A 251,586-nucleotide genomic window follows, 5' to 3' on the forward strand; every position below is an offset into this window, starting at 1 on the left:
TTCACATACTTTGAACTTCTTGTCCTTTTTTTAGCAATATGCTCCAGGAAGAAACTATATCTCAGAGCGATTTCTTTTTGTCTCCATGGTGACACTTACCTACTTAGAAACCTCAAGTTATTGTTCCTAGGTTACAACAGGGAAAACTCTGCATTTTAAACATTCTGCCCACTCCATGTTTTAAATAGGGAAGAGATAAGAAAAATCCACATAGGAAAACAGCGGCACACACGCTGCTTCATAAGCCTGGGAATTGTTCAATTTGGGCATTTTCTTAGTGTGTATTTAGGGGCATCATTTCCTGCTCTCTGAAGCTTTGCCTTCGGGTTTTTGAGAAAGAAACCCCAGTTTGTTTTCTTTACTGGCAGAACATGAAGGGGGGGGGCAGAGTAGAGGAGGGGCAGTTATGGGCTTGCGCTTAATCCTCAGCCCGTCCAAGCAGGGACTTTTGTTATTTTCTGGCGTGACGCTGGATGACTTCAATGCATTTAAATTTCTTTCTGGGTATCAAGAACAGGGTTTTCCTAGGACAAAAATGTGTCTTCTGGTCTAGTTTTCTTTTACATTTCAACAGTCATCAGAAAAAAAGAATTCAACTGAGCTGTTGGCAAACCTCACAGGATAGAATAAATACATATCCTTAGTGTTACTAGTTGCAGGGAGGGAGATATCCCTTTCAGATGCCCTACCAACACACCAGAGAAGGGTCTGACTGTGTTCTTGACACCAGGAATCCATGCATAAAAATCCACCCATTTGCAGAAAAGATTTGATTAACTATGAAAACATGTGTTTGCAACACTGAGCCGTTCACTTAAAAATGGGCCTATCTGAGATTAACTGTCTTTCACACGTGGGTAAAAGCACAGGAGGGTACAGCAAGGCCTCACTTAATGTCAACAATAGGTTCTTGGAAACTGAGACTAAGTGAAGCAAAATGCGTAATGAAACCAGTGTTATCTTAGGCTTAATAGATAACACGAGGGGTAAGTTCCTACAGAATGTTTTTGATCATAAAAACATCACCAAATTTATAAAGACCCAACATGCTTCTAATATTCAAGTGACGTTTGTGTTCATTTATTCATTCATTCACTCATTTTCCAATCTACTTATTACAGGTCAGGATCATGGTGGCCAGAGCCTTGCCCAGCAGCCCAGGGCACAGGTGGGGCCCCACTCCGGACAGGCCACCCTTCCACCGCAGACACCGCACACCCCCGCCCACATGTGCTCATGTTGGAACCATTGAGGCATGTCAACGAGCCTCACATGCACATCTTTGGGAAGTGGGGCGAAATCAGGGTCCCTAGAGAAAACCCAGACAGCCATGGGGACACTAGCAAGCTCCGCACAGACAGTGGCCCCCAGGAGGAGCTGATTTTTTTTCTCATTAACATTATAATGAAATGAATCTAAACGAAATTGGAGACTTGCTCCTGTTTAAAACAAAAAGCTTAAGCATTCCCTAGAACCTCCTATCATAAAGTTGATTATAAATTTAAGTTCAACATTAAGTGAGGTCTGATTTAATTTGTCCATCTTTATGATGTTTTCCAGAGTGCAGATTTTTTTTTAAGATTTATCTATTTTAACATACAAGAGTGGGGTACAGGCCAGAGATGCGGGGGGTTAGAGGATTCACAGAGACAGAGCGGGGAACAGAACAGGCAGACTGACTGAAATATACTGCTGAGGGGAGCAGCGGGCGAGGCAGGAGAGGTCTGTGCGCCATGTGGGTTGCTCCCTGGCCAGCCGGGGATCGAACTCATGCTGCAGAGGCTGCGGATTGCTTCACAGTGCGGTGCTTAACCCCTTGCACCACCAGGGAGGCCCCAGAGTGTAGAATTTTATCCTTGCTGCTTCTGTATGGTACAAAATAAGTCTCTGAATTCTGGATAACTTGCAATTTCAGTTATAAGACAGAAAACTATAAACAAAACAGTCTAATATGTGATGGTAACTCAAATAAGTAATTTTCCATACTTGGGGACAAAAACTATAATATGACAAATGTTTTGCTTGTCAACACTCTATTTTGACATCTTAAACAGAGCTACTGAAGCATTTTCTGACCGCAAATAGTCAATAGGGTCCCGCCAATCTTTTGAAGCTTCTCTTCAGGAACAGATGCACAGTTGAAATGTGAACTACAGCAAATGAATTGCAGTTATGTTATTTGCATCAATAATAGTCCTTTAAGAAAATGAACAATAAAAACTGCAGCAAGAACGTTTTTATGGATAATTGCTCAATGTGGCTCAGGATCAAGATAATTAGGCAGTTCAACTAATAAAAAAGTCTTTAAGAGTAAAAGTAATTTTGGCTTAAGACCTAAAATCTGATAACTCTGCTCCCAAAGATGTGACAATGATAGAGGAAATGCCGAGCTGTATCTCTTAATCAGTATAGAATCTTAAGCTGATATAAAAATGGAAATGTTCTTTTCTCTATCAGATAAAATTTAAATGAAAATATCAAGACAATTTGGTCAGGGACTATTAAGACAAGACCGCACCCCTGGTTTACTTGTATATCTGTTTTATAAGGTTTTTTTTTGAAGATTTATTTATGTATACAAGAATCGGGGTATGGGCTAGAGGTGTGGGGGGTGAGAGGATTCACCAGAGACAGAGTGGGGAGCAGAACAGGCGGGTCTACTGAAATCCACTGCTGAGGGGAGCAGCTGGCGAGGCAGGGGAGGTCTGCGCCATGTGGGTTGCTCCCTTGCCGGGGATCGAACTCGTGGTACAGTGGCTGCGGATAGCTTCATAGGTTGTATCTTAACCCTTTGTACCACCAGGGAGGCCCCTTTAGGGTTTTGTTTTTGTTTTTTTTTTTAGAGACTAAAACTAGATTTAAATGGTCACTGTTTTTATTTGTAGGTAGAGTCCAGGGCTTCTCTCTCAACAGCAAATCAAGTCACAACACAGGCAAATCAACTGAGGGGCCACATTCCTGACACCCCACTGTGTGCACCCCATACCACAGGCAAGTGGAATGCCTGTGGAAGGATGCCCATCTTGAGTTGTTGCAGAAGTTTTAAAGAAAAAGTAAGTGGTATTTAAGATGTCCACTCTTGCTGGGAATATAGACTGGTCCATCCCTGTGGAAAACAATATGGAGATTTCTCAAAATATTAAAAACCGATCCACCATATGACCAGCAATCCCACCTCTAGGCATACACCTGAAGAATGCAAAACACTCCTTGGAAGAGATTAGAGAAATCTGAGGAACAGGTCGTGGGAACCTCCAACCTATGGCCAGTTGGTCAGAAGCAACGGTAGCAGCCTGGGCTTGTGGCCAGCCTCTGAGGTGGGAGGCGGTTGGAAGACTGAGTCCTTAGCCTGTAGGATCTGATATCTCTCCAGGAAGGTAACATCAGGATTGAGGTGAAGTCAGCTGCACCATGCTATAGTTTGAGGTGGCTCCTTGGGGAAGGGAAGGCTCAGCAGTCACACCCCCATTGGGCTTTAGCTCACAGGACATTAGGTATTTTAATAGGAGAGATTTTATACAGAGAATTGTTTGCTCCAGTGTGGCAGGTCTGAACTAACCCAAAGGAAACAGCAGAAGCCACAGATACAACTAGGTCTGGAGAAACCAGAGGGAAGATATTGGGACCATCACATACCTCTGTGGAGAAAGGACCCCTCCGGAGCAGGGGATCAGGCTTGGGAGAAATGCATGTTAACTAGCTCTCTCTGAGGAGGCCATGAATTTAGGGGTGCTGAAAGAGATTGGGCCAATGTAAGAACAGCAAAAAATCCTCAAAGAAATTTCGTCCTCCTCCTGACTTCGAATATTGCTCCAGTGCCTCCTAGTGGCAGAATCTAACAACAGCTGACAGGAGTCTGAGAAATGTAATTTGCAAAGTCCAAGTTCCAGCGCGAAATCGAGACACTATAAAAGGGAAGATTTGGGACTGACGGTCCATAGGTGCATATCCAGCTCAATAAGCTAGCTAAAAGGCACATTTTTCCAATTGTTTCCTTCTTTTTGGTCTTGTCTTTTCGTATTTTCATAAGAGAAAAAGTGGGCATGTTGCAGAGAGAAGGAAATACGGCTTTTTCTTAGTTTAGCATCCTTACTATATGCTAGTTGCCTGAGGTGCTTCTTAGCAAGAGTTACATCATTGAGTGAAATCTTTTTTTTTTTTTTTTTAAATTGCAGCTTGGTACCTCTTAATGCAATTTTTTTTTTTTAATAGAGGCATGCTTTATTTATTTGTTTGCTGGTTTGTTTGTTTTGTTTATACATGCACTGGGTACAGTCAGAAGCGCGGGAGGGTGAGAGAATTCACCAGAGCCAGAGCGGGGAGCAGAGCAGGCAGAAGGACCGAAGTACACTGCTGAGGGGAGCAGCGGGCGGCAGGGGGGGTCTGCGCGCCATGTGGGACCCTCCTCCGGTGGCCGGAGAGCAGCGGGGGATCGAACCGGCGCCACAGAGGCCGCGGGCAGCTTCGCAACCCAGCGCTCAACCGCTGCGCCACCGGGGAGGCCCCATTGAGTGAAATCTTTGAACCCAGCCATTCGTCAGCTGAGAGGCTGGGTACCTGCCAGCACCCTAGCCACAGCTGCCAGAATGTAAAGGGCCTGGAGCCTCCTTTTGTGGCGGGCTGGCCAGTAGGCCCTCACTGTCAGGCTCAGTCACTCCACTTCTCTGCATAAGTTCCCACTTTTATGACTTTCCCCCGTGTTTATATCACAGACCCAGTCTCTGTCAAACCTCTCCCCCATGCCTTCTGCCCTATACCATTTTTAGATAGTTACACAGATTCTTCCTTCTTTTTCTTTTTTTCAAAGATTTATTTATTTATGCATACAAGAACTGGGGTACAGGGAGTGAGAGGATTCACCAGAGACAGAGTGGGGAGCAGAACATGCGAATTGACTAAAATACACTGTTGAGGGGAGCAGTGGGCGAGACAGGAGAGGGCTGCTGCGTCATGTGGGTCACCTCCCTGGCCAGGGATCGAACTCATGCTGCAGTGGCTGGGGATAGCTTCATAGTGTGGCGACTTAACCCCTTGCGCAGATCTTGATGGCCCATTACAGCCCAGGCTTAGGTTACTAGTGTCTATGACACTAGTGATCAGTCTTGACACAGGTAAGGGGAAAAGCATTCTGTTCCCAGGAGTGGCAAGGAAGTGCATACTTCTCTTGATTGTGTTTATTACCAAGGAAATGGAAAGAAAACATATTAGAACAAGTAGAAAGTTCATATCCTGCTTCATTTTTCACATTCCACTGGTATTTTTTGCCTTGTCATTCTACTCTCTATTTTCACATCTAGGATTATCTAGGAATAAATATGTTATTATTAAAGCTATGGATATTTATCTTAGAAGAATAATATCAAGTGGAATTACATTGTGAAACTAAACTGTCTAAACATTTTCCTTTTTACTAATAGAGGAAAATGCAACCAACATTAATTGAATTGTTGAAAGCATAGCAGATTTGGGTACAAGAAAAATTTATTCACTTTATAAAACTACATCTTGTGGACCTGAAGCTAGTAATAAAATGTACTCATTTTTTGCTCTTCAGTTTAATACTTATACTTCATTCTATTTTTTTTAATGACAGCTCTTTTAGGTGCAATTCACATAGTATAAAACTCACCATTTTAAAGTACATAAATTTGTGGGTTTTAGGAATAGAGCTATGCAACAATTATCCTCATCTAATTATAGAACATTTCATCTCCCCTCAAAATCATCACTATTAACTATCACTCCTTATTCCATCCACCCCAAAGCCCCTAGCAACCATAAATATACTTTCTGTCACTTTGGATTTACCTGTTCAGAACATTTCATGTAAATGGAATCCGACCTGTGGACTTTAGTGACATGCTTTTAGGCTCTCTTCATTGCGAATAAATGCTTTCAAGGTTCATTCACTTGGCAGCGTGTAGCAGAACCTCTCTCATTTTTAATCCTGAATGATAACACATTAAGAGGATAATACCCTATCCCATATGGTAGCTACCTATTCACCAGTTGATAGACATTTGGATTGTTTCTACTTCTGTGACTACCATGAATAATGTTGTTGTGGACAAGTTGTTGCGTGGACATATGTTTTTTAAATTTTCTTAAATATGTAGCTTAGGGTAGAATGGCTGAATCATATGGCAACTCTGTTTAATGTTTTGAGAATCTGACATATTGTTTTCCTAAAGTGGCTTCATCATCTCACAATCTCTTCACAAAGTGAGGATTCCTCTTTCCCCACATCCTCACCAAATCTTGCTATTGTCTGTCCTTTTGACCTTAACCATCCTAGAGGATAGGAAGTGGTATCTCTGGCTTTGATTTACATGTCCAAGATGAAGAATGAACATCTTTTCTTGTACTAGTTGACCATTTGTTTATCTTTTTGGAGAAACTAGAGATTGTGTTGAATCTGTTGATCAACTTGTGGAATATTTTATCATTTAAAATCTTGACAGTATTAAGTCTTCTGATCCATAAACATATGATGTCTTTCCACATATTTACATCTTTAATTTCTCAACATTTTGTAGTTTTCAGTACACAAGTCTTGAACTTCTTTTGCTGATTTATTCCAAAGATTTCACTCTTTTTTGATGCCATTGTAAACAGAATTGTTTTCTTAATGTCATTTTTAGATTGTTCACTGCTAGTGTGTAAAAATATAATTGATTTTTGCACTGTTTTTATATCCTGCAACCTTGCTGCACTTGTTAATTCTTCTTGATTCTAATCGATTCCATTTTATTTTGTTGGTGTGTATGTATTCTGGCATGTATCTCCTACATGTATTTCCTTCATGTTTAGAAAAGCTGCAGCTGTATTGTCAACTTTTGTTTAAAGTCCTGCTCCTCTTATCGTACTGCTATATTGCATTACCTGTGAATTAGGTCACAGCAAAGATTTGCTGAAAAAAAAACCATCAAATATGAGTATACTCACACATGTAGATTAACAAACAGATCGATGAGATTAACAAAAGTATTGAGGCAGTTTCTCAAAATTATCATGTTTATGAAGAAGGATTTTTGTGTGCATCAGTTTGTGGGTGTCCATTGCCACATGGTGAAAAAGAGGCGCAGGGCGTAATGTCAGACTGGAGATGACAGGAAGAAATGATAGATAATTATGCAGAGGTGGAGATTAGACAATCTCCACTGCAGCAGTGGCATCAGAATCAGGGAACTCTAGACTTATTTGGTGGCTCAAGCTGAAAAAAAAAATCTATAAAAATTAAAACTTTGGGTTGTTCTGTATTTATTTACTTATTTATTTTAAAGATTTATTTATTTATTTATACAAGCACTGGGTACAGTCAGAAGCATGGGAGGGTGAAAGAATTCACCAGAGCCAGAGCGGGGAGCAGAGCAGGCAGAAGGACCGAAGGACACTGCTGAGGGGAGCAGCGGGCGGCAGGAGAGGTCTGCGCGCCATGTGGGACCCTCGTATGGCAGCCGGGGATCGAACCGGTGCTGCAGAGGCTGCGGGCAGCTTCACAGTCCAGCGCTCAACCGCTGCGCCACCGGGGAGGCCCTCTGTATTATTTTTTAGCTAAGACTTTAGATTTCTCTTACTGAGATGACCTTTGAGGCTAAGCTGCTGGCTGTTTTTATCCCTCCTTAGTATCATTGGTGCCAAAAGAATGAAACTGAGTGGCACAGCAGATGGGGACTATTTTTTGATCAAAGCCTGGAGAAGGGTGAACTCTTGCTCGAAAGACACCTATCCCCCAGCAAGGGGATGCAGAGTCCCTGACAGGGAAGAGCTACACGCCCTGGGGCAGGGGCCCAGTGGTCATGCACAAGTGACTTTTTCTTGCACTAGCACCTTTGCTCAAGTCTCTTTTTGCACATGACACCCCGTTATCATCTTGGCATGGCTGTTCTGTCCGGTCCTGAGGTTACTAGCATTCCGCAATGGCTCCTGTAAGTACCTTAGTGTACAGGGCATGATCACTGTAGCCTTCTCCTTGCCTGCTGACAAATCAACCAAAATCCAGACACAATATTTGAAGCAATGGTTTCAGGACACTGCACGTTAGACAACAAGGGATAATGATCACTGGGAGACGGGAAGGAGATGATGTGACTGCTGTGACCACCCTGGGTTAATGTCTTGGGAGAGGTTTCAACCCATGACACCGGGGAGGAGGACCCAGGCAGTCCAGGGAATCTGTGAGTTAAGGAGACGAGGCAGAGAGACTGGGGCGCCCAAGGCTGCTACAATTCACTGGACAACGACAAGAGGCTTGCACAGAGAAGGAACCCTGGTAGAACTGCAGCGTTCCGTCTTACTGAGCAAGTATGGGAGGAAACTACCAAAGCTCAAGGAAAAGACTATCTGGAAAGATCATCAAGAATAATGACTGGTGTAGACCCGGGCCAAGAATAGTGCAGCTTCCCATCAGCCAAACTGGAAAAGCTCATAATTCAGGAGGCATTGGGCAGGATACTCAGAAAGGTCTTTTTTTTTTTTTTTTTAATAGTCTGGGGTCTTTCATTGTTTACTTTTCACACCTATCATGCTATGAACGCATAGAGGATGGGATCCAGCAGCTTCTCTCCGTGGGTTCTCCCACATTGAGCTGCTCTGGGGTACTGGGGGGTGGGGGGACAGGCTGGCACTTGAGTGGAACCCCAGACCTTTCTCTTTGGCTTTCTTTGTTTCCTGATCATTCCTTTCACATGTTTCAGAAAGCGATCTTGGCTCTTGGAGTGCTAAATATGCTCAATAAGAACTTTAATTCTCTGGGCAAGAATCCTGCCCTTGTTTGTTTACAACAATGTCAAGTGCATGCTGGGTGACAGTATGGATTCTTCCAGCGTTGCCGTGGAAACATGTCTGGGGTGTTCCTCTTTGTACAGTGCTCATTTCCTTGACATGGATACCACCACCATTGGTGTAGATTCACATGTCCGTGGCTCAAGGAGCACCTCCATGTTTTCTAAAAGGCCCAAAGAATGCACGGCGGAGCCTCTCCTCCCTCCCTTTCTGTTGGTGGTTTTGGCCACTTACTGGAAGATGGAGGTTCCAACCAGAAGGCCTCAGGAAGGTGTGCCTGGTAGTGGAGATAAATTATTACTAGGCTAAATGCTACTCTGGTCCCACCCAACAAAAGCAAAACTTTGAAAAGTTGAATAAATATTTAACCAAAGAGATATAAATAATATAAAATAATGCTCAAGGATGCTCAGCATCATTTGTCATTGCAAATGAATAAGCATAATGAGATGCCGCTTGCATCCCTATTGGAATGGTGTGAACATGTTGTAACATATTCTGGAGACCCTCACCCCAGGACGCAAAAGAGCAAAGTCATCTTTACAGACTTAATGTCTTAATGTCTGACAGGCTCCATCCTGTGGCCAATGCAGGAATCTGCTTCCTGAGGGTAAAGCCAGTCTTCTCAACCCCACTGAGGACCAAGCAGCAGATAAAGATTTAACAGTGGGTACTCAGCCTTTGATCTCCCGCAAGGCGCTTTTCAGAAAGGAAATGACTGCGCTCCTCTTGCATCAGCATATCTTTCGGTCCAGACAGTTTAGAACTACAACCCCCACCAACCCATCAAGAATAATTGCATTCTTAAAAAAAAAAAAAAAAGACATATCTAAAACTAAAAAAAATTAATTAAATTAAAAAGAATAATTGCATTCTTAATGCCAAGGAGTCACTGTTTCTAAATATATAAACACAATCCAAACCTGGGTTTATTGGAACAGCAATCACAGAGTAAAATCTGTCAGACTGTTTCCCCGGTTCCTATCATCACTTTGATTATTGAATAAGCTCTTTGTGTAACTATCATTGAGGTTTTTTATTAATTTTTTTTTATTTTTTTACATCTTTGTTCATTTTTAAACCATATTTGCTTCCCCCCACCCCCTCAGGTGTGGTCCCCATAGAGTTTCCTTCCCCAATGCACCTGTGCACCATCACCTCAGTCCCCTGTGTGCCTCCCTCTCCCGCCTCCTCCCCTGCAGGATGTCCCTGATTTATAATTGTCCATTTTTGCTTTGTTGTGTTTTGTTCTGTTATTACTTTTTTACACTGATGTCTTATTGGGTTCCCCTATATTCCTGCTATAAGTGAAACCATCCGATATTTTTCTTTTTCCTTCTGGCTTATTTCACTGAGCATAATTCCTTCTAGCTCCATCCACGATGCTGTGAATGGCATGAGTTTATCTTTTCTGAGTAAGATTCCAGTGTGTACATGTACCACATCTTCTTGATCCAGTCATCTATTTTTGGGCATTTGGGTTGTTTTCAGGTTTTACCTATTGTAAATAGTGCTGCAATACTATCACTGAGATTTTAACAATGTCAGAGATTTTAGTCAGAGAGTTAGCCAGTCAACAATAGCTAAAACAATATTTGATCACACCCAGTGTTGATGAGGACGCTGGAGGAACCATAACTTCCATGTGCTGCTGATGGCAGTGAAAATGATAGAACCCACTTAGAAACGGTTTGGCTGTCTGATGCAGAGAGCAATTCTCACGTGTTTTTTTTCCCCCCACATCAAGAAGCAGCTAGCTCCCTACAATTCGATTCTGACATGATCTACCTGGAGGTTAAGGGTTTGTTGCTACGAGACTCTTCCCCACTAACCTTCTCCCTTGAGACACAATTACAAGACCAGTTGTCACCTGTGCTTCTAACTGACCAACTACAAACTGCAGGTTCCCATGAACCCCTCTCCGGGTTCTGTTAGTTTGCTAGAGGGGCTCATGGAACTTAGAGAAACATTTTCCTCACTAGATTATGCTCATTATAAAAGGATTTAACTCATGGGCCTCCCCTGGTGGTGCAGGCGGTTGAGCACAGTGCTCTGAGGCTATCGCAGCCTCTGCAGCACGGGTTCAATCCTGGCTGGCCAGAGAGCTACCCACATGGCATAGCAGACCTCTCCTGTCTCACCCGCTGCTCCCCTCAGCAGTGCATTTCAGTCAGTCTGTCTGTTCTGTTCCCCGCTCACCTTCCCACACATCTGGCCTGTACCCCATCTCTTGTATGCATGAATAAATAAATCTTTAAAAAAAAAGGGTTTAACTCAGGAGCAGGCAGAGAGCTGAGATACTTAGGGAAGACACAGGAAAAGGGCAGAGCTTCCAGGCTCCCGAGCATAACGCTCCTGAAATGCTCACCAGCACTGCAGGGGAGGGGGGTGGGGGCAGTGTCTCCCCGGTGGTGCAGCGGGTTGAGCTCCGCACTGCAGAAGCTGTCCACAGCTTCTGCAGCGCAGGTTCAATCCCCGGCCTGCCGGCGAGAATCCCAGATGGTGAGGCAGACCTCTCCTGTTGTGCCCACTGCTCCCCTCAGCAGTGTATTTCATTCAGTCTGACTGTTCTGTTCCCTGCTCTGTCTATGGTGAGAGTCCTCTCACCCCCTGCACGTCTGGCCTGTACCCCAGCTCTTGTGTGCATAAATAAATAAATCTTAAAAAAAAGAACCACAAATATTGTGAAGAGTTTGCACATGAGACACATCAGCTATTATTCTTATATATTTTATTCTTTCACCCCCCATTTCACTTTATACTAAATTATAAATAAGGTTCTTTTTCTGAATGACATTTCCTAAAATATAAGATGGGATCATGCCAATCTTTTCCTACTTTGCCTGAGCATCTAAACAATCTCATTTTCAAAAAGTTGATTTTTATCAAATTATTTTGACTACACTCTCATAAGCAGATGAATCTCTCTCTCTCTCTCTCTCTCTCGCTCTCTCTCACACACACACACACAAACACACACACACACTAATCTTTGCACAGTATCAATTTATTTGCAGTTCATCAAAATAATAAGTGGGTGATGACCATTGACAGGTTTAAATCAGCCAAACTGATCATCAGAGCGCGTGGGCTGGGAGCACAGGAATCCACACAATAAGCAATCTGTCTGTAACAAAAAACCTCAATGCATCTGTTAGCCCAACTTCTCAAATATCAACAGGCAGAGCTAATTATTACTGAACTAAAGTCCAAGCAGATGAGGATGCTAGTCTGGCCAGGACCGAGGTATTTTTTTGGCTCAAACCTCTAATGTTCAGGTGAACACAGGTGGAGGCCTATTATGTTCAAGCCCCGTGGGCTGCGTCTGGCATCAGAGGAGCAGAGTGCTAAGTAGCTAACGCCTGGATAGGGTGGCAGCGTCCAGCGAACTTAATCCTGTAGAGACACGTCCACAGTTTGCTTGGTGTCCAGCTTTCATTTTTATTATTTTTTGGTTTAAGAGTTTCCCTGCCTAGGATCAGTGTGTCTGGTTCAGATAAAGTTGGAGAGGCTCACCTGGGGGTGTTTCTTCGGGGCACTACCCTTGTCACTGTGTCCATGAATCCACGTGGGTGCTGTCTAATTTACGCCCCAAGGTGGGTCTGTGATTTGATATTGGTGGTTCTATTGTATATTTGATGTAAATTACTTCACTCACAGCATATTAAATGCATAATTATTTGTACAATAGGATGCTTTCATCATGTACTTCCCTAATTGTTTTTACCTACACTTCCCTAATTGTTTTTACCTACTCCACAGAGAACGGATGGCGATGATCAAACAAAAATAAGAGCACTCTACCAGGTAGATTTACCATTGTCATCTAATGAGAGTTTATCTTTTTTTTTTTGAGGTATTATTTTTATTTTTTTTTAAGATTTATTTATTTTTATACAACAGGTAGGGTATAGGCCAGAGGAGTGCAAGGGTGAGAGGATTCACCAGAGACAGAGCGGGGAGCAGAACGGGCAGAGCTACTGAAATACACCGCTGAGGGGTGCAGCGGGTGAGACAGGAGAGGTCTCCTGAGCCATGTGGGTTTCTCTCTGGCAGGCTGGGGATGGAACTCATGCTGCAGAGGCTGCGGATTGTTTCATAGCGCGGTGCTTAGCCCCTTGTGCCACCAGAGAGTCCCACACATTTTTAATTTTAGAAACACTTAGTTTTAGGTTGAAACACCCAGTATGGAGTTGGAGATAGGAGATTAAACTTTGGAGACGCTTTAAGGTTGAAGGTCAAGCCTTGGGAAACCCTTACATTTAGAAGGTCGGGGTTGTAGGGAGGGGGTGGGCAGAGAAAGGAGTCACTAAAGGAGAAATAACCAAAATATTGAGATGTTTCTTCTTATGCAGGTACAGAGAATTTCAAAAGGAGGATGTGTCAGAGTAGCAGTTAAAGGAGAGTGTGGATTGGTGAAGAAGAAAGTCATTGCTTAAAACAACAGAAGGAAACCTTGGAGGATGTCCTCTGACATTTGGGATTCCCGAATTTTCAGGGAAATACTTTCCTGAACAATCATGTTCTGCTCAACTCAGGAAGTAGTTCTTATATATTTTATATCTATCTAATATTGGGGAAAATATGCTAGAATACATAGACTAAATAGTTGGTTAATTAAGATTATTTTTCTCTCCCAAAACAGCCTTGGGGATTTTGAGGCATGAAGCATTCCCAGGCCTTGTTTGCTTTACACCCTTGCTCTGTTATCTCTTAAAGTGCCATGTGTGTATGACCAGAGCCAATTTAGTTTCAACCAGGAAAGGCAGTGGAGGGCAGGCTTCCTCTGGAAGGAGATGACCTGGAGGTTAACCTCATTCATTCTGCTCATATCCTATTGGCCTAAAATAATCACACGGTCACATTTAGTTCCTAGATAGGTTGAGAAATGTGTTCCAAAGCTGGGTGGCCCTCTTCCCCTAATTAAAATGGGAAGTGGAGGACAGTAATCTCTAGCATATAGGACCTGAAAGAAATAGGTCTTTCTGCATAAAACTGGTTTTTTTTTTTTTTTGGTAGTATTCAACTACTTAAATTTTTATAGAACACAAACCAAAATCCTACATGGCAATAAAAGCCAGACATTCTTGGGTTACTCTATTTTTGTAAAGGATTTTATAAATTAAAAAAAAATTCAGTTATTGGTTAGTTTACTAGAGATCTAGTGAAGTCAAAAGACTGTTTAATTAGTATGTTCATGAATTATTGAAATACATTGTCTGCCTCATAAAGAGACACAATGGAGTATTAGATCTGCCTCACTTATCTATTGCTGTGTAACACATTATTCCAACATTTGAAGCCTAACAACAAACATCTGTTATCTCACACCTTCTAAGGTCAAGAATCTCAGAGGCCCTCAAGCTTAGAGCTGAGCAGGTGGTTCTGGCGGAGCGTTTGGAGGTTGCAAACATGGTTTCAGCCAGGGCTGCAGTCATCTGAAAGCTTGACTGGGTTGGAGGATTTGCCTCAAAGCTGACTCACGTTGCTATTGACAGGAAGGTTGGTTTCTTCTCCAGTGAGCCTATGTAGGTGTGCTCACAACATGAAACAAGAGATCTCACCACAGTGAGTTACGACGAGAGAGTTTAAGAAAGCATCTGAAATGCTGACAGCATCTCATAACCTCATCTCAGAGGACATAATGTCCCTCCTATGTGTCACTCGGACCAACCTTGCTACAAGATGGGGGTGATCATAGGAAAGTGAGAATACCTGGGGGAAGGGACCATGGGGGCCATCTTGGAGACCACAATACCTAACCTTGGATTGGAAAAAAGTCTCCAGAAAAATCTATCAAGGGGTTAAGGGGCAAGGGGTTAAGACCCAGCACTATGAAGCTATCTGCAGCCACTGCAGCATGAATTTGATCCCGGGCGAGGGAGCTACCCACATGGCACAACAGACCTCTCCTGTCTCGCCTGCTGCTCCCCTCAGCAGTGTATTTCAGTCCGTCTGCCTGTTCTGCTCCCCACTCTGCCTCTAGTGAATCTTCTTACCACCCCCCGCCATACCACTGGCCTGTACCCCAGTTCTTGTATGCATAGATAAATCTTTAAAAAAAAATTTCCATCCAGTATTTTGTCAGGATAAACAAAGAAGACTTGAGATATTGACTGTGGACAAGAAAAATAAAGTTGATTGACACATTTGCGTAAGATGAATTTGGTTAATTTCATTAGGTTTTCAAGAACATTGACCTTTCAGATTGCATTTGATTCAAATGTCTGTTTAAAAAGTACTTCGCTTTTGCTAGTCAGAAATGGTGACCCAAGAGTGAACATTTTCAATTAGATGTGGCTTCTCGAAAAGTTTCAGAAGTTAAGATGAACAAGTACAGATCCATTGAAAGTACCTGAGTTTCTGTAGGTTTGATCCAGTTTAAAGTCATAGGATCTTCTGACATGGCCTGAGCAGGGAGCTATATTTGGGGATTTGGCACACAGAGGGTCTGTCTTGGATTAGATCTCAAAATACCTAAAATATTTCCTTAAACAGGCCCGGGTCAGCTACAACAGGTGTTATACTTCTAATTTTGGAACAAGAAGCAGCCTGTTTAGAGCAATGCTATTTTGCACTCATTCAACAGGAGTGAGGACAGTAAATAACTTTGCCAAGATATCATTGTAGAAAAGACCAGAAGTGTGTTATTTTCCTAATACTTGTGACAAGCTACATTTTTACAAGATAGCATGGGATTTTGATGAATTCTGATAAAGGCCTTTTTTTTTTTGCATTTAATATCCATTTTAAAAATGATTGAAATTGACCTCTTATTGTCAGCTTCTCCACCAGAACATCTATTTAAATGATCCCGTCCATTCTTATTTTGATTATACTATTATCAGTGATTAAATTTTTGCAATGGAAAATAAAGATATTGTAGAACTAATGATGTATTTGTTTTCCTTTTCTTTTTAAATTTTTTTTTTAAAAAGGGATTTATTTATTTATGCATTCAAGAACTGGGGTGTACGCCAGAGGTGGTGGTGGTGGTGAGAGGATTCACCAGAGTGGGGAGCAGAACAGGTGGATCTACAGAAATACACTGATGAGGGGAGCAGCAGGCGAGGCAGGAGAGATCTGCTGTGCCATGTGGGTTTAAAAGGAAACTACAATTTAAAAAAAAGGCAAGTCAAGTTGTAAGTAGTCCATATTTTTTCTTGGAGGGGTGAATGAGAAATAGACACAATGTAGAAGAAGTATTTAAAGAAAAGCAAAAGGTTTGCCCTTTAAATAAATTTTTCAGAAGTCACTCCCGAGTGTTTATTTCCCTACATGTAAAATTTACGTGGGTCCAGATCATTCTTCCCTTTAGGTCTCAGTAACGTTTGTATTCTCTAAAAACCGCACAATTGAATATAGAATCTAGAAACATGAATCAATCTAGAACACGCAGCTAATTTACTGCTTGCACCGAAAGCGCAAGGGAAAGCCAATTTCTACAATAGACTCTTCAGTCCTTTTACGCTGGACTCACCATCTACCTAGCCTGCCCGGGTCCCATTCCAGTTAGACGAGTCGTCTACACCCGCAATAACCCACTTTCCCCTTCTTCCCTCTCCCCACCCCTGGTCTCCAGGCCGCAGGACACTCGGTGGCCAGCCGTGTGTTCACCACCCAGGACACCAGGGGCGACCGCCTTCAAGCCGGGCATCAGTCCGCCGGCTCCGTCCCCGCTTCTCGGCCCCCCGCCGCCAGCCCGGGAGGGTGGGGAGCCGACGCGGCGCCTCAGGCCAGGCCAGCAGGTTACCTGGCAACCAAGGTGGCCTTTTTAAGGGGGAAAAAAACCCAACAAACCGAACACCAGAACCCCCTCCGCGCAGGGCCCTCTCTGCGGGCGCGCGGCCGCCGGGGGCGCGGCGCCGAGCGGGCCCAGCCCGGTCCACACCGGCGGGCCGGTCCGCGGCTCCAGAAGCTTCGCCAATTAGCTGTTTGCGGCTCAAGCCGTTAAAGCCTCCGCCCTGGAAACGCCAGCGGGGCGGCGGGGGGAGGGGGCGACAGGTGCGCCCTCAGTTAGGAAATACACAAAGGGCCGCCCCAGCGCCGCCGTGTCCCTGGCAACTCCGCGCTCGCCGGGCGCGCGCGCCTCCCGCGGGCAGGGCAGGGGCGGCGGGCGGCGCGCGTCGGCTGAGGGGGCGCCCCGGCCTGCTCCGGCCGCGGGCCCGGGGAGCGCGGAGCCGGCGGCGCCCGCGCCCGCGCAGTAGGGACTTGTAGTCCGCGGCCCGCGGCACCTCCCCCGGGTAGGCCGGGCCGCGCGCGCCGCCCGCCGCCGCCGGCCCACTTCCTGCCGCGGCGCGGACTACACCTCCCGCCGTCCTCTCCGCGCTCGGCCGCGAGGAAAGCCCAGTGCGGGCGGCCGGGGTGCTGCCCTCCGCCGGCTCCCGGCCTCTCCCCGCCCCTCGGCGCCCTCCGGCGAGGCGGGGAAGCGAGCGGCCGCGGCGGTCTCGGGCGGCTGGGCGCGACGCGGGGGGCGGGGGCCGCAGGCCGCGCTTCACCTCAGCCGGCCTCGGCCCGGGCGGGGACCCGGAAACTCGTGGGGCGGCGACTCGGGGCCCAGCTCCTGCGGGGGCGCGGCGGGGGCTGCCGCGCGCCGGCCTTTCGTTTCCGCCCCGCGGCCCCGGCGCGTGCCCCGGGCGGCGGCCGCGTGCGCGCAGCCATGCACTAGGCCGGGCCCCCTATGCACGCGGGGAGCGCGGGCCGCCGCTTCGGGCCGCCGCCGCCGCCGCCTGCCGCCCGCCCGGCCCACGCCGGGCCGCCGCCCGCCCCGGGCCGGGGCGCCGAGGAGCCGGCGGCGCCGCCATGTGGGGCTAGCCCGCGCCGCGCCGGCCGTGCAGCGGGACCGGCAACATGGAGGCGGCCGTCGGCGCCCCCGACGGCGGGGACCAGGGCGGCGCGGGGCCCCGCGAGGACGCGACGCCCATGGACGCCTATCTGCGGAAGCTGGGCTTGTATCGGAAGCTGGTGGCCAAGGACGGGTCGTGCCTGTTCCGGGCCGTGGCCGAGCAGGTGAGGGGCGGCGGCCGGGGCCGGCGGGCGGCGTCGACGCGGCCCGCGGGGCGGGCGCCGGGCGCGAAACTTCGGGTCCGGGCAGGGGCGTTCGCCGGGCGCGCCGCGGGGCCTGCGCGGGCCGGGCGGGCGCGGGCCGGGCCCGGCGAGGTGAGGCGCCGCGCCCGGGTCCGCGCTCCCGCCGCTCGGCGCCGGGGCCCGCTGTTGGCTCGCGGAGGCGGCGCCCGCGCGGCTCCAACATTCTTTCCGCCGCTTCCTGGACTTTGGCAGATCGGGGGTCACGCCCGCCCGGGCCGCCGCGCGCGAGGGCGAAGGGGCGGCCCGGGGGCGCCGGGCTCGGGAAACGGGCCGTTTCGGGGGCGCGTCGGGGCGTGGACGCCGCGCCGGGCTCCTCGGGGCCGGTTGTGGACCAGAAATAACTTCTCGTAAACGCCCGTTTCGGTGTTCGTGGTCGGGAGGCAGTAACGGGGCCCCCGCCTCTGGCCTCATTTTCCCCGGTTAGTGGCCAAAACCACTTTCTGACGCGCAGCTGCTTGGGAAGGGGTCGGGTTTTCTTTACCTGTGTGTGGTGTTTTGTTTTGTTTTTTTGGTTCGAGCTGATTTCGTGTTCTGTGAAGTCGGGTGTGCGGGCTCCAACACCATCCTGTCTTGAAAGGTAGCCGTGGAAATGGGTAAAAGTTCCATCTGCCTTTTGTACTTTGCTTCCCTTTAGTCCAAAATCCCTCGCCCCTGCGCGCCGGGCCGTGTCTGTGGGTGATTTTCTCGCCTTTTCCGAGTGCTCGTCCGCCTTCCACATCTGCGTTTGTGAGTAGATGTTTTACTTAGGTCTGTAGTTCAGTCCATTTCCATTCCCCCCCCCAGGTCCAAGGGCCAGCCGGTTATTTCCCGAAAGCCCTGGTTTTCACATCGGTGGCTTAACACCTTTTTGTGAAAACAAATTGGCCTAAGTGGGGCAGAGCTGTGTGTGATGTTGCCGGCTTTGTCATTCAAACTGCTGGTAAAGCTCCCCCGGTCCAGGTCTGTTTCAGGTCTTTAGATGGCTTGTTTTCAAAAGCTTAGGAGATTGCGGTGTTGCTTTGGGGATGTGTTCACACTCACTCACCTCAGTTTACTATTCGTGGGTAAACAGTTTGTCTTTTTTGTGAATTTTGTGGTTCTCCTCTCTTGCTTCCTCTGCCTCTCAGCTCCTCAGCACCTCCAGAAGGCAGAGCGGAGAGGTGGAGCTGGATTCCGCCCATTTGTCTGATATACTGTTAGCTTGAGCAAGTGTTGGGTATTTGGTAAGGAAGGAGGCAGAATAAAGGAGATCTGGAGCTGACTTGGAGTTGGATTATGCAGATCCTAATTTATAGGGAAGCGCAAAGGTGGCGTTGGATTTCGGCATTGCAGGTGGTAGATGATCCCACCTCTGGTGTGGTGGGATTCCTCTTTTCAGTGGAAAAAGTGCAAGAGCTAGTTACAGTAAGAACTCATTGTTTGACAGCAGAGAACTCATTTTGCTGGGTCTTAAGAAAATACTTCCTCCAATTTTGTGACTCCGATTTTTAGTGTACAGAACTTAGAAAACTTAATAGCTTGAAGCGCGGGGGTGGGGGGGTGGTACTTCTTCAGTAGATACGGACTGCATGTGTAGCCTTCATGGCCAAAGGCAAAGTGTGTTTGGGGAGGAAGACAAATAATTCCAACCCCAGGCTGCCCTTTAAAAGTGTGTACAGAGGTTTTCTTTTCTTTTTTTTTTTCGCCAGCAATTTCTCCAGCAGTATCAAAATAAATATCATTTCTAAGAAGGAGAGTACTTGGTGCCCCTCTTTGAGGGGTAGGGAGAGACTTAGGTAGTCTTTCCCTCCAGATTACCTGGTATAGACAGGCCCTTCCCTTTTACACTCTGGACTTGGGCCTGCAGGAGGCTTGACCTGAATCAGCTCCATGGCCATGGAACTAAAAATAGGGCGCTCTTAGAGGACTTGCTAAAGCAGTGTGTCAACCTTCCCCAGCATTTATCACTTTCTTATCCCAAGTAAAGATTGGAAAGCTGTCTATTTCTAGTTTGTTTTCATCGATACAATAATTTGCAAAGATAGGAGTTTGAATTCTTCCTGAGTGTTCCTGAATATGTATGGTGAGATATTTTTAAAAAGGTGTCCTTCACCTTTTCTTGCAGCGCTTGACTCTGAAAGGAATCACTACCCCACACTTTATGGAAGTTGCTGGGAGTTTTGCCTCTGAGTAATAGATTCAGGTTTTCTGTGCTAAAATCTTTGTTGAAAGGAGAAAAAGACGAGAGAAATACTTGTGATTGTTTTTGATGGAAAATAAGCTTCATTCATATCTGCCACCTGTTGCTAGGTAAATGGCTTAAGATTAGCTTCACTTTGCTAACGGCAGGAAAGCCCTATGGGATGACATTGTGGGTTACTCAAACTAAGAATACCTTGATCCTCCATAATAGTGTCTAATGTAGCTTCTGCGTGAGAAGTGCTGTGCTGCAAAATGCATTTGTTGAATTGGCAAAAAAACGTGTGATGGTTATTTCTATATATGGCCATTCTCTCCAGCGCTGGAGGTTGGAATGTATAAGGGTGCTTCCTAATAATAGTGTCCTGAGACAGCAGTGTTTCCTGGGTGCCATGTCTTCGTTTAAACTGAAATCAGCGAGTACACTGAACACTGCACATTGACCGCAGCCAGCTTGGCTTTGGCATGTTCAGATGCACTTGCTGGCCTGATGGCTGTGTCTGGTTCTGTGGGAATAAGTGAGCCCTGGCTGTTAGCCAGAGAACCTGTAAAATGGGCAGCTGGAGCCTCCCTTTTCCTGAGTTCACACTGAACAAAGGGAGACGCACTCAATTGGAGCTCTGACTTATATTTTCTCAGATTTTTTTATTGGGGTATATTTGATATATGACATAGTAATAGTAGTGTCAGGTGTTGAAGATAATGATTCAGTATTTGTATGTGTTCCAAAATGGTCCCCAATCTGGTTAACATCCACTGCCATAAATAGTGATGGCAACTGGTATGAGAACTTTCAAGATTTATTCTCTTAGGAGCTGTAGTTTTTAAAGTTGCATTAGTATAAACTCTCAAGGGCCTTGATCGTAGTTTGAGATGTGGTTATTTCAAATGTGTCAGGTATTCCACGCTTCCCCTTTTCAGGATACCAGGACCAAACTTCATTTGAGACACCTCATCTAGTAAATACTCTTAATCTCTTTTAAACAAGGTAGTTTGAGTTTTGGAGGCTAGCCAACGGGCATTTGATAATACTGTTACAGGGCAGGGAGAGGGGCAGCCCAAACCCCACAAACCTGCCTATTCTATATAGGGTTCTGCCATCCGCCACATCAACACAAAACATATGAGACTTTAATGGGAAGGAACTTTAATACAACTAGGAAACAAGACAGGAAAGGCAAAGAATCTAGTTTCTAAATCAAGCACCCAAAGTCACCCGTCCCCTCGTGTGTAAAACTCCATTCAAATGGGATTGGCCCAGAGCAAGGCCCCAAAGCCTGCCACAAGTCTAAAGCATCTTCCAGTGGGGACCCACAGAAAAGGGTCAGAAACAACCAGACAAGCAAAATCAAAATCAAGATAAAAGCTGCCATTGTCACCTCCCCTCGGGTCTCACCCACATCTGTGTCACCCTGTTACGACCAAAAGACAAGTGCAGTTTCTTCATGTGTCCCTCGGCTTCATGCGCCTCCTCCAGGTCACCCTCTGGCTCCATCCTGCTTCCTTCCTTCCTCAGTCTCCTTTGCAGCCTCTTCTCTTCCTGCTCAGCTCCGCCCTCCCTTGGGTGGGGCAGGGAACCTGGAACCTCCCCCTTTCCTGGGGACCACCCTGTTACAGTACTAGTTTTTTTTTTTTTTTTGCAAGCCAAAGCTTTAGAATCTTAGAGGCAAATGCCAGTAGGTTATCTTTTTGTTTAAATAGTTGTTTAACAGAAGGAGTTGAGAGGGACTGAACTGCTTTTGGTAGGGTAGTATCATTCAGGTGTTGCTTTTAGATTTTTTTTTAGAGATTTATTTTTACTTATTTATGCATACAAGATCTGGGGTGTAGGCGCCCCATGTGGGTTAGCTCCCTGGTCTGGGATCGAATTCATGCCACAGTGGCTGGCAATAGCCTGATCATGCCCAGAGTGCTTGATAGTCCCTGCGCCATCAGGGAGGCCCTGTTGCATTTAGAATTAGGGCAGAAGAGCAATTTCCAAGGCTGTTGGAGAAGGCCACATGGCCGCAGGTCTGAGTCTGCTGTGCTCCCCTCCTGGGTGCTTTTTCAAGGGTCCTGTAAACCTGATAGCTGGAGGTTTCAGCTGGAGGTTGAATGAAATGTAATGGTTTCAGCCTTACATTTTCTGAAACATACAGAAGGCAAGTAGTTCACAATTCACTGGGAAAAAGGAATCTTTTACAGGCTTATAGCCTCAAAGGTGACTCCATTTGTTCTCTTTACCAGCATGCATAGGATATGAAGCAAAGTTAACAGGGTTTGGGCCTCCCCAGTGGCGCAGCGGGCTGAGCGCAGTGCTGTGAAGCTGTCTGCAGCCTCTGTCGTGCTGGTTCGATTCCTAGCCAGCCAGGGAGATTCTCACATGGTGAGGCAGACCTCTCTTGTCTCGCCCGCTGCTCCCCTCAGCAGTGCCTTCGGTCCTCCCGTCTGCCTGTTCTGCTCCCTGCTCTGTCTCTGGTGAATCCTCTCACCCTTCCGGGAGTCTGGCCTGTACCCCAGCTCTTGCATAAATAAAATCTTCAAAAAAAAAAAAAAAAAAGTTAACGGGGTTCTATTAGCCAAGCTTTGTGAAGAGCAAGTTACAGCAGAAGACTGACTGGCCATGAGGGAAAAGTGTCCTCCATTTATAAAGATCACCTCAGATTTGTGATTTCAGTGACCTAAAGGGGAAATGTAAATTCTTTATTGAGCTTCAACGTTGGGTTGAGGAAATGCTGGTGTGTTTGTATGTGTCATGCCACTCCTGTGGTTAGAGGAAGAGGTGGGGATGCCGAACACTCTAGAAATGATAGAAAAGGAAGTGGAGGGAGACAGATGTCTATTAGCTGGAAGGTTATTTTGTGGGTGAAAGAAGGTAGTAGGTCGTAATTCAGATCTTCTTAACGACTGCCTCATAACATGTTGCTTTTTCTGTTGTAGGTGCTGCACTCTCAGTCCCGCCATGTCGAAGTTAGGATGGCCTGCATTCACTATCTTCGAGAGAACAGAGAGAAATTTGAAGCGGTAATTTATAATTTCAAACATGTAGTGCTGTCTTGACTTGCATTTACATTTTAGCCTTTAAAAGTGGCCTAATGGGAGTTTCACAGACTGGATCCTAATGCAGGTTATGGGGCGGGGGTTGCGGGGGGACTTTTATGAAAAACTGCTTTATTGAATTTAAATCTAATTATATTCAGTGGTGATATTTTTTAGGCCACTTTGGTGTGTGGTATTCCTTTATTCAGACATTGGGGAGACTTTTGTGATGGATGGGACTGAGCTGTGCAGGACGGGAAGACTGACTGGGGCGGGCTCCTTGTGTGTTGAGAATGAGCTTTGTCTGGCAAGGTCAGGGGATTGGGTGTTGTGGTTGGCAGAGTTTGCTGTGATGGGTAACTGCCTATGAGTTTTTAAACATTTCAGGCTTGGATGTAAAAAATATGCTGAGCATGGCTAATACTGAGCCTTTAATTTTATCAGAAGGAATTTATAGATTTTTAATGGTCAGGGGTATTGTGAACCATGTTTCAGAACACTGTAATTATGTAATACTGATTAATAGTTGCTAGAGTGTTGTAAAGCAGCTCAGTACAGTTTTCTCAGTAATAGCTAGTAGTCTGTGAAATAAGATGCTACAGTGACCTATTTTCCTTTTACGTTGTCAGCCTTGTATCATTCACTAGTATTGGTTTTATGACCTAGAATTATGTGATATGACCACTCTCAGTGGTTTTCCTTATAAATTGGTGAGAGAACATTGCAACTTTGCAAATATCTCAATTCTAATAGGTAGAGTTCTTAGTTTGGACGTGCTCTTGGTTTGCTGGTCCTACATTCAAGTGAACTGTTACTGTAATAATGTGACATTCTCCTGGGTGCTTGTTTCAGACTGGCAGTAATCTGTTCCAGGAAGGAGAGTTACCTGCTTCATCAGGAGTTTCAAAACCTTTTCTTATTTAAATAAAAAAGGTTATTGGGAAACTAGATAAGAGTTTGAGGGTGTGGTGGAGAAAGGGAAGGGGGTGGTCTTTAAATATTGAAGAAATTATAAGTGAATGAATCATTATTACTGGCCCGGGAGGGTAAATCACTGTTGACAGTAATGGAAATTGCTAACCTTGGTTGAGAGCTAACTATGCGCCAGACACTGTTTTAGATGCTTTACATACATTTATTTCTCCCTTATAATCTTAAGAGGTAAGATCAGGGCTCCAAAGTCCTGAGGGGGAAGGCTCACTTTCCTTATCGCAAGTACCTTCAAACAGTCTCCTGGCCAGAATTGAAAGGGCCGGCTGGAAACAGGGTTTGCCTTGCTTCTGAGAGTGCTTAGTCAGCGCCTAGACCTAAGCTCTGGATGAGCAGGACAATCCCTTATGGGATGCAGGCTGTGTCAGAATACTCCTTAGGTCTCTGCCAACTTCAGTTGGTTCTGTGGGCTGTCTTGAGTCTATAAATAATCACTTAATACAGAACAGTGGCCTCTGATTGGAGGGATATTTAGAATATGTGACTAATTTATTATGTGTATATTGAAGCTTAAGATACTTTTGGAAAATTTTATAATCTACAGTCTATAAAAGAACCTCAACCCTGCAAAATCAGTGGACATGTAAAAAAGGTTTATAGATGGGGCATGTACTTCTGAATGTTTTTAACTACCACTTCGCTAAATTAACTGGTACTAATTTAAATGAAATTGAGTGTGGTGCTTCAGATGAAAGCCTTTTAGAGCTTTCTGAACTACATTAGTGTAATCTGGATGAGAAGAAGATGAGCATATAGCTTGAATTAACTCAATTTTTTTCATGTTAAAGCTACAATGAAGCGGGCTGTTTTGGCAAAATCTTGATTCTTCCAAATATTGTCAGCATTAACTCTCATCTGTTTTTAGTATAACTGACTTGAGACAATGAATTCACATAAACTGATTTCCCTTAGCTAGGGTATCTGTCTTTAATTCTGTTACCAAATTGATCTTCAGGTGCTGCCTTTATCATGTGATTTTTTTTTTTGGTCATTGTGTCACCTGCCATGACCTTGAACTGCCTTCTCCTTCAGACTGAAAGTCCTGCCTGGGCTCCAGGCCCTCTCTAAACAGGTGCCGCTAGAGCTCTCGCTCCGCTCCGCTGTTCCACCAACTTGCCCAGCTGCTCCTGGCGGCCGGCGCCTCTCCCCCCCACACCCCTCCGCACGCCGCCTTGTCCCGCTGCCCACCCACGTCCTGACTGGGAAACCTTCCGTGACCATATTTCTTCTTGAGACTCTTTCGTATGTTTGCGGTCTTAATGATTTGTTTGTATTTTCATGATCATATTTTACATAAGCATTTCTTCCTATTACTGATATATCCAGGGTTTGTGTAAGGACTTAGTTCAGAGTGAATGTGATTTATAGTAAAGGGTTAACTTACTTGGATGTGTTCCTTACAGTCTTGTCTTCTTTTTTTGCAGTTTATAGAAGGGTCTTTTGAAGAGTACTTAAAACGTTTGGAAAATCCACAGGTATGTAGTTATCTTGTAATATATTTCTTTTAATATAGTCATACTGTTTTCACAGTTTGTTAAAATGTGAGCTTAATAGAACAGTGTATGGAGGGGCGTGTAGTGAGTGTGCCCTGTTGCCTTACAGATATGTCTCGTGTTAGGTGCACATTCTCGGGCTGGGACCTGTGTTCTGTGCTCCGGATGTTGCCTCACGAAGGACAGGGTTGTGTTCTCTTTATTTTCTTGATGGTCATGGCATGCGAATATAGCATCAAAGGCCTGAAGTAATAGTGGTGATGACTTTGAGGCTCGTTGTTGAGGGTGTTCTGCAGGCAGCTGAGAAGACCGGCTCTTTGGTGAGGCCCCATGTCCGCGATCACCTCGAGGAGAGGGAAGATCATGAGAGAGGACATTTCCCCACCAGCTCCGCAGCACAGGCTCTCAGTCATGTTGAAGTTGAAAGAGCTTTTTTTTTTTTTTTTTTGTTCTGTTTACAAAACGAATATTGTCAGAATTCCCTTTGTGGAATGTTAAGGTGTCCCATCTTCCCAGGAGAGTCAGCATTATGGTTAAGGTGACAGCGGCAGCAGCAGCAGCTGAGAAGAGGGGTGGTGTGCAAATGAAGTGGAAGGCAGGAAACTTGGGTTTGAGCAGCTAATGTTGTCTTCATTTGACTCCCTAACCAAATGAATGCTTGGTGTGGCCCGGGATTGCCAGGCACCCAAGGGTGCAGAGAACGCTGGGATTTGGATGCTGTTCTCAGGAGTTTCCTTTTAGTAGAGAAGAGCATGTACTGTAAGTGAGAAAATAACTCATGTCATAGAAGTATTGATCTGATGATAGAGGCATTCAAAGTTTTATTTCTAGCTGGGTAGGCAGAGCAAGGGTTGGAGAGTGAGTTGGGTTTTGAAGTCTGAGTAGATTCTGCATAAGAAATGCCTGGAGGGAGGGCATTCCAGGCAGTGAAAATGCGGCTGCTCCCCGGCCAGGCCACGGCCAGGCCACCGGAGGAGAGTCCCACATGGCGCGCAGAACTCTCCTGCCGCCCGCTGCTCCCCTCAGCAATGTACTTCGGTCCTTCTGCCTGCTCTGCTCCCCGCTCTGGCTCTGGTGAATTCTCTCACCCTCCCGCGCTTCTGACTGTACCCAGTGCTTGTATAAATAAATAAAAATAAATCTTTAAAAAAAAAAAAAATGAATGAGCTAGGCAGATACAGAAGGTAATTCAGTGTGAGTGGAGGACAGAGCTCGTGGAGCTGGAAACAGAAATCAGTAAGGACAGGCTGCGGCCTGGTCTTGGGCGTGTCTGTGCTCCAAGAGTGAGCTGCAGACTGCGTCAGAGTGGGAATGCAGATTTCCTGGCTCTCACTGCAGACCTGAATCTGTGTCTCTGGGCCTGGGATCCCGCAATATAGCATTGGGTAACATTACAAATCTTTTGAGGCAGGTCGTGAGTTTGTTTTCAACTGCTGTGAACTGAGACTCATACCTTGTATTTTTGTTACCGGTCTGGAAGAATGAAGGAATATTGTCTAAGGATGGCGTGGAGAGGACCTGTGTAATCTCTGTTAAGTGTGAAAAAGAAGAGTAGGGTTCTCCAATTTCAGAGTCAAATGCTCCTGGAGAGCCTTTTCTCTATAAATTCCTTCTGATCATGGTTTTGAGTGATGGAGGCCTTAAATACCATGGTCATGTTCATCTTCCTAAGTTTACATTGTTCCTTTAATTTCCAAGCCTCTTTGGAGGATTGTGTATTTACTGCTTTTGGAATTCCATAGTTATCTTTCAGTTTTAGTGCTTAATTGATGATCATTTTGTGTAAGAATGTTAAGTCCCCCCTGCTCTGTCTGTAACAGAAAGGAGGGGTGAACACCAGAGTGTTGGGAGTTGTTATCTTCTCTAGGTAGAGAGATTACTGGTGCCTTGGGCTTCCTTTATAGAAAATATAGGAATGTCAAAGACCATTAATTTTTTTTTTTAAATCAGAAAAGCCTCCATGAGTTTATTTTATAATAATTTTTGTGCAGTGGTTCAGGCTATAGAACTGGGAGATGGGATAGGGGACAAAGGGAGAAAAAAGGGCAGCACCACCTGAGTTGAGACGGGTTTGATCTGGCACCTTCTTGAGCAGAAGACGGTGTGAGCTGGCCTGTGCCTCCTCGTGGGGGTGCTGTCTGGCCAAGGTCCTGGGCTTATACTCCCAGCCTGATCATCAGACTTCCTTTTGAGATATATTCAGTACCTTCAGAATAGTTGTTTCTTCTTTATTATTAGCAACAAATATTTACTTTCATTTGTTTCTCTTTCTTCTTGGGTAACTTCATCCCTTCATTTAGTTTTCAGAGAAAGCCTTGTTGTCGTTTTACTTAAAATGCTTGTGAAACATTTACAGAAACAGAAATGTTTGTATGTTTTGCAAGAATGTATTTCTGTCAACTTTACTGAGATAAAATTGACTAAAGTTTATTGTATGTCATAACATATAAAGTGCATAATTTGATGAGACTTGACAAATATAAAAAGTTGTGTAACTACCGCCACAGCATCACAGAGGGCCTTTCCTTCACTCCAGAAAGTTTGTCACACCCTTTTGCATTTAATCCCCCTGACCCCCAACCACTGATTTACCTGTCATAGACTTAAACAACTGGAATGAAAGCGTGTGTTGTGAGCCCCTCGACACTTATCCAGGTCTGGGCCATAAGGTAAAACACATGTAATATGTGATCTTTTTTTTTTTTTTTTAAAGATTTACTTATATAAAAACTGGGGTACAGGCCAGAGGCGTGGGAGGGTGAAAGGATTGACCAGAGACAGAGTGGGGAACAGAACAGGCAGACGGACCGAAAGCACTGCTGAGGGGAGCAGCGGGTGAGACAGAAGAGGTCTGCTGCGTCATGTGGGTATCTCCCTGGCTGGCCAGGAATCGAACCTGCGCTGCAGAGGCTGTGGACAGCTTCACAGCGCCGTGCTCAACCTGCTGCACCACCACAGAAGCCCTGTAATACGATCTTTTTTGTTCATAGGTTTTGCCCGTTTTTATTAAGTTTTTGTTTTAATTGAATTATAAGAATTCTTTATAGTGAATAAAAATTCTGTATGAGATACATATTTTGTAAATATTTTCTGTAATTTGTATCTTGCCTTTTTTATTACTGTCTTTTGAAGGACAGTTTACTTTGGAATAGCTAAGAACATTTAAATTACACATTTATGATGCAGTATACTTCATTATCTATACTTCATTATTTAACACAAAATTTGTAAAAATATTTTACTCTCACCCATAATAAGGAAATACACCAAACACCATAAAAAGTGCTGAGCAGGGGGCTCCCTGCTGGTGCAAGGGGTTAAGCACCGCACTATGAAGGAATCCGAAGCCTCTGCAGCACAAGTTTGATCCCTGGCCGGCCAGGGAGCAACCCACATGGCACAGCAGACCTCTCCTGTCTCGCCCGCTGCTCCCCTCAGCAGTGAATTTCAGTTCATCTGCCTGTTCTGCTCCCCACTCTGTCTCTGGTGGGTCCTCTCAAACCCCTCCTCCACACCCCCACACCCCCCACCTCTCTGGCCTGTACCGCAGGTCTTGTATGCATTAGTAAAATCTTTTTAAAAAGAGTACTGAGTAGGTGAAAATACATATAGCCTTAAGGTGGAAGACCATGGCAGACATGTGTTTTTGTTTTTTAAATAATTTGCAACTGACCCTGGCTAAAGAAGATAACATTTTATGAAAACCTTTGTTTACTTAACCAGTCTACCACAGAATATATTTCAAAGAAAAATGGCATGTTATTCGAGGGGTAGTACTTCGTGACACTAGCAGGTGATTTTCACTTTTCTAAAGTGATACAACACCTTTTGCTTGAATTTCGTTGTCTCTGTGATCTGGCCAGCTGGTTTGGGAGAAGAATTTCCCTCCATGGGATGGTGTCACGTGCGGCTGTTCATGAGAAGCCACAATTGTTAGGCAGACGCCTATTTTAAGAAATCTATTTTGATATATAGCACTTCGTTCATTTTGAAAACCGGACCCAACTTTTAAGAACTATTAATATGGAAACTCCCAGGGGAACAAATAATCATTTTCTGAGATTGAGACATTTGTCCTGGGATCTGTCATCTCACATTTCTTTTAAGGGAAAAGTGACAACAATAATTTGTCCTTGTTATTTTTCGTGACTGTTGGCCTTAAGTCTTAACTAATTTCTCAAGTAGTGTGGGAATAGATGTGAAAGATTTACTGCAGAATGAAAGTAAAAATCCTTTAATTTCCCTCAGTGGAAATTCCCTGTCTCCACTGTCAGTTTGGGACGCAGCCTCTGTCTGGTTCCCTTCCTGGTGCACATGCATGTGAAGCATACCTTTTGTCTGTTTATACAGACAGGATTAATTTTACTTTTTTAAGATTTATTTTATTTATTTATGCATATGACAGCTGGGGTGTAGGCCAGAGGTGCAGGGGGGAGGAGTGATGAGAGGATTCACCAGAGACAGAGTGGGGAGCAGAACAGGCTGATGTACCGAAATCCACTGCTGAGGGGAGCAACAGGGAGACAGGAGGGTTTGCACCATGTGGGTAGCTCCCTGGCCGGGGATCGAACTCGTGCTGCAGTGGCTGCTGATAGCTTGATAGTGCTGAGACTTAACCCCTTGCGCCACCAGGACTTGACTTTCACCTTCATAGTGTGAGTGCTCCTGCGAAGTCAGTTCATGCGGGTCGTCCTCACTGTCTGCAGTGGTTGCATGGTGGTGGGTCCCGGGTGGGTTGACTGTGATCTAATTATTCCTTTGTTAGACTCTTAGGGCTGTCTTTAAAAATTTTTAATTAAACTTATAAATGGCTACAGTGAACCTCTTTGGCGATCTATACTTTCGTGTGCATATGAAACACTTTTTGAGGATGGAGTTACAGAAGTTAAATAGCGCTGGCCCAGAGAATACGTGAAGATGGAAAGTTTGGCACGTGCTGCTGGCCCTTTCCTTCTGAAGACTTGCGGGTGTTCCTGGAACTTGCACGCGTTCCTGCTCACCTTTCAGCACGGCTGCTGGCGCCCCGCGCTCTCCCTTCCTTTGTGGAGATGCGAATTCTTTGACCTTTTTCCTCCTTTCTGTTCCCCGGGTTGTGCTTGCTTGTGCACAGCATCTCGTGTCTGGGCACCTGCTGTGTGCCAGGCTCTGTTCTGGGTGCTAACTTGGAGGCCGCAGTCCTTCCCCTTCAGTGGGGTCTCGGCGTGGACTGGCATTTACTCCCTTAGGGTTTCTGCAGCGGAGACTTGGGCTGCGTTTTAGTATACGAGAGCCTGTTTGATGGAAATGTTTTTCTAGCTCATTAAGCATGATATGAAGGCATCTCTTCAGTGTTGTATAGAGGTATCTGTCCTGGAAGAGGAATTAGACATTTAATGTGCCCACTTGTTTCTTTTCAATACAGGAATGGGTTGGACAAGTGGAAATAAGTGCCCTTTCTCTCATGTACAGGTAAACACTGTAGTAACATAAGTGAATTTAAAATATGGGAATTTCTATATTAAAATGGTTAAAATAGCAAAGTAATTTTATACCTTAGCTGTAAAGCATTTTTCCTAAGGTTTTGATTTCTTTTAATTACATCAATTAAATTTTGACATTTTTATTAAGACTGAGAAATTTCAGTTTTCGATATTTTTGGAGAAATTTTTCCACGCTTATAAACTATATTCTGAAAACCGCATGGAGAAATTTCTCAGACTGGTGGCCTTGAATGACCACTGGAACAGAGGCCAAGGTACATAGTACCTGTTCTGCTGCTTTTGCCTGATAGAGGAGCAGGCAAATGCTTTTTTAATTTGGAAATTTCTTTATAAATTCCACCTAAACAATTTTTTGTGATTTTGAGGTCTCCTTTTAGAACTAATTAAGAGTAACTCCTTTCAAGTTACTCTTAAGCAAATTATTCCTATACAGTTTTTTAAAAAAGTTACTTTTATGTAGGTATTTTACAACTTTGTTATTTCATTGTTAAGTTTTGCTTAATGCTGTAACTCCATTGCCTACAACGTTGCCTGGCACATGAGGTTCTGGACTGTATGAGTGAATGACCAAATGAGTGATTAAATCTTAATTCATAAAACATATTCCATCAAGAGTAATTTCCAAAATGTTATTTTCAGGAAAGATTTTGTAATTTATCGGGAACCAAATGTTTCTCCTTCACAAGTAACTGAAAATAATTTTCCTGAAAAGGTAAGCATTTTTCTAAGTACTTCCAAAGGATTTACGAAAAAGAGCCAGCCATTCTTTTGCCAACCTTGAGCTATGATTTTTGAGTGACTTGGAATAGTTGTCTAATAGTTATAATACCAGGTTTTTTTTTAAGTTAGTCATAGAGTAATTATTTTGTATTCGTTTTGTGTACAAATTACTGTGTCAAACCTTACAACATTTCACTAGAGGGAAAATAAGACATACTATTGTATAGGAACTGGACTTCTACTGTTTTGTGTCAGTATAAACATAGTACAGTTGTTTCCGCTATTTCATCTAGAAATACTTTGGTAATTATATTTCCCATTATAAAGATAATTTACTAAGTAAGTACATTATCTAGTCGAAAAGCAGAAACTACAAAGTTGTGATGCCTAAAAAGGAGAAAAAACTCAGCTATTTCGTTATAAGAAAACTTTGTTATAATTTGCTGTCTGAAGTGTCTTGGCCAGCTTGCTTCTGGTGGTGTGAGGCTGGGGAGGTGAGGGAGACACACTCTTCATAGTAAGGGTGTGTGGGTTTCTAGGGTGCTTGGCTTTGGATCTGGCCTTTTTGCTGCAAAGTTTGGAATATACAAAGTTTGGAATTAGTTTCTTTTTGTGTGAATAATTGACTATTTGAAGAATACGTAAATCTGTATGTCAGAAAAAAATTTACTTTTGATTATTTTGCCTTACAGAGATAAGCGTTAATAAGGTTTTGGAATATTTTCTTACAGATTTTAGCTCTAGTTCTTTCAGTCATTGTAATATTGCTTCATATACTTTGTGTTATCTGTGATCTTGTATGTATTTCCCCTAAGTCCTTGAGAATTTTCTGACTTAGTGGGTTGGTAACATTACAACATGTGGATGTACCTTAATTGGCCACGTTGGAACCTTAAGTTTCTTTTAAAATACTTCTATTGGGAAAAATTATACTAGTAATTTAGAGCTATTGGAGAGCAAGTTGCTATGTAAATGTCATATGAGGGGATGAAAAGGATTTTTTTTTCCCTTTCAGGTATTACTGTGTTTTTCAAATGGAAATCATTATGATATTGTCTATCCCATAAAGTATAAAGAGAGCTCTGCTGTGTGTCAGTGTAAGTATCTGCCTGTGTCTGTCATAGGAGATTCTATTTCTAGGCTTTGCAGTCTTAATGTAAACAAGTAAGGGCAGATATATTTTATTCTGTTGCATATGAAAGAATTTCTAAGAACCTTAGATTACCAAGAATCTTGTCTCTATAATATTAATTTGTTACAGTTTAGAAAAAAAAGCAGATAGTAAGGTTGAGTTAGATTTTTAAAATACCAAGTATTTCTTTCCTCGATAATTAATTTCAGTAATAAGGGTTTGTGTTTGTTTAAAAAGCCATTGGTGTAACTTGCAAATGTGACTGTTCACTGAGCATATGCTGGTCTGGCTCCAGAGCCGACTTTCTTAACCTGGTGGCTGTGGGGCTGGTGTGAGCATTGGCGAGGGCTAGTAGTGTCCCTGGCTTTCCCGCAGTTGGCACTAGTCCCTTCTCCCCACCATCGTGACAACCGGAAATGTCTGCAGGACTTGCCAAATATTTCATGGAAGGATAAAATCTCCTAGGATTATAAAGCTAATGAGTATTACTGCTCTAGTAGTTCCTTCCCATCTTTATCTCCATCATCTATTTCGACCACATACCTGCCACTCCTACAAATTATCAGTGTATATAAAAGATTTTTCCCCTATTCTTAAACTGTGGCAACCAGCCAAGAAAATGCAAATTAAAACAAAAATTGTTCTGTTTTGAGATAATGAAAATCTGGCATCACATCTCCTAGGTTGTGTGCCCCCCCCCCCCACCTTTGCCAGTCAGAGTGTGAACATTTTAGCTTTGGGGGGCTCGCCCATGGAGCCTGTGTTGCCTGCGAGCTCTGTCTGTGGCCTGAACAGAATATGGGGTATGAGAGAGAGACCCTGTGAGGAGGTTGTCTCTTTGGGGACGCATTGATGGGTGGGTACCCACTGTGAATAAATTCTTAGTGGTCTTATCATTAAAAATAAAACCAAAGGAGAGTCCGAATTCCATGTGTAGTATGTTTTTGTAAGTTCTTTCTAGCCCCACAAGGAAAGCTAATATCTTTTCTGGCTATTTCAAGGTTTCTTAAAGTTTTCTGAAAGTTGGGCGCTTGTCTGACATCTCAGAGTCATGATCCCTCACCTGTGCATCCAGAGTAAGGGGCTTTGCTGTGCTGGGCTTGAACAGATGTGGGCATTGGCACAGTTTGGGGCCTTTGTTCTCTGCGCGTTTGTTTCCCAGTTGGGACACCTTTGTGTGTTGTTTGTTTTCAGAAAGGCATAGCTTAGGATTTCAGAATTAGCGCATAAGTTTTAGTTACTGTCTGTAGCTTTCTGACCAAATTATTGACCATAAGATGTTTGTAGGTAGGATTTTAGAAGCCTGGGAAATAGTCCCATTTCTGTGATCTCTTCCTGTTTTAAAAGTACCTGTAGTCAGTTTTGCCTAACCTCTCTTTTGTTAATTGCAGCTCTCCTTTATGAACTGCTATATGAAAAGGTATTTAAAACTGATGTTAGTAAAATCTTGATGGGACTAGACTCGTCTGAAGTAGCTGATGAAAACAGCAGTGAAATATCAGACTCGGAAGATGACAGTTGCAAGTAAGAACTTAAGTCCTAAAATGCGTTACTAATGCCATACAAAGGAATAGTTCTATAAATATTCTGCATGGAGTTGTCTCACATACTGAGGTAATATGATATTCCTAAAATATAGCAATCTCCAGTAGCAGTTTCTTTATCTCTGTCACTGATTTTACCTAGTTTCTTCTAGAAACTGGAATTCTTGAAAATCCATGTTTTTTGTTGATGAGGAATCTGTTCCTCTGCAATGTATAGATGCGTGTCGGTAGGATAGATTTCATGAGTCAGATTTAATTCATCAATTGTTCATCTGTTTGGTGATTGAAAAAAGTGGCCATTCTGATTGCCTTGACTATTATTTTCTTCCTTAGATAATGTCACCTGTTTTTCTTTTGAGATAATAAAAATTCCCGAGTGGGGGGCATAGTGTGTGGACAGCACCTTTTGAGTGTCTGAGGTGTGTTTTTCTTTAAACTGCTTAAGGTAGTTTGTAGGTACCATATCAGACATACATTCAGTCATTCAATAGTCATGTTCATCAATATTACGGAGTTTACTTTGTTTTTTTAAGAACCAACTCCATACTTTCCCACTGAATGAAGCCAGAAGTTTATTATTCCTCATGTGAAAGTATTCTACTTGGTGTTAGATACGGTGAAACTAGGGGAAAAAAATAAAGCCTTAGGATATTATCTAATTCTTTATTGACTGCTTAAAAAAACCTTCTTTAATCTATAGTTCCAGGCATCTGTTGAATTAAAATTTTCTGAGCCCGTTTGAAAATTTGCTTTGCTGCCATTTCTTTCTAAGGAATTTCTAGGGAACAAATGAGTCAGGTCAGATTCATTTGCTGTCATACAGTTAGTTACTCCTAGAATACACTGACTTGGCGTAGACAGAATTTTGCTTCCCTGGTACCTGTCTGTGAAGTGAGAGTGACGAGCTGGTTAGGACTTAGCACCTGTGTTGGTGCAGAGGGACTTGGGCACCCACCACGTGCACTTCAGTTGCTGCTGCTGTTGATGGTATCAGCAGCAGGTTGTACATCTGGAGTGGCAGTGGCAGGTGAAGTACAGAGTAGGGGTCGTGAGAGTTCCCCAGGGGAGATAGGCTGGCTATCATGTCAGTGCTGCTTTTTCTGCTATACTGTTGTATATGGCCCTTGTGATACGGAAATCTTTTAAACTGACTTTTCATTGCATAATTAAGATTTGTTTTCATTTGTGTTATGTCTTGGCTCAGAGAGGACAAGTCTTCAGTTAGGGGAAAATGTTGCATAGCTCCGGTAGGGTGGAAGGCATAGTGTGGTGAGGAGAAAGACTGTCATTCTTATTGGTCAATCCTGAATTGTTGGGAATTATAGGTGCTTTTTTATGTCAGGACTTTATATATTTGCTGCAATTCAAGGTATAAACTTGGAGATTGTCCTGAAGGCTGATGATCTATTTACTAATGAGGGATTGTGGGATGGAGAACACAAGGCCGCCTCTTACCTCATGTCCCTGTTAGCACTGAATTCCAGTCTCGTGGCCACCCCGGTCTTTGCACATGATGTCTCCTCAGCCTGGAATGACAAGTAGCCGTATGGCTTGCTGTCTCATCATCACTCATTTTTTTATTCAAAAAGACATCTTCTCAGCAGGCTCTTTTCTCATCCAACTTTTTATTATCTCCCCCGTTTTTCTTCCCACAACACTTACCAACAATAAACATGCTGATAACTTAGTTTGTATTTGCTCTCAGTGGATTATACATTTGGATGTACAATCTTTCTTGACAATTGAGCCAGTAAGAATACTGTCAAGTCTTAGACTAATCATGTATGTTTACACATACACACACACAGATTTACACATGTGCACTCACACTTGTGTCATTCAAGCTTGTGTGGAATGTGTCTTTGACTTTTTGGAATATAACTGACTTGAGTTTTTATGTGAGGTTAGAATAAGTTAACTGCATGCCAAACACATTTTTGTGTTCTTAATTATATTTATTCCTTTGTAGGAGTAAAATCACCACTACTAATGATGTGAATGGACTTAAAGCGTTGTCAAGTGATCAGGTAATAGTTTAAAAATGGGTTTTGCTAGCTCTTCAACATAAGAAGTTATGTGAATTTTGTGCCTCCCCGGTGGTGCTGTGGGTTGAGCGCAGCACTGTGAAGCTATCCGCAGCTTCTGCCGCACTGGTTTTGATTCCCGGCCAGCCAGGGAGAGTCCCACATGACGCGGCAGACCTCTCCTGTCTCGCCTGCTGCTCCCCTCAGCAGTGTGTTTTAGTTGCTCTGCCTGTTATGCTCCCCGCTCTGTTTCTGGTGAATCCTCTTACCCTCCTGCACCTCTGGCCTATACCCCAGTTCTTGTATAAAAATAAATGAATCTTAAAAAAAAAAAGTATGTGAATTTAAAATCTTAAGTTTTTTTTCTCTTTTTCTGGTACTTTTTTTCCCTTGATACATTTTCATGGAGTCAAGGTCATTTAGTGAATTTGTTGGTGACTTCCTAACTTTTGAAGTGTTACTCATTTTCTATTATATGTATCTCAAGTCAACATGTTAAGACACTTTTGTGCTGATCCTGCTTCCTGGCTTTGTTTGTTAGCAATCGAACAGCAACGGGAGCACTCACGGCCTGCCTTTGCCTAGAAAGGTTCTTAAGTCACTCAGTCCAGCAGTGTATAGAAATGTGGAGTATGAAATCTGGCTGAAGTCTAAACAAGGTGAGTCATAGATCTGCATTTCCCATCAGTGCTGTGTGGTACTTGAGAATGATGGAATCACCTTCTCGTTGTCCTCTTTATAGCCCAGCAGAAGCGAGATCATTCCATCGCGGCCGGCTTGCAGTACGAAGTTGCAGAGAAATGCCACGTAAGTCATTTGTGCAGAGGAAAAGAGGTTTTAATTGGAGCTCTTCATTCCAGTAAGAACCAGGAACACTCAGCTCAATTTCATTGTTGTTAATTTTAGATTTCAGAATATATTTTATCATGTGTACATTTTAGTGTTAAAAATATTTAGCTTTTTGACCCATTTGGAATACATATATCTAAAAACTAGGGCATCTCATCACATGATCTTTAAAAACAAGTCAGTCTTTGGAACTACCTGCTTCAAGGAAGTGGCAATAACATTTTAGATCCGATGTTTTCATGACAATTGGCAAATGATTTACTTAAATTGATTCAAACTTGACAAGCTGGGTAAGTTTTGTTTTTGAAAGCCACCCTGGAAGTTCTTGATATATATTATTTTTTCTCACTGAGGGAGAGTGAAGAATAAAGAAGCAGTTTTGTGTGTACTTTGAGTGAGCAACTGCTCTGGGCCCCAGTAGCTGCCTTAGTGCTAAAGAGGGAAGTTAGATTCCATTACTGTTTCTTAACTTGGAGTGATTTTCTACTCCCCATCCCATGCATGCCCTCATTAGCAGTGTCTGCAGAAATACTCTGTTGTCACAGCTGACCAGGTGCTTACTGCCCTTTTGTGGGTAGAGCCCAGGGATGCTGCGGGCCACCCTGTAGTGCACAGCTGCCCTCCATGCCCTGGGGGCCTCTCTGGTCTGAGGGTCAGTACCGTCACGGCTGCAGAAGCTAATGTCCCAGCTTCCTTTTTCTGTTCTCTGTTTATGAAAAAATATTTCCAAAACAAAACCACTCAGTATACAAAAATGTTGTAATTTAGAAGATAATTCATATAAAAAATGGGTTTTCATCAAAAAGTGTTACATTTTAAAAACTGCCTTAATATAGCCATTGATGGTCACTTTTCTTGACTTGTGGAGGAAACAATCATTTTATTTGTGATCAAATGGTTTGTGAAAAATGTGACTCACCAGGATGTTTTCTGGGCATCTGTGACTGACTTGATCTCTAGACCTTTGAATAGTTCTGATTCTGGGGTCTTTGAAAGGAGAGGAAGTAGGACATGATTCATTATTCCTCTCGGCATTGTCAGAATTGGGTTCTAGTTGCAGGACAGAATTGTCAGTGATTTGGAAGACTTGTAAGAGAGCAAGAGAAAACTAAATCCAGGGTTTGCCCTGCCTCTCCGGGAGGTCAGAGAGACAGATACTATATACCCTTTTGAACTTTGGCATACATTAACAATTTAAAAAGTCATTATTAATGCAAGGGAAGCAGGTGACTGATTTTTTTTATCCCCCCTGAAATTGCTCAGCAGGTCAGATTGGATCACAATGCAAAACTTTCTAATGCAGACTTTCAAGGGGCTCACTCTGAGAATGGACCAGTGTTGGCAGAAGAACTTGGAAAGAAGTATGTGCTGCTACTCCAGCTAAGGCATTAGCCACTGCTTGGCTGTCAGCTTATGCTATCGTGAGCATTTCTAGTGGGCCTGTTTGTTTGCACATTCATTTAAAAGGGTTGCTTGTGTGTAGATAATACTTGTTTAGATCCTTTGAATAAATAGAATTCAAATACAGTGTTTCATGTTTTATTTAAAAGTACGTACTTTTTTTTTTAAAATTTATTTATTTATGCATACAAGAGCTGGGGTACAGGCCAGAGATGCAGGGGTGAGAGAGTTCACCAGAGACAGTGGGAAGCAGAATAGGCAGATTGACTGGAATACACTGCTAAGGGGAGCAGTGGGCGAGTCAGGAGAGGTCCGCTGTGCCATGTGGGTTGCTCCCTGGCCGGCTGGGGGATCGAACTCGTGCTGCAGAGGCTTCAGCTTGCCTTATAGTGCGGTGCTTAACCCTCATAGTGCTGTGCTTAACCCCTTGCGCCATCAGGGAGGCCCTTAAAAGTACTTTCTGTCACTCTTCAACGTGTACTTTTCTTCCCAGAGATAGTTTGGGAAGTTGACACTAGTGAGGTGGGGCTTTGGAGAGCAGGGCCATAGTCACTCCCTTTGGCTAGTGCTGCCTTGCATGTAGTTGGTTCTCGTAGATGTTTGTCAATGGGGTAGTGAGATGTTAAGATTGTCGCTAAGTTTCAGTTGCCATTTCCTTTATTGGAGAAAAGGTAGTAAGTCGTCCCTAAACTCTGCTCTGGAGACTTTTCAGACCTGTGCAGTGTGAGGAGAGGAGTACAGCGAGCCCCAGGGCAGCCTTCTCCCCACTTCTGCAGTCTCTTCTAATCTTTTATCCTTAAATCACTTAAAAGACGAGGAATGGGATTGGAAAAGCTCACAGCGTATCTCACATTTGACAGCGAGTCTCCCATAGGTGCTGCTTCTGTGTGTCCCTAAAGGTGGGAGCGCCTCCCTCCCCTTACATCATCAGTATCATCTCATATATGACAACAGTAGTCATTTCCTTTATCTTTTGCTTAGATTGTATCAGTAGTTAAGGCCTTTAGTTTTCTGGGTTTTTTTAGATTAGAAAATATGCTTTTTGATTTATGTTCTCTTATTTGATTTAGAATTGCATCTGGATTGCTAAATTTTCTGCTTTTGTTTTAACTATAATAACTAAAACTGGAGATTTTCTTAACACAAGTTGAAAATAAAATACGTATGCACAATGTTTGAGTTGATAACTCTTGCTCTTATGAGTACTTTGATTATTCCAAATCTTTTTTTTTTCCTTTTGAAGACATTCACCGAAGAACCTCAAAACACCCCCAACTGAAAGCTGGAACACAGTTTCAGGGAAGAAGATGAAAAAACCTTCTTCTGGACAAAATTTCCATTCTGGTAGGAGCATATCATGTTATTCTTTCTTTGGGGGAGTGCTGATGGTACCTGGGGTCTGGGGGAGTGCTGATGTACCTGGGGTCATCGATAATAGGAAAATTATAAGGTCTTTTTGGCTTCTTGTCACAGACATGGATTACAGAGGGCCAAAGAATTCAAGCAAGCCAGTAAAAGCCCCATCAGCACTACCTCCTCGACTCCAGCATCCTTCGGGAGTGAGACAGCATGTGTTTCCCAGCCACCCGGCAGGGCCACAGGCTCAGAAACCCTCCAGTGAGCACAAAGGTCTTAGCAGGACACCCACCCAGATTGCAAGGTAACCTGCCTCAATAAATGTAGGGGAACTGGAGGTGAAGTTCGGCCATTTTTTCCATTGCGCTCTTAAGTAGATTTTTTTGTTCATGCACTTGGCTATAGCATAGTAGTGAAGGTATTGATAAAATACCTCATGAGGATTCAGTTCTTTACAAGTCTTTTTAAAGAAATCACAGTAATCTTAGAGGTTAAGACAGCCTTAATTTAGGTACTTTACAACAGGAATTTCCTCTTACAGTGCTGGAGGTTAAATGTCTGAATTCAGGGTGTCATCAGGGCCCTACTCTGAGGGCTCTCAGGGAGAAGCTTGTTCCTGCCTCTCTCCTCCCCATGTTGCCCTAAATCCCACACATCCCTTGGCTCGGCAGTACATCAGGCTGGTCTTTGCCTCCATCACCACATGGTGTTCTCCCTGTTGGTCTTATCTGGCTCTGCTAATAAGGATGCCAGCCGTATGGGGTGTAGGGCCCAACCTGCTCTGGAGTGACCTCCTCTTGATCTTTTCTGCAAAGACTGTAAGGAAAGTCACACACACTAAAGCACATCATTTTGGGAGACACCGGTCGGTTCATAACAAATTCTAAATACTCCAGATCCATTTAATTTCTTGTAGTTTACAAAATTATTAAGGATAGGAAATTAATTCCATATTCAGAATCAAAACATTCAAAAGGTTGATGTACTGCTAATTCTGCTTCCTGTCCCAGGGGTCTAGCTTCCTTCTGCAGAGGTGTCCACTGCTTACAGCATCTGCTGCCTCCTTGCAGGGATGCTTTATATATGCACAGATACTCATGGTCCACTTTCCCAGAAGGTCTAATGAGAGCAAATGATGAAAAATTAGTCAAATGACAAGTATTAATTACCTTGCCCTTCAAGGTTGGTCACTGCGAGCACAACCCCAAGACTTTGGGGTTTGGTCCTGTGTTCTCAGCATACCCAGTAACGTGCAGGGACATTGGGGACCGTGGTGGTTACCTGTCCAACCTATGTAAGTGTGTGTCACTAAATGATGGTTGTGACTAAAGTCTGTTGTTTTTGACCAAACTCTCATCTGGTGATATCCAGTGCAGACAAAGGAGTGGGGAGGAATCGATTCTTTTGACTATTAGCTTGGGTAACCCAAAAACTAGGACTTAACTTTAGGAAGGTAAGAAGCAGAAATGAGATTTTTTTTTTATTCTTTAATAATTTTTTAAGTAGACTAAAAATATTTTTTCCCCTTGAATACCAGGATCCTTTTTAGTGTCTACGGGATTAAAAAATAAAACATGGGGCACTAAGCTGCTCATTTAAACATACTTTTGCTCACCATAGACTGAATTTTTATCTGATGTGTTTTTGGTTGTCTGCAGCCTTCCAGGAGTTGGTAGTTGGTAGACTGTTCCGATGAGGATCCTTTTCTTTGTTAACTCCATGTAACTCATCTGTAAAAGCACCTGGTGGCAGGGGGCAGTGGCTGATACACACACATCAAGCTCAGGATAGTTTGTGACTTTGCGACTGTTGGTGTAGGAGCCCCATGGGAGTTGGAGTTTATGTCCGTAGGCTTGAGAGTGAATAATAGAGTATGTCGTTTTAAAGAGGATATTGAAATGAATTTAAGACTACTAAAGATTGAGTATTTCAAGTAAGATTTGCTTAAATCTAGTTAGTTTAGAATTTTATAGCCAACATTGGTTCAACTCTTAGCGTTTATCTTTATTTGGATATTTAACATACGTTTTGAATTCTTCTAGTTATAGAATAAAAGAGAACTGTAGTACTGGGCAGGAAAGCTTCATAACTTCTCAACTTTTCAGTTCTTCCTCTTTGATGTCTTTGGTTTTCCCTTTGGAGAAAATAAAATGTCACAAAGCTGAGCAGGGGTTGCAGCGTGCACCTTGCTGTGCAGTGCAGGTGCTGGAATGCTTGGGTGTCTTCCTGAGCACCTCTTCTCCCGCTGGGAGTAGATTGCAAGGGGGGCTGGTTCTCTCTGTGGGGTAGGTGAGGAAAAGATGGATTTTGGGGATGGTGGATGGGCTGCAGTGTTACTTAAGGGGGTGCTGACGATCCAGAGGTGCCTGGTACCTCTTTGGGTTCCCCCACCCCTGGATTATGAGGACTGTGCTAAGATTGTGGGGGTTCAGGGTTGCTTCCCTGCTGTTTTCTCCAGTACTATTGGGCTTGACATCTGTCCTTTTGAAGTTAGGGTGTAATTTTAAGTGGGGCACGGTGAGGAGAAATGGCTTTTCTCAATTTTAGAGGTTAAAAAGCCCAACCAGATGGCCTCAGTGTCCTCGTGTCCTGTCATGATGATTATATCCCCTCACGGTGTGACAGCGTGTATTTCCTATAGGTTGTGGGTCTGTTTTCCAGTGTTGTGGAAATGTTAGATAAGGGTGAAAGTTGTATTCATATTTCCTGTAATAATTATAAAACATATAAAAACATTAGACTTACAGGCTACTGCAGTGCTAATGAATTTCTTGTCTTTCTCCTTCACCATAATTTTACTAAGATGACAGAAATTTTATCTGTGCTGTTGGTGACCCTGCTGCCGGCCCTTGGTCCCCAGGTCGTGTCAGGAATGAGCAGGAGCGTGTTCCACTGTCTCCTTTGCTTGTTGCCCTTTTCTTCATTACTCGGACAGACAGTGATTTTGAGACCTAAACTAGTAACTTGCCCTTTCTTTTTTGAGAGTGAATTCTTAATGATATTAGAATATGGTATGAAGAATACAGTGCTTACATTTCTGTCCTGATAAAAAGAAAAAAAAAAACATTATTTCTGTATCACATGAAAGTAAGTTGTATCCTGCATCACTGCCGTCGCCCTCTCAGGACCCCCAAATTATAGGTTGTCCTCTTGACTTTAATGTAGCCTAATGTACAGGAACTTCTAAATCAGTAAAAAACAGGGCATTTTAGGTACTCAATGCATTTTGTCTTTTGTTTTTTCATGACAAGAATGTTTTATTTAACAGAAAATCTGATCGTGAGAGAGCTGAGGATTTTGATCACACGAGTCGAGAATCTAACTATTTTGGCCTCTCCCCAGAGGAGCGAAGAGAGAAGCAAGCTATAGAAGAATCTCGCTTGCTCTACGAGATTCAGAACAGAGACGAACAGGCTTTCCCAGCCCTTTCCGTATGTACAGGCTGATTTGACAAGTCACTATTGGGGCAGTTTCTGCTTATTTCAGTTTCTATATTGACTATAGTTGCTAATGGTGGATACACAATTTTTATACTGAAAGGTACTTAGCAATCATGTCTGCCCCCCTCCTTTTCACATTTCCTTGAGAAAGAAGAGATCTGAAGATAAGACTAACTGGTGTCAAGAGAGGTGATTAAATTAGTTAGCTCAGTGTGAGTTTGATTCAGTATTTTCTTTCGAATCAAAACATTTATTTTTTGCTTGTCAAAGTTATGTGCAGTAGAGGTTCAGAATTCATTTACCAAACTCTACTTGTGGAATAAGAAGACCCTTCAGAGCTCCTCGGTAATGTAGCAGAGCCTGGCACAGCCCACGGGCAGCATGGGTACCGCTGTGGGAGGTGCAGTGCCTGCCAGTGTGCCCTGTGTCCTTGCTCGACATGGTCAGCTCCAGGCTATACAGATTCTTCCCTGATGAGAGAAATGTTCTCTACCTTCAGATTTCCTCATTCCTTTGGGAGAACCAGAAGGGAAACCAGTTCTCAAGTAGAGTGAAGTAAATTTTCTGACAAGGCTCACGGGCTGCATGGGGGAGGGTAATGAGTTCATTCTGGGGGCATTGGGAACTCTATGACTACAGTCTTTAAAATATTGGTAAGTGGTCCCCAAATAACTGATCCATAATGGTGGTTGAGCACTTTTCCCAACAGTGGGAAAAAAACATAGTATAAGCGCCTGCCCACCATACCTGTATAAACCGGGCAGGCACCACACACTCAATCTCCTGGAATCCTTTGAAGGTCTGACATGCTCAGTTGAAAACAGCTGACCTGGTACCAGGTCATCATTGTCTGGTACTAGGGGTTGGGGCTCAGGAATTACTGGAAGAATATCTATTATTCCATATCCACATTTGAATTACATGTGGTCTGTATGCTAAGTGCATTTGTCTGTCATGCCATGTTGTTTTTCCTTAACATCTATGTGACAAACTACATAATCACTTAGGCTTATAACTTTTGGACCTTTTTTCAGTTAGTGAGTGAATAAAATACCACTACTTCATGTGGGAACAGATTGCATTTTTTTTTTTTTTTTTAATTAAAATGGGTCTTCATATTCATTATTTTTAGGCTGGGTAGTTTGAGCCCATCTTGGGTTTCATAGTGACTCAGACTTGCCTTCTATAAAACTTGAGCTGTGTGGAACACTTACATAGGATGTGGAAGTATCAGCTTTTTAAGCTGATTTGCTTCAGCCTCTTTGTTTCACAAGACCCTTAGGAGGAGAGTTTGAGTCATTCGCTGACAGTAGCACCTCTGGGATAACACCCTGTTGTGCACTGTTAACTGTTGATTTGGGATTTTTCCCCCACAAAAGATAAAGTTCTGCATGCCTGCCTGGAGGGTCTCTGCAAAGAATGTAAGTTACAACGTCAGGGTTTGCTCATGGGGACTCCTGAATGGGGTCATGACAAAGTCTAACTACTGCTTTAATCCATAGATTGATTGCTGAATACATTTTTAGTAAGCCTATTACTGTAGAATATCATTAAATAAGAACCTTTAGCCCCCCCCCCCCATTTCCCCCTTTTGGTTTAATTTGGGAAGTATAAAGAATATAAGGTTATGAAATTTTGAGATTTTCTTTTCAGTCAGATGTATGAAGAATACGGTTGATTATAAGACTTTTGTTCATGTATTTTGTGGGAGTATCTTAACACACTTTTTTTTTTCTTTTCATTTTAAGAGCTCCTCTGTCAGTCAGCCTGCCTCTCAGAGTAGCAACCCATCCATCCAGAGAAAATCATCACATGCAAGTGATAGGAAAGGAAGCAGGCGGAGAGTGGAGACTGAAGAAAGAAAAGATAAAGGTCTGTTACTTCACTGCAAAGCAGATGCTGGAGGCCTGTGTTTGATTTAAAGTCCTCCATTGGAAAGGAACCTTTCAAAAGTCTTGAAGCAGTTTAGTGACATATCTCGATGTTGCAAAGAAACACGGACGCACGCTAAAACACATTAAATGTTATTTTGAAAACTGCAGTCTTCACTGACTAAACGTGGCTCAGTAGCACTTTTGACCTTCTCTGTCTTCATTTATTCTTCTGTGTTCCACCCTGACTGGTGACTGATGCTGTTTTTTATCATGACTCGTTACAGACTCGCTCCATGGACATGTTCACTTGGATAGAAAACCCGAGCCAAGCACATTGGAGGTAAGAGTTTGAAGTACTTAGCATTTCCTTTCTCCTTAGCACGGGGCTAGCACGGCAGGAGGAACTGCAAGGAGCAGATGGACATGATTCCGTCATTTTTTAGTTATATGTTAGGAAGCAGAAAAGCAGAGAAAAAAATGGGGAAAAGAGATTGTGATTGTGGAGAATTTACTCACAGATTAGAACCGTGTCTTCAAGGTACGATTTGATACCTTCTCTGATTAGTGAAATAGCTTTTATTCTCCATACTCTGTAGTAGATAGAAAATTTTTTTTAAAGATTTATTTATTCATGCATACAAGAGCTGGGGTACAGGCCGGATGCGCGGGAGGGGGAGAGGATTCACCAGAGACAGAGCGGGGAACAGAAGAGGCAGACTGACCGAAATAAACTGCTGAGGGGAGCAGTGGGCACAACAGGAGAGGTCTGCTGCGCCATGTGGGACCCTCGCCAGCACAGAGGCTGCGCACAGCTTTACAGCGCTGCGCTCAACCTCCTGCACCACCAGGGGAGGCCCTAGATTGAAATGTTTTAAGGACAAGTCTGTCTTGAAACCATGTTTCCATTGTCCCCTGTAAAAAACTGCCCAAATCAAGATGTGCAAGCACAGGAGCCTACCTCTTGAGGACCAGATTGAGAAAGTAAAATAGAAATAGCAGAGAGAGGGCACAGTTGGGACCTGCTGGGGTGAACTATAAAGGCACCCACCATTGTCTTATAATGGGTGTCTTTGAAATACAAAATTACATCTTTTTTTGTTTTTTTTTTTTTTTTTTTTTTTTTTGTTGCTTATGAAGAATATTAGCGATGATAAATGTGCAAGAGATTCATCACCGTCAAAGTCAAAGAAATTAGAGTGCCCGCCACCTGCGGAACAAGTGAGTTTGATGTTGGATCTGACACTGCTCCCCCCTCAGGGTGTCTTAACTCTAGAAGGTCATTTACAAAAAGAAAACATCTGTATGGGAAATGGGAGAATATAGTCTAGAATGTTTTCAGTTTTGATGGAATGTAATTTTTATAATTGTTTTCTGGACATGAAAGCCATTCCGTAATGATTTTGAATAAGCTGGGATCAGATTTATGTGGTTTTTATTTATTATTTTTAAATATTTATGCATACAAGAACTGGGGTACAGGCAAGAGGTGTGGGTTATGAGAGGATTCACCAGAGACAGAGTGGGGAACAGAACAGGTAGATGTACTGAAATACACTGCTGAGGGGAGCAGCGGGCGAGTCGGGAGAGGTCTGCTGTGTCATGGGGGTAGCTCCCTGGCCTGGGATTGAACTCGTTCTACAGCACCTGCAGACAGCTTCATAGGTTGCATCTTAACCCCTTGCGCCATCAGGGAGGCCCCATAATGTGGTTTTTAAAAAGATTTATTTTGGGCCTCCCTGGTGGCACTAGGGGTTAAGATGCAACCTGTGAAGCTATCTTCAGCCACTGCAACATGAGTTCGATCGCGGACCAGGGAGCTACCCACATGACACAGCAGACCTCTCCTGATTTGCCCGCTGCTCCCCTCAGCAGTGTATTTCAGTCATTCCACCTGTTCTGATCCCCATTCTGTCTCTCGTGAATCCTCTGACCCCCCACCCCCGTACATCTGGCCTGTACCCCGGTTCTTGTATGCATAAATAAATCTTTTTTAAAGATTTTAAATCACCAGAGATATAGAGTGGGGAGCAGAACACACAGACTGACTGAAATACACGGCTGAGGGGAGCAGCGCGGGTAAGGCGCAGCAGGTGTGCCATGTGGGTCAGCTCCCTGATTGGGTATCAAAGTCCTATTGCAGTGGCTGCCTATAGCTTCATAGTGCTGAGACTTAAGCCCTTGCGCCACCAGGGAGGCCCAGATTGATGTGTTTCTTCTGTGTTTTTTCTAAGGCTGTGAAAGACCATTTGTATAGAAACTTGGTGGTATGAAAGGCAGACAACTCAAGGCATTAGGTGCTTAGAATTAGTGTTAAGTGCAATGAACCCTTGTTGTTTTCTGCCCCCTTGTCTTGAAGAAGCCAGCAGAACACGTGTCTTCATCGAATCCAGCCCCCCTTCTAGTTTCTCCAGAGGTACACCTAACCCCTGCGGTGCCTTCTTTACCAGCCACTGTGCCAGCCTGGCCAAGTGAACCTACAACTTTTGGACCAACAGGTTAGAGAACAATTTTAAAAATCCTCTGAACCAACGAACGGCCTTCCAAGTCAGAGACTTGAGATTCTTAGTGAGAATTTGACTCAGCAGGGCTGGGTGTGTGGAGCCTCCTGGTGTCTTGTGATCCCCTGCTCTGCTGCTCTGCTCCGGGCAGGGTCAGGCGGAGGCCCCGTGGGTGCCATTCCTGTGCAGTATATCCTCAGAACCTCAGGACACCGTGACTGGCTCTTGCTTATCTCTCTGGTTGCTTTGGTGCTCTGCACTGGCCCCCACCTTGGTGCCTCCTCTGGGCCCAGCCCTTGGCAGACCCCATGCAGTCCTTTGTCCACCCTGCGTCCCACGTACCTCAGAAGACGCCTCCCAGCTGTTTCCTGAGCGCCGCCTCGGGGGCACACCCTGGTTGATAGGAAGAGCACTTTAGGTTGCTTCAGTGCATGTTCTTTTGTTCCCTGTGTCAGTTGTACAACATTCTGTACTTTTTAGCTTAACGTAAACTTTCATTTGTAGAGGAGAAATATTTTCACCATTTTATGGCGTTTACTTCCTTTCTTCGGTAGGTGTCCCTGCTCAAATTCCTGTTTTGTCAGTGACACAGACCCTGACCAGTGGACCCGATTCTGCTGTTTCCCAAGCTCATCTGACGCCCTCTCCAGTCCCTGTGTCGATACAGGCAGTTAACCAGCCCATGATGCCTTTGCCTCAGACACTGAGCCTTTACCAAGACCCGCTCTATCCCGGGTTTCCTTATAATGAAAAGGGGGATCGAGCCATTGCACCACCGTATTCACTGTGTCCCACCGGGGAGGACCTGCCTAAAGGTGAGTGCCTTCTCCAGGCTCAGTGTCACTATCAAGTACAGCTCTCTGAAGAGAGGAGGCCGGTCCTGTTCCTGAGGCAGGTGGAGGCCATGGCGGGGGAGGGCAGAGCAAGGCTCCTCTTTCACAGACTTGGATGGAATGTCGGCTTTTGTATGTTTAAACTGCCCTTCCTCTTGTGTCATTTTTTTCAGAAATAGTTTAAAACCATTTTAAATTTAAAACTTGACAGTGTCACTAACCTGATAAGTAAACATTACTGAGTTTTCACTGGTCTGAACTCCTCATTCTTCACCTATGAAAGAAATTGGACAAAGAATGACTAATACAAAGTAGTGGTCAGCGTAGCGCCACACTCAAGTGTTTGCCTTATAAAGAATTCTCCTAAAAGTTTACCCCCCCCAAAGGAATTTTTACTTCTCAAAATTTCTTTAGAAAAACTGAAAGTGATGCAATTAGCTGTGTTCTTTACTGGATTTAAGTGGAGACTTGTTGGTCAGTGATTGACATTTAAGTCCGCAGGGAGCTGGACTCGTGTCTTCACTAGCCTCAGCTGTGGAGGAGTTGGGATTACATTGCTTTTATCCTTATCCCCCAACATTTTTATTTCATAATTTTTAAAACCTTACAGGGAAGTCAAAGAGGAAATATCAATACCCAAGTTTCCTTTTTGTAGATTTAATTTTAATCAGATAAAAATCTCAGTCATAAGCCACATAGGGGCTCAGATGTTAGCATAGACAACACATGCTGCACCTGTCCCAGAGTAACAGAACCTGGTGTGTTTATATTACTGTGTTAATATTTTACTCTAACAAACCAGTAGCAAAACTGTCTTTAGATATTATTTGAAGATAATGGGAAAAAGCTTTATGATTTTTCTATCATTTTAGTGAGTGATGATTATGTTATTTTCAGATAAGAACATTCTTCGATTCTTCTTCAATCTTGGTGTAAAGGTATTTACATTTTATCATTTTAAAGTTAATAATGTGTTAAATTACTGATATTTAAATACCTTAACTCTTGTCCTGCCAGTAACCTATCGTTTACTTGCTATGTCTCATTATCTGAACTGGCATTTCTAGTTCTCTGGGTTTTTTTGGTGGTTGTCGAGGCTCTGGTTTTTGTTTGCTCGTCCTTTCTGTTGGCAGTTTAACCCTGTGGGTGTATTCAGAATGTAACCCCCATCCCTGGGTGGCCTCCTGGAAGTGCCCTCCCTGAGGAATTAGGTGACAGACTCGGCTCAGTGTGTGGAGCCCAGCCTTCCCTGTGGAATGGGGCTCATTCTCCTTGTAGAGGCAAGTGTTTAGAGAATCTCACTGCATCCCCCTGGCTGACCAGAGATGGCCTCTCTTTAGTCCTGGTGTTTGGGGTGTTCTGGGAACTCTTAGAACTGGAGATCATCTGCTCCTGTACAGCTTTTTTTCTGGCGGAACGGGTTCATGCTGGTTAACTAGTTGTCATGGGGTCACACAGTGAGTGAGGTCATGAACTCAGGTTAAGCTAGGCAATTGAGATAGTAGAAGCTAGAGGCTCAAGAGCCTGATGATGCTGGTGTTGAGATCTGCGCCACCCAAAATTGTTTCCATGCAGTCATATCCGAAGGACGGGATTAATCATGGTAATCTCTGGGTGGGATCACTGTGCGGTCCCCATGTAGCTCTGTCCCCGGACCTTGGATTGGAGTCTGGATAGGAGAAAGGAATGGAGTCTTAAGGCAGTGACTTGTTAGTAATTCCCTTTCATCCTGTGTGTCGTGGTGTCTGGTGTTTGGCCTGCAGATTATATGGTCTCTGCAGGTAGGAGAGATTTGCAAGCGCCTCTAACGCCCCTTCCCCTTCCTGTTTTGGTCTCTTTTAGGCTTACAGTTGTCCTATGTGGGCCCCGCATTCTTACCTGTACCCTCTGCACCAGGCCTACCTGGCAGCCTGCAGGATGTACCCCAAGGTCCCGGTCCCTGTGTATCCTCACAATCCTTGGTTTCAGGAAGCCCCTTCCGGCCAGAGTGACAGTGACTGTGCCTGCACGGACGCGCACTTCCCCCTGCAGACCCAGGCCGGTGTCAACGGGCAGATGCCAGCCGCCGAGATGGGCCCGCCCGCCTTTTCGTCGCCGCTGGTTCTCCCCCCGTCTCAGGTGTCGGACGGCCACGGGCAGTTGCCCTACCAGGCTGACCTCGAGTCGGAAAACTCGGGGCAGCTTCTCCACTCTGAATACGAGGAGTCGCTCAGCGGCAAGAGCCTCTTCCCACCGCCGTCCTTCGGCCCCAACCCCTTCCTGGGCCCGGTCCCCATCGCGCCCCCCTTCTTCCCTCCGGTCTGGTATGGGTGCCCCTTCCAGGGCTTCGTGGAAAACCCGGTCCTGAGGCAGAACCTTGTGGTGCCCGCCGACGAGAAGGGAGACCTGGACCTGCCCCTGGAGACACTGCACCTGTCCGGGGAGTGCGGGCCCGCGGCGGCCGGCGAGTGCGCGGAGCAGCGGGGCGCCGAGGGCGCAATCCCGAGCCCCGGGCCCCCGCAGGCCCGAGGCCCGCGCCGAGCAGGCGTCCCAGACCCCGAAGGCCGACCCGGCTGGCGCCGCCCTCCCTGCCGGGGCGGAGGGCCAGGCCCACCCGCCCGCGCAGATCCTCAGCAGAGAGGCGGACGCGGAGCCCAGACGGACCATTCCCAGCCTGAAGGAGAAGCCGGGGAGCAGGAAGGACCCCAAAGCGGCCGCCGACGCGGGCCCCGGGCCCGGCAGCGCGGAGGGCAGGGCGCAGCGACCAAAGGAGGAGAGCTCGGAGGACGAGGGCGACGTGAGCAGCATCCTGCGCGGCGGCAAGGCCAAGCAGTTCTACAGCCAGGCCTACGGCGGCAGGAAGTTCAAGGGCGACTGGGGCGCGGGCCGCGGCTTCCCGCACGCGCGCGGCGAGGAGGCCTGGAAGGGGGCACCGGGCCGCGGCCGCGACGACACCCCGTTCCCGCGCGGCGCCCGCGCGCGCCCTTTCCGCGGGGACCGCCGGCGCTCGGGCATGGGCGACGCCCACCGCGGGCAGCACCCCTGAGCCGCCTGGAAGGGTGATGGTGACGGTGATGGTGACATCAAACCCTCCTCAAGGGTCTCCTCCCTCCCGGCGCCCCGCCCACCGCGGACGAGAGTCGGGGTCGGGGTGCCCCGGGCGTCGCGCCTCCCTCTGTTCAGATTCTGTTCATTATTTATAGGGTGATCGCCCCCATAAAAAGTAGAGAATAAGTTTGTTAAAGTATTTTTTATAAACAGCTTAATATAAAACATAGATTTAGTGTTTGTTTTTTCCTTATATAAGTTTAATTTCAGGTGTTGGAAATGTGTGCTTTCTAGTGTTTACTAAATTAACAAGAAAATATACCATTGGACACACGATAGATTCCAAAACATAACATTGCACCAAATAGAAATGTATATTTTATTATGCAATGCCTTAGTCATAAACTGGGCTCAAACAATTCTCAGCCTAAAACACTGTCTTTTGAAATGCTTCCAACCCAAAGGCCTTTCATCTCAGTATCTGTCAGACTTGAATGATGTCTTCTCTTTAATATGACACCTAAGGCAGCCTATCAACCTGTGTCTTAGAAATGTTGTATATAGTTCTTTTAATATTCATAGGATATATTTTTGAATTTCGGTGAATATTTGTTGAACTTGAGATCGCATACAAGAACAGATGTTTAAGAAATAATAGGACATCTAATGAAATGGCTGTTTCCACCCAGAATTCTCAGCACTGGTGTAAATATCATGGTGCCTACTTGAGAGAAATGTAGATGCTATGCATTTGGAGAATAATCTGCATCTGTTAAAACTGCAGACGTTTTTTAATGCCACTTTAACACTAATGCACTGACAGATTTAAATATTTTGTGAGAAGAAACGTTAAAACTTTTTAGCTTGACAGGTTTCTATGAGAGTGAGTTTCGTTTTTCTTCTTGCACCATGGGTTGTGTCTCACTTTACATTTGCATGTTCGGTGTGTCACGGCTGGAACTGTCGGACAAGAAAAGGTGGTTGTGACTTCGAGTTCTTCTCTAGAGGATGCTGCTAGAAAATGGTTTTGCTTTGCTTTTTTTAGCTCGTTTCCCTGCGGTAACAGGCGTGTCTCGGCTTCTCCCTCCTGACTTCGCAGTATTCAGCTAGAAGTTCCCTTTGCATGTTGTACTCTGTTCCCGTGGAGACGCGACTCTCCAAATTAACACAGTATTCATGCATTCTGTGTTATTCTGTAAAATGACTAGTTATTTGTACATACCATCGTGAAAATCTCCCCCTTTTTGTTACCTTTTGATCAGGAAGTTCGAGTGCTATGCAAAGAACGTAGTGGTCCTCTGCATGCCATGTGTGATGTACCTAGCCAAAATAGTTTGTTGTTTTTTTTTTTTTTTAAATAAAAGCAGATTACTTTAAAAGCAAACAATTCACTTGAATTTGACAGACTGAAGTAGATGAGCTTCCGGAGTTCTCAGATCCGCTGGAGGGCTCGGGGGCTCTGCTGGACTATAATGATGGTTACTTACTTACCTCTGTGCTGTTTTAATTACCTAACGTCTGTGTGACTGCTGATTTGAGTAGTGATTAGTGTTTAGATGTTTTGTAACATAGGATTTTAGAGAGCACTTTGGAAGATAACATTTTATTATGATGGTGCTAGGCTAAAATTTGTAAAGACTGGGATGGTTGTGTGGAAAAGAGAAAAATTCTTGACCTGTTGAAAGGAATTTCTGTTGTCACCTTCTAAGCTGGAACAGTGGGGAAGGTACTGCTCAAGCCATTTTTTCCTTAATTACCATCAGGAGGTAAGGAGCGAGAAGGTAAAGGGTCCTCCACTTTCAGCTCGTGCTTTTTTCAATGCAGAATTAGCTCGCCTGATAATGCTTACGAAAAATCACATTTAGATGTAATTTACCAGATGTAAAAGTTCCATAGAAGTTTGATCTCAGGAGTCCAAAAGAAATTGCTTTTTCCAGGGTCCTTCATTTTATTGACTGGGGTTTGATCTGTTTCTTCTGGAAATGTTTAAAAAGTTGGATAGGAAAAAACACTGTTCTTCATTTCTTCACTGTCTCTGTCTTACCTCAATGAAGTAGCGGAATACTCGTGTTCCTGAAGGAAATACTGATTTGCCTCCTGTTTCCCATCTCTTACCTCTGAGACACGGTGTAGAGAAACAGTGCTGAGAGAGAACTTGAGCAGATGGTACTTGACTCAGTGACCTCTGGGATGAAAGATCTGACTTTTGATAATTAGTTTAAAAATGATCAGACTTAGCATGAAGGTCAGTTTCTTTTTTTTCCTCCCTTTGTGTTTGTTTTAGATGTTTTAGTTTCAAGGGATTTTTTTTTTTTTTTGCCTTATGCTGTGGTCACAGTTAGGCCAGGCAAGCTTTTGTCCTCTTTCATTTGAACAGACTCATGAAGTTGAGATGAAATACAAAGTTTCTGAGAGGAAAACAAGCTTGAGAGAAGCGTATGCATTTTGAGTTGGGAATTAATGAAACTTCACTGTACTATGATCACACATTTGGAAGAACAAACGTTTAGAATGACCAAAGCTCACCTTTTCATTCAGTTGCTTTTGCTAAATGTGATTCCTGCACCTTTCCCTTAAGTGTTGTGTATGTTTCTGTCTTCGGGTTCGATTCCTCAGATCAGCCTTCCTTCAGCTCTTGCCCCAAGTGCTAGTTGGCTGCGGGGTGCTGGCATCTGTGTAGGCCTCCTCTTTCCAGGAACCCACACATTCGTTTTCACAGCCGACCTGTGCTCACACCCTGCCTTGACGACCTGGCAGGAGTCGGCATTCCCAAACCACGATGCCGATAAGCTGATTTGAGGCAAACTTTGTATCTTGCAGTGTGTTGTTTTCTTTGTGACTCAAGGTTGAATTTGAAATGCCTGTGAACTGCAAACTTGCTTATGATTGACTTGGTGCAATAAAGTTCCTTTCTAACCATTTCTGGTTTAGAAAACATTCAGCCATCCTAGAAACTAGCAATATTTATTTATGCCTCACTTATTTTATCTTTTTAGTTTCAGATGAGGTAAACTTACTAGTCTTTCACATGGGTACTAAGCAAGGTCCATTTTAGTGTAGCTAAAGAGAATGTATTTGGCTACACTATTTCTGTTTACTGTATTTTGTTCCCTATTTTATGTCTAAATAGCATTTAAAATGTTTTTGTTGAAAATCTTAATGGCTCAGTTCTATATGTTAGTTTCAAAGAACTAAGGCTTTGCTACTAGTGTCAGCCATTTAATCTCCCACTAATTGGATTTCCCACTAATTGGGAATTTTTTCCCCCTGAAATATAAGTTTTAGAGAATCCTAGAAGAGGGGTGGGTGCATGTCTTAATGCTGGGAAACAGCAACTTTGGGGTTGAATTTACTTGAATGGATTAAAAACTGCATTGTTACGAGCTAGAAAAAAATTTATGTATGAGAAAATGATAATAGCCTTACACTGAGTACAAATAATACTTAAAAGCATGTGAAGATGTGATCATTTGTGATGTTACTTGTAAAAAAAAGTATATTATACATATCTTTTGAAGTGTTGAAAGGAAAATAGTACTTTATATTCTTTATCATATCACTTTTTGTAAGTGTTGAATATAATCCTGTTTATTTTTCTATGTTCTGTTTTGTAGCCTTAAGAAGTGTTTCAAACATATCTGAATGTATAAAATAAGAGTAAATGCCCTACATGGTGTGATGCTGCATTATATATAAAACTGTGTGCATATATTAAATTTTGTCTCTTTTTTTAAAGATTTATTTATACATATAACTGGGGTACAGGCCAGAGGTGTGGGGGGGTAAGAGGATTCACCGGAGACAGTGGGGAGCAGAACAGGCAGATCTACTGAAATACACTGCTGAGGGGAACAGCGGGTGAGTCAGGAGAGGTCTGCTGCGCCATGTGGGTGGCTCCTGGCCGGGAATCGAATTCGTGCTGCAGAGGCTGCGGATAGCTTCATAGGTTGCGTCTCAACCCCTTGTGTCACCAGGGAGGCCCCTAAATTTTGTCTCTTGATTCTGCTTGTGACTTTTTGGTTCTAGGTTTAACCATGTAGATTGATTAATTTGATTAATCTTGAAGAATTTTTAAATTTAAAAAAAGATGGTTTCCATGTTTTTTGTCCCAATCACCCAGAAGATAATTCCAATATGTATAGCTAAAAACCAAGTGGTATTTATAATCCATGGTGTAGGTACTGTCCTTGGCCTGCTTTGTACATTTAATAGAACCTGAGCTAGGTCAAGCAGTTTGGCTGATGCAACCAGTAAGGACAGAGTCACTACCCCTTTGTTAAGGAAAGAACTTGCAGAAGGTACGCCTCTCTTCCCATTCTTCTTTCAACTTACTGGCCAGGAGTGGGTCACATGACCACATCCAGCTGCACAGAGAGAATAGGAAGACATGGAAGAGGATGGGCATGATGGTCTTTAGCCCAGTCATGACCCACCAGCAGGCTGGACACGCTGCCTGTCCTATAATTGGTAAGGGGTTGCTCGATGGCGTATGAGGAGGCAAAGGCCTGTTTGATATACCACAAAATCCTAATTTTCAAGGTAAGTCTCAGTGAGTGAACAAAGCTCACAAACTACCCATGTATCAAAGGCCCCAAGAGCCAGAGTTAGCAATACAGGAGTTAAGTGGATAGGACAGGCTCTGACAAGATCAAGATAGTGGACTAAGTGCAAAATTTTGATAATTCTAGCTGCTGCTTTAAATGGCTTTGCTCGTCTCTTCTATCCCTACTTTGAACATGGGAAAAAACCTCTAAATCATGAAGGCAGGGGAAGTCCATTCCAATCTGCCCATGTTTATCCTGCCCTGGTCCTCACCTTAACTTCATAACCTGAGGGCCAGTCTGCTTCACATGGGTTGTCCCGTTGATGCCTCTCGTTACAGGTGCTGCCTTTCCTGGGAGCTGCCTTCTCAGCCCTTTCTGCCCCTCCAACCCAGAACTGTTTCTCCTCTGAGGCATGGAGTGCTCACGCATTGGGTGTGGGGGTAAGGGCTCCACATACACGAAGTTACAGCCAACAGCAGTTATCCAGTTACACTTTCTCTGTGGCAAGTGAATTCCTTCCTCCAATACGGTAGGCAAGCTACATGCCAGACACCAAGCAATGCTCTGAATGACAGATAAGGGACTGGACTTTAAAGCTGGTCCAAATTTATGTTAACCTAATGAACAGTTTTATAAAGACTGCTCTATCCTAGTAAAACACAATCATCTCTATTGAAAACAAATGATTTTCAAGTAGTTGCCAAATAAGAGATAATGTGTATCTAAGCCTCCTTTTGTTCCTTGTCCTTTGAACAGTCTTCCCAGAAGCCAGAGAATCCTTTTGTGTATTTTTTTTTTAAAGATTTATTTATTTTATACAAGAACTGGGGTACAGGCCAGATGTGTAGGACGGTGAGAGGATTCACCAGAGACAGAGTGGGGAACAGAACAGGCAGACTGACGAAATACAGTGTCGAGGGGAGCAGCAGGCGAGACAGGAGAGGTCTGCCAAGCCATGTGGGTTTCTCCCTGGCCGGCAGGGAATCGAACATGCGCTGCAGAGGCTGCGGCCACTTCACAGTGCGCTGCTCACCTGCTGTGCCACTGGGGAGGCCCTCCTTTTGTGTATTTTAATATTTTCCTATAGAGTGGTATATTATAAACTACCTTGCACCATATTTTGCTTGGAGGTTTTTTCCTAGTCAGGATGTATGGAGCAGTTAGTCTTATTCTTTTTAATATTTAACAGCTTGCATTCATGGTGTATTTGAGTTGGTAACAATGACTTTATAGAAAACCTTCTTTTGTATGCAACTCAAGTCCTTTCTATTGCTACATAAACATTTCATTTACCTATATGTACAACAATCTTTTATCAGCAGTAAGTAGAACTGTGTTCTTAACATCAGTATTTTAACTCTAGGACAAAATACGGAATCAGTAAATAAAAATAGCTTTTGTCTTATTTTATTCAATATATTTGAAATAATAATTCACAAATTTAACCTATCTTAAAAATAGGCACTACTTATTTTAGTATAACCCCATTTATATACAAAACAAACCCTTTACATTTTCACTTAGGTTAAGTGCACAGAAAAAAGCATGAATGGGTATAATTAAACGCAAACACGGGGACGCTTTGGCAGGGTATGTGAACGAAAATTGTAGCTTTATTCCATCTGTTTCTGTATTATCTGAATTTTTAAAAACACATTTACGATTTACATCAATTATTTTTTTCAAGGCCTAATGGGGCCCAGTTAGACCTCTGTCCACTGTTTGCATATTAATCAAAGGTTTGCTTGAAGGTCTAAAAGTCTGTTCATTAATTTCTAATTTTCCTCCCTATTTTGTCTGCCCCATTAGTTTATTCTCCAACCCTCCTCCTCACTTGTACTTAGTTCCACTTTAGTGCATTAGTCAAAACTATAAGTGTTTTCACACTATACGTATCTCACTGTTTGAACTCATTTTAGAACTTGTTATACTATCCAAAAAAAAAAAAAAAAAAAAAAGTCAAATATATTGAAAAAATGTCCTCTACATCCAAACTTAGAAATGTATATATTTGGTACCACAGGATACATCATATTGCTATCTGAGGACTGTTTTTGCATTACTGGTGCTTTTAGGTAAGTGGCTCACAGTCTTTGGCGGCCATCAGAAATCTGGGAAAGTGTAAAAATACATAGATGCTTAGGCACCAACTCTGGTGCTGAGCCTGTACTTATAAGGGAAGCAAATATGCTTTAGAAATGCTTTTCTCTTAATTTTATAAGTGATTATATAAAATGTATGTTGAAAGAATGACGCTATACTTTGAGAATAATTACAGAACACAGAACCTTGTGGAATATGCTAAAACTGGAAAATTCAGAGTAAAGGTTAGAGTTTTTTTCTGGGGGTGTGGTGTTGAAATGATTTTTGATATTCAAAAGCACCAAAAACATTGTAAACAATGTTTAAGTTGGAAACAACCATCTCCAACACTTTCCTTTGAAAGTCTAAATACACAGAATATAGTGCAAAGACTGAAAACAAATAACAAATATAATCCTGAAGTTTATTTATCAAATTTCATCTATGGAGTCTTTGACTGGTTTTTAAAATAAGGGCAGTTTCTTTATCTTGGATACTTGGCAAATCATCGAAGTACAGAAACTTTCAAGATTTTTTAAAACGGGGCAACACTGGTCAGCAGTTGGTACATGAATATAATACATCTACTGAAAATCTTCCGTATCACATGAAAACTTGGAGGTAATCTGTAAAGCCTGAAATGTCTTCATTTTAGAATGTTATGCACAAAGGGCCTTATCAAGAACGGAAAAATGGCATTTTCTGTGTTCAAATTACCATAAACACCATAACTGGCTTTTGATGTTACATTAATTATTCTTCAAGCTCCAGCGCATGAGGCATAAAACCTGATTAAAGTTTTATACGACAAAAATCCCAATAAATGTTTCTCTTAATAAATGGCTTATAAGTATTCTCAGTTTAATCATCCAAGAAAAAGTAGTTTCCACTCTTCTTTTGTTCTACATCCTAAAAGATAAAATAGAGAAGGAAAAATCAGAACTCCTTCCCTGGATGTAGAGGGGAACTGCCACGCGTCACTGAGGAGAAAGTCCACAGTCTCCCTGCACTCAGTGTCTGGATATTACTGGATCCAAGTTAAGGGCAAAATTTCTACCAAAATACCTTGCCTGATCCACCTCAAGCAAAAGCCCCTTTACATAAAATGCTGTACTTAAGACACATGAAATTTTTCTACGTAAGATACCGTTTCCAGGAAGCTAATTAACTTCGTTTCATCATTTCAAATAAGCGTCTGGTCCAAAGGGTAACATGTTTAATTTCAGAACTGCCTATTACACAAAATGTATATAAAACTAACTTTCCCCAGTACTGTTTACAGATTGGTAAGGACCCATCTACCTACTTGTATAGCTGCTCCCTTATTAGGACTGAAGCAGAGGAACAGCTGGCGACTGAACCATGATTCTCTACACAAGAAAATGACCTCACAAAGTGGAATGCTTCAGAAGTTCTTGGGATAAAAAGGTGTGTGTACTTGGTCTTTTGAGTTCAGCATGTTTTTCAGAACTGAGAAAGCGCTTCAATTTAATTCTGAATGTGTCATTTTTTTTTTAATCTTGGCCAAAGAGTAACATAAATCATTTACAAAAAAAAATCTACAGGGAAGGCAAAAGGCATCCAGACATTGTGCTGGGAATGTATGAATGCTTGCTGTGCATAATGACCTGATCTCTACCTTCTAACCTCTGTTTAGAAGCAAAGCATAAATGCGAATGGAACAAAATCTAAGTGCTAGGGTAGAGCTATGTATAAAGTACTTTTAACACTTCTAAGTGGTAAGGATGATGGATAGTCATGAAATGTAAACAGTGTCTTCAGTTGGCACCACAGGAGATACTTAAAACATAGAAATGCTTTTAGAGTATCATTTTTTTCAAGCAACCTGAGAGAACTCCTTTCTTAAAAAATTCCTATTTCAAACTTTATCAAGTACAGGGCACACAATTATTTCATGTACACAAAGAAAAGACACTGCCTATTACGCTGCTTTTCTGTTACTTAGAAATTTGAGGTGAGTGAAATGCTTGTTTTTAGACAAGGTATTTTAATTATGTATTCCTCTTTTATATGCACAAGAAAAATGTATGAGAGAAACTGGTTAAAGTATTTGTAATGAGTTCCTTATTTAATGATAAATTAACACCTTTCTGAAAACATTTTAAATTACAACTAAATGCAAGTAGTAAGTAAAACAGCGGGCACAATTTAGAGACAATGTGAACAAATCTGCCCGAGTTGATGCAGCCACGGCAGCTGCGTCACAACTGCTGCCAGGTGTGTGCCACCAGACATTAAAATGGAAAAACACATAAATCCTAGAATGAAATCTGATCTACAGTGTCAACAAAACAGCCTTCAATTTGAAACATGCCTTTCGAGAAGCTGTCCATGATTTAAGGGAGTTTTGTTACATACCTTAATTGAATTGAGCTTGTTTATTCTTGGTCTGTAGTTATTTGGATCTCTTCTGAATGTAATTTCAAGCTGAGACAAAAATTTATTCATGCCAGCCAAAAGGGTCTGAGGACTAGAGGAAAAATAAAATCATTGTGATTAAGTTTTACCTCCCAGTGGCTGGGGATCGAACTGGCGCTGCAGAGGATGAGGGCAGCCTCGCAACCCAGCGCTCAACCTCTGCGCCACCAGGGGAGGCCCTGGATGAACTATTCTAATAGCAACTCTATTTCCCCATTCTGATACCAAGAAAACAGTATGTGGAGGTCATATGAAATTGCTGTGTGTATAGTCAAAAAGGGCTGAACATTGGTAACTTCAAATGGTCCAACCCAATTACAAGAAATTTCTTATCAATTGATTTAAATGTTAGGCATCTCTATAATGGAGGTGCTCTCAATCAGTTCTATTAGGAAAAATGAGAGAACAGGGAAGAAGTAAAATCATCTTAACTGTGCTATAAACAGGTATTTGGGGTCTAGTGTGAATTTTACCATTAGCAGTACATGTTGGGCAATTCATGAAGCCTACATGGGTTTATTTTATTTTATATATGACATCAATGGTTTTTTAATTTGCAGAACCAAAATTCTAGTAATTCTGCTTTGGAAATCCAAATGATGAAGCAGACAAAAGGTAAGTTGAAATAATTTGCTAGTTGTTAGAATTCAAAATTAGGTCTGAATATTTTAGGAAGTAGCCTTACCTGTTGGCAACTGTGTTTTTAGATGGAATACCGTCAAATACGATGACCCGGTCTGCTAGATAGGTGGCCATGATGAAGTCATGTTCCACAACAAAGGCTGTCTTTTTAGCATGGAGGATGAAGCTGAAAGACATAATTTCAAATTTTTTATGGTTTTTTAATCATTAAATATTTATATGTTATATAAAATAGAGCTGAATTTAAGTACACAGAAAGCTAATACTCCTAGGAGCAGGGCATTACCGTTTGACAACTCGAGCTGCCATCAATCTCTGCTCAGAATCCAAATATGCAGATGGTTCGTCAATTAAATAGACATCAGCAGGTTTTCCCAAACAGAGAGCTAAAGCTACTCGCTGCAGCTCACCACCAGACAATGTCTGCACCTGTTTGGAGAAGTTTAGAAAAGCATGTAGAAACATCCAAAGTTTAAAATAAGAAAATACATAAGGTAACTAGAGTACCTCTTGATCAATGATGTTTTCAATTTGCAGAGGCTTCATTACATCAGTCACAAACTGTGGATGAGTGTAAGCATCTCGGATCTTCTCATGCAGTAACTGTCGAACACTACCCTGTTTTTAATGGGAAAACGTACTTAAATAATAAAATTATAGTTTAGAAGTTGTTTAGGAATCTTAAGCTCTAGGGCAAAAGCGTAACAATTTGTCACCAGTAGATATTGAAAGTATTTTTATGCTTATCCATTCCATGTGGCATATTTTGAGATTTTTAAAGATTCAACCCTATCTGTATGGGTTGAAAACAGGAATAACTTGAAGGCCAGCACAGCAGCAGGCAATCAGTGAGACAGCACAGATGCACGGTAATGTGTCATGATGCCTTTCGCTTGCTATTTCAGGAGGGCCGAATTTGACAACTTAAAAATTAATCTTACAGAAAGTACAACCATTAATTTTTTTACTGTAAGCTAAGCCATCTCAAATAAGCATAACACAAAGTGTGTGTTGAGTTACTGGGTGTAGCTACTGTAGTTAAGTTCTCTACAAAATGTGCACAGATCAACAGAGATTAACTTCATGTTTTTAAAGTTCATCCATATTGCAACATGAATCAGTTTACCTTTTTTAATGGAAAAATAACATTAAATTTTACAGGTGTACCAGATTGTGTTTATCTCTTCATCAGTTAATGGCTGATTGGGTGATTTTCTACTTAGTGGCAATTATAAATAACAGCTGGGTGCAAATTTCTGTGTTTAGCTGTCTTTATTGCTCATATACCCATGAGTAGAAATGCTGGCTCTCGCATGTGCGTGAGTATGTGTTTAATTAACAATTAAGAGAAAATAACTTACAGTTGATTTGGGGCTGATTTTCTGTGGTTTGTAACTGACATTTAAGACTGGTACTTCTCCTGTAAAACAATGCAAATAAATGAGACAATGACAACTGCCCAGGTCTTTAAAGTTTACTATGTGAAACAGAGTATAAAGATTCAACATTGCAACAGTACCTCCTTCATCAGGTTTAAGTCTTCCAGCAAGCATTCTGATAAACGTCGTTTTACCAGTACCTGGCAACACAACATGACAAAATGACCTGAAACAAGCTTCACATTTAGAGTACATCACTATATACTACTGGGTTTTAACTGAGAAATTTGTTTTAGAGATATATGATGACATTGTAATTCTAAAGGTTATATGAGAAAATAACGTTCAAACTTTCAGAGTTCACCTCTGAAGTATCATTCTAAATGAATCAGGAATATAAACTGGCTAAAAGCTTAAAACGACAATTTTAATAAATGGTAGTAGATCTATAAAATGAGTGTTGGTTAGTTTTAAAAAGACTTAGTTAAAACATCAATGCATACAATTTGTTGAGCACAGAATGTCTTCTACATTATAAAGTCCATTTACATAATTTAGTTAATTGCAACCAGTTCAAAATTCCATGAACTGAAGACAAGACATTGCAACAAGTCTCATAAAAATGTTTCCTTCTGTAGTCAGTTTTGTGACTTGTAAACAAATGATTTAACTTTTTTTAAATCATGAAAACAGTATTAGACATTTATCATATCTATATTTATTATGGAAATCCAGTATTTAAAAATACTGGTTATACAACTATTAATAAAGGTAAAGTGGCCTGAATTTAAAACAAGAAAAGCCCCAAATGGAGGAATGAGTACAAGGAGAAAATTTTAAACTTGATTACTTCTGAATTACCAACTTATCCTTTCCTTTCTAGTCAGTTTTCAGGATGAATAAATGGGCTTCAATTTATATATAAAATCGTCAGATTAGAAAAAACATCTTTTCAAAAAAACCCAAAAAAGCCAAAAAACCCCCCAAAACAAAAAGAAAAAACATCTTTTCAATGAAGGTTACAAAATATGAACTTGATTGAATGACAGGTGAGATTAAATTATGCCATCACAAAACCTGCTGAGTCACACTGAGAAACACAAGGATTTAATCTGCCCCCAGACCATTAACTGAGTCAAAGTTCTCAGGCAGTAGTTAAAACTAAGTTAATTGTTTAAACAGAATAGACAATTCAAGTAACACAAAATAAAGAAAACTTACCATTTTCCCCCAACATCACCATGATTTCAGAATCTGTAAACTCTCCAGCTACAATTGCTAGCTCAAACTCTCCCATCTTTTTTTTCATTCCTGGATATTTATACATACACATCTTTTTAACTTCTTCTTCATTTGCTGTTTCAGCCACTTTAAAAACAAGTGATGCATCTCTGAATCTTAAGTTTTCTGTTGGAACATAGCCATCTAAAAAAATGTTTATGCCTGAAAGAAAGTCATTATCAACAGATTAGTAAGGATCAAAGATATTTTTTTCTATAAGAAATTATCATATGAAAGTCAAAAACCTTAGGCTCTCTTGGGAGTAATCCACACATAGATTTATGATACTATGCTTTGACAATATGGTGTTTTATGTATCTAATTTATTTTAAAATATTCGTGTAAAAATACCCATGTCTGTGTACACACACACATATATAAGGAGCACATTTTCCATTTTGTGACTTTCTAAGAATTTTCCCATCAGGTTTTATGCAAAAGTATATGAGGCCATTGCTACTGTGTTTTTAAATTTTAAATTGCAATTTCTCTCTAAAAATGACACGTAGGGTAAAAATGGAATACTTTTGTGTATTAACATAAAAGTCTGGGAAATAATTTTTTAAATAAACAAGTTAGGAGTATTTATTTTTATATGGAATATAACCATATACTGATATTACAATTTATTGCATTTTTTTTAAGGTTAATTTTGCAGCTTCTTAAGAAACTTATAATACCAAACTAACTGTAGCATTTATTACTGGCTTCCCTGTATAAATACGGTTATCTAAACAAAAAACTGCAAGCAAATTACTATATTCTTCACGAGAATCCCTCCCTATTAGAAGTGTTAAGATCTACCATGCAGACACACAGAAGTGAAACAGTGGATTATTGAGGTAATGAAAAAGACAGTAGCTCAAAGTTCAGAAGGTATTGAGGGAGAATCTAGGAACCTTACATTTCATCAGGGACTGAAACTCACATCAGGGCCTGTATCCTTACTAACGAACATACTGCTCAGTAGATACTTGCTGACAGAACAAATGAGCAGGTATATTTATTCTGTGATAATCAGCATTTTTTTGAGTTTAAGCTACTTAAAAATTATTAATGTGAGGCTAAAAAAATTTAAGACCAAAAATTAAAAACTAACTAGAAGGAATCTTAGTGGCCATTTAATACAAGTACCTAATTAGCAGGAGAGGAAATAAAGACTCAGATAAGTGACATTGCTCAAAAAATGTTAATAAGTCATTCCTACTGCATATTTATCTTGTCAATTTAATGAATTTACACTATAATTGCTTTTACAGTTCATGATTAGTTTTTACACATACTGTATTAATTTCTTTTAGTATACTAAAAGAAAACAAATATTAAGTTCAGTCATTTTAATTGTTTTTAAAAGATGATACACACTAAAAACCTCATCAGAAACCATTTTTTGAATGGCACAGCCTTTAGCCAAGGCAGTTATAGTTGGAATTTTGAAGCATGATTGATTGCCCCACACCAGTACTGTGACACCAACACAATTCTGGAACTACTACAGGGCACAGAGTAGGTCCACTCCATAAATATTTGCTGACTGAGGAGAGTCAAGCATTAATAATTGGTTCTGATATCATCTCTCAGAGTACTGGGAAACTGGACAGTCTCACCAATTTTCCTTAAAATATACATCTATTTCACATCAAGTATAAAAGTATAAGTGATAATTCCTAATCCACATCTCAAACTAAAATATTTTTGTGCATTTTTTATGAATTAAAAAAGTCACCACCGTTTTTTATGTGAAGTGCTAAGATGCCATATAAATTTCTATTTCCAAAAGAATTTCTTAGGTTTCTCAAAATTATTTTGGCAGGGCAAAAACTGCCTTGCCTGCTGCTTTTCTTAGCAGTATATTTCAATAAATCTGCATGTTTTGTTCTCCGAAAAAACAAACGCAAACAAAAAATCTCATTAAAAAAAATCTCATTTAAGAGAAAACTCAAAAGGAAAAAAAAGAAGGCTGCATCAACCTAGGGAGCTACCAGGCTACATAAATAGACTATCGCAGGGTTTTATCCCCTAATGAACTAAGTTCTTTTAGGTCTTTTAGATGTTCAGTTTACAGTATAGCTGGAGCGAAGAAATAGAAGACTAGGAGTAAGGAAGCAGTGTAAGGAAATAGGAAAGCGGTGTAAAGGAAAGGCATACCAGGTGGGCAGAGCACTTAGCAGCAGGTTTTTACCTTTTTTTTTTTTTTTAAGATTTATTTTATTTATACAAGAACCAAGGTACAGTCCAGATGCATGGGAGGGTGAGAGGATTCATCAGAGACAGAGTCGGGAACACAACAGGCAGACTGAAAAATACACTGCGGAGGGGAGCAGCAGGCGCGACAGGAGAGATCTGCAATACCATGTGGGACCCTCGCGGGCTGGCAGGGATCGAACCAGCGCTGTAGAGGCTGCGGATAGTGTCACAGTGCAGCGCTCAACCGCCTTTGCTCAACTTGTATAGGTGAGGAAGAGACATGAAAAGAGAGGCCAGAGTCTCTCCTTAATGAAAGTAAAGGGGATAAATGAAAACTAAACTATCAGACTTTTTTAGTCACTTACTTAGCAATATTATACTTACTAAGTTATTTTAATATACTAATTTCTTACTACACTATTAGTCTTAGTTCTATGCTTAGAACATAGCTTACAGATGAATTTGAAACATTTCATTTCATTGAAATAAAATGAACACTAAGTGAATTTAAGATGAATTTTAATTAGTTTTACTACGTGTTAAAGATAAATTTGAGGATGGAAAATACTATAGTTAGGTCAAAACTTAAAAGAGGCTTTTAAGATAGCAAAAGAAAAGCAACAAAAAGTGAAATTTGTAAAGCATTTCCAGCCCTGGAAAATCCAGACCCAACATAATATTATTAAAAATTTACTTTATTTGAGGTAACACTGGTTTATATCACTGTATATGATCATAAAATTCTTCAAAAAGAAGTATGTTTTGTCTAACAACTGATGTAGATAATCTTACAGATATTCTACTTAGCGGTTAAATTTTTTAAATTAGAATTTTGGATAATAGAGCAAAATAAAATTACATCAGTAATACATTTTCTAAGCATAATGATAGAGAACATAGCATTTTGAAAAGCATTTCAAGTTACCTTCTCTTACACTAAAAGGCATAGTAACAACACCATAAGCACTTGGTACGCCATATAAACAGCAGATGAAGTCAGAGAGATAGTCTAACACACTTAGATCATGTTCCACCACAATGATATATCTGAAAATCAATACAGATTTTAATTTTTAAATGTTACATAACATATTAACTGATAGCCTTAGATAACTTTATTTTTACTATTGTGTTAACTTTAGTAAAAAATATACTTAAAAATTAAGTGTAACAATCATATCAAGCAAAAGGCTGCTGTCACTACTTGATAGAGGTTACTAAGAACTAGCTTGTTCTTATGCTCAATAAGAACCTGAACAGCCAAAACTCTCTGGTTATCTTTACAATGTTTTAAACTTTGTGTGTGTTTAAATTCCACATCTACTTGAGGAGTTAATAAAAGCTAAGGACCTTCCCACAATTCCATACACAGACGCCAAATTTCTAGAGTAATTCCTAAGTTCCCTGGAAAAGGTGTACTAGCAAATAAGAGGCTAAGTTCAGGTGGTAGGTCTGAAGAACTGAGATGGAAAACATGCACATGTTTATGACAATGATTGTCCCAGTGTTTAATTTTCAGAAAGCTACCCAAACAAATAACTACAGCATATATCAAATCTTTACTTACCGATCTGGATTTATTAGTGATCGTATTGTAATAGCGGCCTTTAAACGCTGCTTGACATCTAGGTAACTGGAAGGCTCATCAAACATGAAACTATAAGGAAAAAAAGCAAACATAATTTTGAAGATAAATATGACTTAATTCTATTCTGCATGTTATTTTTAAATTGCTGGTTTAACCATAAAAATCATATTATGCTAATGAGTCCACTCCATAAAACTTCTGTATTCTATTGACAAGCAGAAGGAAGGAGTATGAAAAGCAGGACTGAACATCAAATCTGGGGAAAGTAGTAAAGTAGCAGTATTAAAGCAAAGTTTTTTGAAAGGAGGATACTGCATATAATTACAGAATACTTTGTGGAGAAGAGCTAGCCTGCACTGGCTACAGTGTAGAAATGTGGAAAAAGATGGGAGCAACAAATATATGAGGGAAGCCAAGGAAGTCAGGAAGGAAACTTGCTGTTCACACTTTGATTTTCTCTCATATATGGTATGCCACCTTCATTCAGGGTAACCTAAAGAACTCACGTTCTATTTGATATATTTTTCAAAGTCTGCTGGCCTGTCTTAGAGCTTAAGTCTTCAAAAATATGTACTAATGTAGTTTAAATAATAGATGAGTGATTCTATATTAAAAAACTCTGGAACCTGTAAATTGTAAAGTACTTTTCTGAATGAGATTTAACTCCCTCTAGTAATGACAGGGAGACCGGATAATAAATATGTAACTGCTTCAACATCTTATCCCCGAAGACAGAACTGTAGATACTATTTCTATTTTTCTCAAAACCACTGCTTTATTCGCAGCATTACAAATGAAAACTCTAGAGGATTAAGACATACAAAAGGTATAAAATAACCTACATATCAGCTTTCTGTATGCAAACGACAGCACAAGCAAATCTCTGCAATTCTCCTCCTGAAAGATCTTCAACATTTCGTTCTTTTAGATGGGTTAAATCTACAAAGAACATAGAGGGATTGTATTCAATGTTATTTTTTTTAACCTCTTCCAGGCAAAACATATATTGTATGTCATTCCGGGTTTGAATGACATTTCATTGAAAATTATGTAACTTTTATAAAGTCAATATGACAATTACTAGAGATTTTCCCACTTTCTTCAGTAATTCATTTAAAGATAGATCTCTTGGTGAGTTAAGTTTAGGGCCAGTTAACACACACACACACACAAAACCAACACTTACCAAGCTGCTGACATACAATTGCCTGTGTCTTTGTTTCATCCTTTCGGTCCAAAATAGACCCCACTGTCCCCTGTCATAATATATCAGGAATAATTACTTTCCTTCAACATTAAAAAACCACAAAGTAAAACAAGTTTACTTTCATACCTCAACCAATATAATACATAAATTCCTCCTAAAACGGAACTGACCTTTGCAGCCTTGGGAATCTGGTCAACATATTGAGGCTTGATAATGGCTTTTAGGTCATCTTCTAGAATCTTGGTAAAGTAATTTTGCAATTCAGATCCACGGAAGTAAGTCAAAATTTCTTGCCAATCAGGAGGATCCTAGAAATATACATATAATTATTACCTGGACTCAATTTAGTAACACAAATAAAGAAGGTAACTGTTATACGAAATAGAGCATATATCCAAATATCAATAGTATACTTCTGGCTTCTACTTAATCTTAAAATCAGGAATGGATTTAATTTCAAATCAAGGCATACCAACTCATAACAGTTCAAGGGAACTCAAAATCATCAGTAATATAGCACTACTAAATTTTAACTAAAATGGACAGAGTTCCCCCATATCAGTTTCTCAGCATTAACTCCATTAGTAATCTTGAAAATAAGAACATTGAAAAAAAAATTTATATACTTATCTTCAAAATCTCATAAAACCAACCCATGGTGTTGATTTGTATAAGGCAGTAATACATACATCGTACTTTCCAAGGTTGGGCTTTTGCTTTCCTGCTAAAATCTTCAAAGCAGTTGACTTTCCAATACCATTAGTTCCAACTAATCCCAAAACTTCACCTGGACGAGGAATAGGCAACCTGTCATAAGCATATAAAAATAATAAAACTACTCAGATTTAGATAGAAAATTACATAGTATCAAAATGATTTATTTTAAAGCACTGCACTCCACACACATCCACTAATAAACTATAAAAGCTATATACGCCAGATATTATTGGCTATTAGGAAAAAAAACAAACAGCCAAAATAAATGTAAACTGTTAATTGTTAGAAATGCATGTAGGACCAGTATTACTCCATATTTTGTTTATTCAATTTTCAGTCAAAGTTCATTCTAAAATAACAATTCTTCTAAACACATAAGGCTCAGTTTTAATGTATAACAAAATGCTCTGGTATGAATTTCATAGCAGGTGCAGCCTCACAATTTTCTTTTTCCCTTGGCCTGTCATTTACTTACAAGGAGAGAAGTGTCACATGAACCAGAAATAGTCTACTTCATTCTCCCTGCTGCAGTAGGCCCCTTAAAGCTGGCAGGTTGAGAAATACCTTTTTATTAGTGAAATCTAGACTTCCAGATTCAAAATATTAGTATTTAGCAGATTAAAAACATCCAAAAAAAAAAAAGGTGATTTAATAAAATGTGTCCAAGTTCAGAGTAACATTTTAAGTAATTTATAAGATTAATCGATAAATAACAATGAATAAAACAAAATACTAATTAAATAAAAAGGTAACTTCCATTAAAAACCATTTTGGAGATGGGGCATTATGGTCAACAGTGATTCTTAGCCCCAGCTGTATATTAGAGGCACCTGTAAGTCTTCAATTTACTGAGGTTCAAATGATAGTCAGAGATTATACTTTTAAAAATATACCCAGGTAATTCTATTGCTTTAGTGGAAGTTAATACCACTTTTTCCTATTTTTGCATTTTTCTGAAAATTCCCAATGTATTTTATTTTACTCTTGGCTGTAGTAAAAAGGAATGTTTACTTGAAAATATACCTGTGAAGTTTGAAGGCATTGGCACAATATCGATGTGTTGTTTCTTTTTCCAAGTTGCTTGGTAAATTGACAATTGATAAGGCGCCAAAGGGGCATTTCTGTTGTTTAAAGTAAAGAATTAATTTTGAGTTAATTTTTAGAAATATACAATATGACTAAGATGAGTAGATGAAAAATTTTTATAAGCAATATTCCAAGTATGAGCTTTACAAAGATGGGGGGGGGGTGTGTTGTTTTTTATTCTTATTTACTTAAAAAAATTTTTCTCAAAGGCAAGAGTCATAACTAATTTTGCATTCCCCTTAGTGATGGCATAGTTAAGACATTTAATGTGTTTAATAGTACTGAAAAGCCTTAAAGAACCTGTGGGTTTTTAAAAATTATTAGCTAAGAGAAGGGTGAGAGGCAAGATAAACCATGGCTATTAAGTACAGGTTGCACACCCAATTGTAACACAAGCTTTCCCTCTATATCTGTCTTGTCCTTGTACATAGGCTTCCTGTTCTACTTTGAAAAGTCTTCTAAGGCCACAGATAATACCTTTTTTCATCTATTTATGTCCCACCAAGCTAGTATATTTGCACAGAGCAAAGATTGTCTTCCTGCTATAATTTTAAGGTATCACATAGAAGCAAAAATGAAAAGAGCTGGAAAGTCACTTAAGAGTGGTAAAATGGCTAGAAAAATTGCTCAAAGTACCGATACTAAAGAAGTATATCTAAAGAATATATCTTAGAGATCTGTTTAGCAGAACTGTTCAGTGAGCTCAGAGGACCAATTCAAAAGTCTCTCTATATAAATACTTCAGTGAAGTCCCATTTTGTAAGTTATAAGAACAAGGAATTAAAAATCTAACCAAGCATTGTTAACTGACAGAGTAATTACCACCCTGTAATCAAAGGTATTATTTCTTTACATAAGTATTTTTCTGCCAATGTAGTTATTTCTACAGAACTCTGTATTATCCTTTTTCTGCTGCAAGTAATTCAAACTTTTCTAATCTACAAGGAAAACAATATCCAGCAGTTGATTTTGAAATCTCATTTTTAGTTCAGGAGTGCTGAAAGAAAATAGAGTACATAATATACTGTTCAAAACCAGATTTGTAGCACCAAGGAAATGGGTATGCATGATAAGAGATCAGTAAATATTTGTTGAGACTAATATTACTAAATTTTGTTTCCTGTTTATAATTTAAAAACAAGAGAAAATGTTTTCAGGTCCCAAGAAATCTTACTGAATAATTAACCACTCATTCAGAAACCAATGTAAAATACACATAAGTCTTACCTGGGTGATATCCATACTCCATTCTAACACATGCTATCCACAAGTAAAATATTAAGAACTTTATGCATTTACTTCATAAATTAAAGTTGGAAATCTATCATTCTTAAGTCAAAAGCCCTAATAAAACTATTCAATGCAATGAAAACTAATTTGAAGTATTTTGAAAAATTAACTATTGGGATAAAACCAACCATAAAAGAATGTAAATACAGAAGTACTCAAGGGATTAGGGTAAATTTAGAAAATAGCAAAGTGTGCATTTCTATAAAAAGGCATAAATTTGAAATTAAATATAGACTTCGGAAATACAGACTTGTATGTAATATGACCATTTTTTTTGTATTTATATTTCCAAAAGTTCTGATAAAGATATATGGAGAATGTTTTCATGAAAGGGGGAAAAAAGAAATGAATTTTGCTTGGAAATGGCTTCACAAAGTTGAATTTAGAACAGATAACTTGTAAATACAGTGGGTTTCATTCATTTAAAAAAACAGTAGTATCAGATTCTTGCTTAATAGATACTATTTCCTAAATTTATAATTTAGGAAAAATCTATTCATTTTTTTATAGACTGCCTTTTAAAAATAGTTATAATTTACTCAGATTCTTCCCATTTTATTTTCAGGATACAAATTTGATCTGATAAATAAAATAACACTTACCTTAATACAAATACCACAACCAATACAGAGAGTTTCAGAAATCCATGCTATTTTGCTCTGGGGTGTAACCTCTATGCATAATTTTCCTGCCAAAGGGAAAGACAGAATAATGTCATCCTTCCTGACATTCTAATTTTCTGAACATTGGTATTTAGGCAATTCTGGTCCCAAATTTCTATAAGAAGCAGATTAAAAAAAAAAAAGCTATAAAAAATTCAGTGCTACAAAGAGTTGACTGAAGACTTCTGAGATACATTTGAGACAATGTCTTCAATCAATGCTTTGTAGGGACATAGTCCTTAATTTATGCCAGTAAAAATATGGCAGGTCCCTTTTTTTTAAGTTGACTGATCTGAACATTTAATTCAAAAATATGCCATGGTGATGGTAATGAACACCAGAGAAAGGAATGAAATGTTCAGCCAGTTCAGTGAAGTCTGAAAAGGTATATAGTCACCCTATATAGAGACAACATTAAACCTGGCATTAGGAGTATATTAATAATGGAATTTCTGAGTAGCATGGAAGACCACCATAAAAGACATCTAAAGTTTCTTTTAACATTTGGTAAGTACAGACTTCATTAGTACAATTAAGGTAACAATCTAGTTAACACAGCCTTAAAGGCTACAACAATTCACCAAACCAGAATTGTTAAAATTTATTAAATCCTGAAAATATAAGAAAATCTCATGAAGTCATTTTATTGAGCTTTTCATGCTTGCTTTTTCAAAATGAAAATACCCTCAAATACAAACACTGGTAGTCCTTCATTCATGACATAAAAGTAATAAACAGATTTTGTAGGACATAAGAATCTCAGTAACTTACACTCTGGTTTGATTTTATATTTAGTGAACCTTAAGTCATTCTTTTTAATTTCCACAAAGCAAAAAAGAAATTCAGAATAAAATTTGATTTTATTTAGACATTCTTAAGAATGGGGGGAAAGTATACTAAAGTGCATAGAGAACTATCAAGCAAATTTATCTTGTTTTTTGGAAAACCTCTTATTTTAGCAATCCACAGAACAGCTTACCCATTCGAACCACAGGGCAACTCTTCTTGCACTCCTGTCGACATTTCTTAGGTTTACATTTATCATGGTTGACAATAGCAATTCTTGTTAATTTATCTGCCATATTTCTAAGAAAGTCAGAATATCCAGCTCGTCTATTAAAGAAAAATTAACAAAATTATTTTATAGTCTCTGCAATTAGTTAAGAGAAACAAGTCAAAGGTATTAAATTTATAAGGGCATATATTATTATATTCAAATATCTGGAAAACACAATAAAAAACTAGTAAAAGCAATAAAATAACTTAGTAAGGTTTGGGGAAAACTTTTACATACATACCACTAATCAGAAGATTTACATAAAGAAAAACAAATAGTCACCAAGAACACCATGTAGGAATCACAGAATATATACAAATGCAAGGGAACTTTCAAAACACCACTAAAAGATATAAAAGTCCCAAAAAGAAAGATGTGCTATTTCAGTTTTTATAATATAGAATGGTTAGCATCAGAGAATTCAACCTTCCTTCAATAAATACATTAAATCAGTCTCAAGGAGGGAAAAAAAACCCAACCAAAGCAAATTTAAAGCTAAAGCTCTTCTATAAAAAGAAAAGTAGTAACAGCCAGGAACCCTGAAAAAGAACAAGAGGGATGGAGGAAACTACACTGGACAGGTGGAAAAAATGGATAGACTGTCTCAATATTGACAGCAGTGTATGAACACAGACCAATAAAACGGAAACACCTGACATGAAAATGAATACATGAGAAAGGTGTTCATTCCCTCCCTCAGACTAAGCATTACTTCAAGACTTCTGCAGCTGACTATGAGACTATTATTGGAAATGGCAAGCAATTATTAAGGTTGTCACCATCCTGTTGATCAAGTAGAAAAAGTAAAAAACTGTATTTCTGCAGGAATCTGTAATAAGGACGAGATGGCTTTTATGCTGAAAGCATTGAAGTGGAAAGGAGACCAAGTAACTGCATGTATAGACGGTGCTTTTAAAGTTCCTACAAGACTGGATGTTTAACAGTGTCATCAAGAACTTAACTAAAGTCTAAGTGAATGTAAAAATCAAAACAGCTTGTCAGGTCATCAGAGTTCTTTACATGACTTAAACAAATGCTTAATTATCAGTCCTTATAACACAAATTAAGACTTTTTCCTAACAGAAATTGTGTCTAACTTGGTTCTGGGATATAGCACTAGTCTGGTTTTCCTCCCACTTTCCTCGTGACTTTAGTCTCCTGGGCATCTAAGTTGAGACTGCTCTAATATTGGGTCATACGTTCCATTTCTAAGATGTCCCTTCTGGTCTCATTTCTAGATATTATCTATCATATGCTGTTAACTCCCACATTTCTATTTCTAGTGAGGACACCTTTCCTAAACCTAAACTTGTACTCTATCTGTTTACCAACATTACTTTTTAAAAGTTTAACAGGCATCTCCCAAACTGAGCTCTTGAAATCCCCAAAACTTGCTTCCCTAGCACTTTTTTTCAAAAAAGATTTATTTATGCATATAAGAACTGGGGTATAGGCCAGAGGTGTGGAGGGTGACAGGATTCACCAGAGACAGAGCAGGGAGCAGAACAGGCAGATCTACTAAAACACATTCCTGAGGGGAGCAGCGGGTGAGACAGGAGAGGTCTGCTGCGCCATGTAGGTATCTCCCTGGCCAGCCAGGGCTCGAACTCATGCTGCGTTGCGCTCAACCCCTTGCGCCACCAGGGAGGCCCCTGTAGCAGTCTTGTCCCTTCTGCTACAACACAACTCCAGTCTTCCATTTTCTCATGCCAAAATTCTTAAAGTTATCTTTTACACGCAAGAAATTCTGTAGAATTTACCTTCAAAATACATCCAGAATCTGACCATTTCCCATGACTCTGGTTTAAGCCATGGTTATTTCTTCTCTACATTACTCTTAACAGCTTAACAGATTTTTTTGCTTCTACCCTTGATGCTTGCTACTGCAAGCCTTGATAGTTGTTTCTCAATGTAGGAGTCAGAATGATCCTTTTAAAATAAAACCCAAATCATGTCACTCCTCTATTTAGAATCCTGCAATGGCTTTCCTACTCACACTGTAAGTTAAAGTCCTTAAAATAACCTAGAATCAGAGTTCAGTTTCATTAATTTCTGATCACGTCCCCAACTACTCTAGCCTTTGTTCACTCTGCTCCAGCCACATAGGATTCTTGCTGTTCTTACCTCATGCCAGACATGTTCTTGTTTCAGGGTCTTTGCATTTTCTATTCTCTCTGCCTGAATGCTATTCTCCCTAGTGAGCCACATGGCTCCCTCCTCCTAGTCTTTAATGTTTATTTCTTAACGAGCCTTTCTGGCTAAACATGCAAGCATAAAACACACCCATCTGCCTTCCCTTGCTTTGTTTTTGACCTTAGCTCTTTCTACTATATGACACAGAATACATTTCATACAAAGGATATATATACACATTTACTGGGTCTCTATATAGATATTTACATATTCTCTCTCCACCTACACAATTTGTTCCCTCCCCAACTACAATGTACTCCATCACGAGAGCAGCTGTTTTATCTGTCTGTTCATTCCAGTGGTTGGACAAGTGCCTGTAGGGCACATAGTAGGAACACAAACATTTGTGTTGACTGAATGAGAAAATGAATTTTAAACATGAATAATTTTCTTATAGGTCATAACCTCAGAAATCTTGCAAGTTACCCTGTTTTATACTGACAATTATTCATAAAGTATATACTGGAAAAAGAAAAACAAAAACCCTAAAAGGAGACTAAATATTTATGTAGTGAACAGTTACTACCATAGGTTCACTTTATCTCATTTAAAACTTTTAAATACCAGTCCAGGTCTCGTAAAGATTAGAAAAAAAAAAAAAAAAAAAAAAGAAATGTACTTTGAATTGCTATCATCCTGGATGTGACAACTCCCTAAAAACCAAAGATCCCCTAAAAAAACAAATTACCTGGTAAATGAGTGCAATGAATTCCTCTCTAGAGGGTAAATCCTTAGTTACAAAATTGCTTACATTAAACTATTTATGCCAAACTATTAAAACATTTCAAATCATTTAAAAAACTAAGAAATTGTAAGAGATGATTTTTATAGAATAAAAACATACCAGAGATAGTTGTGTTGATTCATATAAAAATATTGATCAATTATAATTGTCTTTAAGAAAAACGATGATTATTCTTTGCAGAACTGTTTTATAGAACCATTTAAACACCATTCATTAACTTTCTAAACAAGGCTTCAAAATTTTTTTTTCCAAGAAGAAAGATACAGCACAGTAAAGCTAGGAGGGGAAAAGAAGTAACATTCCTGGGAACAAAGAGATTTGAAGATATTTCAGATCTGGAACAAACTGTGTTGAAAATAGGTTCAAATAATGACCCTCAGTGTCATTCTTCCAGATGGGAGGAAAAAAGGTAGCGAGGTGTATTAGCATTTGCTGTCAAAGACCAAAATTCTTATAATGCTGTGTGAAAGCACTGAAAAGTCTGTGTTAACAAAGGATGCTTGATATCACCTGAAATAGTCTAACTATGCTCATGGTAGGTAATATACTAGTCTTAAAACACATCTGCTGAGAGTGGTTCATAACTTGCACTTCAGAGTCTTAAACTGACCAGGCACTAAATACTGCCTTGTTTTTGTCTTCCAGCAATTACATTCAGTGTTTTTCCTAATTTTTTTTTTAAAGGGAGAACAGGTTTTTCATAATATAATTAAAAAAAAAAAAAAAACCTTGATTCAAATACAGATGAGCCCTTGCTTAACACTAACAAATCCTCACTGTCAGATAGCTGGTATAAAATGGATATGGGAAAGGCATCTGAGATCTGCAACACAAATGCCACTACCATAAGCGCCCAGTCAGCAGTCCCGTGAAAAGAGAGGGTCATAATAAACAAGTTTTGACAGTAATTTCTCACATCAAATTTACCACCAAAACGAAAGCGAAAAAAGTGGGCTTATGTAGTTTATGGGATGTGGCTGTCAGCCTGGACCCTTTCCAAGGCACCAACTACTGAATAGAAAAGAAAGGTTATTTCGAGCAAAGACAACTTTGATCTCAGGAGTCTAGGCGAAAACATTAAGCGGCCAAGGGGAAAAGTGCCGGGTGCGCCAAAAAAGCTGGGCGCTGACTGGGGATCACCTCCCTTACAGTCGAAACTCGCTGCTCCCCGGGAGAAGCACAGCGCCGTTCGGCCTCCTGCCTATAAAGCCCGGGAGTGGACGAGGAGTCCTCGACTTCATGGCGGCAAGATGCCATGACTCATCCCACGATCACCGCAAGCCAAGACTTCCCACGGTCAGTTCGCAGACGGGACCTTCGAGCCCCCTAACAGTGCCGGGGGAGAGACGGGGGTTCGGCAGCTGCAAGTTCTGCAGGTGCCTCCCTCGGGGCTCCGATCCAGGTCGGAGCGGGTCCGGCGCGAGGGGGGCGGTGGAGGTGGGGTCGCGGAGCAGGTGACAACTAGGACCCATTCCCGCCGCCCCTCGCGGGGGTGGGGTCACAGCGGCCGAGATCCAGGCCAGCGGGAGCCGCAGCGCGAGGCGTCCCCAAGCCCCGGGCGCCCCGGCCCCGGCGCCCCAGCTGCCCCGCCGGAACCAGCTGCCACGCGCCGCCGCCACCTGAGGCCTAGGCACAGATTCTCGGAGCGCCTCCCCGGGGTCTCGAGATCGTGGCCGGTCGCAGCTGCCCGCCTGGCCCCTCCAGGCTCGTCCCCTACCTGGAGAAACGATCCCCTTGCCGAGGGGAGCGCCGAGGCCAGGTCGGCTCTCGCCTCCACTTCTCAGTCCCACAGCGTGTTCCTACGGCCACCGGCAAAATGGCGGTGCCCAGTCGCCGCCTCGCGCCTGCCGTAGACGTAGTGCGTACGCGCGACCCGCGCGCCAGGCGGAGTCCCTGGGGAAGGCGGCGCGCGGCGCGAGGTTGACGTCACCGGGCTGCGACTCCCGGCCACCAAGTCGGGAAGCCTGCCGGTCGCCAGCCGCGAGGTGGGAGTGGCGCGGGGCGGCGGGGCGGCGGGGCGGCCCAGGATCGCGCGTGGCGGCGGCGGGGCCGCGAACCGTGAGTGCGCAGGCCTCTCCCCGACGGGGCGGGTGGGTCTAGCGACAGCAGGTGCGGTCCCTTCCCGAATCTCCATCTTCCTTTACGCTCACCGCGAGCATGGTGGGTCCAGAATGAGCTGTGGGTGTTGCCCGCTCTGGCGCTTCTGGCGGAGGACAAGGGCCGGGCCGGGCCGGCGATGTGATCAGACGCTGCTTTGCTCGCGTTCGCTCCCGGTTCTCAGCCCCTTCGGCCCCTTCGGCCCCTTCTGGCTTGTGTGACCAGAACCCATTCTCCTGGCTCCGGGTGTTTTCTGCTTGGTGGCGTCCAGTCCGGCAGTTGAATTGTGCCCCAAAGTAGAGATGAGTCTCTGTGTACTTTTTTTTGGTTTTTTTTTGACATTTGATGGCAGGACAATCAGCTTGTCATAGTGGCGATAGGCTTAATAGTCTCCTCCGTGCCCTTATTTAACTGGCAGGTGGCAATACTTTATTATGACCTAAGCTGTTCATTTATTCATTCAGTAAATTACTAATTTAATATCTTAGTCTATAACCTTTACGAATGTTACAGTGCAGTGGCTCCGTATATTTGATAAATATCAAATATCAAGTGTTTGTGTGGCGATTTGGGAACTGAGGTCTAATAGGAGGTGTCTGGGCCAAGTTTATGATAGCATGTATAACGATGTTTAGTAGCTGTAACTTGATGCAACTGAAGCAGTTTTAGGTATTGTTCACTACCAAAGGCTATTTTTTGTTAGACTTACCAAGATTAACCAAGCAAAGATGTGAAAGGTGAAGTAAACTTTTGTTTTAGAGTAAATGAATTATTTGCTTCTAAACCTTGAAGCCATAGATCTCATTAAGCTTGTAAGAGTACATATAAATGGCACTTTTGAAACTAGTGCAGAGAGTGTATCAACCTGACTTTTTTAGGGCAGAACTTCATTTGAATTCAGATAAATAAATAAAAAATTAAGAATTTTTACTCATAGGGCAATAGAACTGCCTTCTATTATAGAAGTATAGGTCAAGTCACCTCATTAACAGGAACGCAACAAATCCAAGTCCTGCCCAAAGTCTAAGCTTTATAAAAGAGAGGCTGAAGCTGAAATCCTGATCCTCTGCCCTTTTCACTACTATACTCTGCTGCTCTGCACATATTGTAAGGCATAATATATTTTAGAAACAAAAGCGGAATTCCCAATATTTTTTATAGTGATTGAAGTATGTTAACTGCAGTTAAGAAATAGGTTAATATAAAGGTTATTTGAATGATGCATTCTGTTATTTTTATTTTTACTTTTTGTAGAAAGATGCTCAGGTCCTGGTATAACATGCACTTTCTTTTTTTCTACATAGACTGTTTAAAAAATGACCACACCAAACAAGACACCTCCTGGTGCTGATCCTAAGCAGCTGGAAAGAACTGGAACAGTACGAGAAATTGGGTCACAAGCTGTTTGGTCACTCTCATCTTGTAAACCAGGTAAAACAACACAAAACAAAAAAATGAGAGCTGTTTATAGTAACTACTACAATTTTCCTGTATACTAGATTGACTAATATTCTTTTTATTTATTTTAATGATAAATTTAATGGGATTTTCATTCATTTTATATCTTCCCAATTGCTTTACTAATAATCACTTCAAAGTAACTTGGTCATGGGTTATAAGAGTTCTCTGTTCTCCCCTATTTCTGCTGTTACTTGGTTAGTGTTTGTTGCTGTTTCTCTAGATTGGATAAATGGGTGGTATTTTTTTGAGTGATTAATATCCCTAAATAACTTTATTTTACTCCTAGTTTTTTCTTTTGTCATGTTGTAGATATGAAGGGCTATGCCCTTCTGGCCCCCTTCCTCCCCAAGTCCCTAACCCCCCTAGTAACTTGTTCTTTCTGGCAGCATTTAAGCCTTTTTCACTTATTTTTAGAATTCAGGACTTTTGCTCAGATATGGCTGGATACATGTGTGTCTTTTTTATTTGTTTCATCTATAACTTAAGGGGAATTTTCCATCTGCAGTCTCCAACTTAGAGAAAATTTTTATTTTGAAGATCTTTATATAATGTTAGAGATTTAGAAATTATTTTCCTTTTAGCAACTTTTATTAAGGCTCCTATAGCTGTTTTCCCAACCAAGCCCATTCTGTTTCCCCTTAAAATTCTTTTTTTTTTTTGATGAATGATTTATTGAGGTATAATTCACTTACAATAAAACTCATCCATTTTAGGTGCACATTTCTATGAATTTTAACAAACACATACTGTTATGTAAGCAGTGTCATCTTAAATATAGGATATTTCCATCATCCAAAAAATCACTTCCTGCTCCTTTGTGAGCAATTTTCTGTTCCCCTCCTAAGCCCCCGACAATCTCTGATCTGTTCTGTGTTCCTTTTGTTTTTTTCCCCTCAGAATGCCAGGTGTAATCATGTATGTGCTTTTTAGATCTGGCTTCTTCCACTTAGCATAATGCAGTTGTGATTTTTCCATGCTGTTATATATATCAGTAGTTCCTTTATATTTTTTATTACTGTTCCATTGTGTAAGTAGATGTGCCACAGTTTATTTATCTGTTCATGAGTTAATGGACACTCAGGTTGTGGTAGCAGCTTCCAAAGTGGTTCCAATGATCCTTGTCTGCCAGTATTCACGTTCTTCTGTAGAAATTTCCTACATTATATCAAATTGGTCTCTAAGACCAATGGAAATTTGTACTAAGTATTCAAAATTGAATGTAAAGGTTTCATAACATCTCAATTTTTATTAGCCATATAGAGGGATTAAATACATTATTGGTAAAGAAGCATTTTAGAGGAGAAATTGGCAGTGTTTTATCAAATTAAAAATCAAATGACCCAGGATTCTAATCCTAGAAATATATTCTGCAGAAATACTAACATGTTCTTAAAGATAATAGATGTTTATTGCAGTATTGCTTGTAATAAGAAAACATTAGAAACAAATGTCCCACAAGGCTTTGGTTAAATGATTATATTTTCAGACAATGGGAGATTATGTAACCTTTAAAAACATGGAAACTGTTTAGGTTAACTGAGTATTTAATGACTTACTAGATGATCACTGCCTGCACACGATAAATGTGATGTCAGTGTTTGCTGCTTACTACTATTATTATTCATTTATTGATACAGAATAATTTTCCAGATATGCTAAGTGAAAAAAAAAAGCACAAAGGTAGAACCAGGTATTATGCTATCATTTGGGTAAAGAGAGAGGGTAAAGAGACAATTTGTACTTTGTCTATTAAAGGGCATGTGAGAAACTGGTAATATAATTGAGTATATTAGAGATAGGAACTAGATTGTGGGGAGGGGGGATAGAGACTTTCAACCATGTCCTTTTTTGTACCTTTTGAATTTAATCTGTAATGAATATAGCACTCAGTCAAAAAATTTAAACTATTATGAAAGGAGCAGAAATAAATGATTTTTAAAATTACCCTTCTCCTCAAAAAAGTTAAAGCTATTTTTCTCTTAAATTTTTGGAATCTATATTTCACCATTGAATTATTTCTGTAATTAGTATGAATCATTGTGGCTTTTAATTACTAAAAAGCAGCACAGGATAGTTTTACTTCAGTTATCTAGAATAGCAGGATGATATAGGATTTGGGGTAAATTTAATTTTTGATTAGTCTGAATGTTAATCAGAAAAAACATTTGGTTTCAAAATGTATGTAACTTGAAAATATTTCTAAGATGTTCTTTTTCTTGTCACAATAAATATGGCATATTGACCTTATTAAATCTATTTTCTGTTGGGAGGGTTTTGCAGGACATGGGGATATTCTTATCGGTGTCATAGAAAGTATAAGAAATTAGGTTTGAATGTATGGTGACTTTAAAGTATGTCTTAGAAAATGTTCTTTACAAAGTAAATCCAACAACCAAGAAAGCTTGGTCCTGTTATAAGCTTTTGTATATACTTCAAAGAGTTGAGGTCTGGTTAAGAGCATAGAAGAATTCTGGTTATTTAAATTTCACAGTTCTGGCTGTCCTGTTTATTAGACATTCTGCATAAATGTGTATGGTAATTTTATGTTTTAAATATATAGCTCTTTTTTTTTTCCTCATGAGACTTTATTGTCGCTTGTGGTGTTTTCAGGATTTGGAGTGGATCAATTACGAGATGACAATTTAGAAACTTATTGGCAATCAGATGGCTCCCAGCCTCATTTAGTGAATATCCAATTCAGGTAATACATTTAAAATTTTTTCAATTTTTTGAAAAAAAGTGGACAAAGAAATCTCTTTTTTAGCTCAAATTTAAAGAAATACAGAAATTATAGTGGAATGCACTGAACTCTGCTTTTCATGAGCCATTGGGATTCTTTTTTTTCCTGTTCAACTATATTGGAAGTGTTATGAATTTACTATATCTAACCCTTTACTAATTCTTTATGGTATCTTGCACAGTTCCTTTAGGCATTAAGTAGCCCTGGAGTGCTAATGGAGTGTTATTGTCCAATAACAGTGTTTATTCTAGTTTTCTATTGTCAGTCCTTTGTTCAATGATGAAAACCTGGTTCTCCTATCCTTCAGTAATATATTTGTTTCATTAAGCACCCTGTATGTAATCAGGCTTCCATTGTTTTCATTGGCTCCCTCCTCATCCAGATGCCCTTTCACGAGCCTCTGCACCTGCCCTGTGCTGTCATTTCACTTCTTTGCCTCTCCCAACTTGTACATCGGCTCTTCTCCTGGCCTCACCTGTGACACTTGCCATCAGTTACTCCCCCGTGTTCTCCTCAGCCGCCCTGGGCTCTGATGTGCATGTCAGGCCACCTTTCTTTCCTTTCTGGGCTCAGAACCTCATTCCATGGTGTGGATCCTCTCTTTACCCCTTTGGGCTCTGACACTCCATGATAGGCTACCTTACGGTGTGGGTGACTGCTACCCCACTCAGGCTCTCATGCCCCTCACCTGTTGCTCTCCTCTTCACCTGCTCTCCTGCTGCTCACGCTGCACAGTCTGACATCCTGCACTGGCTCCTGCCCGCCCCCGGGTAGCACTGAACAGACCCCCCATATTCTGTGGCTGTACAGGTGCCTGTCTTGCTCTGTCCCCACTAATGACATCAGGAATAAATTGTTTAGAAAGGGGAAGCTGGGGCCTCCCTGGTGGCACAAGGGGTTAAGATGCAGCCTATGAAGCTATCCGCAGCCACTGCAGCATGAGTTTGATCCCTGGCCGGCCAGGGAGCAGCCCACGTGGTACAGCAGACCTCTCCTGTCTCGCCCGCTGCTCCCCTCAGCAGTGTATTTCAGTCAGTTTGCCTGTTCTGTTCCTCACTCTGTCTCTGGTGAATCCTCTCACCCACCCCCCACCTCTGGCCTGTACCCCAGTTCTTGTATGCATAAATAAATAAATCTTTAAAAACAAAGAAAAGGGAAGCCCTGAGGTTCTTCCTAAAAGGGCTTTTTTTTTTTGTATTTCTTAAAATGGTTTCTAAAATCAAAATGTTTTTAGAGACTAGTTCCTGTATCAATGGATAATGTACTGTTATATCTGAAATAAGTGAAATAGAGTATTAAGCTATAATTCTGTATTTAATCTGCATCCAAAAAACTGTTAAGCTTGAAAGGAGGGCAAGCAAGAAGTGTGAAAGGTAGTAGTTTTAGCTGCTGGTAAGCTAATCCTAGTTAACGGTGGGATGTGACTGCTCTAAGAGCTAATTGGATTTTAGGGTATCTAAGAAATCCTCCTGCTGTGTCCTGTTCCATTTAGTTTTCCCCCTCTGACACGGATAAAGAAAATAGAGTGTGCTCAGAAGAAAGAATGTTGAGAGAATTGAACCTAAACCACATAATTAAAAAATGAGAACATGTGGTCTACTGAAGACTTTGGGGGATATGGTAGCTTCCTTTACATAATCTGAAGGATTTCTGCATAGTGGAGGATTACATTTCTTCGTGTGACCTCAAAAGAAAAAAAGTTCCTCCAAAAGAATGCAAGTTATAGAGACTAACTTGGAGTTATTTAGTATAACTTAGTATAAGGAAAATTGTCAAAAATTAGGACCAATCAAAGATAAATTATGAGTTACTGTCAGGAAAATGTTGCACCTGGGTATAAATGTCATATAGAGTGTCATTAGGTCACATGACCTGCTCAGTTTGCCTTTAGCCCTGTGGATGTAGGAGTCTGTATTATTAAAGTTCAAATTAAATTTAACACTCATTAAAATTCTTCACTTTGCTGTATGTTTATGGTACTTCTTTGTGAAATACTTTAAGTATTAGAATATCAGTATAATTTAAAATATGAAATATCTAAATTCTGATTCTTTGTCTCATAATTTTTGATTGGGTACCGCATATGGTAAATTTTACTTGGCTGCTGCTGGATATTTTTAAGAGGATTATATTTTGTTCCAGCAGTTAAGTCACTTAAGATTATCAGCTTGCTCTTTTTGAGGCTTGATTTTTAAAATCTTTTTATGTTGGATCTTGCGTAACCTTTACTCTAGGGAAGGATCAGTGGACTTTTTGTAGTAATATATACATAGTAAATATTTTAGTTTTGCAAACCATGTATTAGACTCATGCAGCCTTTCAACTTTGCCACTCTAATATAAAAACAGCTATGGACAGTATGTAGAAGATGTTGCTTTGTTTGAAGAAGCCTTCTGTAAGGGGCAGGAATGGGCACAGTGCAGGTTTTCCGATCCAGCAGACAGGGGAGACGAATAGCTAGACTCTCACTTAGGCGTCTTCATTAAACTTTTACAACATCCCATGTCCCGGAGCGTCTGGGAACTCCACTGTGTATTCATGAGAGTGATCTGGAAAAGGCAAATGGCACTTCAGTATTATTAGGAAAATAGTTTTGACCTGGCTTTTCCCCTGAAAAAGCCTTGAGGCCCCCATCAGGGCCCAGATCACTGTTAAAGATAATGTCTCACGGGGAACTGAGGCTTCCCCTGCCAGCGTCACACGTAGATGTCGGGATATTAAAGAACTGTCCACTTTGGTGATTGGGAACTCTGTTCCCAGCTTTGTGTCACCTGGGGATTGTTTGGCTTCTGCTTCCCAGGAATTGTTCTTTCCCTGCAACTGCTCTTTGCATGTCCTTGTGGACTTTCACCTTGTGTGCAGAGTGGCTTTCAGTCAGACTTGAGAGGCCTCCGTGCAGATTTCTGGAGTTTTCTCAGTGGCCCTACAGTGTAGCTCTGTAGGGTAAATTAAAATTATCAGGATTTTCCACCCTCCCTCCATTAGCATTAATGATGGACCTCTGCAATCACCTGGAGTAGGGGGTGGGCATGCATAGGTGGGCACACCTGGGCTGAGAGTGGGCTTATAAGGGCGGCGTCACAGGGACGCCAGTAGAGCAACAGAACGAGAGTAGCAGTGGTAGAAGCAGCAGAGAAGCAGAGACAGCGGGGACACCACAAGAGAACACCAGAGAGCCCAGAAAGGGTGGTGCGGAGTGGTGTGGAGCGGCGGTGGAGTGCGGCAGAGTACAATGGAGACCATCATAAGAACACCTCAGACAACAAAGAGGCTGCTTGAACCGATGACGAACCTACCCTGTCTGGGATGGTGGCAATACAAGCTCCTTCCTCAGCTCGGCAAGACTGAGATTCTGTTAAGCTTTTCTCTCCACAGCGTTGTCCAGAGGTGGCCTTTAGTCAGGAAGCCCGCCGCTAACAGGGCTTGCCTGCTTGTGTCCTTTCAGGACTCCCAGGCCTGTGCTGCCTTTAGTTCACTGTGTGCAGCCGCGTTTCGCCGGTTTGTCTGCTGTGCTGCTTGGTTGTGGCAGGAGCGTGAGGCCGTAACAGTGACTCCTTCGTGGGCAGACCTGACTCTTCATGTTTTGCTCTTGTATTTAACTATAACTACTGAAAGATTTGAAGGTCTCAGAGGTCCTGTTACAACATGGTCTTTGTTGCCTTGGTCTTCAGGGAGAACTTTCCTTTTAGCTTCCTGAACACTGACTAGAAATAAACACACATAAGAGGACATTTTCCACCATTGTACCAGGAGCGAAGAGCCGGGTTGTCATTCATAAATAGAAATCATTTGCATGCTTTCTGACCTCGGCGAGCACGTGGGCTCTTTGCTTCTTTTATTTCTTTGTTGGTAGTAATTATCCACCAGGTTAACAGAAAATGATAAACAGTATTTTTTAATGGCTTTGTTTTTAGGTTTTAAAATCTTGTACCCCAGGGGTTAGTAGTTACTCTTTTTTTTTTTTTTTAAACATTTATTTATTTATACAAGCACTGGGTACAGTCAGAAGCGCAGGAGGGTGAGAGAATTCACCAGAGCCAGAGCGGGGAGCAGAGCAGGCAGAAGGACCGAAGTACACTGCTGAGGGGAGCAGCGGGCGGCAGGAGAGGTCTGCGCGCCATGTGGGACCCTCCTCTGGTGGCCGGGGAGCAGCCGGGGAACGAACTGGCGCTGCAGAGGCCGCAGGCAGCTTCACAACCCAGCGCTCAACCGCTGCGCCACCGGGGAGGCCCAGTAGTTACTCTTTAATGTACAGACCTAAGTTAAGTTCTGGCTCTTGGCTCGACTGAATGTGTAGACGAGGCATCCTCAGGGCCTTTATGGGTATTGTAGGCATGATCTGTGTTGAACAGGAATGAGAACCTTCAGTGACAGAGCTTCTGTGAACAGTATTTTAAACATGGTGGGAGATGCTCTTTTTGCCACATGGCAGTCCAGGAGGGTTGCGCAGGCCTGAGGTGCCTGTGGTGCCAGACTCCTCCTCTTTCCATTCCACCATTCTTAACTCACAGATTCTACCCTCAAGCTTGCCTCATGATCCACGATGTCTACTGGAGTTCCACCCATGGTGTCCACTCCTTGCAGGCTGCAGGCAGCTGTAAGGAATGGGTGGGAAATGTAAACATTGATACTTTTAATAGGGGCGGGCTCTACCTGGCCTACTTTTATAACTGGTAAACCCGGTTTCATTCTAGGGTCCAGCAACATTCTAGGGGCTTTATAACATAGAGTTTTCAGGTGTACAACCTTTTGTACCCACAACTGTAAAGACCCACCAGCCACCACCGTACACTTGACCCCCTCATTCACCCCCTCCTATCCCCCCCCTCTCTTTTGGGAGTCGCTGTTTTGATCTTATAGTCTAAAAGTTTGTATTGGGTTTCTTTTTACATTTTAAAAGGACAGGTTTATTAGGAAAAGGGGAAAGAGAGGCACCTGCATAGTCACAGGCGGGCAGAAGAGCTTTGTTTTTGTTTTATTTGCTTCCTTTATTTTCCACATTAGTAAAAATCATGGGGTATTTGTCTTTCACCACTTGACTTACTGCATTTAGCAGAATCTACCCTCAAGGGCTATCCATGTTGTTGCAAATAGTAAGAGTTCATCATTTTTATAGATGGGTAGTAGTCCATTGTGTATACACCACATCTTTAGCTACTCATCCACTGATAGCCCTTAAGGTTGTTTCCACATCTTGACTATTGTAATTAATGCTGCAATGAACATGAGAGTGCAGGTAGCTTCTTGAGTTAGTGTTTCTGTCTTCTTTGGATAAATACCCAGAAGTGAACTACCTGGATCATATGTGTCTTCCTTTAAATTTTTTTTTCTTTATGTCGGAGTCATTTGGTTTAAATCTTATAGACTGTAACTTAATCACCTGGTTATACTTGGCTTTAAGGAAAGCCGGGAAATAGTCTTTTAGCTGAATATTATGAAGAAAGAACAGAAAAGGGGCTGCTAGGTAGGCGGCTGAGAGTAGCTGTTATTGATGTTGCAATTTCATGAGCTCCAGATCAGTTGAGAAGTTATTCAGGAGTCAGGAGGTGAGACCAAAATATCACCCTTACTCAGTTTAACAGTCATTGACATCAATTTATAGTCTTATGTAGGTGTTCATAGTATGAACACCTACATAATATAGTATGTCTCTCAGAGCTGATGTTTAACAAAAGGCCTTATATCTGCTGTCAATCTGTTTCCAGTATTGGACCCTAGAAGTAAATAGGGTTTATCAGTTAGAAAAGTGCTCAGGTAGAGCCTGCCCCTGTTCAATCTGGGGCATAAGAAACAAGGTGAACATTTGTTCTTGCCGAGTAGTAGGTGAGGGGTTAGGATAGATCGTGAGTGTTACTGATGTCAACAGAAATGGAAATGTTACCTGTCTCTCTTCCTGCAATTACCTACCCTAAGCATTTAGGTGATGCCTGGCATGTAGTAAGCCTTCAGTATAGGGTGATTATGGTTATAAATGATGATTTGAGCAAATTGAGTAGCTGGCACTGTCTTCATCATCTGTGCATTTGATCTTCCCACATTTGACAAGCAGCATGATGTTCTATGTAATACTGTATTTTACATTCACTATGAGATAAGATTGATAATTTTAAACAGCTTTCCAGATGCCTTTTAAAATATTTAAAAATTTCTGATAAAGTCACAGTTTCCTTTGCAAATCTAATGAAACTATGCTTATAGCAAAAATTACACATGTGATTTTCAGCGAAATAAGAACTTTCGGATAGGTTTCTGTGGTGCAGGTGAAATATAAAGAACTATGAACACCTACATAAGACTATAAATTGATGTCAATGACTGTTAAACTGAGTACCATTAACAGGAAAGAGATAGCGGTTAATGGCCTGTAAGGTAGACAGACACACATTTGAGTTTGGACTTGTCCACCTTTTAGCTTTTTGAAACTTTGCTGCCATCCTCAAGGTTAGTGGGTTTTAAAAATCAGTAAAATGGAGGTGATAATAGATAATAGTATGTCTCTCAGGGTTGAGGAGTAAATAAGATGATGCATAGAAAGCCTAACTTCTGGGCACAAATTCACTTGTTATTTGTCACCGTTGCTATTGTTTTTATAATCACGACTTGTTTCTATTATTTGCCCTTCTGACCTGACCCTGATTATTTTACAGGTCTCATTGTAACAGGGTGGTCCCCAGCCCCTCTCCCTGTCCTATAACATCATGACTAAATTATCCTAAATTTCATAATTCAGAAATAAAATTTTCTGAGCAGAAGTCTTGTTCCTTTTTGATCTGTTTTTGTTTAAAAAAAAGTCCTTAAGGGTAATCTTCGTAATCTTTACTCTTCCTGGTTTTTTTTTTTTTTTTAAATAATAAATTTTATTTTTATATTCCCCCATACAATTGCAAACGCCCCATTCTGACCCCAATCCTTCCCCTCCCGCCCCCCAACCCCCAAAAAGTGTCTCTGGTTCATAGTTTTTTGTTGATTTCGATTTTCACTTTCTTATATTCATTTTCCTGGTCCCTTATTTAAGTTTTCTAGATTCCTGCTATGAGTGAGACCATCCGGTATTTTTCTTTTTCTTTTTGGCTTATTTTGCTGAGCATGATCCCTTCCAGCGCCATCCATGTTGCTGCAAATTGCATGTGTTTATCTTTTTTGAATGCTGAGTAATATTCCATGGTATATATGTACCACATCTTCTTGATCCAGTCATCTATTTTTGGGCATTTGGGTTGTTTCCAAAGCTTAGCTATTGTAAACAGTGCTGCTATAAACATAGGGGTGCAGGTGCTCTTTGGAATGGATGTTTCTGTGTCCTTTGGGTAAATACCTAGGAGTGGAATTGCTGGATCCTATGGAAGCTCTATGTTTAGTAGGTCCAGAAATCTCCACACAGCTCTCCATAGTGGTTGGACCAGTTTGCACTCCCACCAACAGTGCAGAAGAGTTCCTTTTTCTCCACACCCTCGCCAACATTTGTTGTTGCTAGTTTTTTTAATATGTGCCATTCTCACTGGTGTGAGATGGTATCTCATGGTAGTTTGATTTGCATTTCCCTGATTACAAGTGATGTTGAACATTTTTTCATATGTCTGCTGGCCATTTGCATTTCCTCTTCAGAGAAGTTTCTTTTTAGCTCTTCTGCCCATTTTTTGACTGGATTATTTTCTTTGTTGTTGCTGAGTCTCATCAGCTCTTTGCAGATTTTTGTGATCAGTCCTTTATCATTAGTGTTGGGTGCAAAAATGTTCTCCCAGTTGGTGGGGTTTCTCTTTGTTTTTGTTATTGTCTCTTTTGCTGTGCAGAAGCTCTTTAATTTGATGTAGTCCCAGCTGTTTATCTTTGCCTTCACTATCACTGCTTTGGGTGATGTGTCTGTAAAGATGTCTTTGATGTGCAAATCCCGTAGTGTTTCTCCTATATTTCCTTCTATGTATTTTATGGTTTCAGGTCTTATGTCTAGTTCTTTAATCCATTTTGAGTTGATTTTTGTGTATGGTGTGAGGTAGTGGTCAAGCTTCATTCTTTTGCATGTAGCGACCCAGTTTTCCCAGCACCATTTATTGAACAAACTTTCTTTGCTCCAATGCATAGTCTTTGCTCCTTTGTCAAAGATTAGTTGACCATAAATCTGTGGGTTTATTTCTGGATTTTCTATTCGATTCCATTGGTCTGTATGTCTGTTCTTGTGCCAATACCATGCAGTTTTGATGATTATGGCTTTGTAGTATAGTTTGAAGTCTGGGAGTGTGATGCCTCCATTTCCTTCTTTTTTTTTTCAGTAGAGCTTTGGCTATTCGGGGTTTTTGGTGATTCCATATGAATTTCATCAATAATTGTTCTATTTCTTTGAAGAATGCCATTGAGATTTTGATTGGAATAGCATTGAATCTGTATATTGCTTTTGGTAGGATGGCCATTTTAATAATGTTTATTCTTCCAATCCATGAGCAGGGGATGTCTTTCCATTTCTTTGTGTCTTCTTCTATTTCTTTTAACAGTGTTTTATAGTTTTCTTTGTATAGGTCCTTTACCTCTTTTGTTAGATTTATTCCCAAATATTTGATTTTTTTTGTTTCGATAATAAAAGGGGTGGTTTTTTTGATTTCTTCTTCTTCAGATTTATTGTTTGTGTATAGGAAGGCTACTGACTTTTGCGTGTTGATTTTGTATCCTGCCACTTTACTGAATTGATTGATGAGTTGAATTAGTTTTTCTGTGGAGATTTTGGGGTTCTCTATGTATATTATATCATCTGCAAATAGTGATAGTTTGACTTCTTCTTTTCCTATTTGGATTCCTTGGATGTCTTTCTCTTGTCTTATTGCTCTGGCTAGGACTTCCAGTATTATATTGAAAAGCAGTGGTGAGAGTGGACATCCTTGTCTTGTTCCAGATCTTAATGGAATTGCTTTCAGCTTTTCACCATTGAGAATGATACTGGCTGTTGGCTTGTCATAGATGGCCTTTATGATGTTGAGGTATGTTCCTTGTATCCCAAGAATTTCAAGGGCTTTTATCATGAATGGGTGTTGCACTTTGTCGAAAGCTTTCTCAGCATCTATTGATATTATCATATGGTTTTTATATTTCTTTTTGTTGATGTGTTGGATAACGTTGATTGATTTTCGGATGTTAAACCATCCTTGTGCCCCTGGAATGAATCCAACTTGGTCGTGGTGAATTATCTTATGGATACATTGTTGGATTCTGATAGCTAAAATTTTATTGAGGATTTTTGCATCAGTGTTCATTAGGGAGATTGGCCTATAGTTTTCCTTTTTTGTGTTGTCCTTATTCGGTTTTGGTATTAGTGTAATATTGGCTTCATAGAACGTGTTTGGTATTGTCCCTTCCTTCTCAATTTTTTGGAAGAGTTTGTGAAGGATAGGCACTAATTCGTCTCTGAATGTTTGGTAGAATTCATTTGTAAATCCATCAGGTCCTGGGCTTTTGTTTTTGGGGAGGCTTTTGATTACCATTTCAATTTCGCTGCTTGTAATTGGTCTGTTTAGGTGTTCTATTTCTTCTTTATCTAGCTTTGGGTGATTGTAGAGTTGTAGGAATTTGTCCATCTCCTCTAGATTGTTGAACTTGTTTCCATATAACTGTTCATAGTAGTTACTGATTATTCTTTTGATTTCTGCTGTGTCCGTTGTGATTTCTCCTCTTTCATTTATGATCCTGTGTATTTGTGCTTTCTCCCTTTTTCCTTTGTGAGCCTGGCTAGGGGTTTGTCTATTTTATTTATTTTTTCAAAGAACCAGCTCTTGGTTTCATTGATCTTTTTTGATTGTTTTTTTAGTTTCAATTTCATTTATTTCTGCTTTGGTTTTTATTATTTCTTTTCTTCTACTGTTTTGGGGTTTTTTTTGTTGTTCTTTTTCTAGATCTTTGAGCTTCGAGATTAGGTTGTTTCTTTGAGTTCTTTCTTGTTTTTTGATGTGAGCTTCTATTGCTATATATTTTCCTCTTATTACTGCTTTTGCTGCATCCCATACATTTAGGATATTGGTGTCCTCCTTGTCATTCAATTCAAAGAATTTTTTAATTTCTTCTTTGATCTCCTCGTTAGTCCAGTGGTCTTCCAGTAGTGTGGTTTTTAATCTCCATGAGGTAGGATAGTTCCTTGCCTTCTTTTTATGATTTATTTCTAGTTTGATGCCTTCGTGGTCAGAAAAGATGGTTGGTATGATTTCAATCTTGGTGTATCTGTTGATGTTTGTCTTGTGCCCAGTATGTGATCGATCCTGGAGAATGATCCGTGTGCGCTTGAGAAAAATGTGTACTCCGTTTTTTTTGGGTTTAGTGTTCTATAGATGTCTGTTAAGCCCAAATGCTCTAGGTCCTTATTTAGAGCTTTAGTTTCTTTACTTATTTTTTGTCTTGTTGATCTATCCATTGTTGATAGTGGTGTGTTGAAGTCTCCCACTACGTATGTGTTTTCTCTGATGTCTGTTTTCAGAGAGGACAACAGTTGTCTGATATATTTTGGTGCTCTTTCGTTTGGTGAGTATATGTTAATGAGTGTTATTTCTTCTTGAAGTATTGTCCCCTTGATCATAATGTAGTGACCATTGGGGTCTCTTTTTATTTTTTTGAGTTTGAAGTCTGTTTTATCTGATATAAGTATAGCTGTTCCTGCTTTCTTTTTTGGCCCATTTGCTTGTAGGATTGTTTTCCATCCTTTGACTTTGAGCCTATTTTTATCTTTTGTAGCTAAATGTGTTTCCTGGAGACAGCAAAAGGTTGGGTTTTGTTTCTTAATCCAGGCTGCAACTCTGTGTCTTTTTATTGAAGAGTTTAGTCCATTTACATTTAGAGTTAATATTGATATGTTAGCATCTGTATTTGCCATTATGTTTGTCTTTCCTTTGATTTTATTTATATTTTAATAACTTTTTTTTTTTTCTGGTCTTCTTTCGTTGTTATTCGTCCCTCTGAGGTTCTGGCTTTAGGATTCCTTGTAGTATTTTTTGGAGTGGGGGTTTAGTCGCAATGAAATTCTGGAGTTTCTCTTTGTCTGGGAAGGTCCATATTCTTTCTTCATGGAGGAAAGAGAGCTTTGCGGGATAGAGTATTCTTGGTTGGCATCTGTTTTCTTGGAGTCTGTTGACTATGTCCCTCCACTCTCTCCTTGCCCGTAGTGTTTCTTCAGAGAAGTCTGATGTCAGCCTGATTGGTTTTCCTTTGAATGTTATCTGTGTCTTCCCTCTTGTCAGCTTCATTATTTTTTCCTTGTCCTGGATTCTTGGGAGCTTTACTATTATGTGTCTTGCTGTGTTTTTCCTTTCGTCGTGTAAGTTTGGTGTTCTTCTTGCTTCTTGTATATCAATTTTCAGCTCCTTCTTCGCATTTGGGAAGTTCTCTTCAATTATCTCCTGGAATATTTTCTCTGTTCCTACATCTTCTCCTCTCCTTCTGGAATTCCTATAACTCTTATATTTCCTTTCCTCATGGAGTCAGATAGTTCTCGAAGTCTTTCTTCATTCTTTTTCCTTCGTACTTCTCTTTCCTTTTCTGTTTTGGTTCTTTTTATTTCTGTGTCTTCAAGAGTACTTATTCGTTCTTCCATTTCATCTATTCTGCTTTCATTGCTTTTCCCAGAGTTCTTTAGTTCCTCCATTAATTCTTTGATCTCCTGCATTTCTTTTATTTCCCTCTTTAGGGACTCTATTTCCTTCTTCTGATCTATCACTTTTTTAATCATGGCAATTTTAAATTCTCTTTCTGGAAGGCTCAGAAGTTCTTCCAAGTTGCTGTCGTTGCAATCTGGGGAGTGGTTTTCTTTTTGTGGTGTGCTTCTTTCCTGAGGAGTTGTTAGGTTGCGTGTGGTTCTTCTACTCCCTACTGTCTGTTTTCTAATTTGTCGTATGCGTTGGGACACTGTGTTGCTCGGACTGACTGGCATCTTGGGTGAGCTTCTCCGCTCCCCTCTGGCTCTTCCAGGAGCCATCTCTGTCTTCTGGGGGAGCTTTCTGCTGGTTTTAGGCAGTTTTTACTGAAGAAATGTCCCTGTTCTAAAATGGCGAAGCGGGATGCAGTCCCTGTGCCTCCGGTTTCAGGCACACTCTTCTGTGCCCCCGGTCTGCCCCTGACGTGGGTGCCTGCTCCCTCTGTGGGCTCAGACTGCTGGTCGGAAGGGGCCTGGCGTGGGGTGGGCTAACTTCCCGGCTGGCCACTGGGTCCTCCAGAAGCCTTCTGCCCTTTTCAAGCAGTCTTAAGAAATTTCCTGTTCTATGGGGCGTTAGTGACTTTTTTTTCCTGGTCGCTAGGTGGCGCCAGAGATCTCTCCTAGTGTCCTTGGGGGGCTGTTTTTCGCCCCCCCCACCCCGTGGGACAGGGAACAGAGCGGGAATGGTAGGGTAAACCTCAACAGCTTTGGGGTGCTGTGTCTGCCTTGTGCCCCACCGTCGTGGAGAACCCACGCCCCGAATTTCGTGCCCCGGGTCTCAGTTCAAAGCCCTCAGGTCCAGGACGTGGGCTGTAGCCCAGTTCAGTGGCGCGGGAATGGCGCCTTTTGCACCGCTCCCGTGCCTGGGCGCCTGGTTCCTGCTCACTCAGGGAGGGACCTTCACCTCAGTGAGGACCTCCGCGTGTCTCCCCGCAAGCCTAGGTCGCAGGCGCGGGGACCTGGGCCGCTGCGATCCCGGTCCGCGTTTTCTTTTCAAGCGCGCCAAGCGCGCCGCTTTCCCTCGCCAGCTTACCGGCAGCCCGGGCTGTGTGCGCGTCTCCCAGGGTCTTTGTTCTTCTCTAATGGCGCCCGGAGCCGTTCGCTCACCGCCGCGGCGAATCCTGCAGGGTTCGCCTCAGCTCCCGTTCACGGGGTGTGGTGGCTGCAATAGTTCCTTTCCACTCCCAGTCCCGCTTGCTGCGTCGTTTGTTCTTGTGGGTCGTTTTGGTTTGTTGTTTCCTCCTCTCTGCTGGTCGGAGAGTGCCGCCTCTGTGGGCGGGGAGGGAGCAGGGTTCTGCGCTTCCCTGCCTTCTAGTCCTCTTTTATGGCCACTTTCTTCTTCGGGCAGTTTGCTGGCGTCACCCGTTTATCTTCCGTGTCCCAGTTCTCTCTGGGACCTGCTGCTTTTCCTCCCTATTCACTTTTTTTAATGGGAGATCTTACTCGCAGAGTCTCCTCGCCGCCATGTTGCTCCGCCCCCTCTTCCTGTTTTAAGAAAGACCTTTCACTGCTCATCTCGGAAAAGAGCTTTTGTTTGCACTTCAAAATTTCCCCTCCTCTTGCTTCTTCTAGTCTCCTCCTGACCCAGCAGAAAGATAGATGTCAGGTCGATACCTCTGGCCTCTTTTGAAAATCTGGCAATGGTATTTATCCTGTCAGCAGATTGTGGGCATTTAGCATTTTACATCTTGATCTGTCTTCATTACTGGAGGAAAAGTCCTTAACTATCCCCATTTCTTTCTGATGAATAGCTTGGGCTGGGAGGTTTGGTTCCCTCACTAAGAGCTATAGATCCCCTGCTGTTTTCATAGACTGACTTTTGACATAGACTGCTTATATTCAAGGAGCTGATTGTTACTAAGTTACTGCCATTTTATACCAGAACTTAACTTTTAAACCCTGCTTAAATAGACTTCTTAAGGATTTCCTTGGTTGATGTTTAAAATTCTGGGTTTTTTTTCTGATTACCAAAATAACACATGCTTATTGTGAAAATGATTTAGAAAACATAGAAATCACAAAGGAGAAAAAATAGAAATAAAGACCTCCCATAGTTTCACCCCATCCAAATAGTAACTTTTTGCAATTTTTGTATGATTCCACGTAATAAGCCTTTTTCTATTCACATATGTAGGTTTATATGCCTTAAAATTTTTTTGGTAGCAGGGAGGAGACCCAATGGAATAAGATAGAAGATTATGGAGGCATTAGTGATAGGTGTGGTGTGGTAATATAGCTGAAGTAGTGTAAATCTGTACCTCTAAATCATATACAGTGTTGTAAGTCAGCATTATCTCAATAAAAAATAATACAATTACATTTTTTCTCAAAAAATGCAGTTCTTTTGTATATACTGTTGTAATTTGTTTTTGTAGCAATGTGTCTGTGTGGTTATTTCATATGGTTGTATAGTATTTCATTGAATGGATATAATTTAATTTCCTTTTATGATTTTTTTATAACTTCAGTAATTTAATGTCAGTTCAATAAACACCTTTCAATATCTGTTTTTGTGTATGTGTTTTGCTGTTGCCTTTTAATTCACTCTTAGAAGTTTAATTGGTGGATTGAAGGTTGTGTACCTACTTATAAGCTATGGGAGGACTTTTTCTAGTCAAATCTAAATACATCAGTCATTTAAATATTTTTGAATATAATAGAATAATGTTTTAACTTCTATATTCTTGATTATTAGAGACTGAATATCTTTTCATGATTTCTGGCCACTTGTGGTTTTTTCTGAGATTAATTTCTGTTAAGTAATAGTCTTTGATATGTGTATTTTTCTAAGATACGTATATTTTATAAGCAGTAGAATTTTACTTCCTGAATTCAGTAATAGATTATGCTTTCTATTTAAAAATGCTTTTCTTGGGCCTCCCTGGTGGTGCGAGGGGTTGAGCACCGCACTATGAAGCGGTCCGCAGCCTCTGCAGCATGAGTTCAATCCCTGGCCAACCAGGGAGCTGCCCACATGGTGCAGCAGACCTCTCCTGTCTCGCCCGCTGCTCCCCTCAGCAGTGTATTTCAGTCAGTCTGCCTGTTCTGTTCCCCACTCTGTCTCTGGTGAATCCTCTCCCCGCCCATCCCCGCATCTCTGGCCTGTACCCTAGCTCTTGTATGCATGAATAAATAAATCTTTTAAAAAAAAATGCTTTTCTCTTTGATGGCCTCATTTTCTTAAAATTATTTTCAAGTCTTAAGGTAGGAAATTACTAAAGAAAACCAAACTTGTTAGAAGAATTTCTCTGTCTAAAATACAGATGAAGAGGTCTGAAATCCCTAATTCTTGTTTGTGCCCTGTTTTGGCTTAGCTATTCTTTCTTTGCTTATTACATCTGGTTCTTGAGCATGTTCTAGATAAGAGATGTCTATATAGGTAAGATCTGCATCTGTAATTTTACATGGTCCTCATTTTTATTATTAAAATTGAAGGAAATGGAAATTGTTGATTCAGATATTGGTTTTAACTAATGATGACTTCGAAAAATCATGAGATTTAGATGCCTTGAAATAAATTTTCTGTATGATAAAGGACATATCATTTTTACTTTATTGCTTTTAGAAGAAAAACAACAGTGAAGACATTATGTATTTATGCGGACTACAAATCTGATGAAAGTTATACTCCAAGCAAGATCTCAGTCAGAGTAGGAAATAATTTTCACAACCTTCAAGAAATTCGGGTATGTCTTTAAATTTTAAAAATATGTAATCCTGTAGCTCTTTTTAGGTGATACCCACATTTGCCATTAGATTAGACATATTAAAATGTTAATATATAAAAGGGAAATTGTTGCTATTTGAGAAAACATTTTTTAAAATTATTTCAAGTTTTCTTTTGATTCTGATCATCATCTTTATTTTTACCCTAACATAAGTTATGGAAGTCTTAAGACATAAAGAAAGGTTCAAAGAATTGCGTAGTGAGCCCCAATATTCTCACCCCATAGATTGTACAGTTGTCATTGATTTGTGATGTTGCTTTATTACAATCTTTCCATTCATCTATTTTTTTATGCATTTCAAAATAAGTTGCAGGTATCTATAAACTGCACCCCAAATAATTCAGCATGATATATGATAACTGGATATTTGCTTAAGTTTCATTTTTAAGGTAAAATTTATGTAACTTTTACACAAAGTATTAAGTATATTTTTTAATGCATTTTGACAAATACATAGCTTTGGGGCTATTTTTTATAGCCCCAACTGCTATTAAGATATGGAATATTTCCAATGCCTCAGCAAATTTCTTCCTATCTCTTCCCAGTCAATCTCCATCTCTGCTCTACACTCAGAAGTAGTCATTGTCCTCATTTCATTCACTCATTCATTCCTTAAATCAAGTTTGCCTGTTCTAGAATGTCATATAAATGGAATCATGCAGGGTTCTAGAATCATACACTATTCTGGAACTTTTCTCGAAGACTTCTTTCAGCCTACTTTGGAAGATTTATCCATGTTGTTCCTTTTTTTTTTTTTTTTTTTTTAATTCCTGAGTTGTATTCCATTATTGGAATATACCACAATTTATCCTTTCTATAACTTTGTGAAGCTATTAGGACAGTGCTTTTGTGACCTGAGTTTTATTATTCTTCAAATTCATAAATTACAGAGATATTTTCAGTGATTTTGAATTTGTGAAGTTCTGGCCCTTCACTTTTTTTCTTGTCAAAAATCATTGAACTCAACCATTCAAATATTTTAGGTTAAGTGAATCTGAAAGATCTTCGATACACTTGTGAATTTTTAAAGCCTTCCAGCTAGTTTTCAGACTGGACTCCTATTTGACTTGGTGTTTATATTAAGATCTTGTTCCTGCATTTACATTTTGTCCCTCAGCACACTTAATAGAAATCACATATATTTTCAGGTTTTCTCGGTAAGTACAGTATTGTTGTGAAAATTGTTTGTGGATTTATAAATAAGAATAGACAAGGATACTGTCCATGGGTATTTTTTATCTTTTCATCCTTTGAGGTAAGTTCGTCACTATTTGAAATGACTACCTGGTCTTCTTCTACACATTTATCTTCTTTTACTTTAAAGAATGATACTATAAATTTTCATGAGAATAGTTTGGTTTTGAAAAGTTGTCATAAATAAGGTATTCTTCTATTGGTCTAGAAACGTTTATGGTTGTGCTGGATAGTACATACTGGTGAATCCGCACTACCCATGCTTCAGTAACTTTGTTAATAGAGTAGCTATTAATTTTTTCATGAATTTCTTCACTTCAGTGATATTTTCATTCATAATCTTTTACATTTCTATTATCATGATCATATTGGGACTATTGTTAACCCTTTTAGTTATGTATCTGATATATTTGATTAGCACTAAGTGATTTAAATATTTACTGGAGATGTTTACTTACTATCTTTGGTTAAGCATTTTGTATTTAAAGATTGGATCACTCAGATTGATAAAACTTTTGGTAGCAATGTTGGGCTGTTTTGGCTTAAAACTAATGATGTGTTACATGATCCCTCAGCCAGGTTGAGATGTGAAACAAATAATATTGATGTATTTGAAATGTCCACTAGATGTCACTGTTGTCCTTTAGTTGCTAGTCTGATAGCCTAATAATAAATTCAAGACCTCCTGTAGTCTTAGTTGTTCTAGTTTTTCCTAGAGTATATTTAGTTAAAATTTTTGATCTGTTTTGGGATATGTATGCCTTCATATATGATTTCTGGATTTATGTATTGAATGTATGTTTTGTATCCTGTTGCAAATTGGAGAAACTTTAAATAATACTTGGCCCACTATGAAATACTTTTAATCTAGTCTTTGCTTCTATAATATCATTTAAGTGCTGAAACATTACCCAATAGAATAAGAGCTCTTTTAGGTAGTCTCTTAATTTTATTCTAAGTGTGTTTATATTTCTGTGTAGTGACCACATAACCTCATGAGACCAGTAATACTAAATATTACCAGGTGATAATGTAAGTTGTTTTCCTGCAAAACTTAATGAACATTCTGCTTTTCTGCCATAGTTCTCACTAAGGAACCATAATTTTTGGATTTTGCTTTAAAATATTAGTGCTACCCTTTGCAGCTCGTGATATAAAGGATACTTTATCTTTTAATTATACGTCTTTATATGTGATTTATTCTGTTTACTTTTTTTCTTTTATGAGTTAAGGAATAAGGATCTGATAGCACTTTGTTTTTTAAAGAGAGATAAACAGACTGTGATTTTATTTTCTTGTATTACTCTACAAGATCTAAATTGTTAGTTAAAAAAACTCTGTGCTCCTTTTAACTCAGATACTAAGACAAGTAATTAAAAAGTGTGAACTTTTATAAGGGTTTTAGAGCCATCATTTCATTAGTTATAGGACTGATTTAACTGAGTGGAAAATCCAACTAAATCTTTTTATATTTTTCCGTGGATGTTTGCCCACTGAGGGTGTATGTAGAATGTCCTGGGGTGTTTTAATAGGTTTTCCTTTTTTACTAGAAGTTTTGCATTCGTTTACTTGAAACACTTTAAAGATATACTTTTCATAATTTTATTATTGATTTGAGGTAGCAACTTTTAAAAAATTATAGGTCAGATTGAAAAAAGCTGATGGCTCCCATTTGTCCAGAAATTACTCTCCCTGTCCTGTTTTGTTTCATTCAGTTATAAAGTCTGATATTATACCTAGATATTTGTTTTACCTCTGTGGAAAACTCTGCAGACACCAAGGTTCCCCTCCCCCCCCCTTTTTTTAACTATTCTAGATTGTATATTTTAGCCTGTATACTTGGGGAGGGACTTAAAATAGAAATGTTATGTAGTCTTTCTGCTTAATGCAAGCTACAAGTGCTGAATTTGGCCACATGGAATATTTTTAATACCAAAGTTGAATTTATTATGCTTTCAAAATTATCCATCTTATATAAATTGGAAACCAACAGGCTAAGAACATTTTATAAGATGTTTATAATTTACTGTTTTTATATGGGGCCATTTCTTTACAGCAGTGAGAACTTACTGTTTCAGAGTCTATATCATCTTTCATAATATTTCATCTCAGTTTTGTTACTTTGTGCAGTAACTCTTGCTCTGGACATTATTCAAGAAGTTTTCAAATAAAGAGATAGTTGTTTTACAATTTTTGAAATCATTTGTATTTTTTATCATTATGTTTTGGTTTAATGTCCTTTTCCTTTATCCCGAGAAGGACTTAAAATGTGCAAAGGAAATTTTTTGCCATAGCAAGAAATCAAAGAATATTATTATAGCTTAAAGTGACCATTTAACATTTTAGAAAACCTCTCTAGTTAAGATCCAAGAAATTAAAGATCCAAGAATTAAATTTCTTTTCAGTTTGTTAGCTAGTTATTTCTATCTATTTAAAAATGATGGTGGAATTTTTTGTGCTTTTCAAAAGTATTTCTTTACTGTTTTATGAAGAAAAACTTGTTAAGGTTAAGCAGCTGTTTTCAGCAGAGGTGAAAGTTGTCCTTTGGTTCATTGTTTATATTTTGCCTCTAGGATTTGCCACAAAAGGAGAAAATATTGATGGCGAACAAAATCAAGCACCTAAGTGAATTTTAAATCTTGTTTTTGTCCTCAGATAATAGAGCGTTACCAAGTGATTTTTTTTAAGAGGAGCCTTGAAACAAGTCTTCACTGTTAAGAGAGCTGCAGTGATATTCCCCTTTCTTCCATGTGGGTGAGCCTGCTGACTCTCTACCTTGTGTCTTAAGTCAGTAACAGGGTATGGGAATCCATATATGGTGCTTTGACAGAGTGGCTAATAAGTCAGTTCTTCTGTTAAAATAACATTTGCTAGTATAATTTGAGTTCCATTAATGTGTGTGGTAGGCTAAGAAGATGCAGAAAAAGGCCCTGACCCTGTCCATTGATCTTAAAATCTGCTCATATTTACTTTCTTATGAGGGGCCTATTTTAAACAACTTAATATAAAGTGGGTCGATTTAGGCAGTATCTACAAACATAAATTAGTTTGATAACAGATTGTTTAATTTATTGGATTTTTGGAAAAAGTAGCTTTTATTGAATTTAGTCTAAAAGAAAATTTTTTTAAATTTTATAACTAACTTTAGGATATCTTTGAAATGAGTGTATTTTGGTATGATACACATAATTTTCAGGCCAGAAATGTTATCCTTTTTTATCCTTCTCTAATAGTGAATGAAGTTTAATCATTTTTTTTATTCATGCTTGCATACATTATTTATTTCCAAAATGGAGTTGAGGTAACTATGCATTTGAGGTGCATTTTCTCTTGAAATTAAAATATGTTAAACAGCACAGTATCGTGCATTTTTAAGAGGGAAACATTATTGTACCTATTTTTTGCTAGACCACGAATTTAAACTTTACATTTGTTAAGAGCTGAAGTCTGGCATTCCCATATGAGACAGATACATGCTTTGCTCAGGAAACATTTATTTAGGGCCTGCTAAGTGCCAGGCATTTTCTCGGTGCTGGTGATGCGGCATAGACACTCAACATTTCTGCCCTTTTAAGCCCTTCAAAGTCTGGTGGAAGGGACAGGCAAGGATATCAACCATTACACTGTGGTTGTCTGCTAGTACACAGGCGCTGTGGGAAGCAGCATAGAAACAGGAGCAGTGATTCTGAAAGGTTTTCTGAAAGAGCGTGGGGATATCTGAATCTTAGGGGTGAGTCAGCTTAGGGGTGAGTTTTGATTCAGTCAGGGGGTATATGTACAGGTTAAAAAAAAAAGCTCCAGGCTGGAGCTGTGAAAATGCTGGTATTCCATGTTTGGGTAGAAAAAGATCATCTACTGGAAAAGGCTGAGGGGAGAACAAAACCAAGGCAATGTGAGGCGTAAAGCTGTGGAGGGTCCCAAGTACCCTCCTCACTAGACAGGAACTGGCAGGTTTCTTCCTAGGCCTTTGTTTCCCATGTTCACAGGCATTTCTTTAATGCACTTCTAAACTAAGGTTGTTCTTGAAAGTAGTTTAATCACTCTTGGGAGTAATCATTTCTAAATTTATAAATTTGAGACTGATGAATTTGTTTTAATGACATGAATCCAATTTTTCCTATCATGGTGTTTGTGCTAGGTAAGAAGATTCTGAATTGGATTCTTGTTTTGTCTGTAGGCCTAGGGAGGCCCAGGCATACCTAGTAAACTTTGACATTGACGACATTTCGTTCAGGTACATGGTGCTGTCAGGTGCTTTTAAAGTGATCTGTTGAGGCATTATGGGTGAACTGCACTTGTTTCTTTTAGCAGAGTCACAGCCAAGGGCAAAGAACACAAAAGATCCAAAGTTAAAAAGCCCTTTATTTCACCTAATGGCTGATATAATACAATAGAAAGTCACTTTACTCACAAAATCGAAAGTGACATGGTTTGAGAGATAACAGGGTTTTGACCTTTTTGCATGAGGCAAGCCTGGGAGTGAGTGTGGGGGTCAGCAGAGCAGGGCATGCCGGCAGCTGTGAGGACAGAGCAGTGTCTAAATAGTAAAGTGGTCAAATCCATCCCTCGACGGTCACTCATGGACTTGCTGCTGACCTGTGCTGTGTGCTTCCCTTCAAAAAGGTTATCTAGGCAAAATAGGCACGTTATGGAAACAACCTAAGTGCCCAGGGTCAGAGGAGTGGATTAGAAAAATGTGGTAAATACACAGTGGAATACTACTCGGCTATAAATAAATGGTGAACTCTTGCCATTTGGGAAAACACGGAACTGGGCCGGGGGGGATAATGTTAAATGAAGTAAGTCCCAACGAGAAAGACAAATCCCAGATGGCTCTGCTTGTAGATGGAATATAGAGAAACAAAACAAAGGGTCAGATGACACCAAGCCATTAACAAATCCTAGAAAACTGTGAAATTGAGGCTGCGGGGGCAGCCGGGCGTTATGGGCTAGGCGCGGTGGTGCCTTGGTGGTGGGTGTGGCGGCGACGTGCATCTGAGGAGCTGTGACCCTGTGTCTTTGAGTCACACACATTGTTGTAAACTGGTGTTGCTTCAATTAAAAAAATGAATCTGGGCAGATCTGATTTTCTTAGTTTTATTTTAAATTTTGAATTGTGGTAAAAACTGCACTGCGTGAAATTTACCATATTAACCTTTTCAAGTATGCAATTCAGTGTTAAGTATATTCTCTTTGTTGTGCGACAGAGCTCCAGAACTTTTTCATCTTGCAAAACAGAACATCTGTGTCTATTAAATACCTCCTCCTCACTTCCTCTCCCCCCAGCCGCAGGCAGCTACCATTCGACTTTCTGCTTTTATGAATTTGCCTACTTTTAATACCTCAAACAAGTGATTTTATGTTGTATTTGTCTTTTGATGATTGGCTTATTTCACTTAGCACAATGTCCCCAAGGTTCGTTCAGGTTGTAGCATATGACAGGATTTCTTTCCCTTTTAAGACTAAATAATATTCAATGGCATGTATGTTTCTCACTATGCTCCCCATCCCTCAGAGGAGAGGCAGCTGGGGCCGCACAGTCCTCTGACGCACCTCTGGTCTTCATTTGTTGGCCTCTCCGATACCTGTTCTCCTGGGTTCCCATGGTTGCATAAGTTTTTGAGTAAGTTCCCTTTCTTTTTGTAGAAATTTCAGAGTGAATCTTTATTTCTAGCAGCTAAAATGGCCCTAATTAAAAGAACAGTAGCAGCAGTAAGAGCTGCAGCACATCTGAAAATTTTGCCATGATTTAAAATATTATCTTAATTGTTTCTTATTTTATATGTGAATTAGTAGTCTCTTAAGTCTCAGAATTAAAGAGTGAGAATTTAGGAGCAGAAACTCTGGGAATAAACCCATTGATATTTCTTGAGCCATTTTTCATAAGGGAATTAAGAAAAATTACCCTACAAAGATTTGTTAGTTTTGAGGGGGTCTTTCCTCTAATGTTTGTGTTTACAGTTGATGGTAGAAAATGGAAAGAGCAGCCTAGCTAACTTGGTACCATTTTTAGAACAAATTGTCTACTTTGTAATTAGTTTAAGAATGATGATTAGCTAATTTAATGATCTGTAGCTAACCTTGATCTCTGGTGTTTAAGTAGGACAGAAGCACTAGGCAGGGGAGACCCTCAAGGAATTTCTGATGAGAAAAGAAAATTTAGATTCAGACTAAATGTTGCTATAATTTTGAAACAGTAATAGGTTAGCTATCTAATTTCATTTTTGAGTCTAAATTCTTTCATCTTGTTCAAATTAATATGGTGTTTCTAAGTAGCTATGTAGATTTTCTGTTACTTGTTTTTGATAATGAAGCCTGTAAGTTCTTGTTCTGGGTCTTATATATTCCATAGGTTCCCGTTCTTTGCCACCAAAAACTCAAAATTATTGCATAGCAACACATATCTCAGATTGAAAATAAATAATATCAAGAGAATGAGAAATCAAGCCACAGACTGGGAGAAAACATTTGCAAAAGATACATCTAATAAAGGACTATTACCCAAATGTAAGAATGTAACATACTCCCTGATTAAAAATAGGCCAAAGATCTTAACAGACTTTATCAGGAGACATGCAGATGGCATATAAAAATATGAAAAGGTGTTTCACATCTTATGCCATCAGAAAAGTGCAAGCCAAAGCAAGATATCTCTACACATCTATTAGAATGGGTGGAATCTGGAATACTGAGAGTACCCGGTGCTGGTGGGGATATGGACAGCAGGAGCCCTCATTCACTGCTGGTGAGAATGCAAAATGGTGCCGCCATGTTAGATGACAGTTTAGCAGTTTCTATAAATCAAAGCACACTATCATCGTAAACAACTATGGCCATATGACCTGGCAAACTGCTGCTTGGTATTTATTGACTTGACTGAATTGAAAACTTATATCCACACAGAATCCTGTGCACAAATGTTTATAGCAGCTCTATTTAAAACTGCAGAAACTTGGGAGCTGAACATCCTTCAGCAGGTGAATCGATTAAGCTCTGGTACATCCAGACAGTAGAATATTATTCAGCACTAAAATGAAATGAACTGTGAAGTCATGAAAAGACATGGGGAAAACTTACATGCATCTTACTAAGTGAAAGAAACCAATCTGCAAAAGCTTCGTACTTTATGATTCCAATGACATAACATTCTAGAAAAGATAAAACTGGAGACAGTAGAAAGATCCGGGGTTGCCAGGAGTTGGGGTTTGTAAGAGGGGTGGTGAAACACTGGATTTTCAGGCCATTGAACATACTATATGATACTGTGATGATGGATACGCATCATTCTACAAACTCAATGTATAACACCAACACTGATATCAATTATGGATTTTTGGTGATTATGACATGTCATTCTAGGGTCATATGCTGTAACAAATGCAGCACTCTAATGAAGGAGAATGATGGGAGAGTTTTGCTTGTGTATTAGGGGAGCAGAGGTGTATGGGAAAGCCCTGCACCTTTCTCTCAGTGTTGCTGGGAGTCTAAAACCAATTAAAAAAAAATTTTAAAGTGTGTGTGTGTGTGTGTGTGTGTGTAAACTATATATTCTCTACCCCTCTCGCCGTCACTCAGGATAAGAAGTTTTCTTAAGGTTTTATTGGCATTGCGCTCATATGAAATTAATAATTATAGCATACTGGCACCTTGTTTTTCCTGCTTCTTTCCTGAGACTAGATACTTGCTGCAAGACAAATAAGATTTCATAATAAGGAGTATCCCAGTATTTTTCCTGTAGGAAAACATCTCTGATTTCATAATAGAATTCAATAAAATTATAACAAATTTTGACCTACTAACTACTAACATGCTGTTTTGGTATATTAGCATATATATTTTTTCTGTAATTAGGAAGCCACTTTGAAAATACAGAGGTTCTGTGTAAAATATTTAGACTAAACATTATTATTTCACTTGAATTTTAAAAATCCCAGTAAAAATGATCTTGTATTCTCTAAGTTACTGAGTTTCAAATTTGCAGAGTTATCTTAAGTATTTGGACTCAGTTAATACATGTGAAGTTGAGGAAAAGGTATTGTGTGATTATTTCATAATAGTGTGCTTACAGTAAATTGTTTTTCAGGCAGAACATACCAACCTTCAAGACCCTGTTTTTATTTTTCCCTCTCATTTTACTTAGTTGTAGTGAATATGGGCAGTCGATACATGTTCTTTGCATGTAATGTCTGGGTTTTTTTTTTTTTTTTTTTACAGTAACCATATACAATAACAACTGTGGAGATGCACTTATTTCTCTAATTGCCGTTTCTTTGAGACTGATGAATAGCCTGTTTAAAAAAATATACATCCATTTTTATTGTTCACTATGCATTATACTCATTTTAGATATAGTTTCTAAAATATCCAAACTTAATCTTAAAGCTTTATTTTCTGATTGATGTTTAATGAATTATAGCAAAGTCATAAAAAATAACTGCATTGCCAGTAGTCTTAAAAGCTTATTCTTGGCTCTTCAGACTGTTCTTCCAAAAGTTGAATTTCCTACTTGCAATTTGGGAACTGCTTGAAAGGCATGCATGTTCTTTAGCTATTATAAATATTATACTTTGGCAGCATTATTTTATAAAACTGTTTTTATAGGATTTCGCTTTAGTGTTAATCCGTAGACTACATCGAAACACATTAGGAAATTTGTTATTGTAATTCTGTTAGGAATATTGTTGAAGATGTAGTTTACCGTATCATAAAGCAGCCTTGTCTGCAGATGCAGAGTTAACAGTCCCTTCAGATCTGAATTCAGGAAAAGCAGCTTGGTTTTTATTACTGACACACACACACACACACACGCACGCACGCGCGCGCGCACACACACCCACACACACACACAACCACCCCCGTTCTTCTGCTCAAGAAGGGAGTTTGAAAGATGTGAAAAACCTGCTTGCTGTGAGGGGGCAGTGGGCAGGGGGAGAAGCAGCTCAGCTTTGTTTGTCACGAAAGAGGGTTTTAGTGGCTGCACTGCAGTTAATTTGCGGATGTGATTAAATGGACTTAATGAGAGCTCTTCGGAATCCAACCTGCACTGGTAGAAGAGTCTATATACGTTGTCAGAACTAATCATGATAGCTGCTTTGCTTTGACCACCATGAGCCTGGGAGCCAAATTTGTGGCCTAGTAGACAACAGCAGAAGGGGACGATCAGTGCACGGAAATACATGTTTTGTATTTATGCAGAAAGAATATAGGAATTTATACTTTATATATTTATATAAATATACATTATATATATTGTCATTCTTTGGTATATTATTAGCTGCTAGCAGCCTTTGATAGCGTCCACTAGCAGAGGGACATTTTCTGTCTTGATCACCCTCGTGCCTAAGTACCTGGCACATGAGTGTTCAGGTAATGTTTGTGCAGTTTTCCCCTGCAATCGCCCTTGCGTTTATTTATTTTAGAGATAGTGGGTGGGCGTCTGTTTTAGCTTTACTGAAGAGAAGGTCCAAGGCGAGTTCTTAAATGATTCTACTCTGGCAGTCTCACTTTCTGGCCTAAGCGTGTGGTCTTCTGAAAGGGAATATAACTTACCTTGGAGAACCTAGGGGGCTCATAACATGTCTCTTATCATGGCCCGAAGGTGATAAGCTCAGCTTAAGTGTGATAAAGAGGGCACTTGAGGGAGGGAGAACTGCCTGAGAAAGGGAAAGAAATCTCTGCTTGCCTTCATTCTTCCACCTTAGTATTTGGGTAGCTGCTTCACATTTAAGATTATGAAAGATAAAAATCAAGGTAACATTTTTCTCAGCTGGTTTGTAAAATCTAGGTCTTAAATTTAGCTTTGTCCATTTATTTATTTATTTATTTATTTATTTATTTATTTATTTATTTATTTATTTATTTTTTAGATAGAGGCATGTTTTATTTATTTGTTTGTTTGTTTTGTTTATACATGCACTGGGTACAGTCAGAAGCGCAGGAGGGTGAGAGAATTCACCAGAGCCAGAGCGGGAGCAGAGCAGGCAGAAGGACCGAAGTACACTGCTGAGGGGAGCAGCGGGTTGCAGGAGAGGTCTGCGCGCCATGTGGGACCCTCCTCCAGTGGCCGGGGAGCAGCCCGGGATCGAACAGGCGCCGCAGAGGTCGCCGGCAGCTTCGCAACCCAGCGCTCAACTGCTGCGCCACTGGGGAGGCCCTTAGCTTTGTCCATTTAAAAGTACCATTTCTCAGAGGAAAATGAGTAAAGGGCATTGAGATATCCCCGCTTGTGAACGTACTTCTCTTATATGAAGAGTTACCTTGTGGTAAGAGAATTGTCTAAAGCAAATACAGAACTCCAATTTGAACTTTTCTGTTGACTGAGATCAGGATTATCAGCAGTGTGGAATTATGACTCACGAACTCCATTTAACCTGCAGTGCAGTCATTTGACACTTGATACTGCTCCCCTAGGGTCGTGTTGTACTGGCCATTGAACGCAGAGTTCTCTAACCTTGGCTCACAGGGGCAGAAACCCAGTCTGTTTCATAAGCTACAATCTGGGTTTAAAATATTTTATTCAGAGTGGGACAGAAGGATGAGACTTAAGCCAGAGGAAAGAACATGTTTTAGATCGTCTATGCCACATGCTGCTTTAATCGTGGGTTTTGGCATCTGTCAGACTAGAGGTAGCATCTTGGTCCCATCATTCCTTTATTTTGTGAGATGGGGTGATTTCTCTGTCCTTTTTCAGCCTTTGTTTACTTACTTTCAAAATGAGGATCACAATACCTATCTTGTTTGGTGGTTGTACAGGTTAAGTGAAGTAAGCTGGATGAAAACACTGCAATACACCAGATGACATAGCTGCTTCTTAGCGTAAGATTTTTCCCCTGTACTTATTGCTCCTTTGGTGTGTGATGACTGCTGGCTTCATTCTTACTCATAAGGCTATATCAGTTTGGAAAGTGCTAGATAAATGTGTTTTTATTTTTAAGACATGTTCTAATAATAGAGTATTTAGGATGTCTTAGATTTAGTTCCTTACTGCCAGATCTAAGCATGAACTTTTTTTAATTTAATATTATTTGGCATTTCAGTGTCAGTTGTTGTCAGTTGAATTGGACAGAGCATATATCCCATGCAGCCTAACTTTTTGGTTTTTTTAAATGAGATTTCCATCTCATTGGTTAAATTTACAGATTTAATCCTTTGGAACTACAGCATCAATACCATTATTTTGTGATGTTGGTAAGGGGATAGTTCAGCAATTTTAATCTTTCTGTTATAATCCAGTTAATACATAAAATCTGCTAAGGTCACATGTGGGTTTATTAGGGCCAAAATATTAGATCTTTCTTTACTAAGGTCATAATTTACTATCTTGATACTTCCTTTGGTTCTGTATTCTGTTTTTGAAATCTTTTGTGCCAGTGGGATTTATTTTAAAAAATGGATGGCTCTGAGTGCTACTTCTTTTTTTTTTTTTTTAAAGATTTATTTTTATTTATTTATTTATACAAGCACTGGATACAGTCAGAAGCACGGGAGGGTGAGAGAATTCACCAGAGCCAGAGCGGGAAGCAGAGCAGGCAGAAGGACCGAAGCACACGGCTGAGGGGAGCAGCGGGCGGCAGGAGAGTCTGCACGCCATGTGGGACCCTCCTCCGATAGCTGGGGATCGAACCGGCACAGCAGAGGCTGTGGGCAGCTTCGCAACCTGGCGCTCAACCACTGCGCCACCGGGGAGGCCCTGAGTGCTACTTCTTAGCCCTCATGCTTTATCTGCAGGGTGTAGTCTTTTAAAGTAACACAATAATTATAGCAATAAATTTAAAGACTAAGGGCATATAAATGGGCATTTAGAAATGTTACCAGTGCACATCTTAAGTGCCATGACTTTTGCCCAATATTTTCAAATTTCTATACTAATTACACAAATATTTTTTAACATCTCCCTTAAGCAGTGAATGAAGCCCAGCGAGTCACTCCCGCCAATCCAAAGGCTCCCGTAGCAGTGTTATGGGTAGTAATGAGTTTTAGAAATGCCAGGCATTTGCTTTTAGGGCAGTTTGGCCTAACAATTGAACAAAATGCTTCTGTTTGAAATTTGTAAAGTAAAAACAGAGGTAATCACAGTACAGTTTTGCTAGAACATATGTTAAGTTGGCTCAGTAGATCAGATAGTTTCTTTTTTTTTTTTAATTACTGTATGAAAAAGTTACCCATCTTTTAAAAAAAATCCTTCTTTGCAGAGAAATTGATACCTTGACATTTGTGCTATTAAAATAATTTTTTACCTCTTTGTGACCCAGCAAAATAGATAATACTTTTGGTTTAGAATCGGGGAATATTGGGTGTGACAGCTTGGGTGAGTTTGTGTGTATGTGAGCGGGTAATGTATGGGTGCAAGCCTTGGTGTGGAAGATCATGTGTGCATTCATATGTGTGAGAGTGCATTTATGTTAGAAGTGATAGGAAAAAAAAAGTGGAGTTTAGTCTTACTGTTAATAAAACTTTAGTGTTGATATAATTATGAGGACATCAAAACACCCTATTTCTTTCATCCATTTCCTCACTAATATCTGGATATCATTATCTTATAGAATGGTTTTGAAATTTGGCAGTGTTCTGTAGTCCAGTTATTGTAAGATACTGGGAGATGACTGGAGATCATGTGACATCTTTTAGGCTGTTGAAAGACCACAATTTGGCAAACTAGGCAGATCTGGTTTCAAATCTCAAATTTGCCACTTATTAACTGTGTGAAACTTGGAACATACTTAGCCCCTCTGTAATCTCAGGTTCCTCATACATAGTAGAACAGAGATAACAATGCCAGTTCCATTGGATTCCTGAGACAAGTAAGAGAAAGTTTAAAATTTGCATGGTACTTATATTGTGTGTCACATAGTCAATACTCAAATGTAGAACCTCTTTTTTTAAAGATTTATTTATTTTTGAGTAGAAGAGCTGGGGTGTAGGCCAGAGGTGTGGGGAGGCAAGAAGATACCACCAGAGACAGAACGGGGAGCAGAACAGGCGGATCTACTGAAATACACCACAAAAGGGAGCAGCAGGCAAAACAGGAGAGGTCTGCTGCCCCATGTGGGTTAGCTCCCTGGCCAGGAATTGAACCCAGGCCTTGGTGGTGGTAGTGCTGGGCCCCAACCCTTAGACCACCATAGAGGCCCTAGAACTTCCTTTTATTTGTGTTTTTAAAAATTAAAAAGGGCCTCCCTGGTGGTGCAGCAGGTTGAGCACAGTGCTGTGAAGCTGTCCGCAGCCTCTGCAGCACGGGTTCAATTTCTGGCTGGCCAGAGAGATTCCCACATGGCAAGGCAGACCTCTCCTGTCGCGCCCGCTGCTCCCCTCAGCAGTGTATTTCGGTCATCTGCCTGTTCTGTTCCCTGCTCTGTCTCTGGTGAATCCTTTCACCTTCCTGTGCCTCTGTCCTGTACCCCAGCTCTTGTATAAAAATAAATAAATCTTAAAAAAAAATTTAAAAAATGACAAGTTTTTTTTATATTTAAAGTAAAATATAAATTTTCACTACTGGGAGAGTAGTAGTGCTTTCTGCATCTTGGGAGAAATCTTGGTGAGAGCACTGGGTATTTATTGCTTATTAAGGGTTCTTCTACCCTTTATTTCAGTGTATAAACCATATAAGCAAACATAAGCATAATAGCTGGTTATTGTTTTTAAAAAGCTTCATGTTTATGGTGAGTTTCCACAAACTGGAAATTGCTCTGTGTAATATGTATATCATAAATAAATCAGTTCATTTTGGGGAAAATGTAGAGTTTTGATCAAATAGTATACCACCTAGGGGAAAATGACATGACTATGGTATGTTAGTAAGATAAACTTAAAATCCCATTAGATACCAGTGTTGTCATGTTTCTGAGGTTAATTGGCCGCTTTTAGTTATAGGTTATGAATGGTCCCACTTGAATAATCCGCCAAGCTATCAGGCAGAAGAGCAATACTTCACAGGACTAATTGACCTTGTCAGTATAATAGAAACACTTACAAATAAAATTCTCTTTGCCAACAACGTTGCAAATGAAAGCCCCAGAAGAAACTGTTATGTCCTGTAACTGTCCTGGAATGTTATGATTCAGTTCGCAGGCTGTGGGTGGAGGTGGGTCATGGTGAGTGGGAGTTGGAGGGAAGGAAACATTGGGGCAGGAAGGAGCATTTTGGAGGGAAATGAATCAGGCAAAATGTCAGAGAGAAATCTGTTTTAGACATGATTTTAACGGTCCTGAATCTCTTAATAAAAGTAGTGTCTAAATGTTTTATATTTCCACCCTTCTGTATCTGAAGCCCTTTTGTGAGATCTGATAGTCATTATTGCATTGATACTGTTTGGGCACCAGTGCATCCTTGAATTTCAAATGCTTTTTCATGTGTGTGTGTTTTTGTTATAGGTTTAGGATTTGTGCCAGAGTGGGAGAAGGGTGCAATGTTGGGAAGAGACAGAGAACATTCTCTCCGTGGCAAATTTCAAAAATTTGTTTCTTTATTTTTTTTATTTGGTAATGATGAAAACCATGCATTTTATTATAAAGCTCCCAAAGCAATATATCCATCTAACTTACAGAAAGTAAATGTTAGTCTTTAAAGGAGAGAAAAAAAGAACTTCAGCTTAAGACTCACTTTAGGTAACATGGATCCCAGCCAGCTCTGAGACACTGTGTGGCAGACACCGGCCTTGGTTGTAATACTGCAGGAGGGTCAGGGTAACAGCCTGTGCATTTTCTTTTTAAAAAGGCATCTTTTACATTGTAAGGAAAAGACAGTTAGATTGTTAAATGGGCTTCAAAAATAGTAATAAAAAGAGATTTATAATGGAAAGAATTGATGGTATATTTCACCTAGCGTACGAAAGACAATGTGTAATAAGGGATTTTGTGGTTTTACAGCTCAGTGCATGTGTTTGAAAGCTGTTCTCTCAGCAACGTGGGTGGCAGGTTATGCTACCATATAATGTATTGTAGTTGGCTCTCCACACTTGTCAGGGTTAGTGTTCAACCATTCGGAAAATTTTCCCATTGTTCTATCATGTGAACCAAGACTAGTGTTGAATTCCCAATAACTTACAAAAAAAAAAAAAAGGTTTAATTAGAAAGTTTGAAATTTGATTACATCTTATTTATTTTGATGGAGTCTTTATATTTTAATATTCTATTTATTGCAGTTATTTTTTCAGTCAGAAGGAGATACCAAAATCAGAATTTCATCTTTTTCTTTTCTAAATAGCTTTTATAGAAATTTGTGTATTGGATCTTGCCCTTTTTTCTGTATTAACACTCTATTTCCATCTTAAGCATTTCACTTTAGATGGACCATGGCTCTTGGCAGCTAGTGCATTTTCAGCAAATAATACTGTTTCTAGTAAGAGTTGCAGAGAAAAAAAAAACTTAGTGTGAGGTCCTTGTAAACTGAACCTTTGGAACATTACTTTATTTCTCCCCCCCTTTTGTGCTTCTTTGCTATTTGTGTAATGGTTATAAATTACGTCGTTTGAAAAGAAGAATTAAAAACATTTTGTTTTGTTATTTTTGTATTTGTTTTTTTTTTCTTTACCTGTTATTTTAAAGATACATAGAGAAATAAGCAATTATAGTATTGAAATTCCATTGTGCCAGCACCTCCAGAGCATAATCCAAAAAACCCAGAAAGCCGCCTGCTGGGTTGTCTGTGGTGTGCTGTGTGAACATCAGTGTCTGCTGTTCACACGTCATTTTTTTACTGAAAGTTCCTCTTGAAATAAAGACTCTGTTTTCTGAGTGTAGCGAGACATTTGTTGGTGCTATATTTTAAATTTGTGCAGATTTCTGTTTATAGGCTAAGTTGTCATAGATGTATATTACACAATTGTCACGGGCACATCAAGAAATAGAGAAGAGGTTGTATGTTTAAGTGCCGTAAAATAGTGAAAACTTTTAAATGAAACTATAAAGTACTGAAGGTGAGAAATGAGCTTTTGTTGAAGATATGTACAAAGGATTGATTTCAGTGCTGACTTTTGCCCTTTAAATCCATTTTATTTTTACAGTGAAGTGTATCTTGGCCGAAGAATATAAAAATATCATAAATTTGTCCTGTATTTCACTTGAAATCCAGATACTTAGATATGGTGACGTCTTGATAATGTTATCTTGTGTTATTAGACTTTTCAAGTAATCTTAATTATGAAATATGTTAGAAAGTATGTTTATGGATCCTCAGATTAATTTTTTCATTTATAATCTTATTCACTTCATTCATTTTTACCCTCACTATGCTGCTGAGTATCAGTTAGACACACAGAACAAACTTGCAAAATGTAGTTCAGTGTTGGCAGCCTTAACTTTTTCATGCAGACTCATAAAACATCAAAAAGAAAGTATTCACCAAAAAATATTGGAACTTTAGATTTAAGTTCCGTGAAGTAAAAACTGATGCCTGTAGTCTCCCAGGTTTATCTGAATCAGTAGACATCATTTATTGTTTTCTTAGAAACTTTACAGAAGATTAAAAATGAGTAAATATAGACATCTTTGCTGAAACTGGTTTTTTCATCAAAGTATAATTTAAAAATATATATATGTACATGTAATTTCAAGTTTGTGCTCACTCTGAATTTTACTGTTTCTTAAGCCATTGCAATGCAGTTTTACATTTCATAACAATTGTATGAACCTTTTAATTAAAATTATTTCTTCTGATTATTAGGGTAAGATTACTGTCTATCTGGGACCAATAATTACATTTAATCAACAGATCCAGTAGAGGATGGTGCTTGCTGATCTCTCACATGTTCTCTTCAATTTGCTTCTTATTAGTTGTCTTAACCTTTCTTTCAGTCCAGTGGACGGAAGAGATTGTCATCCAAGCAAGATATATCTCACTTGTGCCTCCCGCAAAGGGAAGAAAAAGCACCAAGCCCTTATGTTAGCTTTCTAAGGGCCTAAGGCTCCCGAGTCTCCTGATTGCCACGAAGCCTAATTGCTCACAGGGCAACCTGGCGCACTGCCACTTCCCCACTGAGCTGTTTGTTGGTGCTTGTGAATGGAACAAAAATGTCTTTGCTTTTTCTGCTCAGTTGTCACTGATTGCAGTTTTAGGAAAAGTTAACGTTTTTCTCAAAATGATGGTAGTTCATGAAGTCAAACTTTTAATATCTAATCAGATATAGCAGTTTTAGTGCTTTTAAATTCATGTGACATGAAATTTACTACTTCTTACTCCAGGATATTCATTTTGTATAATGTCACCTTAACCATTCTAGACAGATGTTCTAGATTTAGCTAAACACGTTTGAAAATAAATTATGAAGGGGTTTTGGGGGGGTTTTTGGGGTACTTTTGTGAACAAAGTCTGTTATATATGTCTTCATATGTATATGAATTATGAGGCCACTGGAAATCTCAGATCTTGCAAGCAAAGGTATGTGTGGGGGGGAGGGGTCTGTTTTGGCTGTTTTAAAACCCTATTGTATATTAGGTTTTTACCTCTGCGTAGACCTGTAGCAAGAACTTCATTTGTTCCCATTGTCATGCTTTGCTCCTGTGCTCTGTAACTAATAGGAATCAATGGGTGCTGTGGGACTTTCACACAGTTGAGTTACTTTCTTCTTTTCTTCCCAGACCCTTCAGATTTCCCCATCTCTTTAAAGCCTATGTAAAATTATAGCTTTTTGATTTGTCAGTCGTCACTTGTATTTATCTCAGAGTATATTCTTTTTTTATTGCAGTCAGACATACTTTAAGAGTACTTTATTACTTTCATTAAGTAAGTTTTGGCAGGAAAATTACTATTTAATCCTGGGACCATCCTTCATAGCTCGGTGACCCCTGACAAATTACAGGTTTGCCCCACTATCCAAAAGGAGAATGTTCCTATTTGGTATGATTGGGTCCTGGGTCCTGGGAACATTATTATCATCAATTTATATGGAAGAATTTTTGAGCTTTCCCAGAAATGAAAAATAACCTATAAAATCATAGCAAATAGACATTCTACTTTCAAATAGTAGGGGACACCTGTATGTATCCTCTCTATGAACTTTAGATCCCTCAGCTGTGAATTAGGGATGTAGCGTTGGGATGATTAAAGCAAATGGATGTTAAGTGCATGGCTCATGGTGGTAGCTCAAGAAATGGTGGCTAAAGGAGCAAAGCCTTGAAAACTGGTCATGTTTTTATACTCCATAAAAAATACACTAATACGCTTTTCTACATAATCTCATGAAATGGGGAGTTTTAGCTACATGTAATTACTGCATTTATACTTACATCTTTAGTTAATTAAGATTCAGAGCATGGGCTTTGGAGTCATCTGCTGGGGGTTGAGTTTCTGTTGCATCAGTTAAATATGAACCTTGGGACATGAGCTTCTCTGTGCCTCAGAGTTCTTGAGCATCAAATGAAGATGAGGACAATGTACCTTATAGGACTGTGTGCAGTGTACCTTGGAACTATATTGCTAATGTGTACTTCAGGTTACCTTCAACTTTTCCTTGTTTTGAGTATTTATTTACTATTAAGATTTATGTTGTTATAATGACGGTTTCCCTTTTATTTTACTGTGCCTTATGAATTACTCCTGCTTATGAAAAATCGAAATTTGTGTGTATTTGCATAAAGTTTGCTCATATTTGTTATACATACAAATTCCACTTCGTTTTTGTTTTTGGGTAAATGAACTGTGCATCACTTTGTTTTAGAGTTCTTTTAACAGTGAATCATAATTTACTTGGAATGTCAAGGACTAGGAAATAGAGAAACCTCATTAGAGCACAGTGAATTTTGCGATTGTGTGCTGGAGTTTCTGCAGTTGCTGCTTTTGTGTGCTTAGTGCTCCTGCCACAAAGTCCCTAACACCCACACAGTTTCTATGTGTGTCTCTTACCTCGTATAAGAAATAGAACTTTATGAGCATCTAAAATCTCTTCATTGCCCTGTCAAAACCTTCTACCCTTTAGAAGTAGCCACTGCCCCATTAATTATAATTATTGATACTTTCCTTAGCTTTTTCTAGTGTTAACCTGTGTATGCATCCTTAAGCAATAGTTTAGTTTCTGTTTTTGAACTCTTAAGTGGTTTAGACTTTATTGTCAGATTTCTCTCTTTGCCAACTTGGTGAGTCTTAGTCTTTATCAGCTGCACTAACTTTGAATTTTTTAAGTTTAATCCTTTAAGTGCATATTTACTACATAAAACTATGTACATAGTCTAAAAGGCTGAAAGAATCACAATAGCATTTACAACACCAGCACTTCTCTTCCTATCCCACACACTGTTCCTTCTTTTGCAGCAATCTCTCAGTTACTTTGCTCCCCCACCCCCACTTTTCTTTTAGGATTGCTTTCCTTTTTTTTTTTTTTAAGCTTTTTATTTTATTTTATTTTTAAAAGATTTATTTATACAAAAACCGGGGTATGGGCCAGATGTGTGGGAGGATGAGAGGATTCTCCAGAGACAGAGTGGGGAACAGAACAGGCAGACTGACTGAAGTACACTGTTGAGGGGAGCAGTGGGCGAGACAGGAGAGGGCTGCTTGCCATGTGGGTTGCCCGAGGCCAGCGGGATCGAACCGGTACTGCAGAGGCTGCGGACAGGTTCACAGCGCTGCACTCAACCACCTGCGCCACCAGAGAGGCCCAAACTTTCTATTTTAAAATGGCGTCTATGCATGGACATCTGTGATAGATAGAGGTATATGTAATTTTACATATTATGTGTGCATGTATCTATACTTACAAACATGATCTAGTCGTATGTTACTATGAAACATCAGGATTTTTCCCTATAATCCCATTTCTTCTCTCACATGCTTCCTCTTCATCTTCTACTATAGTTTTTGTGGTGTTTGCAGAAATCATTGTGTACTTTTTCACTATAATGACCGTGTAAGTATTGTTTATGCCTGCATCAGGCATGTCTTGTCATATGTTTAAGTTACCTCTTTCGGCATAATTTTATTTTTCTTGAATCAATAGCTGCCTCATTTTTTCTTATTTTTTAAAGATGTTATGAATTATCAATAGATCCCTCTGTTCTCTGACAGGTCTGTGAAATATCTTTTAAAACAGTCACACATACTCTCTCAGGTCCACCTTTTTTCTTGGAAACATCCCTCTTGGGCCTGCGTCAGTGAAAATTCATCCAGAAACGATGTGTGTGTGTGTGGGTGTCTGTCTGTCTGGGGAGTAGTTGAGTGGTGGTAAGTAATAAGGGATTTATTACAGGAATGTTAGCGAACAGTGGGTAGGACTAGGTTAAAAGAATCTGTCAGGTTAAATGAATTCTTGTTTTCATGTCTCCTGCCAGAGCTAGAGTTTCCTAGGGCAGAAAGTCAAACATGGAGATGGCTGGGAGTGGGGAATGACAGGACAAGCTGAACCCACAAGCACGAACTAGATAAACTGGAATTTGTGTCCTCACTGCCTTCAACCTTGTGATGTGAGTGACCTGTGGAAGGAATGATGTCCTCTGTCACGGAGCAAACACACACCTAGCCCCCAAGTCAGAGGTGCTGCTGGAGGACCCAGGTGACGTAGGGCACTTGCAAGCCCAGCTGCTGCCCTGTGATGTGAGGTGAGCCTGCAGGTGGTGGTGCATGTGCGTTCTGCAAAGGCACCTATCTTGACTGGACTGAACGAGCAGAATGGCTCTCTTCACCTCTGCTCTCTAAATCTTGCATGAGAATATCTCTCATTCCACCTAAACAGAAACCTGCGAGGACGGGAATCCTGGAAAGAGGTCTAGGCCCACCAAGGTGACACATTACAGAGCTACTGCAGGTGGCCCAGAGAATGTGCCTCTCAGATCTCTTGCCATGAGGAGTTACTGGAGGCCCTGGCTGTTGCTCTCTGAACTCCATGGCCACGTTTGTGCCGAGGCCACGCTGCCCTCTGTCTGCCTCCAGCAGGGGAGTGAGCTCAGCAGGGATGCTCGAGCAGGCTTATTCCTGGGGAGTCTATTGCCTTGGCCTAGGAAGCTTCGAGATGGCCTTGCCGAACTTTCCTCGGAACCTCGCCCTAGTCTGACACATGTCCACCCAACCTCTCCTCCTTCCCGGTCTCCTTCCCCTGGGGTCAGACCTGCATTGCTGTCTGACAGCTCTTCCACACTCCCTGCACAGATGTTTCCTTTAATGAATTTTTTGTATGTCCGTCCTGGTGCCTGTTGGGAAGATCCAGACTAATAGCTGTTTTCTTAGGATGTCCCTTTAACATCATCCTGGGAATTCCCTTTCACCTTCTCTTTTGATAGATCCCTCGTCTCCTCGATCCCTGATCTTCATCTTTCTTGGATTACTTCCTTTCTTGGTGGAATGCATCTTCCACATGGGAGGTAAAATTATTGAAACCTGACATGACTGAAAACTTTATTTTAATATCACCCTCGAGGGATGATTTGGCTGGGTATGGAATTTTAGTTTGGAAAGAAGTTTCCATCAGAATTTTAAGCACTTTCTCCATTGCCTCACAATTTTCAGTGTAAATGTTGAGAAATGCAGTGTAACTGTTGATTACTGATGCTTACATACTAGGCCATGCTCTGTGTGTGTGTGTATGTATGTGTGTGCGCACATGCGTGCACACACACACACACATGCACACAAGCTTCCCTGATTGTGCGGTGCTCAGTAATTTCCATCCATGGGGGGAACCTTCCCTTTAGTTCCGAGGGTTTCGCTTATGCTTTTTCATATTTTTCCTTTCTGTGTTCTCTGTTCTCTCTTTCAAAATTCACATTCCTTAGCAGTGATTTTCCTCACTGCACCACTGATTTTCTCATTTTGTACCTCTTTTTGTTTCTTATTTTCCAAGCCAGTCATTTAACTTAAAATGTTTTGAAGCTTTGCTCTCAGACACACACGGCATATTGCCCCCGCCCCCTGCTTTTCAAAAGTTCATGTACCACTTTGCTTTTATGAAAAGACTATTTTCATATCTGTTTTTGCTAATTAAATCCGAAGAGGATTTTCATTTTTATAACAAAAGATGAAAAAATGGTAGTGTTCAGTGTTTTTTTTATAGCAACCATTTTAGAGGCAGCAGCACCCCAAGCTCCTTCCCTGGCAGTTGCTTCATTCAGGCTGTGAATTTATCATATTTCTGTTTGTACTATATGTTAGTGTCATTTTAGGTTTTATGTGTTATTTGGCATGGTTTGGTAGGTTAGTTTTTGGATCTGGGAATTCTCAAAAAATTTTTTTCCGTATAAATAAATGTAATTGTTTCTTTGCTTTACCCCAGTTTGGCTTATGAAAAGTTTTATGGGAAAGGTCTGCCGTTGGCTAGCTCTTGTCACCCTTACACTCAGAACTACGTGGCACTTCCAGTTTTAAAGATACCAGAGTGAATGCACTTGTTTCTGGTTGCCTTTTCCTTTCGGCGTCATGGATTTATACAGTCTTCGCATTTCTCAGTTGTTATTTTAGTTGAGTTTTGGAGTCCACTGTTTCCGAAACTGTTTTTCAAAACATTTGTAAATTAATCAAAGTGGTGTTGCTTAAGGATTAATGAGTGATTAGATATATTTGCTGAACAGAAAGTGTATTAATTTCCAACAAATCGATGATTTTCTCTCATTGCACTTGTCAGTTTCCAGTTCCCAGGACAATGTAAGGAATTACTTTGTTGAATGAATCAACACTTCTTACTACTGGATTAGAGCTGTAATGTTTTGACACATCATTGTTTGGAAAGTTTGAGGGCAAAACACTTTATATGTGTTTCTATACTTGTGTGTTTTCTAGTGGTAAGAGAGAGTCGAGAAAAGGCATAAACCTAACTGGAATCTGAAATTAGCATTTAGGGTTCAGGCTATGGGCATTGGAAAGTGGAAGCAAGGTAACTGAGTAGCGTTATTCGCATCATTAACTGTGAGTGTTCAGATTCTGATAACTTATAAAAACACAAGCAAAATCCTGGTAAGAGAGTGGGGTAGTTTCTGAACTTGAGGCTTATAAAGAAAAATTAGAGTTAAGGAACTCAAGGTCTCAGACCCAAAATTCATGTTTACAAATATAAAAATAACCACGGAACTAGAGTATATTGAAGGCATTTGCCCCATATTAAGTGGCATACAATTAGTATTTGTCATCTCATCGTCTTTGGGTTATTTCAGAGTTTCAGATATTTCTTGCACAGTGCAGATTGATTTTTTGTGCTATTGCAGATTATATGGCTAAAATATAGGTGAAGGACCATTCCAGTTAAGGCTGAAGAAGTAAGCAGAGATGAGACCATGCAGGGCCCAGAAACCATGTTAAAGAGCATGAATTAGTCTTTGTGTAATGACATACTCATGAAAAAATTTTCAAGTTTGCACCTTTATAAAATGACTCTGCTTCTAATCAGAGCTTAGACTGGAAGAAGGGAAAAAGTAACTATGGCAAGATGTTAATAGTAATCTAACAGCAGATATTGCTTCTTGCCTACATAAGGTTTCTCCATCTTTTTTTCCTTGCCAGCAGAGACCACTTTCCTCTGTAAAAAAAACAGAAAGTGCCTGATACTCCATTTTTGACTTCTCAGTTAATGTGCATTGCCCTGTGATCCAGACATAGCCAATACAATCTTAACTGGCTTCCAATACACTACAGCATTTAAAAAATACTATGCAATTAAGATCGAGTCTGTCAGAAACAATGGTTAAATTTATCTAAAACATTCTACTAGTAAGATGTTGAATTTAGAATTTTACTTTTACATTTTGTTCATTATTGACATTCATTTTTGTACATTTACTTGCAAAATGGACATTCCAACCAGAAGTGCTTTTCCAAATCTCTGAACTCCATGTATATTTATTATAATAATTTCCTGTTTCTGCTCTAAATAATACCACACACTTGGTGGCTTAAAACCACACACATTTTTGTCCTACAGTTCTGGACATCAGAAATCCAAAATAGACCTTATAGATTTAAATCACTGTGTCAGCAAGCTGCATTCTTTTCTGGAAATTCTGGAGGGGAGTTCTTGCATAGAGAGGCTGCCCTCTTTCCTTGCCTTGTGATCATGTAATTCAAACCTTTGATCCTGTCATCATATCTCCTCCTCTGTCTCTCCTGCCTTCCTCTTATCAGGACCTTTGACTTTACATTGGGCCCACTCTCATAATTTAGGATAATCTTCCCATTTCAGGATCTTTAATTTGATCACATCTGCAAAGTTCCTTTTGCCTTGCAAGTTCACATATTCATAGGTTCTAGGGGAAGACATGGACATCTTCCAGGGGCCCATTATTTTGCCTACCCCGTCTTTTATTTGGAATCATTTAGTGTCAGAGCTGGAAGGAACATTGAGTGATGGGGGGATAGGAGTGCAAATTCCCCCGTCCACCCAGTTGAAAATTCATGTATAGCACTGACTCCCCTAAAAGTTAATGATTCGTGTGCTGTTTATGAGAAACCTTACCAATAACAAACAGTTGATTAACACATATTTTGTGTTTTATATGTATTATATACTGTATTATAATAAAATAAGCTAGAAAAAAGAAAGTGTTACTAAGAAAAACAAAGGAAGAGAAAATACATTTACAATACTTTACCTTCTATACCATAAGTTATTTTGTCTGTTTACAAGAAAATCTGCTCTAAGTGAACCTGCGTAGTACAAGCCTGTGGTGGTCACAGTCACTTGTTTTTTTTCCTACTTGAAGAAACAATGAAGCCAGAGGTTGTTTCTCTGCCATTTAAGTTTTTTTTTTTTTTTAAATAAGGAACAAGCCTAGATTATGCTCTGTATGTTCAACTATACTTAGAACAATACCTTGAACATTTTAAGTACTTAATAACTATTTGTTGCCTGAATGAATAGAAGGTTATTTTATAGAAACCAGATATATCTGGTATCTGACTCACTCATTTTAAATTAGTGCTAATGGAAGTTTATAAAAAGTCTCTAAAAATAAAATATCACGAGGAGTTAGAGATTCATTTATTTTTATATTTGTAGTTAAAAGGAGGAAATCATATTGTCGTAAAAATAACTACCTTTTAAAAGATTTGGTTTTCTTTCTCTTAATCTATTTCTACTTCTCTATAAAAAAATGAAATAAGGAAGGAAAGAAGAAGAAACAGTGAGAAAGATTGAGATAAAAGGAAGAAGAAAAAAAGGAAGTAAAGAAGGAGGGAGAGAAGGAAAAAGATATAGTGATGTTCACTGAGTTGCTTTCTAGACATGCCTCATGGAGTTCAGATTTTGGTTTTTTTCCTCACCATTGCCTTTTGCCTATGTTGATAAGATGAACCAGTAGTTCTTTTGATAATTATCTTAATTATATAAGAAATTAATATATCTTTATAATAATTAAGATTATTCTCTTAATAAAGAATCAATATTCTTTTAAAATCTGTAACTTTGGGAAAATTTTTAGAAACCTAGGTCTCCCTTTTGACTTAAAATTTTCCTTTCATTGGTAAGAAAGGACAGTTTGGACTCTTGATTAAAATAAAATTAAAACGTAAAAATTTATCTGTCATTTCTTATGAAAAACATTAAAAATACAGATTTTAGGTTTAGATCATCATACATACTATTTGCCAAGGCAAAGAACTTTTAATAAGCATCAAAAGCATAATGACTGATTTTATTGTATTACTATTCTTATAATTTATGTAGAATCTGGTTTATTATTATATGAATTTGGATGTTTTAAATGTGGTCCTTGAAATAAAATAGACCAGAAATAGAATGCTAAATTCTTTTCCTATATGTATTATGATGATTTTCCACGGCTATTTAGACACATCTAATTCTAAGGTTGTATATTACACAAGTTTCTGTAAACACTAAGACTACATATATCTGTTTTGTGTACTAAGAGGGTACATGTAAAGTGTTTAACAGTTGTATAATGGACCATAATAAAGTACTCAGTAACTGGTAGTGGCTATTAATCCTATTTCTCAGTGAGCAAAATGTTATTTTAAAGCCACCTTCCGAGTACTTTTGCTATTATGGATTACATTCATTGAGTGAAACATAATCTGACTTTTCTTTTCTTGGCAGCAACTTGAATTGGTGGAACCAAGTGGCTGGATTCACGTTCCCTTAACCGATAATCATAAGAAGCCAACGCGCACGTTCATGATACAGATTGCTGTTCTGGCTAATCACCAGAATGGGAGAGACACCCACATGAGGCAGATTAAAATATACACACCTGTGGAAGAAAGCTCCATTGGTAAATTTCCTAGATGTACAACTATTGATTTCATGATGTACCGTTCAATAAGGTGACCTTAAAACTGATCAAAAGTCATTAAAGATCTTTATTTTATCTTGTCAGCATATCTTATATGATATATGATATCCTTATTGGAAAAACATCAGTTATTTTGCAATTTTGTATGCTTTTCAAAGTATTTTATTGTAACTTTGATAAATAAATTTTGGGTCTAGTTACTATCTTTATTTTCTTTATCACATAATAAAACTCAACTATGTTGCATTACTAAAATAGATTTGAAACCAACCATTAAATTTTTCATCATAAGAAAATCAATTGAACTGAAAACTTTAAGGTATACACCATATTTTATTAACCAGGTGGTGGTTTTTTTTTTTTTTTAAAGATTTATTTTTATATAAGAATCAGGGTACAGGCCAGATGTGTGGGAGTGTGAGAGGACTCACCAGAGACAGAGTGGGGAACAGAACAGGCAGACCAACTGAAATACACTGCTGGGGGAGCAGCAGGCGAAGACAAGAGAGGTCTGCTGTGCCATGTGGGGGTATCTTTGCAGCCGGCCAGGATTGAACCTGCACTGCAGAGGCTGCATACAGCTTCCCAGCACTGTGCTCAACTGCCTGCGGCCACCAGGGACGCCCTAGGTGGTGATTGCTAATAGTGATTGTACATTAGAGTAATAACTTATGACATGTTTGGGGGCAAAACTATGTTTTAATCAGTATTTTTAATAGGCCAAAATTACTCTTTTTTTTTTTCTATCCAGAGGAAGCTTACTGTTTTAATATCAGCTCTTTTATTAAAGAACAGCGCTCACATAATGTTAGCATTAGGTATCTGATGATAGTCATTGTCATTTGAGCAGTATAGATCGTCGTATCTTAGTTACTTCCATGAAATACTTTTAACCTTATATCCTGATACTGCGTCAGAGATTGCTAGTATAATCTGCTATTTATCTGAAATCTATTGCTGCTAAGGAAGAACTAGCTTCAATTTCATGTCTAACACTGAAGCTTTCCTTGAGGAATAATACATCTTGTGAAAATACTTAAAATATATGAAGTCATTACATCTTAAAGGTGCTTATATGTGTTTTCTTTCTATGATTTAAGATGAGTAGATTTGAGTGTACCTACCCCCGTCTCACTCCCCCATCTCTATTACCCTGGGGGAGGATGATTATTTGGCCACCAAACTGCCCCATATTGCCTCCTGTTTGGGAAAGATTCCTCTGATTCTTGCATTGCTGGGTAGACTGAAGTCTTAACTAGTAAAGATTTTAAAATTCATGTGTTTGCTTTATTGTGGCAGAGTACTAATTTACATGGATACTATAAAAAAGGTTTCAATTTTCACCCAGCAAAATCTGTTCTTTTTCCTGTGAGTCTCACATTTTCATATCATTGTCTCTGAAATATTGAACATGATAAGTGATCTATAGGGCCACCAAAAAGTCTGGATGGATTATTTGGGGAGGAGGTGGGAATATTCATTATCCTGTTTGTGGATATACACATAAGCCACAACTTACCAAATTAAACACATTAAATATGTGTAGTGTATTGCATGTCAGTTTTACCTCAACAAAGCTTATTTAAAAATAGCTTATTCTCATGATTGCTTCCGCAGCACATATACTAAAAAAAAAAAGCTTATTCTATCTGTTCCACATAGGAATTACCCCAAAATGCTGGATTTGCAGTAGTTACATTTCATACTGTATAGAACCCAAGAATAAAACATTAAGTTTGAAACCATTTTAACAGTAAGATGACAGTAATTCATTGATATGTTGGTAATCAAGTATACATTTTTGGGCAGTTACAAGATTTAACTTTTTGATTTCACATGTAATTAAGTTTAAGACACTTTCAATATCTATTTAATACTTGGGGAAATACTGTCACATGGAACTCTATAAAATTGCAATTTTAAAATACCGCCGTTCATTGAAACTCATAAATACACAATTTTAAAAAGACTAATAGATAATGGGTATTGAATTAGATGTAGTAAGGAAACCAAGATAAATCTGATGTGGATCTTTCTAATTGCTTACAGTTTACTTGAGGAAATAAAAGATCTTTAACAAATCAAGTAAGAAATTAGAATGTTAAGATCTCTAATTGATTTATGGGAGAATAAAGGAAGATGTGGATGAAGCTAACGAAGACATTGTTGAGGAGGTGGGATTTTGGAAATGACTATTTGTAACATCAGCTAGTTAATCACTTTTCAAGCCTATTCTGAATCCAGACTATCTTTGTTTTTATGAGAGTAACAATTTGAAACAGATGATTTGTGTGTTTGGAATCCAGTCATGTTTTGTACATAACTCTCATTTGAAAGTTTGCAGTGATTAAAACACAGACAAATCCTGAAAAGTCATTTTGGATACCATGCCTTCTGTTCTTTTATCCTTTATAACTGTTAATTTTACAGATTAATAAGCTAGTTTGACTTTTCATGAGAATAAAATTTTATGAATCAAATATTTGATGTTTCTAGTGCTTTAGAAAATTGCTGCTGCTCTAAAATTCTTAATAAAATGTTGGCTTATGTGTCATCTTTAATTGAATTCTAGGTTATTAGTTTATTTCATTAATTACCTTTTTAAAATGACAAAATTTGCAAAATGGGTTACGTTAAAGCATTTGGGAAAATAATGCTTTGAAGTTGTGGTTGTCTGTGGACATTTTTGCTTTGTAGAGCTTTTGAACCAAGATTATCTTCCTTTGCCCACATTGTTCTGGCTTTTCCCGCTAATACTCCAACTCCCTAGAGTGTGGTGTTTGGAAACTTTGCTGTTTAAGGCCATTTACCAGCCTTCTACAAAGAAGCTCTCCGTGTTACTTGGTCTGCCATTTAGTTGGGTCTGTTTCCTTGCACTGGTATCCAGAAAGCCCTGGAGAGAGAAAGAGGATGAAGAAAACCTCAGGGACGCTTTCATTAATTATCTATGATAATGACGTACTCTATTAAACAGGACAAATCTTAAGGCTAATGAATTAGAAAAATTCCCACTATAAATAAATCTAAGAAAATGTCTACAACCCATGGCAATTTTATATGAAAAGTTATAATTATTTTTTGGTACTGTAAGGCAATCTATTTTGTTTCAACTTTATGTGAAAATAAATACCCTGCTTTCATTAATTGGTGGTGGGTGACTCCACCACCATTCTTTGTTTTCTCTTGTCTTCTCTGGCAAATAGAACTGGCTTGCTATTTAGCAAACATAAGCAAAATTGTAATTGGCCCAATGTAGAAGTGTTGTACCTGTTCATCAAGACTTTTTCTGAGTGAATTTTTATTTCTGGAATTGATTTTTCACTCCTTGTATGATTGAAACTCTAGTTTAATTTATCATCTTTGTCTTTTTACTTACTAATTTCGTGGCTGTAACTCTCCATAGATGTATTTCATGGATCGCCATAGAGTGTTCTTCCACTATGCACTTGCTTTTCTGATATTGAGAACAGTTTCCATGTGGTCCGAAAAGTGACCCCTGTGTAGACTTTATGCTGAAACTAGCTCTCCCCTTTACCCTGGCATTTGTCTATAGCTGGAGATCCAGATTTTAATAGATCATTTCCTGTTATTACTACAACTATCAAAATTCTGATTAGTTACCAAGAAGCAAAGTATCCAAAAGACCAAAGCATAAAGTTCAGCCAGCTGTTTTGTTTTTCAGCTGTTATAAGAATCACATGTTAAATGGTTATAGAGACAAATTAAACAGGGTAGCCTCACTAAAGGAAGGATAACAGGCCTCCAGCTGTTAAGTTATAACACTCAGGTGTTTACTAGAAACAAAGGGAAAGTATTATTTATTTAAAGCTAGTGCCCATGTTTTATGGTAGCAGTCAGTCACTAGTAGATTCCTGGAGGCTAGTCTTCATTTTTCATTTTTGTCTAAGTCATTTAGGCTGTTTAGAAAGAAACTGTTTTTTCTTGGACTGGTAATTGGGTGCAATTTTGACTCTTCTTCATCTTTCATTTTCAGTAACCCCAAGTCCTACAGAGTCTTTCACCACATTAATTACCACCTTTAGTTTCACCACATTCACATCATTCTAGGCCAACTGCTAGAAGCTCAAGCTGGACCATCAATGATCTTTAGTTTATGCAAAGATAAAATTATTCAAAAACTATTCCCACATATGATGTTCAGTAAATACCCATACTGATTCCACATTACCGGAATAAATTTACCTTTATAAATAAACCCGAAGTCCTCTGGTGTTCCTTCAAAGCCATCCATGTTCCCTGCCTCTTTTATAACCTATTTCATTTTTTTCACCTTTTTCTAGCAACTATAACAATACTTGTTCTTTTTATACACACAACTCCCTCATTCCTACTTTTCTTTGATGTAACATCTAGTAGCTTTAGTCTTGTTACTGGGTTACCCTTGAATACCTTTACTCTTCTGATTTAAATCCTGTACATCTGTGTGTGTGCTTTCATTCTAAATCTCCACAGCCCTTATGTAATCCAGCACTGTATTAATTTATGAATGTTTTCCTATGTATATTGCTATCTCTTGAAGACAAGGCCTCGGATTTATTTGTCTTCTATATTTACATTATTTTAATTCATGTATGGTAACTTCTTATTGCTTTTCTTATATAAAATCTTGTGTTGGCATAAATACACATATTTCATTTTCTTAAAATCCCTATGTCAGGATTACATTAACTATGAATAATAGAAATCCTAACTATCTTGACTTAAATAGATTTTTATGTTTTTCATATTACAAAGTCTGGAGGTCTGTAATTGCTTCATTGATTCAACAGTTTAGTAACAGAGGCCTTTCTAAAGAATTTTTTTTGTTTCTTCTATGGAGATCAAAGGGTAGTTGGCCCTAGCTCTCGTGCTGGCATTTGAGAGAAAAGGGAGAAAAGTACTCCTGGCTACATCTGTCCTTTATCAGAAGGAAGAAGCTCCCTAGCAAACTCCAGCAGACTTATTAGGTCTCATTGGTCAGAACTGGGACTCATGGCCACTTCTACCTGAAAAGGGAGGCAAGTTTGGGAAAGAAAGCACGTTGTCATGCCTGACTTAGGCAAATCACTGTTTTCTAGGGCTAAATACATCGCCACCCTGAAAAACAAAACAGTATTCTGCAAGGAGGAAGGGAGAATGGACACTAGGTGGACAAAGAACAGTATCTGCCATGCACAGTCTGTCTAAGCCTCAGTGTCCTCATCAGGAAACTGGAAACAGTAGCAGTATATGTCAGAGGACTGAGAAAATGAATGAAAGCACTTAGCCCAGTGCCTGGCAAATAGTAAGTACCCAATAAAAAGTAGCTGGTATTGCTGTTGTTACAACTTTGTCTTTAGTTCATATGATTTGATCTGAGAAATCTTTGGGGGAGAAATGACTTCTTTTCCTCTTCCCTCAGGAATTGTGCTGGACTTAGAAAACTGCTAGTTCAGCAGCACCACGTTACTAAGTAACCTTCAAATGCCCTTTTCAGCATCTGTATTCTATCATCTGTTGTCTACTAGCAACTTACTATCATAACAATTAAATTGAACTTTACCATACAGAGCAGTAGAAATTTCTAAACTGCAAATTCTATTGCAGTGGATGGAGGGTGAAACAACCTTTTTAGCTATATTAATTATACTGCTTGTCCTTTTGAGTTCATAGTAGAATATTAAAATTATGTGTAGGAGAGTTTGTAGTTTTAGACTCGTATCCTTATATAATTCTTACATGCTATATTAAAACTTAGGAAAAGAGGCAATATGGGTAACCTAATACCTACCGCCATTACATCTTGGAGATGGAAAACTTTTTTAAAGCAATAGTTTCATGTAAGTCAATGCATTTAGTTAATATTTATCATATATAATTAAGATTGGACCATGAAGAAGACTAATAGACGCTTGTCTGGGATAAAGGTGGGTGGGTATCTGCTCTTGCAAAGGGCATTCCTTAGAGGATAATTCTTGTGGATGCTTGTGTCCACCCAATTTTGAACCATTGTTCGGGTTCTGTCCTTCCATTCCGGAGATTTAGATAATAAATGGTATTCTTGGAAAAATCCACTTGTAAGCAAGATCATCAGAAATTATACAGAGCTCCAAATAAGGCTCTCAAGTGGCCATTATAAAAATATTTGAGTTCTTGGAATATGGCATGTTTTGTGTTTAAACAAAATCATAATCAGTAGGAACACAACTTTATTCCTTTGGGTCCAATTTGTGCTTGTCTTATGTCTAATTACATTTGGATTCAAAATGAGAAAGCCTGTTTTAAAACTGAAGAAGTATTTGAAACAGTATTACTCTGTAATCCTTTTCAAAGGTAGGTCAGCTGAAGCATGATATACTAGTAATGTGAGGAAACAATATGGTGTAAGTGCAGTTCCTTGTTTTAAATAATTGTAACCATTTACATATACTTTTGTGTAGTAATGGATTTTATACGAGGAAATGTTTTAATGGAAAGCTTCTGTATGTGAAAAATTTATTATTTGCAGGGTAAAAAGAAGGAACTTGGTAGCACAGGAATTACATGAACACCTGAGTCCTGTCTATTGTAATCCTTGGCCAGCTTTGTCGTGTGTGTGTGTGTGTGTGTGTGTGTGTGTGTGTGTGTGTGTAACAATGTATATAAAGTAAAGTAAACCATCACCAGCTCAGTAATTAGGTCTAAGTGGAAAACCAAGTACATGCCAAAGACTAGAACACCTCAGTACCTTGGAAGCCCTATTAGTGTCCTGTCTCAATCACTGTTTCCTTCCTCTTCTTTGAGGGATTGGGGTCAAAATAAGGGGGTTGCAATTGTATGGGGAATATAAAAATAAAATTTATTATTAAAAAAAAAAATAAAATTAGCCTCTTTCCTGAGTTAAACAGTGAAACTTAGTTTTACTTATGTTTACTGTAATATCCTTTATGCATATATGCCTATACAAATGCACAATGTACTTTCTTTTATTCAGCATGAATTTTATAATATATATCCATGTTACTGCCTATAGCTATAGTTTGCCTTACAGGTATACTCTCTAATTCTGTTGCAGCAATGTACCATAATTTATCCATTTGACTATTGTTATTAGGGTTTTCAATTTGAGGCTATTACAACAATACTGTTGAGAATTTCTAGTTTCTGTCTTTTGACTTCTACTGCATGTGCATTTCTGTGAGATTTGGGTATCTGAGTCAAATACCTCGCTCGATGTACGTATGTTCAGTTTTTGTAGATAATGCCAAGTAATTTTCCAAAGTGGAGTCACATTTTGATAGCAGGGTCTGAGGATTGTTGTTGCTCCATGTACTCCTCAATCTTTAGCATTGTTGGTCTTTTAAATTTCAGCAATTTTGATGAGTGTATTGTTATTGTTTTATATTATTTTAATTTTCCATTCCTTAGTAACTAACACTTTTCAAATGTTTGTTGGCAATTTGGATAGCCACTTTTGTGAAGTATCCTAGTCTATTGCTTATTTAAAAAGATTTTCCTTTTTTTATATTTTATTTATTGTTTAACTTTTTATTGATTAATGAAAGTGCCCATTCTGAATATAAACCTTTTGTCAGCTGTCCCACTTTATGGTTTGCCTTCTCATTCTCTTAAAAATGGAATCTTTTGATGAACAGAAATTCACATTTTTCATGTAAACCAATTTAGCAGTCTTTTCCATGATGCTTAGTGTTTTTGTGTGCTAAGAAATCTTTTCCAGCCTTAACATCATAAGGACAGTCTCCTACATTGTATTTCTAAAAGCCTTATTTCCTCTGTTGTGTGTCCAGCTCTTTTAGATTGGAAACCCACCTTAGTTGATAGAAATTAAATTTCATTTTTTTTTCTTCTCTATCCAAATAGTCAGTTGACATAGTATCATTTGTCAAAGACCATCTTTCTCCATTTCTCTGCAGTGCAATCATTGTTTCAAATCAAGTGTCCATACGAATGTGTATGTTTTTGAGTCTCTATTCAGCTTGTCCAGTCTTGCCCACCACCACACTGTCTTCAGTACTATGGGTTTGTGATGGTTTGAAAGCAGGTAGATCAAGTTCTCTCAGCTTGTTCTTTTTCAACAATGTTTCAACTATTTTTGGCCTTTTTAATTACTATATACATTTTATATTCAGTTAGTAAGTTACACACACACACACACACAGACACACACATACACACACCCCTGGGATTGAATTTTTAATTGAATTGCTTTAGATCTACAGATCAACTTGAGAAGGAGCACTTTTACAATATTGAGTCTTCTAATTTACAGATTCCATTCATTTGTGTTTTTTAATATCTTTCAATAATATTTTATAGTTTTCTAGGGAGATATCATATATATTTTTTAATTTTTTGGAAGATATAAATGATACTTTAAAAAAATCTTGTGGTAAATTGAAATAAAATTGAGTGTTGTATTTCACCTTTCTATCTAGCAACTTTTCTAATTACCCCTTGGATTTTTTAAAATTTAAATGCCTTTAGAAAGTTTACAACTCTAAGAGTTAATTTCTGTTTTATTTCTTTTCCTTTCCTTATATCTTGTCCTTATTGGACTAGGTAGGCCCTACATTAATGTGCTAAAAAGAAGTCTAATATATTAAATTGAATATTGAGAGAAGTCATTCTCTTTCTGGCCCCAGTGGGAAAGCTTTTGAGATTTCTCTAATTTGCATGAAATTTGCTTAGGTTTTATTAAGAAGTCCTTCATAAAAGTAATGCTCGTTCCTTTTTCTAGTTTAATTTTTTAAAAATCATGAATGAAAACAATGTATAGAACATTTGTATTTCTTAACCATATGATTTGTTTCTTTATTATTATGTTGAATTTGCTGATTTTCTCTGTTTATGTCAATACTGGAATATGGCAGAAGGAAGAATTGGCTTGGGGAGGGACCCAGGGTCTTTCAAGCATATACTTAGACCAGATGTTGACTCCTTGCAGACTGCCTCTTGTCCTCACAACAGCATCAAAAATGGTTTCCATTTGCTGAATGCTTTCTTTGTGGCAGTTGTTACAATAAAGCATTTAATCGCTACAATCTTCCTGTAATTATCGTTGTCCCCGTTTTAGAATAAGAGAAGCAGGTTGATTAATTAGACAATTTTATAACTACTGCATGACTAAGTTATTTACCTCTAGGTAACTCTGAAGTAACTTTTCTATCTGTCCCTCTGTGTCTGTATATTCACACATGTGTGTATAGATATACATGTACACAGATATATATCTATATATGTGATCTCTCGATATATAGATACAGATGTTCCAGCTATAGATCTTCTGTGTCTTTTCATCTATTTTGGACACCATCTAGCAGTAATTGAGTATTACTTGAGCATCAGAAAGATTCATGTAGCTGCTAGGAAACAGGATTTAGTTGATTCCTATTTCCAAACTGTAGATAAGAGGAAAATAGAGGGTGTATATGATCAGTCAAAAGCAAGCTGGGTCATCAGGATTCAGGAGGTTAAATGCTTGTGAGAACACTGCCCAAGGCAGTGCTAGAGCACCTGCTGATGCTGATGGTATGTGCGGATAAGTTAGGTATGTGGCCTCTGGTCTTAAGTTTTCTGTCATACCAAATACTATTAAAAGGATAGTATTGTCCTGGGATTCTCACCTCTGACTTAATCAAATAAAACCTTCCCTCCCTTCATCACTACCATTATGAGTGGGGCCTGGGGAGTGGGGACACAAAGGTAAAGAGATATGAAACACGGCCAGCCTATGTTTTTCCTATTTCTTTACACATCAAGCCCATTGTTTTTCAGAGAAGACAAGAAGGAAGAGTGGCGGTTGGGCTGGAGGGAAGGAGAGAGGAAGAAGAAAGATTGATTCAATATGGAGAAAAGCATCCACTTATATTTCTTACTGTGACTTCTTAGCAAATAAAATGCTTATGAGTATTTTGTGACTTCACAACTTTGAGAAGAAATCAATGTAGTTTAATTTCAACTGAGCTTTGTAAAGAGCAAAGAATCTCTTTGCCCCACTCATTCCTAGACAAACTCACATATCTCCAAACTTGGTTTATGGTTTCTACAATACTGAGGCTTTTGTTTGATTTTTTTTTAAAAAAGATTTATTTATTTATTCATACAAGCACTGGGTATAGTCAGAAGCACGGGAGGGTGAGAGAATTCACCAGAGCCAGAGCGGGGAACAGAACAGGCAGACTGACGACTGACACACTGCTGAGGGGAGCAGCGGGCGTGGCAGGAGAGGTCTGCGTGCCATGTGGGACCCTCGCTGGCGGCCGGGGATCGAACCGGCGCTGCAGAGGCTGTGGGCAGCTTCGCAGCCCCAGCGCTCAACCTCTGCGTCACTGGGGAGGCCCTGATTTTTTTTTTTTTAAAGATTTATTTATTTTTATACAAGAGCTGGGGTACAGGCCAGAGGCGTGGGAGGGTAAGAGGATTCACCAGAGACAGAGTAGGGAGCATAACAGGCAGATGACAGAAATACACTGCTGAGGGGAGCAGCGGGTGTGACAGGAGAGGTGTGCGGCACCATGTGGGATTCTCGCCGGCCGGCCAGGATCGAATCCACACTGTCGAGGCTGCAGACAGCTTCACAGCACGGCGCTCAACCCGCTGCACCACCAGGGAGGCCCTGTGTTTGATTATTTTGACCTTGTTTCAATATTCTGGGCCTCAGGCACTTAGACATTTAGAGACCTTCCGTTGGATTAGCAACAAATCATAAATAGATTAGTGTGATCCCAATTAACAGAGTATTTCCTCTCCAGTGTACCATGCCATCTACATGTGGCCTAATCTAAGTCCTATGATAATAATATAACGATCACTAATAAGTGTATCGTTAATAAATTAATAATAGCACTGGTTCATGGGACCCAGAGGCATATATAGGGGTGCCAGCACATGTTCACATGTTTTCTTTTGCCTTCAGAATTTCACAGGTGTCCAAAAACATTGTAAAGATGCAAGAAGTGGCCAATCTAAGGACAGTGCCTGGGGTGGCCAATAAATAGCTCAGCTGACAGGAATATTTTGCTGCGTTGTAATTAAAAATTCAGTAGTTAAATTGAAGTTAGGTCTCGTGGCAAACTGAATCTTTTTTCTCCAAACTTTCTTAGAAAGATTCAAGTATTCCTGGTGCTCTTCCTTGAAGCCAAATTTTGAACTCCCTGTTGTTTGGCTCCTTGAGCAACTGCTGTCTTGCTACCCTCTTCCCTTATGTTTCTGAGAAGAATAGTAGAAAATTTTATCAGGCATCTTTTTTTTTTTTTGACAATCTCTTAGAAACTTTTAAATCTAATTTAAACATATCCTATTTTCTGTACACATAATAGGAAAGGAATTATTCTAATATTTTGTGAAGCATTTATTGTTCGCAAAGTATATACAAGCCCATTACCTCATTTAAATGCTTAAAGCAACCTAGTCAGGCATATGAGTCATGCACAGAAAAAGAGGAAACTGAAATCACAAGTAGTACATGACACAGGTCTTCTGACTCCTAATCCAGTGCTCCTTCCTTATTTTGACTTGTTTTGACCTATAAAAAGGTCCCACTTTGATATAAGGTCTTGAGTTTTCATAGCTGATGTTGCGTTTTTGAAGCATTATGGAATCATTAGTCAGGGGTCAATCAAAACCTGATAAAATTCTCCTGGCACCTTTGTTAACTGACTTTGCTTCCTCTTCCTGTGTATAATCTGGTTTCAGAAGAGCAGGGTCAAATATGAAGGGAGTAGGTAGAGCTCTTATCACTGGATAATGTTCAGATGCCAAGCACATACTACATCACAACTTCAAAGAACATTTTAACATCATGCAGCAGGAGATCTTAATTCAGAATTAAAAGATTTTGGCACCCCCTTCATTAGTGGAAACACCGTGGGCCCGCACATACTTCACACCATTTCTTTCTAGAACTTTGGTATTTGATATTTTCTGGTGTTGTCCCACAAGAGAGGTGTTAGCCCAAGTGTGCAACTACAATGCCCAAAGGTTGTGAGCTCTGACACCATTGTGTTTATTTTTATGAGAATTAGGTCAAGATTAACATCAGCAGAGGCACCAAATAACTTAGGGTCACAAGCAAAATGGGAAATAAAATGTGTTTTATGTTGAATCTTTACAGGTGGATTTTGCAAAGAACAGTTAATTAACCATGAACCCAACTGGGGATACATTTTTAATGATTTGCAGGTAGCCTAGAGAAAAGCTAAATAAAAAAATTCCAGCCCCAAATGCTCTTCTAAAATGGGTTAAGAACTATAGTAGTGAATTAAAATAACCTGTGGATTTTTCTAACCAAAATAAAAATACCAGTTATGAAATATTTCTTTTACTTCTTGCCAATTCTTTAATAGTCCATTAGGTATTTCTAGGAGGTGCAGTAGTTGAAATAAAAATTCGAGTTCAGAGACTCGAAAGGCCAATCTTGAATAAACCGACTTTGGCGAGATAGAACTGGGCGTGAAAGGAGGCTTTTTCCGTGGTAGATTTGCCATCAAACTGGGCATGTGTTTCATTTGGAGAAGCCTTTGAAAGTTCCAGGAATCATTGAAAAAAGAGACTTGAAGGAACTTAGAAATCATTAGTTTAATCCAACTGCAGTGGAAGAGCAGGCCACTTCATGGAGAAGTGCTCAGTTGCTTCTGGGCAACTTAGCCCAAGAATCTTCTGTCCGGATTAAGTCAAGTCACTCACTTAGTGCCAGAATCTGCTCTTTCCACCCACTCCTGTCCATTAGACACTTGCTACAAAACTGGATTTCTTTTACTTCTCCATTTCCGATCCAGAAATCATTGATGGATTGCGATGTTCTTTATGTCATTGTTCATAGGGAAAGCTAGAATGGATACTTGGCCTTTACATTGTATTCATTTAGTGTCACAGGCCAACATTCAACAACATTTTACTTGATTTTTTAAAAATATTTATTTATTTATGCATACATGAAGCGGGAGGATTCACCAGAGAAAGTGGGGAGCAGAACAGGCAGACTGAATGAAATACACTGCTGAGGGGAGCAGCGGGCAAGACAGGAGAGGCCTGCTGCGCCATGTGGGGAGCTCCCTGGCTGCCTGGGGATTGAACTCCTGCTGCAGTGGCTGGCGATAGCTTCACAGTGCTGTCTTTAACCCCTGCGCCACCAGGGAAGCCCCATTCCACATTTTAATCCTCTTTTTATTGTCTGCACTAGAAATGTTGGGAATTAAGTGATTAGTAATTACATGATTAGTAATGATGCATCCAATAGTGAAGTGGAATGTTTTTATTCTTACACATTTTCCACTAGGGAGTACATTGGAGTGTTTTTCAATTCCCAGTCCATTTCTGACACCTTTAAAACAACAACACCCTTTTACAATAAAAGCAGCTCACTTACAGCCTGTTTACAGCACACGTTGTTTGTGCCTACGTTGTGGTCTATAGAGAAGAGGCATCATATGTGATATTATTTCATTAAAAACAATTCCATCCTAAATGATAACTTTTATTTGTGAGTGTGTGTGTACTCTTTCCCCAAATAATAGTCATTCCTGGTTTCATTCTTTAAATACTACCCTAAAGCAGTAAAATAAAAATAGGTACCTTCATCCTTATTGAGATTTTATTTGGGGAAAAAAAAAGAAAAGAGAAATCAAATGTCCTTGAGGCAAAAATTGTAAACCCAAGGCTCTTCAAACTACTAGTTGCCCAAAGGAAAAAAAATGAGATAAAATTATGGAATGTCAGCTCCAAAAATCATTTAATCTCTTTATTTATCAAATAAACTGAGACTTTCTATGCCAGCCAGATCTCTTTTAGGTTCTGCAGAGGGTGGTGGTAAAGTCTGTGGGGATTTCCCTCACCTCAGAGTGATTCTGTAGAACCCTGCAAATGTATTTGGTTGGATTTGGCTTGGGAAGTGGTGAAAGAAGGGAAGCTAAGAAAAAACAACCCATGACAGGTTTATGGCCGGCTCGTTAAATTAAACCCTTTGCTTGACACTGTATTGCTTTCTTTGCTGGATGTAGATTGACAGGTATTGATGAAATGTCTTAGGTTCTAATTCAAAATGCCTGGTGACAAATTGTAACTTTGACAAGTTGAAGTTATCAACAAGTCACAGGAATCAATAGACTCCAACCTGTAGCAGCCATTATAGTATCTCTAGTCTCTAGCAAGCGCCTGTGCTTTAACAGGATGCACTTGATCTTTTCACCCCCAAGGAGCAGATTAAGTGCTTTAGTAAATACGCCATTAAGATACTGCATTGTACTGGGTCATTAATACTCACTTCAGATACATGGAGAATTGAGGGCCTTCAGCCACCCAGGAAGCATAGAAATGCCTGTTGCTGTACCTATTTTGCTGTTTCATTGTTAAATATGATTTAAAAATTGCTTTAAAATTTTTCAATTGGTTTGAATAAAACCACAATGGAGAAAATAGCAAGTTCCTTTCCAATCTACTTTAAACCCTACCCTCTGCCCCAGGTCTACTTTGTTGTGGTTTTGATAACATTAATTCCTTGATTTTGGGTCAGAATAGACTTTAGGTTTCAGAATATCTTTTTATGATCAGCTAAGTCTCTGTGAAATTTCATTTTTTTTTTTAAGATTTACTTATTTATTTATACAAGCACTGGGTACAGTCAGAAGCACAGGAGGGTGAGAGAATTCACCAGAGCCAGAGTGGGGAACAGAACAGACAGACTGACGAAATACACTGCTGAGGGGAGCAGCAGGCGGCAGGAGAGGTCTGCGCGCCATGTGGACTGCTCGCCCGTAGGCCCGGGATTGAACCAGCGCTGCAGAGGCTGTGGGCAGCTTTGCAACCCAGCTCTCAACCGCTGCGCCACGGGGGAGGCCCTGAAATTTCACTTTCTTATTGAAGAAGCTAAATTGGAAACATCTTTGGGATATTTACTGTGGATGTAGTATTCTTGTTTTGTTTGCTATTTTATCTCTTATCTTTCTGCACAAAATTCCCATGATAACTGAATAATGCGGTAATAGAGTTTAAACAACATATTGAGCCCAAGAGACCCTTGAAGTCAACCCTTCATTTTAGAGGGGAAGAAATTATAGGTCAAAGATGTGAAGAGACAGTCATTCTTGTTGCCTTTGCCATCTTAAAGGAATTTGGTATCTGGAGGTTAATTTTTTCTTGAAGATATAAACTTACTTATCCTCTTACATCAATCACCTTCTAGTGATCGATCTGTTATTTAGGTAGCAAGAGATAGCTTGGCCAAAGTCACAGACTGACGTAAGGTGGGAAAAAACCTCATGCTGAATTTCTATGTTCTAGTCCCAAGTTCTTTTTAGAAAACACTTATGAACAGGTGGAACTATATCAGACTAAAACCTTCTGCCAGCAAAGGAAACCATCGACAAAATGAAGCCAGCCTTCTGAGTGGAAACTTGCAAATCATATATCTGATAAGGATTTAATTCAAAATATATAAGGAATGCATACAACTTACTAGCAAAAAAAATGGGGAGAAGATCTAACTAAATAGACATTTTTTCAAAGAAGATATACCAATGACCAAAAGATACATGAAATGATGCTCAGTATCACTTATCATCAGGGAAGTGCAAATCCAAACAGACCACAATGAAATATGACCTCACAAAAAAAAAAGTTTTGGTAAGGATGTGGAGAAAAGAGAGCCCTTGTACAATGTTGGTGGGAATGTAGATTGGGGTTGTCACTGTGGAAAACAGTATGGAGTTCTCAAAAAACAACATAGAACTACCATATGATCAGAAAATTCCATTGCTGGATAGTTATCTAAAGAAAACAAAAACAGGAACTTAAAATGATATATGTACCCCATGTTTACTGAAGAATTATTCATAGTAGCCAAGATATAGAAACAACCTAAATGTCCATTTATGAATGGATAAAGAAGTTGTGGCATATGTATGCAATGGAATATTATTCAGCCATGAAAATAATGAAATATTGTCATTTGTAACAATGTGGATAGACCCTGAGGGCATTATGTTACGTGAAATGAGTCAAAGACTAATACAGTATCACCTGTCTAATATGTAGAATCTAAAATAAAAAACCAAAATAAAACCAAGTTCATAGGTACAAAATAGATGGATGCTTGCTAGAGGCTTGAAGTTCAGGGTGGTAAAAATTGGTGGTCAAGGGTATAAATTTCCAGTTATAAAAATAAGTAAGTCATGGGGATGTATGTACAGCATACAGACTTTAGTTAGTAATGCCATATTGCATATTTGAAAGTTGTTAAGAATGTATGGTAAAGGTTTTCATCACAAGGAAAATATATTTAACTGTATGTAGTGACAGTTGTTAACTTAGTGTCATTTCACAATGAATTATTGTGTTGTACATTTGAAATTAATATGTTTATTAATTATATCTCAGTAAAAATACTTGGCATGCGTTTCTTTTGATATGAAAAAGGAAATTAAAAACTTGCAATTTTTTTCCTTGATCTTTAATATTTCATCTTGTTAAGAAAGAATTCTCAGAAGTCTGTCACATCCTTCAGATTTTGCAAAAGAACTCTTCAAATGGCTTATTCTGGAATGATGCATTGACTTATTAAGCTTTTATAACTTGTCTTTGAGGGGGGAGCGAATCAGTTATGATTGATTTTAGTGAAAAACATTAGGTTGAATTGACAGAACCAATGATGCATAGAATGTAGGACAAGTGATGTGCACGGAGGCTTCTTTGAAAGGACCCTCAGTGGTCCTGATCTCTCATAGTGTGAGTTGTCTACTTCAGCTCGCAAGTCACAGATCATATCTTTGTACTCTGTAGAGATATGTATGAAATTGGACTCTAGCAATTCTTTTATTACCATGCAAAGCTTAAAAAACAAAAGAAAGGGGCGAAGAGGGATTAGGGTCAAAACAAGGGGGGTGGGAATTGTATGGGGACTATAACCAAGATGAAAATGCATACATTGTGCAAAAATGAAAAATGATGTAAAAAAATATATAAAATTAAAAAAAAAAGAAAGCAAAGACCACTACTCTTGGGCAAACCCAATTTTCCTAATTAGCTTGAATACCCCATACAAAAAGATTCTGCAGATTTTAGGTGTAACCTACCATTGTTATTCTCTTTATTAAGGGAAAAACAAACTATTAGGAATAATAAAGGCATTGTGGATGAATTTCACGATAAGCCTGGTTTGCTTTTATTTTTTCAATTAAAATATATCTGAAGTTGAAACCAAATCATATGACTTTTTATTGTGATTTTATTTTCAGATCAGTTTGCCAAGGGACCGTGTGTCCTAATACTGCTGCTGAAAGTTCATTTCTATTCAAATTAGTAAAATTTTAGGCATCTTAGACACCAGGAAAGCAGCAATAATAACCAACAGTCACGTTCCAACCTTGTGAAAATGTGGTGCTCATTTGCATTTTTTCTCACTGTTGTCTAAGTTCTTCCAGGACAGCGATCATGTCTTACTCTTCTGCATATATCCAGCTCCTAGAATCATGATGCACTCAATGAATTACTTTTCAATGAGCTATGAATTATGTTCTGTAACCCTGGTGTACATTCTGAGTTCCAACCCTGGTGTACATTCTGAGTTCCTTATGGACACAATAAGATTCTAATTCTAAATATATAAAACAGGGTAGTGTCCTAATTTGACACCACAGATTACTCACATATAACTTGATACAGCTGTTTACTGACCGGGGAGGGCGCTGCAAGGAATAGTAAATAGAGTGTGGGCCCTTCTCCATGCTGATGACATGGTTTTATTAACTCAAACCAGGATTTTCCTTTAGAAGCTGCTGAACCTGTTGCCTACTTACTGTCAGAACAGTTTAACTTCAACTGAGCTGTAGCGAAAACCTTTGTATTTAGCAGACATTCACCAGTATTTAAATGAACAATACTAAGTAACCCCATACAACAGGTCAACTCATTCAGCTATTGGAATGTATATTCTGCAGCTAACTTACCCGGGTGGGTCCATGGGGATACAATTCTACTTGAAAAAAAAAAAAAAGTTCAGACATTCACCAAAGGCTGAACGGCTTTTATGGGCAAAGCAGCCAATGATAGTTTTTACAGTGCTTGGCTGTCTTAGAAACCACTTCTCCCTGCTTAGGGAAGGGGATCCTAATCCCTCCTCCCAGCCTGCTTGCTGAAGATTACATGAGTCTTTGGATTCTGAATAAAGCTGCCAGCTGCCTTGACAGGAAAATAGATAAGAGAGACATTCCTGAGAAGAGGGAGTGGCCTGGGTAGGAGGGAGTGGAGGGAGCTCCTGGAGGGAGCTGAGGGCATGGAACGGACAGAATAGATACACCCACAGAACAAGTTCAGATAAGTGAACAATGGCTCCTCAGTGCCTGGCCTGAGATAGGATAACAAGGGGAGACCACCAGGGTGGTGCTGAGGAGGAAGGCCAAGGGGTGAGGTCACCACATGCCTGTGTGTGTCAGGGGAGGGTGACTCAGAGGGAAGCCAGCTCAGCTACCTAAGCTGTTCTGCCTTTGTAGCCAGAGTCTAACTGGCAGGGCTATGCCTTTGCTTCTACCAATTAGGCCACTGACATCAAAGAGCCCAGACCCCAGGACAGTGGTTCTAGAGCTGTGGGCACATGCAGGAGATGCTTCTCCTAAGGGGATGACTCCAATGTGAAGCCAGGCAACAGGTAACACAGCTTCCAAAGTTTTCAGCTCCCAATGACCTTCTGGCCTCAACTGAAGGCTTATCTATTTGAGCAGAGTCAATATTCCTTTTTGAGAACATAATTTGGTCTCGATTACCAGGAAACCCTCACTAGGTCCCATTTCCACAGAGGTAGAGAATGTCCAGCAGAGAACGTCAGGTTCTTAGGAACTGGAAAAACGTAAGGTATCAGTCACACTTGGATCCCTGATGGCAAAAACACGGCTTGTTTTCAATGAGCACTAGAATATTGGCCACTCAGCCTGGTTCATTTGTTCGAGTTATTCTGCAACTGTAAAGTGTAGCTAGCTGATTAACATGTGCATTGTGTCTGCTGGAGCAGTGATTTTAATTTATTTCCTCTCCCTCATGGAAAAACTAGTTTACCTCTATTTGGATTCATCTCAATGTTCCTATACTCCTTATAAATTTGTGCCATTTTGACTTTTCCTTTGAACAGGTTATTATAACATTGGGCTGCATCACTCATGAGATTAAAACATTTCTTTGGCACGTGTCCATTTTTGTAGCTGTGTGGGAATCACAGTTTTACCTTTTTCTGAAAATTATCTTTAACAATTCTCTCTTTTGTTAGACTCTTAATGCATTACTTCTCAACTAGAAAAACTAAAGCTTGCATATTTTACAAAATGCTCTTCAAGTGACCCAAGGAATCTCTGAGGCCAGTTTGTCAAGAAGGAAATTACTGTAGCTTCACTCAAGCTCCACCATCAACCTGACAGTTTTATTGTTTATCTTGACATTCTGGTGGTTTCTTTGGGTCTCTGTTCTTATCCAAATTCTTGTGCACCTTCTCTCTCTGGAGAGTAGCCGCAGGGCTTCTGAGATTCACTAAGGTGAGGCTTGCCAGATCCTGCCTCTTTCTGGAATATTGTAAACTGCTCAGGCTCTTTTTGAAGAAGGTGGACTATGTTAATTCACAAAACAATTACTCTCCCTCCTCTTATTTTCCTGCTGTCAAATAGCCAAGAGGTTCAAGGTTTCCCTGACAAAGTTCAACATCAGTAATTTCATCTAAAAGTGGCTCTCTCAGGGTAAAGGACTATTAAGAAAGAAAGCTTAGTTTACAAATCTTACTCATTTGGAATATTTTGGGTGTCATGCTCTGATTTAGTTATTAATGTGTATAGTTTAGCCATTGCTTATGTTGCTGAAAAACATGGGCCTATTTGCCTAATGACACAGAAGCCAATAACCGTTATGCCACCACCCTTGACCACCCAGGTAATGCATGGTCACCTGGCAGGAGACTGGGGTTAAGGCTCAACTCAGTCTCCCTAAGGATGGGGCATTGGGCAGTATTTGGGAGGGCTGAGGAACAAAGAAAAATATAAAAATGCAAATAGGTAGAGTCTGATTGGTTGCTTTCTGCTGACTCATGGTATAATATGAATTTGGGTTCAGAACTACGAACCACTGAGCAGCACCTGCATCTGAATGTTGTCTTGTGTAACCACGAGCCGGGCATCTCAGTTCTGTTTTCTGTGACTCTTTTTCAGTCCAAGCAATGAAATGTCACCTTGAGAATAGTGAGAACTCTTTAGGGCCTTCATTTACATACACAGCCTTATGAAAAATTAGGCATTTTGTCCCCATTTTTTTTTTAAAGTTTTATTTATTTATGTGTACATGAACTGGGGTACAGGCCAGAGGTTTGGTGGGGGGTGAGAAGATTTACCAGAAACAGAGTGGGGAACAGAACAGGCAGACTGAAATACACTGCTGAGGGGAGCAGCAGGCTAGTCAGGAGAGATCTGCTGCACCATATAGGTCACTTCCCTGGCTGGGGATCGAACTGACGCTACAGTGGCTGAGGATAGCTTCACAGTGCTGTGTCTTAACCCTTTGAGCTACCAGGGAGGACCCAGTTTTGTCCTCATTTAAAATGGACACATTTTAAAACCTGACATCCACAGGTTTCATTCACTGAGGTGAGGCCTATTGTGTTCTAATCACCATCAAGGTAGTCAGCTACAAAGATCAAGTCAACAAGATCTCTGTTCTAAAGGAGAAAACTTCACCTGTATAACTAATCATAAAGTAGCTTCACATCATTGCCATACTTCATAGTACGAATGCTATGGAGCAAGGAAAGTGGGTGGAATAAGTCAATATGATTGTTTGGTAAATAAATCAACCTAAATTTTAATTGAAGGAACTTAAGAGTTCATTTTACAGATGAAACCAAGTCCCAACTATGTTTTGCGATTACAAGTCATCCATAATGAAACCATTGATAAAGTATGCGATCGCACTATAGTTGAACACATTTCACCAGGTGCATTTTGCCTCTTAAACTGTAACTGTTATTTTGTGAATATAGTGATTTAACCAGCAAAATGTGTTTCTAGCCTACTTGTGAATGTAAAGAAGGCTTTTGCCAGGCTAATGTCTCAGGTCTGGGGGAGACGGTCTCGGTTTTATGGCTCTCCCATTGTCTGAGCTACAGAGCTGGGAGGTGGACCTGGTCTAATTCAGGGATGGTCTCGTAGCTGGGAAAGTCAGGAAGGTAGTGGCAGTGGTTCCCCTTGCAGAGTCTGTCTCCTGGACTGGCAAGAATTAAGTGGAGGGAGGGTTACAGTTTTTTGGCTGAGGTTCAGGGCTGGGCTCCTATCCCAGCGGGGAGTTGGGGTGAAAACCAGAAGCTGGGCAGAAGGCCAGTCAGATGAAAGGATAACAATTCCCAGGGGTCTCAATTCACCTCGAGGAACACTGGACCAGCTACTTCCAGATTCTGCTCATTTATGACATGGACACTCCCAGCATGTGGGCAGACCAGACCTCCCAGCTCAGGGCCGAGGTAGGGAGCGGATGGGTGAGTTTGGGGTACTCAGGGATTGACAAGGATGGACACAAACTATCATAGATTTGGGCTTTCTTATAAAACTATACCTGCTGACAGTAGAAAATACAAAGGAGAAAGAGAAATTTTGAATTAACCATGAATTCCAAGATGTCCAGTCTTTTCTGCTCTCCCTTCACACACACACACACACACACACACACACACACACAGAGGTTTAAATTATTACAGTATTACATATTGTTTATTAAACTGCTTTCTACTCAATATGCACATTTAAAAAATCATTAAACATGCATTTTTATTATAAATAACTTTTGGTACTACACATATAGAATGGCCAGTTGTCTAAGATTTTATTCCCCCCATTTATATAATTAATTTTAACTATAATCACAGATAGAATTTAAGAGTTGAAAGGGATTGGCCAATAGTCATCCTGTCACTTTTGTTGTACAAATGCAGAAACTGAGGTCCAATTTGATTCAATGATTTGCAGGTTAAACAGCACCCAGGCTAAAATCATTCCAGGGTACAGTAAGTCCTCAATGTGACCAATAGGGTTTTAGAAACTGTAATGTTAAGCCAAGAGACATATAATGAAAGTCCTCAGATAATATAATCTCATTCTACAACAGCCATCAACGTTATAATGACACAATGACGTTCTGCTGCATAGTGAATGGTATTTTACACGTGTATGGCTCGCCTGTCTCGGCAGTCTAGAAGTTCTCTGAGAACAGAGCTAGTATAATGTGGTGTCTTGTTACTTCTGGTGTGTTCAGATTATTATAGACCCCCCCGCCCAATATGTGAGTCCAAGAACCCTCTAAGAAAAAGAATTCATCAGGGAGTTTTAGGGGAATCAGACAAAGCTTTATTAGAGACTTATGCACAAGGAACCATTGTCAGAGAGGAGAATTTCAGCCTGGTTCCACGAGTGGAGCTAGAAGGAAGTATTTAAAGGGTAGCTCCAGGAGGCAGGGTGGAGGAGGGCAGCATCGGAGCTTGTTCTGGGCTGGGCTATGCCCAGGCGTACACAGACGGGCTATGTTCCAACTGCGCATACTCTCTGCCTCCCCCTTGCAGGACGCATGCTCTCTGCCTCCCCCTTGCAGGAAATTGTGAGTTAATTATTGGTCATGGTCTCACCCATTTTGCCTAGCATAGTGTCTTTGATCGGTCTGGTGGGCCAAGTGGTTTGGACAGGATGTTGGGATAGGGCCTGCCAGTCCATGCCTTAGTCCACCTGTTCAAACAGGTAATTGAGCAGCTCAGCCTAGCTCAGCCTGTGATCCAATTCCCTGTTCACACAGTACGTGGAACAACTCTTTTTCTCCCAGTTTGTAATCTCTTTTACCCCGCGTCTCTAGATGGGCAACAATGGCGTCACCCAGCTACTGGCTAGTAAGACAGGGACTCATGAATCGGACACATTGCATAGGTGATTTACATTCATTGTGAAGTCTGAGTAGCACTGAAGGAGGGGTCATTAACTATTGATGGTGGTTCTGGTGTTTGTGGCCTCTTTCCACCCCCCGCAAGTCCCTATGCTGATATCTAATCCCCAGTGTGATGGTATTTGGAGGGGGATCTTTAGGAGATGACTAACCCGCCTCCATCTGTGAACCAGGAAGTGTTTTCTCATCAGACCCAGAATTTGCTGGCACCTTGATCTAAGACTTTCCAGCCGCCAAATCCATGAGAAATACATCTCTATTATTTATAAACCACCCAGTTTATGGTATTTTGTTACAACAGCCTGCACCAAGTAAGATGGTAGTATTAATTGAATCTTTCATTTGCAAACTGACTCAGTCTCTTAAGGCAGAAGCCACAGGGATGGGGGCATTTGTTAGAAAGAGACTGGTATTTCTTAGAGAATTGAAAACCAAACCTTAGGGCTTAAGCCTTAGAAATAGGACCTGCTTGATTAACCTTTTGTATGAGGCTCTTTTATAAATGTTCGAAGCCCAATTGTAATATCTTTCCATTCCAAGTTTTAGTTGAGAGAGAGTGAGAGGTCAAGAGGGAAGACGGGCCCTTACTACCTTTGTGTGAGTCAGGTGGACCTTGATTAATGGCCAAGGTGCAGAGTTCCATAGCAACATGGCCACTGGCAGGCCCCCTCTCCCCCCTATACAAAGCCATTCCCAAGATGGAGGGTCATTTAGAGGCAGATATCATACAGATGTTACCTGCAGTAAATTTTAAACTAACGTGGTTACATTTTATGCTAATAATGGGGCATAAAAGTATGCAAAAAGCCTATTTCTAGTTTTTTCCTCCTCTGTAGTCCCTGTTCCTCTCATTTTCTTTGTTATAATTTCTCTATCAGAGAAATCATACATTGTAATGATTTCAGCAATTAACATTTCACTGGTGACACCCAAATGTACTTCCAGCTTGAATCTCTTTTCTGAGTTCCAGTCTCGTATCTCCAAATGTTCTGTCACTACTTAAAGTTCAACATGGCCAAAATTGGGTTCATCATATGTCCCTCCCAATTTCTTTATTTCTATCAAGATGCTACTGTTTTCCAGGATAGCTAGCATCTGCGACTCCTTCCTTGTTTTTCAAATGCCGAATTCTGAACTTTAAATGCGATTATCTTTAGTAGCTCCCTTCCATCCTTACTGCCAACCAAAGTTCATATCTTCCTCCCTGCTCATTTAGATCACCGTGGCCTGTGACCTTACCATGTCCTTTTGGTCTTTCCAGTATACCATTGCTATGTAGACTTTGCTTAGACTCCACTTGTATCATCCCGTTGCCTACCTTAGAAAATGATATTGTTTCAGGACATTTGGCATGTGTACCCGAGTTTGTTCCCACAAGCGAGTGGTACGTAACATTGGAAATTCAGATCCCTGTTGTCAGTTATGTATTTAAAAAATTGTTTGAAAAACCATTTTTTCTAAAAATATTCTCTGAGATAGATTAGAAATAAACAGCATAATGTTGATATAAAGAACACTATGTTAGCATATCCATTTACCTATTGAAAGAATGTCTGTTTTCTCTACTGACACCTGTACTTCTAAAACCTCATTTGTAGGTTTTCTACACCAAGCAGTGCTCCAAGTCCCCACCAAATACAGGACACCGGCTGGGTGCCCTGTAACTATTAGGATGTTATCTGTTGAAGTTATTGTAGAACCACAGGTTAAGGGCTCTGCCCAAAACACTTATCCCTACTTCAGATGCCGTGTGACCTGCAAGTCCACACCTAGGTCTATACCCAAAAAACTGAAAACAGATATTAAAAGAAGCACACGTACACTCGCGTTCATAGCAGCAGTAGGCGCCAGGGCCGCATGGGAACAACCCACGTGTTTGTCAGCAGACAGTGGATAGGCAAGTTGTGGACTGTATGTGCAGTGGAGTATTATTCAGCCACAGAAAGGAGGGAGCAACTGCGACCCCCCAATGCGGATGAACCTCCAAAATGTATGCTCATGTTTTGAGGAGCCAGGTCCCCAAGGGCACATATAGTAGGTTCCATGTACTTGCGGGGGCCAGCATATACAGGCCTGTGGAGACAGAAAGCAGTGGGATGGTTGCTAGGAAATAAGGAGAAGGGCAGATGAGGAGAAAGTGCTTAATGGGCAGCGCTCTGGCGTGAAGGAAATGTTTTAGAACAATATAGCGGTGGTGGTTGCCCCGGGCTGTGAATATATTAAACTTCTGAATTACTCACTTTAAAATGGTTGATTTTATTTTAATGTGAATTTGACCTCAATAAATTACTTTAAAAATTCAGTTATCAGTGGTCTATCATGTCTCGGGCAGTGGAAATAGTGTGTGTGAAGGCAAGAAGCTCTAAAAGAATTTAAAGAATTGAAATAAGACTGTTATGACTAAAACATAACAAACTCAATCGAATCAATAAAATGTAGGCTTGAGATATAGGCAGAGGCCAGCATGATATGTGAATTATAAGGAGTTTATTGAGGGGAAATAATAAGAAATCATAATTTCATTTATGGTTTAAGATCATTTTGATTGCTGTACAGGGAATGGACTTTGGGGGGGTGATGGATCATTCTGAGTGTCAGGTTGGGAGGCCCTTGTAGTGAGCTAAGCAAGAGACAATGGTGGCTAGGGCCAGGGTAGCGGCAATACCACTACCCTGACAAATAAATGGACATGAGATTTGAGAAATATTTAGATTTTTACTGTATGATTACAGGTAGGAGGAGGATAAAGTACAAGGTGCTCAGTTAAATTTCAATATTCGGAACGTACTTATACTAAAAAGGTATTTATTTTGTCTCCATAATTAGTCGAGGGTTCTGTGTATTTTAATTTTAATTGCTATGTCTGGCAGTTTTACCTAGGGGATGCAGGGAGAATCCCACATGACATCTAGGTTTCTGGCACTACCTGGGGCGAACACTGCAGGGGCGAGGGGGACCAATTTTTCCTGGGGGAGGGAAGCATCGCAAATTCAATCTCAGCTGTAGAATTATAACCCTGCAGTCTGCAGATTGAGACTGGTAGGAGCCCTCAGGGAGTGCGGACAGGATGTGCAGGGTGATGCAGATAGTGATCCTTAAGATACGCTGAGGGAAAAAGAAGCCCGTGTGGGAGATGGCGGACTCTCAGACTGGACGATGGAAACCAGGTTGAAGGTGTGAAGCCCAAGACGGAGAGAGTTTCATAGAGGAAGATTTCCTCTGGAAGGCGGGAGCTGCTGAGAAGTCAAGTCAATTTAGAACTGAAAGTGACCAGCCATTATGGCGATGAGGCGAGTTGGGGGCCTTCGAGAAGAACCGAGTGTCCTGTGCAAGGCGAGCCTTGTGCAGACCCACACTTACTGGGTTACGGAAGGACTAGGCGAGGCCGTGGGGGCAGCTGCCCATCTGGAGACTCTGGACGTGGTGGTGGAGCGTCTCCTCGGGCCGGGTGGTGGTGAAGACCATTAATTCTAAATGCTGCCTGTGGCCCGCCTCTATTAATTTTGTTCTGCAAAGCACCGAAGCAAAAAATGAAGAATCCATTTTGTGGATTCTAGAGCAACGGTGTGTTTTTTCTTTGCAAGGTAATTCTTTTTGCTCTGCAGAGGAGGTGCACAGCTTTGAGTATCTGAGTCAACCTTGCTGAGGCAGCGGCACGACGGCTTGATGCCAGACAAATACAAAGTGAAGTTTTTTCTTTTCTTCTCAAGCTTGTTTGCTTTGCAGCCGCAGTGATCTCTGAGGGTCCTTCTTTGGGACTTCTGGAGGGTTGATGAACTGTGCTTATCACTGTATAATAAGCAGGGTCTATGTGTGTGTGGGGCTATGAGCTAGAGATAGAAGAGTGTCTCTAAATAGTAAGTCCATTAACATTGATTTGGTACATAGTGAAGCATACCATGCAATAAGAAAATAAATATAACTTAAAGGCAAAGAAACACTAAACACCCAGTTAATTTATGGTGAAGCATACTTAGTTTATGATTTTGGTTAATACATACTTTAACTAGAACAGTGTTCAGCACTCATTTTTATTAAATACTGTAGGTGTTTGCTGGGGCATGAGGTAATAACCCAAATACAATTAAAATGACCATAAAATTAGGGTCTCCACATAGGCTCCCAAGGATGGGTCTGTTTGAGGCTTCTAGTCATCAGCATTGGGTGGTCTGCTATTGGTGCATGATATTTAAATAGAGCTTTCTCCCCCTTCGGTCTGTAAGGTGTTAAGGTGTTTTTATAGAACCCCATAAACCCTCGTTAAACACTTTTTTTTTTCATAAAGAAAACTTAAATCTTTATTTGACGTGTTTTCTGTGGCACTATTTTGGCATTTTAACAAGTCCTTTAAAGAATCACTCTAATAATTGCATGCACCTCTGGGGGTGGCGGGTGGAGGGGTATTTATTCAGGTTTTTGCACATCAAACTGCCTGACCCACTAAGCAACAAGCACAGCATTTTGGTACATTTTAATTTAATAAGGAAAAAAGATCAAAAGAATCTCCAGATGGATAGCATTAGGCTAATTTGGGCATTGCATAGGAACTGATTGAAAGGAAGGTTTGACTACTGACTCAAGGAACTATGATTCAAGTACAGGGTTATTGATTGCAGCAAGGTCTTCCCTGAACACTACAGAATAGCAGTACTTTCGCCCATGCTGACATTCTTTATTTCCTTTTACTTTGTCTGCTTTTTATTTTCCCCTTAGCACTTAGCACCTTTGACCAGACTTGTATCTCCCATTTTTGTCTGTTTGCTAGGAGGCTTTATGAGTCCATTTTTTGTTCACTGCTGTATATTCACCGTCTAGGGCAGTGCTTGGGATGTGATAGCACACAGTAATTATTCGTTGAATGAATGACTAAGTAAATTATACTTCATATGTACTTCAAGGTATAGCATGAATTTCAGTTCCTTTGGAGTCTAGATTTCACGTACATATAAGTTTCTTTCACTTAAAGATCTCATTTTTCACTCTTTTACTCCACATCTTGAATCACACAATCTTGGCATCATTAGGAATAATATTTGTATGTTATAGTAATAATGTGAGGTCATACCATGATTTTTTGATGATGTCATGAAGCAGTATTCCATATAAAAGCATTTGCACTATAGAATTTCTTCCAAGTAGAAACAGGTGGTTATGTTAGCAATTTTTTTTTTTTAGCTTTAAAAGAAAGAAAACACCTCAGTTCACAGCAGTGTTACCATTTGCAGACTTGGTATTCCTTAAAAGTATTTAATTGTGGAGGAGGAATCTGGGAAGATGGTGGATTAGGAAGCACTAGAAATCTGTCTCTTCACCTCCACAATAATTGCACTGACAGAATCTGTCTGATATAACTATTTTGGAACTCTGGCTTCTATTGAAGGCTGGCAGCTTACATGGAAGCAAACTGCAGTTACTTTTAGTTAATTTCAGCTGTTAGCATGGTAGCAGCTACCCCATCTCTCACTCCACAGCCCAGGGCAGGCAGCTGGGTACCGATCCTGGAGCAACTTGCATGCAGCTTGTGGGAGTCAAGGGAGGCAATAATGACCCTGTCCTCTAAATAGCAGGGACTTGTGTTTTGAAGCTGCTCCTGACCATGGAAGTAAAGATACAGAAGTGGCCAGTCATTATTGCACCCTCCGTCCTCTATTGTTTTTAATTGAAGTGGTTTCCACGGGATTTAAAGAACTGGGACTCTTACTTTTTTATAGGTTCCCTTTCATTTTTTTCTCTTACGCCTTTGGCAAGCAGACTTTAAAAATCAGGATACCAAAAACTAACATATATGCAGGGCAAATCACATGCCATGGGAGGTTGCAGCTCAAAGAAGACCTGAGAAGACCTTAGGTTTATATTTCAGGTTGATCCTCAGGAAGGAGATAGTCACAGCAATAAAAAACAAAACAAAATTAAAAACAGCAAACTCTTGAGGAAGGGGGAGAATTTGATTTTAAAAGATATCATGTGTTTAGATTCAAATATCCACTTTTCAACAAAAAAGTATCACAGGGCATGTAAAAAAACAGGGAAGTATCTCCCATTCACAAGAAAGAAATAGATCAACCAAAACTATCCTTGAGAAAGATTAGATGGCAGATCTACTAGACAAAGATTTTAAATCAACTGCCTATAAGATGCTTAAAGAACTAAAAGAAGGTGTGGAGAAGGTCAAGAAATCAATGTATGAACAAAAGGGAAATATTAATAAAGAGATAGAAACCTAAAATGAAGCCAAAAAAGATATTTTTTTACCCTACAAGAAAATAAACATTGTTGAAAGACATTAAAAAAAGACATAAATCAATGGAACTATAATTCACCTTCATGAGCTCTGGAAGACTTAATATTAAGATGTCTGCACCACCCAAAGTGATCTATGGATTTACAGCATTCCCTGTACAATGACAGTTTTGTAGAAATAAAAAATCCATCATGTAATACTAAGCCAAATCAGTCAGAGGGAGGAAGACAAACACTGGATGGTGTTAGTTATATGTAAGATACAGGAAAACAAAGGGTCAGATAAAGCCAAACTAAAAACACTATCCCTTGAAAACTGACTGTGGAATAGGGGCAACCAGAGAGGGAGGAGAATAGAGGGGGAGGGGCAGGAACAAAGAAAGGAGGGAACACAGGATGATGGTGGTGGACTGTGGGTTCTTTGTTCATGGTAACAATGCATGAAGGGGGACTCCTACACTTCTGTTATGGAAACTGATGTAAACCAATATTAATGCAATAAAAGGCATTCTTTAAAAATCCATCCTAAAAATTCATATAGAATCTCAAAAGGCCACAAATAGCCAAAATAACTTTAGAAAAAAGAATAAGTTAGAGGATGCACCAATGGATTTCAAAACTTACTACAAGCTAAAGTAATAGAGACAAATGGAGTAGAATAGAGGTCCCAGAAATAAAGTTTTCTGTATTTGGTCATATGATTTTCTACAAGAGTGCCAGAACTATTCAATGGGCAAGAAATAGTCTTTTTAACAAAAAGTGCTGAGAAAACTGGATAGACAAATGCAAATGGATGAAGTTGGCCCTAATACCATATACAAAAATTAAGTCAAAATGGATCAAAGTCTTAAATATAAAAGCTTAAAAGCACAAAACTTTTAGAAGAAAATAGAGTAGAGCTTCACCACATCAAATGTGGCAATGATTTCTTGGAATAGGACATCAAAGGCATAGGCAACAAAGAAAAAAATAGACAAATTGCACTTCATGGAAATTAGAAACTGCTGCGGATCAAAGGACACTATCAACAGAGTGAAAAGACAACTTACAGAGCAGAAGAAAGTGTTCGCAATGCATATATTCGGTAAGGTAGTATTAAACAGAACTAAAACATAAAAGCCAAACAACATGACTCAAAAATGAGCAAAAGACTTGAGTAGCCATTACTCTAAGAAGGACATATGAATAGCCAGGAAGCACATAAAATTCCTTAACATCACTAATTACTAGGGAAATGCAAATTAAAGCCACAGGTAGTAACCATCAAAAAGCAAAAGGACAAGGGTGAGGGGATGAGGAACAACAGCAAATGTAGGGAAGGATGTGGAGAAACTGGAACCCCTGTTGATGGGAACGTGAAAGGGTGTAACTCTTATAGAAAGAAGTATAGTGAATTTTGAAAATGAAAAATAGAATTACATGTGACCCAGCCATTCCACTTTTGGGTACATACCCCAAAGAATTGAAAACCTGGTCTTGAAGAGACAATTTTACATCTGTGTTCATACACAGTCTGTCACATTAGCTAAAATGTAAAACAATCCAAGTGTCCATTGACAGATGACTGGACAAACAAAATCTGGTATATTGCCAGGCCTTGCTTAACCACATTTTGGCCAAGAGTGGACTGCACACACATCAGTGGTCCCAGCTTGGGGCTTGCCATAGCCTAATGTGTAGAAAGCTATACTATGTAGGTTTGTGTAATTTACCCTGTGATGTTCACCCAAAGAAACACTCAAAGAAATTGCCTAGTGACATAGTTCTGAGAACATACCTCCCTCATTAAGCAATGCCTGACTATATACGCACAAGAGAGTATTACACATCCTCAAAAAGAAAGGACTTTCTGACATATGCTTTAACATGGGTTAACCCTGTGGATATTATGCTAAGTGCAATAAACCAATCACAAAAAGACAAACATGGTATGATTCCACTCACATAAGTACTTAGAGGAGTCAAATTTATAGAGACAGAAAGTAGAGCGGGGCTGCTAGGGGCTGAGAAGAGCATGAAATGTGGTTGTGCAATGAGTATAGACTTTCAGTTTTGCAAGATGAAAAAAGTCCTGGAGATGAATGGTGGTGATGTTGCACAATAGTGTGAATACACTTAATATCATTGAACTGTACACTTAAAAGTGGTTAAGATGGTAAATTTTACGTTATGTGTATTTTACCACAATAAAAAACATTGAAAATAATTGAACTAAAGTGGCAATTATTGTTCATAATAGGACTTCTAAGAGACGTACAGGAATATCAGCTTTTTATCTGTTTTCTGACTTTCTAATATTTTTGATGGCAAATTTTCTTGATGTTTATGTTACTATGATTTTTTGCTCAGAATTTAGTGAGTAAACACCACTGAACTGCAGGTGAAAATATTTTCAGTGTGGAGCTCAGTTCAGCTGGGATCCATTGAATGCCTGCCATGTGCTGTCACACCACTTGATTGGCACTTTGGGGGCTCACACTCTGGTTGTGAACACTGCAAATCAATACAAGGGCGAGTATTATACAGTAAGAAGAGTAAAATGACTATAAATGCTATAAAGAGAAGGGAGATGGGGAAGCCAGTGGAGAAGTTATTAAGGATTATATGAAAGTTGGAGAACCCACAGAGAAAGCGAGGCGGGAGGGTGGAAGAGTTCTTTTAATGAACTTAGCCCAACATCTTTTCACATCTCTCAATTGTTGACAAATGACCTCGAATATGGAATAGGGATTATTGTAATTCATTCTCTTTCAAATATGACCTCTGTGTTCTGTGTGGCCACTAAGACTGAACAAGAGGAAATGGGCATCAATAAAACATCAGGAATTTAAAAACAAATTTTCCAGTGGTGATACTTATTAGACCCTAGAATGGCTTACCAGTGGAGCCTGGGTGATGTCTGGTGATATTGTAAAGGGGTGGATTTTCATTTGATGGCTTCAGTGTGGTGCTGGAAAAATTCAAGAGGATGTGCTTTCAAGTTTATTACCAACCATATGATGTAATGGTTTCACTTCTTTAAATGGACAGGCAAATGTTCTTTGAAGGCTTAGCCCAATTTGCAAACAGAAACCCTTCATTATGATTGTTTGAGATGCAGTTATTTTAATAACTGGGAAATTTGTTTTGAAGAAAGCCAAGGAACATTTTACTGAGATTGGGTAAAAGGGAAAATAAAAGCTCCGGACAGAACTCAAACAAGAAAATCCTGTTCTGTACTGCAGGAAGAGTAGGACAGTAAGAACAAAAGAATCGACTCAAATGATCTCGAAAGATACACATGATCTCTAGTGTGTGCAAATATGATCACCTTGAATTCTCTAGAGATACATTAGACACATGTCCCCTGGACACTGTAGATCAAGTATAACCCTCGTTTTTTGGGGGAGGAGTCACCTTTATAGATCAAGGTGTTTCTTTCCAAGTCCTTGTGACCTGTTGGATCTTCTCTGAGCGTTATGATTAGTTTTAGTAGAGGATGACTTTGGTGGCTTCTATCAGTGTTGTGTACGAGAGGAAAAAGCATCTTTCTTCCTGTTCATCTTCAGTCAAGGAACCCTTTTGGGAATCCTTCTCTTATGGCAATTAAAACTGTTCACAGTTCGAATGTTCCTTAAGGGAACACTTAGTTGAATTGAATAGGCACAGCTTATCATACTGACGTGACAGTGGCATCAAAACCAGGCCCTATGCTTAAGTTGACTTATTAGCATGTGGAAAATGTGAGAACCTGATATTTCTTAGTAGTTCTACCCCTCAAATGGAAATAATGTGTCCCAAATATCACAAATCCCTAATGTTCTCCCTCCCACTCACACAATTTATATGTTCTTAACTTTAAAAATCATACAAATGGATGTGGCCTCTTAGCACTGAAGAGCCCTAATTTAACCCTGCAAATGATAGCAAATTCCTTTTCTTTAGGACCTGAGACAAATTAGATTGGTGCTTCAGAAAATTTAGCTCTGAATGAGTAGCTATGAAATGTAAATGGTAACTAAAACCATATCCTAGGCTGAACATTTTTGAGTTTATTCTGGCACATCTGGAGAGTTGGGAATAAGTTACTGTTCCAATTACTGTCTCTTTTAATGTGGATTTCTAATTTAGTGGCATTGTGGCAAGAAAATATGATCTGGGTGATATTGCTGCTCTAAATCTTTGTTGGGATGTCCTTTGTGCCCTAGAACTCACTTTTTGAAAATACTCTATGTGAGTTTGCAAAGAGTATAGTTATCCCTTTTTTGAGTATAGAGTTCTACACATTTGTATTTGATCAAACTTGTTAAATTTGTTGTTCCAATAAACTATAACCTCCTAATTTATTTAACTGCCATAACTATTGATTTCTAAGAGAAAAACCTCATAATTACTCATTTATCAATTTCTCTTGTAACTTGGTCAATTTTGAAAAACTGGCTAAACAAATGTGTTGGTAGGTACAGTCATACAAAATTGTGAGTATTTTATATTTTTGATGGATTACTTTTTAAAACCACTGAGTAGCTCTCTACCTCTATTAGTATTCTTTGCTTTAAGTGTGGTGCTCTGCAATTAGTATTGGTATTTCTGCTTTGATTGATTATTATTGCCTGGTTGTTGTTAGCTTTACAGCTGGAATTTTTCAATTCTAGTTTAGCAGTTAAAATTTTCTCTCTTTACTTTCTGCCATCTCTAGCTTCCATTGGCACATTAGAAAAGTCTACTCTCAGTCTTGTTTTTTAATTTCTATAGCTATTTTAACTGCTCCTATCTAATCTTCCAGTGTATTTATGATCTCATTCTTGACTTGGGCATTCCTTTGTTGTTGGAATAGGTATGTGAATACAGATTTCAAAACCTGTTCAGGATTCATTGTATTTTTAAACTTTATAGAAATTTGTTGCATTATTTATGGAAATTTTTTAGGTGTAATCTCTTTTAATACTGCCTCATGCATTAACATCTTCTGGAACATTTATTATTCATTTTTGGGTGTTCATATTCTTTTCTCTGTTTTAACATTTCTTTGCTATTTTTACATGTTTTTTATTTGTTGGGCAATTTCCTCTCATCTGTCTTCAAATTCATTAATTCTGTGTTCAGCTATATCTATGTCATTGTTTAACCTGTACATTGAATTTTTAATTGCAACAATTTTAGAAGTTTATTTTATTTTATTTTAAAACCACCTGTTCCTTTATCATATTGTCCTAGTCTTAGGTGTTTTTTTTTTTTTCCTTGTTTTTTTTTTTTTTTTTAAGATTTTATTTTATTTTTACACAATAGCTGGGTACAGGCCAGAGGTGTGGGAGGGTGTGAGGATTCACCAGAGACAGAACGGGGAGCAGAACAGGCAGACAGACTGAAATACACTGCTGAGGGGAGCAGTGGGCAAGACAGGAGAGGTCTGCCGTGCCAGGTGGGTTTCTCCCTGGCCGGCCCAGAATCAAACCGCACAGAAGAGGCTGCGGACAGCTTCACAGCACTGTGCTCAACCCACTGTGCCCACGGGGAGGCCCTTTTTTTCCCCTTTTATCTGAGCATTTTAAATATACTTATCTAAAATTCTCAGAATACAAGAGACTATGGTGATAGATCATGGATGACTTGGTGGTGGGAATTTTATGGGGATTACACCTGAGGGGAGATATCAAACATTGTATAAAAATGAACAATGATATTAAAAAAAATTTAATAATAAATAAAATTCTCTCTGGTAATCTTATTAGGATGCAAAGTCTCCCATTTGTTGAATAAATTTACATTCTTTCATGCTTTGTTTCTTCATTTGGTTTGTACATTTTATTTTGCTATCCCTTTATTTTTTAAATTTTTTAAATTTTATATATTTTTTACATCATTTTACATTTTTGCACAATGTATACATTTTCATCTTGGTTATAGTCCCCATACAATTCCCACCCCCCTTGTTTTGATCCTACTCCCACTTTCCCTCCCCCCCCCCCCAGTGTGTCTCTGGTTTATAGTTGCTTGTTGATTTTGATTTTTACTTTATTATAATTAGTCTTTTTCCTGGTCCCTTATTTAGGTTTTCTAAATTCCTGCTATGAGTGAGACCATCTGGTATTTTTCTTTTTCTTTCTGGCTTATTTTGCTGAGCATGATCCCTTCCAGCCCCATCCATGTTGCTGCAAATTGCATGAGTTTATCTTCAAAAGGGCACCTGCACCCCTATGTTTATAGCAGCACTATTTACAATAGCTAAGCTATGGAAACAACCCAAATGCCCAAAAATAGATAACTGGATCAAGAAGATGTGGTACATATACACCATGGAATATTACTCAGCAATCAAAAAAACTATCCCCTTATTTTTCTGCCTCAGTTTACCAATAGTGTTAGTTTTCTAGACCTGCCATAAGAAAATACCACAGAGTGGGTAGCTGAAATAACAATTTGTTGCCTCACAGCTCTTGAGGTTATAATTCTGAGATTAAGGTATCAGCAAAGAGGGCTTCTTCTGAGAGCTGTGAGAAAATCTGTCTCAGGCCTCTTACCGCACTCCTGGTGCCTTGTTGGCAGTCTTCGGCATTCCTTGGCAATTCCTTGGCAAGCCTCACCCCAATCTCTGCTTTCATATTCACATGGGGTTCTCCCTTTTTGTGTGTGTGTTTCCAAACTTCCTCTTCTTATAAAGACACTAGTCATAATGATTAGGTAGGGGGGGGTCACCCTACTTCAGTATCACCTCATCCTAACTTAAGCAGTTTACATCTGCCGCAAACCTAGTTCCCAAGCAGATCACGTTCTAGGTACTGGGGCTCGTGATGTCTGTGTACAGATGTTGGAAAGGACACAGTTCAGCCTGCAACCTCGTTGTTCAAATTCTTTCTTCATTTCTACCACCTGCACATTTCTCTTTTGACAGTTTATAACTCTTCTCTTTAATTTATTTGATTGTGCTGTTTTATTCGGGTAGGTGCGTATTGAAGGCAGGGTGGGTGTCAATATCCCACTCGTTGGCTGGGATTTTGTCCTTCCATCATTTAAATAATGAGAATTCAAAAACCAATCACCAGCAATATTTTAAAAGAAATTTAATAGTTGATATGAACCAGAGAAACTCTATGGGGCTAGGGGTGGGAGGGGAGGGATTGGGGACAAAATAAGGGGGTTGCAATTGTATGGGGAATACAAAAATAAAATTTATATAAAAATGTACTTATTAAAAAAAAGAAATTTAATAGTTGAAGGCATAAAAGAAGACATAAAAATATACTACCAATAGAGAAAGGGTAGATTGAAAAAATAACTGAAGAAAACTTATAGAAATAAAAACCATGTCACTGGAAATACAACACTCAATGGATTGGTTACACTGAATGTATGAGGAAAGAGTTTGTGCCTGAAAAATAGATCTGAGAGATAACAGAGGCAGCACGGGTGGGGAAGTTGAAAAAAAGTAAGAGAACAATTGAAAAACAAGGATTTTTAGTTCAAAATTAACTTAATGTTAATTTAAAAATTCAAGTGGGTGGAGTTAGCATTTGCTGCAGGAAAAGGAGTGAATTGCTTGTATACAGAGAACATGGCAGAGAATTTTTCAGATTTGAGAAAGTCAAATTTAAAAAAAAGCTGACTTTGGTTAATTCCTCATTATTTTAGGGTGGCTGCCGTTGGATTTTGCTTCCTCTCTGCTTCCTGGAGAAGATCCTAAATTTCATATTGGCGTTTCTGGGAAAAGACTTTGTTGGGAAAAGGTTGACACTACTGGCTCGGAGGTAAAAAGAATTGTCTCAAGAGTTCCCACATTTTTCTACATTTCCAAGTCTCATTACATTCTAATAATACAAATGAAGCCCTTCTAGTTATTGGATATTATCAAAGTAGATTTTTGTGCATTGGTGGTATTGAGCAGGTTAATCCATTTGAAAATATAAATGAAACTTGCAAATCATAGGACTTTTGGAAAATGTTTAGACCGACACCGTCCTCACATATTGAGGGTGTGTTTTGTAACGCTTCACCAGCGTGTGGTTCTTATTCTGAATGTAATTCTTGTTTTGAAATGTAAATAATAAACAATATTTTACACATATTTTCACTGAAAGTAACATTTTGTCATATTTGGCTGCAAAGCCTATGGTGGACTCAGCATGGTGCCTCCCCAGTGGAAATGCGAGCGGGACCACACAAAACGGTTCCACTGTGTCATTTTATTCAATGTGGCTTCGGGAAAATAAACTCTTCTCACCACAAAAACTTGCTTGTCATTTCCCACTTTTAAAAATGATCACTTCTAACTTGGTTTCCAGCACCTTATCCCTTTTCTAACCGTTGTCTACTTTAAAGTGACTTGAAGATTTGTTTATTTTGCTTTGGAATCGCTCACTCTACATTTCCCCCACATTTCTAACTATAAAATGCATATTATTAAAACATGCTAAGCCTTTGGGATAGTTTGATGTTGGGAATGTAAGATTTTTGGCTCATTCATTTAGAGTTTTGTGGTATTTGTATTTTCAGTATATTTGATATTTTTCTATGTGTTTTAACTTTTAGCGATTTTCTTTTAGCACGTAATTGAGAACTGACTTAATTCTCCAGAACATTCAACTTAAACTTGATTCAGCTTTCTTTTGGAGCCTTTTTACCAGACGGTATATTTATCAGCACTTTTTATCCAGGAATCTTAGATTTTCTTGATGCCAACCTAAGACACAGAACTCAGCTGCAAGAAGGCACAGATTATTTCCAGATCTTCTAAATAGGTGGGAGTGTCAGAGTAATAGCTTAATGTCTCATGCTGGAGCAGAGGAATAGACGTGGGCATAAGAGAACCCATTTTCAATCATTCACAGCCTATACTTTCCAAAGAGTAATGACTAAATTGGACACAATATTCTAATAAGGATTTGGCACTGAATATTGTTGAAGGGAAACTTAATTTTTAAAATTATTTCAATTTTTATTTTATTTTAAAAATTTATTTATTTATATTTATTTTACATCATTGTTCACTTTTAAACAGGGCTCACCGTGCACCATCACCACAGTCCCCTGTGCTCCTCCCTCTCTCCCTCTGGTCCCTCTCCCACCCACTCCCCTGCAGGATGTCTCTGGTTTATAATTGTCTGTTTGTTTTTGTTTTGTTTTGTTGTGTTTTGTATTGTTATTACTTTTTCCCCTGATGTCTTATTTGATTCTCCTATATTCCTCCTATAAGTGAAACCATCCGATATTTTTCTTTTTCCTTCTGACTTATTTCACTGAGCATAATTCCGTTGAAGAGAAATTTTAAATGCCTGTTATCATTGTTCTTTGGTAATGGCAAAGCCACACCTGATGTAAACTAAATGCATGTGAATAAAGTACTTAGCATTCCACTAAATTCAGTAGGCTATTGTCAGTTATTTACTAAATTCTCTGTAAACAATATTTTTTTTTTGCTGTTCTTTCTAGGGGAAGAAATTATAACCTATCTCAAGCCTATTGACAGCTGATTTTTGATGATTATATGGCAGTCACTGGATTGATCATCACATGTGCAAGGTACCTTTTAAGTTCAGTATTTCCTGTTGGCAATTTTTATTGCCCTGAAGATTTCTATGCTTCATGGGAATGCTGCTTTCTATGACTGGCTTAGTGGGCACATTAGTGTTATTGACATGTTTAATATTTGCTCCAAGTGTCATTTTCTTTATATAGTCCCTCATTATTGCTAACATTTACCCTTTTAAATATGTGTGCAATCCATGAGGCCCTTTTTCAGTAACAAGTTGGGAACTTTAAGCTCCGTGGAGTATATTTACTTTCTGATGTACTATCTTTCAAAAAAGCTAAGCATTCTAGAAATTTTTGCTTGCCAGTAGGACTTGACATGAGAACACTTTCTGAATGTCAAACTGTTATTTTTTTCTGCACTTGTATATCACAATAAAAATAAGCTCCAATTTTTTCTTTTAACCCCTATTCATTTTCATGGCAGAAAATTAGTAACCAAGGTTCATGATATGGAAAAGTGAAAAATTGGTCTCCATTTTCTGTCTCCCCCCATAATTAATACCCTTTGCAATATGATTTTTAACACCTTATGTCAGATGGTAGAGTCTGTTTCCCAGCCCCCACCATGAGAATAAGACCAGGTAGCTTGCCTGAGGGAGACAGGCTACGTAAAGCTGAGCTTTGTGCCCTGACCTCCAGGAGCCGGTGCCCAGAAGCATAAGCACACCCATAACTGACTGATGCCTCACCACAGAGGTTGCGGGAAGCCAGGCCAGACTGGAGGGACTGCCCAGCTGGCTCCGGCCCAAACTGTTGACCCTAGTTTTCAGGCAAATAATGTTGTTTTAAGCCATAACAATTTGTGTTGGTTTGTGATGCAGTCAGCTGATGGATGCACTAGCTTGCTTTTATGGAGGTCTGTGACTCTGAAATTTTGTGAAAATTTGGGGTGTGTGTGTGTGTGTATGTGTGGTGTGTGTGTGTGTTTTATGGGCAGAACTTTCAGCATGGAGCAGTTCTCAGACATATGTGGTCCAGAACATTTTTATAAATCATTGCCTTATTGGTTTAGTGTTAGGTTTAATCACGTGCCAGGTGGCAGACTCATTTACCTATTGAATGAAACTACTCAGATTCTGATGAACATAGCTTTTTGTTAGTGAGAGCAAAGCAGCAACAACAAGGCATTTCATGTGTGTATGTGCGCATGTCTATGTACGCCCCTGTCACCCGGGGGGGCAATCTCTGGGTCTTTCTTCTCGGCCTACACTAACATGCCACCTGTGGGGCAGTACTTTTGTCTCTTGTGCATTGCTTATAATCCCGTGCTAGCGCATTCAATTAAAAATTGAGTTGCTTACTCTGATCTGATTGCCACTTCAAACTGCATGTATGTTCTTCTTTGGAGAGTTCCCGGTTAAAATACCTTGTAATACAGTTTAGGGGAAATCTCTTTCAACCCTTGCCACTTCCAGCCTCAACCTGAGTGGACAGCCACTTCTTCTGGTCCCTAGAGAAAAGGTCAATTCTCCCAGGAGGCCCTTCTCAACCCTTGTAGAGGACAAGAGTCCCAAGGCCGTGTTGCTCAGCTCATGAAGCTGATGGAGGCCTTGGCAATTGCTACAATTGCCTTAATGTTGAAAAGCTGTTTTTTGCTGGGCCTCTGTCTCTGAGATTTTGGGGTGCGTCGTTTTTTATCTGATGTCTGGGGTATCCTTTGGTGAGCTGACGAGACCGACATGCAGAACACTATGTGCTTATCTACCATGGGCTGGGGCTGGGACTGGGGAGCCATGCCTGCTCCCCAAACTCACATCTTCTGGCTCATTGTCAGTCAAGTCATGCCAGAGCTGCTAGCCAACAAAAGCATATAGGGAAAATAAATTTGTCATAGGAAAAGTACAGAAAAGCGATCACTTTCAGGCAGGACTACAGTAAGAACACTGTCGGCTGCATTTCACTGATGTCAAAAACAAAATGCCTTGCCAAATATCTTTTTAAATTTTTTTTGGCATGTGTCAATGAAAGCACAAGTGTTTGGATACTTCCACCATATGGTTAGAGCCCAACTGGGTTATACACAGAAAACCATAGACCTGCTTTGCCAGCCTTGTTGACCCAGGAGCCAAGCTGGGCTGTGGTACCCCTCCCCCATGCCCAGCCAGCTCGGGAGTCCTGCTAGCCAGCTCCCAGGTGTGAGGCATGGAGAGGTGGGGGCGAGAGGGGGGTTGGGTTTCAGTAAGGCATGGCAGGTGTAACGGTGGTCTCCGAGAAACACCTCCTCTCTTTTCACAGCATAACAGGTCGTTTCACTGAGAAAGGGCCTGATTTTCCCCAACACTTGCACCTCCAGCCTCACATACAGACCAGTGGAGAGTGTTTCAGTGTGGGCTGCTGGAAACACTGGTGGCTGGGCACCGAAGTTTCTAGCATTCCTTTGTTTTTTCTTTAAGGTGCAGCGTATCAGTATAAACATTGTCTCCCTCCTTTTTGGCTCTGAAATTACTTCAACATATGTGTAAAAAGATGAACAAGGGGGTAAGCAATCTATGAGACTGATGTTTTAAATACATACTCTTTCCTAAGATAGTGTCTGCTCCATAGGCATCTGTCAAATTAGCATGGATTTTGTCACCCAAAGATGAAGACTGGAATAGGAATAGGAATCAGAAGTGTCTTTCTGATGCCATATTGGCCACAAAGATTATTTCTGATGTTGCTCTAGCAGGAACCTGACTATTTTCTGGCCTCACAGGCTGACACTGTGAGAACCAGTAACCTGAACTTCCTCGGCAAGAAAACGACAGTGGCAAAGGTGGTGTCTACCACCTGGTGACAAAGACAATCCATACAGAAGACCCAGCCAGTGGGAGTCCTTCCCAGTCCATATCCTGGAGGGCACATATCCTTTTGTTACATCTTCACCCCTTTTCCCCAGTGAGGTGGCCACTCGCCTTCCTCTGCTCTAGACTCCATCTGCATATTCATTTTGTATTTGCAGGACCGAGCCACACCCTATGTCTTGCCCTGACTCACATCTCTCCTTAAGGAAGGCCGTGTTCATTACCCACTCACCTCAGAAGACGAACATAGTTTAGGGGTTGCTGTTTTGCTTGTCCTGGGAGGTACGTGTTGGAATGAAAAAATCCCACACAACACGATTAGGCACAAGTGCAACTCTGAAGCTGCACGCTCTGTTTCCTTTACTTTTTTTCTTTTTAAGAGAATGTTCTCAGATTTTCCTCTTGCGTTGACCCAAGATAGTCTTTTGAGCAAATTGCAATTTTTTAGCTGCCTCCACCCTCTGTTTTTGGATGGCTCTTGTTTTCTAACTCTTGTGGCCACTTAGTTATTTACGAAGTGGTTTGAGAAGTGTCATGAAGCAGCAGAGTTATTGCTAGATGCATGTAATTACACACAGCTCACCCATGCAGCACATGCACGCTCGCACGTAGATTTCTCTCTCAATGGATTCCAAGGGGGCAGGAGGAGAATCCACAGTTGATCTAATGGAGCTCAGCTTGTTTTGACAGTTTCTTCCTTTAGAAGAAGGACATTTAACAAATTTCTATAGTAGATGAACCGTGATCTTTTTTTCTTAAAAGCATTTTGTGCTATACAAATGTGGTCAACTAGGCCTAAGGTTTACATAATCACTGATCCACATGGGATTTGCAGAAGGATTAACTTCTTCCCTAGTGTAACAGTTATCTGCAGTGGTAGCTAGAGTGCTGAAAAAGCTTGAGCTCCTGTACAAACCCTGGTCTTGCCTCTGAATTGTCATCGGTGACTCCAAACTTGATCTGAAATCTAGGGATATAATTTTTTCATATTTTTGAAAGGTTGTTTATTATAATAAAATTAAAATGTGTATTATTTGTAATTTGAACTGTGCTTTATGAGCTGTGGTAGAATTTAGTATTTAAAGAATTCTATGATGATTTTTTTTTTTTTTGGTAAAGAATTATCTCAGAATCTATTTTGGGTCTAGAACCAGACCTTCCTCTATTGTTGGCTTAGGTGATCCACACTTCTTGTGCAGATTTCCTGCTCCTAACAAGTAATATTTATATTATAAATTCCATTTTATTAGTTACAATGAACACAATACTCTAGTATGGGTTCTGAAACTTTTCCACTAAAATACTCTCAGTGATAGAGAACACACTCAGTTTCTTCCAGGGAAGTCTAAGTCATGGCCAAAAGTGTTCCTAATCGTGTTTGAACGTGCTTTGAACCTTCAATCTTAATCAACATTTCTACCATGATTCATAAATCTTTGCTTATGTTCATTTAAAATTATTTTCCCTTGTCTAAAATGGGTGCAACTCAGGAAGAGGCGCTGCGTTCATTCTGTTCCAATCTCTTGGCCAGCCTCCAGCTGAGGGTTTGGGTTTTCACTCTGCCCAAACATTTCCAGCTCCAACCTCTACTAGCCCAGAGCCATACTTTTTCTGCAATATCTTGGTCATTTCCTTCTCTGCCGCCCTGGCTATGCATCGAGCTGTCATGTGGTCCAGGAAACGTTGAGCTGAGCAGGTCTGCACTGTTGCTCACTCATGCACTGTGGGCAGGGAGCTGCATGCTTGCATCAGTTCCTCTTCCCAAGTCTCATGGGTAATGGGGAGTCTCCCAGTGACTGCAGAGCACACAATGGGTGGTCTTTCAAAGTGGAGGACCCTGCACAAAGGAAACCTTCAATCTTTTAAAGAACTACTAGCAAAGCTGCCCAAACTTTACCCTCAAGACAGAACTTCCTTTATTTTCCTGGTCAGGAAAGATATTTGCCCTCTGACTCAGAAAGAGACACTATCTTTCTCTTCTGAGGTTGTCTGCTGTACTGACATCCTTGAAAGGAAATCTGAGATGTGTAGCTGGAAATGCCATGGATAATTTTCTCCCCAAAATAACTTCCATGTTCACCAATATCTGATGGTGTAATTAATGAATTTGATTTGGGAATTTTACATTTGTGATGTTATTAGGGTGTTAAGATAACTACCTGTTAAAATACAGCCAGTGACCTGTTGACATTATGTACTTAGAGTTCCAGGGAAGTTGTTCCAAGAAATTGATTAAATTTTTATCTGTATGGGTGTTGAAGTCATAGGAGAAGAGGAAATTATCCAGAGAGCATAAAAATGAGAAAAGAGGAAGGCCATGAATAAAAAGAACCCTGAGAATTAGCAACATTTACGTGGCTAGAAAAAGAGCAACAGAAGCGTTAAAACGGCCAGGGGAGAAAGAGAATTCGGTGAGATTTTACCTTAGAATTCAAAAAAAGACACATTCCAGTAATCAAATACAAGGAGGTCAAATAAGATGAAAGTTGAAAAGAATCCATTGACTTTAGCGATTTTAAGAACACGTGTGACCGTTGTAAGAGCATTTCAGCAGAATTATAGGTAGAAAACTTTGATTGTAGCAAATTAACACAGTTAGCTGTAGCACGGTTAGCTGTAACACAGCATGCAGACTATTTTTGAAGGGCTTCCCTGCAAAGAAAGAGAAAGGCATACAGTTCTAAAAAGATATTTCAAGATAGAAGAAAACTATAAGGAAGCCATTATATGGCCCAGGGAAAAGAGGCAGTAAAGAGGTTTGAAAATGTAGGTGAAAGAACTAATTGATACAAGATCTTCCTCTGGCCAGGAAGGTATACTGGTTTCTTATGGTTGCAGCAACAAATTGCCCAAAACTTGGTGGCTTAAAACAAGAAATTTATTCTTTCACAATTCTGGAGACCAGAAGTCTGGCATTGAGGGGTCAGCAGGGCTGGGAGTGGTGGATCCCGCTCCTTACCTCATCTGGCTTCTGGGTCTTGTCAGCTTTCCTTGGCTTGTGGCCTCATGGCTTGTGGCCTCATGGCTTGTGGCCTCATGATGGCCATGGCCTCATGGCAGTCTCTACTACTGCCTTACATCACCTGCTCTTCTAAGTGTCTTCTAGTCTGCCTGTTTCAACCCCCCTCCCCCATACCCCCTCCACCCCCACTGTTCTTTTATAAGAACACTTGCTACTGAGTTTCAGGATGATTCAGGGTCAGTGATTCAGAATGATCGCATCTCAATACCCTCAACTAAATTACATCTCTAAGACCCTTTTTCCAAATAAGGAAATATTTATAGTTCCAGGTATTAGGACACAGACACATCTTTTTAGGATTCATTCAACCTGTTTCAGAAGGGATCAAGAGGAGAGGTAAAAGGATGAGTCTGGAATTGGGAAAGGGATATGAAGAGACTGGAGAAAGGAAGTTAAGGTAGGGCTGTATAGAGATTGGAGATGGTGAGCCAGGAGCCAAAAGAGTTCTCGCCTGAAAGCCAGAAGCAAGGTCATCTGTTTAGAGGAATGGCAGTAGGGATGAGACTGAGTTTAGGAAAAAAATGATGAAATAGAGTCAAAGTCATGAGGGTCAGAAGGGAAGTTGATAAAGTTGCTAGGATTAAGGATTGTATAATTACACTTGTAGATTTTGCCATACCTTTCCACATCTTTAGTTGCATTTTCCTTCAATGGCGTTCAGAAAAATAAAACTGGCAATGACTACAACAAGCAAAGTAAAGTGAAACAAATGTCCATGAAGATCCCTAGCCTGCTAACCCAGTCTAGACCGGCAGATTTCTCATCGGGAAACCCAGGGAAACACTGAAGTGACTAACACCCTGCCAGAATTAATGTGGGAGAGAAGGGAATGAAAGCCTTCAGTCATTGGGAGCTCCATGGGGATCAGGGCAAATTGAGCTGAATTTTTTTTGGCTTCTGATCTGAAGTTTCTCTAGAAAAGGCTTTTCGAGGAAATGAGAGAAATGCCAAAAAGGGGAGTGCGCAAAATGTGGGGTAGATAAGCCTCTGAACATACTGTACTTATTCAAATGATCAACTATCAGGACAAACTGCAGTCAGTAACTGTAGCCTTGTTATCATTTAAAAAAAATCAACATGATTATATTTACTGGACACCAACCATGTGTTGGCTTCCATATTGCCCTGAGCCCATCTTTGGTGGAAATAATGCCAGCATTTCTCTAAGTAAATGACTCCAAACACGTTCTGATCTTCCGTCTTCCCATGCATACCATAAAACCCATGTCCCAGTGTGACCCCACAAAGGGATCAGAGAGTATTCTGGCATCCTTGTGTAGAAGTCAGTGAGTTTAAATGGACTCTTGCTATTAATGGATTAATGAAACAGAGATAAAGGATGAACAAGAATTTTGTTTTCTGAGTCTACGTTATGATTTTGCCTTCCAAGTCTATGTATGTTTTCTGAGTTTCTGATCTTGGTTCCTTCAGTGCCAGCCTAAAGTGGTGTAGGTTTAATTAATGCAGGTCTAGTGCTAAATTTCAAAACATGTGGATGTAGCCTTCAGGCACCAGGAACCAAGGCAATGACTACATGTGTCTTGCTAGTAGTGCTTCGCAAACTTTAATGTGCATATGAATCCCCTGGAATCCTGTTGAAATGCAGATTCTGTAGTGGTGTCCTGGGGACTGAGATTTAGCCTTTCGAACAAGCTCCCAGAGGATGCCAAGGCTCTGGCCCAAGGACTATAGCTAAAGTAGCAAGATGTTTGACCACTTGAAAAATAGTGTAATACTTGCAGGGGATCCAAAAATATGTGACCATCATAGGTGAACTGAAAATATTTCCCCTATCTTTTGGAAGCGTCATATTTTGTCATTCTAATAGTAAGTTTTTATATTGACCATAAATTCACTAGATTATCTTTGTGGTGAGTATCTAACAATAAAAAGGACCCAAAATATCTCCTCTAAAGGCAGTGAGTGAGAGATTTCTCAGTTTTGAGGTTGAATGCACTTAATCAGTACAACCATAAGAATGTATGGGATTGCTCCCTTTTTCCTTTGAATATTAAATCCCATGAAGAAAGTGGAAAAAAAGGAAGACCTTCTTGGTTTTATAAGAAAGATTTCAGTGGTAGTTTTGGAGGCACTTTTACTAAATTGATTAAACTACTTGCAGAATTAGTTTGTCCCCCCACCTCTATCCCATCCCCGAGATCTCAGCTCAACAATGCAACTGGTGTATTTAAAGGTAATTCCTTTCCTTTTTCCATTGGTAGTTTAAGAATAAGATTTGGAAGCATCTGGGGGAACCCCTGGGCACATTTTCTTGCTCCTAAGAGAGATCCCCAGAAGAGAAAAATCCTATATTTTATTAGGACATGAGCTCTGGAATTGCCAAAGACTTCTGGTAACTGACTGAGACCGATGCCAACAGCAGTGGATAGAAGGATAGAACTGGTGATCTGGCCATCCTGAAGCCCTCCCTATTCTGGATCTTTTATTATGTGAAAGAATTTCTATTCTCTAGTATTCTAACCAGTGTGATTTGAGATCGCTGTTCCTTGTAACTAAAAAGCCCTTCTTTTTTATTTTCGCACCAAATGAAGTCGTAAAGGACAAGACCTGGATAGCTTTCATCTCCCTGGATGAGTTGCTCTTACTGTTCTCGGCAGTGAAAATGTAGTCAATCTGTATCAACTCTTTTTAAAATCAAACTCAATTTGGTTGATCACTGTTGAAATGATGAACCACACTGGCTCCTCCCTGCTAAGTGAATGCATGCATTTCTTCAATTTTAACAAAGTTTTTCGAAAGAGTATTATTTTTAAAAAGTCAATTTTCAAATTTCACTGATAAATCTTAGAAATGTTCGAGTTTTCAAAACACAGATTTATTCATGTATTTTCCATCTTGTGTAATTTCTGTGGCTTCTGATGAGTCCTACGTGATTCGTAACTGCTTCTACTGGGAGCAGCTAGATTTTAAGAAAAACAAGTTACCAGCCACTCTCTCTGCGACATTGAACACACACATCGCCAGAGCGGTTACTGTACAAATGTGAAAAATCAGAACTCACGTTACAGCCCAGGCTGCCTCCTCGCTTTGACACTGGCTTCTCCCAAAAAGTAAATAATCCTAGTTTGTCCATCATTTTTTGTTAGTGCTCCCTTTGTGAGAGTGTTGCAAAACATTAAATAATCTGTATGTTTGCACTGCCGAGCACGATGCCGTGTGAAGCAAAGGGGCTGAAGAATGACTTCTTTATAATAGCATATGGCAAATCTCTCTAATGGGAGGCCATTTACCGTGCAAGGCTCCTCCATGTGCTACTTGACAGCAGGTGTCTGGAGAAAATCCTGCGAACATTTCCAAGGATTCTGTTACCGGCAATTGGCAAGAAAAGGTAAAGATCTGAATGTGGAGGATTGAACCAAAAAGGAGAGTAAAATGCAAAATGATGGAGAGAAAGAGAAAAAAAGAGAAAGAGAAGAAGGGGGTGGGGGAAGAGACAGAGACGAGAGAGAGAGAGAGAGAGAGAGAGAGAGAGAGAGAGAGAGAGAGAGAGAAACCCTAAACCTCCCAGCTCACCAGCTTGTTTCTGCATTAAGGAAGTGTATAAATAACTCCATCAGAGGGCACTAAACATGACATATTACCTACAGGGAAGAGAAAGGTCTTATTGTGCTCAGCCCACTAAGTTGCCTAAGGCTCCCTTCTCAATAGAGAATGGTTGCAAGTGACTGGCTCACGTCAGCGTGGAGTTTAATTAAACCACTCAACGCGGGCCTGCAGAAGCTGAGAATGAATTTATTGGGGGAAAATATTCATTTGGACAAGTTTTACTTGAGACTTTTGTGTCCCATGCTTAATGTCAAACGCAAGGCTGTCACTCATAATTTCGTATTTGTGCTCTGAACAAAAGGCACCAGGTCCAAAGGGCTGTGGGGGCTGCCATCAAAGCCACGCTGCGCTTGGCAAGCCCTTGGCTTTGGGCTACATTTGCTGGGAGTTGGGGGCGGGGGGGTTCACGACGCCAAGGTACTTTCTTTAATTAAGCATGTGCTTGCCCTCAGCAGGGCAGGGATCTTTTACTAACTCACCAAATGAGAGCGAAGGCCATTTTTTTTTTTTTTTTTAATTTTCCCATGGTGCTTTTCCTACTTTGTCACCTATAGGAGACACCTTTTTCCTCTTTGGCATAAAGGCACATTTAAAATAGCAGCGACCATGTTTAAGAGGTCAGATGGGTCTGTGCACCCCAAATCAGACCATAGGAAATGACTGACGTGGAGAGCAGTGGGCGCTGAGCCACCAGTCTGGAGGACAGATTTTTCTTAGACTCTGGGAACTGTCGTTACTAAGGCTAGATAGGACCTTCCATCCTGTCTGCCATTCTGGGAACTGGCTTAGCCTTTGGGTGACAGTTGAAAAGGGAGGACTAAGCTTTTGTCCTTGGAAGGTGGAATCTTCGATCCCATCCTTCCATGGCTACGCAGTGTTCCTTCCGTGGTCTTGGTGGTGTTAGGACGCCACGTGAGCAGAGTGAATGGGGAACATTGTTTTCTTTTCTTCTATGGGACATATTACAACTTTATGTATGACAAGGGTGGGAGTGAAAAGCAAAGCAATGGGAACATAAGGAAATGCTACATGGCCTGTTTTTATCTTTTCCTTTATATCAAAGTTTTAAAGGGGATTTTAAATCAATTTATTTATTATTTTATTTTATCAACATCAAGAGAGAACAACATATTTCCCAAATGATTCTATTCTTTACTAAGGTGGTAAATATATTATTCCCCTAATTATTTGCTCACTCTTGCCTTGTGAGAGGATTGTACTTTTTTACCTACTGCAGTTCCCACGTGGGAGGGTGAGGATTCACCAGAGACAGAGTGGGGAGCAGAACAGGCAGCCGTCTGAAATACACTGCTGAGGGGAGCAGCAGGCAAGATAGGAGAGGTCTACCGCGCCATGTGGGTATCTCCCTGGCCAGCCGGGAACTGAACCCACAATGCAGAGGCTGCGGACATCTTCACAATGCTGCCCTCAACCCGCTGTGCCACCGGGGAGGCCCTGGCCAATGGTCTTTGAGCAGATGTGATAAATGCTGTTGGGTGGTTGACTGTAACACTGTCTTTCATGTGCCACTAGAAGCCACTTCTTTAGCCTGGGTCAGAGGATGAGAAATCTTGTGGGTAACAGTCAGAACCTACCTGTAGCCTATGACATATGTGCTGGATGAACCTTTACTTTCTAAGCCACAGAGATTAGGTGTGTCATTCTATTACCGCAAGGTGATTAATACTCAGATTGGTACCAGGAATGAAATGCTGCATAACAAAACCCCGCAAAGATGTGGCATTGGCTTCTGGCCAGTGTGTGACAAGGAAACTTTAATAAATGGTTATCAATAATACAGAGCAGTAAACTCTGGCAGATTGTGATTTTGTTACCTAGAAATCCAGGACTCTTCCTGATATGCATAAATGCCAAATATATGCCACTCAGGGTTTTGGGAAAAGACTTTAATATGGAGGAGGTCAGCAGGAAGCAGGAGCTCCAAGACTCAAATCTACTTCCCCTAAAGCCAGGAGAATGAGCTTCTATCACATGTGGGGAAGCAGAGCTTGGGAGAACGAGTTGAATTTCTTTGACTGGGTAGGGGCTTGGGGGCAAAGGAATGCAGGTTCTGCAGAACATTACTGGGCAGAGTGGACAGGGAGACAGAGGGACGCAGAGTTGCTTGAAGACCTTTGGTACTGACAGGCTCTTATCCACTTATGGGCTGGCGGTCACATCCTTCTCATGTGTGCATATCTTGTGGACAAAGCTGGGCCTGCGCTGCTGGGGCTTTTTATCTGGAGAAACAGACCCACTAATCTGGGAAGACCAGGTTAGTATTTTATTATATCAAAGTGGTCACGCATTATCTGATTTAACCCACCAGGCTGAAAAACAGAAAGCAATTAGATTTGGTTAACAGTTGAGCGATGGAATGCAGGCCTGATTTTGGAATGGATTTCAGCTTTGGGGGACTTGCTTCATTATTGTCCACCCTCTGTTTAGTCTCCCTTTCCCTCAAAGAAGATTATTCATCCTCACCCATTGCCATGTGATTTGCAGTAACGCTCCGCACTCTACCTTGCCACCATAGGAGGGAAATGTATTTTGTGGGAAATAAGCAAAGACCACCCAAATGAGAACAAACAGAGACTATTTATTCAGAGTTTGCCATATAGCAGGGCAGTCAGCCTTCATCACTTGCATTTGGCAGAGAGTCAAAGGCAAGCAGGGGAGTTGGGGAGCTATTAGTGAAGAAAGGGGCGGCTTCAGGTATGCTGATTGGAGGTGGTTGGCTTGGGGAGGCTGGAGGTGGGTAAGTAGAAGCGAGGAGTGTTATGTGATTGGTTTGAGAGCATATTTAGCTTTCTCTGGTTGATCCTGAGTTGGAAGCAAGGGCCAAAAAAAAAAAAAAAAAAAAAAAGTCCAACAGTCATTGACCACGATCTGACCATTTGGGTCGATTGCTGCAGAGGTTGTGGTTTGGCTTCCTGGGCTGGTTACTGCCCAGGTTGTGGGTCAGTTTTATTGCCTAGGTCTGGCCAGTATCCATTTGCTCATTCAGTTACTCTGCTTCTTTGTCTCATTGATATTGAACTTAGTCTCACAACTCCTTTGGCCTGTAGGATGCAAGCAGGCATGGTATAGCTCACGTCTGAGCAGAAGGTTTGAGACATTGTGTGCTTGACTCTTTTCCTTCTGCCATGTCCCACAAAGGGGCTACTTCTTTAGCCTGGGTTCCAGAATGTGAAGACAGATAAAGCAGAGCTACAACCTACCCACTGCCAAAAATAGCTGTAGTGGATCAGGCCTTCCCATGAAATGTGAGTGAAAAAATAAACCTTTGCTTTATAAGCTATTATCATTTGAAATTTGTTGTGTCTTTAACAAGGTTAATGTTAATTTGTTGTGTCTGTGACAAGGCTAATGTTAATTAGCTAATGTGAACTAATGCTAATTAACATTAGCCTTGTTATGATTTCAATAAAAGGTTCAAGTCATGCTTTTTTACATACTAATAAACTATTTCTCCACTGATGAATAATAATAATGATAACAGCTACTGTTTATACTTCGTGATTTTGAAGTTTACATATAAGTGGGCCTTGGATGTTCAGGTACTTAGAGTCATCAGGTCCATTCAGATGTCCCCATTCCAATTCCTAGTGTCCGGCTCTTCCCTAACGAGTGTGCTTTCACATAACAGGCAAGTGAGGCTGTGGATTTAAGTTGTATTTTAGTAACTAGCTGGATCTGATTTTTAGTTGTCTGCTCTGCAGGTACAAGAGGTAATGCACTAGTTCTCCAAGTGTGATGCCTGGATCAACAGCTTGAGCATCTCCTTGAAATTGTTGGATATGCAAATTCTCAGGCTCTACCAAATTGGAAAACCTGGGTGTTGAGGAGTCAGCAGTCTGTGCTATATCAAACTTTTCAGGGGATTCTTAGGAATGCCACAGCTTGAGAACCTTTCTATCTCTACTGAGTTAAGAATTTAAAGTGAGGCGCCTGGTCCCTCCCTGCTTCCGTTCCTCATTTCTTCCTTCTCTCTCTTTCTCTCTCCCCCACTCCCAATGCAGATGAAATTTGTCTCCTCACCCCCCCCCCCTTTCTCATTCCTCATCACTACCATAAGGGCTTGTGCATCAGCCAACTGGTCTGCCCAGCTTTGATAGGCACTTCATTCTCAGCAAGCATAATTTTTCATCTGTTGCTAATGGAATTATCACAACTTGCAAATCCACTCAGATGAAATAGTGAATTCTACTGTCTGTATCCTTGAAATTTTGTTGACTACAACCTACCTTATACTAATTACCTAATTATTTAGAATTCCACTGAGAGAATAGAATCCATTTTAGAAGAGTATAAGCAAATGATTCATGATTGACAGAGTAGGACCCAGTTTGTTGAAGGCATGAGTTGAATGTATTATTGGCAGCTTTTTAAGGAAAAAATTCATTATAAATGACAAAATTAGGTATGACATTCGAAATTTATTCATGGTAAGAGAAGACGTTACAACAAAATCCAAAAATCTGACATTTACCTCAAACATCACAAAATCCAGAAAAGTAATATATTTTTGTTAACTGAAGACTTAATGCAACTTTATAATTTTTCTCTTACATTTGTACCCTTCGGTTGCCTATTTATTTGGTAATAATTTTTTGTAGTATCACTTTTATGTAGAGAGGAAAATGATAATTCAATGTTTCCTTTGTTGTGAGTAACTGAATTTTTTTAGATTATTGGTGGTTTAGAAAATTACTTTCATCTTTGCAAGTTATTTATTGATAATGCCATGCAAATTTTTGGTACTGTCAAAATTCTGGGGAAACCACTATCAAGGCTTTTTTTATATGAACTATAATATTTGGAAGTTTTCCATAGATTAACTTCTGGCTGTGTTAATTTTATTTACACTTATTATTTTCTTAAGTTTATCTTTGTGTAGAACTGGGGTATTGGCCAGAGGTGCAGGGGATGAGAGGATTCGCTAGAGACAGACTGGGGAGAACAGGCGGATTTACTGAAATACACTGCTAAGGGGTGCAGCAGGTGAGACAGGAGAGGTCTACTGGACCATATGAGGGTCAGCTCCCTGGATGGGGATGGAACTCAGGCCATAGCAGTGATAGCACTGAGACTTAACCCCTAGGTCACCAGGGAGGCCCTGGCTGTGTTAATTTTAAATGTCATCACTCCTCTACTCCCAACTCCTCTAGTGCTACACTGTAGAACACCCTCAGACTGCTGTAGGATCGCCGGATCAGCTTCTCATGTCACAGAGCTGGATATGTCCACACAGCAATCATTAGGAGTGACTGCAAATACAAAGGTATGTCTGCTAACCTAACCTACATCTGCTCCTAATTCAATTTCTCCTTCACTGGGTCTCACAAGTGAGTGAGGCCACTCCATCTTCTCTGAAAACAAATGTAACTGAATGGAAATCTGATTGGAAGGAGAAAATAGCCTTAATTTATGGTAGTTAAAATACCTTGCTTTTGCACTTTTTATAAGAACCAATGACCATCAGGGACCTGTCTAAGCTTCACAGTAAAATCTAAGCTTAGACATCATGGTAAATCTACTGTGCTTTCAGGGAGAGAATGAAACGTTACACTCCCAACTCTCCTCTGATCAGGAAGCTGCCAGTCCTAAAACCAATCACCCACTACCCTGATTGGGAAGCTGCCACAGTCTAGAAACTCACAGCATCAGAAAATGGCTGTGGCTAGTTCCAGATCTGCAATGACTCAGATAAAATCTATCCCTGCTTCTCAGACCTTACGAAATGACTGGACATTAGGACTGAATGTCATCACGTGGGGAAATCCAGGACCTCTATGACATGAGTATCAACAGAAGCAGCAGAAATGGCAGGTGTGCAATAGCTCTTACTTGCAGGCTGGAAACCTTTCCTGACTGGCCTAACCTAAATCATATGTAGATTTCTTGCTGTGAGGAAGTTTGATTAATATAGTTTTAAGCTTTTTAGATACTGATTTGCAGAGGGAACGCAAGGAGGGTACGGAATAGTTATTACTCACCAGTACAGTGAAATAAGACCTGAAGTCATAGTTGACATTTATGGAATACTTGCTTGCATTCAAAAAGAATGGGAAAAAAGGAACCCTAACTGTTCATAAAGAAGAGAATGAATAAGTAAATAAACTGGTTTAATTATATAATGAAATACTATTCAACAGTGAAAATGAATGAACTGGAGCTGTAGACATCATGGGAATATATCTTGGAAGTACAATGTTGAATCCAAGTTGCAGAAAAAAAACAAGTTGCAGCGGTTGAGAAACGAAGAGGGTCCCAAGGATTCATTAAGATTGATACTGCTTATATGAAGCTCAAAACTATATAGATAGTATATATCTGTATCTATATCTATCTATCTATCTATCTATCTATCTATCTATCTATCTATCTATCTATCTATATTAAAAATATAGAAATAGGTTTGGGGATAACCAAATTCAAGATGGTGGCTCCTGAATGATACATGGAAGTGGTTGCTGGAGTTCTTTGATTGGGCCAGGTTGCTTGCTGCATCACTCAACCCCAGAGGATACCCTTCAGCATGTTACAATGTGTTATCCTCCAAGGGAATCACTCACATTCCATTCTAACAAGAATGGTGTCTTTTGTAATTGCTTAACATGGAAGCTCTGAGTCTACTCAGAATGCTTTGTTTTTGTTTCAGCAGGGTGATATGGGTATAGCAGCATTCATTATAATGTTGTCTACAAAGCCATACTTCTCAAAAAAGTTTTATAATAAAGTATTCTATGAGCCACAGTACCAAGTTCTAATTTCATCTATGACATTCTGTATTTTCTGACCTGGGAAACTTCATCTTTCCAACCTATGTGTTTAGTAGTTAATCTCTACTTTGCAGCCCTTGTTCTTAGGACTTCGTACTGGGAGACTTAGACACACACCTTTTTTCAGTGATAGTCCTCATTTTAGCAGTTCTTTGGCATTGAGCGACCAAAAGAGTCTTAGAGAGCTAACCACAAGTGTGTGATAAATGATCCAGCATTTAATGAAAATTTTTAAGAACTGACTCATGGCACATTTACTAAGCACTTTGAGGTCATTGATTTTCACTGGCATTGCTACTTGGATTCTAAATTGAACAACAACTTTAGTTGATTTTTTTTGTTGTTGTTGTAACTTGGTCTGAAACAGAGCAATAATAATTACTAACATTGATTAAGTACTAGACACTATTCTTCGTGCTTCAGACATAATAATTCATTTAAACTTCACAACAATTTTAGGAGGTAGGTGTTATTATATTCATTTTACAGGTGAGGGGATGAGTCATAAATGTTTAAGGACATGTCTTGGGTCACATGGCCAAAAAGGTGATAGGGCTGAATCCAAGTACAGGTGACCCAAAAAGCTTGTACAATTGTTCCATCTTTTCCCTTGGGAAGACACACTTGCCAAAATTCTCTTTGATGGTGCTTCACTCAGATGCTGCTGAAATAGATTCTCCTCTTTCTCCTAACTCCCACTGTCCATATTTGTGTACCCTAAGTATTTAATACCATAGGAGACAAATTTGCACCCAGGAAAGAAAAGCATTCTAGAATATCAATTTGAAGATTAATTAGTAGATGGAAAGAAGACATTTTAATGTTACTCTGAAATTCAGTAAAATTTATACACACCCACACATATATTAAATTCTCTTTAAAGTGAGGATTCCTGAGTATTAATTTCATAATACTCACAGAGTCTGGTGAATGTAGCCTTTTAAAAATTCCAGAGTGCTCTCTCATTCTGTTTTGTGGTTTGTATAACTGATTGCTTGATCACCTCTGGAATTACTCCCCACGCTACTCAGAGGAGCCCACCTGGGCATTAACATCTAGTGTGTTTTTCAGAGAGAAAAGCTTCTGCAAGTAGCAAAGTATATTCATGGAAATATTATGTTTTCAAAAAAACAAACAAATATAAGCAGAGAGACCTTGGTTCCTGGGTCAAAGATTTGGGGTATTTTGTACATTATTTTCATGGGTGTGGGTCAAAGCCTCTCTATTTGCATAGTTTATTTTAGACAGATTAAAAATGATTTCTCTGAATGCTGACAGAGAAAGAAAACTCACAGAGGCCCTTTGCACTCAACCTTGGCCCAGCAGCAGTAGCCAGGGGGGTTAGAGGTTGCTGTAGCAATGACCTGTATTACATAATGCTTCCCATCTGTCCACAGATGTGAGTTTTCTCAAATGTTTTATTAGATTTTTTATTACACTTCCATACAGCCCCAGCCCATCTTCATTTGCCAACTTGGGTCTGTAAAGTACTAAAGTGCCTGATTCACTAACTATTCAATATATGCAGATACATATTGAGATACGTTCTACGAACAAAACTGTGGTGCCATTTGAGTGATCCTAACATATTTTATGAATATAATAAATAGATTGACAGGGCAGGCACTGCTTGAGGATGATGATTATGAGGATGGTGATTATGATAAAGGTGATGTCTGTCTGGAACAGCTCTATGCCAAATCTCTAAGTGAGAATATTTTGTGTCTGGTAATGTTATTCAACTCCAATTCACTCATAATTTGATCTACAAGGAGAGAAGACAGAAGCAAAACAACATTAACAGCAAATAAAACAAAACAAAACGAAAAAATCAGTTCACACCAGCTCTGTCTTAGTTCAGGCTGCTATAACAAAAGTATCATAGACTGAGTGGCTTATAAACAACAGATATTTATTTCTCACAGTTTGGGAGGCTTGAAGTCCAAGATCAAGGTGCCAGAATGGATGGGTTCGGTGATGATCCTCTTCAGAACTACAGATCCTTTTCTCCACTGACTTCACCAAAACAGAGAGGAAGAAAACTCCCTTGTGACTTTATTTATTTATTTTTTAAAAAGATTTATTTGTTTATTTATACAAGCACTGGGTACAGTCAGAAGCACGGGAGGGTGAGAGAATTCACCAGAGCCAGAGTGGGGAACAGAACAGGCAGACTGACGAAATACGCTGCTGCAGGGAGCAGCGGGCACGGCAGGAGAGGTCTGCATGCCATGTGGGGTGCTGCCCAGCACTTAACCGGCTTCACCACCTGGGAGGCCCTCCCTTGTGACTTTATAATGGATAATGGCACTAATCTCCTTCACAAAGGCCTCACCCACTTGACCTCATCTCATCTTAAACACCCCCCCCCCCACAAAGGTCCCATCTCCTAATACCATCACATGGGGAGGTAGGATTTCAGCATATGAATTTGGGAGGAATTAAGCATCCCATCTACAGCAAGTTCTATGTAAAAAAAAAAATTGTTTTTTTTTTTGCTAATGAAAATAATTTAAGCATATTTTTCTCTGAAATCCCATCAATAGTTTGACTTTGAGAGAATTGGAACTAAGAGTTCTTTCTTTCTGACATTAAGGATAATGATGCCTTGGTATTATTGTGCATGATAATAGTAACTTCTTCAGTCTGAAATGTTATTGCCAGTTACAGCTGGCAAGCCCAGCATTGGAGAGTGAGACTCTTTTTACTTTGAGAAAAGTACATGTCTGTCTTGTTCACACCCCATCTCCCATCATGGTGCCAAGCATGTGGTAGACCCTCTATTCACTGAATCAAAGATGGAATATAGATTTATGTTGGGCATGTCTCTTCCAGTTGGCCATAGATACTGACTGCTTAACTGAAGAGATTTCTAGTCTTCTGTCAAGTTTATATTTTGTGGTAGAGTTTTAGGTAGTCATAACCACCATTTGTCACGAGAAATGCAATCTTGGAACTCCTCTGAGATCCTGAGAAAACTTTCTATTGCATATTAGAGATTCCATGCTGGATAATAGTAGCTTTCTTAGACTGAATTATTCATATGGTTAGTTGGAAAGGGCTGCATACTAAAGCTGGATGATTTTCGTCTTTTGATTTAGGGGTAGGATTTGTAGGAGACTAATTTTACTCCTTAACTTAAACTGAGAAAGCTTTTGGGGTTTTAATATCCATTTCTGGCAGCCCTCTCTCAATTGATGTAGTTTCTCTTCATTCCGAGTCTCATAAGCAACTGTTCCATCAGATGCCATGTGTGAATAGCGTACATTTTCAGGTTGTTTGTTCCAATTCAAAATAAGTTTCGCACACATGGGAAGGTCAAGAAATAATGCCTTCCTGTTTGTTTGTGCAAAATTCATTGCGGTGTTACAGTGTGATTCGTTATTTCATTTTTATTTAAAAGGAAAATAACAATAGCGGAGACATCCTGAAATAGCCTTCGTTTGGCAGGTCTGTCCCTGGCTTTCTAGAGCTGATTCCATACTTAGCTGTGCCAAATCCATTCAGAAGAGGAGAAATGGTTTGCAGGTGTCATGGAATTCCAGTGTTTTACTCGCATTGGGTAACAAACCCTAGGAAGGAGAATTTCCATACATGAAGCCAATGTTGATTTGTCCAAAGAAAGCATCTTTGAGTCTTAGGCTGAAAATAAGGTATTTGGTTGCATGAGAGGATGAACCCAGCGGTTGGTGACCCAGCGGGAGATTCTTCCCTGGGAAACTGTGATTATTTTCACATGTGAGGAAAGAGACAAGTGAATATCATTTTCAAGCCTCTGTCTGACAAAACACACCCACCAGAAAAACATCTACCTACATCATCTTAAAGTAATCCAGTGTGGTATTGACAGCTATTTCCATTGACCTTCTTTCACTGAATGTTTCTCACACTTCCTTGTTCTCTATTTTCATGTTTATAAAATATGTTCCCAAGCCCTTTAGGATAAAATCAACAATAGTGCCCAGGGCTCCAGCTAAAGATTCCCAGTGGGAGGGTCTGAGCCTTTTGTTCTGGAGGGCCTGATAGAGCTCAGAGCTGACACAGAAAAGGGGGGACCATTCAGCTGAAATTAGTCTTTGTCCCTTCATTAGCTGAACTTGAACTTGCATTTCTCAAGTTCTGCTGTGTTACTTTCTCTGAAACTCTGATTTAATCAAGGTGAACTGGGAAGCTCATTCAAATCCGTCTCTGTCTCACTTTAAAAAGAGATCGTGAAAAAAATCCATTTGTTGGGTACAGCCGACATTCTGATTCTTTTTTGATGACTTTTTTTTTTGGAAATTGGCTTGAAAACCGAATGTACATTATTCTTCCTCATTAAAGACAGTTTTGGTTTTTAAAAATATTCTGATAGAATCTTCATTTTATCAGTTTATTAACGTTCTCAGCCCCGTTGGGAAAGGTGAGAGGTTAACAGAAGGGCCTTTCTGTGATTAATGAGAAAATGTCATTCAATAAAATTTATTTGTATTACTTTTGATTTGTGGAAGCAATTGAAAGTGGGAAGAAAGTTACTACTGTCAATTTTATTATTGATCTCCTAAATTTCATATCAGATTTGCTGTATCTTATTTTTATTATGCACTCATTTATTGCTTTCTTCAGTTAACTGAAAAATGAGAAATTCAAAATACAGTGGTTGAGGACCTACAGATAGGTAGTTGTGGCATATCTGTTACCTTGAAAATCTAATTCTTTTATATTTCCAGATTGCAACAAGAACTTATTGCAAAGTCACTGAAACTTGCTGCTTCTGATTCAACAGATTCTAATTATGTGGTTGCATTCTCTTTGAGATGGAAATTTCTCCTTTATCTCCCTCCCTTACTGTTCCACGCATCAAAACATGAGATCTCCGTCCTTGTCTATTATCTATCTAAGTGAAGAATGGCAGGGAAAATTAAAGAAAAGGCCCAATCAACTAAAAAGGAAATTTTTGTTACAAGTGTTTTTCTATCTGTGTTGCTCTCACGAGTGAAAGTTTTGTGATTTGATATTCTTCATTATTTTTTTCTATATCACAGATTAAAACTTTGAGGTTTTTATCATAGTCTTTGCATGAGACAGAACTCCCTATTCAACTTAACTGTGGATATGCAAATTCTTACGACTTACCACAGAAAGTAATAGAGGTTTCATAAGATGCTTCCATTTAAAGTGAATTAGACATACAATAACGGTTTACTGTTCCGTTTCTATGCTCAGAGTAGACGCTTAAGGGGAATAAATTATGAACAAGCTATTGAGTGAATTCAGATTTAAGAAAGTGCAATTGTATGCAAACACTGACTTATCCCAAGTCAAACAAACTTCAGAAAATGCTTAGGGGACATCTGTTACGTGCAGAACCCAGGTCAGAGAGCTGTGCGATGACAAGATGAATGAAGCACAAGGTCTGATCTCAAAGAGCTTACTTTTAGCAAAAGGCAAATTCTTTCATTTTTCTTTTTAGGCTTTTCCTCTGACTCTACCCAGAGGGTCACAGACTCGGATGTTCCAGGGAGCAGGCAGGTAAAATTAGTGAAACCAATGAGAACAGCGACTGATTGAAGGACATAGGTTCTCCTGAACTAGTCCTGCCTCTTAGCGCCTCCAAACACTGCTAAGTGAAAACACGAATTCAGTGTTGCAATATCTTCTAATTTTTCTAGAGGAAACTGGAAATTGATTTATTTGTCTGGATTAAATCTCTTCGTGTTTCCATGTTGACAGATAGCAATTTTATAAACGCATTGGGCCAGGCAGACAAAACTCATTTGTTGGCTCAGCCAAAAGCAGGCTGCCGCTGGTGACCTCTGCTCCGTCCTTGCTTCTGGTTGTCTTCATGCATTCCCACCGGCTTTGTGACTGTACCTTACAAAGCGGACGTGTCTCCATAGCCCTTGGTGTTAGGCAGAAATTTCGTCAGGGAACCAAGCAGCACTCAGAGAGGAGGAGGAGGGAAGTTTTTTATTAATGCCGGTGGGCTCAGAGGAGATTCTGCTCCAAAGTCTGAGCCCTGAGCAATTAGGCAACTGAATATTTATTGCCTAAAGCCGGGTCACTTTAAAGCCAGCTGGGATACAGAAGCAGGAGACTTCTAAGCAGTTATCTGGGGTGCATGAGTCAGGCATGTGGCCTTGAGAGCAAATAATTTATTCCCTGGAACTTTCAGTCTACAGTGAGGCTTTGTTTCAACATAACTTTAGACGTTTTCCATTTCATTGGTGCCAGCTGATCCTGCCTGGGTAGCATTTGAGGGCATCTCTCGTCTCCACTGTTATCCTTCCAGTTCTGAGGAGGTGTTGGTTCAAGTAGCATCAGTCTGTGCGATGCTGGATGGCCAGCGGCTGAGAGGAAGGTGTGGAGTGGGGCCTCACCCACAGTGCAGTCCCAGGGACAGGCCACTGACCTCCAGCTTCTGTGCACAGGCCTTGGCTGGAAATGCCCCTCCTTTGCTCCAGGTCCTGAGAAAAAGCTGGCGATTCTTTAAGGACCCTTTGCCCTAGGCAGGGTTCCTGAGATGTTCTCAGTATTTTCAGGTAGAACATGTGACTCTTGATTTTCTCTTCTGTGCTCCACTGCCCCCAAGTAGACTCCTCAGAAGTTCTAACTAATAAATCCCAAATCTCTAACCTTCACCACTTCTGGGGGCTTTAGCCGTGCTGCACACATCTGTAGTTGGACATGTCCAAAATGGGATTTGAAAAGTCTCTTTCCAGTGCACATCTTTAGCAGTCTCTCCTCAGTGAATTTTATCATCGTTTCCATTTGTGCCATCATCAAGTGTCATCCGGCCTCAGTGGGCCAGGGGTGGCGACCTCCCTGAAGAGGTGAGACCCTGTACCTGCGTATCATCTCCAGTGTTGTAAGCCAATGTGACTCTAATTAAAATAAAGTTACATGGGCCTCCCCGGTGGCGCAGCAGTTGAGCGCTGCGGTTGTGAAGCTGCCCCCAGCCTCTGGCAGCGCCGGTTCGATCCCCGGCCGACGGGTGAGGGTCCCACATGGCGGACATACCTCTCCTGCCGCCCGCTGCTCCCCTCAGCAGTGTACTTCCGTCCTTCTGCCTGCTCTGCTCCCCGCTCTGGCTCTGGTGAATTCTCTCACCCTCCCGTGCTGCTGACTGTACCCAGTGCTTGTATAAATAAATAAATCTTTAAAAAAAAAATAAAAATAAAGTTACAAAAAAAGAAAAGAAAAAGAAAAGAATTATTTTCTCATCTCTATACCCGGTCAGTGAACAGGTAACTGCTAGGTAATCTGCTCAGGGAATAGGCAAAATCCTGGTGATTTTACCTTCTGACTTCCCGTGCCAGTGCTTGAATTCAGGCCTCCGCCGTTTCTGCCTCACGAGTGCCAGTTTACACTTGTCTTTTCTCCAAGCAAGACATTTTCCTCTCTGTCACCAGAGAGTTCTTCTAAAATGTGGGTCTCACATTTCTCTCCTTGTCCCACCTTTTGTGATGGATCCTGATAGTTTTAACATTCAAATCCCCTAGCTCACGTGTGTGTGTGTGCGCGTGCGTGCATGTGTGTGTGTACGCGTGCTCTGAGTACCTTGACTGCAGTCTTTCTCGGTGCTGTCTTCCATGCCTTAACCTTAATTGTGTCTCTTACTCTAAAACCACTCCAAGCCCCTTGACCTTCCTTAAGTAAGTTAGGCTCTTGGGCATCGCCTGGTTGTTGTACCTGCCACCCAACTGTCTGAAAGGCTCTTTCTGTCTGTGGCATAACTTTTCACACTTGGGAAAAATAATTTCTTTGAGAAATTCTCAGAATTCCTTGGAGATTTGATGTTTCCTTCTCTGTATCGCCATAGTGCCTGGCCCACAATTCTGGGATAGGGTCTAATGCATCATATCATCATTTTTTACAAATGTCTCCGTCTTTTCTGTGACTACACGATATTCACCTTTGGGTGGAGACCAACTCTTTTGAGAATATGATGAGAACTATAAACATTTACTTCCCCAGAGAAAAAAACACTTCTGTAAGCACACCAAATCTCCCATATCATCTCAGAGAAATTCAGATCTTTTTAAAGTGCCTCAGTGGGCGCCATATTAAAAGACCTCCAAGGAGAAGGCGCCTTGTTGAGTAGAAATGACTACATCGCTGCCATCTTTTTATTTTGCCTTGAATGTAGTTTTATCTATCACCACAATGTGACCTCAAAACTTAGTTGTTTAAGATAGTAGCCTTTCATTTAACTCCCAGTTCTGTCGGTGAGCAGTTCCGTCTGGACTCAGTTGGGTGGTTCTTCTGCATTTAGCACCATCTCCATGTGCATCTGCTGTCAGCCATGGGTAGGCAAGGCCGCATTTGTAGGCTCTTTTCTAGATATTCTCTCACCTAGCCTGGCCTTGTTCTCCGGGTAAGTCAAAGTTCCCAGGGACATGGTAGAAATAGGCAAGGCCTGCTGCAGCCCATGCTTGAAACTGACACTATCATTTCTGCCCTATTTCAATGGTCACCTAAGGTCTCAAGTCTAGTCCACATTCAAGAGGTGGGAAGTAGACTCCACTCCCTGATAATAACTTTTTAGTAATAAAATTTAGAGAACACTTATACACCTTTTGGAAACCAGTTATAAAGAAATCTGTTAAGGGGCCTCCCCGGTGGCGCAGCGGTTGAGCGCTGGGTTGCAAAGCTGCCCGCAGCCTCTGCAGCACCAGTTCAATCCCCGGCTGCTCCCTGGCCACCGGAGGAGGGTCCCACATGGCGCGCAGACCTCTCCTGCCGCCCGCTGCTCCCCTCAGCAGTGTACTTCGGTCCTTCTGCCTGCTCTGCTCCCCGCTCTGGCTCTGGTGAATTCTCTCACCCTCCCGCGCTTCTGACTGTACCCAGTGCTTGTATAAATAAATAAAAATAAATCTTTAAAAAAAAAAGAAATCTGTTAATCTTTGTTGAAAAAGCACACAATTTAAACCAGAAACAAGGCCTATATTGCAATTAATCTACCACAGTAATATACTCAAAAAGTCATTGACTAAAATTGTTGGAAATGACCCCAAAGTTCAAAGAAAACTCAGATAAGATGAAAGAAGTAAGGAAAGATATTAAAAAAAAATGGGTATAATGTAACTGTTTAGTGATATAAATAATTTTTTTTTTTTTTGCCATTGCTGTGGGTTTATATGAAGGGAAAGTTCAGATGAAAAGAAAATAGTATAGTGTGTGTTTATGCATTTATTCATTCACTTAAATATGTCCAATCATGTTCCAAAACAGATTTGGGAAATTTATTTATGAAAGCATAAGTGTGTTAGGTATTCAAATCTGTACACAAATCTGTTGTTTCACTCTCAGAGAATTATTCTTTTTTCCATTTTTAATTTATACATTTTTACATCATTGTTCATTTTTGTACAGTGTTTGATTTCTCCTCTCAGATGTTGTCCCCATAAAATTACACCACCAAGATACCCATGAACCATCACCACAGACTTTTGTGCTCTGCACTCCCATTTTGATCCCCTTCCCTGCTGAATGTCTCCAATTTATAGTTGCCTGCTAGTTTTTTTTTTCCCCCATCCCTGTATGGTTTCCCTGTATTCCTCATATAAGTGAAACCGTCCAATATTTTTCTTTTTCCTTCTTTCTTATTTCACTGAGCATAATCCCTTCCAGCTCCATCTATGTTGCTGTGAATGGCATGTTTATCTTTTTTGATTGCTGAGTAGTGTTCTATTGTGTATATAGACCACCTCTTCTTGATCCAGTCATCAGAGTATTATTCTTTACTGAAGATATATATATCTTGAAACCTTTCATGGATAGTATTTAATACAAAGAACAAAGAAGCTATGTAGTATTTGCTCATAAATGAAGAATTGATATTTCTACTCTAAGGAAGAACTAAACTTGAATAGTTCTGATGGATGAGAATTTCTCTTGTGTTTCCTTTTCTTCACAGCAAAGTTTTTCCCATATCTTATCTTGGTCTTCAGTTTCCGATTTTAGGCCATGTACTTTTTTTTTTTTTTAAGATTTATTTATTTATTTATACAAGCACTGGGTACAGTCAGAAGCGCGGGAGGGTGAGAGAATTCACCAGAGCCAGAGCGGGGAGCAGAGCAGGCAGAAGGACCGAAGTACACTGCTGAGGGGAGCAGCGGGCGGCAGGAGAGGTCTGCGCGCCATGTGGGACCCTCCTCCGGTGGCCGGGGAGCAGCCCGGGATCGAACCGGCGCCGCACAGGCTGCGGGCAGCTTCACAACCCAGTGCTCAACCGCTGCGCCACCAGGGAGGCCGTAGGCCATGTATTTTTTAAACAGAGAATTCTTTTCATTGGTTTCCAAGAATTTTTAGAATAGTGCTCTCTAAATTTTATATCCATATTACTAAAAAGAAATTTATGTATGAACAAAATTAATTTGTTCTATATACATATACTAAGACATATTGTGTACTTTATAAAATATATATAATAGGTTAACATAGGCCTATATGAGATGAGAAAAATATTTTTTAAATGATTTTGTTTTGTTTATTGTACCAAGACACATTTTCACTCTCACTAGTGAAAGCTTTGTGATTTGGTAGTCTTCTATTAATTTTTTTCTAGAGCATGGTTTAAAACTTTGTAAAGTAGTGAATCTAAAATCTGGATTAATTTCTGAATCTTTGACTATCTTATCTTAAAAAAGACGCTTCATAAATATTTGTAGGGCCAAATGGAAAGAACTCATAATTAAATCTTATCATTTTCTTAAAAATCACTTTAAATGATTATCATTTTTAAAAAATCAATTTTCCAATTTTTCAGTTAGACAAAGATTTCTGTTGAAATTTGGGTAAGAAATTGTCATCACTCCTAATGTTAACCAACTGTTCTTGTGATTAAATTGGAAATTGCTGTTATTGCTTCACCATTGGATCTTAAACCATTACTATTGAATACTACTAATTAGCATAATTAAATATTTATTTTAAATTAATATTTTCTTTAGTTTCAATTTGTAATTTGATTATTTATTTTAAATTAGTAGCATTATTATTAATTCAATAATAATTTGATGAAATATTGCTAATTAGGTTTATTACTGTTAATTAACAAAATTAAGTAGCTTAACATTCACTTTTTCAGTATAGTTTTTCAGCTTTGAAAATTTTTATAGTTACATTTATATAATAATTTGTAGCAACACTCAGTGTGATAGAAATACCTTTATTAAATATATCTCAAATGTGTCACCATAGCTTGTGTATCTTTCACAGAGCATTTTTTTTATTCATTGTAAAAATCTCATCCTTACCTCTGAAGTAGGTTGTGTTTTAAAATAACAAAAAATTCTGAACAATAGAAAATGTTTTTGTGGTTCCTCCATATCTTGCTATAAAATATTGCAAAAAATTCTTCTATATTTTATAAGTTTTAATTGTAGCAAATACATGCAATAAAGAATTTCACGGCCGTTTTGAAGGGTACAGTTCAGAAGTGTGAAGAATATTCCTATTCTTGTGTAGTCAATCTCCAGGACTCTTTTTTCTCTTGCAAAACTGAAACTCCTAGTCTTGGAGTGGCATCTCCTTATCCCCCTTCCCCTAAACCTGGCAACCTTGTTCTACTTTCCATCTCCATCCAGCTGCCTACTCCAGTTTCTCAGGTAGGTGCAATCAGGTAGGTGCAATCAGGGGTTTTTGTGACTGACTTATGTCCCTTTGCCTGATGTCTTCGCGATTCATCCATGCTCTAGCATGCGTCAGAATTTGCGTCCTTTTGAGGTTGACTAACTACTAACTATATGTATACACCACATTTTGTCACCTGCTCATCTGTCAGTGGACACCTGGGTTGCTTCCACACTTTTGTAAATGAAGCTATGAACAGGTGTACAAATAGGTCATTCAAATACTGCTTTCAGGTCTTCTCGATGTATGCCCAGACATGGAATTTCTGGGTCACATTGTAAATCCACTTTTAATTTTTTGATAAACGCCATACTGGTTTTCACAGTGATTAGTGGATATGAGCTGCTTGACTCCCCTGTATATTAAAGGTCTAGCTTTTATGCAATTAACCTGTCAATGACAGGTGAATAGTAGAACAAATACACTTCCTTGGGCTCCATCAGTCAGCTTATTCCAGAAGCCTTTTAAAGTATTTCAGAGTAGCTGCTTTATCAGTGGATACACACTTAGGCAATTTTCTCTTAAAATATTGTTTTTGTTAAATTTACTGTTGGCACTGTAATGAACACTCCACAGGGATGAGACTAAGTGAATATTGGTAAATATTGGTCAAATGGCTGCTGAGCATACACAGTCTCTGGTATATTTATGTTTTGGTGTCTGCGTAGGTACATGAAAATGCACACATACACACAAGTCATGGTATATTTACTACAAAAGGAGCTAGCTGGTGCCATGGCTGAGGTAGGTTAGAAACACCTGCAATGACACTCATTTATATATCAAGCCCCAACATTGCATGGCTTTCTTTGATTCTTATTTCATAAAACTGTAGCAATTTTTTTCTATCAAGGAATACACTTTCTGTTGCCAGATTCTTTTACATATGGTATTTTGCTATTTTTATACAGGGGGGATTAATAACAGGAGAACCCAATGGATTGTGACTTTGTATTTTTTTATTACATGAGAGATTGCAAATCAGACTTTACACAATTTTTATCAAGGTTAATAAAAATTTTCAAAATAATAGCTTGAGTATAGCTTGACTATAAGTTGTACATAAAATAAGAAAAGCTTGTCTCCAGTTTATGGTTACTGAAATATTGTGCTAATTGAGATACGTTTACGTTCTTATTCTAAGCAATGTTTCATTTTTAATATATTGAGTGAGATTTATTATGATCAAAAGTGGATCTCAAGATGCATTTGAAATGAAGCTAAATTTTTGACATTTTTTTCCAGTTTTTCTTTTTGGGGAGAAAAATTGGCCTACATGATTGTATAATTTCAAGGCACATGACACAATCGTTTGATTTATAAAAATTTTTAAATTTGCTTCTTTCCAGAAGCAATTTAATAGTCCTTCCTTCCTCTGCTCTCACCCCTCCCTTCCTCTCTTTTTTTTAACAAAAGATGGGAACTAGCGCTATGCTTGAGTTCCAATCCCATTTGCTGTGAGACCAGGCAACCTGATCCTGCCCAGATCGACTCTCCCTGGAGTTAGTTTTTTTTTTTTTCACTGGTGGAGGAATGTTGCTCCAGTGAGCCTTCTCCCCTGCCCTGCCACCCTTGGAATAAATCACAAATGCAGAGCTGCAATCCAGTTGAGACACTGCCACTAAATAGCTTCATCCTAGTTTCCTGGCCCCTTCCCCATCTGCCCATCTTCGTCTTCCATGAACTGATAGGGCGCAAATCTCTAACCACCCAGGGCAGACGGCACTTTTAAAATGAGAAGGGCAGGCTGCATCTCTACGCCCCGCTTGACAGAATTAAAACTGATGGGAAAGTAAAACATGACTTCAAATGTTTGCTTAAGGCTCGGGAAGTTGGGCCCAACCCCTTTGTATTGGCAAATGTTACACGGAGCATCGTAAAATCAAATTCTCACATCTTGTTGTCCTCCCATTAGCTCACATTAGGCGCTGGCAGCCAGGCAGCCCGCCTTGGTGGTTTTCTGATTTGTGGTTTGCACTTGGCTCTTCTCGCCGGCTTTAAAAATGATTTTATTTTGTGAACAGTCCGTGATAGTGAGACTCTAGAGTAAACTTGCCTGGGCCAACATTTGCAGTAATAACATTTCACATTATCAAGGGTTTCCTGAAGGACTGCAAAGAACGAAAACAAAGAAGAGCCTTTCTGTGGCGGCGGTTTTCCTTCAGATGCCGGGCACCTCCCGCGTGGAGAGGCTGTGGGTCTGGGCTCTGAGGACGCCCTCACAAGCGCCTACAGTTCTTTGCCTTTAAGGTGAAACTGGAGACCTGGAACCAATTTGGGTTTTCTTGTTCCCTGGCTTGTTGAATATGTAACTGATGCGACCTTTTTCTTTCCTTGGGTGGTTTTTCTGATTATCTTGTTCAATCTTTTGTGGCCTGGGAGGTGGAAGGTGGTGGGCTGGGCAGAGGTGGCCCCTGGGGTGGGTAGTGTTTAGGTAAGTCAGGCTCAGATTCCACCGAAGGACTTTTTCAATGATCTTCATGGTGTTTTTGCCCCCCAAATCTTCATGCAACTTGAATAAAGGACATGAAAAGCCATCTTTAGAATAATGCATGCAGCTGGGTTTCTAGATGGTCCGAGGATGACAGTAATGATGTAATGATTGTGGTTATGATGATCGATTCATGGCAAGTAGCAGATGAATTCGCCGATAAACTAGAAAATGAATGTCATGTCCACATTACCTCGAAGTGTTTGCAGACTCAGTTTTTCCTATTCAGATTTTTCATTGTTCAGCTAGGTTCAGTTTTGATGATCCCAATGTTGTTGGCCACATCCAAAGCCTCCTAGTCAGGAGCCGGTGGAACCTACGCCTTCTTCTCCCCACCACCTCTGGTCTTGGACAGGTCAGCATCCTAGAGCTTCGCAACCTGGGTGATCTGGTGCTTTTAACCTTGACATCCACCATGAACGCAAGTGTGTTGCTGTCTTCTGTCTTCTTCATGGGGGACTCCGTGGTCAGGGGAGTTTGAGGCTGGCCTAGGGCTCAAGCTTGTTTCTCCTGGGGGCGCTCCTCCAAGGTATTACTTTGCCTTCAGAGTCTCGTGTCTTGGGCCCCCGATGGCGTGTGGTGGTGGCCGACCTCAACATTGCTCTCTTAGCCTCCAAAGCTTTGTTTTGTTTTCAGCTTTGGGAGGGGCAGAGGCTCCTTCCTTATTTTAGGCACCTTCTTTGTGAAAAAGGGTTTCCGAAGCCTTTATTGTTTCTTTTACAAGTTTTAAGGGTCCGGTTTGGGGGCATCAAGTACACTCACAAGGTTTGCCGCCATCACCATCATCCACTTCCAGAACATTTCATCGTCCAAAACTAAAATTGAGCTCATTGAGCCACAACTCACCACCCCTCAGCCGCACCCAGCACCAGCTAATCGCCCTTCTCATTTCTGTCTCAATGAGTCTAGTGACTCGAAGTATCTCATACCTGTGGATTCATACTCTGTCCTTTTGTCACTGCTCAATTTCTCTTCTAATTTTTTATTTGCATTTGGAAAGACAACAGATTTTTGTATACTGATTTTATATCCTGCCACTTTATTATTTATTTATTATTACTTATTCACTTGTTATTTCTAGTAGTTTATTATTATTTGTTAATTTGTTAATTTGCTATGTCTAGTAATTCGTTATTTCTAGCATCTTTAGGATTGTCTATGTATATTATTATATTATCTGCAAATGCCGATAGTTATGCTTCTTTTCCGACTTGGATTACTTTTATGTATTTTTCTTGTCTAATTTCTCTGAGTAGGACCTCTATTACTGTGTTGAATAGTAGTGGCAAGAGAGGACATCCTTGTCCTCTACCTTTTCAAGGGGAAACAACTTCAGGTTTTCCCCGTAGCTAGCTGTGAGAACCCTTTTCTTTAATGGGAATTCATTTTTATCTTTCATCCAAAGCATCATGTCGATTTCTGAGAGTATCTCTATCAAGATTCTTAAGAACTTTTCGTATCAGGAAGAACAGCTAATTTTAACAAATGTCTCTAAATCTGCACGGAGTAATGTTATAATTTTTCTCTTTAGACATCTTAGTGTAATGAGTTACACTTAAAAGCAGAGTAATGTTAAACTATCCTAGCACTTTCGTGAGAAAAGTCTGCTTGTTCTTGATGTAATTCTCTTAATGCAATGTTGGGTTACATTTTCTAATATTTTATTTGGGATCTTTGTCTTTATTTATCTTTGGGTTTTTTGTTTTGTTTGCTTTTTAATCTGGTTATGATTTAGTGTTATGCTATATTTGTAGAATGAACTGAAAACTTTCCATCCTTTTTATGTTCTTTAGCAATGTAAATAACACGAATTATCTGTTCTTTGCAGGTTGAATTCAATGTACCCAAAGACTGTCTGGGCTCTGTGCCCCTTTTGGGGGTTTTACTTCCTCTAAAATTTAAGTTTCTTTTACGGTTATTGTTCTTTTTTGGATTTCAGTTAGTTTCTGAGTCAATTTTGGTTAACTCAGATTTTCTTCAAAGTCCTCTACTTTAACTAGTTTTCACATTTGCTTGGCATAAATTTGTGTTTGATTTGCTTATCATTTAAAATTTTCCACTTTTTTCCTCAATCCTAACATTTATTATTTAAAATCTTCATTTATCGTGATCACCTTTGACAGTCTGTTTACTTAATCGCTCTTTTTCAAAGACTATCAAGAAACAAAAGAAATACCTTTTCATTTGTTTAATCATCTACTCATTTTGTTTTCGACTTTCATATTTATTGATTTATTTTGTATTGAATTGTATTTGATTCCGCTCTTTCTCTCTCCCCCCCCCTTTCTTTAGTCCACCCACAGAGCTTTTCCAGACCTCCTGGTAATTCTCTGATTTTGTGCCTTTAGCATCCATGATTATCTGGCTAAATCATATTTTCTTGCCAATGACCTGCTATAGATCCACACCTCTTTCTGTCTCTCCTTTTAGGCAAAATGGAGAACTAGACACACAGCTTGACGTGTTACCCATTGAATGTATTTTCCTTCTTGATAGTCTTTCTACTAGGCTACTCTAGCTGGAAGTTTAAGCTGTAGATGATGTCAGCATATCTTGCAAAGCTACCCACCCACCTGGCACTGCTTTTCCTTCTGCTGTCAGTAGGTTAGAGGGAGTCCTCAAACCGCCATAGATATTAGTTTGAGAGAGTTATTAGCTGGAGTGGATGCCATGGGCATCTGGGCTACTCACTTGTGTAATTTCAGGATCTCTTTGTACTGACCCTTGCAGACGGCCTTTTGGAAAACCCCACTGTCCCTCAAAAGGCCTCACGGATGCTCACTTTGAGCAGCAGAGACAGAATTCAAAATGATGACATTTTGGTTTTATAGTAGATAACAGTTTGGGTCTCAAAGTCACTTATTATTCCATAACCATGTTCTTACATCATCAGTCGGGCCCACTAACAAGTCAGAAACCACCCCTTGAAGTACTGCACTTACGTAATGGAGAAGGTGTAGCTTGCTTCAAAAACCTGAGGCTTTTCCTGTCAAGGCGTGTCAGGGGCTCAAATTATATCTGATCTGCAGCAGCTTCCTGAGACACCATGAGCTGGCATGGGCCACAAAGCCAGAGCTGCTGGAGCTGCAACCTGGCTGAGCTGTGGAGCTTCGCCCTGCTCAAAACCGGCAGCTGTTTGGGAGAGTGTTGCGTTAGAGCCTGCGCGTGTCCACTTATGTGTGCTGTGACTGTGCCATTGTATCCTCTTTGGGCCCTGGGCTTGGCCATGCGACTTGCCTTGGTCATTAGCTAATAGAGAATTTGACTCAAGAGGAGATTGAAAAAAATGTACTCATGCCTTTCTGCTTCTTCTGAATCCCGTCTCTGCTGCTCGCAGTGGTGAGGCAGTTCTCATGACAGTAGGGTTTTCCAAGGTGAGACTGTCTTAGACTAGTCAGTCTCTGGTGAGCTCAGAAAAAATCATAAGTCATTTTTATTTTAAGCTACTAAATTTTGGTGTTTACAGACATTGTAAACTTACAGTATCAATAAATATAGTCCAGTACTGTGTGTGTATTTGTGATTTTCATAATATCATTTTCTCTCATTTTCTTTATTGTAGGGATACAGTATATAACACATATAACCTATAAATGCATGCTAATCAACTTTATGTTATTGGTCAGGCTTTCAGGCAACAGCAGGCTGTTAGTGTTAAGTTTTGCGGGAGCCCAAAGTTATATGTGAATTTTCCACTGCTTGGGGGTTGGTAACCCTGACTCCGACATTCTCCAAGAGCCAACTCTACTGCTCATTGCCAGAATCTGTACCATATATAAACCAGCTGCTAAGGAGTCTTGCAAATGTATATTTAGCTTTCTAGATCTTGATATCTGGGGCCAGGATAGTAAAGGCTGGGAGTAAATGCCAAGTACTAACAGAAGATATTTAATACGTTTATAACCTACATTTGAGAAGACACTCAAGATGTAGACTAGACTGAATCTACCTGTTGAGCCTCAACGTTCACTTTGCTTTTTGTATGTCCTTTCTCCAGCCAAACAGGACAGTTGGCTGATCTGTGAGCATTCCTTTTCTGCTCTCATTAAGTTCAATGGTTTCCTCTTCCCACCCTACCTGTTGGAATCCTGAGATCTGTCAGGCACAATTTCCTCTAGTTAGCCTGGATGCCTGCCTCCAGAGAGAGATGCTTCCTCTTTCCTTTAAATTCCTTTTTAGTTTTTTCTGTTCCATTGTTTTGTTTCTTTATATTCCATATATGAATGAAATCATTTGGTATCTGTTTTAACATAATTCTCTCCAGTTCCAGCTACATTATCACAATGGCAAGATTTCATCTCTTTTTTTTTTATATATATTTGAATTAGAATTCCATTAAGCTTCTGCACAGGGAAAGAAACCATCATTAAAATGAAATCTCCTATCAAATGGGAGAAAATATTTGTGCATCACATCACTGACAAGGGGGGTTAATATCCAAGATCTGCTAAGAATTCACACAGCTCAAAAGTAAAAAACTAACCTAATCAAGAAATGGGCAGAACATCTAAACAGACACCTCGCCAAAGAAGACATACAGAAAAAATGCTCACCCCCATTTATCACCAGGTAAATGCAGATCAAGAGCACAGTGAGATATTACCTCACGCCCACGAGAGTGGCCCACATCGAAAAGACCTAAAACAAGTGTGGGTGAGGATGAGGAGGACAAGGAACCCTTGTTGGTGGGAATGTAGACTGGGCCAGCCCCTATGGAAGAGAGTATGGAGGGTTCTCAAAATATTAAAAGTAGATCTCCCATATGTTAGCAATTCCACTTATTTTGATCTGCAATTTCATCTGGATGAAGAATGCTAAAACACTAATTTGAAGAGAGATATGCAGTCCTGTGTTCATTGCAGTACTATTTGCAGTAGTCAGGGTGTGGAGACTCTCTAAGTGCTCAAGGATAGCTGAGTGGATTAAGAAGATGGTGTATATATACACAATGGGATACTACACACTCTACTTCTCTTCATTGACATTATGATACTATCTGTACAACTCAAATCACCTTCTACCCCAAACAGACTTGGGAATAGGGATTGTTTCTTCATCACTTCATATTCCATATAACACTAAGAAGTATTTTAGACAACATGTATGCTCAATAAATATTTGTTCATACCAATTGAAATATAGTCATAAGCACTTTGGTTGGTATTGTGCTAGTTATTGTGATGAATATGGATGGTATTTTCCAAGGACCCTGTCGACTGATCTGAGTGGACAATATCTCAGAGCTGTGTCTTCAAAGAGGATAGAGTTTATAAGGTTTTTAAATGGAACCATAATTAGTGGGTTCTGTTCTCTCATAACCCACTAGGACAAGATTCAATAGGAAAAGTGTGGGGAAATATAAGGAAACTTGTATTTCTTTGGAGATCATTTTTAATTAATAAGGTTTTTCTATGGAATGTACTTGAACCATCAGCAAGTGTTAATAAAAATTTTAACAATTTGCTTTAATTGTAGACAGTCGTAGCTTAAGCAGAGTGAAAAAAGAGCTTTGGGTCTGTATTCGTTATAAGATATCCTCATCTTCTCATTTCCTCAGTCTATGCAACTTCCTGGTGCATATCATTCTCAAGTTTCATGACAAATAAGTGGTGATATCTCTTCCCAACTTCCCTTCCTTTTTCTAATGGAGGAGGTGACTGATTGATTTGGACTCCAGATGGGCCATCTTTAGTTGGGTTAGCTTTTGACTTGACATTCACAGGGTTTTTTTCCTGTGCCATGTTCTATTACTAGGGTAAAACGGGTAGAGAAGAAACCTCTTGTGCCATATTTTCTGTTCAATCACTGGTTGTGCTTTGGGAAATGGAAGATGCCAAGAAGGAAAGGGAGAGGTACAGTGTGTGGTGACTTTGAATCCACCAGACTGTGGGTATATAAATTTCTCCACTCTATGCCCAAGTGAGCCTGATGTTTTGCAGACCCCACAGAGGATGGCCTTCTTTATATGAAAACACGGATGTCAAGTGTTGTATTCAGACACGAGGGATGACGGCCTTCTGTTCCTCCCGAATTAGGAAAATTAAGGCTCTAAAAGCTGGGTGCCAGTGGAAAAACCAACAAATATAGCTGTCACTGAGGAAGCAGTTAGATGAGATTTTGTTTTACCCTTTGCCAACCTCAGCTCACCAATGTGCAGGCTACATATGTTTAGAATTAGCAAGAAATGCTTTATCCTTCATTTCCCCAATCCCGTTCCCCACTCTTGAGGTTGCTGATCCAAAATGGAACTAAGCTTCCAGGCTCCTCGGAGGTCACTCATCTCTCAATACAGGTGCAGTGGAAACAGCTCCCTCCCAGCCGACCACCTTGCTTACTGAATTCTCATTAGGTCTGGAGCTGTGTTATTTTCACAGCTCTCTGGAGAGCTCATGAGGTTTTAAGAACACCTGCAGCAACTCCAGATTCTACACAGTGACCTACGTTTTTAGAGAATGTTTTCAAGAGTAACTTTTGGTGTTGGGGTTTGGGGGTGGGCGGGTGGGGGAGGTAAATTCCTCACCCAGATAAATGGAATAGGGTTAGGAGAAAACTTAATCCAACATTCACTTCTTCTTCTTTTTTTTTTTTTTTAACTGATATAACCAAGCTCTAATGCCTTCATTTCCCTTTCATTTGCAACGGTAAAGCCTCCTTGACCAGAAAAATAAATGTGCAGTTGGCACGAGCTGAATAGAGGTCTGCTTAAATGATTTTTAATTTATGTTAAAATCCTAAGAGCAGTTTTCCAGGTCCCCATTGAATACCTCACAAAATGAAGTTTTTCAAAGCCTACCTTTAAAAAAGGAACTAAAAAATCTAAAAACATTCCCTTTAATTTTAGCTGTCCCACTGGCGTTTTTTATTCCTGCCCTACTGGGATTTAGTGGTGAGTGAGGAGTTCATGCTTAGCTGGTCTTAGAGTTCTGGTCTTGTTTTCTTGACTCTAAAAATAAATGGTGTAAGTTTGAGCTTATTATTTACTCTTTTCACCTTTGTTTCTCTTATAAAATGGACAATGACTGGATGGAAAGTATGTAAAGAATCATAACCTCATCTGTAGAAAAGACTTAGAGGCTTTGGGTGTTTGTACACTTGAAACATGTATCATTTCTTTTGATTGGTGTCTTCTTGGAAAGAAAACACTAGGCCGCTCACCATGTAAACTGTGAGATCTTGATATTCTCGAATTACTCCATAATGCCTTTTGTTTGCCTCTTCATGCACATCTGGGATTCAAATGCTAACAATTCTTTGTTGGACAAAAATAGTCATGGAGACATACACCAGAATTTGCAAGTGCTTAAAAATAAGAATGATCTTAAATGTTGTCATTAGGTAAAAAATGAATTATTAGAAATTTTTTTTAGTGTGCATGCTCCAAATAAATAGAAACGATCTTAAGAGTGACACCACTCCATTACTTAGGATAAGAGTCATCAATGATTATTCTTCACTGGGCTGGTTAATCATCCAGTGCATTGTTAGTTTTTTTATTTAGGTTTTTGCCTAACACAATGTAAGTTTCATGGGAAATTCTAAAGGCACCAGAGGTCTTGTCTTTGTGTAGTTTATATTTTAGGGAACAAGATTAATGTGTGTGTATAACACAAACAACCAATGTTAAACGAGGCGAGCTAATTCTAAATGCAAGCGAGAGAAGAAAGACAACATGAAAATGTAGATGACCGTGTATATTTAAGACTGGCTATAAAAGAGAGGAGAAAGAGCCATTTTCAGATGTGAAACCATCAAGAAAGCCAAAAGGGAGACGTTCCATGGGCTGATACTCATTTTAATACGAGACATGTCCATCTGGATGGCTCAACTTTACACTTGATCTTAGCCAAAAGGCCGACAAGCAATGGATGGATGGCTCAACTTTAAAAACCAAACCAAACCAAACTTATCGTCTTCTCTCTGAAACTCCCCCTGTTGTACAGAATTCAACTGGTTCATCCAGTTTCTTACCAGAAAACTAGGAGTCACGTTAAATTCTCCCATTTTCCTTTCCTACTATGTAGATTCTATCATTCTCTTTCTGTGCCGACTCTGCTTTCTAGAGCTCCCAGGATGCTCACTTCTGGGGTAAGCTCAATGTTATTACTGACCCCACTTCCAACCCTTGCTTCAATTCTCTTTCAATTGCTCCCTTTGAGAGGTTTGTCCTTGAATTCTTCATGTTGACGGAAGGTTTTCAAACCCAGGAATTGGTTTAGCTTGTCTTCCCCACTCTAATCAGGCACTTCCCTGAGCCAAAGCTGTTGGTTTAGTTTCCTTGGTCCTCACATAGCAGTCCGTCCTGCCAAGGCCAACTAGCTGTGAGCCTCGCTGGGACAGACTAGCTGTGGTCTTAGCACTTCTCTTGTCCATCCCTACTCTGTCTTAGTTTAGGTGTTCATAATCTCTTGCCCCTTTCTCTCTGTGGGTGGAGAAATCTACTATGCCCTATGGACCTTGAACTTGGCATGTGACCTTCACTACTATAATGTGGGCAGAAGGGGTAATGTGCTACCTCTGAGCGGAGGCTCCAGGAGACATTGCATGTTTCTGCCCATCTCTCCTGCTCTCTGCCATCCAGCAAATGAAGAGTGTGGCCCCAAAATGAAGAAGTGTGGCCCCTTCATCCTGGCTCCTGAAATGAAAGATCCATGGTGCACCCACAAATCCACCTTGAATGTGGAGCCAAGTCAAGCCCACACTGACTCAGCCTTACAGAGTTAAACCACAGCGGACCCATAAACCCATGTGTAAAAAAATAAATGTTTGTTGTTGTAAGACACCAAAGTTTGGGAGGAAGCAAATATATTTGCTGTTGTAAACCACTAAGATTTTGGATCGTTTATTCCTGTGGTAAAGCCTGACACATATATCTGGAATTCTGCAAAAATCTACCTAATCTCCCAGTCGCCAGTCTTACCTTCCTCCTATTTGCCCTTTATATTGGTTTAAATAAAAATTCTTCAGCTTTTCCTTCAGCTGCCTAAAGATCCACAGCCATCATGAATGACACGGTAACTATCCGGACTAGGAAATTGAGGACCAACTGAATTGGAAACAAATGGTCATTGATGTCCTTCACCCCGGAAAGGCAACATTACCTAAGACAGAAATTTGGGAAAAACTAGCGAGAATGTACAAGAACACCCCCGATGTCATCTTTGTATTTGGATTCAGAACCCATTTTGGAGGTGGCAAAATAACTGGCTTTGGCATGATTCCTTGGATTATGCAAAGTAAAATGAACCCAAACATAGACTTGCAAGATATGGCCTTTATGAGAAGAAAAAGATCTCAAGAAAATAGCAAAAGTAACACAAGAACAGAATGATGAAAGTCAGGGGGACTGCAAAGGCCAGTGTTGGTGCTGGCAAAAAGAAATGAAGTGTCTAGCAGTGAGCTGAAGATTGGACAACAGAAGGAGTAAAGATTCTGCAGTGACTTTATCTGTATCTATGGTGATTGTGCAGATTTTTCATGAGAGGATTAATAAAACCTTTTATAAAAAAATTATTCAATAGCTCCCATGTCCTACAGGATAAAAAGTCAATATGGAATAAAATGTTTGCTTGCCCATCTTCCTTGCATTTTCAGCTGTAGCCACACTTCACTCCCCAGTGTTCCTGTAACGCACACTACTGTTCTCTTTTGCAAATGTGGTCAGTTCTGACGCAATACCTCTCTTCTTACCCCTCTCTTCTGTCACTCCCGATTCAGTCCTTTTACCTGTGAAACCCTTCAAAGCTTTAATTGTCACCACTTCTGGGAACCTTTCCCTGACTTTCTGAAACTCTCAAAGTAAGTCACCTGACTCCATGATAGCACACTTTATTTTGAAATAGATTATTTTTATACCTCTTCTTCAGCCAGACTGTGAATAATTTGCTGATAGAAAGTTAGTCTTTTCATCTCTTTACTCTCAGGACTTAGCTTTGTTCCAGGATATTTTAGATACTCAATAGATGAAGCAATGAATGTTTAGTTGATTTTGACGTTGAATCTGCTTAATGTCTTCTCATCTGGATGAACTGTTTTCACTGAAGGTTCATCATGAATTGGATCACCTCATCTCTCTCACCAAGATGCTACTTCCTAAAGTATATTTGACATATGGAGTGAACACACTCATATATCCAATGTCAAGACCAAGAACTAATACACACCCTCCCTTTTCTCTTATCACAGCCCAGAGAAAAGTATTGCTCCCACTTCTATCACCATAGATATTCATTTTACCCTTTTAAAAATGATATATGAATGGAAAATAATGTATGTGTACTTTTGTGTCTGGTTTCTTTTGCTCACTGATGATTTTTGAGATCTATTCAAATTACTGTGTGCGGCAATTGTTCATTGTCACTGATGTATAGTATTCCATGGTATAAAGATGACACATCTATTTAGCCATTCCTGTCTTAGTAGATATTTAGGTTGCTTCCAGTTTTTTTACTCTTATGAATAAGGTTACTATAACATTTTTGTCTGTGTCTTTTCGTTTTCATATGTGAATTTCTGTTGATTATCAAGTAAAAAGTGGTATTTCTGTGCTGCAGGGTATGCATATGTTCACATTTGGCAGCTACTTCTAGATTCTTCTCCAAAGTGATTTACCAAATTTTGTTCCCATCCATGGTATGTGAGAATTCCTCTTATCTTATGTCTTAATATCATCAATATTTTTAATGTTAGTACTTCTGGTTTAATTTGCCTTTCCCTGATGTCTGGTGACTGAAGACATAAAATACGTTTATTTACAATTAGATATCTTTTGTGAAATCCCATTTTCTTGTGAGTTATCTTTTCCTTATTTATTTATTTATTTATAAGAATTCTCTGAAATCGGTTTGCTAGGTATTTAGTATCCTATATCTTACTTTCATTTTCCCAAGAGAGATAAGCCTGTCCTTTTCCTTTTATATCATATCCTTGTCAAGTTTCGGGTTCTGGTCTTACAAGGTGAGCCTTCTTTCTCTGTTCTCTGGAAACATTTAATGTAAGTAAGGGCGGACTGATTTCTGATTTCTCTTCTGAGTTAGTACACACATTCTGTGTGGAGGCACAGAATGCTGGGGTTGTTTCTTGCCTTTGTCACTTCCTTATTGTGTTGACCTTGGGGAAGTCATATAAGCCCTTTGTGCCTCGGCTTTTTCATTTATGAAAGGGGCAGAATAACGGTACCCACTTCATCATTGTTAGGACTCAATCATTGTTGGGTCCCAGTGATTTAACATGTAATATTCATCCTACCCCGCCAAGTACATACTAGGAGTTTCATCATTATTAGCTATTATTATTTATCGATCTAATCAGTGTTTTAGCTTATGGTAAGTGTTTTATAGAAATTAAAGCTGTATTTTCTCTTTGATGTTTCAATAACAAGCCTTCCATTGGTTGAGGAAGTAAGTGGAACCTTTCAAGGGGATGCCAACATCAAATTCTTCTTCACACTTGGCCTTTTCTCAGGCATATTTTCCTTTCCTTTTTCTCTATTTTGTGGAAATATCAGGAAAGAGACATAAGAGGCTTTCTGTGGAAATAGTACACAGAGAAAGACACAGATCTTAGTCATGGTACTTTCTTGGGGTTTTGGCAATATCCTAGGTGGGTGTGGGTCCACATGGCAAATATTCCAGTGGTTAAAAGGGAGTCAGGGTTTTTGATTTTCACTGCCTGGGTAACTGACCTCAGAGATCCTCAGCATTTCTTTTAACAAAAGGAAGCCCAGCCTTCCCCGGGTGTGGTTAGAATTCCTGATTCAGTGGTTGTTAGGGGCTCTGAAAATCCTGCATGCTTCAAGGCAATGATAGTGTCATTACTATGCAAATCTTTTTTTTTTTTTCTTTTAGTCTTTGTGTCACTAAAACACCACTTAAGTGGGGTGTCTGTTTTCATCTGGTTTATATCTGAGACTTAAGACACATGGCTCTCTGATGAACTGAAACCATTAACACCACATCTTCATCAGAAAACCCACATAAATTAGGGTTAAACGGGTCCTCCGTGATTTCCTCTAATCTTTTTCCAGCTTTACTGGTTTCTCTCCCTGCAACCCTTGTATCTTCCCTCTGCTTTCTCTTTGGAATGACTTATCCACTCCGGACCTCCACTAACTTCTTCCCTTTGCACAGTTCCCAAACTTCTTCACGCAGGCAGTGCTCCTCTCATGCTTTATTGAGCCAGGAAATGAATGTAAAGATAACAGCAAAAGCTGCTGTGAGTTCCTATTGTGTCTGGTCTCCTGAAAATAAACCCTCCACTCTATGTGTCCTAAGACCTGACTGCAGAAATTTCTGCTGGGTCAAAAAATAGTTTTTGTAAGTCTGTACTTTTACTTAACCTTAGTTTTTTAAAACTCCACTCGTCTTTTGTAACACACATCAAATATCATGTAATTTGTGATGTTATTCTGACGTCAGAATGAAATGTTGGATTTCCTTTGCATTTTGTTAATAACCCTCTTAAAATATTCCCATCATCACAGATATGCATCTCAGTTCACAATCCTAGATGTGCAAGAAAGGTGATTTCATTTTTTTTATCACTCATTTAAAAATTTTTCTTTGCATTCAAGTGAGATTTGACTGCAAATCCCCGCCCCGCCTCCTTTTCCAGGGGTCATCTAAGTTTACATATACATTAGTAGAGACAGCATTCATGGGCCTAATCTTTCACCATTGTCTGCTGTTGAAGTATCCTCTTCTGTAACAGAGAAAGCTCCATTAAAAGAAGAAGTGCCTTGTTCCCTGCCCCACCTACATCATGATGGGCACAGCAGAAGTCAGGTGGAGCTAAATAACCAGGAGGGGAGGTGGCTCTAGAGAGATGCATAGAAAAGAGGACATGCTTGCTTCTCTGCCTTGGACTAGCATCAGGGACTTGGGAGACGTGGAGGAGACATGTGAAGGAGAGACGTGTAGAGACACTTGGCATGAAGGTGTGGGTGAGAGCTACGTGGGGAGGCCGACAATGGCAGTCTTTGTCTTGATTTGTACTTTGATTTTGTACCTTTGCTACCAGACTTCTCTGTCCCCTTTTGCTCCTTCCCAATGGTTGCCCACCAGAAGGTGACTGGTGGCAAGACTTCATGCCTCAGCAGCCCCACTCTGGCCAGCCCTCTTTGGCTGGGCATTTACTCACGAGGGGATGGGTAACTGGGTGTTTAATGGAAAACTATTATCTGTTCTTCTCCCACTATGTACTTAATTGTATGAAATTTCTTTTACGCTGAATCTCCTTTCTTTGTGCACATGGATGACCAGACCCCTTTAAAGCATGCAGGTTTGGTGTTCCTGGGTACCCCGTGGTCTGCTCACTAACATGTCCACTTTTCCTAAGACTCTTCCTGATCTTGCCTGCGGACTCACCCTTGGGGGCTTGCTTTAGTAGGTGGGATATTAGCAAGCACATCATGTGATTAGAGCCTGAAGCACATATGTAGGGGTGGGTTTGCCGACTCTTGGCAGGAGAAAGACACTGTTGCACAAAAGAAAGAGGCCAAGCTAGCCCACTAGTCCCAGAAAAGGATGGAAAACGTATGTGGCAGAATTTACCCCCAGTTCCACCAGCCTAAGTCAGTGGCTTCCCTGCTGGCCTGCAAGCACATATGCTAACTAACTAATTGTTTTAAGCCACTGAGTTTTGAGATGGTTCCCAGGCAGCATTTTCTGGCAAGCCTGCTATATTATGTAAGTGTGGGTCAAGGCAGTTGCATCTTAGTGAGATTCCCTGATACATCCTTGTACCCATCTGCCCATTCATTATTGGTCTCCTGAAATCACTATTATGTATTTTTTCATACTGCTTAAAATGTATCTTAGAGTCCAATTCTCCTCCCTCTCAGCAACCTCTGCAATTTCTCGATTTTCTCGGGCACGGGCAGTAAGACTATCAGAGGTGGGTCTGCATACTTAGCCTGAGCCATACTGAGGCAACTCTGAAAAGACAGTTCACTGTCCTGGGCTCCAAATGAGAACCCCTCCTGGAACTGTCTAGAAACTGCCACTTGGCAGCAGGCAGAGGAAATCATGGGACTCAGCTTTGCGTCCCTCTTCACAAGGATCTCAGGCCAGTGCTGCCCATTGTCCTATATCTGAAAAGAGCAATTTCATGTATTTTGTTCAGTGTTCTAGTTATTCTTCTCTTCTTCTGGAGCAATTAAAGTTTCTTTGTTCTAGGCCTCCCCGGTGGCGCAGCGGTTGAGCGCTGGGTTGCGAAGCTGCCCGCAGCCTCTGCAGCCCCGGTTCCATCCCTGGCTGCTCCCCGGCCACAGGAGGAGGGTCCCACATGGCGCCCAGACCTCTCCTGCCGCCCGCTGCTCCCCTCAGCAGTGTACTTCGGTCCTTCTGCCTGCTCTGCTCCCCGCTCTGGCTCTGGTGAATTCTCTCACCCTCCCGCGCTTCTGACTGTACCCAGTGCTTGTATGTATGTATGTATAAATAAATAAATAAATAAATAAATAAATCTTTAAAAAAAAAAGTTTCTTTGTTCCATAATTGTATTATATCGGTTCAGAAAATGTCCAATTCTTCTAGCGGTCACCCTTGAATTTAGGGTTCTTGAAACGAGTATCTGTGGATCTGGGTTACCACACACACTGCCCCAACTATACACTGGCTGACTTTGGCAAAACCACTTATTTGCCTTTAGAAATGTGTAGCATTATAGCTGGTATGCATGGTCATATATGTCATATATGTATGTATACGACATACATATACACATGGTCATATATGTATGTATATGGTGATATTTTAGTTATTTCCTTACTGTTGAATGATAGTTTGTCTGGATATAGAATTTTATGTTCAAAGTTGTTTCCTTTCAGATCATTATAGATATTGCTCCATTAAAAAAATAGTCACATATGTTGCTTTGGAAATGTCTGATGGAAATTTGCATGTCTTTCTGCTTGCTAGCTTTTAGGATTTTCTGTCTATCCTTGATGTATTGAGTTTCAGTGCCAATACTCAAAGTATAGGTTTTGAAACAATAGTTTCTGCTTGATAGTTTCTGCAGGGTTTTTATTTTTTGTTTGTTTGTTTTTACTTGAGAACTCATAATGTTCTTAAGTTCTGAAAAAATATTGTTATTATTACTTTAATTTTTGCCTCTCCAGGTATCTCTCTGGTCTCTCCTTTTGAAAGTGCTAATAAACACATATTGGTATTTCTTGATCTGTTCTTGTCTTTTGAAATTTTTTTCACTTAAAAGCATCTAGTTTCAGGGCCTCCCCTGGTGGCACAGCGGTTGAGCGCTGGGCTGTAAAGCTGCCTGCAGCCTCTGCAGTGCAGGTTTGATCCCCGCCTGCTGGGGAGGGTCCCACATGGCGTGACAGACCTCTCCTGCCATACCTGTCTGCCTGATCTTCTCTCCACTCTGGCTCTGGTGAAATCTCTCACCCACCCGCGCTTCTGACTGTACCCAGTGCATGTATAAATCAATAAATAAATCTTAAAATAAAAAGTGCTTTAAAAAGAAAGCATCTAGTTTCATTTTTGCTGCATGCTAGAATTTCTCAGTCATTATTTCCAACTTAGTAGTTCTTTAACTTACTCTTTTTAAAGATTATGCCATCTACAGGTTTTTAAAAAATTTTTTTTAAAGGTTTATTTATGTATTTATACAAGAACCCGGGTACAGGCCAGAGGTGCGGGAGGGTGAGAGGATTTACCAGACAGAGTGGGGAACAGAACAGGCAGACTGACGAAATATACTGCTGAGGGGAGCAGCGGGCGAGACAGGAGAGGTCTGCTGCACCATGTGTGACCCTCGCCGGCCGGCCCGGATCAGAACGGTGCTACCGAGGCTGCGGACAGCTTCACAGTGCTGCGCTCAACCGCCTGTGCCACCAGGGGAGGCCCCCATCTACAGATTTTTTAAAAAATATTTTTATTATGGAATAATTTTGTTGGTGTAAAAATAAAATTCCCATATACTTTCTCCCCATTTCCTTGATGTTAACATTTCACATAATTATAGCACAATTATCAAAACTAAGACATAAACATTGCTACAACAATATTACGTTAAAATAAAGATTTTATTTGGACTTGATTGGTTTTCCCACTAGTAGCCTTTGTGTGTGATGCATTGCAGGTTCCCATGTCACCTATAGTTCTCGTGTCTCCTTATTCTCTTCCAAGTATGACAGTTCTTCCATATTTCCTTACCTTTCACAAGCTTCACAATTAAAAAAAAGCTTTTCTGTTTTTCACATGCAATATATTGTACACACTTAAAATGGGCTATATGATACATTTGGTATATGTATATATGCATGAAACCATCACAACACTCGAAGTAATAAATCTTTCTATTACTCTCAGTTTCCTTGTGTCCCATTAACATCCCATCCAATTGTCCTGTCTACTTCCATCATCTGGCAACCATTGATCTTTTTTCTGTCACTTTAAATTAGTTTTAATTTTCAAGAAATGTATAAATAAAATAATACAGCATGTATTATTTTGTTTTGCTTTTTAATTGAAGTGACATTAGTTTACAACACTGCATATGATTTAGGGATGTAAGTTCACACATCTTCAGATGTATATCACCACAACACACCTATCACCAAAGCACCAATAACAAATCCTCCACCACAATCCATGTCTTTCTCCTCTCTTGGTACCCCTACTCACCCTGCCCCTCTGATATCCTCCATTTTGTCCAGATTTCTAGGGTTTGTTTTGTCTGTTCTGTTTTTTTCTTTATGTTTCACATGTAAGTGAAATCATCCAATATTTGTCTTTTTCTGCTGACTTATTTCACTTTGCATAATTACTCCAGTCATTCATTTATTCCAATACCATACTGTTTTGATTACTATGGTTTTGCAGTATAGTTTGAAGTCTGGTGTAGTGTGATACCTTCATCTTTTTTGGTCAGAATTGCTTTGTTTATTTGTGGTCTTTTGTGTTTCCATATAAATTTCGATAATGTTTGTTCTACTTCTTTGTAGAATGTCATCAAAACTCTGGTAGGGATTGCATTGAGTCTTTATGTTGCTTTGAGTAAGATGGCCATATTAACAATGTTAATTCTTCCAGTTACGTGCATGGAATATCTTTTTATTGCATTGAATCATATTTCTTTCAGCAATGTCTTTTTTTTTTTTTTTAAAGATTTATTTATTTATTTATACAAGCACTGGGTATAGTCAGAAGTGTGGGAGGGTGAGAGATTTCACCAGAGCCAGAGCTGGGAACAGAACAGGCAGACTGATGAAGTACACTGCTGAGGGGAGCAGCAGGCAGCAGGAGAGATCTGCAGGCCATGTGGGACCCTCGCCCGAAGGCCGGGGATCAAATGGGCGCTGCAGAGGCTGTGGGCAGCTTCGCAACCCAGCGCTCAACCTCTGCACCACTGGGGAGCCCTGCCTTAAAGAACTTTTAATTAGGTTACAAAATGAACCAAAAAATATGTGCTTAGTCAATTGCCATTATGTGGTGTGGGTTCCTATGAGCTGGCTACTAACTGGCCACTTGTGGGCAACTGTGACCTATTTGTTATCTACAAATGACAGTAGGGAATTCCTTAACTACCTATAGAGTATAGCTCATATCATGGGGCAGGCCCAGGGATGCCTAGGCTGCTGTTGACCTGATTATGTGACTATCTCCTGGGTGGTCTCGGGATAACTCTGCCTGTGATAACATCAAATACTTTGCTGATGCAAATGTCTCTTGACATATGGTCACGCTGTCCCCTTTCCTGTCCCTCGTAAAACTTTGTCCCCCATTCCTATCCCACCCTCTGGACCTTATTCCTCATACCATTGTCGCATGATCAGCTCTTACTAACCTGTGTGCTTTCAATAAATGGCACAAGAACTTCTGCTCAAGTAGCAGAGTCTTGCCTTGCAAACCTGCTCCACGGCTGCTATGTCTCTCATCCTATTCCTGCCACAAAGTGGCAACAAAGTTCCTGTCTCAACAATGTGGCAGTACGTGCTTTGATTTTTTAAAATTGATGTGTAATACAAGTACAGTAAAGTATATAAAACACATTCATTTTAATTAACATTTAATGAATTTTATATAAATCTGTCATCTACGTATTTATCTACCTCATCACTAGGTCAATGAAGATATAGAGCATTTCTATTATCCCAGAAAGAATTTTGTGCTTTCTCTCTCCATGTTAATTCCTCACAGTAACCTCTTTCTTAATTTCTATCATCATCAAATAAGTTTGCTTGTTCTTTTAATTAATAAAAATCTAATCATTATGTACTCTTTTATTTCTGGCTTATTTCACTCAACACCATGTCTGAGAGATTCATCAGTTATGCACTGGGGCAGGGAGATGAAGTCAACTCATACGAGGCTGCAAGTCTGAATTTATTTCTATTTTTATTTTCAGTGACTTCATGTTGATAACTTGAAAGGGGTCTTGTTGGGTGTATTTGTACCACCAAGCCAGAAAACACTACCAACCAGGGAATTTTCTTCTCCATAGAACCAGTTGTTAAATGTTTACCAGCACATTGCTGCAATAGTTTTTTTCTTTTCTATTGCATGCATTTCTATTGCTATATGGTATTCCATTACATGATTCCACTATAAACTTCTTATTCAGGATCTTGTTGACATTTTGACTATTTCTAATTTGGGGCTATTAGCTGCTTTGACCATTCTTGATCCTGTCTTTTTAATAACATTTATATTTGTTACTTAGAGTATATACTTAGAAGTTAAATTTTTGGGTCTTGGGTGATTAATATTTAACTTTAGGAGATACTGCCAAACAGTTTTCCAAAGGGTTGAAGCAATTCACACTTCTACCAGCACCCAGTTGTGCTACTTTCTTGTTCATCTTTGACATTGTTAGTCTTTTCAGTTTTTGCCATTCTGTTGAATATGTGATGCTATCTCTTTTTTATTTAAGTTTGCTCTTCTTGATGATTAATAATAAAAGGAACCCTTTTCATATAGCCTTTTGGCCATTTGTTCATCTTCTTTTGCAATACATCTGGCCATTTTAGTGGCTAAATTTGGATTGTTTAAAAACATTATTTTCTGTATATAAGTCACTTGTTGGATTTTTGTGTTGTAGATATCTTCTCCCATTCTGTGATCTCTTTTCACTTTTTTAATAGTGTCTTTTGGTGGATGTAAATTTTTTTAAAGTTTCATTCATTTATGCACACAAGAGCTGGGGTACAGGCCAGAGATGCCGGGGGGTGAGAGGATTCACCAGAGACAGAGTGGGGAGCAGAACAGGCAGATGAACTGAAATTCACTGCTGAGGGGAGCAGCGGGCGAGTCAGGAAAGGTCTACTGCGCCATGTGGATTGCTCCCTGGCCGGACAGGGATCGAACTCGTGCTGCAGAGGCTGCAGATTGCTTCATAGTGCGGTGCTTAACCCCTTGCGCCACCAGGGAGGCCCCATAGTGGATGTAAATTCTTAAGAACAATTCAGTTCTTTTGTAGTTAATGCCTTTTGCATCCTGTTTAAGAAAATCTTGCTTACCTTTTTATATTAATGTCTATGGCGCACTCATTAATTTTTGTGTCTGGTATAAAGTAAGCATCACACTTAACTTTTCCCCCAAGCAGATATCTAATTGGTCATCTTTTCCCTAAAAGAATTTAAATGGCAATTTTTATAAATCATTTCACTGTATACCAACCGGTGGGTTAAATATGATTGGCTCAATATCAAACTATCTTAATTGATGTAGATTTATAATTGGCCCTACAGTCTGCTTGTTTCTCCATATTTGGTCATTTTAAGAGTATCTTTCCAAGTTTTTTAGATTTCCATATACATTTTAGAGTTATTTTTAAACTTCCAAGAAAAGAATCCTGATATTTGGCTTTAGATTTCATTGATGTTCAGATGAATTGGGGGAAGTCAAAAGCTTAATAATCATGACTTCTTTCAATCCATTTATAGGTTGTGTCTCTCAATATATTTAGGTCTTTTCACTTTCTCTTTAATATTGTAGTTTTCAGTATTGCATTCATATAAATCATCTGTTAGATTCATTTCTAGTCATTTAATTTTTGAGATATATTAAAAAGTTTTCTAGTTGTTTTTTATTATATCATAGAAATATAATTTTTGTATATCAATTTTGTTATTAGTGACGCTCCAAATTTGATTATTGATTCTAATGGTTTCTGGGTTATTTTGGATTTTCTATGTATATAATCATATCTTCTACAATGGGACAGTATATTTCCTTCCTTTCCAATCTTCTTACCTTTTCTTTTTCTTATTTCACTGACTCGGCCTCATCTATTATGTTGAGAACATATAATGGTGATGCACATTTTTGTCCTCGAGATGTTATTGGTTGTTTCACTGAACTGGTGGTGCTACTGGTACCTAATGGGCCAGGGATGCTGCTAAGCAACCTATAATGCACAGGTCATCCGCTCACAACAAAATATTATCCAGGCTCAATTGTCAACAGTGCTAAGGTGGAGAAACTTGGGGATAAGGAAGGCAGGCTAACAGCTCATAAACTTTAGGGCATGGCTGCTGATAATTAAAACCTTGACCCTGAATTATTAGAAAGACATTAGGTTGTGATCAGTGCACTCTAAAATGCAATTTATTTTAGAAAGATTTATGTAAAAATGGTTAGGACTTGTGTTGATTTGGGGGCTGAAATACATGTTTTAATTGTCCAAAAGATTAATTTTATGTGGAAGAGGTCATTTTCAAATAGTACCAAATGCAAGAAGTACTACAGAAAGGCAAGACCACTTTACAATTTTTATATTGTTTAACAATAATTTAAAAAACATTTTTGGCTTACTGATTTGCTATTTGCACAAAGAGATTATTAAAAAAAAAAATATTCTAAAACAAACTGCGGTTTGGACTTCAGGCCCTTAGCGAACATTCTTCCTCTCTATAGAGACTTTTACACAATAGTCAGCCCGAACCTCAACAGCATCTGGCTGTCAGCTGGGAGCTCACTCAGAAGGGGCACCTCCAGTAGACCAATCATTCCTTTAGCCTTTAGAGCTGGGGCACACTCAGCTGGGACATGGATGAGCCAAGGAAATTTGGTGTAATTGCAGCAGGTTTCTGGAATTCATCTGGATTGGATGGAGGAGGGGCAGGAAGGTGGCATGGAAGGGAATTATGCAGAAGTTCAGGAAAGGATAAAATGTGCTGGAAATAAAAGGAATAAGCAACATCTGGAAATTGATTGAAAAAAGGCAACAACTGAAAGTGCATCTGGGAAAAGAAAACAGGACCCAGATTGCCACAGATCCAGGAAGACCAGGAGGGAAAGTTCTGTTTAAGGGGGGGTAGGCGGGAAGACCCTACAGCCTGGTGACAGGCACCAGGAAGCAAACACACTTGGCTTGGCTCCCCCACCAAGATCTCTCTATCTGTGTTTCAGCATACTTTCTGAGCCATGACATCTGTGTGGGAAGGAAGCCCAGAAGATCCAGAGTTCCCAGTGGTAAGGAAAGATGGCATTGCTGGCAAGAAAACCTGAAAGGTGCAGCGTTAAGTGAAGATGCCTTCTGAAACTGATGGGCCACTTGTGAGAAGGCTATAAACTGACTACACGGCCTCTCTGATCTCTGCGTTTATGTCGTCACAGGCATCCATCTCCTCAATGAAATATTTTCTTGAGTCCTGGCTCACACTGTCACCAGACTGCTCGGATATGGAAAAGAGCATCTTTTCGGTGTATTTATGGCATAACACTGAATTGCAGCCGCATCAGCACCACTGCTCATAAATCATGCTATCATCACCTTCTCCAATCGTGCAGAGTCAATCGTGATTTCCCCTCTGAATTGACAGGCTGAAGAAGGCTTTGTACTACCCACTGTCCCTTGCTGTCCCCATTAGTCATGGAGGATGAATGTGTAATGAATCTTAAGATACCAAGTGATTTATCATATCAAATCTCTAGGGGTGCTGAGGCGAAGACCACCAGAACGGCTGGCTGGTGTTCCTTGTGGAGACCACAAGTAGTCTGGATTGCCCGTCGTGTTGGGGCTGTGGGGAAGACCTGGTCATGTTCCTCAGGAGGCTCATAGCCTTCTTCCTGTTTAAATACCTCAGTTGTTCTTTGGTTCTGATGACCCTTTCTTTAAATTCTTTTGGGAGAGGAATGGGGCCCACTCTGTAATGCCAAGCCTTCACATTTAAAGAAAGGACACTATTTTACTGCACATATCATACAAATCTGCGAAGAGGAGGCTGGTAGGGAAATCTATTTCTAAGGCATTTTTCCTCTAAAATGGCACAAGACACAGACGCTCACCATTATGATTTGGATCCCCCTGAAATGCATGTATTGAAGTCCTAAGCCCAGGACCTCGGTATGTAATGATATTTGGAGATAGGGCCTTTAAAGAAGTAATTACGTTAAAATGAAACCCTAGGGTGGGTTCTAAGCCAATATGGTTGGTGTCCTTATAAAATTAGATTAGGACCAGGTAGACACAGAGGAAGGCCACAGTGAAGACACAGAGAGGCGGCGGCCATCTATAAGCAGGGAGAGAGGATTCTGAAGAACCCAGCTCTGTCGACACCTTGATCTCAGAGGTCTAGCCTGCAGTCCTGTCGATGATAAATTTCTTCCGCTGAAGCCCCCAGTTTTGCAGTACTTTGTTATGGCAGACCTGAGAAGCTAATGGACTCACATACACCTGGATATATTTTTTTTGGATAAAGAAATACGTTCTCCCTGTGTAAGTGGGATATTAGGCAAATACTGAGTGTTGTAAAGAAAACAGAAATGGAACCAAAAGCCCCTCCAAGTTTTTCACATGACATAGGCAAGCAGCAGTGTGAATTCACCAGCCTTCACGTACATGTCGTCTTTATTTGAGTTCCCATAGAATCAGAACCCCAGACTGGGGTTGGAGTATATGTAGATATGGGAAGTGACTCCAGGAGGTCATGCAAGGGAGTGGAGAGGTGGAACAGACAACCTGGGTTTAAAAGCAGGCTACGATGATAGGCGTCAGGGGCTCAACCCATCGGTGGATAGAGGCTGTGTCTCTGATGATCCCCCTTGAAGAGTGAGGCAGTTGGATTATTTACCCACCAACCCCCTTCATTATTGGTTGAGAGCTGCACCTGTGGCCTCCACCTCTCTGGTAGCCCTACTTTTCCTGCTCTGGTGGCCAGAGAGAATCTTCCAGCGGAGACTCTCACCAGCTTCCAGTCAATACTCAGCTTGCCTTGGACGAGGAGGGTCAGAGGATCTGAGCAGGGGGCTGGTGTGACATTAAACATGGGCTTTCTGTGTGCTAGTGTCCCTGTGCGAAGCTGTCCCTCATTCTTAGTCTGTGACTTTCAGCTGCTACAGACCCACCCTGTAGCTCCAGTAAACCTGTGATGTACATCTACAGAGCTGGCCTGAGCTAACCAACCAGCTTGATTCCTCCGCATAGCCACCATCTTTGGCTCACAAATACCAGGCAGGCCAATAGAGTCTTCTCCAGAACCTCTGTAAGCACAGAATATCCTCTTTACCTCGGGATTTCTAGCTCCAAAGCCCAAGGAGCTGTAAGCTACCAGAGCAATCTCTCACCTCAGGTGAGGATCCTGAGGTTGAAGTAGTCATCCAGGAAAGCTGAGCACGAGAGGGCACATGGGACAAGGTATATGCTTTTCATGCCCAGAACCCAGGCTGGAGTTGCACAGTGAGATGTGTCCATCAGTTCCCTTTGTTTGCTGAAATTATTTGATTGGGGTTTTTGTTATTTTTAACTGGAAGGGCTCAACTTTTTACCAATAAAGATATTTGTAAATCATGTTTTATGTTCATTTTTCTCCCTCATATTTTAAAGATATTAATTCTTATTTTTAAATTATGGTAAAATATACATAACATAGAAGTTATCATTTGTTTTAACCTAGGTTGCCATGATAGAATACTATACATTGGATACCTTATATAACAGAAATTTATTTCTACGTTATGTGCTGACCCACATTTTGTTTATCCACTCATCAGGCAATAGAATTTTGTGTTGTTTACATTTTTTGGCTTTTATGAATAGTCATCCTAAAATTTATATCTGCAATTTATATTCACTGCATGCTGTGAATATTTGTGTCCATGTTTCTGTGTGAGCATATATGTTTTCAGTTGTCTTGGGTCACTATCTAAGAGGTGCATTGCTAGGGCATATGGTAATCTATGTTTTTTTTTTTTTTTTTTAAATATTAAATTTTATTTTTATATTCCCCCATACAATTGCAAACGCCCCATTCTGACCCCAATCCTTCCCCTCCCGCCCCCCACCCCCCAAAAAGTGTCTCTGGTTCATAGTTTTTTTGTTGATTTTGATTTTCACTTTCTTATATTCATTTTCCTGGTCCCTTATTTAAGTTTTCTAGATTCCTGCTATGAGTGAGACCATCCGGTATTTTTCTTTTTCTTTTTGGCTTATTTCGCTGAGCATGATCCCTTCCAGTGCCATCCATGTTGCTGCAAATTGCATGTGTTTATCTTTTTTGAATGCTGAGTAATATTCCATGGTATATATGTACCACATCTTCTTGATCCAGTCATCTATTTTTGGGCATTTGGGTTGTTTCCAAAGCTTAGCTATTGTAAACAGTGCTGCTATAAACATAGGAGTGCAGGTGCTCTTTGGAATTGATGTTTCTGTGTCCTTTGGGTAAATACCTAGGAGTGGAATTGCTGGATCCTATGGAAGCTCTATGTTTAGTAGGTCCAGAAATCTCCACACAGCTCTCCATAGTGGTTGGACCAGTTTGCACTCCCACCAACAGTGCACAAGAGTTCCTTTTTCTCCACATCCTCGCCAACATTTGTTGTTGCTAGTTTTTTTAATATGTGCCATTCTCACTGGTGTGAGATGGTATCTCATGGTAGTTTTGATTTGCATTTCCCTGATTACAAGTGATGTTGAACATTTTTTCATATGTCTGTTGGCCATTTTCATTTCCTCTTCAATCTATGTTTAACTTTTTGAGTAAGTGCCGAGCAGTTTTCCACAGAGGTTGCACTATTTTACATACCTACCAGCCATGTTCATGAATTTTTTAATAGTCTACATCCTCATTAACACTTGTATTGTCAGCCTCTTTAATTACAGTTATCCTAGTGAGTGTTAAGTGGTATCTTATGTTAAGTGGTATCTCAAATGATAGTTTTTATTTGCACATTTCTAATGACTGATGATGTTGATCATCTTTCAATAATGTATTTGGAGAAGTATCTATTCAAATCTTTTCTTTATTTTCAGTAGGATTATTTGCCTATTTACCGTTTATTATGAGTTTTTTTTTAAAGTATTCCAGATACTGTTGTTAAAAAGATTATTATTTTCCCACACTGAATGGTCTTGACACCTTTGTCTAAATCAATTGACTATAGACATGTGAGTTTATTTCTGGACTCCCATTTTTATCATTGATCTCTATACCGTCTTATGCTAGTATCACACAGTCTCCTGGTTACTGTAGCTTTATAGTAATTTTTGAAATTGGGAAGGGTGAGTCCTTGATCTTTGTTTTTTTACACAATTATTTTGGCTGTTCTGAGTCCCTGGCATTTTAATATAAATTTTAGGATAGGATTGTTATTGTCACAAAAAAATGGAGACTTTCTTTGCCCTCAATTTTTTATTCTTAAGGTGGAAGTATAGATTGTTGATTTGAGGTCTATCTTCTTAACTCAGGCATTTAGAGCTATACATTTCCCTGTAACTGCATGCCATAAGTTTTGGTATGTTGTGTTTTAAGTTTATTCATCTCAAGGCATTTTCTAATTCTTCTGTGATAGTTTCTCTGAAACATTGATTTTTTTTAAAAAATGTGTTATTTCATTTTTACATATTTGTGTGTTTTTCAAGTGTCCTTCTGTTTTTGATTTCTGACTTCATTCCTGTGGCTGGAAAAATATTTTGCATGATTTCAATCCTTTTAAATTTAATGATATTTGTATTATGTCCTAATGCAAAATCTACCCTGGAGAATCACATACACTTGAGGACAAGGCATATTCTACTGTAGTTGTATAGAATGTTCCATAGATCTCTGTTAGGTGTAGTGAATTACAGTCGTGTTGAAGTCTTCTATTTAATTGTTGCTCTTCTGTCTAGTTGTTCTATATTGAAAGTAGAGTATTTTGAAGCTCCAAGTATTGTTGGAGTTCCCTACTATTGTTGTCAAATTGTCAGTGTCTCCCTTATACCTGCCTGTTGTTGCTTCATGTATTTTGATGCCCTGTTGTTTGATGCCATTGTCTTTTAAATCAGCAGGAAAAAATGAGTTACAAACAAAATTTTATTTATCCTGACTCTTACACAGTTACCTTTACATTTTTCTTCATGTAGATTTGAGTTACTGCCTAGCATCCTTTAATTTTACACTGAAGGACTCTCCTTCATATTTTTTGTAGAGTACATGATGGATTCTATATAAGCATATGAGTGACTATGAAAGTCACTAGAAATTGCCGATAAAATAATAGAACAATAATTGCTCCTTGTTACAAAAAAATATTTCACATTCTTTTATTTTTGAACCAGTTTTAAAGGTTCTCTTGTTTTTAAAACTGAAAAAAAATTAATTCTTTTCTGTAAGAATGATGGAGAGCCCTTCCTGAATATAGCAATACTAATAATCAAATTATGAAAAGCACTTCAGTCTTAAATTATGAAATAAATTCTTTTTTAGATCAAATCTGGGTCTGTAAACAATGATGTTTATTTTAAAACTGAACAAATATTGTAAAGTTTGGAAAAAGTCAGAGAACATAATTCTCGAATATAAAGTGGGTAAGATTGTCTTTCATAACTCCTCTTCAAGTATTTTATACAAATTAATTTAAACTTCACTAGTGTTCCCTGGTAGATCATTTATCCACAGTGTTTGCCAGTACATCACTTATCCCAGAGATAGGAGATAGAATTAAAGCTATAACTAAAGGAGTCTAGAATCATAATTTTCTTACTAAAAGCAAATATTTCCCTCTGAATAGTCCTGGACCTTTAGAAGGCACTATAGGTGTTTGCCTGATAGCATTTGCATCAAATCATGGACAAAGAAGAATCTAAACTAGGCCTGGCACATGGTACATGGCTCTCACAGAGTGGCTGTCACAGAGGCTTGTCTGTTGCAGTGTGCATTCATCTCACACTATTTCTGATCTTGCTCAGCACAGAGCTCCTGTGTCTTTGCCAGGAAGGTAGGAGGGCAAGTTCACCCCTTTAAGTCACTGAGGAAGTGGTTGCTGTCATAGCACATCTGTTGATATTGCTGGGCAAGCTTGCTTTGTAGATCTTACTCAGGAATAGTGCTTTGCTCAAAGCCTTTCTGGAGGGTTCCTTTTCAGCATGACTCATCAGGAAGTTTTCTCAGAAACTTAGTGGCTATCTGTGAGGTCTGGCCACTAATGATCTACCTTCCTGTTCAGGCAGGATATTTTCCCTTAGCCAACTGAAGAAATCCCTTTTATAAAGAGTCCTCCTGCTGAGCTTTTGGAGGATTAAATGCCTCGTGGAGTACCCTCCACCAGGGAAAGCTGGAATGGATTTGGTTTATTTCTTAACCCTGTGGAATCCATTTTGAAAACTGTCAACCAAAGCAGATTAACAGAACCATTACCAAAAGCTATTTGTAGACTCCACCTATGGTTCTGAGGCTGGAACTCATGTCTTTCCAGTTTTGAATGTGATGCATTTGGACAAGGAAAAATAAAACAACCCATTCTGGTGAATCTGGACACTTTATGAAAAGCAGGCCTAAAGCCAACACAGTATGATTTTTTAAGTGAAGTGCTGTTGATAGAGTGCTACTTTTCTCCAGATCTCTCCATCCTGTAGGTTACCTGGTCTAGTTTATTTACTTCTTCCACTAGGTGGCAGGACTTTTAAGCAGTGTTAAAAATGTGTCCCAGAAAGTTCTCTGGGAACAGAGAAGTTAGAATTGTCAACATTTGATGCAGGTCAAGGAGTTTAACTGGATTATGCCTCGGGGTTTCTGTGATTACCTTGCTCTACATTCCTCCCTGTAATGCAGTTTATTTTTCCAGGCAAACAATGCATTAAGAATGTGTTTTTGCTTTTGGCATCATGTCTCAATTGCAGAAATGATTTTAATCACAGATCTTTGACTGAAACATCTGTGGTTTCTTGTTTTCAAGAAGAAAAAGGAATGTACTCTGGACTTGGAAAAGACAAAGGATCGAATCTTTCATTTCCATCAGAAATGGCAAGGGAGAGAGGATCGAGTGGTGGTGTTGGTGGAGTGTTAGTGCTTGAGCCTAAGTATGATGAAAATACATAAAAAGAAATGATCTTGAGCTGCAGCAGACACTACAAATGGAATAGAAAGTCAATTGCTTCTGTGAGCTCAGATTATGTGCATTATTGGGTACAAATTATGTTTGATTTAAATTTCGTCACTGAATAATGGCCTATTTGGCTCACGATTCAATGTGAGTGGCATTTGGGGTGAACCTGGCTAATAGAGAAATTAGTCGAGATGCTTTTGAAATCTTGTCCTCAAATGCAAGTGGAAAATATTTCCCCAGCTATCTGAAAATAAACTGGTGAAAAATGAAAAGGTCAAATGGTCATAAACTGCCTTGGCTTTATGTTACGGGCAGTTGTGAATAGCATCACTCACTCTCAGATAACTGGAGCTTGAGTTGCATGAAATAAGCCTTTGGAATTAAGTTGATGGGTGGTCTTTACTTGAGTTTGTTACTCTGGCACTTGGGTACCAATGCTTAATATTCATGATTAAATCCAAGGAGGAAAATGCTTGAAATTACAACCTCCTTTTGTGTTTGGAGAAGAATCTAGTTTCAGCCCAACTTTTCATTTAACCAGCATGTTTTAACCTTCCTTAACAGAGAAGGGGCTAGCTTTCCAAGTCCTAGTCAATGTTTACCTTCGGTTCACTTGCTATAGAATGTGACAGGTTTGCAGATGTGTTTCCAACACAAAGACAAGAACCTGTTTCTTTCCCTGTCCTGCAACACAAACCCTCACAAAAGCCTCTCTGGTCCAGATACAGCTGTTGGGAAAGTTCAGGCACAAAAACTCTCCAAACATGTAATCTATTGTCTCCTGGGAGCTCCTGTGAACGCCTGACTTTCACAGACAGGTGCCCTTATTTATAAACACCTCCCATGGAGGCAGCCAAAGGGGCAAGGTGTGCCTGTCAGCGTGAGTGATGGGCTCAGTCTGAAGGGGCAATGGGCGGGTTGGTGGGGAACTGAAACCCGAGCCGGCTAATCCCTGCGCGGGAGCCTGGAAGCACCCCGTGCCCTGCCCTGACTTTGTCAGAGAGGGAGGGGGTAGTGTGTGTATGTGGAGGGGGGCTGGGATGAGGGGATATTTGGGGAGCTTAATCCCAGCCAGTGAACTTCAAAAAGCCCCTCGTGTCTCAAAACAAATCTCCCAGGGCGGGGCTCTAATTTTCACGTCGGTGGGTGGCCCAGACCCACGACCAGGAATGCCTGCCATGCCTCTCCTTCCTGTTTCTTTTGCCTCTTGAAACGCTTTGGGTTGAAGCCAGGGGCAAGTAGCGAAAGATTCGTTGAAAAGATGGTGGTGTGAGTCTTCTCGGCCTGCTGGGTGGGATCCTTTGGTGGCTCTGGAGACAGGGTCTCAGTGTGTCCACACCGGTTCCAGCAGGACCGTCGTGTGTTGGTTTCTGTCTTTGTACAAAAGAATTTTCTTTTCTCCTTTACTGAGAATTTAGGTTAGTATCCACAAAAGCCAGGCCTCTGGGCCTGATGTGTAAATAAAGTGTTCTGATGCTGTGACTTGGGCCTCGATTCCACTGATAAGCTGGTGGTCTGAGAGAGGAGCACAGCGCGAATGGGCTCCTCTGATGTGGAGGAAAGGCTTTGGGCCTAGACACGCTGGTTTAAGTCTCTGCTCCAGCATTTATAATGTATAAAGGACCTATGGCAGAGAGGAAACTTCTTTGTGCCTTAGTTTTCTACCTGTCTAAGACAGGATATTAATGTCTCTTTTGAAGGGCTGTGCTGCGTGATGAAGGCTGTGCTGCATGATGAGGGCTGTGCTGTGTGGTGAGGCCTGTGCTGCGTGGTGATGTTATAGGACAGGGAGAGGGGCAGCCCAAACCCCGCAAACCTGCCTATTCTACATGGGTTCTGCCATCCGCCGCATCAACACAAAACATAGGAGACTTTAATGGGAAGGATCTTTAATAAAACTAGGAAACAATACAGGAGAGGCAAAGAGTCTAGTTTCTAAATGAAGCACCCAAAGTTACCCGTCCCCTCGTGGGTAAAAGTCCATCCATATGGGATCGGCCCAGAACAAGGCCCCAAAGCCTGCTACAAGTCTAAAGCATCTTCCAGTGGGGACCCACAGAAAAGGGTCACAAACAACCGGACAAGCCCGGAAGGAAAAGAGCAAAATCAACATCAAGATAAAAGCTGCCATTGTCACCTCCCCACGGGTCTCACCCACATCTGTGTCACCCCGTCCACGACCAAAAGACAAGCGCAGTTTCTTCACGTGTCTCTAGGCTCCATGCGCCTCCTCCAGGTCTCCTGGCTCCATCCTGCTTCCTTCCTTAGTCTCTTCTGCAGCTTCTCCTCTTCCTGCTCAGCTCCACCCTCCCTTGGGTGGGGCAGGGAACCTCCCCCTTTCCTGGGGACCACCCTGTTGCAGTGATGGCTGTGCTGCGTGGTCAGGCCTGTGCTGCGTGGTGATGGCTGTGCTGTGTGGTGAGGCCTGTGCTGCGTGGTGAGGCCTGTGCTGCGTGGTGAGGGCTGTGCTGCATAGTGACTGGGTATGAAGGTGAAGGATTCTGGTCAGCCTGGGCATGTGCTCCCTGCTTTGGCCATTCTCTGTTGAAAGAAAACTAACTGAGAATGAGAAGGACACTGGTGTTACTTCTATGTGGAAGATAGAGAAACAAAACAAGGGTCAGATACAGTCAAGCCATCCATATATCTCAGCGATCTGACTATAGCATTCAGGCTACAGAGGGGGAGGCGGGTGGGGAGCACACAGTGGGAGGGGCCCAGTGGACTGTGGTGGAGGGCTACGGCGCCTTGGTGCCAGGTGTGGTATATGGCAGCGGACACTGAAGGGTGTGATGCTTGCCCTCTAACTCATACCACTGCTGTTAACCAATGTTATTATCGCAATAATTTTTTTTAATAAAAATGAAATGATGATGAACCACGAAGCAATGCTTCCAACGTGTCGACTGCTTGGCCGATTTTTCATCACTGTAGAAAAAGTTTCCTGGATGCATTTGAGTTTTCTGCTACTTTCACTCTCTTCTGGATGAAACACTCTGTACAGAAAGCAGCAGTTAAAGACAATGTTTGGTGGATGGGAAAGAAATAGAAATCTGAGTGGTGTCTTAATGAGGAAGAATTTTTTCCAGCTGTAGAACTTTTGCTTTCCCCCATTTATACCCATCTATGAAGACAGAAGCTTATACCTTTCTCCACAGCATTTTTCAAGATTTTGGTGTATGCTTCCCTATTTGATAGAAATCTAACTCTAGGGGTAATGGAATAAGAATAGTAGAGCTGGAATAAACTAAACTATTAATAAAAATAAACTATTCTTAGTATTAACATAGAGCTTAGGAGGGCTTTGAGAACCTAGCGATGACACACAGTTGGTTATGGCAGGGATTAAAATCCAGGTTATGTGACTTTTCATCTAAAACCCTGTATTTCAGAAAAGGTGTTTCATCATAAGTGTTCCTTTGTTTCTTCTCTTAGTTGGTACTCTAGGTTGTCTGCAAAGATGAAAGGCAATCTTTTTCACTTGTCTTTAAATGGTCCTCTAGAGAGGAGGCACCATGGTGGGTTCAAGTTGGAAAAAAGAAAGAATCAAAAATGGTCTTTCCAATCTGGGATTCCCACAGCATTTTCTGTTTAGGGGCAAATAGCAGAATATTGCTTCTTGAGTTTGTCATTTCTTGAATTTGGTGTTTATTCTACCAATTCATGAGACGCACAGCCTCACTGGTTAAGGGAGCAAGGAGCTATTCATCCAGGTTGTGGGAAATCAGAAGTGGTAGTTCTTGAAGCTGTGTAGGGAACTAGCTCTGATATGGATCTTTTATGATTGTTGCATGAAACTAAAGCAGGGAGATTTCTCGGGCTTTACAACTGCAAATTGAAGGTTGACAACCAGCCTCTGGCCAAAACCTTCTCTCTAACCTGTGTCCCGCCTCTCGGTCCCCAGCAGATGGGACAGCACATCTGCAGCACGGCTCGGAAAGGAGAATTTTGCCCCGAGTTTGTAGGTGTTACTTTTCCCATGGTTTGATTTGCCTGGCATTCTGTGTCTGACATTTTTTCCCGCTTTTCCTTTGCTAGGAAAGGAAGAAATAAGGAGCGTTAGTTGCTGACGAAGTCAAGAGGGCGCTGAGGCTGGCGGGTTTATTACTTTTGGCAGATGAGTGGTGTGATGTGGTTTTACTTCCTATTTGCCTTTCTAGAAACCTGGCCTCTGTTCTTCAATGAGTCTTCCTGGTCGGCTTATATTTACTAAAACAGAGTGAGTGAAAATCCAAAAGAAGGAAAGGAATTTTAAAAAGCAGATCCTGGAAGAGGCTTGGGAACCTATGGATAGCACAGAATAGAAGGGAGCCAGCAGGCAGGGACGCAGCCTTCCTGCCGGGACAGTGGCTGCAGGATCAGCCACCTCCTGTGCAGGTCACTGCGCCCTGTCTGTGACGGTGACGACACACGCCAGTCGCACATGGTGGTGCGAGACGTCCCTGGGTATAGTGACTTGCTGCACACGTGATTTCATTGAAATGAGGACAGCGAGGAACACAGGCCCTGGTTTCTGAGCATTCACGTTCGCTGCCCAGAGCCGGGCCCCACAGTGGCACAGGCAGCCGGGGGCTCTGCTCGTCTGAGACCCTTGCTTTGAGCTCAGGTCCCAGGCCTCAATTTTTCTCATCTTTCCTAAGATAAAAGTGTGTCAGATGATCTCTGAGACTTCTCGGGGCACGTGTGTGTGCGCACATGCAAGTAAACTAGGGAAGGTGCAGTGATGGTCTGTGACCCATTTCTGTGGAGGGGCTGATACATCGTCCCCTGAGGGAGGCCCTGGGGAGCGCCAAGGCTGGCTGGGCTCCTCAAGGAAGCCCCCGGGTGCAGCAGGCCCTTGGTGCCCGGCTCACACTTGTTTTCAAAACCATTATCTTTGCAAGCATACAGCTAGCCAAAAAAAAAAAAAAAAAAAAAAAAAAATACTGCTTTCATCACCCCCATTTCTATTTTGAAACAGAAAATTCTCCCGGAAAAGATTTAAACGGGCGTGTGCGTGGCACATATTGGGTGGCGGCACCATGCGAGGCAAGTCTAACAAAAACAAGGACCCCTTATGGGGCGCCAGCAGCCGAGTCTTCTTGAATGTCATACGAAGCCAGGAATATCTTCAATCTGCACGCATAGATGCTCGATGTGTTACTTCAGAAAGCTTCTCCACGATGGCAAATACAGGCCGATGAGGAGCGTGTGTGCAGACAGGAGTGGGCGGCTAGCTGGGCTCGGGCGTGCACGGGCGTGGACCAGGGAAGGCCGTGGTGATCGAAAGGGCAAGTTGTGTAAATGCAAAGAGTGAAAAAAGAAGAAAAAAAATGCAATGATAGGAAGTCTGCTTCTTGAGCTTGAGATATTTGAGGTATTTGTTCACTTGACATACGCTTCAAGGATCTGAAACACCGAAGAGAGCGAACGTGAGGTGTCAGGGGAGACCGGTGTGGGGGCGACAGTGAAAATATTGGCTTTGGGAGAATATCAGTTTCTGAGCTTTGGGTTTCTAGATATATCTCTTCTTCAAGAAAAATCTGTAGCTTGTCATGGAGAGCTGCCTCTTGTTCCCATGCCTACTACCTGTTTTTATTTATTTCATTTTTAAATTATTCATCTTAAGGATACTGTTACAGAGCAATGTTTTTAAAATAAATTTTTTATTTTGGAGTTGTTTTAGAATTATAGAAAAGCGGCTGTGCCAGTATGGAAAGTTCCTAAATATCCCTTACTCTTTTTCCCTGGTGTTAAATGATCTTGGCAGATGAGACGAAACCAAGGAACCAGGACTGATATATTGCTATTGACTTGAACTAAACTCCAAATTTTGTATAGATGTCACCTGTTTTTCCACTGATGTCCTTTTTTGGTTTCAGAATCCAACCCAGATTTGAGCCTTTTTTTTTTTCATTTTGGATACATTTTTATTATTTTATACCAGTTCATTTACATTTTAAGTGATACTGAGCAGCTGTCACCTCCACACTCTTTGTATCCGTACCCAGTCAGCCCCACAATACCCCTTTGCGTGAACTGACTGACCTTCCCCTTCTCCACCTCCCCTCACTCAGGGATGTCACTGCTGGAATTTTTTTGTGGGTCTTTCCGAAGATTCCAAGTGCTTCAGATCCCTTCTGCCGGCGCAGGAGGAGGCAGACTCTGTGCTAGCCCGAGTAGTTCCCAGGTGATCCCATTAAAATTTCACTGGAAGCCAACTCTTCATCAGGAAGGAATACTAAAAAAAGCCAAAAAAAAAGAAAAAAAGGAAAAAGAAAGTAAATGCCACTTCTTAAAGTCTCACCCTCCCTTTGCCCTGGAGTTAAAGAGAAGACCTGCCCTCCGCTTAATTTTTCATTTGGAATGATATTTAATCGGTCAGAATCTCACCTTGGGCAAGACCTTCATAAAGGAGCAAAGTGATTCATTAATATCCTACATGCTGTCTATAATAGAACAAAAAAGAATGAGAAAGAATAAAATTAAAGTGAGCCTCAGACGTGTTGCAGCGCCTTCTTTTTAGTTTCCCTTCCTTTCCCTCCATGTTCTCCATGGGGACAGAGGGGCGGGGGAGCCCACGGGGTCCTGAAGTGGCAGGAGGCCCCACGTTGTCCTGGAGTTGAATCACGTAGGGATTAGCTGGCCTCAGTTTTTCTGGCCCAGCCCTGATGGCCACCAGGCGTCGCCTGCCCCTCCCAAGAGCCGATCTCTGTCAGAGTCTGGTCCCACCACAGGAGCCTGGGCTGCCTCTGGGTCCAAGAAGAGGCGCAGGTGCAGGCAGTTGTCTCACTTGGTTTGGTGGTCTTGAGTGAATGGGTCTTGAGGCCTTTGTTTATCGCCAGCCCCGAGGGACAAGGTCTCCTCTGCTCCTGTCACGAAGGCCTTTCTGGGCCGGCTTGGTGCTGACTCCAGCGGGCTCTTACTGTGTGATTGTTGAACGAATGAATACGTGAAAAGACAAGATGGCGTAGACTGTAGGAACACCGGTGGAGACAGGGAACACCTCTGCTGGCAGAGGAAGAGCGTTTGGCCCTCTAGGTCCCCCACCCAGGTGGCCTTGGCACTGGAAAGGAAGGAATCTTCCCCATGGCGGGGGGGCGGGGAGGGTTGGAGTTCTTCAGCTGTTCTTCTTTGGAAGGTTCCCTTCACTACCTCACACCTGGCTGTATTTCAAAGATTAATGAACAGCATCTTGTCAGGTTTAATATATTGCACTTGAGGAGTTTACTTTGACGATGTAATCATAAATTCCCTGAGCTGCGAATTACATCTTAAGGACTCAAATGAAGTTCTAGTGAGAACCGAAGAAACAGGAATCACCGTAAAATGTAAAAAGTGCCAGTTTTGAGAGAAAACTGTAAATTTTCTAGGACATTAGGTTTCAAAAGAAGGATTACATGCAGACTAAACAAAGTAGAAGTCATAAAAATTTAAAGACACCACAAAACATAACAAAAATAAGGTCCTTTTCAGTTATGACAGAATTCTAAAAGGAAACTTACACCACATTATGCCACCCAAGCAGAGCCATTAATTAACCTAATGAGAAAATATGTTCCATTTCCATGGCCAAAGCATGTCAGGAAGCCTTTGACATTTTAAAATAGGAAAGAGAAAAGACAGAAAGAAAGGCCATTGCACCATTCTAAAAAGCTTTAAATATTAACTTATCAGTTCAGGAAATCTGAGGTACTTTTGATAATATTCTCAATGACCCTTTGGGGAAATTTTTGCAATTGTTGCATAAATAAAATGTGGATTACAAAAGCAGTATTGGGAAAAAGAAGTTGGAGTTGAGGGAACCGGCAGGAAACGAAGGATCAGCATGTTAAGTGTGAGCTTAGCCACTGACCTTTGGGCAGAACTTCCCAAGTTGAACTTGAGCAATGTGGAGAGATAAAGCCACGATCTCTCTCCCCCACCTCTACCCTTCTCTCCAATCCCAAAGTAACCTGAGGAAAGACCAGAGCAAAGCAGGGAGACATGAAAATGTGTATTCTGAAACAAAACAACAAAAGTTCCAAAAGTCAGCCTTCTCTCTGTTCTCAGCATTTCTCTAAGTTCTCTATGTTGGCGTTGCCGACATCCAAACCCAAGTCTGTCCTCTCTGCATGGCTCTCCTATCCCCTGCTTTCTGAGCTTCAGTGCTCCAAATCGCTCAGCCCTGGTTAGTGAACCTTGAGTCTTGCCAGGAACTGGAAGTCAGTTTTTTCCTTCTGAGAAATGGAGATAATGGTATTTCCCATGTATTTCATGCAGGTTGTTTCAAGGATTAGTGAGGTCATGCGAGCTGAGTGCTTTGAGGTCTTCAGATGAAAAGGCTAAGGAGCCTAATATATCATTAGTCAGCACAGTCGGTTGCTGTGTAGTCTTGCACTAGCGCAGTTATAGTCAAGCAGTATTAGTCAGGGGTTTATGTATTTCTCCCCAAGATTACTCTTAAAACTGAAATTGCAAAGTGGTCCCAGTTGTGAAAGCTGACACCAAAGCAGGTATGAGGTGCTGGCCTGCTTCACGGCGTCCCCGCGGTGCTTTGTGGCCTGGATGGGCTCCAGCTACCACCTTCTCTGCTGACCTGTGGGGTAACCTGCCCCTTTGCACGTTCAAAGGTGTCAGTTAACAGAGTCCTGGAAGTCCTAGCAGTTTTGCCTCAAGGTCTGAGGTCAGAGATGTTTTTCCAGCCCACTTTGGGAAGGCGTCTAATTCTCAGCAGTCTGTGAAACCTGCCAATCATGGGGCGTCACCCATGAGGAGAAGAAATTGATGCTCTAGTTCACCATTTTCCAGTCTGAGATGGCATGTGATGACTCCACCCGGGAGACCCACGGGCACCTGAAATAGTCAAAGATGAACCCAGATGTCAGAGATTCCAGTGTCCCTTGGCCTATATGCACAGCTGGCCATGAGGAGCCCCAGCTTGCAGGATTGGGGACTTTCTCCAAGGTCATATCATCAAATCAGAAGATTTTTATAAGAGGATTGATGAGACTAATCTTTTCAAATATAAAGAAAATGCTCAAGAATTCATCTAGAAGTCCTATCTCGTGGTGAGGATGAAACATCTTGAAATGAATTTAAACTCTAAACTTTAGATTTGTGTTAAATATTATCACACTCGACTCTAGAGTTAGTGGTTAGTAGAGACCAAATTCCAGAGACAGTGGTTAAAGCTCTTTGGTTCAGCCAAGTGAGTACATTTTGATAGTATCTTGGTTCTCAAATTTCAGAGCCCATCAGAATCCCATGGAGGGTCCATGAAGCAGAGTATGGAGCCTCTAGAATTTCTGAACAGGTCAGTCTGGAGTGATGTCTGAGAATGAGCACTTTTTAGCAAGTATCCAGGTGATGCTGCTGCTGCTGGCTGGTCTGGGGCCCATGTTCTGAGAACCACTATTCTAGGGGCACTGGGTATAAAACCTAGAGTCCAAACTGGACTCTAACTACACTGAAGGAGGTCCTGGACCAGGGCATGGGCATCACATAGACACTTGTTGGAAATGCAGATTCCCAGGCCCCGCTCCACACTGTTGTATCTGAATCTGCTTTGCACAGACAACCAGGTGATTATTAGGGACATAAAGTTAGAGGTGTGACTCTGACCCTCCTGTATAATTATCGTCCAGTCACCTGTGAATTGTTCTGGATTCTCAGGATGTCTTTCTCTCTGACTCATCTAGGAGCTCTGATTGAATCTGGCCAAAGACTCTCTGAAATCAGCTTAGCCCAAGAGTCTACGTTTGTCTTCTTCTTTATGTCCCATCAAAGTGAACTGAGACCTATAAAAATCAAATGACTTAAGTCAGTGGTTTTCCTAGAGGAGCCAAAGGCCCAAGGAGAGACCCCAGTGCTTCTGTGGTTGTGAGCCGGGGCGCTCCTTTGGAGCAAGAAGCCCACAGTCAGACAGTGCGTGGGAGTCTGCCTCCAAGCCCTGATGAACAATTCTCTAGAGTAGAAACGTCAGCTGCTCGGTGGGCTGGCTGCATCTCTCTCCAGAGGCAGGTGTTCAACATCAAATAACACTGCCCTGGACCTGAGCGACACAGAGAGAAATGTAAATGAAACTAAACAGTTATGATAAGAACCAGTCGACCAGCAGATCCACCCTGCCCGGACTCATGCCCTCCCTGCACCCACCTACTTATTTGCTCACAGAACCGACATGCCTGGGAGTGGCTTTAGAATTTCAAATGCTGTTTTAACACCCCCCCACCCCAAATCTCAGAAATCAGGGCAAATTTTTTGACGGCCCGAGCTCAAAGGACTTTATCCAAAAAGCCCAGCAGATACACAGTTAAGGACAGTGTTTACGGTTCACTAAATGTGCAGATTTGCTACTAAATCAGAGATTTGGTGCACCTTTCCATTTATTTGACAAGTGTATAGTCCATGGGCAAATTACAAAATGAGTCTTCTTGTAGGGGGAATAAACGTGGAGGTAGAAAATTGGGCGGTAGGCTGGAGAGGATTGATGATCACATATCTTGGTCACCAGGAAACCCGGTAGAAAGTGGGTTGCTGACCTCTGAGATAGAAGAGACCAGGGCCACTGCCACGGCGGCAGAAGTGGTGATGGTGCCTGTGGTTCTGCTGTCTCTTGATGACCCTTGATTTCAGTTTCTGATGGACACTGAGGTCTGTTATTTGGAAAATGATCATCTACCGAGGGAGCCGTAGCCTGCAGGGAGAACCTTGGAACCAAGGCGGCTGGAGAAGTGTGCATGGGCTGGTGTTAGTGGCTTTCAGTCGCCTAAAGGCTTTCCATTGTGCTTAAAATAAAACCCACACTCGTCAGTGCCGCAAGACCTGGTAATACTTACCTCCTGCCTACGTCACCTCCTTCTTCCCTTGGCTTCCGGCACTCAGACAGCCTGGTCTCCATCTCCATGACCATCGCCAGTTCTGTCCTGCTCTCAGGCCTTGGTTTTTGCTTCTGCCTGAGATGCCCTTTTTCACACTGTCGCCATCCTGCTCCTGACATGGGATTTCTGTGGCCTCCCTGTTTAAAGTAGCTCTTGCTGCCAGCTACTCTCTGTGACATCACCCTGTTCATTCCCTTCTTAACTGTTCTGTTTATCAATTACTATGAAGCAGTTCACTCTCAAGCATGGTGGTTTAAAGCAAAAGCAGTCATTTCATCTCAGCTTGCAGTTCCTTGGGGTAGGAATCCAGGGAGGGCTTGTCTGGGTGGCTCCAACTCAGAGTCTCACACACTTGCGCTCAGGAGGTGACTGGAGCTAAAAGAGCTGAACGGCCACAGCAGCTGGCCTGGCCGGACATCATCTCTCCTGAGAAGCCTCCTGGTCTCCTGGATGGCTTCCTGGCATGGAGGCCTCAGGGTAGTCAGTTCAGAGCCCCTTACAACTATTAGCAAGGCTGAGTTTCTCCTGTAAGGAGGAGAGAAGCAAATTGCATCACGAAGTAAGATGGGCAGTATAAGATTCTAGTTTTGAAAAGCTACATATTCCTGATTCTCTTCTGAGGCAATAGTTAGGTTGTATCTTTTCGGGAGGGAATTTCGCTCTAGAAAGTTAACTGAACACATTATGCTTGGATCAGTATGACAGCGCCATTCTGTCATGGGCCCAGGCCACCTGCCTGCAAATAAGCTTTTCTGAATCTGGGTGTATTTTGGGTTATTTCGCCTGCAGTGATGTAGCTCTTCAACACCATAGTGAAAAGAGCAGAAATCTAGAACTGAACTGGCCCCCAGGTCCAGCACAGAGGGTGAAGTCAGGAGCTCATGACACAGACGGTCACGGCAGGAAGCCGCTGCTGGGCTGGTCAGGAATGCAAAGGCCTGGATGTGGGGTACGGGGTGTGGGAGTAGAGGGCGTCTTAGCAGTGCCAGGGAGACCAGTGCTGATGGGTGCCTGTAATAGACTAAGTGTAAAGTTCACCTGGACTCTGGAATCTCATCTCTTTCCCGGCGCCCCATGATCAAGAGGAGTGATCGAAGCCAAACGCTTGCTTTCCCTGGTAAGTGCTTTTAGCCACAGAGAGTATCGTCTTCTGTCTGGGTATTGGTTCTACTCCCACGTCATCAGCAATTTTTTTTTAACATATTATAGATTTTAAAATTTTATTGCAAAAACAAAATCACACAAATACAAAATAATATATGAATAATACCATACAATAATGTAAGAAATAAATACCATTAATTTTCAGAAAAAGAAAATTAGTTTGGGTTATAAGGCTTATTGAACCAAATTGAATTTGTAGTAGTCTTAAAGTTCTTCAACATTTTAATATGCAGTAATTAAGAGGCAGGGAATTATACAAAAAGAGTACCATAAAACCATAGTAGAAGAAATCTCTCATAGAGTCCCTTTAGCAAGGATTACTTCTGTTCTTTTTACCACGTCATCAGAATTTTAAGCACGAACAGCCTGCCTTGTCTTTCCACAGGACCTGGGCTAGTCTTAGCAATTTTTTATTAGTGGGTTGGTGGGCTCCTCTAGGTGTCCTTATCAGCGTCTGGTAGTTGGTGTTTCTGGCCCTCATGTCAGATTTGCTTGTGTGCACGAAAGGAAACTGCATGAGCAGGGAACCTCCAGATTTCTTCTTCACCTTTCCTCTTCTCTTTGCTTCTCTTTCTTCCACACTTTGCCATTTTCCCTCCTTCCAGACCTTTTTCCTCGCTCCTCCTATCTCCTTCCCTCACTGCTTCCTTCCTTCCTTGACTTTTTCTTAGTTTAGATATGTAGAACTGGGTTTGTTTATTTATTTATTTTTTCCCCCTAAACTCTGGTAATCAAACTTCCCTTTCTCCTGATTTTTTTTTTTTTTAAGTCTAACACTGTAGTGGAGATCCATTAAGAGACCATATTAAGAGGAGGTCCTAGGTCAACACGAGTGGAAGAGAAACACAAGCTTCTAAGAAGCCAACAGAAGTGAATTAAGTCATTTCTTACAAGGAATCGAAGAAGCATGGAGGACACTCTTCACATTTATCCACCGGGGGGTGGGGATTGAAAGTAGGTGAAAATGTGTGTTCTGCTTCAGAACGATATCTCAATACCTGGTAAGAGAAGTGCCGTAATCATTTCACCTGGTTGCCTATTTGAGGTTCAGCATGCCTTTGAAAACCCCCATGGGCTTCGTTTTTACCAAAGTTGGTAACATAGTGAATCCAGCTAGATCATGAGCAAACTTACCAACACAGTGTGACTGCATTGCAGTATGTGAAACTCATCATCAGAAGTAAATGTTTGAAAACAAGATAAGAATAAATATTATCATTAACTTGGCAGTCGTGTAGTGGGAGGCAGCATAAATACCTAGAAATTTGGAGCCATTAAGTCATTGTGATCCTAATTAGATTTTTTTAATGGAGAGACAAACTAAATAAACTCCAAGTGTCCCTGCCCCCTTCGCTCCCTACCACACGTACAACCTCTATTGCCTATTATGCTGGGGAACCCCTGGGCCTGTTGGACTTCTCATGAATTGCAACTATCACCAAGGGACACTATTTTTAAAGTACTCTCATTGTATTATCTCTCAATGTTTGGGGAAAAAATGTGGCAATTATCCTTATAGCCATTCTTTTTTCTTTTCTATTTTAATTAGTTGTTTTGGTGAAGATGCTGTGCTTCTGAATTTGGGGATAATATTAAGCCAAGCGGGATAATAATTATGTTGGGTAATATGATAATAATCCAAATACATCTTAAGAATCTACAGAAATAAAGTAAATATAATTTGCTAGGGGTAAATGTAAGCCTTGCACTTGAATTAAAAAATCAACTTCAAAAAGTAAAGAGAATCACACTGAGACTAATGTGCAGCTTAATAAATTATTTAAGGAGGCTGCTCTTGTAGCTCTTGCACCCAGTCATGCAAATCAACAAAGAGAACTTTGGCAGCCACCCAAGAGCCCCTCCAAGCACCGGTTGCAATTACCACTCCTTTGCCAAGCAACCGCTAGCTTGACTTTCATAGTAATTACCTCCTTGCATTTCTTTCTAGTTTTATCACCTAAATGCTCATCCTTACACACTATAATTTTGTCTTTCCCATTTTATAATCTAGCATCTCCCCTCTATCTACTTGATATAATATGAAATAAGCATAGTGATGATTTCTTCCTAATATCACCCTGGCCATGCCTCTTGAATATGACATTGGAAAGACAGCCCATCAGTGACAACGGAGATTCTGGCCTGCTTTGTCCTGCTGGTCCTGTATGCTGTCACCCTGCCTTTTGTCTAGTCTCAGTTAGCCTGGGCCTGGAACTATGAATACAGATTAATTTATGTGGTCATCCTGAACGCATGGATATTTAGTTAGAATAGCACATGACCTTGAATTACATGCTGAGGCAAAAAGAATTGTAGCCATTGCCATATTGGCCCCAGAACAGGGGCCAATATAATATAAGAATTCTCAGAAAGAGAATACTTTCTGAAGCACTCTCCCTGGAAGAACACCGATGCCCTCGTGGAAGTCAACCTTGAAATTCTGGGGAATTCAGTTTCAGTACCCATTTAGGGTTTTTTCCTCCTACATTTGTCCACAGGATAAAAACAGTATTTGACTGAGTCTGTAATTCCTCCTTCTAGCAATTTGGAGATTACTTTTGAAAGAATTTGAATGGTAAATGTAATTTCCTAGAGTTTTCCTACTCAACAAGGGGTCTGTTGGAGCAGCAACATTGGAATCGCCTGGGAGCTGATTAGAAATACTGACTCTCAGACCCCACTCCTTGCGCAGTGAATCATAAACCGCATTTTTACAAGGAACTCAGGAAACTTCAAGAAAGGACATTAAAGTTTGAAGGGCGCTGGCCTAAAAGACAGTGTGCTCATCAACAGGACTGCAGATTGGGGATCTGGGTGAGACTTCTAGCATCTTCGGTTTGGTCTCCTGGAGGTTTGGTGTGGTGCCTGCTTCTCAAGGTTTGGGACACTAGAGGGTGACATTGAGCTTCATAGCCGAACGCTCCCCAGGACACAATGGGACTCTCTAAGGATGGACTATGAAACCTTCTCTTGGCCTCCCATGGTACATTTACTCTTGTTGCGAAATAATGATGGACACATTTAGCATGAATATGAACCAAGCACTGTGCTGGCCCTTTACACAAATGGTCTCATTTAATCCTCAGAGGGGCTATTACCACCCCATTTTAGAGATGAAGAAATTAGGGCTTTGGTGGTGAGGAAATACCTTCATGGCCTCACAGCTGAGAAGTGACAGGAAGAGAGAGAGCCGGGACGAGCCGGTTCTGTCTGTGAGCCTGAGCGCCCAGCCTGCGGCTGCTGGCCTCCTCTTTGCTTTCCCCAACAGCCCTCCAGGGCAGGCATAATGAAGTAAATACTATGACTCTTTTAAACAATTAAAGTAGAAGAACAAAGAGTGACATTAAAATTCCATACATTTTTAATGCACTTTCTTGGTGAGCAGGAGAGGGTCCGGTTATGTGAGCACAGCCTCTTGTTACTCTGTCCAACACAGGATCCACCAGCCACATGTGGCTCTTGAAATGTGGCAACAGTGACTGGGAGCTGAATGTACAATTTGCTTAATTCGAATTAGTTTAACTTTAGATTTGGTTTTTAGAAAATTCTTAAGTTGTATGTTTACAGCTTAGGTATGGGACTATTCTTTCACCTGTCAGTTTTATGGAAACCCATTGATCCAGTAGATTTGATAAAATGTTTGTGTCTAAATGTATAGATAATGTAAATATAAATGGTTTTCAAAGACAGTGTAAAAAATGTTTTATGAATAATTTATATATTGATTTACATAAAGGTGGAAGTGATCTTACTGTGGGTACGTGGGGTTATGTAAGAGCTGTTCTTAAAATTGTTTTCACCTGTTTCTTTTTACTCTTTTAGTGTGACTACTTGAAAATTTAAGTGATACACATGACTTGCACAATATTCCTTACATAATAATATTGTTAGGTTCAAATCCTCACTACGCCACTCAGTAGCCCTCCCTTTGCTTGTTTGTAGAACGGGTAAGAGTACGAACCTCTCGTGGTTGTGGAGAAGATTCAGTGAGTTAATTTTGTAAAGTGCTTGTTGGATGACAGTGCTGCAGGGACCTTTTGTATTTCTGCAGATCTTGCAAGCAAAAGCACTAAATGCCCTTGTTCTGAACTGTCTTAGTAAAGCTGTTGTGGAAGCAAACAACCTTGTAAGATAGAAGCAGCTTCTCTCATGCAAAGATGGTGGAGGTTTGCCTACTGCCCATTATAAAAGACAAGGCATTCCAGTGCTCCAGGTTCCTCTGTAACTCAATGCACTTGAACTCTGGTTCAAGTATCACCTGCCCTTTCTGTGTCACTCTGTGAGGACTGGAGCTCAGAGAGCTAGTTACTAATTATGGCAACTCCAAGAGTAATATCCAGTTCTTTTCTAACTCAGGAGCCTCATGTCTTCCATCCATGACATCAGAGCCAGCTAACTCATTAGCCTCTCAGCACAGTGAAATCTCAGACCATTCACAGTTTTGACCATTCCTAGAGTAGATGTCCGATACTCAGCTATTATTATTTAGCGATAGCTGTTATTACTACTGCTCCACTATTACCATTTCCAGTCACCACTGTCTTACTCCTTTTGGGTCCACTTACATTTCCAGAGAGGTCTTTTCTTCATTCGTTCTTTGCATCCTGCCTTGTGGTTACTTCAAGTTGCATGTGGTAAAATTGTGAGCTGAATCCTATAGATCAGCCCAATGGATCTGGTTTTTTCTCCCTAAATATGGTTTCTTATTGCTCCAGAATTATTCTCTTCCAGTATAATTTTCTAGAACTGTATACAAAGGCATATAGTCTGTATTTTCTTTGTATTTTCTCTAGTAAAGAAAAGTCTGGCACAAGTCAAATGCCAGCTGTCATATTTCTATCCACCAAGAATTTTCTGTATATTGTGCTATTTCTTCACTTGTTGACCCTCAGAGATGTGCGTACATATTATAACAGAGCGTAATTTCCATGCCAAGTGGATTTTGACTGCACCATAAATCTGCCCCTAGAGTTAAGAATGTTACCAGTTTTGATTAGAGGCCAATGTGAAAATTTTCAGGGCAAAGAATATGTACATTTTGCTATCTAGAAAAATTCCAGGATCAAGACAGAACTAAGTTAAAGGGAATATGAAACATTTCATCTCTAGTTATATATAAGGGATCATCAAACAAACCATTGCCATTTAAACACATATAAACAAACACAAACATTTTAACTGGACTGTCTGAATTGTCTCTAGCTCAGGTTTCCGAAGTAGCCAATGTGAAGAGACAATCTTTTTATGTTGGCAACTTATAATGAGGTCTGATTAAAATAAAATAAAATGAGCACCCATTTTCTCAATTGTACCAGCCACATTTCATGTGCTCAGCAGCCACTTGTGGCTAGTGGTTATCATATTAATATAGATACAGTACATTTCCATCATCACAGAAAGTTCTATTGGGAAGCCCTGCTTTTAAGAGTACTCGTGTTGTTGTGATTTATAGGAAACAAATGTATTTAGACATTCAGATGATTAAATTATATTACTCCTCTGTATTTGACAGCATCATCCACAGTTCCTGACTCATGGCTCCCCAAAGCCCAGGTATTTCCCAAGTGTTGAGAGTGTTCAAGTGGTCTCACGTTATGCTAATGAAGGTAACTTTTGGCAAACATCTGAGGAGGGGGGCCAGGTGAACCAAGCTTGTAATTAGAGGGGTGGGGAGTTCCAGATCTCGGGGAGGGGCGGGGGAGGAAGGTCTAGAGACTGAATTCAATTGCCAGTCGTCACCTGCCAATAATTTGGTCAGTCAGGCCTGATAAGGAACCCTCCATGAAAACCAGAAAGGAGGGGATCAGAGCGCCTCCAGTTTGATGCTTGGGTAGAGATCTGGGGAAGTGGCTCTCCAGACTCTTCTCCATAACTTGCCCTAAGCATCTCTTCCATCTCGTGGCTCCTGAGTTATAGCCGTAGGAGTAAGGCCAGGGATCCAGTGAGTAAACAGGTTTCCTGAGTCCTGTGAGTCATTCTAGTAAATTAATTGAAGCTGAGGTGGGATCCCTGGAGCCTCCGACCTGTAGCTGCTTGGCCAGAAGCACAGGTAGCAGCCTGGACTAAAGACAGACATGGTGCGAGGAGGTTGGTCTTGGCAGAGTGGGTCTGGTGCTGTCTCTTGGTAGAGTGTTTGAATTGAGCTGAATTCTGGGGTGCCCTGCTGATGTCTGAGGATTGCTTGTTGGTGTGGGGGAAGCCTCCACACACTCATCTGGAAATTGGGCTGGGAACCCTAAATACTCCATAAGTATTCAAATCAGCAAGTATATCAAGTCAGCAAGTAACTTGGATATAATTCTAGATGTTTATAATTCTAAGTAATATCACGATATCTGGGCATGAAGATAAAGGTATAAGCCTTTCATACAACACAGAAACTTATTTTTTCCAAGGTCTAGATATCTCCATTGAAATATATTTTTAGTGATATTTTCCTTTTTGGTTTTCTTTTTTCTCTTTACGAGAGTCTTTCCCAGTTTCCTGTTATTCCTACACTCTCTCTTGGCCCAGTTTTCATGGCGTCACGCCGACATGTGATAGCTGTGGTGCCTGTGCTCTAGCAACCCAGTTCACGTTTATTTTGCACAGATAGATGCATTCCAGTGTACATTAAAATAGAGCACTTGTTTGTGTAATTATGATGCTGTTGTTGAAAATAAGAACAGCAGCTGTAGTGACGATAGAGAGCAGCCGGGCGTCCTGCTATGACTGACTCCAGGCGTAGATACTCACGCCATGTGTGTGTCCATCCTCCTGAACTCAGCACAGCCTGGAAGTAAGATACCCTGTTATTGTTTCCTGTCTGGAGGCAGGTGGCCATACTTCCATGTTTTCTTGTGTGACTTTTCTGTCTTTGAAGTGGAAACAATCTCAAAACCATGCTTTTGCGCCTGTCTTTTCTAGTGTGGCCTTGTACCCGCAGTGATAGAGTCACCGGGGACTTCAGTAGAGACAGCATCCTAGGTCCCATGCTGTAGCTGCTGGAGCTTCAGTTTAGTGGAGCTCCAGGTGACTGGAGGCACTGGGGTTTGAGAGGCACCAATCAACACAATGAGAAGGCGCCCTTGGCTTGGAGGCTCAATGTCAAGGAACTAGTTGTTTTCCTTACCAACATCCTTCCGTTCAAGTCCCTGGCACCTCAGAATGCCCATATTTGGAGAGCATGTCTTTACAGAAGTAATCAGGTTAAAATGAGATCATCATTCAGAGTAAGCCCTAATCCAATATGACTGTGCCCTTACAAATAGAGGAAATTTGCACACAAGGGACAATTAGAAAAACAAGTGGAAAGCAAGGGAAAAGATGGCCATCTGCTAGCCAGGGAGAGAGGCCTGGAGTAGTTCCTTCCCTCACAACACTTAGGAAGGAGCAGCCCCACCAATCCATGGATTCCAGACTTCCAGCCTCCAGGACTGGGAGCCTACAGCTTCTGTGACTTAAGCCCACCCTCTGCGGTGCCTTGTTAGGACAGAACTGGCAGGTGTATAGTTATGATGCTTCTGCAGCATGAATTGCTGTCCTTTCAGATGATTCTACTGGGCATTGATGCTGCTGTATCTGCCCTGAGTATGGTATCTCCCAGCAGGGCACCTACAGCCATTTTCTCCAAGAAGAAATAATTATATTTCTGACATTTGCAAAACTAGGCATTAAATACCCTGAAGGGGGCCTCCCTGGTGGCGCAAGTGGTTAGGCATAGCACTATAGGGCAGGTCACAGCCTCTGCAGCACAAGTTCGATCCCCAGCTGGACAGGGAGGAAACCACATGGTAAAGCAGACCTCTCCTGTCTCGCCCGCTGCTCCCCTCAGCAGTATATTTCAGTCAGTCTGCCTGTTCTGTTCCCCGCTTTGTCTCTGGTGAATCCTCTCATGACCTCTCTGCAGCTCTTGTATGCATAAATAGATAAATCTTAAAAAAAAAAAAAAACAACAACTACTTCCTAGGCAGCTATGAGAATTTTAAAAATAAATAAATAAATACCCTGAAGGGAGTGACAGTGCCTTCCTCAGCATGAAGAAAAGAATGGGCATAGATCAGATTGTGTTTTAGAAGTTTCTGGTGAGACCTGTAGGAGACAAGAACAGGTCTAAGAATGAACCACTCCAGGTTGGGAGAGGCAGAAAAGGTGATTGAGAGAACATATCAGAGCCAGCAACAGAGAAGCACAGAGGGTAGCACTCCTGCAGGGGAGGAAGCTGGCAGACCAGAGAAAGTGAGTGAGAGTAGCTGTTATGTAGTCACCACCAATGAATGAAATGGAGTAGTTAATGGACTCCTAGCTAAGATCTGCACTGTCAGATCTGTAAGTTACATGGATGCTGGAATTAGCCATATCTAATAGCATTATCTGCTGCAGCTGGCTGGAACCCAAATCTCTCATTTCTTACAGAAGGAAAGTCCCAGTGCAGCAAGCAGCTTTCCCAGTCTCATCAGGCTTAATAATTAGTCAGAGATGCAAGCCCAGGACGCACATCTCAAGCCCTCGCCCAGGGCTCTGCACGCACCTGGCCTGCGCAGCTCTTGGTAGCTCAGATCACAGAAGAGAGTGTCTGTGATCACCTAAATGGCTTTACATGAAGCACATGGATTTTACATCAAGTAGTTTTAATTATAAGGCTATAAATATGTCAAAAGGATCTGACGACATCTTATTAAATTACAAGAGTGAGCTCAAGTCGGTTCTGATGCGGGCACATTCCCAAAAAGAATGAGTTTATAGTCCTGAGCTATCCAGGCTTCTCCCTCTCTCTCCCAGCCCCTTCTCTGTGCTTTTAAATTCTGCCTATTTGTTTTAATCAGAGAAAATAGTATATAGAATCAATCATACATTATGAAAATGCAAGAGTAATAGTCATTGAAGTAGCTTTTCTTCCTTTTAGCCTTTATTTCTTTGAATGATGATAGGAGCTTTGGAACTCCTAATAGAAAAAAAAGTTGTTTCCCCCCACCCCCATAAGTTACAAAAGTAGGTGTGGCTGCTCTTAAACAATAAAGCCATTGGAAATAATACATTAGCCTCAAAAATTTCTTCACATTAGTGTGAAGGAGCAGGTTTATAGAACACTCTCTCATATTAGCTGTCAGACTCCTGGTCAGACTGGCAGCTGATAGTTGCATAATATAAATGTGAGCTATGAACATTCTTAGTGGCAACTGTGTGAAAAATGGCCTTTTCCATTGGAAGTTGCCTGAATAATTAAGGTTGGGAGCTAGAACTCTCTGGTCACAGAATGTTGTGAGCCTGGTGGGGTTCAAGGTACAGCCAACCTTTGAACAACTTGGGCTTGAACTGCAGAGTTCTTGTATATGTGGGTTTTCTAGTAAGCAGATGATATACACTTATGCTGTGGATAAATACATGACTGTGAATTCATTTTTTAAATGATTTTCTTAATGTTCTTTTCTCTAGCTTAATTTTTGGGAGAATGTAGTATACACTACATATAACATACAACATATGTGTTAATCAACTGTTTGGGATTGATTGGCTTCTGATGAACAGAAGATAGTTCATAGTTAAGTTTGGGGGGATTTTACACTGCAGGCAAGTTGGCATCCCTGAGTCTGCATTGCTCAAGGGTCAACTTTGACAGTTTGTCCATGTGATCTCCTAAAGGAGCGCTCATGCCCCTTTGCAGTTCCACCGTGTTCTCTCTAAGTCACTCTCATTAACAGATGTATCAACCAGGATCTGGAAAAAAAAAAAAAAAGAAAACAGAAACCACTTCAAGTGCTTACAGCAAAGGGTACTTAATGCAGGGAATCGATGACACTATAATGGCAGAGCTGAGTAGCTAACGGAGGGCCAGTGAAGGAGCCTGGGGAGATTAGCAGCAGCAAGAACCCATTTCCACATCTGGGCTGTAGGCAGATCTTCCTGGAATAAGGATGGGTTAGGTCTTGATAAGCCCATTGTGGATTGAAAATATTGTAAGTCAAAAATGCATTTAATACACCTAACCCACCCCAGTATCATCGCTTAGCTTAGCCTACCTTAAATGTGCTCAGAATACTTACATTTACTTCTAGTTGGGCCAAGTCATCTAATACAATGCCCATTTTATAATACACTGTTGAATGTCTTGTGGAACTTATTGAATGCTATACTGCAAGTGAAAAAAGACAAGGTCATTTCCCCTTGTGATCGTGTGGCTGAGCAGGAGCTGCCACCCAGATCGTGAGGACGGTGCTGTACTGCTTATCACTAGCCTGAGATAAATGAAAATCAAACTAAGTTTCTACCAAGTGGGCATTGTTTTCATACCTTTGTAAGGTCAAAAAAATCAAACCATTGTGAGTCCGGGACTTACATTATTATTATGTTCCATTATTCATTATTATCTGTTACAGTATTATCTTCCTTAAGTCAAGTGCTGGAGCTGCTGATCCATCAGGATTCAAAATGTAGAAGCCAAGCCCTCCAGACACTTATCACCTTGATGGAGAAACCAGACACATGTAGGCAGCAGAGTGATGAAGGGCTAAGCCATGGGGCCAGATTCTTGGGTCTGGAAGGCTGTCTCGGAGGGAGCCCTGGTGCTTCCTTGGCCACTGGGGAATGAGCTAGTGAACATGTCTCATGGTGTCACTCTGCCTGGCTTAAAACTCGAGAGGGGAGCCTGAGGCCAGAGACTGTGCAAAGCATCTTGCAATAGCTTTTACTCTCTTAGAAGTAACCGTCTCTTAGAGGAAATAGCTTTTCCTTTCAGTGAGTCAGAGACATATTTATCTGGGAAGAATGGAAACCTACATGAAGGTCAAACAATGTCAGGTTGACAAGTCAAGTTCAAAATGGCAGCTCTGACTTTGTATAAAGATTCTTGAAGGGTTCACCAGAAGCCAAATGGCGAGGTCAGAAGGTTCAGAGTATCCACAGCCACTTGTTTCATGTCCCTTTCCTTCTACATTCTCTTGCCTTCATTTTGGGCACTATGTACCCTTGGCTGTTCCTTTACACTCTCTTTTACTAATTTTGCTAACTTGAAAGGATCAGATTTAAATGATTTACAATTGGGAATAAAAAATCATCATCACATCGTATGTCGGGCTACCTAATATGTCTACACAAGGAAACTGACCCTTCACATTGGCATATCATTTGGGGAGTAACATTTTAAAACTAGACCATGAGTAATGACAAAAGGTAAGAATGTCTTGAAGAAATAGTTGGGCATGGAATATTTTAAAATTGGTGTTTATAAAATCAGTATGATTATTTCATGGTTTTTTTTTTAAATTGCAAAATAAAAAAATTTAAAATAGCACATGTGCATCTGGTCATAAGATAAAGTTTAATACATTTCATCACGTTAAAGGACACAAAACACAGCCAAATCTAACCAAATTTCAGGCATGCATTTACATAAATATATTAAATTAAGAAAAGAAATTATACACTTTAACATCCTTTTCACCTAAAAACATTAAATCCACAGATCAACAATAAAAACCAATTCTCTGCATTTACCACTTCAAGATACAATTGTTCTATTTTAAAAGATAACACAAATACACTTGTTAGAATTTATATGCATTATACATATATTATATATTACATAGATAGTGTGTATACATATGTAGTGTTTGTACAGATAGATAAATATATATACATGGGTGTGTGCACACGTACAGATACACACAGATGTACTTGAGGTCATCTGTACGATTATTGCTGGATTCTAATGTTGAGCTCAATTGGAGCTGGTTGGGTGTGAATATTGTCTTTGCTTCAAGCTTGTTCATCATACCCACTGGGCCCACAGCCCCCCATTGTAAACGTCCTTGCCTTGTCTGTAGCACGTAAAAATGCTAGGCACTTCAATAAATATTTGTTGAATGAATGAATGAATGGATGGTTGAATAATAAAAGATTGATCAAAGAGAAATGCATGTTGTAACAACTTGGCTATATGAATCAGATTAGTTCAAAATGAACAGGGATTATCTGAGCCTATGACTTTGTGTGTTACTTTTCAAAAGAACATTGATGGCTATCTCAACTAGTACATGGGTTAATTCTCTTCCTTCACACTCATGCCTGCTTTTATTACTTGTTCCCACAGCCTGTCTGCCTCTTATAACAGAATACTCAAGCTTGGATTGGTTTGGGTATCTTCTGTGAGTCAAGTATGGACAGACAGCCCTATTTGTTGACAACCTAATGGAATATAAACAACTCAGAAAACCAAATGCATTAGAAGAATGCTGAAGGTAAGCATTCTTTAAAAATGGACAAAATTAATGACAGAAAAAGCCAGGAAAGATATAGGGACTTCTTATCACATTTCTTTTATACTTATAATAATTTGACCTTTTTTTCATTGTAATGAGTTATTTTAAATAAATAATCTTCTTTAGCATGTTCTAAGGAATCAAGCTCCAAAAAATTCCATAGTTTCTCAGTATCATTTATCTTGTTACTACAGTTCTTGGTGAAATGTGTGTTGAGAAATGTCCTATGCATACAATGAGATACGGGAAATAGGTGATCTCTCATAAGACCGACAATTCAGTTTTCTATAATGGTATTAGAAAAGGGTTCTACTAGCCATGACATCTTAGTACCCAAAGAAATCTAGGAAATCATATCTGAGATTTTAAGAATATGAGGTAAAGAAACATCCAACATATAATTTGGGTATAAGCTATACCAAACCCAGTCACACATTGAGTAGTTTGTTGATGAAAAAAGGAAATGTATAGGAATTGATTTCTAATTGTGAAGAAAAAGCTTACTTTATATTTAGCCATCATGAGTTTCCCATCACTGTTAACACTCTATTTTTCCCATCCTATGTGCTAAAATATTTTTTTACCTAGAAGATTATAGTCAAATAAGAGGGCTTATCATATATTTCTTAATTTGCTTGTATTTGTATACATATATTTTGGATTTAAAGTAACATGTAATCTACATGTGCCAATGAGATCCTAATGGAAACATGACTTGGTGATGTACATGAACTATAATCTTGGAATTCATATGGCATTGATATCATTGTTTTGGGTGAGTCATTGTGTAGTCTGGCTAAAAAAAAAAGCAATAGTAGATATTAGGCCTAATGCTTTATGTTGATACAGGGATCCTTTTTTTAAATTTTTATTTTTTCAGTTGAAATTTATATGACTTATACAAATGTCTAGGAGAAAGCAAGGTAAGTGATTAGTGTATTTTGAGTCATATTTAATGAAGAATTCAAGGGGCGTGCTGATCTGCTAATGAGCAGACCTCCCCACAGCAGCTAGGGGAAGGGTCACCAGGAGAAGAAAATGATGCACTACCCTCACTCATGTTCTCATGAATTCATCTTGTGCCCCTACAAAGTTATTTTATGGTAATTTCCAAAATGTACAAAGGGGTATTTAAAGGAAAATGATAAAGATGGCTAAAATTAGCGCTTGGCAGGTTCAGAGGTCATACTTTTAATAATTTTAATAGAAAATACTTCTTAGGTTTCCTACCTTCTTTAACATCATATTAATTATTAAAGGCATGACTGATTCATGATGGTGGGATGCAGTGTAAGGCAAAGGTATGTATTTCTTTAGGATATTCTAAGAAGGGACAGTCTGAAGGGATTGCCAGCATTCATAGTTAGAGGTCCGTCAACTTCCTGCAAAATTAGAACAAAATACAGAAAGTCTCCACAGAGATGTTTGTTGCTTGAATAGGAAACAGCTATTAGCTTTCCCAACTCTCAGCTCAAGCTCTTGGCTGGACTCTCCTGCACACGCTGCCTTGGCTGAATCTCGCTAGAATACCAGCTGAATGGGGCATCCAGAATAGTCACTTAAGCTTTGGGTTACTTCTTTCAGTGATTGTAAGAGATTCATTGAATAAGTTCATGTTTGTCTACTGTTTTTCACAATATAGAGTCTAAGCAAATGTGACACCAGGAGAGAGTATTTTTCTGGAAAATATAGAAAAGATCATAACCAGTAAAATCAATAGCAACCTACTCCAGGACATTTTCATTATGAGTGTATAGAGGATACGTCTGTGGAGTCAAAGCTGACAGAAACAGAGGAGAAGGAAGAGGTTAAAAGGAAAAAGGATGTAAGAGATCAGAGGTGGGTAGAGAGGGAGAAATAGAGGTGGGGAGAGAGAGGTAGAGAGAGATGTAGGTAATTTACAGAGATGCTCAGAAGCTATTTTATGGATCAGCCAACTCTAACTATGGTGTATCTTACTTTTCCTGTTTAAAATTTGTTTCAAAGCTAAGAAAATTAGACTAATAAAATTTAAATCAGTGTGTGCTTTGAAAGACCCCAGGTACAACATCTGGCCGAATCTACTTTTAGTGTCCCATCTCACCTCTCACATGCAGTGGGTTTGCCATATAGTTTATGATTCAGAGATAAAAACAACATCAAATAGAAATATACTAACAACATCATTAGTACACTATCATATAATTATTATCCAAGAAATAGAGAAAAAGGAAAGCATGTAAATGAAAAAGAGAATTGTTTTTTATTTAGGTCATGTGACTATGTTGATTCTGTAGACTTCTCTGCTCTTTCTTTATGAAATAATTCATTAATTTGAGAAAACTTCTGAGTATCATATGTGATAAAGTGAGCGATGCAGTTTACAATCGCCTTATTGAAATGCAATTCCAAGAATAAAAAATATAGAAGGAAGCATTTTATCATCGTTTAGTTTTCTTAAATCTTTCCTTCCTTCCACTTTAATTATGTGCCAATGCAGTTTTCTTCTCATTACCTTAAGTAACTGGTAAGAGAACAAGGTTCTATTAACCTGGACAAGTGTTTGATGGCAGAAAAATTTTTTCTTACTCTTTATTATCACAACAGCCACTCATGTCAAATTGCCACCAAAGCTTCAGCTCTGGAATGCACTAGAGGATAAAAATGTACATTAACAAAAATTCTATTTCTTTATGTCATCTTTACTCACACATCTGCAGTCATCCCAAGGATGCTGTTCCTCCATTTTGTGTACTTTCTGAACTGAGTAGATGATGCCACTGTGTGAGGTGACAGTGAACCCTCCCCTAACTCAAACTCTTTCAACAATTCCGACCTCTCTTTCTCATAATGAAGGTCCAGTCACATATTTAACAAATCTACGTGAAAGAACAGGTCTAGAGGTCTTTTAAAATGATCACCGAGTTTAAAAGACATAGCCTTCAATTCACCATTGCTATTTACTGGTCTCCCAGGAACAGAAAGAAATGACTCCACTGACTTTCTTTGCTTGGGTTTAATGGCCATGGATCTTTCTATCTTCTTTTTAGAAGAATTTGGTCTTTTATTCTAATGACTCACAATAGAAAAGGCAGTGACACCTGGGGTACATATGTTTTTCTCAGTCTCCTGAAGCTCTTTCACTTGGGAAAGGACTATATAAAATCTCTGAGTCTGATCAACTTAACGTAGATATTTTTAAATAAATAAGAGCAGCATCACACCTTTTCTTTTGAAAAGATTCTCCTGGAAGAGACAGAAAGATTCAGGACGGAAGAAATGCTGGAGTTTTCAGATTTTTGCTGACTATCTAGCAGTAATCCTTATTGTTTTCAGTGAAACTATGAACGGGGGAACGTGTAATAAAACTGCACAATTTGACAGATTTAGACAGCTGGCTCCCTCACAAGAAGTTCACATTTGGTTAATGTCACCCACGTTGAATAAGGGACGATTAGATGGTAAGGTCCATTTACAAAAATGGTTGTCAGGACATTTTTTTTTTAATTGTAAAACTTTCTGTGATGGAATTCAGTAAAAGGGCTATGAAGAGAAAGCAACGGAAACAAAAGATAGCCATTAACCTTCCGAGGCAGGCGACTGCAGGGTTCATTGCTGGATCTGTCACACTGCTGGGCCAATGAAGTGTTAGGGTGACTAGAAGGGACCACCCCTTTCCTGGGGTAAGAGGGCAATTTGGTCTCCATGCTCATTTAATCCTGAGACTTCTTTGAATAGACTGTCAATTGAATCTAAATTGTGCAAAATTATGCATGCACTTTTTAATGCAGGCTATTGTTCACTAAGCACTGAACCAAGATTTCTCAACCCATTTCCATTTGGCATGAGGTCACTTGAAACTTAAGTAATCATATATGGAAGACAAGAACAGTGTACTTAACCAAACTCTCTACATTGTGGTCTCTCTGTAAATGCTCGCGGCACTTTAGTTGCAAATCTCTCGCTTTAAGACACTAGAGAGATACTAGTTATGAGATTGATTTTATTTTGTTTAGTTGGGGCCCATGTTTTCTGAGAGGTAAGGGGTGGGTTTGCAAGGTCAGCCTGCACTGACAGCACAATCTATGCTACACTACGGTGTAGATGCTGTTGGGACAGATGCTTGCAGAAGAGCAACCTGTAGTGGGTGTGTGGGTAGATGTTTGTTTGGTTTTTTTTTTTTTTTCAGTAGTATAATTTTGTTATCCAAATGTGGAATGCTGGCCTCAAAAACCAGTAAGAAAAATGTCTACCAGACTTTTTGCAGTTTTCTGTTTGAATGTGGCATTTCTTTAAAAACCTTAACAGAGCATTTACAGAAATTTATTCGTACAT

At 40.2% G+C, this 251,586-nt stretch overlaps 3 protein-coding genes, 1 long non-coding RNA gene and 1 pseudogene across 17 annotated transcripts in view; 4 read left to right on the plus strand and 1 right to left on the minus strand.

Annotated features, from left to right (window-relative positions):
• LOC119233686 (uncharacterized) overlaps nucleotides 1-13,474 on the plus strand; it is a 16,908-nt gene extending 3,434 nt beyond the window's left edge. For all 3 annotated transcript variants that reach the window (XR_005122438.1, XR_008549794.1, XR_005122437.1), the window contains exons 3-5: nucleotides 2,886-3,053; nucleotides 12,547-12,591; nucleotides 13,140-13,474. This is a non-coding gene — a long non-coding RNA (uncharacterized LOC119233686). The remainder of the gene's footprint in view (nucleotides 1-2,885; nucleotides 3,054-12,546; nucleotides 12,592-13,139) is intronic.
• A 4,160-nt stretch (nucleotides 13,475-17,634) lies between these two features.
• OTUD4 (OTU deubiquitinase 4) lies at nucleotides 17,635-55,420 on the plus strand. Its single transcript, XM_037496238.2, is given in 22 exon segments — nucleotides 17,635-17,793; nucleotides 22,948-23,031; nucleotides 25,461-25,511; nucleotides 30,931-30,977; nucleotides 31,649-31,721; nucleotides 32,745-32,826; nucleotides 34,253-34,385; nucleotides 36,375-36,432; nucleotides 36,971-37,088; nucleotides 37,172-37,236; nucleotides 38,545-38,639; nucleotides 39,923-40,023; nucleotides 40,153-40,339; nucleotides 43,304-43,466; nucleotides 45,224-45,347; nucleotides 45,634-45,689; nucleotides 46,487-46,567; nucleotides 47,706-47,844; nucleotides 48,402-48,662; nucleotides 49,578-49,618; nucleotides 50,523-51,163; nucleotides 51,165-55,420. Coding segments are annotated over 22 exon segments (3,300 nt in total). The 3' UTR covers nucleotides 51,706-55,420.
• Nucleotides 55,421-57,071: 1,651 nt separating this feature from the next.
• On the minus strand, nucleotides 57,072-78,655 carry ABCE1 (ATP binding cassette subfamily E member 1). The gene is made up of 18 exons (XM_037496239.2): nucleotides 78,524-78,655; nucleotides 73,791-73,924; nucleotides 72,752-72,837; nucleotides 70,797-70,894; nucleotides 69,746-69,863; nucleotides 69,227-69,364; nucleotides 69,036-69,105; nucleotides 68,692-68,788; nucleotides 67,829-67,918; nucleotides 67,187-67,308; nucleotides 64,015-64,236; nucleotides 62,934-62,993; nucleotides 62,776-62,834; nucleotides 61,922-62,032; nucleotides 61,701-61,843; nucleotides 61,458-61,580; nucleotides 60,713-60,824; nucleotides 57,072-59,242 (listed from the first exon to the last, which is right to left on the minus strand). The coding sequence occupies exons 2-18, from the start codon at nucleotides 73,891-73,893 to the stop codon at nucleotides 59,195-59,197; spliced, it is 1,800 nt and encodes a 599-aa protein (XP_037352136.1). The 5' UTR covers nucleotides 73,894-73,924; nucleotides 78,524-78,655; the 3' UTR covers nucleotides 57,072-59,194.
• On the plus strand, nucleotides 59,795-218,279 carry ANAPC10 (anaphase promoting complex subunit 10). Of its 12 annotated transcripts, XM_037496241.2 has the most exons (10): nucleotides 59,795-60,308; nucleotides 61,333-61,387; nucleotides 77,958-78,102; nucleotides 80,208-80,334; nucleotides 82,975-83,065; nucleotides 98,329-98,449; nucleotides 125,646-125,820; nucleotides 162,607-162,722; nucleotides 164,404-164,493; nucleotides 179,049-179,161. In XM_037496241.2, the coding sequence occupies exons 4-9, from the start codon at nucleotides 80,220-80,222 to the stop codon at nucleotides 164,416-164,418; spliced, it is 633 nt and encodes a 210-aa protein (XP_037352138.2). In that variant the 5' UTR covers nucleotides 59,795-60,308; nucleotides 61,333-61,387; nucleotides 77,958-78,102; nucleotides 80,208-80,219; the 3' UTR covers nucleotides 164,419-164,493; nucleotides 179,049-179,161. The 12 variants fall into 12 exon arrangements, with proteins under 12 accessions (XP_037352138.2, XP_037352139.2, XP_037352137.2 ...); XM_037496242.2 differs by lacking the exon at nucleotides 77,958-78,102; XM_054689895.1 differs by lacking the exons at nucleotides 59,795-60,308; nucleotides 61,333-61,387; nucleotides 77,958-78,102 and adding exons at nucleotides 78,827-78,864; nucleotides 216,135-218,279.
• Nucleotides 203,731-204,240, plus strand: LOC119234033 (40S ribosomal protein S24-like; annotated as a pseudogene).
• Nucleotides 218,280-251,586: the final 33,307 nt, after the last annotated feature.

Source organism: Talpa occidentalis, unplaced genomic scaffold (genome assembly GCF_014898055.3).
Source record: "Talpa occidentalis isolate TD23 unplaced genomic scaffold, MPIMG_talOcc4v2.1 talOcc4.8, whole genome shotgun sequence".
In the NCBI taxonomy this organism is placed as follows: domain Eukaryota; kingdom Metazoa; phylum Chordata; class Mammalia; order Eulipotyphla; family Talpidae; genus Talpa; species Talpa occidentalis.

Bases quoted from the DNA above. Each gene is read 5' to 3' on its own strand.
- ABCE1 (XM_037496239.2), bottom strand. From the start codon at position 73,893: ATGGCAGATAAATTAACAAGAATTGCTATTGTCAACCATGATAAATGT. The intron at 67,309-67,828 runs GTAAGTAAAGAT...ATTGATTTTCAG, and splicing joins TCACTAATAAATCCAGATCG to ATATATCATTGTGGTGGAAC. The intron at 62,994-64,014 runs GTAAGTTTTCTT...TTGTGTTGCCAG, and splicing joins GGTGATGTTGGGGGAAAATG to GTACTGGTAAAACGACGTTT.
- ANAPC10 (XM_037496241.2), top strand. From the start codon at position 80,220: ATGACCACACCAAACAAGACACCTCCTGGTGCTGATCCTAAGCAGCTG. The intron at 83,066-98,328 runs GTAATACATTTA...TATTGCTTTTAG, and splicing joins TTAGTGAATATCCAATTCAG to AAGAAAAACAACAGTGAAGA. The intron at 125,821-162,606 runs GTAAATTTCCTA...TCATTATTTTAG, and splicing joins TGTGGAAGAAAGCTCCATTG to GGTGGCTGCCGTTGGATTTT.